The 233880-nt window shown below is 43.8% G+C and overlaps 2 protein-coding genes across 9 annotated transcripts; one reads left to right on the forward strand and one right to left on the reverse strand.

Annotated features, from left to right (window-relative positions):
* Positions 1–119565: 119565 nt before the first annotated feature.
* FN1 (fibronectin 1) lies at positions 119566–195894 on the forward strand. Of its 8 annotated transcripts, none has more exons than XM_082221452.1 (46): positions 119566–119764; positions 122180–122308; positions 124100–124237; positions 126045–126176; positions 126845–126982; positions 130724–130882; positions 132446–132637; positions 133146–133325; positions 137382–137558; positions 138081–138233; positions 142241–142369; positions 144361–144504; positions 148019–148140; positions 149559–149736; positions 151079–151255; positions 151738–151866; positions 151982–152071; positions 152466–152660; positions 153049–153321; positions 154795–155061; positions 158062–158156; positions 159177–159345; positions 160426–160512; positions 161213–161404; positions 163809–164081; positions 165274–165456; positions 166419–166508; positions 167012–167281; positions 168833–168949; positions 170003–170167; positions 171986–172141; positions 173336–173449; positions 175859–176128; positions 177199–177386; positions 178574–178661; positions 184657–184833; positions 185194–185283; positions 185520–185699; positions 186475–186564; positions 188213–188652; positions 190150–190288; positions 190874–191038; positions 192670–192795; positions 193516–193622; positions 194402–194512; positions 195144–195894. In XM_082221452.1, exons 1-46 carry the CDS (start codon positions 119611–119613, stop codon positions 195219–195221), a joined length of 7416 nt encoding a protein of 2471 aa, XP_082077578.1. In that variant the 5' UTR covers positions 119566–119610; the 3' UTR covers positions 195222–195894. The 8 variants fall into 8 exon arrangements, with proteins under 8 accessions (XP_082077578.1, XP_082077579.1, XP_082077580.1 ...); XM_082221453.1 differs by having other exon boundaries at positions 119567–119764; positions 195147–195894; XM_082221454.1 differs by lacking the exon at positions 175859–176128 and having other exon boundaries at positions 119568–119764.
* A 5071-nt stretch (positions 195895–200965) lies between these two features.
* On the reverse strand, positions 200966–231230 carry ATIC (5-aminoimidazole-4-carboxamide ribonucleotide formyltransferase/IMP cyclohydrolase). The gene is made up of 16 exons (XM_082241883.1): positions 231138–231230; positions 228013–228139; positions 225260–225336; positions 223390–223456; positions 221400–221488; positions 220239–220390; positions 219998–220154; positions 218642–218767; positions 217774–217881; positions 216343–216428; positions 213807–213896; positions 212731–212859; positions 211102–211194; positions 203725–203907; positions 201902–202057; positions 200966–201461 (listed from the first exon to the last, which is right to left on the reverse strand). Exons 1-16 carry the CDS (start codon positions 231157–231159, stop codon positions 201342–201344), a joined length of 1782 nt encoding a protein of 593 aa, XP_082098009.1. The 5' UTR covers positions 231160–231230; the 3' UTR covers positions 200966–201341.
* Positions 231231–233880: the final 2650 nt, after the last annotated feature.

The raw sequence follows: 233880 nt of genomic DNA on the forward strand, positions 1-233880 counted from the left end.
CGGGAGCGCACCCTGCCGCGGGGATTTGAACCGCCGACCATGCGATCGGCAAGTCCTAGGCGCTGAGGTTTTACCCACAGCGCCACCCGCGTCCCTTCGCCACCCACATCCCTTTACTCTATGAAATTTACAATGTAGTTCTATGCATACTTACTTGAGAACAAAGTCCCATTGTGATTTATTGGTTACTCTCTAGAAAGTATGTTTAGGACTGCAGCCTAAGCATCATGCAGAAGTAGAGCTGCACTGCATGTTGTTCAGTTTCAGTATTTGGGTGAGAAATTACACACTTTCTCTCCCCCCCCCCCCACTGTTCATGGCTCCCTTGCCTCAAAATATTTTGTTGGAAGTTGCTACCAGATAGGAAGATACCAAGGATGCTGCCCAGGTAATCCTGATTCATTGTGGAGTGCCATTTAATTTCTGTTCCTGTGCTATATTTAAGGATATTTTGTAAGCTACTGATATCCTCTTGGGTCTATATAGCAAGATATACATATTCTATCTAATACAAAAAGTCTTGTGGCCTGTCTCAGTAACATTTTTATTACAGCAAGTGTTCTAATATCAAACATGTGTTCAACAGGTTACACAGAGGTGGTGAACTTGTTTCTCTCCAAATGTCACTGGACTCCAGCTCCCATCATCCCTGGCTATCAGCCGGCCGACTGAAGTTGTTGAACTCCAACTCACAACGGCATCTGGGAGAAGCACAAATTCCCCATCCCTAGGTTGCAGTGATTAGGGCTGGAACCAAAGGTTTCCCTTTGCTGACCGAAGGAACTTATTCTGCCAGGAAGACTTACTCTATCCACAGAAGGGGACCTTTTGAATTTGAATGCAAGTCTTCCAATGAGTAGCTGTTGTTGTGCACCTAATGTTGTGCATCTAATATCAACATTTATGCTCCAGTTGCCATCTCATTCTTTTCTGAATCATATCTAACAATAACGCTGGTAGGTTCTGGGCTGTGGGATCTGATAATGGCAGCTAGCAGATTGAGGTTGAATCCTGACAAGACAGAAGTACTGTTTTGGGGTGACAGGGGGCAGACAGGTGTTGGGGAATCCCTGGTCCTGAATGGGGTAACTGTGCCCCTGAAGCCTTGGGTAGGGTTGCCATACATGAGGAATTTTCTGAACATATGCAGAATACTGCAGTCAGAAGCAGTGTCTGGGCAGAAATGGGCAAATCCAGACGTATGGCAACCCATTTTGGCAGTGTTGGATTTGCCGATTTTCCTTTTAAAAAAGCTCAAAAACGGCAATTTTCTTTTGCTCAACAACTTTGGGCAAAACTAAAAACTCAACAACTTTTGGGGCAACCCTAGCCTTGGGGTCATTTTGGACTCACAGTTGTCTGTGGAGGTGAAGGTTAATTCTACTAGCTCCACCTGTTATGCCGGCTGAGACCCTCCCTGCCCACAGACCGTCTCGCCAGAGTGGTCCATGCTCTGGTTATCTCCTGCTTGGACTACTGCAATGTGCTGTACGTGGGGTGTGATCACTTTGGTGTGATGGTTGAAGATTCAATCCCTGGCATTTCCAGTTAGAGCTGGGAGGGTCCTGGTCTGAAATCCTGCACAGTTGCTGCCAGTCCGTGTAGACAATACTGAGATAGATGGAGCAATGGCATGTCTCAGCATCAGGCAGCCTCCTGTGTTCTCCTCTCAAGTGTACTCTCACAGGCTGCCGCGGCTCCACTATTGGAAACAGGGCTTAGGAAATCAGAAAAAGTTATTTGCCACTATAGCCAGAGAATTGGGGCAAAATTTAGGGGTAGCAGATTTTGGACAGATTTATTCAAAATATGCCCGTCTTGAGGCTCAACCTTGCTGTTTCCTTAGATTATTGTTGCAGCAACAGCAGGCAAGTAGCATCAAGAAGGAGCTGGGCGTTTGCATTGGGAACGGTTCAAGATGATGCCACCATATTGTAGTCTAGTAAGCTTCTTCGATGCCCATTATCCCCCACTGCCAAGAGGAGATGGCTGGTCAAGGAGGGCAGGGCCTAGTCAGGGCCACTGATTGGTAGTCCTGTTCCTGCTGTAGTTCTCTGGCGTTGTCAACAAGGTTCTCCTCGGCATCTTTTCCCCTCTGAATTCCACAGGGTGGCAACATAGACTTTAGAATGCCAGAATGTGGAGGTTGCTGATAGCTGTGAATTCTTTCACCTCCATTCACTCACCTTTGCCCTGTGTTCTCTAAACCTGCTCTCTGTTTTCAGGAAGTATGCAGCAGAGAGAGAAAGAGGCACTTTACATTTGAAGGTGCTGGTAACTGAATTCCCACCTTAATTCTCAACTAGGATTTTTTTTTTAAAGGCAAACACCACAATTCTATGATTCTATGGAATGTGAGGTTAGGGAGAGAATTGGTGGGGAAGTAATATAGTCAAATAAATAGTCCCTGCAAATGTGTTCTCCCTCCCTGCTGCTAGTTTTGTCCCCATATGAACCTGCCTGGAGCCTAAGATCATCCCCCTTGAGAGTGGCAACAAGACTCCACACTCTGTTGTGGGGTGAGCCAACCTTGTCATCTGTTGGATGCCAGGCAAAGGCATTTGGGGATAGCGCCCATGATATTGTATTGTTTAGCCTGTTTTAAATAGGTTCAGACGATTTTAATATTGCAATTTTTACTTGGTTGTAAGTCACTTGTGGCTCAGACTTATCCCCTGACACTTTTCTGGTCCTGAGCTCCGTCACTTGTCAAAGGAGCAACCTGTCTCTGGCGATTCCTTCTCATGTTTGCCTTCTGCAAATAGAGCTGGGCGATATATTGATAGAGCTTGGTGCCCCCCCTACCCCAAACCTGGCAAGCAGAGACCCAGATTTGCTTTCTTTTCTTTTCTTTTTTGCTGACATGAGAATTATGCTTTTAGCTAATTGTGGTGCTGTGACAAAAAGTTTTGTCTGCCCATGCCATATTTACACAGCGACATTATGTCTGTACCATATTAGTATAAGAAGCACCTCACAGCACAGCATTTAAAGGAAAAGAGACATATGGGTTAATGTAGTGAATCTCATCATGGGGCCATCTTGTGGCTGATTATAGCTGACCTGTGCTGAGTGTGCAAAGAGCCAGAGGGCAAGAGAACTGTGGGCAGCATTCTGGGTTTTTTTTGTGGGGGGCTGGAGAGTTGAGCAGCTGAGCTCTGATCCCTTCTAGTTTAGAACAGCATCCCTCTCAGCCCTGCAGCTTGCTGAGCGCTTTGTAAACTCCAGGAAGTCTCACAGAACTTAGCAGCATTTACTGAGTAAAGCTGCTGTTATAAGAATTGCAGGTAAAGGTAAAGAATTGCAGGTAAAGCAGATTGCAGGTAAAGCAATCAAAACAGGATTTCTGCTGTAGACCCCCTCTTTCTGTGATGTATCTATGATGTTTTGGGGTGGTCTAGGACTACAGGGTGGGCAATTTAAAATGTCTATATAAGGGCTTGCACACCATTGTTCTGGGTTTCCTCCTCCTGCCTGCGTGTGGTGAGTGAGGATCCTGTTGCAACAGTTTAATAAAGATCAGGCTTACTAGCTGCTTTGCTTCTCAGTTTTCTCTGGTTGGCCTCTGTTATTTTCTCCTGCCGATAGAGGACTCTATATGGGCCCTTGGATAACCCATAAGGGAAAAGGAGCAGTTTTTTCTTATAACACCTGCATACTATAGGTTAGACTGATAAGGTCACTCATCTACGCAGACTACATCCTTTCACGATTCTTTAGGTCCTGTTACTTGGGAGGCAGTGAAAGACAGGGGTGCCTGGCGTGCTCTGGTCCAGGGGGTCACAAAGAGTTGGACATGACTAAAGGACTAAACAACAACAAATGGATTAAAGTACAAGCTGTAGAGCTGTGCCAGACAGGGAATTCCTGGGCTGACTTATGCAAACCAGCCTGGCTGGCTTAGTGAAGAGCAAACCTGTTACCATGACAAAGAGTCTTGATGGGGAGAGGAATCATTTAGCCTGGGGAGTGAGATGTTACTAAGGTGATGGGATGTGAGTTTGAGGGGATAGGAAAGGGGAGTTTTGGGGCAAGCATTGCTGGGAAGGAGAAACAGAAGGAAGAGCTGAGATCCATCTTGGGTAGGCTGGCTGCAAGCAGCTTGTTTTGTTGCCTCTTGAAATAACCATGCAGTGAGATCTGGACTCCCTCCATGCAGACTGAGGGTGTAAATAAGTGAATAAACTATATTTCTTAAAGCCACGACAGTCTCGGCTACGTCTTCAGTTCTCCAAAGGAGCACAGGTCCTGTATCCATGAGGCCTGGGACCCTATGGGCTCTTGCCACCACTTGGCAGAGAGAGGGTCAGGCACCAGACTTTTGTAACAATATTAATAAGACCTCAGATGATTCTCCTCATTCTTAGCTGAATACATTCGTTTTATTTCCAACCCACTTTTCTGCAAGCATGATGGATAGAAGTGATGCTGTTGGATACAAATGTTAGTACAGTTGTACCTCAGGTTACATACGCTTCAGGTTACAGACTCCACTAACCCAGAAATAGTGCTTCAGGTTAAGAACTTTGATTCAGGATAAGAACAGAAATCGTGCTCCGGCGGCATGGCAGCAGCGGGAGGCCCCTTAGCTAAGCCAGTGTGGTGTAGTGGTTAAGAGCAGTGGACTCGTAATCTGGGGAACTGGGTTCGCGTCTCCGCTCCTCCACATGCAGCTGCTGGGTGACCTTGGACCAGACACACTTCTCTGAAGTCTCTCAGCCCCACTCACCTCACAGAGTGTTTGTTGTGGGGCAGGAAGGGAAAGGAGAATGTTAGCCGCTTTGAGACTCCTGAAGGGGAGTGAAAGGCGGGATATCAAATCCAAACTCTTCTTCTTAGCTAAAGTGGTGCTTCAGGTTAAGAACAGTTTCAGGTTAAGTACGGACCTCTGGAACAAATTAAGTACATAACCTGAGGTACCACTGTAATACGTATAGCTGGCTCAGTGCAACTAGATTTCCAAACACTGCAGTCCACGGGTCTGTCTGTCTGGGAACCAGCTGCATTTGGACAAGATAAGGACCTAGGAGACCCCAGTTGAAATCCCCGTTCAGCCAGGGAGGTCACTGGATGACCTTGGGCCAATCGCTATTTCTCAGCCTTGCCTGCCTCAGAAGGTTCTTGAGATGGTAAAAATGAGAGAGGATAATGTAAAATTTCAATATGTTATCGTTTTGATGTTAATTTCTATAAATTGCAAAATAAACATGTTATAGAAACGTAAGCACAACACAAAGCTTATATTTATTACATTTTGAAATGTTTTGAAAAGTTAAAACATAAATGTAAAATGTTATGAATAGTTTACTCTCAAGTAGCATTCATTCCTCAAATTATATAGCATAGTACTACTGACTATATTTCAAAATTTCCACATTTAAGGAGAAATGTGAATTCTCACTGACAGCTCAAGTAACTGAAATGGAAATGGTTGCTTACCCATTCAGAGTGGGTGGCGGTTGCGGCCCAGCCTGGCTTCTGGGGACGGAGAGTGGGGAGTGAGCGACGCCTCCCTTCTTTGCAGCTGACCATTGGCTTTGGCCCTGGCCCGCTGTGGGTAACATTGGGATGGCTCACCAAAGGCACAGTTTAAATTGGCCAGTCGTGGTCTTCAAGGTGGGCAGAGCTTTGACAGTGGAGCAGAGGGAGCAAGGCTTCACTCTGGTTTGCTGTGGCAGTTTAAAAGGTTGGCTACACTCTGACCAAGTGGCACAGTTGGTGGCAGATCAACCTGCCGACCCACTAGGCACCATGGGCTGTGGATATTGCATTATTAAGATGTGGTTGCCATATTCAGGGCCCGCTGGGAAGAAATCTGCCTGCAAATTGGGCCCGTTGGTGGGTGGGATTTGTTTGCCTCATAGCAGTTCTCACAAATTTGGGTGGAATTGAGTTGAGTCCTGCACATCAACATTGGGTACAACCTTCCCCGGGGGGTCCGTGGCACCATTCAAAGTCTACCATGGAGATTTCAACTCGCAACTTGAGGTGGCCCTTAACCCAGGCATGACCCTGAAAATCACCAGTCAGCAGGCAAGAAAATTAATGAGGGTGCACACCAAAGGCCTAAGCCTAGCTGCATCTGCAATCAGTGGATTGGGTGTAACACTAGATGGAGACAGATGCCTCTTCTGCATTAACCACTAGATGGCAACGGAAACCTGCACCTTGGTTTCTATGAGCCGTGGATGTTCCACAAGTCTACTCCAATCCATATTTCTGTGCTCAAAGCATAAAATGCACATCTTTTTAAAGGACTGCTGTTGCTGTTATTCTTTTGTAGCTCTCTAATATCAATTCGGTGGATGCTAAAAACAACCACCCTATTATGATAAGAATCCCTCAGTTGTGCCCTTTGTTCCTTGCATTTTTCAAATGTTTTACAATATCACACTCTTTGCACTGCAGATTAATTCATCTCAAATCACTGCTCTGCTGCCTTTTGAGCATTCTTTAATAGTTACTAACATATACTTCCTGGTCCACTTTAGGCAAAGGCTATACATGACAAGCCTGGGCTCTTGACCAACAGATTCCTTCTTTCAAATATCCAGACACAACAGCCTGAACGATTTTGCCCACTCCTGGTTCGTATTAGCCACTGTCAGAGCAGATGTAGTTTCTGAAACCTGAAAGAATTTGCACCAGCCTGAGCAATGTATTTTGGCTGGAATCTACTACGGCAGGGGAACAGTTAAAGAACTTGTCTGGACTTCAGAGTTCTGATTCAGGAGACCTAAAGCTCCCTGAAAGTTATTGTTTTATCAAATTCTGGCCCAATGACAGCAAACCATGAATCAAGGGAAGCCGCTCTATTGGAGAGTTGACTTTTTAAGGAAAACGCGTCTGAGGCTCATGTCAAAGGACTGTACACTCTGGAAGCTCTTATATTGCTCTGCACTCTTGCTGAGGATGTAATGAATACCAGGCCTATTTTCCTTCAGTATTCGCATCTCTAACTCTTCCCTCTTTCAACTCCCTCTCATGGGTTCTGAACTCCAGGGAGATTTCACTTTTCCATGGATAACAATACCATAGGAGAAACTGTGCAAGCAAGTCTATGACCTCATCATTGTCATCTTCTGGAAACCAGCCCCTGACAGAACTTTCCCATTGTGTTTTTCCATTTCTGCATGCAGGGGATGAAGTGGGTTTCCTGTAAATGGCTCGTGTGAACTCTACCAAAAGCAGCAAGGAAGCTTCATTCCTAAAGCTTGATGATATAGATTCTCCCCAGGGGAAACCCAGCCTTCTGAAACTGTTGTGCCCAGACTCTCTCTCCCCCATATAAGGAATTCTGATATATTAATCATAGCTTTCCCAGGAATGTGTGTCTTTTATACTGGGTTTTCACATTGGGATATATTCGCTTTTTTTGGGGGGGGGGCAGAATTTGCTGGCTGCATTTTACTGAGAGTACCAAAACTTGCTAGAGGTCCCTGTCCCTTAATGGATTTCAGAGGCTTTCTGGAACCCAGTATGTTCAGGAGTTGGGGGGAGGTGGATTTTGAGGGCTACCTGTCCCAGATGATATATGGCATACCCTCTAACACTTCTCTGATGAAAATAGGGACATACATCCTAAGGAAAAGTGAGAGACTTTTGAGAACCTTGAGGAGGGATTTGCAATGAGTCAGAGAGGTGGGTGTTCTAAGGGGAGTTCCAGGACTTTGGGGAAGCAAGAAAGAACCACAGAGAGGAGCAGAAGATACTCCGGCAACTGAGGGGAAATCCTGTGGAAGGAGATACTGGGGTGTGCGGTCAAAGGGGGTCACAATTCCTCCTATTTATTTTAGTCTCACTATTTTGCTGAAGGAGCATTTTCTCCTGTCTGGTCTGTGAATGACACAGACTAGAATGGGTGTGGGGCTAGGGTTATAAGACTTACTCACCAGTTAGTCATCAGCCACTCGCTCTTGGGGATGATGGGTTCAAACGAAGTTCTGAAAGGTGACCCAATAAAACTGCTGTAAAATGTCCCAGGTGAACGAAAACCTGGCTTGAAGTCTGGATCCTCCATCATATGTGGTTCGAAATGAAAATGCAGCATCCATTTCCCCCAACTAAGCTAAAAGCCATATGGACAGGCTGAGCCACAACATTAGTTAATCTGTAGACTGAAACCTTATTTTTCACAAGTGTGACAGCGATACCTTCAGGAGGCTGTTTTTCAAAAGGGAAGCCTGAATCCCATGAGCACTTGGTGCCTGAATGCAATTGTAAATGTCTTGTTGGATTATTCCAGACAGAAGTGGCTCCACAGCTCACAGTCTGAAGGATCAAGTGAATGTATTCATGCCCACTGCTCACTCTGGTAAAACATGTTCAAATTGATCCAGGCAGACTATGATGTGTGGGAGTCCATATCAGAAAACAGACATGGCTTTTTAAAAATAAAAATAAATTCTGGGACTTAAAATATCTTCCATACAAACTGATTTCCTCAGGAGCAATCAAGTTTCATAACCAAGTTGAAATAAGCTCTTGAGATCCAGGGGCCTCAGTGCACTAGTTGGGAGGGGATAAAATTCACATTGAGTCAGAACATTTGCTTTTGATAAACACATAAATAAAAATATCTGCACATTAGTTTTCCATTGGTTTCTAGGCTTGGGATTACCCACTGTGTGCAGGGGAAGGGGTGGAGGAAGACGGGACGAGGAAGACTCATCCATTCTTGGATAGCTTTCAGGAAGCTTGGCTGAAAGCTGGTTGGTTTCCAGCAAGAAGTCAGAATTATGTATTTATCAGATTCCTCTTGCTTTCTCCTTGCCTTTAAAGCCAGAGATGCAAAACTTAAAATATCACATTTCTAGTTCTGAAACCTGGCATTGATTTGCTTATTTGATTTTTTAATTTTTCTTTATCAGAGTAAAGTGTGTCCTACATCCTTATTTCAACTGCACTTCTTATTCTGTAAGTACTACAGAGTGCAATATAATAGGACCAGGAAACCTTTCTTTGTGGGGTGCTGGATAATGTACTACAGAATTTTTGGGTTTTTTGCTTGCTTGAAACAGTAGTTCTATAAAAACCTGCTCAAATAGTTAAGGCGTACTAGATACACTCTGATGAATATTCAAGTAGATATGAAAGCCATGGGAACTGATTCCAGACATCTAAGGTACCCTGGCGAGGCTGTAAGACAAACAAGTACCTGCTAATCTTTTCCCCAGAAAACGAAGAACTAGAGAGAAAAATGTGAGTTTAGCATTCTTAAGATCTGAGACATTTTAAAGAGAATTTAAGGTACAGTATGATCACATCGTATGCACAATTTCAACTCTGGTTGAAGGCAGGCTAGTTGAAATTCTGCAAGTTAAATGTAAGCAAGGCAAAAAGCTTAAAACCTATTTTTGTGCTCTCTGCCTTGGTGTCCTAGTGTCTCCTGATATTTTCCAAAGAAATAGGGACGATTCATTTCAAGGTGTGTCACATTTTGGTGTACAGTGAAACCTTGGTTGTTGAACGTAATCTGTTCTGGAAGAGAGTTCGACTTCTGAAGCATTCAGCAACCAAGGCGCAATTGCTGCCCTGCAAAATCCATTGAAAAAATGGAGAAACGCACCTCAGAAGCTGTTCCACTTTCAAGGCATGTTCAGAATCGGAAGCATTCACTTCCGGGTTGTCGGCGTTCAGGTTCTGAATTGTTTGGCTTCCAAAGCGTTCGACAACTGAGGTTCCACTGTACCTTGATAAAATCCTGATTATGAAAGAACTGAAGTAGAAAGCTTACGAGAGCAACCAGGATGTATGTTCCTTGGAGCAGGTCCCTAAGGATGCTAATAATGAAACTTAAATGCATTTTCTTGCAGCTGGTTATGTACTTGGGAGGTACTGTAGGTGGCTGACACCCAGTAAGTAGGAAGAGAAGGTATTTAGCATTTCCAAGGCATCCCCTCAGTGTTGCAATCTACTACTACTACTACTACTAATTTATGATTTATATGACGCCCAGCCACTCTGGAGAGCTCCCAACAAAAAATAGTAAAAGCACAATACGTACAACACCACACACTGAAAACTTCCCTGAACAGGACTGCAGCAGCAGATCCACCGCTTACCCCCAGTTAATAGTGCGGTGGGCTCACCCACTAACTGCCCCCAGTTATATAGGGCACATACGCCTCACTGTATGCCATTTACACCAAGTTTTACAATTTACCATGGGCTATCATGTGGGGAACTTGTGTGAGGGAAAACTTTGCGATTAGAGTCTCAGGCAGGAATTGATCAAATGAACAGGAAAAGTTTTATTAAACAAAAGAAGTTTGTGAAACAAAGTGGGTCAGGAAATGCATTCTTTCAAGTAGAATTTAACTTATTACTAAAACTATATATAAAAGTGTCACAGGCTTAAACACAGTGTTACAGTCACAGCTTCTCTTAACCTCTCTTTGCTCAAATTCAGTTTCTGTTACTTAGTTATGACAGTTAAATACTTTTAACACCATACAGCTTCCTTCACAGATTAATACCTTGGTTCATGAGCAAGGGGCACTCAGTTACCCACTCTTCACAATCCAAACAGTATAACAGACGTAGGGGATCCCCTCACCCTTTGCGACTGGTTTGGGAGTCTTCTCTACCTAGAAGAACCCTCCCCTCCTGGCTAGAATGAGACCCAGGTGTCGTCTGCAGTCTGTCTCTCCCGGCTCAGACTCGGCCCTCCAGGTAATTCCTGCCTGTGCACCTTTCCCAGACCCTCAACATGGTCTCCCTGTCTAAGCCGCAAGGCTCTGTCCTCTTGCCACAGGTAGTCTCCTCACTCAGTGTGGATGTTTAACTCAAATCTGAACCAGTTCTCCCTATCTCACAACTCAAATCAAACCCTGTCCAACTTCTCAAATCCAGCCCTATCTAACTCTCTCCTTTTATTCTCCTTTTTATGCTCCTCTGTGGCTAGCTGACTTTGTAGCCAATCAGCAACAGGCTCCAGCTCGCTGGTGGGATTTCAGGGGGACTGAAGTGCACCACAGCTGCCTTCAGGTGTCTTAAAAATCACATAGCTGACTACTGAGAAGGCCCTCTGCCTGGTTCCCTGCAACCTCTCCTCTTGCAATAAGGGGACCACTTGAAGGCCCTTGAAGCTGGACCTCAGTGTCTGGGCTGGACGATGGGGGCGGAGATGCTCCTTCAGGTATACAAGGCCAAAGCCATTTAGGGCTTTAAAGGTTAGCAGCAACACTTTGAATTGTGCTTGGAAATGTACTGGGAGTCAATGCAGTTCTTTCAGGACTGGTACTGAAATGCTTTTTAGGATTTTTAAATTATTGTGGTAAACTCTTACTGCATTGCCAACTTAGTATTAGACCCACTACTCAAGTTTTTGCAAATGGGAGCAAGGTTACAGTTGGGTTGTGAACAAGGTACAGCTTTTGTGGAAGCAAATAAATTATGGAGGTTGTTTACAAGACACGATGAAGAGTCCCATGGCACTTTTAAGACTAAATGAGCAGAAACTACACAAGCACACTGAGGCACACTCTAGCTATATTTCATGTCCAGATATATTTTCCTTCTGAATGCTCCCCCCCCCCCATGTTCACTTTCAAATGTGTTTGTTCAGGACTCCTGCCCTGTATACAAGCTCATACCTTTAGCTCTTATTAATTAACACAAAACTACAAATTATTTCTTGGTTCTATATTCACAGTCACTAAAGTGAATTAGATGTTCCAGTTCACTTATCAGCATTGACTGAAGTGGAATATCCATTCTTTTAGCACCCTGTAAATTTAAAAAAGATGGTTAAAGGGTGCTAAGGGAGATTTACTTCTGTTCATCCAATCAGCTGCAGCAGCAGAATACATTCATCAGGACCAAGTGAAAGCTGAAATTAATGATGATACTGCTTGGATTCTGCCCCACCCCCACCCAGTGAATCGCCATGGCTGCCTGAACTTTTGGGACCTTGACGATGAGTCCTTCTTTATGAAGATGTACGTATATATGGGAGGGCCCCATCTTACTTTCATAAGACTTGCTGCACAGAGTACATCTGTTTCCTGTTTCATAAACCACAATTTAATGCTTGCCATTTTTGAGCAAGCTATAGTAACAAAAAATTGTTCCCACTTCCATCTGCTGCATGAATGTGCAAATCTGGCAGATAAAACTCTGAACGCTTTGTGTCAAAATCACAGTTTGTCTTCCTGTATTTCAGATTCTCCCTCATCACAACCTCTGGGACTTTTAGAGTGTTATGCTGCTCCATAGAAGCACAAAAGTAAACTGTTGTTTATGTACCAACAGTTTTAATTGATTTCCCCCTCATAATAAATACATGACTAAAATGCAGTTTGCAGCATACTAATTTTGACATTATTGTTGAAGTTATTACTATTTTATTTTTATTAAATCACACAGCAGCATCAATACATATGCCTTTTTAGTTTATGGGAACTCTTCAAAATGCTATGTCTAGCTAAACCACACATTACAGAGAATTAGGTAGTGGACTGATGTGGTACATTTCTAGACCATGTTGGCTTCTGTCCTCTTGCTAAAATTGTTGCTTGTTAGTTTGCTTGAGCGGAGAAGCTTTCTTTCTTTCTTTCTTTCTTTCTTTCTTTCTTTCTTTCTTTCTTTCTTTCTTTCTTTCTTTCTTGGTGTCTATAGATGTTTTGCATGTTGCTTGGAAGGAGATGTTTGTGGTGCCCAAAAATGTCTCTTTGTGGCAATCTATGTTCCTAGGTCCCCAAAGGCTCCTTTTCCAGACCACACCACTTCTGACTGCAGGTGGAAGCAAGGCTGAGTGAGTCATACTTGCACGCACGCTTATTGTTTAAAAAAGGAAATAAAAAGTACATTGCCTGTATTAAAGCTTTAAAGTTTCGGCGTATCATTCTCTCATATATGCTACACAGGAAGGGAGGTGTTTTGTCAGAGCATTCAAAAAATATGATGTCCTGCCTACTCATGGAAGTGACACAGTCCAGAATCAAGCTACCTTCACCGTCCACCTCACTCTGTCTGTCTGGGATGGGGAACTGGGGCCCTCCCAAAGTTGCTGGACTTCCAACTCCCATCAGCTTCAGCCAGCATTGGCAGTGGCCAGGGATGATAGGAGATGCAGCACCCAGAATTGCAGCTCTGCTAACTACTTTCAGTCAAGTATTGCCATTTTCATTTCTGCCAAGGCTCCAGTGTGTTTAGCAGTCACCAGGCATGTAGAAAGTAATTTCCTATTATTATTTATCTTTGTATCTGCATCTTTGGCTCTCCTGTCCATTGCCCCATTCCCATCCTCCAGCATGTCCTCTTACCACATAAGGTGGGCTGTTGGTGTGTTGCACACCACAGAAACATGCAGAATGCCATAGCAGAAACTGCAGGTGACACTTATGCAAAAAGAACCAGCTGCACAAATGTGAGATGGGGGACACCTGGCTTTCTAACAGTATATGTGAAAAGGATTTAGGGGTTGTAGACCAAAAGCTTAACATGAGTCAATAGTGTGATGCAGCAGCAAAAGAAGCTAATGCTATTCTAGGCTACATCAACAGTAGGAGTAGTTGTTATTGGGATGCGAATGGCGCTGTAGTCTAAACCACTGAGCCTCTTGGCCTTGCCAGTCAGAAGGTTGGCGGTTTGAATCCCCATGGTGGGATGAGCTCTCGTTGCCCTGTCCCAACTCCTGCCAACCTAGCAGTTCGAAAGCACACCAGTGCAGGTAGATAAATAGGTACTGCTGTGGCACGATGGTAAATGGTGTTTCCATGTGCTCTGGTTTCCGTCATGGTGTTCCATTGTGCCAGAAGTGGCTTAATTGTGCTGGCCACATGATCCGGAAAGCTGTCTGTGGACAAACACCGGCTCCCTTGACCTGAAGCAAGATGAGCGCCGCAACCCCATAGTTGTTTTTGACTGGACTTAACCGTCCAGGAGTCCTTTACCTTTACCTTTTTAGTATAGTGTCCAGATTAAGGTAAGTAATGTTACTTCTCTTTGATCCTATTATTCTATGATTTGAGGAACAGTATTGAAATCCTGTGTGTTAGTGATGATGGCCCTGAGTTTAATCTTTTCTTTGTATGCTGACACTGGAGATTGTTATCTGGTGGTGAAAGAGTTAAATGAAAATGCTGCAGTATTTTGTACTGTACAGTATTTGTTTTCATTCTGGATGCCACAAGGAAATGTGGTTGAACCCTCTGGAACTGTGCAGGCCTTTAAAATGTTTAAACTGCAGAAGAGGGCATTGGTTAAGTTAAGCTGTGATCATGGGAACAAGAGATAAAGATAGTCCCTCTGGGGCTGGAGTGAACTTTGTGATGGTGCGTCTTGAAATGCAGTTGCTATGGAATTTCAGTTACAACTGCTATGAACCACCTGTGGATCCTTCTGTTTATGACAAAAACTTTTATTTCTGTGTTGAAGAACTGATCTGGAAAAGGGAGCGGTGGTGGAGTGGTAGAGGAATGCGAGGGAACATGGCTCCAGGACCTGCCATATTTCAAAAAGTGGAAATCTCCAAAAAAGAGAGCAGTTTTAAAGTTATTTTTAAGGGAAAAATAAACACTTCCAACACCATTTTCGACGGACGAATCCCGGCCATGTCCAGGAAATTCCAGATGCATGGCAGCCCTACCAGAAGCACCAAGGCAATCAGCAGACCCCACCTCACGAACTTAATCCTTATCTTTCCTGTGTGTTGTGTTTCAAAGTCAATGAAGCAGCTAAAGAATGTTCCATCTATTCTGTTACCGCTGAGCTCCTACTTCCATTTCCCGTCAACTCATCAGTGTATTAGTATGCTGGTTACATACAGTTAAAAGCACTGTGGAAAAGCCCTCTCCCACTCGTTTTATTTTATTTAATCTATGAAAATGGTGGAAAGCTTATTTCAGGTGTCCTCGACCTTTGGATGACTGAAAAGCTAGTAGGGTAATGATGTCACTGCACTTCATGCTGCTGTAGCCTCAGTAACAGATCTCGTGCAAGGATTACTTTCCCTCAGGAGAGGAATTCATTCAGGTGTTTAACTTTCAGTAAACATATGCATATTGCTTCCCAAAGTGAATTGAGGGCTTTCTCTTTAGGCTGCCTAAAACATTTTTTCCTTCTTCTTTGGTCAGACAGAGTTCTTTTTATTTTCATACACTCCCTTCAATTAAATGTTCTGACATTTCTGAGTCACCCTACATTCTCCCTAGGAAAAGAAGGAAATTTCTGATAGCTCCATGCTGGAGGCAGGGTGGGAAAGCAAGCAGAAAATTATTTTGCAGTTGAGAGCAGAGGAGGAAGACTTGGAGGTTTGTTGGCCTGCCTTCACATTTCACTCATTTTACCACTCGTTGCTAAACAGAATGGAGTGATGCCCATGCCTGATTCTGATGTATTTTTTCTCCTTCCATCTTTCATTCTTCAGTTCACAGAGGACCTCTTGCATTACCATCATGAAGATCATGATTATTTACTGGATTATTAATGGTCTATTTGCAGCACTTGTTCTGAAACAAAGGTTTGAGGACTGGGCAAGAAACTGGGGGGATATGATATTCCATTTTAATCCTACATTGTCTTCTACAGTTGACGGCTTTGGCCAATGAGTTATGTCCACAAGTATAATTCTGATTATCAGGTCACTAAGACAATGGCCACCACTGAGGGCTTATCCATGCTTCCTCTTGGCCATTTGTTCCTCTTGTCCTCGGGGGGAAAACTGCTCTTTAGCATTCACCTGGAGCGAATGGTAATTTGGGTTTTCTAAGGAAAACCATTCAGACCTATGCTTTCTAGGCGGTGCGGCAGCAGTGGGAGCGAACCTCATGTTAAGAATGGTTTCGGCTTAAGAACGGACCTTTGGAATGAATTAAGTTTGTTCTTAATGTACTGAGAATCATTCCATCTCACCTCTTCAGCCATCTGGCCAGAGTAACAATCTCCACACCACACTCTCTCTCCTGCAGAGCATGCCTTATAAAGAAGTCTGTTGTCAAGGGGAACCCTGTTACTGGGGGGGGGGGTGTCTGCTCACCTTCTGGGATGGGCAGTGTTGCGGTCTGGCCCCGAACCGTGCCAAGTGATCAGACAAATGGCAGGCCAGATTGACCAGCAAATTGGCCAGTGCTGGCAGACATTAGCTGGGAGTTCCCTTGGTGGCAGGCCCAACCGACCAATGGTGATGCTTGGGCCTGCTTCCAAAAGAGGTTAAATTGTGGCATGCCTGGCACCCTTTCTCAGCCCTTTCGTTATTAGATGCACTTCCAGCAAATGGGCTGGAGGGGAATAGCTATGGCTTTACCCAATGCCTATGCCAAACTGTTCACTACTGTAATCAATAACGTTGTGGCCTTATTCAAACCCCAACCCAATATGCTGTTGTCCAGTGTGGTTATTTATCTCCCCAGGGAACTGCGGAGTCACGTTGCCTTGGCACACAAGGCCTGTTGCTAGGGGCAAACTTGTTGCTAGGGGCAAAACTTTTAAAGAATCATTTCAAGTCTCTTCTGTGGAAATTATGTTTCTCTTTTTGTTAAAGTCATGGTATATACATCATTCTAAACTTTTCCATTACTGCTATACAGGGATGACACTTTGACTTCCAAGAGCACTTGTTTATAGCATGGAGGGGATAGAGGATGATTCAAGTCTTTAGGGCATAGTTTATTCCAAGTTTTAAATGGTTCCTCAAAGTGCTCAGCAAAAATGTTATGATTCAGATTTGTACTTGAGGTTTACCTTAAGTAACAACAGCCCACTGTTTCCAGAAATCCTCAACCAGTGCAGAGAAAATATTTATTTATTTAAAGCATTTTTACTCCATTCTTCAGCCAAAAAAGGCTCCCAGAGTAACTTACAAAGAAGTACTTGTATGTGTGTGTGTTTGGGGTGGGGTGGGAATTGGAAAAATATTCCTCTAGCTGGTTGGATAATATCCTTCTAGTTACTGCTAGGCAGATTTCCTCCAGAGGTCTACATGCATGCCTATATGCATAGACCGTGCAAACATCTGTAGCAGGGAGGTCTTTACAAATACAGCTGTGTGCAGGAAGGTTACCATGCAGTTAGGAACCCAATGCAATTAGGGTTCCCAGTCATGCAACCTTTGTGCAAACAGCTGTACATGCAAGGGCTTCTCAGATGACTGTGTTGTTTCAAAGTTATAACAGCTGTTTTGCCTCAGTTAACTGAATGATGAATACATACAGATGTCCTCAAGGCAAACCAAACGTTGAAAAGCAGTGGTGCTAATGAGCTTCCCGTGGAAGAACTGTCTTTTACTCCTTGCAGCCATGTTCTGGGATCATTTTCCCAATTCTGTGATGAAGCAGTAGTAAAATAACTTGGATGATTTTCATGAAACATGAGCAGTTCCTCTTCCATTTTTATTTTATCAGAAACAAGGCCATAAGGACTTGCTGGAACTGAGAAGGTAAGAGAGCAGTAGAGGTGACCAAATCCATCAGCAAGTTCCATTCCCACCTCACCATAAAGCATAACCATTCATATGACAGTAATTCACCTCTCTCATGATAGTAGAACACAGAGGTCACCCTATGAAATTGGTTTTCAAGTCAGTTTAGGCCAGACAAAAGAAAATGCTGGTTATACAACATATAATTATGGAATTCACAACCACAATATCTGATGATGATCACTAAACTAGATGGTTTATTTAAAAGAATAGACATATTCATAGATGGTAGACCTCTCAACGGCCTTGACAGCAAAATGAGATGCTGTAGTCAAATCATAGGGGATGATTTTCATGCCTGTCTTATCAGCAGGGCTTTTTTCAGGGAGAACTCACAGGAACTCACTTCGAGCCCCTCTCAGGTGGATGCCATTGCCATTCTACGAGAATCATAGAATCACAGAATCATAGAGTTGGAAGAGACCACAAGGGCCATCGAGTCCAACCCCCTGCCAAGCAGGAAACACCATCAGAGCACTCCTGACATATGGTTGTCAAGCCTCTGCTTAAAGACCTCCAAAGTAGGAGACTCCACCACACTCCTTGGCAGCAAATTCCACTGTCGAACAGCTCTTACTGTCAGGAAGTTCTTCCTAATGTTTAGGTGGAATCTTCTTTCTTGTAGTTTGGATCCATTGCTCCGTGTCCGCTTCTCTGGAGCAGCAGCAAACAACCTTTCTCCCTCCTCTATGTGACATCCTTTTATATCTTTGAACATGGCTATCATATCACCCCTTAACCTCCTCTTCTCCAGGCTAAACATGCCCAGCTCCCTTAGCCGTTCCTCATAAGGAACAGGGGAGGTGTTCATGGTGAGTTCTGGCACCTCTTTTTCTAGAAAAAGAGCACTGCATAAGGTTTCAGAGGCCACAGTCTCTGAAAGGCAACAACCATTCGAAAATAATGCTAGACTATAAGGATGTTTACCTATTTTTTTTCTGGCAAGGAATATTAGTATGGGGAGCAATTAAATCTTTGGCCCTACCAATGTGGTTCCTTCATCTAAATGCTAACCAGAAATAGATGGAAAGAAGCCACAAGGAAGTGATTTCTGCAGTAATGTGTGCAGACACAGAGCAGGCTTTGCTATCAAAAATGATCTTGTGAAGCTCTTGTCAGAAGTCCCTGCTGGCATTAATGAACAACTTTCAACCCTTCGAATACAACTTGCCAAAAGCCAGCAGGCAACTATTTTAAGTGCTTATGCACCAACCCTGGATGCTGATGAAGACATTAAAGAAAAAAAATATTCTTGGCTGGATGCCATCCTATCAGAGACACCTAAGGAGGATAAAATTAGAGTTGGGTGATACTTCAATCCGTGGTCAGGGACTATTGGGAAAGAAGGAATTGGCAACAGCAACCAGAAGGGAATCTTACTTTTGACTATATGTGCAGTGCACAACTTATTACCACCAACACACTCTTTTGACAAAAAAGTAAATTAAAAATATAATGGAAGCACCCTCAGTCGAACCACTGGCACCTCTTAGAGTATGTAATTCCCCGAGCTAAAGATCACTGTGATGTGCTCCTTACCAGAGCTATGACCAGGGCTGTAGCTAGGGGGTGGTGAGGAAGGCCCTCGCCAGGGGTGCAGGCAAGGGGGTGCAGCAGCAGCAGGAGGGAAGGGGCTCCCACCGGTGTTCACACCATGGTGTTTGCACCATGTCCCTGCCTCCTCTATTGTCCCTTCTGCTGTCCCCAGCTCCAGTATCTGCAGCAACCATCTCTGCCAACCGCGGGGGCTGCCAAAAAGTTGGTGGCGCCCCCCTTGCCCAAGCCAAGCCCCCTCGGAAAAGTCATGGCAGTGTCCCTGCAGAGTGCCTTCTCGAGCTCTTGGCCCAAAACTTCTCTCCCAAGGCAGCTGCTGTGCAACAGAGGTGCCCCAGCCGCCAGAAACCCCCCCACGACAGCCGCCCTGGCCATGGTGGCGCCTCTGGCAGTGTGAGGCCACTCGGTCGTGGGGTGCCATGCTCAGGCGTGTGCTCCAGTGACAGCCTTTGCGAGGCATTGCAAGTGGGGTGTGGAGAGGCCGCACTGTGCTTCATGCTCAGCCTGGAGAAGCACCAGCAGCAGTGGACACATGGGAGGATGCCCCGCTCTCTCTGCCTCCCAGGACGCCACAAAGCGCCCCCTGGCTGGGTGCTCGGCCACCGCCGGCAGGGACTTGCGCGCCCTGCTGCAGGTGTCGCTGCTTAACGAGCACCACCGCTATGATGATGTGGAGTACAATGACGACGTTGGGGTGGCCAGCGCCCCGGAGTCTGGGCAGCCAATGAAGTTTTTAACGGAATTATGTCTGAAATGAAAAAAAGATCTCAGGTATATGATACTGTTACATCAGATTTCAGTTTTCTAGCAGGCAAAGTTTAAAATGAAAGTCCATCTTGAAAAATGTGCCGCAGATTTTGGTACCAAGTACAGCCGGAGAAGGGTTTGAATTTGATATCCCGCTTTATCACTATACATCCCTTAACCCATACTTGGTTATACATTTCAACATATCTAAATGGGAAGCCGTACCAATGTTTTCAAGTAGTTTTGCTGCTTGAAATTTGAAAGAAGCTACTTCATTTACCAATTCCACTGTATCAATGTCTCGTAAATGTGTGATGATAAAATGGGCAAAAGATCTGAGATATAATATTCAAATGAATGATGGAAAAACTTTGGAAGGTGGATTTGAAATTCACTGCATGTACAACACTGAAAGAGACCTATATGAAAATGATGTACCGTTGGTACATAACACTGGCAAAACTTGCCAAAATTTATAGAACAAGTTCTAATAAGTGTGGGAAATGTAAAGAAAAAGAGGGTACCTTTTGTCCTCTACAATTTCTCTTTGAAATCTGGATATTGTATAACTAAATCCTGTCTTTTTATCCTCCTTAAAAATCTCATTTAATTGAAAATATTGTAACCAATCTGTTATCTTATTTCTTCAAATTTTCTTAATTTTAATTGATTTTCCACTTCAATTAGGAGCTCTCTATATTTTGGCCAATTTGTCCTCATATTTATCTTTTTGAGAGATATTGCTTTCGTGGGTGACAACCACCATGGTATCTTTTGTTCTATTAATTTTTTTGTCTCTCTCCCTTAGCAAACCCTCTCCTGAGGATATCTGAGGATATCTGAGGATACCCTTCCTGAATCTCCTGAATCTCAAAATGGTTTCCGACAGTGGATATGATTCTCACTGCCTGACAGCTTCAAGAAAAATGCAGAGTGCAAAACCAACCCCTGTATATGGTGTTTATGGAGCTGACTAAGGCCTTTGGTACTGTAAATTGTCCTGCTCTGTGGACTGTCCTTCTGAAAATTGGCTGCCCGGATAAATTTGTGAAAATTCTTTGCCTCCCCCATGATAATATAATGGCAACAATCACTGATAAACACCAGGTAGAAATTATATCTCAAACAGATGGAAAGCTCTTTAACTTGAGTAGGCTGAAAGCAAAGAATAAGGTTACCATAACTTCCGTCATGGAGCTTCAATATGCTGATGACAATGTAGTGTGTGCACACTCAGAAGATGACCTCCAAACCATCCTAAATATCTTCGCAGGAGCTTTTAGAAGACACATGAAGGCAGCCCTGTTTAGGGAAGCTTTTAATGTTTGATGGACTACTGTATTTTAATATTTTGTTGGAAGCCACCCAGAGTGGCTGGGGAAACCCAGCCAGATGGGCGGGGTATAAATAAATTATGATGATGATGATGATGATGATGATGATGAAAAGCTTGGCCTATCACTCAATAGCCAAAAAATGAAAGTGCTGCACCAACAAACACAAAACAACCCCTCCGCAGTACCACAGATCCAACTTAATGCTGTAATGGTGGAAAGTGTTGATCACTTTTCCTACCTGGGCAGTTACCTTTCCACAGGGGCTGGCATCAGTGCTGAAATCCAGCATTGCCTGAGCTCTACGAGTGCAGCTTTCTCCCAATTGAAGCGCAGAGTGTTTCAGGACCGGAACATTCACAGGGAGACCAAAATACTTGTTTACAAAGCTATTGCACTGCCAACTTTACGGTACGCTTGTGAAACATGGACCACTTATAAACGCCATCTGATGGATAGATTCCATCAACGGTGTTTCTGAAAATTTTTGCATATCACTTGGGAAGACAGGCGAACTAATGTCAGTGTACAAGAAGAAGCAAAGATCACCAGTGTCAAAGCAATGATTCTTCAACATCAACTTTGTTAGACTGGTCATGTTATTTGGATGCCTGATTATTGTTTTCCAAAGCAACTACTTTATTCCCAACTTAAGAATGGAAATTGAAATGCTGGTGGACAACAAAAGAAGTTTAAAGACTCTCTCAAGGTAAATATAAAAAATACAGTATAAGCACGTATAATTGGGAAACACTGGCCTGCAAGTGCTCCAATTGGAGAATAGCCTCTACCAAAAGCGTCATGGACTTTGAAGAAGCTCAAACTCAGGAATAAAAGGGAGAAATGTGCTAAGAGGAAGGCATGTTTGGCAAATCCTCACCGTGACCAATTCCTGCCCAGAAACCTATGTCCTCAATGTGGAAGGACATTTGGATCCAGAATTGGCCTCCATTGTCACCTATGGACTCACTGTTAAGACCATATTCATGGAAGACAATCTTACTCGGCTATGAGTGATTGCCAAAGAAGAAGAAGAAGAAGAAGAAGAAGAAGAAGAAGAAGAAGACGACAGTCTTGCTGTATGGTGAAGATAGTTAATCTGTCCTCCCAACTAGCATGGCCATACAGCCAATCTTCTGGATATTTCTGTCTTTAAACTGCTCTGCCACTGTAGCCATGACACTTTGGATATGGATGGAACTATGGTGGCAGTCATTTACCTATACCTAGAATAGCCCTCAGCTAGTGAAAATAGGTCTCTCACTGAAGCCTCTGCTGTGTGGTATGTTGTCTTCCTCCTTGCCCGATTGAGTCACAGAAAGTGGCCTCAGTATACTTCTTGGTCTGAGGTGGCGATGTTTTGCTTAAATGGAAAAGTCCCAATAAAATTCTGGGGCAAGGTCAATTCTCTGAGATAGCATTGCTGTCAAAATTTAATTTGCCATCATATTGAGGCCTTGGTGTAGTGTTGATTCACGGGGCAGAGGAGGTACACCACCTGAACTGCCAAACACCACGGAACTGTGGTCTTTCCTGGCTATAGATCTAGGGAGAATATACTTCTGTTTCTCTTTTGCTTTTTATTTATCCTAGGTTATTTTCCATCATGCTAGACTTCCTTGAGTTCTTTCACTGCTGTGAGATGTTTGACTACTTGTCTAAGATTTTGTTCAAGACATAACAACTGGTGTTTAATCAGTGGCTGAAACTAACCACACAAAGAGAGAAGTGAATAATTCCTTTTGATGTGAAGCTGCCATCCAACCCACATGACATCTCTTGTAAATACTATTAGAGATGGAGTCTTTTGGTTATTTGATGTCAATTCTATAATTGGCAATTTCGCAGTTGTCTCATTTAAGAACAGAAAGTTCTTGTCATATTAGCTCCCGAGAATGATATCGTTTCAGTCAAGTTTGATCAAACTGTGGATGGGGAGGCTTTCCATGTACATTTCAACCTACAGTGAGATGCACCCAGGTTTTCTCCTTATCCTTTTCCTGTATGTGTGAGTTGTGCAGTGCAAAACGAAAGCATGCAATACACTTGTCCTGTGTGTGCTCAACCCTATATTTGGCATTCATGTGTCAGTGATTCTTCATTGCCAGACCCTTCACAGCCCCAATCAACTGCAACCACTGATTAGTCTTCCCCATGAAAAGTAGTCCCATTTCCTTCTAGTAATACTGATGTTGCCATGCTGTCCACAGCTGTCCACACAATCATGCGTGATGATGTCACTGAGGGTAAATGAAGTTCAGAGTGAGGGTACTGTCTATGCAAAAGTTGGCGTCATTTGTTCTTGGTGAAATAGTCATATTACCAAATCTGACTGGCTGTATGACAAAACTAATAGGGAGAAAGAAGACGTACTTTTAAACAAATATGGTACTGAAGTTAACTGCTAATTGGGACTGTGAGCCTATGAGCAACAGCACATAGTTCTGGGAAAGGTAATTTTTGGGGGACCTTTCAGAAATCTCCCACTGTAGAAAGCTCTTATTTGTATCCAACATGTTCACTGGAGAAATTCTGCTCACTATCCCTATTGATGGCAGCTTAAAAAAAATAAACCAGACATCCTTCTGATGGTGTGATAGTATGCAAGAATTTGAAGAAACTGTGGTAGGCTTTTTTGTTACTTCTAATTTAAGGACTGATTTAAAATAGTTTATATAAAAAGCACCATTGATAAGATTAAAAAGCAGAGCTAAAATAACTCTATGTTTATCCAAAGATGACTAAATGTTCCCAAATTAAAATAGTCTTACACTGAACATTTCTTCCAGATCTGCTGAAAACTCTCCAACTCTCATATTGCAATGAGCCCAAAAGAGGACATCTTCACTGACTTCTAACTATGGGTCATGGTGATGACTCTCTTTTAAAATGCCCCTCCTATATGTAGGCTATAGAAGCTGCAATATATTGCTAGTAGCCATGTTCTTGACTTTCCATGACAGAAGAAGAAGAAGATGAAGAAGAAGACAGATATTTGTATTTATGTGATGGTGTCAACATGGGAAAGGAATGAGAGATCAGGAATTTGTAGTGCAAGTGATCATATTGGTTGATGTGTAATCATCTTACAAGGGTACCTCTGACCTTGAAGCCTATGTGAAAATATCCATATGCTGTTCATGTGATTTTTTAAAATGAGAGGTTGAACCACCTGTCTTGGAGGCTTGAGCTGAGATTCCTGCATTGCAAGGGGGCTGCATTACATGAGGCTTGAAGTCCCACCCAACTCTACCATTCTATGATTCTATGAATGCTGGGGGGGGGGGGAGAGGTTTAAGAATCATATGGCTGAAATTGAATTTGAACTGAACATGAACCAAACTACCAAACACACCAGACAACAACCACAACAAAACAACAGTGAACAAATGGATGACATTAAAGAGGAAAAAGAATATAGGTGGTACATGACACCAGTCAAGCTTGCAAAAATTTACCATTTGCCCGATAATAAATGTTGGAAGTGTAAAGAAACCGAGAGTACATTCTTTCACCTTTGGTGGACGTGCCCAAGGATTAAGGCTTTCTGAGAAATGATATATAATGAATTGAAAAAGGTATTTAAATATACCTTCCTGAAGAAACCAGAGGCCTTTCTCCTGGGCATGGTCGGCCAATTGGTGTTAAAGAAGGATGGAACTTTCTTTATGTATGCAACAGCAGCAGCAAGATTACTCATCGCGAAATATTGGAAGACACAGGAGCTACCCACACTGGAAGACTGGCAGATGAAGGTCATGGACTATATGGAATTGGCAGAGATGACTGGCAGAATCCGTGACCAGGGAGAAGAGTCGGTGGAGGAAGATTGGAAGAAGTTTAAAGATTACCTGCAGAAGCACTGTAAAATTAAGGAATGTTGAAAGGACGTTTGATTGAAAATAAGTGGTACTGGTAAAGAGATGCTTAAGAAAATGTAAATAGGGAATGATAATTGGAAATGGATATTTACAATAATAGGTTAATATATGGAGTAAGGATAAATGCTAGAGGGTAAGGATTTGCTGAATTTAATATTTGAACTGGAATACAAAATGGGAGGTGTGAGGAGGTCAAGAAACTAGTGAAGAAAATATAAGACTTGAAAATATTAATTCATTTTTAGCTTTGATTTTTGGCTTTTCTTCTTCTTACTCTCTATTTTTTACTTTCTCTCTCTCTCTCTCTTTCTTCTATCAACTGTTTTTCTACTGTGTATTTTTATTTGTCTTGTTTTTGTAGTTTAAATGTTTAAACATTTAAATGTTGGATTTTGTTTTTATTGTTTGTGAAATATTAATAAATATCATTTAAAAAAAATAAAGAGGAAAAAGAATAAGCAGAAACGAAAGGACAGCGCAAACCAACACAGCCAAGCACTGCTCACAGAACAGTCCTGTCAAATATATGACACAAAACTATGAACCAACCTCAGCTAAGCCCATACACCATAGATTGACAACCCTGCAATAACTACCATTGCGTACGAAGCAGCTGGAAACCACCTTGATCTGACAAACTCTACCCCCTGCTATTATTAACACTATTACTGTTACTATCTCCCCCACCCCTTCATAGAGACCCCACAACTCCCACCCTCACCCGAATACTAACCCAGTTGACACTCTTCCTATCTCTCCAATCCCACCAACACCTTCCCCAGCCCCACCACACTGCCCCACTGAAGAAATAAGCACACAAATAAAAAGAAAACTCACCTCTGCCCCTTCCTTCAACACATGAATGCAACAAACAAAACACACAGGTAAAAAAAAGAAGACAGAAAAAAGGAAACATACTAACGAAAATGATACCCCCAATCTCAATAAAACAACCAATAAACAGGCTACAATCTGACACGCAACAAACATAGTGATAGCACCAGAGCATGCCAATACCTATATCCCCATCCTAACATCCCCAAAAACCAACAATGTTGGTAGCTATACTGCCAACATTGTTTATAAACCTTGTACCCAACACAAGCACCACAACGGCACTTGACACCACCTCACTGACCCTCCCCTATCTCAAGTGAAAGAGAGAAGTCCTGTTCCTAAACAAGGCCCTCCACACTGGCTGAGACCTAGCACCAACTGGTTGGAAGCCAAGCAGTCTAAAATACCCCTATATAACTACATATAGGCTACTTTGTGTAATCTACCCCCCCCACTCCCCAGCCCAACTCTAATTTCCCTCTTCCCCTACCCATCACACTTTAGTTCAGTGCAACACAGTTGGTTCGATAGACAATATAAGGTGAGAGATACAGGACAACCCAGATGGGTTTGCAGGGAATCATCTTATACAGTAGATATGCAGAATGGCTACCTTAAAAGCAATCACACTAAATGTGAGGGGGTTGGAAAACCCTATCAAAAGAAAATGCATCACCTCATACATAAACACCATGAAACCACACATAGCCTTCCTACAGGAAATACATAATCCACCCAAAGGAAGCAAATGCCTAAGTGAATCCCCCTTCAGTCAACAATGGGTTGCATCTGGCTCAGGAAAAGCTAATGTAGTAGCCATAATACGCAGTAAAGGTAAAGGGACCCCTGACCGTTAGGTCCAGTCATGGATGACTCTGGGGTTGCGGTGCTCATCTCGCTTTATTGGCCGAGAGAGCCAGCATACAGCTTCTGGGTCATGTGGCCAGCATGACTAAGCCGCTTCTTAGTCATGAGAACCAGAACAGTGCATGGAAACGCCGTTTACCTTCCCGCTGGAGCGGTACCGATTTATCTACTTGCACTTTGACGTACTTTCGAACTGCTAGGTTGGCAGGAGCAGGGACCAAACAATGGGAGCTCACCCCATCATGGGGATTCGAAATACTCAGTAGAGACCTGAATTTTAAAGCCACAACAGTGCTAAAAGACAAAAGAGGCAGATTCATTTTTGCCAAAGGTTTTTTTTTTGTTTAGTCGTTTAGTCGTGTCCGACTCTTCGTGACCCCATGGACCAGAGCATGCCAGGCTCTCTTGTCTTCCACTGCCCCCCCCCGCAGTTTAGTCAAACTCATGCTGGTAGCTTCGAGAACACTATCCAACCATCTCGTCCTCTGTCGTCCCCTTCTCCTAGTGCCCTCCATCTTTCCCAACATCAGGGTCTTTTCTTCTCATGAGGTGGCCAAAGTATTGGAGCCTCAGCTTCACGATCTGTCCTTCCAGTGAGCACTCAGGGCTGATTTCGTTAAGAATGGAGAGGTTTGATCTTCTTTCAGTCCATGGGACTCTCAAGAGTCTCCTCCAGCACCATAATTCAAAAGCATCAATTCTTCAGCGATCAGCCTTCTTTATGGTCCACTCTCACTTCCATACATCACTACTGGGAAAACCATAGCTTTAACTATACGGACCTTTGTAGGCAAGGTGATGTCTCTGGAGGGACCTGTCAGGAATAAACATGGAACACTGGTATCAGGTAGTATGGGAAACAACCTTACTAAAAAAGCTAGTCAATAGACTGAAACTGACACAAGGACAAATAGAAGAGGACACCTTCATTCCAGTATGGCTCCCCTTTATCACATGCACAGTCCAACAACATGAATCCACTGACATAATATGATTCAAAATAGCTAACTTAACAAACAAATCCCACTGCAGCCAACCAGAGACAATCAACCACACCCTAGGCCACCCCAGCCTCTCCCGCCATAGGAAACATAACAAGGGACTAGAAAGAGAACCTCCCCAAGTGATGCTGATACAACCCCCCCACACATACACTAAGCAAAAGAACATAAGCTTTACCACCCCACCCCATTGGCCCGCCCCCTCTCTTTTCTTCCCAACCCTATACAGTGGTACCTCGAGTTACAAACACCTCAGGTTACAAACGCTTCAGGTTACAAACTCTGCTAACCTGGAAGAGTTACCTCAAGCTGAGAACTTTGTCCCAGGATGAGAACAGAAATCGTGCACCGGCAGCACAGCAGCAGCAAGAGGCCCCATTAGCGAAAGCACGCCTCTAGTTAAGAACAGTTTCAGGTTGAGAACGGACCTTCGGAACGAATTACGTTCATAACTAGAGGTACCACTGTACTACATATAACACCAATGTCTCACAACAAATGTAGAAAACACGACCTGAAGAAAGAGACAATGCATGTGCTTTTGTAAACAAGGAATGTCTTTAATAAAATCTCTCTCTCTCTCAAAAGCATGACCCAAACTAATTGTTTTTGTAAATGGATGAATATGAATTTGAATTAATTCCTTTTTGGACATGTTGAACTAGCTCCTTTTTAAGAAAGAGCTTTCCAAGAACCTGCTATTTGGCTTTTAGGTCATTTCCTCACCGCCCCACACCAGCCAGCTGTCCCCGCTTCCCGGTCCCCTCATGCCCTCCTGTGCTGGACGACAACCATGGTCATGAGCCTGCATGACTTTGGCCCACTGCAACTGAGACAGTGCAAGCTCCTGGCTGCATCATCGTCAAGGCAGGGAAATGAACTGCCAGCTGTCTGCACGCACATAAGTGTGCCTGCGCATGCCTGCTCTCTCTACTTGCCACCCAGCCCCATGCGCTCTGCAGACCCGCTGCCTTGCTCAGCCTCTCTCACTCTCTCGCACCCACGCCTGCCCACTCGCTCCGACACCATGGGCACCAAGTGTGCCATCGGCCTGGATGCACATCCGGAAAATAAGATTACACAGGGCTGGACGTTTCCTGCAAAATGAAAAAAATGTGCCTGGATGGCCGGGTTGGATCTGAAAAAGAGGACGGGTCTGGGGAAACCTGGACTCAAGCTGTCTAACTAAGGAGCTTTGTTGGGCTGAATGGTGGGATAAAAATATTTAAAAAGAATGAAATATTGGATAAAGTTAACAGTAAAGGAAATCTTGCAGGTGCCTGGATCAAATACATTCAGAAGGAGTGGGAGATTTTTTTATGTTTTGCAAATCTGGACCTCCCAAGGAGAATTCTTTTGCTGATGTAGAAAAGAGGACCTTGTGTAATTAAATGTTTTGTTTAGAAAGGATTCTTTAAAATTTGGGCCTAATTAACTCAAAATATGCAAACTGGTTCTTTTTTATAAAAGAAAATGGCTAAAATACACTAAGGAACTGTTATGGTTTGCATTAAAAAGATTATTGTGCTAACTTTCATGCCAACATCTGGTAAGGCATGGAGTAGAAGTCCTCTCTCTCTCTGCCAGATGCTAGTATGCCAAAGACAGCATGGAAAGTATTCAGTATCAATGCGTATGATCATTTTCCGTTTAGATGATTCTCCTGATGCTGCTGCTTACCTCTTTTTCTTGCTAGTAGAAAGGAAGAAGTGTTCATATCTCAAAGATTCAGGGCTCTGGCAGGATCCTTTAAACCTGGTAGAGCTTTTAGCTCTGTGTGTGATTCTGCATAATTCTCCGTTTACCTGGTATCTCTTCTGGTTCCATTTTCACATTTTACAGTTAAATCACAAATCTAAATTTACACATCAAAACATCCAATCATCGGCCCCCTCCCCCCTTTCTGCGGTTACGTATGTTATATCTTTCCCCATTGCATATCCAGTTCATATATATTTACTAGTCGTCCTTTATGTTCTGTTTAAGTTTTTCTCACTGCACATTTTTATTTCAGTCCTGCTAGTGATTTAAGTTGTTTACAATAATTATTCAGATAATCAATAATCTCCCTCCATTCTATATTAAAGCATCTCTCTTACTGATTTCTTAATCTCCCGGTAAGTTTCACCATTTCTGCACACTCCATCAGTTTACGTTGCCAATCTTACTTAGTTGGAATTCTTTCTTCTTTTCATCTCTGGGCATATAACGTTTGAACAGCCATGGAAGCATACATAGCGTAAATAATTTCCTTTGTTCTTTGGGTATCTCTGAACCTATTATTTCTAAAAGAAAAGTTTCTGGATTTTTACAAACATTATTTTCAGCATTTTTTCCAACTGTATATATCATTTTCCAGTATGCTTTTGCTGCCTTGCAAGACCACCATATACTGTATTTCAAAAGTACCCTCTTTCTCCTTATACTTCCAACAGGTATCAGATTCTGACTTATACATTTTTGCTAGTTGGTATCTGACTCCTAGTAAACTATCTATACATCATTTTCATATAATTTTCTTTTATCCTGTAACATGCAGTAAATTTCATGTCAACATTCCACAATCGCTCCCACTCAGTTATTTCAATATTATGACCAATATCTATTGCCCACTGTATGCCCATTGATGATCTATTGCCCAGTGTCTCATTGAAGATTTCACCTGTTCATCTTTTGTTTGCCATTCTAGTAGCATCTTAAACATTTTAGACAGTGGTTTATTATTATCTAGCAGGTCTCTTTCCAAGGACTCTTTTGAGTCACAAAACCATTCCTCTTATCCAATATGAATACCTCATTAAGCTGATGATATTGCAACCAACTTGTTACTATTTCTCCTCCTCAAACCTCTTTAGTTTAATCTCACCATCATAGGCGCCAACTCCATGGGGCTTGAGGGGGCCCGAGCCCCCTCAAAAATTCGTTTGGGGGGGCTCTGCCCCCCAATAATCTCCGGCGCCCCTCCAGCAGAGCGCCATCGACGCCCCTCCCCCAGCCCAAAATGCACAGGGAGGGTCGGGCTGCATGCCTCCTGCCCTCCCTCCCGAGCAAAAGCTCCACCCAATTTCCTTTGGAGCTGATTAATAGGCGCAGCACGCTCTCCCCTATTCGCTCACGAGGAGGCGGCGCCACTTTATTTGCATATTCATGAGATTATTTATTATTCATGAGCTTTCCCGGCCCCCCCCAATATTTTTTATAAGTCCGCGTCCCTGCTCACCATCCACTTCTGTTATTACATTTCTATATATTACTCAGCCTTTTCTCATGTTCCCTTTTTAACCTCTATGGCTTCTAAAAGTGAGAGCCAAAAAGGTGTTTTCCTTTCCAGAAAGTTTTTATATTTATCCCATACTCTATATAGATTTTTGCTAATTACATGATTCATGAAACTTTTCTACATTTTATTCTTTCCATACCACACATATTCATGCCTGCTATATATATTATAATGACCTTCTAAATCCAAAACCTATGTGTACACATTGTTGCCTGCCGCCCCAATCTCCAAGTGGTGTAAGGTTCCAGGGCGTCCAGGCACTTACCCAGGGTTCATTTTCCTTGGAATGAGGGACAGCAGAGACTGTGATGTCTTTTTGATATATGGTTTATTTACACATATATAGAACCTGAGCCTACAATGGAGTTGCTCCCAGAATCAATACCCCAAGAAGGTCTCGCTTCTCCTTTAGTTAAAGCCTTGGATTCGAGCAGAAGTCAAGGATGACACTTGTTCTCTGGTTTCTGCCCAGCTCACACAACTCAACTCTGGCCTTTGTCCTTCTCACTACTAGCCAGGTGAGAGAAGGGGCCACCCATTTGCCATCTGGCACAAAGCCATTTCCTTTGTTATGGTAAGGAGCAGACTTAGGCCCATTAACTCAGCAAGAAGCTGGCCGGCTACGTGCACAACTGAATCCTCCATTAGATTTTAACCCTTGCGGGATTCCAAGAATTACAAGGGACTCAGGCATCATGCAGACTAACCCTTCAAACTCACAACAATATACAAATTGGTTCCTTGGCATCTGTCTGTCTCGAGAGACACTGGAAGAATGTGTGGTGAAGTCAAACTGTACAAGAAGCAACTGCTCCCCCCTCCCCTTAGATCTACTTATAGTCCACATCCACCCTTACATTCACGTAGAGAAACTGCAGCAATGCAGCTCTGGGATTTTAATGATTTCTTGGGACTATAACAATTTCATTTAGAAATACAATAAAAGAGCTTAAGCATAGCAGAGTGGCTAATAGACTGAGCTGCATATTAGGATATCCCCAGTTCAGATCTCAGCTCCACTTTAAAAGTAATGTGATGCACTTAAAAGAAGTGTATCCATGTGAGGTTACATCATACCCTCTAACATTTCACAGATGAAAACTTTGACATTCTCACAACATCCCTATTATCACAAAAAGGGGCACTCTGCAAGCCCCACATTTCCCACTATGACTCAGTGCTGAAGGTGCTAATTGTCTGCTGTAAGTCATGTGTTCGCCTGCTCTGCAACAGCCTGTCTTCCACTGATCTAAAATATTTTGGTTAAAGATACACTTCAAAAAAGCAATTTGTCCCATGAAATGGTATCAATAGTTCAAATATACTCTGGCAGCTGCAGTATGTGAAATACCAGGCTGCACATGCATAGTGTTGCACGGTGCCTTAGTGTTCATGTGCATATATTTACTTGCACATCCACCTACCTCCTCAGAGATTTAATTTATAGAGACTCTAGAGGATGGAAACCAGATCCTGAAAAATGACAAGGCTGGCAACTCACACTAACAACAACAACAACAAAAAGCAAGGAATTCCCCAAAGGCAAAACAAAAAGTGCAGGTACTGGAAAATAGGGATTGTACCTTGTGAAGAGAGGCTGCTGAAGCAAGTGGAATAGTTTCATTTTAATATCAAGTAAAATTATCACATGCCAGGAACCCCCACCTTGAAGAAGAAGAAGAAGAAGAAGAAGAAGAAGAAGAAGAAGAAGAAGAAGAAGAAGAAGAGTTGGATTTGATATCCCACTTTATCACTCCCCTTCAGGAGTCTCAAAGCGGCTCACATTCTCCTTTCCCTTCCTCCCCCACAACAAACACTCTATGAGGTGAGTGGGGCTGAGAGACTTCAAAGAAGCGTGACTGGCCCAAGGTCACCCAGCAGCTGCATGTGGGGGAGCGGAGACGCGAACCCGGTTCCCCAGATTACGTGACTACCGCTCTTAACCACTACACCACACTGGCTCTCTTGTGGCTTGTGGTCAGGGCCGGATTGAGGTTTGATGAGGCCCTAAGCGACTGAAAGTAATGGGGCCCTTTATATGTCCAGCTGTCCTTTGTCAACAACAAATTGTCGCTGTTTTTTGTATTGAATATATGCTATATGGTAATTTATGGAACTAATAGGTATCTAAAGCCATTTGCACATAACAAAATATGTGATATTTTAGGGAGCAGACTAGCAGGTGGGGCCCATTACTTACATCATAGGAGCCTACACAACACAAAACACTGTTGCTGTATGTAGGTTTTATTTTATTTGTTTTTTATCTTATCTTTTGGAAATGTACACCCAGGTTTTTTCCTTTAATTTTTTTTTGGGGGGGGGCAAGAGAGTGGGGCCCTAAGCTATAGCTTGTTTAGCTTATACGTAAATCTGGCACGGCATGTGGCGCATGCAAGTGGAACACCCCAGGGCACTTCCACATGAAGCCGCCTGCCAATTTATTTCCCCCTTTTATTCCACTTTTATCAGACCATGTGTTAGCATGGCACTTTCCACATCCGTCTGGATCTTATATTTTCCACATCCATGGTGTCGCATCCACACCAGAGGGTGGTGCATGTCGGAAAATGACTATCTAGTACAAAACCAATACAAAACTGAAAACCTTTAGCCAAAGAACTGGCTGATTAGTCCAAATCCATGAAAATTCAGCCCTACCACCACTGCCTTTTGGCCCTCATGGTCTCCTGTGAGCAGCGGGGTCACAATGCTGCTTTGACTGCAACTTGGAGAAGAAGAAGGAAGGAGGTAAAAGTCTCAAAGTAATAAGTCATCTACCAACAAGTAGTTATTCATTGCAAGCCTTGTTGGTTTACTCCCAGCAAAGCTGGCGGCTTCCCCCACATAATCTGGTCTGCTCCTTCTTTATTTCCCTGAGAAACTAAATGCTCTGAGCCATCCCACCGGCTCTGCCATGGCAGAAGGCTTCACTGGCGGAAGAGCAGAACAGCAGGTGTGTGGTGAAAACTAATGCATAACATACCCGAATACAAATTAACTATTTCTCTTTAATATGCTCCAGTGAAAACATATTTAAATCTGATTTATTGTGCCTCAGAAACCAGAATTTTAGAGCTAGATTAATGGCCGTTTTCAAAGTTACATCATGCACACAAATTGTCAAGACAGAACAGTACTAAAATTGCAAAGGACAGTTTAGTCATAGTCTCTTGTTAAAGGAATGAAATGACTGCTGTTTCTAAGTAACTCAGCACGATAACCTAGCAGATAGGTTGCACAAGGAATAAATCTGGAAATTTTTACCATCTTACGTAGTACTGTAGCAGTAGAGATGGGAGTGAAGTAGAGAATTTTAGAGCTAGATTAATGGCCGTTTTCAAAGTTACATCATGCACACAAATTGTCAAGACAGAACAGTACTAAAATTGCAAAGGACAGTTTAGTCATAGTCTCTTGTTAAAGGAATGAAATGACTGCTGTTTCTAAGTAACTCAGCACGATAACCTAGCAGATAGGTTGCACAAGGAATAAATCTGGAAATTTTTACCATCTTACGTAGTACTGTAGCAGTAGAGATGGGAGTGAATGCATCGTATTACATGAGCAGGCTGTATATTTTAAACAACTGAGATGTGACTCAGGCTCATGTCTCTGCTCTGAGTTAATGAGAGTGGTTTTCGCCGTAGATCATACTTTCACACATTGCAGGAAAATTTGGTTTTACTTGCACTAGACATAGTGGGAGTTAGGACTAGTTTCAGTGGCCTATTTCTTCCACACAGAGGAATGGCCTGTAGGGTAAGATGCTTCCCTGCAGTCTCTTGCAATTCAATTTCCCGTAGTTGAAATAATAATAATAATGATAATAATAATAATAATAATAATAATAATAATAATAATAATAATAATAATAATAATAATTCCCCCGTCATTGTTTGCATGCAAATTCAATATATGAGGTTTACAGAGGCACAGCAGGATAACATATTGCATTTCAGATGGATAATTATGTAGTTATTAGACTACAGTACTCTTTTAAAACCAACATGTTGATGTCAATAATTCTGAAAGTCCAAAGAATCTCAAGGACTGAATTTGAGCCCCAAACATCAGATTCTATAAGAGCCAGCTACTAGGGGCAGAGGTCCCTTTGGCCCCCCCAATAAAATATTTAATGGGCATTGTTAATGGGCATTGCCATTCAAATGGTTTGCATGTGCTGCATCATGTGATCAAGTATACCGAGTGGGGCTTACCTGCCCCCCCCCATTTTATTCAAGTTGCATCCCTATCAGATTCCCTACCCCTGATCTAGACTTTGGAAAACTTTCCAAAATGTGTATTGAAAGTGCACAGTCGTTTGCAGTTTTGTATGGGGGCACTTGCCAGAATCTGGCAGATGCACCCACAAGAAAAATATGTTGGGACGTGCCATTAGACTAAAAATTACCAGTCTTATGGGTGTTGGAAAATGTTATTTTTAAAAAATATTTCTGTAAGATCTATACATAACTATAGGATCTATCTTCCTTTCCTAGAGTAACTACGGAATCAACCCATGCTGTGGGTTCAACTTTATCTATCATAATTCAATCTGTCTTTCTAATTCCTCTTTTTCCTTATTTCTAAGAAGCAGAGGGATATTTATGGGCATATGTATGACAAGGCAGAGGGAGAAAATGTCAATCAGTTCTTTTCTTTGCATTCTGCTGATAGATTTCCTATCCTTTCCAGATACAGTGGTACCTCGGGTTACAGAGGCTTCAGGTTACAGACTCCGCTAACCCAGAAATAATACCTTGGGTTAAGAACTTTGCTTCAGGATGAGAACAGAAATCGCGCAGCAGCAGGAGGAGGCCCCATTAGCTAAAGTGGTGCTTCAGGTTAAGAATAGTTTCAGGTCAAGAACGGACCTCTGGAACGAATTAAGTACGTAACCAGAGGTACCACTGTAAATTGAAACTGGCTGTCAGAGTTCCCATCCTTCCACACAATTTCATAATAAGACCTAGGGTCCAGACAGATATTCCAATCCCTGAAACAATGATAACGTCACCACACTATTGTTTGCCTGGACATGCAGTCACAAATGCTCAAAGCCTGAATGTGTTCTATACTGGAAATTGTAAGTTAGGTCTGTTTGTACTCAAATGTGGCTTGGCTTTGTCTTGAAGCCAAAGACTCAAAGACTTGTATCAAAAAGTGGCAGGTGGGGGGAGCGTTTCCTCCTGTGCCAGCGCTGTCATTTTTCACTGTGTGGATATTGCTGATCCTTGGTTTCTTGCTGGGTCCAGTTTCTGCTTGCTTGCAAACTTCTGCAAAATAATTCTGCATTTTTGCAATTGTGACAGGTCTGTAGAAAGGCAGGGCACTGCCTGGATCTGTGTCTGCTTCCACAGCATGAACAATAATTTGTGTTGTCATTTGCAGATTCATTCTGGGGTTTTCTTGTACAGTTCAAATTGCAAAATTCTGCCCTTTTGAGCTTGCATGCCCCATCAGCACTGAGACTGGGCTGACCCACTCCATTCTTGCATGATTGTCTTACTTTCCCTCCAAAACCTGCATTCTGGTCTGGTTTAGTTTTCCAGCTTGGGAAAAAATCTGATTGATTTTTCTGTTTAAATCTAGGTTCTCAAAGTACCCTGTGCAAAACCAAAGCTGGGGCCCACTGCCTCTCACCTTCCATTCTACTGTACTCACTTCACTATGTCATAGTTGTGATGCCCTGCTGCCCCCCCCCAGGCTTGGCACCCAGTGTGGTGGAACTGGGCATGCCGTCCTAAATCCACACCGTCCTGAATACTGGACACCAATTACAACTTGAGAATATCCCAGGTTTCCAAAATTGTGCAGATCTGTAATGGAAGATTCAAATTTCCCCCACTTTGCATGTACTTTCATATAAAGCTGACAGATCCCAAAGAATATGTTTAGTTTAGTTTAGGGGGTGAATTATACCTAAAATTCCTGCAACTCTGTCTCATAACCATTTGACAGATTCTTAATTAACAAGAACAAAACCTCATTTCACTGTCAACTGTGGTACGTTTGTATCTTTCTGTCTCTTGGCAACTGAAGATCCCATTATTTCTCATCTGTACTTTCATAATTCTCACCCAAATGGCATTATAAACAAAGAGCGTCTTGTCAAGGCTTCACTCTGATGACTTTAAACTGTTCAAGATAAGCTTTTGGCAGTTCTGTATCCGGCTCGCTTGTTGCAAGCTGAAACATGCTGCCTTTGTGTAAGAATGCATTTGGTTTTCAGTGCTTCAGGGTCACAATAAATGAAGCAGTTCAGCTGACTGCCCAAGAAAACAAAATTAAAAGTCTGCAAGTGTATTTTTTTCTGGCACTTTTATGTTTACTCCAAACCATGGGATCTTGAGAGCAGCCAGATGTGCCATGAGCAGGCCTGGCCCTGCCTTGACTCAAAGGGAGCGTCAGGTGCTGGGTGGGCAGGGACAGCAGCTGCCCTCTGGCTGTTCCTCCTAAGCCCCAGGGCTGCCATGCCCCACTGTAAGAAGAGTTGCAGGGCTTTCTCTGCTACGTGGCCAAACAGCCCTGGATAACTCCCCTTATCAGGTACAAGGGGGACACGTGCCCATCAGCAGAGCTGAAGTGAGATCCAGCTGCCAGCCCTGGTGCCTCCGTAGGTGGAGAGGGGGAAGGGGCTCCGTGTTGTCTTTTGCCTCAGGCAGAAGCATGTCTTGGGTTGGTCCTGACCAGGAGAAGCCATCTATACCCAATCTCTAATTCTGTCTAACAGCATTTGTACCTGGCTTAAAACACCATTAGTGGTACCACACTAGTGCTGGAGTAAACGATATTGTGTACACAGCCTTAGTCTTTCACAGACAATACTTATTTTCTCTCTGGACTCTTTCCTTCCCTCTGTTGTGTTTCCTTTCTTGTTGCTGGCATTAACATAAAATCATAGCATTGTAGCATTGGAAAGGACCCAAGGGGCATCTAGTCCAACCCCCAAGTGAGAGGAGAGGCCAAAGATTCAAAGGATGCAGAGATCCACTGAAGGAAGCTAGAGATTTCCAAAGAGAAGGAGCCCTGGGAGAGAGCAAGACGCTCAGTTTCTGCTCCTAAAGAGAAAGTTCTGCTTCCATCCACTTTCTGACTAGCAGGAGGAGGCCCAATTACAGTGGTTCTGGGCATGGCGTGGGTGGTGGGGCACATGGCACAGGCAGTGAGTGACTGTGCTGTGTGCCAGCCCCTCCCCCTCCAGGGGAATTGTGGTTGTCATCAGCCGCCCTTGGGTCTGCAGCTGCTGTTGAATGCCAGGTCAGAACAGAATAAAATCTCTCTCATCCATGATCTGATTATGGATGAGGAGGCTGATTTGGCTCACTATCACTGAAACCTGGGTTGCTGAACAGTGTGGAGTTGATCTCACCCAGCTGTGCCCACCTGGGTACTCAGTGCAGCAACAGGCCAAACGTGAGGGTCAGGAAAGGGGAGCTGCTGTGGTCTGTAGAGATTCACTCACTATCTCCAGGCTCTCTGTCCAGCTGTGGGGGAATCTAGAGTGTGTGTTCCTGGCATCTGGCAATCAGGACAGATTGGAGATTCTTCTGGTTTACCGTCCACCTTGCTGCCCAGCAGTCTACCTGCCTGAGCTGACAAAGCTGGTCTCGGAGGGAGTGTTGAGGACTCCCAGACTGCTGGTTCTGGGAGACTTCAACATCCATGCTGGCTCTGGGGTGGCTCAGGACTTCCTGGACACCATGACAAACATGGGGCTGTCCCAACATGTCACTGGCCCAATGCACATGGCAGGCCACACTCTGGACCTTGTTTTCTCGACTGGGCAGGAAGAGGGTGATCTGAAGGTGGAGGACATTGACATCAGTCCCTTGTTATGGTCAGATCACTTCCTGCTGAGATAGAGGCTGTCAGTACCTTTCCCCCTCCGTAGAGGGGGGAGACCTATTAGGAAGGTCCGCCCTTGGAGGCTGATGGATCCAGTGGGATTCCAAACGGCTAGGGGGGGGGGTTCTGGCTGATATGACTGGCGCCCCTGCCGAAGCCCTGGCCAACCTCTGGAACCCCCGAATGGCTCGAGCCATTGACATGATCACACCTGAGTGCCCTCTCCCACTTTGTGGAGCCTGTTGGCCCCCTGGTATACGCCAGAGCTTAGGGCGAGGAAACAAGCTGGGAGACGGCTTGAATGCAAGTGGAGGAGAGATCCGAATGAATGCAACCAAACACAGCGCCACCCACATCCCTGGGGAACCACCTACACCACCCTAAATCTGGTGCTGAAGTGGGCCATCAGCCAGTCTCACTCTTTCTTCCTAGAACTATCAGCAGGGCACAGTGTCATTTCAAATAAACAATTATTAAATTAGGATCTTCATTGTCAGGCTTGGGGAATTCTATCCTCCCCCGGCGGCAGCTCGAAGCAGGAAAAAACAAAGAGAGTTCTTAGTAATGAGTTTATTCAAACATCATGGTGAGAGACAAAGAAATCCACTCAGTCTCCCATGATGGTGTTGTTCCAACTGAGCTCCTCCCTTCCTAGCAACAGCACTTCCCCTTATGGTGGCTGCTAAGGGCTAATTGTCTCTGCAAGGGCTAATTGCTCTTGCACCCTCAATGAACGTCGAGTTCTAGGAGAAGGGGGTGGTGTTCAGAAATATTATCCAGTGATAACATGTCAGTTGGCTCCCCTGGCTCTGCCTCCCCCCTCTCTTCTCCCAACACCTCCCAACTTTTCCGTTCATCCGTCTCTGCGTTGTGTCCTTCCTCAAACCACTTCTGTAATTCAATACTCCCTTCCTTTTCTCTTGGGGGGGGGGACGTGATCTCCACCATTCCTCCTCCCCTTCAGTCCAGTCCCTGACATTCATATATCCTCATTTTTGGTGGGTTATGAGTTTTGAAAAATATACATGATTTAAACAGGGTTTTACAAAAAGCAGTGGTTTGGTATTAGCAGCAGTACTGTTGCAATACTGTTACAAAGTGCTATGGAGTTTCATTTTAAAGTTTTAAATGCTACTTGCAGAACAGAAGAACAGATAGAAGCATAAAGCAATACTATTGGCTGAAGCATCTGGAGCCAGAGCCTAAATGTATCCAGCAATGTGATTTGGAATGATGTACACTAAATCAAAGTCCCAAGAGGAATTCAGTCATTAGAAAACAATTTTTTTACACTGAAGTTGGCTTGGCAAGTCTTATTACGAATGAAATTCCCCTTTTAGGGTGACATTCTGGGAAACATTTGCCGTGTGTTACAGGTCAAATTGTGAGTTGCTGGGAAAGCCACTTCCGAACTTGAGCGGAGGTGGAGTTGCGGGCTTCACGCCCCCTCCACGTGCGCGGGGGCTGGCTCTCAGCCCCCGCGCGATTGAGGGAATCCCTGGTCGCATCATACCCAGTGACTCGGGTGGTGCTGTGGGTTAAACCACAGAGCCTAGGACTTGCCGATCAGAAGGTCGGCGGTTCGAATCCCCATGACGGGGTGAGCTCCCGTTGCTCGGTCCCTGCTCCTGCCAACCTAGCAGTTCGAAAGCATGAAGTGCAAGTAGATAAATAGGTACCGCTCCAGTGGGAAGGTAAACTGCGTTTCCGTGCGCTGCTCTGGTTCGCCAGATGCGGCTTAGTCCTGCTGGCCACATGACCTGGAAGCTGTACGCCGGCTCCCTTGGCCAGTAAAGCGAGATGAGTGCCGCAACCCCAGAGTCGGCCACGACTGGACCTAATGGTCAGGGCTTCCTTTACCCTTTACCTATGGTAAGGGAGGGAGAAGGCAGACACTGACAGAGAAAATAAATAACAAAGCGGAGGGTAGGGACACAGAGGAAAATGGTGGTGTTAAAAAACAGCAGAAGATTGAATAAAGCAGAGATGGAGGAAAACTGAGAGAAAAAAGTGGTATCTTAAACAGGCAGAGGTCTGAGTGAGTCAATGACTATATATCTGTATTCTTTTGCTTTCATAAATTATATGTATATGCATACATGTGTGTATGTTTCTCTGTGTGTATATGTGTCTGTGTGCGCGCGCGCACACACACACACACACACACACCTGAGAGCACCCCTTGTGTTTGTTTTCCACCTCCAAAAGTTATTCAAGCATGATAATATTAAAAATGGTATCTTGTACCTGCAATTTGAATGTATTTCATTCTGCCTCCTCAGAGCTTTGACACCTTTTATTTGTTCCCTTATTCTGTTAGATCTAGGCCAGATCCAAGAGAAATAAAAAGATCTAAGAAAAGCAATGGAAGCAACAGTAACAGACAATATACCTTATTAAATGCTCTATCTCTTTTATAGACCTTTCCCACATTCTGGCAAAGATGCAGATACTGTATAATGGTTAACAAAGTCATCAAGTCCTAACCAAGAGCTCCTTGTTCCGTATCTCTGAGACTTCTGCAAATGGTTAGTCAGAGGTAATGATTCTGGCCTGTCTGCTTCTGAGTCAGGGGCCAGAACTGATAAAATTGCTTGTGTTGCATTATCTATGTCCAGCTTTTTCTGGGTCTGGCCTCCATGAGTGTCTGTGCAAAATCCCTTGAGGCCTGAATGTCCTGAGGCTCAAACTCCTACGCATCCCAAGCAATGTGATTTTCTTCCAAGTTTTTCTCAGGGACTAGCTGGATGAGGAAGAGTGATGGGAGCCACCCGCCCAAGAGCCCCGGCCTGGGAAGGCACTGAAGACAACAACATAGATCCCAGATCCTGGTGGTGGGCCAGTGAAGAACAGTCTGCAGAAGGGATGAGTTGGGAGGTGCTAGAAGAAGGGGATCTGAGTGATCAAGAGGGGTCAGGAGAAGGAGGGTCTACCAGGACAGGGTTAGAGGCTGAGAGTCACAGTGCGAGTGCAGACTCAGGCAGAGAGGAATCAGAGGTTGCCCTTGCTACACAACAGCAGGACAGTCCCAGTCCTTCTCTCTCTCCTCCCCCTCTGACAGGTCAAGGAGAGCTCTGCACGTTGCTGAGCAGTGAGCCAGACCAGGGGGCCCATCTGGGAGAGCTGGGGGGCCAAGGGCCCCCCAAATTTCAAGGAGGGGGTTTCCATAGTAGCCGTGCACGCATGCTGTGGGGCATGCTCATGTCACTCACACATGCTGCAGGGCATGTTGCACAATGTGCATGAGTAACTTCAGCATGCCCTGCAGTGAGTGCATGACATCAGAACCCCCATAGCATGCATGTTGCACGGCCCTGGTCCCTTCAGTTGTGGGGGCCAGCCAGGCCCAGAGGAGGAGCTGGCCTCCTTTGTCTGCTTAGGAGTGATCCAGAGTGAAAGGTTAGAGGGGGGAGGGGGAAGCTAGTGGTCACTTTGGGCAACATCTCAGCTGGATTAAGGCGAACCAGAGGACTCTGCTGTGTTGTTATTTTCTGATAATAAAGAGCTAGTTGCCTCCCATGTCTCCCCTTGGTTGACCGGGCTTGTTGGCAGCTCCTTGACAGTTTTTAACTCAAAGGAACTGCAGGAGGATGCAATCTTAATTGTTATAGGATTTTTTATTTATTTCTTCTTGGAGGATCATAAATTTGACACTGCAAGAAAGATGTTTGCACTGACTACTGCTCATACGGTGCTGGTGTCATGGTTGTCCTCTGTGTCCTGGTTGGCATCCATTCTTCTGTGTATTCACTGAAGCTCAGCATAAAGCCTGTGCATTTCACACAGCTGTATTGGGATGCAAGCCCCACTGAGGCCGTATCATCATTATAGCCTGTTCTAGAGAACATTAGGCCCAATTCATGGGATGTAAATGGGATTTAAGCCATTTTGCCTCCTTTGAGTTTCCCCCCACTGTGGTGAGCCTATGAGCGCTGATCATGCTTTATGCTTCCTGCGCTCACTGTTCCTTCTCCAGTCCTCAGTCATCTGCACACCGGTGAGAAGGTCTAAAGTGAAAACCTGCTATAGACCCCTAGCCTTTCAAGTTGATAAGGGAATGTGATTGTGCTCTCTTTTCAGGCTTTCCTCCTCATGAATGGACGGGGGGCTGCGCAGACAGGGCCAGCCAGTATGCCCTGCTACCCCATTCATCCAACTGTAATTGTGTGAAGGGAGAATGCCTGAACAACACATAGGTGTATGCCTATAAAATCATAGAACTGTAGAGTTGGAAGGGATCTTGATAGTCATCTACTCCAACCCCTGCAGTGCAGGTTTCTCAACTAGCTCATACATGACAGATGGCCATCCAACCTCTGCTTAAAAACCAGCACTTCTTGTGGGAGTCTGTTCCCCTGTCAAACAGCTCTTACCCTCAGGAAGTTCTTCTTAATGTTTAGCTAGAATCTCATTTCTTGTAACTTGAATCCATTGTTTCGAGTCCTACCCTCCAGAGCAGGAGAAAACAAGCTTGCTCCATCTTCCACGTGACAGCCCTTGAGATATTTGAAGATGGCTGCTATGTCTTCATATCAGATTGCTCAGAACCTGGAGTTGTAGACTGGTTGTAATATTGGTAGCTGACCATCCAAACCAGTGCACGGGGATGACTGTGAAACCAAGTTCTCGCCGCCAATTTAATACAAAATGCTTTGCAATGCATAGCAGAATAACAAGAACAACCATATCCCATTTCCACTACCAGGTTTCTTTTTTCCTTTTTACTTGACTATTGACTAATGAGTCTATTGAATCTTTTAGTAAAAATGCTGATTCATAGTGTTTAGCCCCCATGTTTTGAACATCCTAGTTGTACTTTGGAAAGCAACATGACAACAGCCAAAATAGAAATCACCCTGTTCAGTAAATAAACGTAGGCTGTCTGCAGATTTTAGCTTCAGACTGCATCATAGGAAATGCAGACGGGTGAGTCACTAGAAGATTTGAGACACCCAGCCTGAAAGCCACCTACAAAAACATCCAGATTTTAATGCAAAGCACAGAGGTCTGCAAATAAAATTATGTTTCAAAGCAAGAGGCACACAGTAAAACAAATCCAGCCTCTTTATTTGAGAGCCGGTGTAGCAAAGCAGGTAAGACTCTGGTTCTGATTTAATCTCTGCTAGGCAAACCAGTCACAATCAGCCTCACACCTGTAATTTTGGGATAATCACATTTACCTACCTTGCTGGATTGTTGTAAGAATTACAGGTTGATGCGCTGTATGTCAAAAGTGCCATAGAAATGCTAAGTTCTGCTACACAGTTGTCTGCCCCCTCCGCCAGCTTTTGCAAGCAATGGAAAGCTCTAGGGGCAATACTTTATTCTTTTAATGTTTATAATCACAACAGCAGTGCCATTATTGCTGCCACTCCAAATCAAGCATAATATTGGTCTGTATTAAATCCCACAAATTAAGCAAGGTTGTCGAAACCAATGCGGTTCTGTGCAAGTGTGCATTCACCTTCCTTGACGAGGAGTATTGCTGATCCCTCCAAACCAGCCTTCTAGCAAATACACATGGACCGTAAGATACATGCTCATGTTAATGGGTGCACTGGCACACGAGCAAATCTTATAACAGGCTCTTCACTAAAGATGATTACTTGGAAGACGACTGAAATGCTTACCGGGGGTGGGGCGGGGTAGCAAGCTATTCCCCATATTCCCTCATTTGCTAGTTGATACTTTAATACAATTTCTACACAATAATATATAAAATCCGTTAAAACAACAACAAAAAATTATACACAGTAAAGAAGGAATTTGTTTCACTTGGCATCGGCAGTAGCACCTGTGCTATCCAATAGGTGCTACAGTGACAGTCATACAACCACATTTTAACAGCAATCTCAGCTGCAGTCTACATGCTAGTTCAGAGGACACTGAATTGTGGTTTGGATCCTGGATGTTCAGTATGGGCATATACTGGAGGAAATATGACCCTGTCCTGCGCATACAAAGGGTTAAGACATGCCACGACACGAGAGAATAAAACTAAGAATTGTCTGCCCATACAATGGTCCTGCAACAAACTTTATTTGTCAGATAAGGAATGGATGAAGAGACTAGGGCAGCGTGTTTCATAAACCAAGGGAAAAACAACATCAGAGCACATTGGCTTGCTGGTTTTCCTCTGGATCCACACCCAGTGGAAAATAGTTCTGTTAGCCACCAAAGTTCCCTGGTGTGTGCCAGATCCGTTCATGGGCAAAGATGTTTGTGCCAAGCTAATTCACACCTCAGGAAGAAATTCCAAGGGTAGGGCTGGCACAGTTAGTATGGGGTGTCGGGGTAAACCCAGATCAATGTTTCTGTTTCAGCACCCTCCTGCAAAACTAACTCTAATGACATTCTTCTTCCTGTGGCAGCCACTCTAAGTTGACTGGAGCTAAGCAGTGTTGTGTTTCAAACATGTCCTTCCATTGGCATTTCCAGGAAAAACACAATAAATGTGTGGATTAAGGCTGGGAAAAACCTAAAAGAACACAAGTGAAATCTTAAAGGCATGTTTAGTTTTAGAGGTTAAAAGGTACTGAGGATGCTGGTTGAGAAGTTAGATAATTCCATGTATTCTGGGCAAATTTGCTTGTGAAATCACAGCTCCAGGAGAGGAAGAAGAAAAACTAAGCCAAAGGAGTGGTTCTCTTCCTGTTGCTGAATGAAGACAAACGCCTTAAGCTTTCTCAGCTAACTTTATATCAACCTCGCAAATAACACAGAGAAGCAAAGCAAGAAGAAATTTAAGTCACACTTCTATACATGCACATGTTCTATACATACTTATGTGTAACACAGCTCTTAGGTGCATAACTGTGTCCCAGCAACTCAGCTTCTTGGATTTGGAAGCAATACTATTGGGGTGGCAATCTAAGGCCACCTCTTTGCTATACATTTGAAACCAGTTAGTGGCTTCACCCAAATAACAATATGAGGCTAATGAAAATTATTTGCTACAAGATTTCCAGCCCTTCACAGAGTTATAGCGTTGGGAGCCATGGCAGTGAAACAGTTATGACATGCCATAAAATTACTTTTGTATGCATCTTTAAAAGAAAGAAAGGAGGGAGGGTGAAGAAAGGAAGGAAGGAAGGAAGGAAGGAAGGAAGATAGGTGTTGGTCCATGTCAAGCTATTCCAGGGTGTTGCCTAAAACAGTGAGCACTAGTATTTATGCATCGCTCCCCAGTGAGAGATGGTTCTATCTTACCAATATTTATTATATTGAAAGAAGGCATGTTAATGATAGGAGCAAGATTCTGGCCCTTTCAACATTGGGGCCTTTTAATGCTGTTACTGCATTGCAATTAGGATTGTGGTTCGACATGGCACCAAATTCCTGACTGCAATCCTACAAGGCACGGGCAAAGTCCTAAAGAGTTTACATTCTGTTTGGTGTAGTGAGACTTAAATCCTTGAAAGTCTTCAGGACCGCAGCTTTCAGTTAGCCAAGTTCTCCCGCATTTGTTTTGATCTAAGCAGCTTCTGCTTCTCCTACCATTGCTGCAATTGACACTTTTGTTTTCTAAACTGGTTTCCTTCCAACCATCAGCATACAGTCCTCAACTCATTTCCTCAACTCAATTTACACCATTGCCACAACATCAACAACAACTTTATTATTATGCTTGCACAAAATCAGAATGCATTATCACAATAATCATCATTATTAAAATCAAGCCTTCACAAAGGCAGACTAAGCAAACAGAATATTAAAAATAAAAATCAGAGCCCTAGGTTGGAAGTCCAAAAGCTTCTGAGAGGGGGAAAGAAGAAGAGAGAGTGTAATGTTCAGAAAAAGCAGAAGAGTGACCTTTCTAGTTCCAGCAGCCGGTGGAGAGGGCCTTTCCTGTTCCCACTCTAACTGCACACACCGCTTCCCGAAAGAACCTGGGTGAGGCGTGCATTTGTAAACAGCCCAAGTGTCTAAACCCAGTTGGAGGGGAGGCGGGGAAGATGAATATGGTGGACAGCGAAGTGTCCCAAGGGTCCCTAGTCACCAGCATAACTGGCATGCCTTCCACCAGCCAGCTGACTCAGCTGTGGAGAGGTGGCACTGCTGGCAATTCAGACAGCCAGGTCAAGCCACCATCCTCTCTTGCAGCCAGGCTTAGAGCCTCTTTTCATGGCCTCAGCTAGATGGTTTTCTCTTCCCTTGTGCTCCATGTCTCCACTCCTCCAAAGGGCCAAGCTGAGAGTCCAAAGTGCTTTGCCAGCCCACACCAGACAGGCAGCCACTGCAATCGCGGTTCAAGTCAGGATGACCACGTTAAAGAAAACACTGAAATGCAGTCAGTTTAAAAGCCACATTGTCCGGATTCTCCAGTAACATCAATTCTAGAGAAAACAGCTAGTGTGCAGGCAACCTTGGCCTCAAGCAGCTGCATGGTGGGAATGTTTATTTCTTTGGCTTTCTTCCCATGGATTGGCTGATGGGTTAATTCTGATTTGGCATCTGACTAAATCCAAAAAGAGTCCTCAGAACTGGATTTAAAAATAGGGTTGTGAAGTAGCTTGGTGGGGACAAGCAGCTGAATTTCTTTGGCAGTTTTTATTTTTATAATGAGGAAGATTCATTGTTACAGAGAAAGGCTTAAAAACATAGCATTCAGAATATCCTTATCCCATGCACTGCTGCATCCCATCACCTAATACCACCTGTGCTTCTTGAACACAGCACAAAATTGTGCCTCCTCTTCTCTTTCCCTTTTTTTGCCAGAGTATCTGCTGGGGAAAAGAAAATAATATTTAGACAAAGGCATGTGAAGTCTGATGATAATGCCCCCACTTTACAGACTGGACATTGTCCGAGAAGCATGGGTAGTCCTAGGCAGCCCTATGAGTTGAGGGCCAGATTAAGGTGATTGGGGGCCCTGGCGCAGTTCCCAAAACAGGGCCCTCCTTCCCTGCAAAAGGAACAAGGACTTCAAAAGAAGTCTTGTGGGATCTAAAAGACCAACAAATATATTATGGCTTAAATTATCATAGACAACTCTGAGCATGTGCAGTTTTGTACCTCTCAGCAAAAAACAAACAAACAACATTCTGGCAACCTGGATAAACAAAAAAGAAATTATGTATGTGCAAAATGTGTGTATTGGAAGGGTCCCAGTTTCATTTTGTATATTTCAAATGATTGATAATTCAGTTTTCTGTCGCAAAGTATTGGAAGACACAAGATCTACCCACTTTGGAAGAATGGCAGATGAAGCTGATTGACTGTATGGGACTGGCAGAAATGACTGGCAGAATCCGAGACCAGGGAGAAGAGTCAGCAGAAGAAGACTGGAAAAAATTTAAGGACTATTTACAAAAATATTGCAAAATTAAGGAATGTTGAATGATGTTGGATTGAAATTAAGTGGTTTAAAGCTGTAATTATGATAAAATATCTTTCTTTTTCGTAAGCAAGAACTTAAAGTTATAACAATTTAAGATGTTGGAGAGAAAATAAGGTGTTTCTTTTTTCTTTCTTTTTCTTTTTTTCTTTCTTAAGCTGTAATGCTTTGAGATAAGGATTTGCTGTATAAACAACTTAAACTGGGAATACAAGAAGGGGAGGTGTGAGGAGGTCGGGGAAACAAGTTATGAGAAAATAAGTTATGAAATTTATGTGTTTTTAATATTTTTATGTTTGTTTTTTCTTTTTGTTTGTAAAAATTGGAAACTTTAATAAATATCTTTTTTAAAAAAAGATAATTCAGTTTTCTGATTATCTGGGTTTCTTCTTTTTTTGCCAAATTTTAATCCCCCCCAAATTATTACAGATCATTATCAAATTGATTCAATTTAAAACAGTATTCCAAATTGTTACAAATATTTGCCAAATTAATACAATTTAATACAATTTTCAAAAATTGGTTTCATACTCTCCTTGCAAGATATGTAAACCCCTGTTACTGCATTACTTCTCAGACTCTAGTTAACATCCCTCAGTATTTTTCAGTAATATTTCCATAAGCTGCCCCTTTATTTCCCTGCATGCAGAAAAAAAATCAAGGAAACTTTAACATATATATCCAATAACTGCATGTGTTTTTTGTTTTTGTTTTTAAAACCCATCTCACTTTAATCATTTACTTGCACGTTCTTTTTTTCAGGGTTCGGTGGTGTTTTTCAACTTGTGTCTTGTTCAAATCCAGTTTTTTCCTGTTTGACTACCGTTCTTGTTCGCTCTGCCCAAGGCTGATTATCTGGGTCTCTGATACTCTGATTCTCTGGCTCTGCCGCGGCTGAGTGGAGCTGAAGGTAGATATATGAAAAGCGGACTATTGATTATAGGAAGAAGGAATGGGACATCATGGGATTTCAGGGGTCTTTCCCCAAGTAAAATCCAAGGAAAATGTAACAAAATCACTCAGCCCTGGACAAAACAAAACAAAAAATTGCTGATCACAGCTTTCACTTCACTCCTTGTCTAAACCCCCATGAGCAGTCAGGCTGACCCATCTCACAGAAATCACAGCTTGCCTGTACATTTTGCCTTCTAACTTTCCCCCAGGGAAAAAGCCTAGAGGCTTTTAAAATGAGAACTCAGAGTATGGGGCCACTGATGGCCTTGGTGCAGTTGGTCCAGTTGCACCATAATAATTTGGCTGTGACTGTGATGTCATTTGAATGCAGGTCTGTGTCATCCAGATCTAATAATCTGTTTACAGAATGGCACTAAGTGTCTCATTTGAAAATGAGAAAGTCAATCTACTAGAAATTGTTTTGGACCTCCAAAGAGTTGCTGCACTCTACACACTAGAAGCTTTCTTTTACTTTCTGAGCATGCTTTTTGCTACATACAGTATCTGACAAGCCTCACAAGCCTAAATTATCCCAGCTGAGTCTGACCACAAGCTTGTATTCAGCAAATTGGCTCCATATTTGTTTCCAATGACAACAGAAGCAAAGAATGTATGGATCTTGATAAACCCACCCATATGGACACAGACTGAACACCCTTTTTGGAAAAAAGCCATTTGGAAAAAAGCTGCTAGTTTATAGGCCTCTGCTGGGCTGACAGGAAAGCTATTTATTTTGCAGTTTTAAAAGAATGGCTTTGGTAAGCAAATATCAGTCACTTTCTATCAGTTACTGGCACACATATATCTTACCTAATTGGTGGAGTCGCACAACAGAGCTCAGTGCCGAATGGAGGCCACCTGTTTCTGCACATTCTTGAAATGGGTGTGAGCCGGATGGATACCTGAATTTTTCTATTAAAAAATTAAAAGGGAAGAACTGGGTATAGGTTGAGTTGAGTAAAATATTCAGTTGCGCAGTGTCTGATCAAGCTCAGTGTGCTGCAAAACTAAAAAGAAAAAAGAATAAACATTTTGTTCATGTGAACAAAGGCACACTGTATTAACCCTTTCTGCTGGGGTTATTTAGGAGGTTTACTGCATTCCTAATACTTATTTTCCACTTTCCCCCAGAGGGATACTGGTGTTCTTCTTTGCTTTGGCCTCCTCCACTGAGCCGGCCCATTTAGTATGTGCTTCCAGAGTTAATACTAAATACAACACTTATGGTAAATGAGCCACCATAGCTGTGCCCCAGGCTTTTTAGACTCGCCCATTCATGTACTATCTGAAACCAAAGTGGCACATATTTGGCATTATTTCCAGCTCTGCCACCCCATGAATCTGCCACCAGGCCCGTGGAGCTAAAAAGGGGAAAGGGGCACCCACCAACACGGGAGGCTTGCTGGTGTGACTAGGCCCTATTTATATGGCTTTCTAGAAAAGGATTATTATGGTGCCCTGGTGGGTGGAGGCACATACTCTTTCAAAGGGAGTCTTGCTCCCTTCTCTTTTTGGAGTAAAATTAAATTGAGGTGACCTTTCCTGTGTATATAAACCTTCATGAGGATGCAATATTACAGTTGTAACTAAAAGTCTGGCCTAGTAATGTGTTGGTGAAAGTCACTAAATAGGATTCAAGTCCTGCATCGTGTTTTCAAGCAGTAGCAGCCAGGGGTCTCCCAGAAGCCCACAAGCCTGGTATGAAGTCAGCAGCCCTCTTTTGCCGCTTGCCCCTTAGCAGCTGGTTTCAGACAGGAGTCACTCCAGGCCCTAAATGGAGATGCCTGAACTTCTGCAAACAAAGCAATTCTCTGTCACTGAGCAGAGGGCCTTCCCAACTCACTGTATAAACAACAATGAGATATGATAACTTTTTATAAGTCCTCTGAGTTAGTGGCAATGACCACATCCTGTGGTTGTGGAATGACATGCTTCCAACCTTGAATACTGGACCCAACAGTACATCCGGTGCAAGTTGGGTTCAAGTTGTTCAACAACAGAAAGGATCACCAGCAAGTTGTGTTGATCTGACCACAAAATATAATATGTATTTACGTTAGCTGACAGGCTACACAGGCACAGTTACTATTTCTCAGCCTTTGTTCTCCATATGTTTCATAGTAATGATTGCAAGACTGTAATAATAATAATAAAAACAATGCTCTTGAATACAACTGAATATTAATATGAGTGGTGTGTGTTGGATTTGGGCAAATCCCAAATCCTGAGCTGAAATAGCTGCTTTGGAAAGATTTGGAGCTTTTCAAACTGAAACAGGATCCCTTCAAAGCACCTTGAACAGGAAAGGGACCTCTGGAGAGTTTGAGAACACTTCAGATATTTGAATGCTGAAAATGCACTGCAGACAGCAAGTCTGTCAAAAGTGAAACCTTAAGAGCATAAGAATAGCCCTGCTGCATCTAGCCACGGACCCATCTCGTCCAGCATCCTGTTCTCACAGCGGTCATCCAGATGCATGTGGGAAACCAAGGAGCATGTGGGAAACCAACCTGTGGCTTCCAAAAGCTGGTACAGTGAGCGCTCAGGTTGTGAACGTGATCCGTGCAGGAGGCATGTTCACAACCCACAGCGTTCACAACCCACAGCGCATGTGTCTGCGTATGCATGGGTTGCGATTTGGCGCTTCTGCGCATAGTGCAATTTAGCGCTTCTGTGCATGCGCGACCACCGAAACCCAGAAGTAACCTGTTCTGGTACTTCTGGGTTTCGGTGCATCCGTAACCTGAAAAAACGCAACCTGAAGCGTCTGTAACCCGAGGTATGACTGTATTCAGAAGCATTACTGTGGCAGAGATGCCAACTTGAATAAAATATTAGGGGGGGGCAGGTAAGCCCCCGCCCCACATAATCAATCACATGATGCGGTGCACACACAGCAGTTGAATGGCAACGTCCATCAACTTTGGGGCCCCCTGTCTCGCTCAGATATTTCATTGGGTGGGCTGAAGGAATCTCAGCCCCAGGAGCTGGTGCCTGTGGACTGTGGAGGCAAAGCATAGTCATCCTGGCTAGTAGCCTTTGATAGCCCTCTCTTGCATGAGTTGGTTTAATTTTCTTTTATAGCCATCCATGCTGGTGACCATCACTGCCTCCTGTGGGAACGAGTTCCATAGTTTAAATATACACTGCATGAAGAAGAGCTTTGTTTTATCTGTCCTGAATTCAGCTTTGTTGGAGACCCATGAGTCCCTGTGTTATGAGAGAGGAAGGGAAACTTTTCTCTAAATTTTTTAAAGAAGAACAAAAAACCTCCAAGGAAGAAATAAACATTTTTTGAGTGGCAAAAAGGGGAAGGTTTTCTCTATCTGCTTTCTCCATGCCACACATAATTTTCTAAACTTCTGTCGTACCACTTCATACTTTCCCCATATAAGGAAAGCACCATGGTGGAGAGAGCTTTTTATGACTGACAGGTCTACCTCCTAATCAGAAGAAATAATTTCAACGAGGCTTTTCATTCACAGTTCTTTGGAGGAAGGATGTTGAGGTAATAAGTACCCTTGCTCTTCTTTGCTTGTTGCTCTTGACTAACCAGCTTTGTTCGCTTGAGTTGTAGTTACTTTTCCAAGCTGTCACACTCACTTTCCTTTCCCCATCTTACTCTCAGGAGGACGGCAGGCAGCCATTCTTTGAAGCATTTTGCGCTAAGCTCTGAGCAGCCATGTTGGCAGGTCACCATGTATATTTCATGACAAAGTGTTTCCAAAATGCTTAATCTTTGCCAAAAACATCTCACCAAATCAGAGCTACAGATCCTGGCTGAACGTGTTCCCTCCAAATTTATGCTATGAACACATTTATTTTTTCTTTTGAAGATTAGATGACAAAATGAAAATATAAAAATGTGTTCACATGTCATGAACGTAGCTATACTCACAAAATTTAGTATTTTTCCTAAATGCTTTAAAAAAACAAACAAACCCCAGAAAATTCCTGGGCCTATTGGAGGGAAATGAGAAGTTTGAGTGAGTTGTCGGTGCTGATAGATCTTGGTTTATTTCATTATTCATATTTATATTTATATTCCAGTCTTCCCCCAAGGAACTCAGGGTGGTGTACTGGGTGTTAACTCATTTTATCCTCATGATAATCCATGGCATATGTATTGATGAGAGAATGTGACTGGCCCAATACACGTCATGGTGAACAGTGGTCCAAGCCCAGCACAAAACTACTATGCTACACTGACTCAGCCTAGTTGCATGCTTTAGCCAGAGCTGGAGCTAGAACACCTATCTTTGGCCATAGATCTGACACCCTAAATTTGTTCTCAAAATGCATTTGGAAATATGGATTTCTTTCAAACACTACCATCTTGCTGCTTCCACTATCTCAACTTGGATCTGATAGCAGTATAAATATACAAAAATATTGTGTTGTATTTGAAGTTTTATTCAAATGGCACCAGGAAGAGCAGTAATGAGTAATGAGTTAAATACCAGCAGAGACAAAGAAAGTAGGATCCGGGCTGAGACAGCAGAGCTGTGCATAAAAACTATGAGCCCCCACTCTCCAAACTTGGAATAGTATATCTGGGGAGAGCAGAGGAGCCAGTTTCGTTCTTCTCTGTTGCCTTTTTGCTGCCTTCCAACTCATGGAAGATGACTGTGATGTGGGAAATATTTTATATCTATGGAGATTCCATGTGTGTTCTGGAATCTTGGAAAATCAGTGTTCCAAACGGCATGAAGAGCTGCCACAAACAGAAAGCACTCTCCGCCTCACACAGTAACCTTCCATGTGTTAATTGTGTGTGGGGGGAAAAACACATCTTTTTTTCATAAAGATGGAATAATGCATGCATCTCTCAAAACAAAAGAGAAAAGCAGCATGCATTCTGTTCATATTGGTGCATGCACATATATCTCCCTGGTAAGAAGGAAGTGTGTTCTCCCATGGACATTTGCAGAGTTCTTCGGAGGGGATCACATCTCCCATGCATTGGAAGATAGAGCAGCAGGAAGATACACTAGCAATACTCCTGCTCCATCTCCATGTCCTTTACCTCCCAGGCTGATGTCCAACAGCCTTCATGGTTGTGCTAACTGAGATACTCTTGGCTGTGGTGTTGGAAGATCCCAATATCTTTCAAGCTCAGGGATTCATGACCCCCAGAGAATCCAAGAGGGGTCCCTCAGTTATCCCCATGAGCATAATTGTGAGCAAATTTGAGCAGACAATTCAACAGTCGGTCTGTGAGCACTTAGAAAAGGGTGCTGTGATCACTAAAACCCAGCATGAATTTCTCAAAAAAACCCAAGTCATGCTAGACAAATCTTATTATTTTTTTTTATGGAGTTACAAGCTTAGTGAATCAGGGGAATGCTGTGAACCTGGTGTATCTTGATTTCAGTAAGGCTTTTGACAGAGTCCCCCATTATATTCTCGTGAAGAAGCTGGTGAACTGTGGGTTGAATGAGCTAACTGCTAGGTGGAGTTGTGGCTGGTTTGCTGACTAAACCTGGAAAAAGTGACAAGTGGGGTGTTGTTGAGTTCTGACCTGTGCCCATTGTTGTTCAACATCTTTAGGTCCAGCAGTTCCCACTGCTGCCACTGCTGCCTCCCAAGGTGAGTAAGATGGTGGCCTTACGTTCAGCTTTGCCCAGTCTTCGTTGGGCCACTAAGTTTGTGGGCATCCTCTTCCCAGGCTGCTGTGGGGCAGTGTGAGGAGACACTGGGGCAGCTCAGAAACCAGGGGCAGTGGCAGTGGATGCCCAGAGGACTCCCAAGGAGAGGGGAGAGGGGAGGAGATTGACAGAACACTCCAGAAGGGAGGGTTTTCAAAAAAGAGTGAGAGGCTGCCATCTCGGAAGGCAAGGGATGATATAACTGGGCCCCTGAGCCCCACAGGGGTGCCATAGAAAGAATATAGTTGGTCAAAGAATCCGTGGACTCAAAAAGGTTGAAAACATCTGTTGTAAATTGCTGTCTGAAAAAAGCCTCAATTAAGAACTACCTTTGGTTCTTCAAATCCACACACAATGTATTTCTTAAGTGAATTATTTCTCATGTATCTGAAATCAGTTTTTTTGTGGCTTCTTCCCCTATTCAGGAACTCCTTTTTAAGCAATCTTTTCCATAAGAAGAGGCTGAGAATAGAGAACTATTTTGGAACTGTTTTGGAAAATAAATTAATAGATCAATCAATCAATCAATCAATCAATCAATCAATCCATAAGTTGCAAAAGAAACGTAATTGATACTTTTGACACAGAATAAACTTCACTACAGGGCTTTTATTTGTGTGTCAAAAGAACAGACCACTAACTGAATATACACATGCAAACTTACATGGACCTTCTTCCTCCAAACAAATGTGAATGTCCTGGCCTGGGTTAAGTACCCTAGTGATGATGTCTGCTTTCCCAAATCATCACTTTACTAAAATATCAGACCGCGACATGTTCTTCTGCCAAGTTCTCCATCAGAAGAGTCCTTGTTTATCCTAGCAGAGCTTGGCAGAGGGAAATGACAGCATCTGAGTACTCATCGCAACCATTTTTTATGTCTGTGAGTAGCTATGTCTTCAGTCACAAAAAACCTCCAGATGGGATGCTCATTAAAGGAAACAAGGCTGGGGAGTGTAATTCTCCCTTTTACAAGTTTGCCATCATAACCTGGCCTCACAAAAGCAAAAATAAAATGTGCTGAAATCCAACTCACACCGAAGCCAGTAGAAATCTTTCCACTAATGTCTATCAGATAGAAAATGGGTCAATTCTCAAATTAATTTAATGGACGTTTTGTTGTACTCTTAATAAGCCTTACAAACACCCCTGCATAGAAATGTAGACTTCTTCATTCAAGTCCATCCCGTTTAGCCCTTTGCAGGGAGTGCCTTCAATTCAGTCCCAACTAATAAACATAAGGTCAGTGCAGCTTTTGTAGTTTCTTCATTGCGTCATTCAGTGTGAACTGGCTTGGATGGAAAGCTCTCAACTCTACTAATGCTATGCCAACATGTTACTATTTAGCAGAAGTAACTTAATCCTGAAGTACCTCAACAGATCTGTTTTATGCCATACAATTTATCCCAGTGTAAATATTCCATGAAATCCATTGCATCTCTCAGGAACTGAAAACCACAACTTAAAATGCAAGTTTATTGGCCTCATTTTAAAAACTGACAGCCCAGAAACCAGAAGTAGCCTAGGATGGGCTTCCAGGGGCAAAGGATGGAAAAGGTCTTCTCATGTTTCTTCCCTATTTTTGGTAGTGCATCTCAGTGTGGTACCGAGAAATGTTGTTGCTTAAAATAGCCTTTTACCCACTTGGATGTCAGCCTGTCAGGATGTTGGGGAACATTGTGTAGGAGATTAAACTAACCTTCAAACTTCAGATGCAGAGCCAGCCTTGGAAATTCTTAAAACTATTGGTTTGGTAGGATAATTTGTGTACTTTTCCAGCAACGTAACACACTCTGCCAAGCAATGCCAGAGTCATGTAGGCCAGGGTCACATAGGCAAGAGTTGCATCTGGTTGTGGGAAGCCAAAGTTCAGCTCCCCACTCAACCATAAATCTCACTGGGTGGCCCCAGGCAAGTCCCTAGCTCTCCTTTTAACTTCAATTATCAGATCCTCAGGGCAAAAAAATGAGGCAAGAGTTATGAAGTGTTTTGTACAATGAAATCCTGTATATAATTTATTATCACTCATAAAGTATTATTTGGACTATAGGCATTTTATACTGCCTCATCCCCTCTGTATGGAACTATATGCAGAGCCAGAAGCGATAAACTTGCTGATTATCTGAGATGGGGATGGGAAGATGAGATGAAATTTTTCATGAAATCTCACCCATTAGAAAATAATCCAGGGGGTGGGGAAGACAAAGCAGCCCCACTTGGTTAAGGTTGCTGCATTTGGTGATGAAGAAGCAAATGAGTCTCAAGTGAAGCTACCCATCTGTAGAGTCAATGTTCTCTGTGGTAAATTCATGATGTGAGTGACTTGCAATTCTAAAACAAGACTTCACTTCACCTATTCTAGTGTAGAAGGTGACTTTTCTAAATTGTTTGGGCTGTATTGAACTTGTGGCCTGTATTTGGGCCAATACAGTAAGTATTTCTCACTATGGGCTCCCTGTGTGGACCATGTGTGCCAAAACCTACTTCAGGCATGGATTTCACAGAAGACTATATGGAAGAAAGCACAGGGTGCTTGTAGAATTGCCTAGTGGCTGTAGGTGATTGTAGATGTAACTATTTGACAGGAGCAGGCTATTTTTATGCAGTTATTTTAAACTAGTTCTTTAATACAGCAGTGGTCCTAAATCCATAATATAAGTAGTCTAAAAAATGTAGCAGACAGTTGGTGAAGAAGGTAGAAGTATTTTCAGCCAGTAGTTGCCATCCTTCCTTGACTACTGACACCTGTTTGCTAAAACCTGAAACCTTCTTCCAAACTTTGAGGCTTGTAAACATGACTCAGTGATGAGTTACAAAAATTACAAAAATGTGCCTGGCAATATACACCCAAAGGCAAGCATTCTGTTTCCAGACTCAGTCTGAGTCTGAGTCTTGTTCTCCCCCTTTCATTCCCTTACGCCCTTTTACTGGCTTGGTTGACCCCTTTGATAAAATGCATTCATGTGCCACAGCCTGAAAGTTACCCAACAACCAGAAACCCACAAGTTCTGCCAATTAATAGGTGATTAGGAGATGGGGTGGTGGTGGTGGTATTTATTTCTGAAAAAAAACACACAATGGGTTTATGATGTTGGAGACGAGTTCTTTAAATTGCCTGAGTGTCAAGCAAGCACATGATTAAAATAAGCATTTCTATTACATATCAGAGAGGTGAAGTCTAATAAGGTAAGATCAGTGCTGTTTTTCTAGAAAAAGAGGTGCTGGAACTCACCACGAATGCCTCCCTTATTCTCTTATAATGGCAATGGCGGCCACCTGAGAGGTGCCGGAACTGAGTTCTGGTGAGTTCTGCTGGAAAGTAGGACACCACACAGAACCTACAGCTACAAGAAAACATCTTCTGTTTGCACTGAGTTCCTTCATATGAAAGGAGCTCTGTGCCTCAAGACTGAGTTACCCAAGGCTCTCACTTTGTGGAGACAGCTCCCTGTTGGTTATGGGCAGGCTCACCTAGATTAAGGATGAAGGGAATTGATGGAGGGTTAAAAATCTGAGGGCTGTCAAAAGGTTAGCACCTTCTCCCACAAAACCCATCAGCCATACAAACACTTCCTCCAGCCTCCATTTCACATCTGGATACAGCAGATCTGTGTTTAAAGATTCAGGTCTCGTTATGTGTTGTTTGCGCCTTATGTAAGAATACACATTTAGGATCACTTAATACAGATGAGTTACGTCAAGTTAAAGCACACTTGTGAGTCATGGGGGTTCTAATTTAACCTAACCCCCCCCCAAAAAAAAAACCCCAGAAGATGATGTGAGACTGATGTCAGTTCCTTCCAGGCTGAACGAGCTACGAGTGTAACTGTCCCAGAGGAGCTGCAGATGCCGGTGCAGCCTGCACCAGCCGGAGCTAAAAGTAAACAAGAGCGTTCCTGCTGTTTACCAGCTACTGCATTTCAACTGCCATCGTTCCACTTGCTACTTGTGCCACTGTAGGTCAAGTTGATCCATGGACTCAGGGTACAAACACACCCTTGGAAAACCTTGGAAGTACCAGTGAAGATGAGGCCAACCCAAGACTCAAAAGCAATAGGTTGCATCCAGTGCTAGTCTTACTCAATGTAAACTCATTGAAATTAATGAAGATGACTAACTTCAGACCATTAATTTCAATGTGTCTGAGTAAAACTATAATTCTATAGGATACACCCCACTATTCCTTCTAATATTCTTTCTTTGAACCAAGCAATGGACAAAAAGGAGTACTGTTATTTATATTTTCTGTGGTGATAATTGTTTTAATGACAATTGGATAGCTTTCTAAAGCTAACAGAGGTATGCGAGTTGAATGCATTTTCCTAACAATGAGCCAGCTGTGCAGATTTACAACAGCTGGACTCTGGGATACTAACAACCTCAATTCCGTTAAATTGGGCTTCTAGTCCTATATTTTGGTGCCAACCACTCCTACTATATTAACCAGCCACAAGATAGTTATTAAGTACTCGAAGTTTACTGTAAATCATTAAACAGGAAAAGAATATTAAATGTAAATGCATCTGATCCCAAAGCTCTGGTTCATATCCAACTCAAATGTATAGGGACTTTCAGCAGAGTTAGCTGTGATATATTTCAGTGTTACTAAAGTGCCTTGAATCTGTCTGACTTCAAAGCTGTCTACAGAAATGCTTTTAATAATTTTCATAGCACTTGCATTGTATATTGTGTTTTGCCATCTTCAGCTTGTTTCCTCTAGTAAAACCCCCTTAAGAATGGTCTCTAATTCTTATTCCCATTTTTCTGGTAGACAAATTAGGCTTCGGGGCTACCCAAGGCTACCCAGTATATTTTTGCTTGGAATGGAATTAATGTTAAATCCACTTTGTCACTCTGGCTTGTTGATCTCATTAAGCTACTGTGGCTTAAACCCTGACTCCACTCTAGGTTTTCTGGAGACTTGCACAAATCTGTTTTGCTTCAGGCCAACAATCTCAGTCACAGAGACCTGAGGAGCCATTCAGGCAGGCCTCAAATAATGTTAGTACACTTCTGCAATATTTGCAAGCAAGCCATGTTGCCTTTAATTCTGGTCCAGACACAGCAGATCCCATTACAGAGAGTCTACTGATATGCAGTGGAAGACATGCCTGAATGGTGTTCCAGCTTTTGATGGCAGCAGGTCAGTGTGCACTTGCGCTTTGGAACAGCCTCTCTACTGAGAGCAAGCAGGTGCCTCCGCTGTTCTCTTTCTGGTATCTGCTAAAAACATTCTTGCTTAGCCAAGCTTACCCAGGTGCTTAGAAAGTTGAGGTAATTTAAATGTGTTTTTGTATTTTGACTTCTGTATGTTTTAAGGTATGGCTGTGGATTTTTCTGTTTTATTGTTTTATCTTTGAGGGGTTTTTTTAGAGTCAAGCAGTGTATAAATTTTATGAAATGAATGAAAGAATAAATGAATGAAAAAAATGAATAATATTTTGGTCTGCTTATACTAGACAGAAAATGGTGCATGTAAGAGCATTCTTGGTTGTCTCACACTGCTGATTCTGTTGAGAATGATTATGTTTCTGGGGTGCTGTGCGGTGAGATCCAGCATGTGAGGTTTATACTCACTGGTGTATTTGCCTTAGCTGAAAGCACTTCCAGTGAAGGAAGTGGGGACACCTGATTTTTGCAAACTCTCTGTACAAAGAGCTGCTCCAGCAAGTTAGGGAGCTCCTACAGTCAAGGCCAGAACTAGGGTGGGTGGGGTCCTTGTCCCAGATGCCTGGTTCAAGGGGGTATCAAATGACAATGAAATATAGACAGTAGAACCTCATCAAGCACAACTCTGTATACGACATAAGTGTTAAGTTGTGGGTGAACATATCAGATGACACAGTGATTCTTCCAACAGCTCTTGTTTATTCAGAGGCCAGAACAGAACTGAGCTGAAGGATTCAGTCAGCCTGCTTATATAGAGCTCCAGTACAACACAACTGTAACAATTTTCTAAAATAAAAAAATTCCTTCCAGTAACAATTTTCTAAAACTATCCAATCACTGAACGTCACTTTCGATCCCTTATTTGCATAACTATCTACCGTATCCCCCTGCTGGCCCACGGTGAGAACTTCAGTACATAACACCAAGAGTATATTGTATACTAAATATCTCAAGATTGACTTCCCGCTCCTCCCCTGCTCGGGTGGCGAACCTATTTGGGCTCGTCCGCGAAAACTGATGGATCCTGATAGATTCTGACAAGCCTTGCGGGACCCTGCTCCTCATGGCGACTCATTAGATGACCTTGTTGAGGACTGGAATAACCGGCTCTTGGCAGCCATTGCTGAGATCGCGCCTAAGCGCCCTCTGCGACCCCGTCGAAACCGGGCCCCTTGGTTTACTGAGGAGCTCCGGAAAATGAAGCGGGATCTCAGACGGCTAGAACGAGTATGGCGACGGACTCGTGATGGAGCCTCAAGAACATCTTATAGGACGCTTATGAAAGCCTATGAGATGGCTATGAAAGCTGCGAAGAAATCTTACTTTGCAGCTTCCATTGCATCCGCTAGCTCTCGCCCGGTACAACTTTTTAGAATAATTAGATCAATAACGTCCTTAGGAGGACAACCAAATTTAAGCACAAATTCGACCCACAGCTGTGAGGCATTCGTGAGCTTTTTTGCGGAGAAAGTCCTGTTGCTCCGCCGTGACCTCCCTGCCAATTTAGATACAGTGACTGAACTGGAGGCCCCTCGACTGACTTCAAGTCCAGTGTTGGACCATTTCGATCAGATACTCCCTGCTGATGTGGATAGATTCCTCCAAGTTGGTAGGCCCACCACCTGCCTCCTTGATCCATGCCCATCTTGGCTGATTAGGGAGTGTCCAGATGTTGCGCGGACCCCCCTGATTGAAATTATCAATTTGTCCCTAGACACGGGGACATTCCCAGGGGAACTGAAGGAAGCAGTGGTATGTCCACTCTTAAAGAAAACTTCATTAGATCCCTTAGACCTATCCAATTACCGCCCAGTTTCAAATCTTCCATATCTGGGTAAGGTAATTGAGAGAGCAGTTGCTGAACAGCTTGGTAGGTTTCTGGAGGAAACATCGGCTTTAGATCCATTTCAGTCCGGTTTCCGTCCTGGTTTTGGGACTGAGACGGCTCTGGTTGCCCTAACAGATGATCTCCGTAGACAGCTGGATCGAGGCGGGTCAGGACTGGTGATCCTTTTAGATTTGTCAGCAGCCTTTGACATGGTCAATCATGATCTTCTGGACCACCGCCTCACAGACGTGGGGATACAGGGCATAGCCCGTAACTGGCTGTGCTCTTTTATCTCTGGTCGGGGACAGAGGGTGGCACTAGGGAGGGAAATGTCGTTGCGCCACTCCTTGGTGTGTGGAGTGCCACAGGGCGCAATCCTCTCCCCAATGCTTTTTAACATCTTTATGTGCCCCCTTGCCCAGATTACCCGGAGCTTTGGGCTGGGTTGTCACCAATATGCTGATGACACTCAGCTCTATCTGCTGATGGATGGCCACACCGACTTGGCCCCAAACGCACTGATGAGATGCTTGGAAGCTGTGGCTGGATGGTTTCGTGGGAGCCGATTGAAACTAAATCCTTCAAAGACAGAGGTCCTCTGGCTGGGTCGGGATGGCATGGGGATGAGGGACCAACTCCCTTCTCTTGCGGGGGCCCAATTAGTGCCATTGCCTTCCGTTAAGAGTTTGGGTGTAATCCTTGACGCCTCCCTTTCCAAGGAGGCGCAAGTTACAGCAACAGCCAAGGCAACATTTTTCCACCTTCGCCGCATCAAGCAGTTGGTCCCTTACCTTTCCCGCCCCGACCTGGCCACAGTGATCCATGCGATGGTCATCTCCAGGCTTGACTACTGTAATTTGCTCTATGTGGGGCTGCCCTTGAAGCTGTCCCAGAAACTCCAGCGGGTGCAGAATGCTGCAGCGAGGCTCCTCATGGGGTCTCTGCCATGGGAGCATATTCACCCAGTGCTTTTCCAGCTGCACTGGCTCCCGGTGGAGTACAGGGTCAGATTTAAGGTGCTGCTTTTGACCTTTAAAGCCCTACACGGCCTAGGACCCTCGTACCTATGGGACCGCCTCTCCCGGTATGCCCCATGGAGGACCTTAAGGTCCATATATAGCAACACCCTAGAGGTCCCGGGCCCTAAGGAAGTTAGATTGGCTTCAACCAGAGCCAGGGCCTTTTCAACACTGGCTCCAGCCTGGTGGAACGCTCTGCCTCATGAGACCAGGGCCCTGAAGGATCTGATTTCTTTCCTCAGGGCCTGTAAGACAGAGTTGTTCCACCTGGCCTTTGGCTTGGAGCCAATTTGATTCCCTCCCTCTCTTTCTTTTTTTCTTTCCTTCTCCTCCTGCGTTGAGGCTACATTTTAATATTTTAATGTTTCAATATTTTAATGTTGTATTTTTAATGTTGTTTTTAAGTTGTAATCATTTAACTTGTTTTTATTATTGCTTGTATGCCGCTCTGAGCCCGGCCCTGGCTGGGGAGGGCAGGGTATAAATAAAAATTATTATTATTAATTATTATTATTATTATTATTATCAATGCAACATGTAGTATAACTCAAAATAATGCAAGCTTAAAGAATGTATATATACAGTCTCAAATCAACAGATTACTATTCAATGTCACCAGGTTCAAAAGCTCAACTGTAATGTACTGAAGACCAGAGTGCAGATTCTTTGTGTTAAATCATGTAGTTAAGAAACTGTGTACGAGGAGGACTCTGAAAAGAAGACATCCGGGTAAAATCTCTGTTTCATCACCCTTCTTCAGGTCAGTCCAAGGACATTGCTAAACAATACATGTCAAAGTGTTAATAACTCATTAAATACAATCTTATATGCAAAACGCCACCAAAGATAATCCAAAAACATTGTAAATGCTCAACTGTTTCACTTACATGAACAGACAACTTAATGCTCAACCATTAGGCCAGATCCTGCCTTATTGTGGGCGCTCAGCTCCTGGTGAAATGCTGACTCAGAGGCTGGTTTTCTGCTACATTAAGTAGTCCTCAAAGGGTGGAGATTTAAAGGGACCTAGCATTCAACCACACTCTGAAATGTTGTGCAGTAAAAAAATACCAGAACAACGCACTAGAAACTACTCAAATCCAAGATAAGATTTAAACCTTTAGGAATGACTGTGTTCAGATGGAAAATCCATCTGGATTCCAGTTGTAACAAAATCTTTCTTACATCAGGTCTGGGTGTGGTTTATATACTTGTAAGACCACGGAACCTATGTCCTCATCAGTGTGACCATGTTGTATGAAGTATTGTACCAGGGGTGCCTCCAGATTTTTGTGTCTTATTCTGGACATGTGTTCTGAAATCCTGATTCGTAAAAACCAGAGTGTATATCATGTTGCACGGGCACATGGTCCCATACGCAACCCTTGATGTTTGACAAGTCGAAAAATGGTTCAGTTTCCACGTGTGTCCTGTTTGTGGATGTTTAGCACCATAGGACATCCCAGGAAATGTCCACATTTAAAACGGCTCCTTGGGTGGTATTGAGTGGTATCTCCACTTGAAGAATGTCCGGTCTGGTTTTGGATTCCTTGATGGTTTTGCCTCAGGATGTCCAGTTACTGGGGGAAATTGACAACCCAGGATATGCTGAATCACCTTCCAGTGTTTGAGTATTAATTTTCTAATTTTTGTGGACAAACAGGAAGAATCAAAGGCCCCAATTATTCTGTGCTCCTAGATGTTGGTCCGGTTATGGAATAGAAGTTGGTCACTTTCCTAACTGCATTGTTTATGAAGTGTTCCAGGTACCCCCTGTTCAAAAATTGTCTGGCTAGCCTTTGGATTCTCTTGCAAAAGCCCCAGGTAAAGTTGAGTTGCATTTAACCCTAATCATCTGGCTTAAGGAGAGGCTGTCTTTTAAGTGGGTGAAAAGAATCATATCTCAAGAAGGAATTTGTATCCATTGGTTTGGTATAATTCTTCACTCCCAGTTGCCCATTTGCACTTCTATATATGATCGAGTTCAAGAAGGTTCAAGAAGGTGGCAGCAACAAAATATGATTGATGATATGCATATGCATATGCATATAAAAATAATATACATATCACATTATTTACAAAAGTAAACCCACATTTACTTTAATAATTATTGATAATGGGTCAGATTTAGAGTGGAGGCAGGACACAACTGGAACAAATATAATAATGTGTAAAGACAGATTGCTGGCAACTGCGCAAAAGTTACAAGAGCTGGGTAGGAAGCACGTGACACAGTCACAGATGGCTCTGCTCTGCTCTCAGCATACATGAGTGCAGAGAGCATGTTTGTGTCAAAGCAAAGCCTTCCCTCACAGTGTCACAGTCCTATATGCATATGAGCTTGATGTGGGTCTTGTCTTTTTTTCTGTTCGGTTCCTGCATTGGGTATCTCACTGATAGTAGACTCACTGAAGTTTCTTCCCATTTTGACTTTCTTTCGGGAACTACTGGTGAATTGTCTATGGTGAATGTTACAGAGCTAACAAATGTGGTAGTGGATGTGGAGCTGAAATATAATTATTTGCTGCATAAATTTAATCAAATTTAAATTCAAGAGTCAGCAACAAGCTTAGATCGCCTGAAAATAATAATCCATTTATATTCATGACTTCTCATTGCTATTTCCAGTTTTGGATAAGACTCCATTAGTGATCCAAAACTAGAAATAGCAAAGAGAATGTTTTAAATTAGGAGCAATTAATGAAAGAAGCTCCAGCAAGTTAATTCAAACATATCTGGGCCAAGAGAGATTATCAGATAGGACAATCCTTTTGATTGAAATGAAATTACAAAACAAATTATTTTTAACCAAATAATTGGAAGGTTACATTACAAGTTAATGTTTAAGGGTGTTCTGATTTGAATCTTTAATAATACAGTGGTACCTCGGGTTGAGAACTTAATTCATTCTGGAGGTCCGTTCTTAACCTGAAACTGTTCTTAACCTGAAGCACCACTTTAGCTAATGGGGCCTTCCGCTGCTGCAGCGCCGCCGTCACTACACGATTTCTGTTCTCATCCTGAAGCAAAGTTCTTAACCCGAAGTACTATTTCTGGGTTTGCGGAGTCTGTAGCCTGTATTATAATATTAACACAATTGGAATAAATCAATCAATGTTATTTTTTTTACATAATAAAATACAGGTTTGGCTTGGAGGTACAATTTCATTCCATTTGCCCTGGGTGCCAAGATACCTAGCTCTGGAATTTAGGGTGGGGGCTGCAGCAGGTAAGGAAGAACAGCACGGATCAACTATTCAAAGGGATTGGCTAGAGCAGAAAAGGGGGAAATTTTCCTGACCACACAACACTAAGGCTGCTTCCACACTGGGCATTTACTGTGGGCCAGCAATACTTCGTTCACTCACGTCTTCCTAGGCATCTGCATTATGTCACCATCAAATGGTCCTCCTTCCATGCTTCCCCTGTTAAGCTTCCTGACCACACAACCAAGGCCCCTTTCCAGCCAGAACTTGCCAGTTCTGGAACCTCTCAGGTGGGCACCATTGCCATTATAAAAGAACATGGCGTTCATGGCAGGGGCACCAACTATGGGGTGGAAGGGACTTTGGCTCCCTCAGTATTTGTGGGCAGGGGACCAAGCCCCCATAGGGAGGGGGCCTCTAACAGATCGTCTGCAAACACTCCCTCCGTGCTCCCCATCTGCTGCTACCAGGCTGGTGCCCTCGGTGGAGGCGGAGGGTGAAGAGGGTTTGTGCCTCCCAGATGGTGCATGACATGAGTACGATGTCACACGATGCTGGGCCCCCTCAATGTGGGGGGCAAGTTGGTGCCCCTGGTTTATGGCGAGCTCCAGCACCTCTTTTTCTAGAAAAATAGGAATGCCCACGACTTCTTCTTTTACAGACGATAGAACTACTGCACAATTACACTGCTATTCCAGCCTATCATGTGGCTAACCTGGCCAGTTGTGACCTGTGCAAATTGTGCACATTATTTTCTAGACAATCGAATCATTTCCCTCTCTAGGAATAAACCAATGTTCTATTTCCAAATGGCATGGTCTTTTTAATCAGTTTCACCCCTTGCCGTTATTGGAGGGGGAGGGGTCATGACTGGAAGCCTTGCTCTTCTCCTGTTGCCTTTGTATGCCAAAATAGGACAAACTAGGCTCAGTTCAAAGATTTCCTTGAGTTCCCCATATTTAAAACAATCCTTGAATGTCTTGCCTTGAATATGCTGAGTCTGCTGACCTTAATTGAAAGCTGCATTGCAGTGGCTTATCATTTAATTAGAGAGTTCGGAACAGACCATAAAATCTGTGTGGCAGGGGATAGAAGGTGCCAGGCTTTTCCACATGTGTATGACTGTGTGCACACACTTACACACCAGTTTCTTTTGCTACAGCTGCTTAAAACATTTCAAAGAGCTTTCTGCAAGCTGTAATATTTTCTTTCACTGCTGGAGAAAGGTTTTCCATTTTCAGACTGACAAGAAAAAAACTTTACCAAACATCCAGGTTGAGAAATCTAACACAAAAGGTGAAAAATATGCACCCTCCACAGATTCTCGCAGAACTGAGTCCGTCTAGACAGGAAGGAATGAGTAATTAAGTGGACCATTCCAATTGCATGGGTTTTAAAGGAAATGTACTTCAGCAAATATTTCATTTCCCCTCAGTTTACTCTTCTTAGGGCTCTTGCATTTGATGTTTCAATTATTATTTCTGATTAAAGGTTCTGTTTCATTCTCCCCAACCATTTAAGAAATAAGGTTCCCTCTAAATCACAATTTATTTCTCATTTTGCTTCTTTTGTTCCGAAGTGCAACCTGAACAGCCTAATCTGCAGATTCCCAGCTGGAAACCCTACAGTTGTTGCATTTGACTGGGCTTTGTCTTCCAGTGTTTGTCCATTTCACCAAATGGTCAGGAGAGGGTTCCCTTCTGTGAGTAAAATGCAGAAGGAAGGTGACTATAAATACATCAAAAGAGCCTTTCTGGATCAGACCAAAGCACAGTCAAGAACGTCTAGTATCCCTGCTTCCCACAATAGCCAACCAGATACAAGGAGTGAGGAAGACTGCCTCCTGCTCCTTAGCATAGTGCATCTCTGAAGTCCATCATGCTGTTTTAAAGGTTCTTAGATGCTCTAAATGTTTTGCATTGGTTTTAGCTGGTATTCAAATTGATGTGCACTAAACATGGTGAGACATAAATAAAAGAGAGAAAAAGAAAAGGAGAATATATGCAGCAATATATTCAGTAATATATTCAGAACAAACTGCGAAATTAATTGTAAATCAGGTGATAACGAATGAATGTAAAATACAAAAAGGAACAAGGCAAGGATGCCCGCTATCACCGTTATTATTTATCCTGGTTCTGGAAGTATTTGCAAGAATTATAAGAGCAGATAAAGAGATCAAAGGGATAAAAACTGGGGGAAATGAATTTAAGTTGAAAGCCTTTGCTGATGAACTAGTAATTAGCATAGAAGATCCAAAAAACTCTCCCTAGAGTAATAGAGAAAATTCAAGAATTTGGGGAAGTGGCAAGGATTCAAATTAAACAGAAATAAAAACAACTTATTAGTTAAAAATTTAAAAGAGGAAGAGAAAAATGATTTGGTGCAAAGTATTGAGATAGAAATCCATAAAAGGTAGAATATTTAGGGATATGGTTAACAGCAAGAAATATAAATGTGTATAAAGACAATTATGAAAAAGTATGGTCTGAGATAAAAAGGAATTTAGAAATATGGAGTAGAATGAATCTTTCCCTACTAGGAAGAATTGCAGTGATAAAAATGAATGTGTTGCCGAAAAAGCTCTTTCTCTTTCAGACAGTCCCAGTAATGGTTAAGGATGATTGCCTCAAAAGATGGCAAAAGGATATTTCCAAGTTTGTCTGGGGGGACAAAAGGCCAAGGATTAAATATAAGATGCAGATACAAAAGAAAGAGGAGGCTTTGCCTTCCCAGATCTCAAATTGTATTATGAGGCTGCATGTTTGGTCTGGATTAGGGACTGGATAAAACTGGAAAAGGAAGAAGCATTAGATTTGGAAGGTCATGATAACAGATATGGATGGCATGCATACTTATGGTATGGGAAAGGGAAAGTACATAAAGGAGTTTACAATCATATAATTAGGAAATCATTAATGAGAGTGTGGGAGAGGTATAAAGATTTAATAGAACAAAAAACACCTTGGTGGTTACCAATTGAAGCTTCGTTACTCAAACTTGGTAAAAAGGGAGTGGCCTACATATAGAGACTTATTGAGAGATCAAGAAGGAAAATGGAAATTAAAAGATTATTGGTTGCATTACAGACAACTATATGAGATGTACAAGGAAGATAACAAAAATGGGTTTTCTAGATTCCAAAAGGAGGTTATAGAAGAAGAAGTGAAGCTGTTGAAGAAAGCATATAACATTCTGCTAGAATGGGGAATGAAAGACGAGGAGGTCAAATAAGTTATGATCAAATGAGCACAAGATATAGGACACAACATACAATTTGAGGACTGGGAAAAGCTGTGGAAGGTAGACTTGAAATTTACGGACTGTTTTCTTTTGAAAGAAAACTGTGTGAAAATGATGTATAGATGGTATATCACACCAGTAAAAATGGCAAAAATGTATAAAACCGGGTCAAATACATGTTGGAAATGTAAAGAAAAAGAAGGTACTTTGTATCATATGTGGTAGGAATGCAGAGAAGTTAAAAAATTTTGGGAGATGATATATAATGAATTGAAAAAAATGTTCAAAATGACATCTGTAAAACAACCAGAAGCATTTTTGTTAGGGATTTTAGGACAAGACCTGCCAAGAAAAACAAAGAACTTATTTATGTATGCTACAATAGCAGCAAGAGTCTTGTTAGCACAAGGATGGAAGAAAGAGGAAATCCCAACGAAAGAACAATGACAAGAAAAACTGATGAGCTATGTGGAGTTGGCAAAGTTAACAGATAAATTACATGAGAAGGACAACCGTGACTTCAAGGAAGAATAGGAACTTTTTACAAACTATTTAAAAAGACAACAAAAGGATTTGGACTCCTTGGCAGGTTTTGAATAAACACCCACAAATCTATTTGTAGAACATATGATAGATAAGGCAGTGATATGTACAACTGTACAACATGCAGAGAATAATATGTCTAAACAAATCAGAGAGGGAAGCTGAGGGAAGTCTTTGGTGGGTAGCAAAAGGAGGGAAGGGGAAAAAGGGGGGAAATGTAATTGGTCATATTGATTTATAATTTGACTTGTTAAATTTGTTCAATAAAAAATATTTAAAAATAAAATAAAAGGATTTCAGACCAATAAAAAGAAAAGAAAGGAAATTGAGATCTCTAATTCTTTATTCCATTCCTCAATGCCTGTATATCAAATTGGTTTGCTAGTAACAAAGATTTATATATGTTGATGGCCATTTTTTTGTTGCATAAGAATTAATCAACTGCTTCAATATCTCTGGGGTCTCAGAGGCTGTAAAAGCTGCTGGTCCGTAGATGGTGGTTAGCAAGTGTTTTATTTGGAGATATTGCCGTTGAGCATTTCTAGGTAATCTGTATTTGTCTCTTGAAACGGAATATGTATAAAATTCATCCTCTTTGTTTATCAGCTGGTCTAATATACCCAAATTCGGTCAAAATGACATCTTGCGCATGCGCGGAAGTGGAGAAACGCGACCCGCGCACGTGCAGACGCGTCTTACGTTCTATTTAGGATGCGAACGGGGCTCTGGAACGGATCCCGTTCGCATCCCAAGGTACCACTGTAATATAAGCAGGTTGAATAGTGTTGAGCTGATTCCTTCTCTAAATACAGTGGTACCTCAGGTTACAGATGCTTCAGGTTACAGACTCCGCTAACCCAGAAATAGTACCTCGGGTTAAGAATTTTGTTTCAGGATGAGAACAGAAATCGCACGGCGGCGGCGGTGGCAGCGGGAGGCCCCATTAGCTAAAGTGGTGCTTCAGGTTAAGAACAGTTTCAGGTTAAGAACGGATATCCAGAACAAATTAAGTTCTTAACCCGAGGTACCACTGTATCTAGGTGACAGGAGATCAATATATGGTTTATACCATTCCACTGGAAAACTATCTAGCCTCATTTGGCATACAGCATTTGAGATTGTTTCCCTAATCTCGGCTTCTGATATTGGAGACATCAGTAGTAGTTTTTGTGTATTTTCTAACCCTGGTAGTTTAATTTTTTGAATTCCCCCCCCCCATAACGTCTTCTGGTACCTCTTCTGGTTTACTATACAGGTCCAAATAGAATTTTAGGAACTAGTTGCTAATTGTTGGAGATGTCTGAACTTCACCTAATTCACCTTTAATTTATGACATTATTGACCATTCTTTTGCATAAGTCGATTTGCGAGAATCTTACTGTCCTTTCGCCTGTCTCCCAATATTTTTGTCTGGCTTTATTTTAAATTGCATTGTTTTAGGTTTTTAATGTTTGTTACCCTGGGGTCCTTTGGGTTGGGTAGAAACTCAACAGACAGGCCTTGATAGAACAATAATCCACCTGCTTCTCTTTCTCTCTTTTACAGTCTTCTAAGCCAGTGGCCATCATGTCGTCTGGTGGAGGAGAACTCTACAAATTAATTGTGCAATGAGTGAAGACGTACTTCCCTTTTCCTTTCCTGAATCCACTGCCAATTAGTTTCATTGGCTGATCTCAAGTTATGGTTACCTTTTTACCTTTTACCTTTATTGTATGGGAGAGCTAAGGGTAAAGAATCTGTATACAGTGGTACCTCGGGTTACATATGCTTCAGGTTACATATGTTTCAGGTTACAGACTCCGCTAACCCAGAAATAGTACCTTGGGTTAAGAACTTTACCTCAGGATGAGAACAGAAATTGTGCTCCGGCAGCGCGGTGGCAGCGAGAGGCCCCATTAGCTAAAGTGGTGCTTCAGGTTAAGAACAGTTTCAGGTTAAGAACGGATCTCCAGAACGAACCTGAGTTACCACTGCACATTTCTGCTGCCATATGCATCACCCTCATTCATCATTTAGTTCATTGTAAACTAAAAGACCTAGAGTCCACTCATGATTCCCACTAGCAGAAGCCTGCACAAGGTCTCCCACCAGTGCAAGGGGGATTTCCACCTCTGCTCACCCCATGTGCCCTTCCACTTGGCTCAGGGCAGGGGGGAATCAGGAGGCCCCTCCAGAACGACCCACAGAAGGAGGAGAAATGCTTGTGCTGCTGGCACAACCATCACAGCACTGCATTGAATTCCTCCCAATGGCCCCAAATTAGGGCTCAGACAGCAGCTTTCGCTGAAGGGGAATGTGCTTCAGAAACCAGAAGTGTATGCAGTGCAGCTGCCCAAGGCAACCTCTCCCATCAGGTGCATCCATGCAAGTAGGATTATGTCGTAGGGAGAGAGGGGCAAGTGACTAGTGCATTGATTCTGAGGAGCAGCACATTTCTGTACATAAACAGCGCTCATAAGATTCAATTACTCAGGATGTATATTTAAAGATTTAGCAAATACCTGCTCTTGAAGATGATTTCTCAAACACATCAACAGATGGTTTTATCAAAGACCCTTTTAACAGACAGGCGATGGAAAAATATATTCAAAGACTCATTTCAGCTCTGCTGGGTGTTGCTTAATGTTAAATTATTTTAGTGCTTTGCAGTCAAAAATTCGGCTCCCTTACAGTTGTGGGCACTAGAGATGGGGGTACTTGAATACGAATGGCTGCTATTGCACTGAAAATCAAAACAAAGTCTGGCAGCACTTGTGAAACTGAAATATACTCAGAGTCGCAAAGTGATTTCATGCTCTTTATTCAGCTCATAGTGGTGAGGAGGAATGAATGAAAGTCCCCTCACAGTATCTGCTTTATATACATTATTTACACAATGGGCTGCACATGATTGGCTAATTCCGGAATTCTACTGTAAGCCAATCAGGTTGTGGATTCACTTCTATCTGGAGCAGGATTGGGTGGTTCCTGCCAACCAATCATACTGCTGCATTGTTCTAGGACCAATCAGACTGCTGCATTCTGAATCCTATTGTTCTAGGACTAATCAGACTGCTGCAATTTGGATCCTATTGTTCTCAGTACATAACACCCCTCCCCTCTAAGTTCCAGTCCTGCCCGGGAGGTCACATTCATAGTCCTCAAGGTATGCCGGCAGCCTACGTGTGCGTTGCGGCCTGGGGTGTTCCCTGGTCCGGGCTCCAGGTTCTGGCTCGTGTTCCAAGGATGCTGGCTGTGATGGGGTTGTTTGGTCTGGTGCAACCGGCTCGCTCAGTCGTGGTTCTGGTTCTGGTGTCCTTTCGGCCTCACAGGTCCTCTCTGTATTTACTGATTCTGCCTCTCCTGCTGGCCCCTCCTGCTCTATGGGCCTCACTGCCCCGCTGTTCCCTTGGGACTCCTCTGACCTGTCCTCCTCCTGGGTTTCTCCCGGGAATCGCCGCCGTATCTGGTCGCAGTGGCGGCGCCAGCATTGCCCCCCATCCGTTAGCACCTCGTACGACACGGGGCCAGTGACCCTGGTGACTGTGGCGGGTACCCATGCTGGGCCTGCCCCAAAATTCTTTGCATACACTGGGTCCTGGGCCTCGAAGGTCCGGGGGTTCCTGCCTTCCCCCACCACTACCTCATCCTGAGCTCTATCGGGGTGAAGGCGGTCCAATCTGATTGCAAGGCGCCGACCCATTAGTAGTTCAGCGGGGCTCCGGCCAGTCGTTGAGCTGGGGGTGCTGTGCTGTGCTAGAAGGAATGTGGCAAGGCGGTACTCCCAGTCCCCTTGCGTCATGCGGTGGAGGGTGTCCTTGGTGGTCCGCACCATGCCTTCTGCTTGGCCATTGGTGGCAGGGTGGAATGGCGCCGAACGGATGTGGCGGATGGCGTTCTGCGCTGTGAAGGTTTGGAATTCTCCTGACGTAAATGCAGTCCCGTTGTCTGAGACGAGAGTGTCAGGGAGCCCGTGGGTTGCAAACAGCCTGCGTAGTACCCGGATGGCTGCGGACGTGGAAGTGGATGGTACCAGTGCGACTTCCAGCCATTTGGTGTAGGAGTCCACCACTATGAAGAATGTTTTCCCCTGAAAGGGGCCAGCGAAATCCACATGCAGGCGTGACCATGGTGCTCGGGCGGACTCCCAGGACTGGACTGGGGCCCTTGGGGGATCTGGGTGGGATTCTTGGCAGGCCTGGCAGTGTTTGACCCAGGCCTCTATCTCTCCATCGATCCCCGGCCACCACACATAACTCCTGGCAAGGGCCTTCATTCTTACTACCCCTGGATGTGTCTCGTGTAGGGCTGTGAGGACCCTTTTGCGGAGGGGCTGGGGAACAACGACTCTGCTTCCCCATAACAGGCACCCCTTGTGGGCAGACAGTTCATGTTTGCGGTTTGTGTAGCCGGCGAATTCTGGCCCGGGGCTGCTGCTGGGCCATCCCCTTCACACCCAGTCCAGGACCCGGGAGATGACCCTATCTTTCTTGGAATGGTGTGCAACTTCTTGTGCCTGAATGGGGCGGTCGGGAAGCAGCTCCAGGCTCATAACCTCTTGTGCAGGTGCTGGGTCAGGGCCTGTTTCCGGTAGTGGTAGCCTGCTGAGGGCGTCCGCATGGCCCATCGCCTTCCCAGGTCGGTGAATCAGTGCATACTGGTAGCTGGCAAGGAAAATTGACCACCTGAGGACACAAGGAGACAGCACTTGGGGGTTTGCTTTTTGGGGGCAAACAAGCCAAGCAACGGCTTGTGGTCAGTCACCACGGTGAAGGGCCGCCCATACAAGAAATCATGGAATTTTTTTACTCCCTTCACGATTGCCAGACCCTCCTTGTCAATTTGCGAGTAGTTCCGCTCGGTTGCGTTGAGTGTCTGGGAAAAGTACGCCACCGGTACCTCTCTTCCATCCGGGAGTTGGTGCCCCAGGACAGCGCCAATGCCATAGGGTGAGGCGTCGCATGCTAGCACCACCGGCAGCCTCTCGTCGAAGTGTGCCAAGACCGAATTTGAGACAAGCAAGTCATTGACTGCCTGGAATGCGGCCTCCTGGCGCTGGCCCCACACCCAAGGGGCCCGCTTGTCCAGGAGTCTGTGTAGGGGCTCCGCTACCGCTTGTGGGGAAGGAAGGAATGGTAAAAGTTCAATAGTCCCAAGAAGGCCTGAAGTTCAGTCTTGCTCTTGGGCGCTGGGGCATCACAAATGGCTCGTACCTTGTCCCCAGTTGGGTGGACCCCTTCTGCGTCCACCATAAATCCCAGAAAGTCCACCTGAGGCACTCCTAGTAGACATTTTTCCCGCTTCACCTTGAGACCCGCCGTCTGGAAACGGTGCAGAACGGTGCGGAGGCGGTCCTCAAACTCCTCTGGTGTGGGCCCGGCAATCAACACATCATCGAAGAAGGGGGTGACACCAGGAATCCCTTTAAGGAGAGAGTCCATTAGATTCTGGAATATGCCTGGTGCCACGCTGACCCCGAATTGTAGCCGCTTTACCCTGAATGCTCCTCTGTGCGTCACAATCGTCTGTGCCTCTGCTGTGGCCTCATCTACTGGCAGCTGTTGATATGCTTGGGCCAAGTCCAGCTTGCCAAAAATTTTCGACCCAGCCAGGGTGGCAAGGACATGGCTGACCACTGGCACTGGGTATGCGTGGGCCGTGAGGGCCTTGTTTATGGTACATTTGTAGTCTGCGCAGATGCGGACCGAACCATTAGGCTTGACGGGTGTGATGATTGGAGTTTCCCAGGGGGCATTAGGCACCGGCTCCAGCACTCCTTGCTCCACGAGTCGGTCTAATTCCTTGTCTATACGGGGTTTCAAGGCGAACGGGACCCGGCGGGCCTTGAGCCTGACTGGTCATACTGCGGGGTCAAGCTGTAGTGCAATGGGGGGCCCCGTATACTGTCCCAATTTCCTGTCGAAAACCCCTGGAAATTCCTTGCATATGGCGTCCACGTCCACTTGTAAGCTAGTGTGGTTCACCCCGGTGACAGCTAGCCCCAGTGGTCCAAACCATGCCAATCCCAGTAAGCTAATGTAGGGGCCCTTGACCACAAGCAAGTCCAGTTGCCGCGTCCGCCCTCAGTATTGCACCCTGAAGGTCCCCACCCCCATTGTGGGGACCTTACGTTTCTGGAAGTCCCGTAGGGTGAATGGGGCCGGCCTGAGTTTGGGACCCCCAGTAGGACACAGTTTCCTTAAGGTCTTTGCCGAGATTATGGATAGAGTTGAACCCGTGTCAAGCTCCATGCGGCATGGGGCCCCCTCTATCTGTACCTCTACATAAATTTTCTCTACGTTGGGGTGGGGCAACTGGTATACCTGGCAGTCCGTGAGCTCCGTCGAGTTGCCTTGGTGTGTTGGGCCCCGGGACCTGGGGCTCTTGGGTTGGTCATCTGATGCCTGGTGTCGGGTGGGCCGAGCCCGACACACCCGGGCGATGTGTCCCGATTTTCTGCACTGCCTGCACTCTGCGTTGTGGAAACGGCAGGTCCTCCTCTCGTGACTCTCCCCGCAGCTTGCGCAGTTTCCTCCTTCTCGTCGAGGCAGCTGTGGTCTGTGCGCTGCTTGAGTGCGCTGCTGTACTCGGTGCACCTCCTCCCTGTTGGATCCTGAGTCGTCGTTGAGGTCTTCGTGGTGGACCCTCGGTTGGGATGGCAGGCTCGGCCATGCCTCTTGCGTCGACCTCTCGGCAGCTTCCGTTGCCAGGGCCTCCTCCAGAGCGACCTGGAACGTTAGGTCCTTCTTAGCGTAGAGGCGTCGTTGCAGCTTCTCATCCTTCAGGCCACCGACGAGGCGGTCACGAAGCATGCTCTCCAGCTCTGAGAAGCTGCAGAACCGGGCGGCTTGGCGGAGAGAGGTCACAAACCCAGTTATGGTTTCCCCAGGGGCTTGTCGCTTTGCGTAGAAGGCATTTCGACGAGCCACCACTGAGGGCTGCGGCGAAAAGTGCCCCTTCAGCTGTTCCATTATTGTTTTGTATGGAACAGTAGCGACGTCTTCAGGCGCAAGGAGAGCCCGGGCGATTTCAAACGTCTCCTCTCCGCAGACGCTGAAGAATATCGCCCTCTTCTTGGCATCTTCTTCGTCGGTGACCCCTTTGGCTTCTAGGAGGAAGGTGAAACGGGAGGCGTACGCTTCCCAGTCTCCAGATGCTGGGTTGAATGGCGAGAAGCTGCTGTTGGCTGCCATTCTGAGTTCCTTGTGTCCCGGAGCTGAAGCCTGGATACACGGTGCGAGGCAGCAGTGCGGCAGGTGGCGGTGCTGCGGTGCTGTGTGTGGCAGTCAGCTCAGCGGGATCCCACCTTCGTCGCCAGTGGAATATACTCAGAGTCACAAAGTGATTTCATGCTCTTTATTCAGCTCATAGTGGTGAGGAGGAATGAATGAAAGTCCCCATCACAGTATCTGCTTTATATACATTATTTACACAATGGGCTGCACATGATTGGCTAATTCCGGAATTCTACTGTAAGCCAATCAGGTTGTGGATTCACTTCTATCTGGAGCAGGATTGGGTGGTTCCTGCCAACCAATCATACTGCTGCATTGTTCTAGGACCAATCAGACTGCTGCATTCTGAATCCTATTGTTCTAGGACTAATCAGACTGCTGCAATTTGGATCCTATTGTTCTCAGTACATAACAGAAACCCTGATGCTTTGAAATTTATCTTTTTTGCTGCAAGTTTCTAGTTCTCAAGCTGATTGAGGACATTTGAGTGGGTGTTTGTTTTTTGCAACTGGAGGCTAGAATAAGTTTTTCTAATATTCGGTAGCTGTGAGTTCTTCTCATGTCCCACCTCCTTGTCCTGCTACCTTTGCAGAATTGCCCATAGTTTTAAAAGTCTTTGCTGCTAATAGATGATTTGTGTAGCTGGGGAGAAAAATATATCCTCTTACCTGATAGTGAGATAACTTGTACTGAGAATATTTCCTTGGTTCAAATGTTATTGTGTTTCATACAAAAAATCCCCAGGTGAAAAGAGATTTTTGAAACTGAGCTTATATTCCAAATGTAGTAATGCCAATTTGATTGGGCAAGTTACTCTGAGTTGCCCTGGGCAAGATAAAGCAACTAGCAATTAATAATAATAATAATAATAATAATAATAATAATAATAATAATACTTATTAGAGCTATTTATTAAACTGTTTGGATCCAAAGCATATCTGTCTCTTCAAGGGAGTTATACTTATGAGAGAATTATGGTGAATTTGACTCAACTGTAACAAGGGTGGCAAACCTATAAGTATATAAGTAACCAAGACACTTAACTTTTTAGCAGTAAAGTTGAGGGAAGGCAAGCCATGGTAAAGCCAAAGTTGGCAGGCAGAGGCATTTCCCTTCAGTTCCTTTCTTTGGTCACAGATGGATGGAGGCATTCAGGCTGAATCTCCATCTGTCAATATCAGGTAGTCAGTTTGAGAAACAGTTTGAGCTTGGTCAGAGGCTTGGCTCCAACTAAGAGGCAAATCACTACTATCGACACTAGATGTAACTCCAGAAAAATATTCAAGTTCAAATCCACACTGAACAGTAACCCTGTCTCAAGATTACATGAATTATGGTTTTGGATTATGGTATGCCTGTGTCCAAAATGAATCAAAGAATCATAGAATTGTAGAGTTGGAAGGGACCTTAAGGGTCATTTAGTCCAACCCTCTGCACGGCCGGAATTTCAACCAAAGCATCCATGACAGATGGCCATCCAATCTCTGCTTAGGAAACCTCCAAAGAAGGAGAGCCCATCGCCTCTTACTGTCAGAAAGTTATTTCTGAAGTTTAGTCAGAATCTCCTTTCTTGTAACTTGAAGCCATTGGATCAGGTCCTGCTCACTGGAGCAGAAGAAAACAAGCTTGCTCCATCTTCCATGTGACAGCCCTTGAGATATTTGAAGGTTATCATATCTCTTCTCAGTCTCCAGGGCTAAGCATACCCAACTCCATCGACTATTCATCATAAGTCTTGATCATCTTGAATGGGTATCTCTGCTGCCCATCAGGCAAGGGCTTGTTCCACCTGCCTTGCCCCACCCTCCATCCCTCAGGGCCCTAGAAGCCTTCAGAACAGAGTTGTTGCCAAATACACTTTGTGTGTGTGCCTTTTGAAGAACTGAGTGGAAGATTATGAGTCACGCAGGTTGGGAGAGTGTGTGTGAATTCAACAATGCTTTGCTTTGGATTGTTAGTTTGTTAGTATTGTTAATATCATTTTGTGGATTATGAGTGCCTGTAATGCTTTGTGAATTTTATAAAATGACTTTTCTTGTGCTTGTGCTGTTTAGCCTATTTTTAAAGTTGTTTTGTTAATAGTGTTAATAGAAGGTGGTTACTTTACTGATGATTTGATAATTATTTTTTATGATTTGTGTTTCAATTGTGATGTTCTACCTTGTTATTATTTATTGTATGTAAGCCACTTTGTGGTTTGTATGAGTGAAAAGTGGCAAAATAATGATAATGAAGAAATGAAATGAAATAATCTTTTAAAAGGAAAGCTGAGGTAAGCATTCAAACAAGTAATGGGTAAAATCCAGTTGATGACCCATGTTCATTCTTTATTTGAGCCAAGGGTGCCCAACATGACAATATCACTCAATCATGGATGAAAAACTAGAAATTTGCCTGGAAAAATTATTATCATAGTGCTAACTGAGAGGAATGGCTGTACTATTATGGTAGGTTTTGCCTGCACAAAGTCTCCCGGCTCAATCCTGGGCATTCCCATGTACCTCTGGGAAAGATCCCTGATGGATATCCTGTTTCCAGTTTTGAGCAAGAAGGACCAGTGGTCTGGCTCCGTATTAGGTAGCTTTCTATGTTCCTATTGATTGACATGGAAAGTATGGGAGATGGTCTTCTTATCAAAGAGTTTGCTCCTCAGTCTCCTCTAACCTCTATAAAATATTCAGAGAAGACTTGTAGCCTTCTGTGTATGAGGGCCACTTTTAATATAGATCTGACCCTTCCTGTCTGTCAAGTGTCAAGTTCTACAATGAGAACAGTGGTGGACAATGGGAAACAGACAGAAGAAAGTGGATCCCACGAGACTGGTGCTCTGCTTAGCTATTTCTCCCATGTTATTTTCTCACGCTGGTTCATACTGCTTGAATTAAATATATTATCATTGATGACTCATTGCATGGCTGATTTTAAGCAAGGCTGTGGCCTTTTGTACAGAGCTGCAATTCATGTTGAGTCCTCTTCACCACAGGGGAGGAAGATCCCATGGTAACTGTAATCAGTACTATTTTTCTAGAAAAAGAGGTGCTGGAACTCATCCTTGTTCTCTTAGAATGGCAATAGCACCCACCTGAGAGTGGCTGGTAACTGTGAGTTCTGGCTGGAAAAAAGCCCCGACAGTAATATATCAGATAACCAAAACATATAGCCGCTAAAATGTGTTGAGGAAAACTCACTTAGAATGTGCCTTTTAAAGAGCCAAGTGACTCAGCTGCTTTCCCGGGAAGAATCAAGATGGAACAGAACATACTATTTGCAGGTCACACAAAACTATACAGTACTTATCTTGTACTTCACTTCACCAGGTATTTTGCTGGATGGTTCACAAAATTTCATGGTAAACAACAACTAAAAAAGTATGTCTTACTTTTGGGTCTAGAGTTTGCTGAACTCCTAAATACTAAAAAGTCAATTAAACAACAATACTCATTTGCATTGTTGGAATACTTTGAGGATGGTATATTGATATCTATAGACCCATTTCATTCTGGGTTCAGGCCTTGGTCACCCCGGTGGATGCTGTGTGGGGGAGGGAAGTGTGTCACTCTTGATTTGATTTGTGCCTCAGTTGATTTTGTTGCCATCAACCATGGTATCCTGTTGGACTGGCTCCGTGAGCTGGATCTCTTTTTAGATGTTGCCTTGTATGTGCCACACAGTTTGTTTTCTAAATAGGTTTGCTGTGAACCTGGACTAGCTGCAGTCTGTTTTGTTGAATTTTTAAAATTTCATCTTTCAAAAGTGCATCCCATTTTAATTCCTCTCTTTCTATCATTGTGATCAGCAATTTTGTTTTCTGGAAGCGAAAGGAAAGTCCAATGTTGTAAAGAAAAACAAAGAAAAATATTGCATAGGAACCTGGAATGTAAGAACCATGAACCTTGGTAAGTTGGATGTGGTCAAAAATGAGATGGCAAGAATAAATATTGACATCCTGGGCATCAGTGAACTAAAATGGACGGGAATGGGTGAATTCAGTTCGGATGACCATCATATCTACTATTGTGGGCAAGAATCCGTAAAAGAAATGCTGTGGCCCTCATAGTCAACAAAAGAGTGACGAAAGCTGTACTGGGATGCAATCTCAAAAATGATAGAATGATCTCAATACGAATCCAAGGCAGACCTTTTAACATCACAGTAATCCAAGTTTATGCACCAACCACTGGTGCTGAAGAAACTGAAATTGACCAATTCTATGAAGACTTACAACACCTTATAGAAATGACACCAAAGAAGGATGTTCTTCTCATTATAGGGGATTGGAATGCTAAAGTAGGGAGTCAAGAGATAAAAGGAACAACTGGCAAGTTTGGCCTTGGAGTTCAAAACGAAGCAGGGCAAAGGCTAATAGAGTTTGGATTTGATATCCCGCCTTTCACTCCCCTTCAGGAGTCTCAAAGGGGCTAACAATCTCCTTTCCCTTCCTCCCCCACAACAAACACTCTGTGAGGTGAGTGGGGCTGAGAGACTTCAAAGAAGTGTGACTGGCCCAAGGTCACCCAGCAGCTGCATGTGGAGGAGCAGGGAAGCGAACCCGGTTTCCCAGATTACGTGACTACCGCTCTTAACCACTACACCACACTTAACCACTACACCACACTGGCTCTTTCTGCCAAGAGAACAAGCTGGTCATCACAAACACTCTTTTCCAACAACACAAGAGACGACTCTACACATGGACATCACCAGATGGGCAGCATCGAAATCAGATTGATTATATTCTCTGCAGCCAAAGATGGAGAAGCTCTATACAGTCAGCAAAAACAAAACCTGGAGCTGACTGTGGCTCAGATCATCAGCTTCTTATAGAAAAATTCAAGCTTAAACTGAAGAAAGTAGGATATACCACTGGGCCAGTAAGATACAATCTAAGTCAAATCCCTTATGACTATACAGTGGAAGTGAGGAACAGGTTTAAGGATTTAGATTTGGTGGACAGAGTGCCTGAAGAACTATGGATGGAGGCTCGTAACATTATACAGGAGGCAGCAACTAAAACCATCCCAATGAAAAGGAAATGCAAGAAAGCAAAGTGGCTGTCCAATGAGGCCTTACAAATAGCGGAGGAGAGAAGGCAAGCAAAATGCTAGGGAGATAGTGAAAGATACAGGAAATTGAATGCAGATTTTCAAAAAATAGCAAGGAGAGACAAGAAGGCCTTCTTAAATGAGCAATGCAAAAAAATAGAGGAAAACAATAGAATGGGAAAAACCAGAGATCTGTTCAAGAAAATTGGAGTTATGAAAGGAACATTTCGTACAAAGATTACCATAATAAAGGACAAAAGTGGAAAGGACCTAACAGAAGCAGAAGACATCAAGAAGAGGTGGCAAGAATACACAGAGGAACTATACCAGAAAGAAATGGATGTCTCGTATACCCCAGGTAGTGTGGTTGCTGACCTTGAGCCAGACATCCTGGAGAGTGAAGTCAAATGGGCCTTAGAAAGCACTGCTAATAACAAGGCCAGTGGAAGTGATGGTATTCCAGCTGAACTATTTAAAATTTTAAAAGATGATGCTGTTAAGGTGCTACACTCAATATGCCAGCAAATTTGGAAAACTCAGCAGTGGCCAGAGGATTGGAGAAGATCAGTCTACATCCCAATCCCAAAGAAGGGCAGTGCCAAAGAATGCTCCAACTACCGCACAATTGCACTCATTTCACACGCTAGCAAGGTTATGCTTAAAATTCTACAAGGCAGGCTTAAGCAGTATGTGGACCGAGAACTCCCAGAAGTGCAAGCTGGATTTAGAAGAGGCAGAGGAACCAGAGACCAAATTGCAAACATGCGCTGGATTATGGAGAAAGCTAGAAAGTTCCAGAAAGACATCTACTTCTGCTTCATTAACTATGCAAAAGCCTTTGACTGTGTCAACCACAGCAAAGTATGGCAAGTTCTTAAAGAAATGGGAGTGCCTGATCACCTCATCTGTCTCCTGAAAAATCTCTATGCGGGACAAGAAGCTACAGTTAGAACTGGATATGGAACAACTGATTGGTTCAAAATTGGGAAAGGAGTACAGCAAGGCTGTATATTGTCTCCCTGCTTATTTAACTTATATGCAGAATTCATCATGTGAAAGGCTGGGCTGGATGAATCCCAAGCCGGAATTAAGATCTCCGGAAGAAATATCAACAACCTCAGATATGCAGATGACACAACCTTGATGGCAGAAAGTGAGGAGGAATTAAAGAACCTTTTAATGAGAGTGAAAGAGGAAAGCGCAAAATATGGTCTGAAGCTCAACATCAAAAAAATGAAGATCATGGCCACTGGGCCCATCACCTCCTGGCAAATAGAAGGGGAAGAAATGGAGGCAGTGAGAGATTTTACTTTCTTGGGCTCCATGATCACTGCAGATGGTGACAGCAGTCACGAAATTAAAAGACGCCTGCTCCTTGGGAGAAAGGCGATGGCAAATCTAGACAGCATCTTAAAAAGCAGAGACATCACCTTGCTAACAAAGGTCCGTATAGTAAAAGCCATGATTTTCCCAGTAGTGATGTATGGAAGTGAGAGCTGGACCAAAAAGAAGGCTGATCGTCGAAGAATTGATGCTTTTGAATAATGGTGCTGGAGGAGACTCTTGAGAGTCCTATGGACTGCAAGAAGATCAAACCTATCCATTCTGAAGGAAATCAGCCCTGAGTGCTCACTGGAAGGACAGATCGTGAAGCTGAGGCTCCAATACTTTGGCCACCTCATGAGAAGAGAAGACTCCCTGGAAAAGACCCTGATGTTGGGAAAGATGGAGGGCACGAGAAGGGGACGACAGAGGACGAGATGGTGGGACAGTGTTCTCGAAGCTACAAACATGAATCTGACCAAACTGCGGGAGGCAGTGGAAGACAGGAGGACCTGGCTTGCTCTGGTCCATGGGGTCACGAAGAGTCGGACACGACTAAACGACTAAAAAACAACATCATATGATTTTGAGTACAGGGTGTCGAGCACCAAGTGGCCATTTTATATATTTAATTTTTTAAAAAAGAACTTACTCTTTTATTTCTGAATAATATTTGCTGCTACATTTGAAAGCTGTAATCCAGGATTCTTGTTCTGATAATGCTATTTTATTTATTTATTTTCATGATGTATATTGTACTCCGACTGCACACATACACACTTTCACATACCCTTCAACATTCCTCAGATGAAAATAGGGGACATTTCTTTTTGATAAAGTAATTATTAATACTTTTCACATTATAATAAAAGACAAACTAAATACATAAATAATGATAATAATAATTAGAATAAAAGAACAGAGAAAAGATAGAAGAACTAGATAAGTACAGAATTCCCTCTCGCAGTTAAATCTGAAATTTTGTCCCATACAGAAAACGGTGTGTCCTTGCCGCTCACATCTGGGAGCATCCCTCTCTTCTCTCAGCCTCTCACCCTGAGAGATTTCCACCTCCAATAATTTCCCCCAGAAACTTCAAGGGTTTTGCCCATTATAATTTTTTTCATCTGTTCCCTCTGTTCCTGGCATAAATCTTGTAACACTGCCAGGCCCAACATGGTTAATTATATTTAGGCTCTGCTAGTAATGGCTGTTCTGTCTTTGCATTCTTGACATTCTTGGCATTCCTTTCTGCCTGCCCCTGACACTGCAGCCGCCATTCATTTTCTCACAAAATCTTATTTATTTAATTATTAAAGACTTTCTTGGGTTACAAAAGTATGTGCTTTGTCTCTATTTTCAGGTCGTGTACTCATTTCTACAGATCAGTTGCATTTGATGTGAGCCATTAATGTTGTATACAGTATAAGGTTGGGGGGAGAAGAGGGTTTTTTGGTAAATTTACATTCTTTTACTTAGTGTATCTGTGAGGTTTTTGCGTCAGCATCACTTGGGTAGGTTCTCTTTCCATTCATTTATTATTTTTCCTTGGCAGTGAGAAAGGTTGGGGTGGCCCAGGGCATGGCTGGTTACCTTTAGTTGACTGCATTGAGATCCCTTAAAAAACAAACATCCTCAAAAATTAGCAAAATAGAACCGGACATCCTGCCCCTCTCATCATGCTACAAACAGGAACTAAGAAACTCCTTAAACTCATAGAACAAAAAAGAAGGGAAACCGACTCACTCAAAATCAATAAAACAACAATCAACATCCTATACCCAAAACAACACTTCTATGAATATGGAGGGAGAAACTCCAAACTACTGGCAAACAGGTGCAGGAAAAAAATCACTCAAAACAAGAATACACTGCATAACCAAAAAAACACGGTAACATAACATTCTCCTCCAAAGAAATAACCTTAGAATTTGCTGGATTTTACTCTATACACCTCCCACAACCCATCTGAGCAGGAAATCAGAAACTTCCTAGCAGGGCTGACCATGCCAACCTTAACCACAGAGGAACAAGAATTCATGGATAGTCCTATCACCCTGGAGGAAATAGAGGTGGTTCTAAAAACCTTAAACCACACGAAGCCCCAGGCCCGGATGGCTTCACAGCAGAACTTCATGAGACATCAACCCTTGGGGGAGTGGATATTTTGCCCATTGAAGAGAACACAATGAGACATGCTAAGCATGGCTGTTTGTTATCTTAATTAACATTTACCCAGAAGAAAGCTTGCACCCTGGGGCAGTCTATCAAGATACGTTTAAACAAGCTGGAGTGACTATAAACACTTCCGGAAATCACATCTGCCATCTGGTATGTTCCTTGCAGGGAAAGTTTTAGATTTACTATGACATCCAAGAGTGTGACGTTAACCAATGGCCTTTTATCTGCAATCGTCTTGAGATCTGAAGAATCTTGCTTGAAGAGTGACAGTCCTGGAAAAAGTGCTTTAGAAAAGTTCTTAGTGTACTTCAAAGGAGAGGATGGGTTTGGAGTTTGCTGATAAATTTGGAACCTACTGTTGACGGAAGACAATCTTACTTGGCTATGAGTGATCGCTGAAGAAGAAGAAGACATATTTACAAAAGAGGAAATCACAGATCACTTGAAGGCACTTTAGTGATCTAGTCACGTTCATTCAAATATTGTGGACAGTTTGGATCAGTATCTACCGCCTTATATACTTCAGCTATAATTATGAAAAATAGTGAGTTTTGGAAAGTGTATAATTTGAAGCCACCAAGACTGATGTTTCATAATAAGGAGTCTCTGAAAAAGTAGGTCCTTTTAAGGTGTCACACAAATGCAAAAACTCGAGCTCTTGAAACCATGGGCCTAAGAATATTTGAAGTTAGAACAGTCAGCTGCCAATGATAGCCCATAAGGTTATGCCCCCCAAAATAAAATATTGTTTTATGTACACTATTTTTTTTAAAATTAAGTGATATATATATAAATAAATAAATCTTTCAGGGCCCTAAATAAATAAATAAATAAATAAATAAATAAATAAATAAATAAATCCTAAATAAATAAATAAATCTTTCAGGATCCTGGAAGGATAATATATTAGCAAAATTCTTTCTGAACTCTATTACTGCCTATAAATTCCATCATTAATACTTATGTTAATATGTCTAATTCCCGAAGAGGAAAGAACAATGTCCAATAAGCCCCAATAAAAAAAAGAAATTGTAAAATGTCCATTTACCTTCAGACATCAAAACTGCCAAGAAAAAAGTGTAATTTCATATCTGAATACATCAATGAAACACCCCAACAATGGCACTCTGAATGTTTTTATGAGAACAAAAACATTCATCAATCATGTTTTGATGTATTTAGTTGCTTATTTCCTGTATAAACAAGCAACTAAATACATGTTTAGCAGGGAACCGATCTGATCTTCCCATTTAGATGCCCAGTAATAATTCACATAAATTCTCTACTTGGATTTCAGATCTATGAATTTGTTTATTTTTCAGACAGAAGATACAAGTAAATTTGCCATTGATGTTCTCAATAGGAATTGCAAATGATTAAAAACTAGATCAAAACTAGATAAATCTAGATAAATTTGTTTCCTGCTTGGCAGGGGGTTGGACTCGATGGCCCTTGTGGTCTCTTCCAACTCTATGATTCTATGATTCTATGATTCTAGTTTGTTCAGACAAAGACTGGGGGAAAGAAGCAAGAAGGTATTACAAGCAACACACTAGCATTCTTCTTTCCCAGATGTGCTCTTTGATCACTGTTCAGAGCCGGATGCAGGCAAAACCAGCTCATGTTCTTACTAGTGAGCCTGGACTTGTCAGAAAGGTGTGTTTAAGTCAAAAGGTGAGTCCAGAGTGAGTTACAACTCCAGTTAACCATTTTTGCACTCCAGTATTTCCATCATATCCATTTCATTGATCTGTTGTGAACATTCTTTGCTGGATCTCAGCTGCAATAATTCACATTCTTCACTGCAATATACTTTTATCCATGCAATTGCTCACCAGAACCTTATTATCTCAATGGCTGTGCATTCCTATGCATATGAAAGTCCTTTTGAGTTCAGTGGGGATTATTCCCAGGTTAATGAAGTTGGGACTGCAGTTTTAGCATGTGTACACACTACACCCTTGTGCAATTTAATTGAAACAAAGCATGTTTTCTATGCCATATCAATCAGTCTGTCAAGCACCCACAAAAGAAGATATTTTGGGGATGCTTCAGTTATTAAGGTGTCGGAAGCCTGCAGCCAATAGAAGGAATGATGCACTTGCCACAATATATTGAGGTTCTATGAAAGAGAGTTATTCCAGAGCTGGAAAAGAGGTATCCTGACGGTACTGGGATATTGCAGCAGGACCTAGTCCCCTGTCACACATCGAAAATGGCAGCAAATACAGGTACTTGATTGGCCAGGGAATTCCCCGGACGTAAATCCCATTGAGAATTTGTGGGCTACAGGCAAAAGTCGCCTCCGTGCTGTAGACTGTACGACTATGGAGAAGCTCATTCTGGTGCTGATTCAAGTGTGGTACAGGGATCCGAAAATCAACAGTGACTGTTCAAAACTAGTTCAAAAATAGCGGAGGTCATATCTGTTACTAATGTACGTATATTTGAGTTTTGTACATGTATATGTGAGTTTTGGACAATAAACTACTGTACTAAATTCATTGTTTGTTTCAGTTAATTTGCATATACTGTCAGGATACCTCTTTTCCAGCTCTGGAATAACTCTCTTTCATAGAACCTCAATATATTGTGGTGAGCACATCATTCCTTCTATTGGCTGCAGGCTTCCGACACCTTAATAACTGAAGCATCCCCAAAATATCTTCTTTTGTGGGTGCTTGGCAGACTGATCGATGTGGCTTAGAAAATATGCTTTGTTTCAATTAATTTGCACAAGCGTGTATACTCTTAAATCACATTATTTCCATCTAAAAATTCTGAACACCCAGCAACACTTCATTAACTACAGGGACCCTCAGATTTGTTTGCAGGAAATAAGGTATAGTGTGTGTACACAGCCTTAGTCCTGAAGATGCCACAAGAACCTTTTGTAAATTTTGCTGCCCAATGACTAAGTCAGGCTAATCCTCTGGAATTTGTCACCTTCATCGTATTTGGGGGATCCAATATAGCAGTCACAGAGCAAATTGGAGGGAACAATTTTAGCTTGCAGAGACTGCATGCCGGCGACAGCATTTAGCAGCCAGGGGAAAAGACAAATGTCAGCTCACTTAACTTTCACAAATGGGCAGAATTAGCTCCCCACTGCTGTTGAGGTTTATTTCAGAGCTGTCATATGAAAACATTACATTACATAAGGTTTTTCTCCAGCATTCAAATTGTGACCATTATTACTGTATTTCCAGATGAAATTCAATCCCATATTTTCCTCAAATTCCCTACCTGCATATGTAGAGGAAAATCGTTGTTAGCAAATGTATTTAGGTAATGTTATCTTTCATTATCTGTTTTTGTGCAAAAGTAGATGAATAGGGGTATGGAGTGCTTCAGCAGTTGAATCAGTAAAAGTTTTTTTTTTTAGAAAAAAAATCCTACACAGAGAACTTATTAACTTCTCTGCATTGTTTGTATAGAAAAGTCGTATTAAATAGTCTCAAGATCTTAATTACTGTTGACATATCTCAACTTTGTAAAGAAAACTTAGTGTCCAGGCAGCCATCTTATAAAGGTGACTCATGAATACATCTGCATGGAAGTTACACCAGAAAGTGTTTTCCTTGTGTATTTCCTGGGGTAAGATTCAGGTAAGATTCTTTCTTTAAAAAATTCATTCACACAAATAATATTCTTACAAATATTATAATTTTACACAAGATTCTTTCGAATGCTAGGACCTCCCTCTTCCCCTCCGTTGATTCTTTAAGTAACCTTTTCAACTGCATATTATACGTCCATCCAGTTTACAGTCCTCCATTATATCCAAAGTCTTTGCATCATTGCAAGTTATTTAAAGGCTGCCAAAGAGTCCAAGTGTTTCCAGTGGTCTTTTAAATGCAATCTATATTTGTCCCATTCTCTGTTGAAGTTTTGATCCTCCTGATTTCTGATTTTCCCAGTCAATCTTGCCCGTCCAATAATTTCATGCGCCAGTCCACCCTCGTAGGTATCTTGTCATCTTTCCAGCTCTGGGCAAGTAGCATCCTTGCAGCTGTTGTAGCAGTCATAAAGTCTTTTCAGTTCCTTCGGTATCTCTACACCCACAATTCCTAACAAAAAGGCTTCTGGTTTTTTAACAAAGGTTATTTTAAACACCCCCCCCCAATTCATTATGTATCATTTCCCAGAATTCCTTTATCACTTTACCATTCCACCACATGTTCCACCACCACACTTTACTGTTCCACCTTCTCCTTACATTTCCAACAAACATTTGAACTTGTCCTGTCCATTTTCGCTAATTTCCTCAGGGTTAAATACCAGCAGTACGTCATTTTCATATGCAGTAATTTTCTTTCAATGTATAACACGCTGTCAATTTCAAATCCTCTCTCCATAGTTTTCCCCATGTAGCAAACTGTATTTTATACCCAAAGTCTCTTGCCCATTGCAGATTCAGGTAAGGTTCTCATGTTTCTGAGTTCACTCCAACAGATAAGAAGGCATCTCGGGGGACTCCCTCAGAGGTTTCGAAAGACTCTGTGCCCGTGGCTGTTTCCTCACCCCACTCCAAGAAATGAAACCAGAGATCAACAAACGGGGACTTATTTCCCCAGAACACTCCAATCATAGTAAACATGTTTGTTTTTTAACATGGATATATACCTTTCCTATGCAAGTCAATGGTATGACCCCCCCCCCAATCCATGGGGAGGCAGGAGCCCACCCGCCACCAAACCTTGGGGTAATGGAGTTCATGCTGAAGAGGGAGTAACACCCTGCTCAGTCTTTCCTGAGGATTTGTGCTGCTTCCCCCACCATCCTCACCCCCTATGCAAGTCAGATCTTTCTCTCTCAGGGAGAAGGGGTTGTATCCCTAGTAATTGAAACCCAACCCACACCCACCCTAAGATTCACATGAGTGGTTGGCTTGCTTGCCTCATCAGGGGTGGCCATGCAGATCCGCACCCACCCCAATGTATCTGTGTTAGTATTCCACGTCTCCGATGCTGCAGATGAGATTGGTGTAAATCACATGCCTGTCTGGGAAGAGTGTTGGAGCAGAAGACAGTCTTATCTCTTCCACTGTATGTACTATTGTACTGTACTTTTGCTTTTACCTGTTCCTGTTCTTCTCTCGGAGCTGGAGAGAGAGGACGCCATCAGTCCTTTTTCTGTACATAGTGTGTAAATAAATACGTAGATTAGCTCTATGATGTCTCACGCTTCTTGCTGTGTTATGCTGGAAGATTAGTGTGCATATATCATTTGATACATGTCGCTGAAGTGCACTGGAGAAGAAGGGAAATGCATTTTCCAGAGCTGAGCATACCGGAGAACGCTCAGAGTTCAGGGCTGCAGGGACACCCCCAGGGCGTTTCCCAACAATCTGCTCATAAACTGGCATGCTTAATCCACTCTGTAAGGATTCTACAGTCTATAGAGGTATGCCTGCAAATTTCATTTAGTTCTGTGAAAAGGGGAGAAATTAACAGTAGGTTTTAGATTAACCATTATATTGAATGGGGATGGGGAGCAGACCCTCATCTTTGATAGATTTAATTTGATTCGAAATAACAGATCTAATTGGAAAGACACATTTTGGCTCCAAAACAGTCTGTGTTGCTTTTCCAAAACTATAGATACAGGTTGAATCTTCCACAATCATAGTGGAATTGTTCATTATAAAGGCTATATGTATACTTTAAAAAAACTAATGATGTTATTGATCAAACAATAGATTCACAAAGGCAGCAATTATTGCACTATGGATTTTTAAATGATTGTATTTAAAATGTTGTCTTAATCAGGTCCAGTTTTATGAAGAATGTATAGTTAATGTCTGTTACAATGCTTGGTAACAAACTTTTAACATAGCATATGGACTAAGGTCGCAAAGGCCTTAGGCTATACACAATTAAGCAACTACAGCTGGGCAATTCAGTCAGTGCTTCATGAGGCTCTTAATCTCGGGGTTATGGGTTCAAGCCCCAAATTGAGTAAACGATTCCTGCCTTGCAGGGGGTTAGACTAGATGACCCTGGTGGTCCCTTCCAGTTCTTCCAGTTCTGTGATTCTATGACTACTGTACCAATGGATGCAGGTCCCTGACCAGGGTCACCTGATACGGCATCCAACTCACTCAAGTGAATGGAGAAGGAATGTTCAAAGTAAACAATATGGTTTACAAAACATCCCCAGAAAATGGAATGAGTAACTAAAGAGTTAAATATTTCATTTCATTTCTCCACTAAGCTTTTTTAAAAAAATAAAAATATGAATCTCTTAACAACCTTCTTCTCTCACAGTATAAGAAGAAAAATCTTCCCATGACATCCTGCAGCGTTACTATTTTATTTACTTTTGGCTAAATACTTTGCAAACAGATGTTATTCTGAGAATCTGGTCCATGGGAGCCAAAGTTGCTTTCTTCTTCTTCATGCTTCCTCATCCTTTCCTTCTCAGATTTTTCCAAACGTAAGATGATATAAATGAAATAAATGGAAGGCAGGAAGCGCTGTCGCTGAATATATTTCTGCATGCAGAGATCTGCAGAACTTTGAACTGTTGACATTTTACCATTTGTTGCTGGCAGATGGTTGCTATCAATGGCCCATGCACAAAAACATTATTTTCTCCACATGAAGGCCACTGGGTTCCACAAGGATCCACTGGAAGAGGCAAGCTAGAACTGCTCACCCAATTTAATCAACTTGAACACTACTTTAGGCTCTGTCGAGACGCAACATTTTTTGTCTGCACGTCTTTGAAATGAATTTGTGACTCAGCAGTGAAACAATGCCATAGCCATACGTGCATAATGATACCCGCCTGTTTTCTGATTTAAACTTTTGATCCATTTCACCATTATGTTTCAAGCGGTTCCACGATGGGCATTATTGGCTGTACGAAATTACTTACAGATATTATTGCCAGCCAGGGAGACCTCGGAGGTGACACCAGATTGTAGCAGCTCTTCAACACTGAGTGGTATCACACAGTTTTACAACAATGGCACAAAACAGCAGGAGGAAATAACTTTGCACCCAAACTAATCCCCATAAGTACACGCCCATTTCTCTATATCGCCAGCTGACCCCCAACACAAGTGTACCCTAAATGTGAAGAACATTAACGGCACTTTCCAAATACAATTTTCATTTTGCTAAGCTGTATGCCTAATGAAAATTTCCAAGCAAAGTTTACTTTTCACTCTAATTCTTTTGTATTGCTTGCCTGTTAGCTTTGCTTATATAGAGTTTGATTTATAAATGTCCCAGGCTTATGGAAAACAGCGGACTAAGGAATGACTGGCACTCCTCCAAGCTTAGAAAACTATTATGCTCATTGAGTCACTTGGGTCTTGTTTCATCCACTTGCATTTCAAACTATTTATTAAATATGGCTGGTTTCTAGAAGCCAAAGTGTGTTCATAAGGTGTCTGGATAAGAATGATGGGAATGACAATAATATTGTGGTTGTAACACTAGTGGATTAACCAATTTGGAATGAGAGGCTTTACTATTATTACTTGAGGGAAGTAACCTTAATGTTACTCATGCCTTTGGAAAATACACCTTCAATAAACCTCTCCACCCCAGTGCAAAGTGTTCCCAAGGAGACCTTTGTGCCTCAGCCATAGCACAGTCAAGCTTGACCAGTGTCCTCTGAGGGAATTCTGGAACTCCAGAATCTGAGGCTGAAACTCTATCCTGGATTTGGGAGAGAGTAAATATCCTTGGCATTTATTTATTTTAATGTGTGGGGACAAAACCTGAAGCGCGGCTCCAAGACTCACAAACTAATATTTGCATACATGTATCCAAAATTAATGTCTGATCTAAAACACTACAAGTTCCGAAACTGTTTATTTCCTTAATTTTAGGGCATGGAAATACTGGTTTGCAGCAGATACTGTTCAGCTGACACAGTTATCTTAAGAATGCTAGACTCAGCCAGCCATTAAACACCTGATGCATAATAAACAAAGAAGAAATGCCTCTTAAACTGTAGAGATTGCATTTAGTCACTACAGTGCTAATCACTATGTATCTGAGATAAAGCAATATCCTGAGCTCTGGCTGCTTAATCCAGCCACAATCCCTGCCCCTAAATCTACTTATTTGACAAGCTTGGGTTGATAATTAAGGTTTGGAATTTTTGTAAATAATTATGCCAATAATGCTGTGCTATAGTTGGCAAAGATGTGTCTGGACAGGACCACTTCAGGACCACAAGTAAGGGTTCACATGATGAAATGCTCCTCCATACCCTCAAAATAGATTAATATCCATGTAGAAAACTAGCATGCAAAGTATAAGAATTCTAGTCCAGCCCTCTTGCTGACATTCTCGTTTTCTATGTGCAAGGAATACATTATGTAGTATATATAAAGTGTGTGTGTGTGTGTGGAGAGAGGGGGGGGCTCTGTCCTTCTTTCCTTCCCAGTGACCCTGGCTACAAGCTGCACAGGCAAATGGTGCCCCTGGGGCTGGACGTGGGGTGCCGGTTGCTGAGGTGGCCTCCGAGTAGGCAAACAAGTGGGTGAGGGAGCCCAGCCAGTTGAGAATGGGCGGATAAGTGGGAGGCTGGGCAGGAATGCAGACGCCGCCCTGGCCTTTCTTGTACTTGCTGTGTGCAAGGCCTGCCCCCTGGGAGCTGAGTGTCCGGGTCCGTAGAGGAGCCTTGCTGCCACGCAGGCCTGGCAGCATCTGCTGCTGCTGCTACTGCTGCCTCCCAGAGTGAGTAAGGGGCCTGGGAGCCCTGCATCATTTCCCAAGACTTGAAAAAATGCAAAAATGACACAGAGTATGTGGGGTCCGTGAGCAGGTATGCGCTCTGGCCCTTGTGAGCCCAGTGCTGCTTTTGTGAGCGGCACTACTTGCAGGGAGGGTGCAGTGGGCTGTTGCATCCTCACTGCGCCCTCCAGCTGGGGTGGCTGAGAAGGAGGCCACAGGCACCTGCCCTGGCCCCTGCCAGCAGCGCCATAGCCCTGGTCTCACAGTGTCCAGGGTGCACGCCTGTTGTGCCCTTCTCAGACGCCCTCCATCTGGACAGAACTGCTCATGTCGGGGCAGGGTGCTGTGATGCCCCACCCAATAAAACTGTGCCCAGGGCAGGAGAGCCAATTTGGGCTGCAGGTTATGGGTGCCCAGTGCACCCCCAGCCTCGGAACCTGGCTTCCAGTGGCACAAGACCTTGGGAAGCATCTGTGAGATGCATCTTCCAAGGTCTTGCAAGGTCTCAGACATCACCTCCAAGGCCTGTTGAGACCTCAGAGATGCTGTCTGAGGCCTTGCAAGACAGCAATATCCGCAAGGCTTGGGAGCCCGGCAGGAAGTCACGCCGGGCTCCCTAGGCTTGCGGATAGCAGCCCGAAGTCCGGGGCACTCTCCGCTGCGCTCCCCGGGTTTCGGGCTGCAGGCTGCTGTCTGCAAGCCTTGGGAGCCCGGCGGGAAGTCGCGCTGGGCTCCCTAGGCTTGCGGAGAGCTGCCTGAAGCCTGCATTCGCCCCATAGGACGCACACACATTTCCCCTTCATTTTTGGAGGGGGGAAAGTGCGTACTATAGGGCAAAAAATACGATGCAGTTCTTTTCTGAATGATGAGATTTTGGTTTCTGAAGGAGACAGAATAAAAAGCTGGCAAGGAAATGCTGGACTTTGGCTATCAGGTCAGGAAATCCTCCCGCTTTCTGGTTTGTCAGCATGAGAAAATGTTGCCATTCTATGTGCCCCTTCTTGCCCCCCACCTGCCTTCTCCCTAAGCAGCAGGGAGGAGCAGCTGATACAACAAATGCTCTGCCAATTCCACACACCTTTCGTGCAAGTGAAGAATTTCCTTATATCTGGGGAATAGCCTAGTTTTGAACTTCATTTGGCATCCATCCACTTTTTCTCACCTGGGCACCATTGCGCCATGGATGGTATGACACAAAGTATCCAAAGTCAGAGCATTTATACTGTGAAGAAAGGTCACATTTGTTAAATGTTGTCATCCTGGCAGGAGATCTGTTTTCATTCTCATAGGTTTAACAGCTCATTTGCTGATTATGCCATTAAAGTATCCATGTATTTTCTGTCTCCACAGGGTCATTACTCTTGCAAAAGCATCATAAATTCAATTCACTGGAAGGTCACCAACACAATTAAATTCCTATTTAAGTCTATATGCAAGTGTCCACTGCCTGAGAGAGGCGTGGGTCTGTCTGTTTGTCTGTTAGCAAACTTAGGTTCAAATTTTTTATCACATGGCAATTTCATCATTGGCTACTTTACCCTTCTGGCATTTCCATATACTATACACGACGTACAGTTTATATGGCACAAATCTGTGGCTCTCACATTCCCTTGCTTGTACATCCCTGGTGCCTTGCTTCTCCATCTGTGCTTACACTTCTTGTTTACATTTAGCACCAATTGCAATCACTTTAAATTCAGAAGTTGGGACTAACAGTTGTATTAGTAAGGAGCTAGTCAAATTTGCATATCTGTGTCAGTGAGGCACAGGGGAAGCAGAGCAGTGTTGAGGGGGATGCTGGGGGCAAGATCAGCCCTGAAGGAATCCTCTGCACTTAAGTGCTAGCAGCTGTTTGCAGCCAGCCAGAGAGGCTTTGTAAACAGGATGTGCCTTGTTCTGCATCCAGAGAACACAATTGCTGAGCTGACCTGGGACAGAGAGGCTACATTTAGGTCTGTGTACAAAAGGAAAATGTTCCTAGATTGAAAAAAAAAGTCCTAGGTCATCCTCTTTATATTAGCAGACGCAACAGTAAGTATAAATCACCAACACTGGTGGAGAATTAGGAGTTTTCTCACTGACTCTCAGTATAAAAAGATAAAGAGAAAACAGCTGATAAAGACTTGAACTTTCAGCCCAATTAGGACAAACTAGAGTAAATATGTGAACAGCACCAGACTGATTTGTTTGAATGGATAGGAATGGAGTGCAAGAGCAATAGCAGCACAGACAGCTCCACTCTTTTCCTTGCCATTCTTATGGTTCAAAATCATCCTTCCAAAGCATCAAAAAATGACTCCACCACCACAGCAGAGGGGACACAGAAATGTCCCCTAGGACCTCCCTGCTCTGGGGCTACAAATATCAGCTGCCTGACAACTCCCAACAGGCATGTGTGGGAAATGTGAACTGTATATGTTATGGTTCTTTTTGCCATCCTTTTCTTCTTTCCTACCAGTCTCTGCCCCCCTCAATGTTTGTTGAAAAGGGCCAGGGACCCCTCAATTTGGTCATCACACGCAGCACGTGGTGTGCAGCACAGCTTCAGCAGCCAGCTCCTCCAAAGCACTTGGACTCCTCCAGACGACGCAACCTCATTAATTTGGTGTTGTTTTCTTCTCCCTTTCTTTTTTCCTTGGCAGATACCTTCAGTCCCTTTGCTTGTCTGTCTGATGCCTCCTCTTACTTCTCAGCTCTAACCCTCCCTGTTTTCTCTTTCCCCATCACTGCTCCAAAGTGATATAGTCCATCTTCAGGTCCCAGTTTCTCATTGGAATGTACACGGAAGCAGATGACTTTCTCGGTACAATTCTGTTTCCCATCCCCCTCTATTTTGTGAAGCAATTCACCTTATTGTCACCCTCTTTTTCTGAATATCCCAACTGGACTTTTCCATCTGAGATGATGAAGCTGTTCTGGATGAGAAGATTGCAGTGGATGCAGGTCCATCAGGGGGAAATGGGACACTGCCCAAACTAACTCTGCCCTTGACCATTCTTGTTTGCAACCAATCTATCGGCTTCCTCATCCTCATCTCAGTGTTGCCCTGTAGAACTCGGCAAGGTGTAAGATGGGGCAACATTAGAATTAGTTGGCTCTGTTTGTCACTGGCAGATAAATGGTCTCCTTGCCTTCTGCCCTACCAGCCTAAATGGGCACCAGCCACCACTGGAAGGATTACTCTTTGTGCATATTACACATACCTGTGAATACCCATAACTTAAGTGGGTTACCAAATGGCTATAGCAGACCCAACTCCAAAGTAATGCAGGTTTATATTCTCACGTGGTCAGTCCAAGTGGTCCAGAAAACAACAGAAAAATGTAAGGTCTCTCTAAACATTTTGCCAATCAATAGATTTTGTTGTGTTATACTGAGGTTCATCGCGCGCAGGAGAAATATGACTCCTAGCTGCTAAATGTAGTCAAGAAACAGGAGTTGGGAGAACAATAACAAATCCCAGGAACAAGTTCAAACTGAAGAAACTTGCCTGCTGAAATGGGAAACTGGGGGAAGCAAAATGGTGTAAATTGGCTTACTCCTTTATTTTGTGCACCTGAGAATTCCATACTAAGAAAATTATTGCTCTCAAGTGTTGTCTGCTTTTCAGTGTTAATAATAATCGGGGAGAATGAAGTGTATGTTTTATCACAGGAAAAAGAAAATTCCAGACAGCTAGACAACTGTGTACCAAGGTTCCTATCTCTGGTCTTGACTTGAGCAGACAAAAGATCTTTTAAGTCTGCACTGCTGTTCTTTCTTCAAAAGACATCTTATCTGGCTGGCTATCTACAATAATGCAAGAAAAGAACAGAAAAAGGAAAACCTGAAAGCTTCTCCAGAGAAATAGCTGAAAGTCGGAGCGTGACCTCAGCAGTTGTTAGCTCTAGTTATTTGACCTCACTGTAATTGAAATTAAGTGGGCTTTTTTTTTTTTTTAAGAGATCATTTCTCATGTAGCTATAACTTTCATGCTGTTCCTTATTTGGTATTGTTTCAGTCAAACACTACAAAGAAGATTAGAAGTTTATCTTCGGGGAAGTCAGAGGTGTGCCACATTTAACTGCCATTTGTTATAATTTACAAATCCCCAGCCCTGACAGTAGACAGACATTCTGGAGCCCTTGACTTTCTGCACCACAGGTCTATAATGTCTTTCATATCCATTAATAAATTGCTGCCTTCATAACCGTTTAGATCTGTGATTTTTCTGATTTGTTTGTTGGATTTTGATTTTATTTGGTTTAAATTATGAGTAATAAATAGTTCAGAAAGTAATCAGAGGCGTGACCAGTTAAGCAGCCTTCCTAACAGGGGGCCCTCCAGACATGCTGTAGGGGCTGGTGGGAGTTGTCATCCAAACCCTCTGGACTGCAAAATGGCAAGAAAGGCCAAATTTCAGCAGTGCTTCTCAAGAAGTGTACCAGGTTCCTTCGAATCTCCACGAGGCAACCAGTAATGATGTTAGGCAAACTTCCTTGAAAGACAACTTGCCGCAACGGCCATCAACTTTGCAGCCCCAGGAGGGTCTTTAGCATATTTTGGGGTGCACGCTTAGGTGAGACGCAGGAAAACTGTGTTTTGTACATGTTTTGAATTGGGCTCTGATTTGGGCTCTGAGCCTTGGTGCTGTAGGGAGTTGTTTAAACCTTTCCTTCCATGCCACCTTCCCACACTTATCCTCTCCCAGAAACAGCTGCTTGCTGTATGAGGGAAAACAAACATGGACCCACATTTTAAAGACCAGCTTTGAGACGTAGTTTAGATTTGGGGGCAGGTGGAGGTGGTGATTAAACTTTCCCTTCTCGGCACCACTGCCCAGATCTGCTCTCCCTCCCTAATACATTTCTGCTTTTAACTTAAAAAAGGTAGATGAAGATTCTGACCTAGTGTCTGTTGCATTACACCTAAGTTACATTACACCTCAGTTCTCAGAGTGATGCTCAATATACCAGTAAAATACCTCATGAGAACAAAGGGCATCTTGTATCATACTGAACTGGAATCTATTAGCAAATGTGACATTGGACCCATTCAAACATTCATGTCAAAATGCAGCTACTGTAGCTCTTGATCTTAAGAAATCCTGAGACTGTCTAGTTCCCTACAGAAAATAATTGTTCCACCTCCCATGAGCTGATTTTTTTAAACATTATTGATTTTGCCGTGTCTGTTTGTCACCACTAGATTTTCATCAGGATTTGAGTCTCACCCATGTTGGCTGGATCTTACATTCACTTGCCGGGATTCTATATTAATTTGTGCTCTGCAAGATGGCGACAACCCTATCGCTATCTGCTGCATCGCTTGAACTTTTGGCCTCACTTTGTGAATCAGCAATTTGAATTAGAGAACTAAAACAAAAACTTCCACATATGAAGACCAATTCATTCTCTGGAAGCAGGGAGGAAGACGGCAAACGTCTGTTGCAAAGCTTTGTTTGCTCCAGCAGACTAACTTTGTCTTTAGAGGCACGTTCAGGGCAAAGAGTGCTTTTGAGTAATTGAACTACATTATCATATGTAATTCCATAATTGTGGGTTTTTTTCTGCCTTAAAAAAATACAGTGAAGCAACTCAAGTTGAGAAAATTGGTGGGTGAGGTGGGGCTGAGAGTAGGATGTTTAATCCTTCCTTTGCCAGCTATTTGTCAACTCAAAATTCATCCCTTGTTCCAAAATCCTTCCCGCTGGAGCAGGTTGAAGGGACTTGGACAAATGGCTGGCAAGATGAAGGTTAAAAAATATCCTCCTTACCTGCCACTCAACCTGAAGCCACCAATAGGAGTTTTGCTTTTCAAAAAGAAGTTGGAAATAATCATCATGTAAGGTATAGTTAGGCCCCATATGTTGTTTTTCCCAAGCAGATTATGACTGCTGCCCCTCAGGAATTTATCTACATGGTATATTTTGTGTTACAACATTACAGTGGTTGTAATGATTTTCTGTCAGTTCTGGATGACTACTCATTTAATTTTCCTCCCACCTGTACTCATGTTTGTTTACAGATAAAATGCTTCAGGTGTTGAATTTTTTCCTGGTAGGGGAGTTGCTTCAACCGCCTGGTAAATTTGAGTTGCCCTTTTCTAGCTCTGGAATATTATTTTTGAGGTACAGCACCAGAATTGTGCACAGCACTCCAAGGGTAGCCACACCACAGCAGCTTGTATAACAACAGTTTTAGTTTCCTTTCCTAATTATCCTTAACGTGGAATTTGCCTTTTTTCCACAGCTGCCACACACTGGTTTGACATTTTCATTCAGCTGTCTACCAGAACCCAGGATCTACCAGTTCCATGGGATCTATATGTGGATCATTTTATTTTTTGGCCCACTTTACACTTGCTTACATTGAACTTTGTTTGCCATTTCAAGTGCAGTTGTAGAGTTGTGGGGTAAGATCATCTTCTATCCCTAGGTTGCAAATCTGAACCAGGATATGATACAATATCTTTATTGTCATTGTCCCATACAGAATATGATCATCAATAATATTTGGTTAATACAGACTAAGCAATTTGGGCTTTTTTTTTTTTTTTGCTGATGCACATTAGAAAAAGGGCATGGGGAATTTGATAACTCATGGAAGTCCAAATTGCATTGCTTACATTACTGTTATGCTGACACAACTGATTAGATGTAAAAACTGCAATTTACAAAAAAAATGTACCTTAACAAAGCATTGTTTCAGCCAGTATTGCTTGTTTGGGTAGTGTTCAGCACTAGTGTTACTCAGAGTAGATCCAGTAGAGTTAATAGATGTGCGATATTAGATTTGTTAATTTCTTTGGGTTTGCTCAGAGTAGAACTTAGTTGAATACACTCTTTATATCTTATCCCATCCCAAGAGATCAGGGCAGTTAGTAGATTATAGATAGATGATAGATGATAGATGATAGATGATAGATGATAGAGATAGAGATAGAGATAGAGATAGAGATAGAGATAGAGATAGAGATAGAGATGATAGAGATAGAGATAGAGATGATAGAGATAGAGATAGAGATAGATAGATAGATAGATAGATAGATGATAGATAGATAGATGATAGATAGATAGACAGACAGATAGATAGATAGATAGATAGATAGATAGAGATGATAGATAAATAACCATGTTCCCTAAAGAGTTCATAAGAAGACAAGGCACATAATTTTTAAAAAGGAAATTAATCAGCCAGCATACCAGATGGAGCTGGTAGACAGCTGCCCTGGACAAAGAATTAACCTGTGACTCCATGGACTGCTGTCCAAAATGACTTCCAGGCTGCACACCTGATCCTTCAGGAGCAGAGTCACCCCATTCACGACTAGAGAGTCTCCCACCCCGCCCGCCCCCTGTGCTCCAGGAACAATACTTCTGTCTTGTCAGGATTCAACTTCAATCTATTAGCTGCCATCCATCCTGTATCTGTCTCCAGGCACTCACACAGGACATTCACCACCTTCACTGGTTCCAGGTAGAGCTGGGTATCATCTGCATGCTGGTGAACACCCAGCCCAAGCCCCCTAATGATCTCTCCCAGCCACTTCAATGTCATGTTGTGTCATGTTACATCACGTTACGTCACAGGCATCATTGGGCACCCATAACCTGGGGCCAAAGTCAGTACCCCTGTCACCCACAGAGGAGAGAGTCTTCCTCACAGAGCAGTAAATTCCAATACAGTCATACCTAAAAAGTCGAACAGAATCCGTTCCAGAAGTCCGTCCGACTTTAGAAACGTTCGACTTCCAAAGTGCGGCTTCTGAATGCCCCGCTGGATGTTCAGCTTCCGAAAGAACGTTCGAAAACCAGAACAATCACACTTCCAGTTTTCAATCATTTGGGAGCTGGAATGTTCGACTCCCAAGGCGTTCGGGAGCCGAGGTACGACTGTATGCCATTATTGGTTAAATATCGGTGCCTTTTCCTCCTGTTCTCCACCCTGTCTTTGAAAGATGTGAAATGCTTCAATTCTCAAGAGCTAGAAGCAGCACCCCACTTTTGCCCTCATGAGCAGTTTTCCTTTAGATGGACACTTCACATTCCACGATAATCTTGAAGTGATGAAGGCACAGGAAGGAAGGTGGGTCTTGATGGTGGCAGTGGCTGAAAGACAGGTTCTCTTGGGGTCAGTCAATATTGACTGACTTGATTGATTTGGGGTCAGTCAATATTGACCCCAGCCTGGCGTCAGTCAATATTGCTGCCTAAATCCATCTGGGGGTGGAGCCAGCTGACAGCCATCTTCAGTGCACATATTTTTTTCCTAACTAGGTTACAGTCATTTTACAGGAGATCTACTGGCTTGATCAAAACTTTGATATGCTCTTACAGGCCTCCCCTTAGAGGCAGCTACTTCCATGGCTGTGGCTCCATAAAGAGAGCCATTAATAAGGAACACACCTCACCAGTCACATATCTTCCAACATTCCTCAGATGAAAATAAGGACTACAATTTTATTTTATTATTTGGTAGATTTATAAAAAGAAAAGCACACACCGGTAAATAAACTTTAGAAAGGGGCAAGATTAGATGCAGACGCACAAAGCATTTATCTATTTTAAAAAAATAAAGACTTCTTGTCTTCCACTCCCTCTTTTTCCCCACTCAGGGCGGCCTGGTCTTCTGCCTGCCCCTCAGAGCTGGTGCATCATATGGGTCTGGGCTGCCGCGGCAGCAACCTCCCTCCTTGCCCGCACTCCATCAGTTGCTAAGAGCTGTCCAAGGGAGGAGGCCAGCAGCAGCAGCAGATACAGTAGGATATTTGGCTCTTCTTCCAAGCAGACAGAGCGAATTTGTGTATAAAACAAGAGAGGCACAATCTAGCAGGAGTCCCATTGGCTTGAATGGAAGAGTTAAATATATAAAGTGCTTAAATGTGACCGGGTGGTGCTGTGGCTGCTTATGTTTGTTGACATCCACCATGGCATTTAGTCCAACAGCAGTCAGGATGAGTTATCATCACAAGGGAACAACCATATTTTTAATGGAAGTGCATCTGGCAGATGCATGTGACAAATGCTCACAGGAATACAGATGGCTGCTTCCTTCCTTCAGCCTGGATGTTGATTCCAGGTTCTTCAAAGGAGATGTGGAAGTCAGGAAGCTGAGTAGGAATTTCACAATACTTTGGGGAAGTATCAAAACTTCACATTTCATACCAACATTTGAAATCTGTAAACTTCAACCACTAGCAATGACATTTCTAGGCTACTGGTAGTAGAAGAGGACACTGTTGATGATGTCAGTGCAAGAATCCAGTGTACTGTCTTTGAAATCTTGGAAGAAAGATGGTCAACAGAAGAATTTCACTAAATGCATATGAAGTGGACATGCAATTAAACATTCTTTTTCCATTGTGAGACATTCAGTGCTATCCTCATGCAGTTATAAAAAATGTTGCTTATGGCTCAGAGACTTCCTTTTCACTGCAACACACACACACACACACACACACACACACGTGTTTGATACTGGCCATTTTCCAACTCTAGGTATAACAAGGCAGCAAGTAATGTTTTCAACATTCTGGCAGCTTCAGACACTAATTCATGCTGTGGCTGCTTATGTGTTGGAGTCTTAAGTGAACAGTTTTAAGTCCAACAATTCTGAAAACTACTATGCTACTTCCAAGCATAATTGATTTGATATTCATTGATTTGAATTGATAAAATTGGTGAACCAAAGATGCATTGCTTTTCATGTTCATGAAACTGATGAGAAGGTTCTGTATCTGCTTAATTATTATTATTATTTTTAAAGTCTACAATATGTAATGGAGTTGAGCCTGCTGTTCTCTAATAATTAATCAAGATAACTGATATTTATGTGGGAGATGAGTGTGTTTGTTTCTAAAAGCAGACAATGGAAGCTTCAGCCAACAATCTGCATGCTTCAGATAAGAATCTCGTACTTCCCTTCTATCTTAATAAGAGACTTCCATTTAAGAGTTCCCTTTCATGGTAATCCAATAAAGATTTTCTCACACATGTGAATGTAATTAAAACAGTCATTAGAGTTTCTGATAAACCTAAATCTCCAATAAATGATTAGGAACGCAATTGTAGGCATGCTTCTTTGGAAGCAAGTCCAAGGAAACTTAGAGTGTAGCTTACTCCCAGGTAAGTGTGCATAGGATCACACAATGGGAGTCATATTCACACCATACATTTAAAGCACATTGTTTTCCCCCAAAGAACCCTGGGAACACTCTAAATGAATTACATTTTATCAGCTCCATATTATGGATAGTGCAAGACTGACCCATAGATTTCTTCTCCATATCTTTTGAAGTCTTCCAAGTTAGAGATTAAGCATGGTAATCGACTAAATTTCACTCAGAGTGGACCCACTGAAATTAAGGAGCGTGACTCAGTTAGGCCCATTAATTTCAGTGGCTCCACTCTAAATAAAACTTAGCTCAATACCACCCTCAGCATTTTCACACATTCAAAGTGTGACCCATCCAGCAGAGTAGCAAGGCTGCCAGCACCTGGGGTGGAGCTTTGAGATGTGGACAGTGGTTCCGCTGCCCTGCATGGAATTACTACCCAGATGCTTAGAAAATTGAGGTCATTTTAATGTGCTTTAGTTTTTTAAAAAACTTGTATGCTTTAAGGCAGGGTTGTACATTTTTCTTGATTTTGCTGTTTTACCTTTTGTAAACCATTTTGAATTTGTTACAATCACAATTACAGTTACAATACAAAGTTTATAAAATAAATAAATAAATCTGTGGGGTTTTTTTGTCATTGGTACAATGCACTTGCACGCCCAGTTCCAGTAGTGACAGCACAACAACGTGCCACCCAAGTGCAATGGAATGGCAGTTGCTTTGCTGTTGGGGAGACATACAGAGCTGTTTGCTTCCCCTTCCCTTTTAAATAAATCTGGCTAAATAGGGCATGCACAACTTCCAAAGCATACAAAACCCCCTCTAGCACCATGTTTGAATGATGCGTCCACATGTGAGGGATAGAACCATCTTGCTTATATGCCTGCTTCTGCTTGGGAAACTTCTACAGTAAGGAACAGCTTCTGATTCATCATAACCTAAAGCTAAAGATCAGGGTCATCCCATCCGTGAGGCGGACTGGAGCAGTCTGGTGGGGGAATCTAAGGGCTGCTGCTACCAGAGAAGTGAAGGGAAGCGGCTGCAGCAGCTTCTGGGTTCCAGCAAGACCTTGTGATATATTGCAGTGCTTTCATGAGATCTCACTGGAGCTCTGAAGCCACAGCAGGCTTTGGCAGGGGTGGCAGTGCACAGCATATGTGCAAGGCGGCACCTACCTGTTTCGCCTTAGGCAGTGATGCACTAATCAAGGTGCAAACAATATCCACTCAGCCCTTGCAGTGGGAGAAATGACTCCTGTTCCCAGTACTAAACATTGTGATCAAAGATGTAATAATCCTGCAACAAGAGCACATGAGACTGCACAACCAAGGCCTGTATTTAACCAGAGAAATTTGTCAGATTTGTAAGATTATGTGCTGCAACTCTGCTTCTCGTAGTGAAAACTTAAACCCATTGGCCCAACCACTTGTTTCAAACTTGTGCATCGCATTTGTGAACATTGTTCACACAGGATAGCAAGTGGAAAGCAAACGGGTTTAAGTCCATTCTAAGTCCATTCTATTGAATGATGAATGTGGCAAATGCTAAAAATTTAAATGACACTTGTGAACATGGATTTAGGCATAAAATGGAATTGCAACCCCCAGCCCTAGACAAACAGACAACAATTCAACATGTAGATAAGCTCCCTGATGTAAGTTTCCATTTAACTTATGAACTGTAGACATTACATGGAAATAATCCCCATTGATTCAAGATCACTGATACGTAACAACCCCCAGTGGCTTCTTCTTGGCAAAGCGGCTTCTGGAAGAGCAAGTAGATGTGGTGATGAGGCCAGGAGCCCTTGACCCTTCTCCTGCCAACTGATTTTCTTCTCAAAGTCACCCCAGCTCTTCCTCTCCCAATGCAGAAAAACCCTGCACAGAGGGAAAGTATATGGGGGATTAATGATGTTTAGTTGTTATTTTTACTATTTAAATATATCCCCCCCTTTCTTCAAAGAGCTCAAGGCAGCATATATGCTTCCACCATTTCTCCTCACAAGACCCCTGTGAAGTAGGCCAGGCAGAGAGACATTGGCTGTCCCAAAGTAATCTTTGTGGCTGATGGAAAACAGGTGCTGACTTGGGCTGATGGAAGTTGTAGTCTAAAACAGGCATAGGCAAACTCAGCTCTCCAGATGTTTTGGGACTACAACTCCCATCATCCCTGACCACTGGTCCTGTTAGCTAGGGATGATGGGAGTTGTAGTCCCAAAACATCTGGAGGGCCAAGTTTGCCTATGCCTGGTCTAAAACATCTGGATGGCACCAGGTTGACAAAGGCCAGCATAGAAGCAGCAGCCTGTGGTTGTGGGTGGGTGTGTAACACGAAATTTAACAAGGAATATTTCGATTAAAAGTTTGATCTCAGCACTTACCATTCGGTGCCCATTTAGGCTGCTAAAATCCCACTACAGCTTAATGTTCCTAATTAATTGGAAAGTATTGATAGGGCTGGTACTCTTTCCTCTCATTGCACCTCTCCAAAAAGTCATTGGAAAGAAGTGCCATATTTCTCAGCAGAAATAGAAACAGGAGCTGCATGCTGCCCTCACATATTTCGCTACACCGTTTCTCATACTTAGCAGGTTACCTTTTAATACATGAATGCGAAGATCTGTAAGATACACTGTTTAAGGAATTCTGTTTTTACCTAGTATGTCCATGATATTACTGTACAGTAACAGACTAGATGGAAAATATGAGTTTGGACTGGAGAGTATGAGATTTGCTGTCTTTCCAAGTCATGTATCTTCAAGTTAATTCAAAGCAGAAGTACTCTGTATATTCAGGCTCCAAAGCTCTTACCCCTTTCTATAATTTTTACAAACATATAACAGACAGCAAAAAGGGATTAACTAATCTAGCTAGATGAATTGCCAAATGCACCTGACAAGTTGCATATGGTAAGGCTTATTTTCCTGTTGCCATATCAGACAATATGAAGTTATGTACTACAATAGATATTGTTCATGCAGGCTCTTCAATGAAAGTGGAGCAACCAAGTAGTCACTGGGGTAACATTCTGAGATTGTGGTTAGACACAATGGGCTTTTGGTGGCCCCAACCCTGTAATTCTGATCACAGAAAGACAGTGTTAAGAAGGTCAGATAGGGTAGATAAGCTTCATATTTAAAATCTCTTTTGCCTGCAAAACAAAAGAGCTGGACAAGTACAAGAAACTTGTTGCCACAGAAATGAAATAGCTGGGGATCCTTTGTGAGGGTCCTTATCCTCCTCTCCCTTGGCTGCAGGTGATGACAACATCAAGGTGTCTGCATTTGAAAGAGAGCATTAAACTGGCAATCCTGGGATTGGAGTCTGAGAGAATGAAAGCCCTGACTTGCTATGGCATTTAAAAGCTAATGGGAGAGCAGGACCCTTCAGTTTTATATCCAACCTATTTATATGTGCATCTATGTGCTTAGGATTGCTGTGTAAACGTAATATTGACAAAATACAATAAACCCCATAAAGCTGAACATGCCACATGCTGAACATACCCACTTTGGGCATGCCAAGCTACCAAGACATTTCATTTCGTGAACACAGAAATGAGTTATGAGTTAATACGTTTGGCAGAGCTATCCAAACGAGTGCTGCAGTGATTACAACAGAACATGTGCAAACAATTATCAACTTTCAGTGCCAACAAAAGAAAACTTGAACTCCCCATAAGGAATATCTAAAAGTTCAGGACTAATTCAATGCACAAATCACAGAGCAGATATGCTAGGGTTAGAGTTCGAAAGCCTTCTTTGGGGGAAGACTGAGTTAGAAATAGAAATATTTTGACTATCTTCTGAACCTAGCCCAGGTAAAAATGTGTAGAGGTAGGGCAGAGGGTTGTGTGCTCAGACCTTGGCCTCTACATGTTCAAGGTGTTATTTGCAAAGCAGGCCATAAGTATACACTAGAATATAGTAGACATCACCTTGCCAACAAAGGCCTGTATAGTCAAAGCTATGGTTTTCCCGGTAGTGGTGTATGGAAGTGAGAGCTGGACCGTAAAGAAGGCTGATTGCCAAAGAATTGATGCTTTTGAATTATGGTGCTGGAGGAGACTCTTGAGAGTCCCATGGACTGCAAGAAGATCAAACCTCTCCATTCTGAAGGAAATCATCCCTGGGTGCTCACTGGAAGGACAGATCCTGAAGCTGAGGCTCCAATACTTTGGCCACCTCATGAGAAGACTCCCTGGAAAAGACCCTGATGTTGGGAAAGATGGAGGGCAGAAGGAGAAGGGGATGACAGAGGATGAGATGGTTGGACAGTGTTCTCAAAGCTACCAGCATGAGTTTGACTAAACTGCGGGAGGCAGTGGAAGACAGGAGGGCCTGGCGTGCTCTGGTCCAGGGGGCCACGAAGAGGCGGACACGACTAAACGACTAAACAACAAGAAGTATATACTAGGCTGCCTGTCCATTAATGAATGAATGGATCCCATGCATGTAGAAAGCTTCTCCAGTTGTATACGGGACTTTTGGTTTCTTCCACTCTGCACTGTATGTGGATGAATCCAGGGCCAGCCCACCCATGAGGCAAGGTGAGGCAATTGCCTCGGGCAGAAGGATCCACAGGGGCAGCAGATCCAGCCTCCAAGAAATGCTGCAGCTGCTGCAGCTGGCAGGAACAGGTGTAGTGCACTCCTTCAAGGCTGGATCTGCCCCCTCCTTGGCAGCCCCACCTACCCACCCAGTGAATGCTGCTTCTACAGAGGCCTCTTGGTGAATAGAAAGTGCTGCTGGTCTCCTCCCCACCCCTATTCTTCACTCACCCTTTCTTCCCAGGTAGGAGGGAGCATCATTTTGAGGTTCACCTCAGTTGCCGATATGTCTTGGGCTGGCCCTGGCTAAATGTTTGCATGTGGCCTTATTTTCCCCCCTTTTTGAATGGGAAAACTGAACGAGAGGGAGAGATAATGAGGCTAGCAGTCTCCCTAGTGAGTATAGCATACAGACCAGCTCCTTGGCTCCATTGGACTGAATCACAAAGTCTCTTCACAATAAAGTATGTATTGAAAAAGTGCTACTCCAGATGAAGACTCGAGAAAGAAGGGTTCCTAGCTGTGAACTGGACATGAACTTTCCCTAACTCAGAGGGGCATATTGCTCATCATGCCAAAACTTGTCTGAATTTCTTCAGTGGTTTGTGAGGCAATTGGAGGAACAGATGTGGCTGAGGGGGAGAAAGACAGACAACTGTTACGACACATGTATATGCTTAAAGGCCCTCTTAGGTTTGTGAACCAATGTGCAGAAAGGCTACCTCCACTCTCTGTTTTCCCGGTGTCAACTGCAAGAAACCAATATGAGTAAAGGGGGGGGGGGGTCCAACAATTGTTCTTCCACTGTAGGCTACAAGAGGAATTTTAATGCACCACCAGCCACACTTAGGGGTATCTTGCTATCTTCCATTCTCATGCTGGGCATGGCAGAACCACTAGGGCAGAGTTGACCCCCCCTTCTCGATTGGTTGCCACATACACCTTTATCCCAATATGCTCCTCTCCATGACACTTTGACACCCTGTTTTTGGTGCATGCTTGTGTGTGTATGTATTTACAATTTGTAAAGCAGTAAAATTGCATGTGTGTGTGTGCGTGGTATTGATTTTAAAAAGACTAAAAGGATGACAGCTAGGATGATTTCTTAGTAAACACGGTTACAAATTGGGCTGTAAATCCCATCTGAATTTCACATGATTTTGTCTGAACAATTTGTTTATTTATTTATGAATCTCTTACCATGAGGCATCCCTAAGTGATTTACAATATAATAAAAACATATATAAAACAGACTAAAGGTGTCCCACTGGACATCTGATGAGCTAGTCAATGGCGCAGCTGGATCCAGTCATATCTACTCAGTTTCCCTATCCATCTACAAAACTTTTTAGTTTAATTTTCTCTTCTTGGTCACTGTGTTATTCTGCTGTGTGTGATTAAAAAATTACAATAATACCTGCAGCACGAGGTTAGCAAATTGCAGTCTTGCAGCTTAACCTACATGAATCTCAGAGTTTATTCTGTAAGAAAAAAGATGGAAGAACCTTGGGAAAACATGCAAGGATTACAACTGGCTTACAATGTCATTGTAAAATTACATGTAGAAGGCATGGCAAGTGCACGCTTAGGTCACATCCACGCAGGACCAGTCCATTTGTGAGGCAAGATTCCTAACTGCCTCAGCGGCAGGGGCAGTGGATCCCAATGCAGTACTTGCTCCTTATGTAGATCTTGACTCACCCCTTCTTCCCTGGCGGGGGGGGGGGGTGCCACTTTGTCGTTCACTTCAGGCACCAAAAGGTCTTGGGCTGGTCCTGCACCCACAAGGCTTCCCCTAAGCAATGGCTTTCAACCCGTGTGCCGTGGCACCCTGGGGTGCCTTGAATGGTAGTCAGGGGTGCTGCAGGCAAGACTGGCCTCTGTCCCTCTTTCCTTCCCTCCCTCCTCTGATGCCCTCTCCTGTCTCTGCCTCCCAAAGGCTTGCACAGCTGTTTATTGTAGCAGCCCTGGCTATAAACTCAACAGGTGAATGGTGGCTCTGGAAGGCACCTCTCTTTGGAGCAAGGGAGACCAGGGGCAGCAGCAGTTGCCTGGAGGACTCCCAAGGAGAGGGGAGAGGAGAGGGGGCTGAGGGCACACTCCGCAAGGGAGAAATTCACAAAAGGGTGAGAGGCTGAAAGCTCTGCAGGCAAGGGGGGACATAACTGGGCTCCTGAGCCCCACAGGGGTGCAGCAGAAAGAATGTAGTTGGTCAAGGGAGCCGTGGACTCCAAAAGTTTGAAAACCTTCCCTAAAGAATCCTGGAAACTGTAATTTTTGGGAATTGTATCTCTGTGAAAGGTGACAGATCCCAGGATGCTTTGGGGGAAGTCATATGCTTTAAATGTATGGTGCAGATGTGACCCTAGAAAAGGATTCCTGGATCTTCTTTCCAAATCTTAGCATTGTTTACAAATTTGTATGCAATCATAAATATTTGGGTGGTGAAGGATGTATAAACTATTTTTTGCCACAGATCTTCATAGGGTTGGGTTCTGGGTTTTTTTAACAGCATAACCCTATGCATATTTATTCACAGGTAAAGTCCACTATGCTGATCTGAGTTCACACCATATGAAGCTTATTTAGGACTACAGCCTGATTATATATTATTGTATGTTACCTTTCTATAAAATTATTCTAAGCACCCCTTAAATAGGACAAAGTAGACATATTTTAAGTGCCTTAGAATTATAACATTTAGTCTTGCCCCAGAGAAAGTGGTGCAAGTTAATAAAGTTGATGTGTTTGGCAACTAATGGCTGGATTGCAGCTGGATTCAAGATTACTAGGCAGCAGAACTGAGAAAACATCCTGAACCATTTCAACTCCCAAAATGTTCAAGTGCTACAGAAAAAAGTCAAAGATGTTGTATATTAATCATTTTGTTCAAGTGGAACTGCCAGCATTTAATTCAACAGTAGCACCGCAATAGCTGGATCTCAAATGTCATCTGTACTGACATCTGCCAGGGTCACTTGTGACACGGGATGAACTGTTTTTCTTCTGCTTCTTTTCTTGAAGCACAGGACTGGATTGTTGGCTGCCACTGAACAAGCAGAACTCTCTTGGACTTCACTTCTGTTAAGTACATGGTAGTAGATAATTTCCTTTAACTGTTCTTAACCTAAGTCTTAGCAAGCAATCCAGCTCCTGCTGAAATTGACTGGAGAAGTCCAATTACTTTTAAAGGTTCAGGATTCAGTCCTAGCTGAGTTTTAATTCCACATAGCTCACTAATCCACAAATAACTTAAGGCAAACTTATTTTAGTTCCATTGAGATCAGTAGGGCTATAGTGCCTTACATACAACTTGAGTATAATTGGGAGATGAAATCAGTTGTTGCAATAACTAAATTTTAGTTATCATTGCAACCCACTGTTAAATCAAAGATCAGCTTTTTAAAAGTATTTTGGATGTCACAGAAAAACTTAGATTTCATCAATAAAAACTCCAATATGCTCCAACTGTAACTAATACCTTAAACATTATATGGAAGTTACATTTACTAAGTTACAAAGGAAACTTGCTCTCAAATAATAGGCCTAGTACTCAGTGGTGGAGCTTCATGCTCTGGCACCGGGGGGCGGAGAACAGGCGGGGGTGGGGCGGCGTGAGTCCTGGGGGCATGGCACACTGCCTGCAGGGGCATGGTGCCCAGTGCGGGTGGTGGGGGGCAGCCGTGATGGCACCCCACCAGGATCATGCTGCCAGGGGCGGGGCAGTTGCCCCCGCACTCCTCTTCCTCCACCACTGCTAGTACACTGCTGCTGTGAATCATTTGCAGGGGAGAATTTGACCAGAGGTTTCACACCAGGGTGTAGAAGAAAACAGTAAGTAACTGCAGCCACACTTTTCTGTAGTTGCAGGCAGATAAAAAAGCCAATGCAATTCTGGGCTGCATCAATAGGAGTATAGCATCTAGATCAAGGGAAGTAATAGTGCCACTGTATTCTGCTCTGGTCAGACCTCACCTGGAGTACTGTGTCCAGTTCTGGGCACCACAGTTCAAGAAGGACACTGACAAACTGGAACGTGTCCAGAGGAGGGCAACCACAATGGTCAAAGGCCTAGAAACGATGCCTTATGAGGAACGGCTAAGGGAGCTGGGCATCTTTAGCCTGGAGGAGAGGAGGTTAAGGGGTGATATGATAGCCATGTTCAAATATATAAAAGGATGTCACATAGAGGAGGGAGAAAGGTTGTTTTCTGCTGCTACAGAGAAGCGGACACGGAGCAATGGATCCAAACCACAAGAAAGAAGATTCCACCTAAACATTAGGAAGAACTTCCTGACAGTAAGAGCTGTTCGACAGTGGAATTTGCTGCCAAGGAGTGTGGTGGAGTCTCCTACTTTGGAGGTCTTTAAGCAGAGGCTTGACAACCATATGTCAGGAGTGCTCTGATGGTGTTTCCTGCTTGGCAGGGGGTTGGACTCGATGGCCCTTGTGGTCTCTTCCAACTCTATGATTCTATGATTCTATGATTCTATGAAAAGGAAAATATGTTAAGAGCCACATTTGCATGTGGGGTGAAGTCCCAGGGGGGTATCCCCAGAGAATCTCATGTACTGTAAAAAAAAATATGGGGCTGCCCTGTTAAGCAAACATACCGGTATATTTGCGTGTCGAGGCCCCGTGACCACTTAGTTCCCTAGGGTTCAAATAACTTGACAACACACAGAATATTGGTTTTGGGACCAAATAAGGCCACAACTTTATTGGTTACAGATGTGAAGGTTTGGCTATAGGCATTGGGGTAAGCAAGTGCGTATATCACGCCAGCCCGTCTGCTGGTGGTGTCACTAAGGGTGAAGCCAGCTGGAAGGGATGCCCTATAACCGGCGTCAAATTGGAGCAGCCCCCAAGTTGGAGGAGTGGTCTGGCCCCAGCCCCTGTCTGAGCACCGGACAGGAGCCACTCCTCCCAGATACTTTTAACAGGATACACTTTTACCTGTGGAGGGGCAGGCAGAGGCTAAACCTCCCCTCCAACCAAGACCTATGCTTACTCAATGCCTTACAAAGTTGTGACGATTGCTATGAGGAAGGCAAAAACCAAATGGCTGGTGCCAATCTGCCAGATGGGGAAAATTCCTGCCTGGACCCAAAATATGGTGACCAACATCATCCATAGCAAGGTTGTACCATCTGCAACATCCATAACCTGAGGGAGTGTGGGTAGAAGAACCGGCAGAGTGAAAAAAGAGGCCAAGATTCTGGCAAGCCCAGAATTTATCCTGGTCCTGGGTGCAGGGCCAAGTGCCACTATCGGGAGTGGTTTCACGCCCAGGGAATGCCCTCCAATTCCTGCCACCATTTGGCGGTGGGGGATGATCTGGCCTACAGTGTGCCAGTTCACAAGGCAGGCCTGGGGCACACCCACAAAGCTGCCCACCCAAGAAGGGATAAACGGATATAGCCCGCAGAGACATTAGCACTCTGCTGGTTGTGAGTGCTAGCAAGTCAGGAGTCTTCTAGGTTTAGTCAAAACATGCAAGAAATGTGACCATCAGAAGGCAAGCTCTAGAGAGGTAATGTAATGGAGAAAGTAATAAATCAGGATATGTCCCTGGTTCAGTTCTCATCCCTGCCATGAACAGACTAGTTGCCCTTAAGCAGCAAGTCATTCATTCTGTTTCAACCTCTCAGTCTTAATGTTAGGACAATCATTCTGACTTAACTTGCAGAGTTGTGAGGATTACACCAGGATAATGTACATGAAGCACTTTGAGTAAGGAAACTGTGTTATATAAATGCTTACTGCATCCCTCTCAGTAATAATACTACATAGTTCCAGCAAAACATTTAATCTGCATGCAATGCTAACTGCAAGGAACCCAGAGCTATTTCCCAAAAGGACCAAGCTAAATTGAATTCCACCATAACATCTACCCCAACTTACGTTGATAGTGTAAACTGTAATGATGTCAGGACATGAGGTAAGCTGTACTGGATATTACAGACTGGGAGGGGAAAACCTAACATGGACCTGGTGCTGCGGCAACAGCCACCCCCCTTGTCTTCCTTGTAATGTTTAGTTTTGTCTTGAATTCAGAGTGGTAGCATAATGGCATTTGAGAGTTCGAGTACAACAGAGCTCTGGGAACACCAGAAAACCAAGCATTTGCTTACATCACTGTGTGGTGGCTGGCGTCCATTGGAACCGGAAGGGCAGAAGGCAGGAAGCCCAACGGTACGTGGAGCCAGAGCCAATGACTTTTGTCCTTGTGCTTCTTCCTTGCTGAGTTCTACAAAACCTAACTTCCGTTTGCACTATGATTTCAAGTGATTTCAAATCACAGGTCTGAGTGGTGCCCCCCCACACACTGCCCATCCTGCCACTTTCCCCATGAAAACCTGGTGTTTACTGCTGAATATTCAGTATTCAGTTAGCCACTGCCAGGCACTAGAAATGCAAAGATTTCAGCTCCTGGCCTCACAGAGTTTCACTTCCAGCTCACAACAGTGGCTCTTGCAAAACATCTGATAACTCCAGGCAGCACTGCTGGGTCTCAATGTGTCATGGGAAGAAATCCTGTTTTAGTGAGATTTCCACATGACAGGGAGAAGGAGATAGCAGATAAATCAGTGATTGCACAATAATTGCACGTTGCACAATGATTTCCTGTGCTTGTTCAGTTCAGACATAAGGTTGCCCCTCCACTCTCAGGTTTAAAATTGTCTGCTGCCTGGTATTGAGGATAAAATAATTAGACAACCAACGTTATGGGAATCACCACAAGGTTCTAGGCTTTTGAGTAACTAGATCAGTTGATAGATGGCCATAGCACCGCTATCTGTGTTCCCTTCTTTGTTGGGAGAGACCATTCACTGCTACGTGAAGTGGGGAAATGGTTGCCAGTGGGGTGTGATTGAGGAGGCAAAGCAGATGCCCTGTGTCTACAAAGAGATATTATCTCTGAAGGAAAACCATAAGTGGGAGTTCACCCATACTCAACTGGCCCCAAATACTGCCTGGAATTGATGCAGCCTGAGTAGCTTAATCAATGGAACAAATTGTGCTCCCAGTCACCCACACATGTAATCCCAAGTAAATAAGACTGTCCACTGTGAGTAAGAGAGAAGAATTTATCTTACTGGGTGTGAGTTTTATTGGCAGACAATCCCATTGGGTAAGGCAAGTCAGGAGAATATCTTAAGCATGCTTGGGGTGGTTTCTAGAATAAACAAGGAATCTAAAAGGAAAAGGACTTTTTTTAAAGAGTCCCTCTGACTGTCCCGTCTGAAGCCCAAGAATTTGTAACCAGATGAAACGGAGGGCATTTGACCCCATTAAGGGTCAGGAAATGTAACTAAAAAGCAGTTAAATGTTTGGGTTAAACATTACCATTAAGCAAAGATACAGAAGGTTACTTATTTTTAATCTCCATTGGCTTATTAAAATCCCAGTTGAAAACCAGAGCACACACTACTGACTTTATAAAACAGGGAGGAGAAAAATCTGATGTCTAGCAGCCCATAGCATTTTCCCACTTAATGCTTTTGCTCTAGTGTAAAGATTAAAGATTAATGGGATCTCCTTGACTTGACAGACCCAAGCCAAGATGGTCGAGCTTGTGAATATCAAAACATTACATTGGTTTTCAATCTAAGGACAATGAGTTAGCATAATGTCAGCAGAAGAATGCAAAAGTCAGGTCACAGATGTGATTTTTAAAAGGCAAAGATTCATTATTGTGAGTTGAACCCATACCTATGTGAAAAATGTAATTTAAGAATCAGATTAATCATCTCTAAAATAGTATTCACTGTGGAAGAGCTTTCCAATTCTAGTTTTGTCCATTGATTTCTCCATTAAATCTTTGCTGGAGGCTAGACATTTGACAAAGTTCGCCCAGTGAGCATCACTGCTGGGCAGCCCATCTTTTTATCCATTGCATCACATCCACCACACATGAGTGCGAGTGAAGTGAACTGCTGCATGGCAGGCACAAGGCAAGCTGAGAACTACGATTCACCTCTGACTTTAGCCATGAACTCACTTGGTGGCCTTAGGCAACCCAGCCTGTCTCAGCCAAGCTCTCACAACAGGAAGATAACAATAGTGAGCTGCCTTGCAAGCTGAACCCTTTTCTCTCCCTCTGACAGACGTGTCTAATATGGACTTACCAATATTCACGAATGCTGTTTAAAGACTTTACCTGATATTAGAATTTACCGTATTTTTTGCTCTAGAAGAGTCACTTTTTCCTTCCTAAAAAGTAAGGGGAAATGTGTGTGCGTCTTATGGAGTGAATGCAGGCTGTGCAGCTATCCCAGAAGCCAGAACAGCAAGAGGGATTGCTGCTTTCACTGCGCACCGATCCCTCTTGCTGTTCTGGCTTCTGGGATTCAGAATATTTTTTTCTTGTTTTTCTCCTCCAAAAACTAGGTGCGTCTTGTGGTCTGGTGCGTCTTATAGAGCAAAAAATACGTAATTATTTAGCTGTTTCAACATTATACCAGGAAAGAAATTGTGTTGCTGTTAACAATTAGTTTGCAGGAAAAGTTTTCCAAGGTTGCAATCCTAACCCCATTTAGCTGACAGTAAGCCTTATTAAATGGAACAGAAATTACTTCTGAGGTGACATGGTTAGTGTCTGCAAGGTACACATGTAGAAAAATATCAAGCCATTTCATATCGGAAATTTCTCCAAAATGAATGGTTTTGTATATTAGGAAACATGTGAAAAACCAAGGGAAATTAAGATTGGCATCATGGGTTCTTTAGAAAATATTTCTATATTGCTAATCTCTATGCTTCCTTTTGGGGTAATTCATGGGTTCTGAACCTCCTAGCCATCTGGTATCCAAGTTGAAAGTCTGGCCAGATCAGTCTGCTGTTGACTGTATTTATGAATGGAGCTCCATTGTCTGCTAGCCAATCCTCCGGGACGCCCGTCCCCCCTCCCAATTCAGTTCTGGGAGAAAGTGGCTGCATGACCAGACTGTAACATCACCTCTTCCTTTAGGGCTATGATCCACACATGCAGGTGTAGCGTCTGGTAGCCTTTCCACATGCCTTCCCATAAGACACTTGATGTTCAGATTCAGAGTTTGTAGATGCCACTAACCAAATGTTTTAAATAAATTGTATAAGCAGTATACATGGGTAGATGTTCAACTCTGCATCTTTTTACAGAAAATTACACAACCAGACAGCAAGGGTTCCATTCCACAAATGAACGTTTAATCCTGAATATGAATATGTGAGGTATTTCCAGTTTTGGATGATTTTACATGTCTACTTTTGAAGATATTTTGAAGATTATTTTGAATTAGAGCACAGTTGGCAAAAACAACTGGAAATAATTGTGTTAGAACAAATACAATTTTGGAAAGGATTCTGACAATTATTTTACAACCAAATCATGAGGTTCACTTCTCAGTCATTCCCTCACTGGCATGACTTGGGACAAACCACATTCGCAGTTCTCTTATTTATTAGATAAAAATAAAAATGACGCGAGGATTGCATTGACAGAAGGCTTATGTCAAACTGAATGACATACTAGGGACTGTATCCAAATTTATAATTAATTAATTAATTGCCACTCAAAGCAATGAATTATAAATGTGTCATACACATTGTTTGTTGGGAGCATTTTCAACAATATTTTCAAAGTAGTCAATGAAGTTCTGAAGTTGATCTGGTTTTGAGTTTATTATGAGAATGCAAAGTAACATGGAAAGAAACTTGAGGAGGAATGCTGCTTGCTTCTCTGTTGCTTTGTGGGCATTCTACCTGCGCAACTCATAAGCTTGTATATTACTTTTGAGATGAACTGGACCAGTTGACCAGCTGTTGAGCTTTTTAAAGTTTCACCCAAAGTTTGCTTTCTTGCAAAATGTAGGAAAATAGAAAAGTTTTCGAGCTATTTTTAATGACATTCGTCAAAATCGACACTCCTGGCATAGGTTGCCATACACCCACATTTTCACGGACATAAAAAACCCGATTCCCACCCAGTTTCCGACGGCCGATTTCCGTCTGTGTCCGGGAAATCCCGGGCGCAGGGCAACCCTGATTCGCAACGCTTGGGCGGGATTGTGCAAGGCGGGGGGCTGGGCTGGGGGGGGGGTTCTAGGGGAAGCCCCGCAGCTCCTGCCTTGCCAGCCCAGGGTCTTGGGGTTCACCCCCGGCATCTCCTGGTCCCCAACCCCGCCGGGCCACTGCTGCCAGCCCGTGTCCGCAGCCTCGAGCTAGATGGACCCAGTGGTCTGGCTGGGGGCAAGGCGGCCGATCTGCCCGCTCCCTCCTCTTCTCTCAGCCCTTTTCCCGGACAGGGCAAGGTGGGGGGGGGGAAGGGGCCCTTGGGGGTCCGGCTCAGGTGCCACAATGTCTTGCTGTGTCCCGCTGCTTCAGGTTGTGCTCTGCCCCCCCCAACCTGGGCGGCTTTGAGGCTGGAGATCCCTCGGGGCGATCTGGCGAGGGTGCCCCCCCCGGCCCCCCAACTCGCCTCGCCCGCCCGCCCGCCGCGTCTTTTGTTCGCCCTGGAATGCAACTCCCCGCGACGTCACCCGCCGGCCCGGGCCAATCAGCGAGCGGCTGGCCCTTCCGAAGGGGTGTCCCGGCGGCTCCTCCTCGCCCCCCCCCTTCCCCGCGCGGGGTCTCCGGCGCCAGGAGCTCCATATAAGCCCGCCGGGACCCAGCGCGCTGCCCTTCTCGCCAGCTGCAAGGTCGGAGCCAGAGGCAGCCCCAGCGGCAAGAGGGGCGAGCAGCAAGGAAGAGGCGCTTTCTCCGAGGTCCGCTCGGCTTCCCCCCATCAGATCGCGAAGATGCCCGGCAGCCCCCCGTCCCGCCGGCTGCTGCTCGTGCTGCTGAGCCTCTCCTGGGGGGCCGGAGCCCAGAGCACCAAGGCCCCGGCCGAGAAGACCCGCCGGCAAGCCCAGCACATCGTCCAGCCCCCGGTGCCGGCCGGCCAGAGCAAGCGTGAGTGCTCCGAGGGGGGCCAGGGCCGGGACCCCTCCCAATCTGAGGCGGGGGAAGGAGACAGAAACTCCTCCGAGGGTCTCTCTGTTTTACACCCGTTTCTCCCTCAGGGTTTAAGAAACTCGGGAGAGCACAGGAAGTCTGCCTGGGCCAAATGCGCTCCCAAAGGTCCTTCTCCCATCCTGTAAACTTGCAATCCTGCAATGGATTACCTGGGAGTGAGCTCCAGTGAACTCACTGAATTGCAGTATCAGTTGGTCTTGTTTTAAAAAAATTAATTAAATCCTGATGTTTAGTGTCTCAGGCAAGACGCATCCAGTACCTTGCATGGGGCTCTGGCTATTTTTAAAAATATCGGTAGTGTCTGGGGTGTTGCTGAATAATGGAGGGTCCTTTCAGAGAAGAGACATCTGGCAATCCTATTGTGCTTTGGGCAGAGGTGTGAACTGATCTGGAAGTCTTCCTGTTCCTCTCCCTCAGCCCTCCCCCCAACCTTGTGCTCTCGAGATGTTTTGGACTTAAAGTCCCCTTGCAGTCTGAAACATCTGCAGGGCACCAGCTTGGGGAAGGACACTCTTGCCCAACTCCCTACCTGTTTTCTTATTACTTTAAAAGTAATTGTGCAGTGTGTGTGCGTGCGCAATTCAACACATGGGGTTTTCAGAATCCTGAAATATTTGCTTCTGCCTAAAGAACTGAGACATTTGCCAAAGTCCTTCTACTTAAAACCATCAGAAGTGGGAGAAAAAGCTTTCAAGGAGGTGGATGTGAGGGGAATGTTTTCTGGCACTCCAGTCTGTTAAACATGAAATACTCGTTCTAGGGAAATAGGGTGAATAGAATTTACCCATAACCTCATTACCAGGAGGCAAACCCTTATATACCAGGAGGCTTATTATATTTGCACCCCTCATTTTTGCCTCCTGGTATAAACAGGGCTTGCAGACAGGCTCCTCTCCAGGCCATGACAAGACCCAGGTCCACTTAAGTCAGAAAGCTAAAGTTAAATATCATTGATCTTAAAGGGAGTCTCTGAGTAAACATGTTTAGATTTGCACTGTGTTGATTTAACTCAAGTTTCCCATTTTTTAAATTCACGCACTTCCTGAACACAAGAGTGCATATTAATTGTTTGCTACAACAATTAAACAGGACAGTAGATGGCTAAATAAAGGCTCCAAGCTATCTAGGAGCCTAAGCCAACTACTCATGCAGCCCATAAAGCTATTGGACTACACAGTGATAAATGCTTAGAGAGAAGAGAGGCCACTGTGAAATCCATAAATTTCTGTTTGGGTCTGTTTTCTCATGAAAGGACACCAAGCAAGGTTACTTCCTCAAAGATATGGGTCCACTGCAGGTGTGTTGGTCTGTGGGGCAAATGTCCAGAACTTTCAAGAAGCAAAGTCGGCAGCTGCTCAGCCAAACAGTGTTTCTGCATGAAATGGAAAGGAACTACAGTGGTATCTCGGGTTACATACGCTTCAGGTTACAGACTCTGCTAACCCAGAAATAGTACCTTGGGTTAAGAACTTTGCTTCAGGATGAGAACAGAAATCACGTGGCGGTGGCGGGAGGCCCAATTAGCTAAAGTGGTGCTTCAGGTTAAGAACAGTTTCAGGTTAAGAACGGACCTCTGGAACAAATTAAGTTCTTAACTCGAGGTACCACTGTATCCACGCTGTTTAGTTGATAGGCTTAAATATCTGTAATATCCGGCTTGCTGTTATAATGCTTCCCTCAGAAATCAAATAATTGTTCCTTATGGATTTTCTTCTTCAGGTTAGAAAAGCAGCCTTTAAGGCAGTGAGTTTGTTAGAATGCCACAAATTACGTTTTACAAGTTAAATGCAGGATGTAACATTTGTTTTTCATTTTAATAAAAGTTATTTGAAAAAAGTGTCACTCTACCCTAGGAAGTGTCAGTGCTTTTAATGTAAAACTAAAAGTGAGGAAAATGTTTGGAACTGGAGGACTGGACTGTGTCTTGGCAAAGACACGCCTGCCTAGGAGAGAGAGTCTTAGAGTTTTGTCCAACTGCACTGGGGTCTTTCCATTGTCTTGCATGAAAATTTGGATCAGGCCTCCTAGCTGAGCAATCTTTTCCATCTGTTAATGCATTGCTTCAGAATTTGAAACCTCCCGTGGTTCAGTTTGAAACATGGTGGAAAAGAGACAGACAAAATCGTTTTGAATTCAAGCCGAGCGCTGATTATCATGCACCTAAAAACCTTCATCCTCTCACTGAGGTTTCAGGATGCAAAAGGAATGCAGCCTCTGGAGCTAATGTATATTCCATGCATGCCGAAGCTAAGATCCGCCCCACCCCCTTGCACATACATCTCCCCCTTGCTTGGAGAACCATTTGTGGTCCAGACAAATGGATGTAATTGAAGACTCCTCTTTCTTTTTCAGCTGGCTGCTATGATAATGGGCAGCACTATCAGATAAACCAGCAATGGGAGCGCATTTACCTGGGGAAAATTCTGGTCTGTACCTGTTATGGAGGGAGCAGAGGGTTCAACTGCGAAAGCAAGCCTGAGGGTAAGCAGAGGATTGCTATTACTACTACCACCACCACTCCTACAAAAACAATATTCTGGGGAAACTAGACATTTTTTCAAAACCAAAGATGTTGAGATAAACAGAGCTACTTTGTCTGAAAGTATCTTTAAAGGTAGCCTGTTCTTAACTCATTTTACTTCTTGACTATCCTCCCCACAACCTTGTTTGGCTTTGATACCTCTGAGTGTAGGACTGCCATACCTCCGGATTTCCCCAGACATTACTGGGATTTCAAAGGCGGAATTGATGTCCGGGGGAAATTCCAAAAGGCAAGGTGGCACTTTGTCCTGGATCTTAGGCAAGTCAGTTGAAAAATCAGTTTTTTTGCATTTTCATAAAAGAAAGCTCAGCAATTTTAAGGGGTGTCTTGGTTTTTACTTTTTGAAATATGGCAACCCTATGTGAGTGTATCTTTGCTTCTCCTGTCTATTGTCATGTGGAAGTCTTCTGGCCAACCACATTTTGTGCTCTGCACCGCTGCTAGTGAAGCAATTTTCAAACAAATTACAGGCAGCAAACCCTCTCTTACAATGATGTGTCTGCCAGGGAATCTCTGTGTGGTCAACAGAGAATGTTCCTTTCCCTGCCGCTCTCAGCAAGGGCTGTAGAAGATGTTCTAGGGCACACAGAACACTTTGGGCCTCATTGTCTGAGGAGTCTCCAGAAGAGTAGCCTGGAAATGCTTAGCGTTCAGTTGCAGAAAAAGCTTTGTGGGGATGGGCAGGCTCTCTCCAGGAGTTGCCTTAAATGTGTGGATTGGCTTACTTGGCTTTAAAGGGGAAGGAAAGACAAGTCTATCAGTGGCTAATATCTGTGATCACTAAACTGAGCCTCCAGATTCAGAAGCAGTCTACTTTTGCAGACCAGATTCTAGAGACAGGCAATGGGAGAGGGCTTGTTGGGCCTTGGAAGCTTCTGACTGGACATGGAGAGAAACAGGGTTCTGGAACAGCAAACTCTTGGTCTGATCCAGCTGGATTCCTCTTAGGAATGCAGGTGACAGGTGCTTTGGTTACACTGTGTGCAAAAGGACCCTTGAAATGATAGTATTAAACTAGAAGGAACTTGTGGGGGACACACACAGTGTGGAATAGATGGCAAAGTGTTAAAGCTGAGTCAGGCTTTTTTATTTTGGGGATATGATTGGCAGGAGGGGTAAAAAGCAGTCAGGAAGGGGAAGTTGAGGAGCAGCGTGCATATTAGCTACAGCCAGAAAGCAGATTAGCTGGAGATCAAGAAGCTCTCCCTAATGGAGTGATGGCTATGCACTTTTTAAGAGCAACCAGGACAGTACAAACCATGGCCATGAGGAATGCATGGCCTCTCTTGCAAGAAGACCTAGGGGATATTACTAGTAAAGAAGGAATCCTAGTCCATGAGATCGCATCTTATGCCACGAGGGACCTGAGGTGGGCTGAGTCATTCAAATCAAGATGTGAACTTCACTTGTGGGTGGGCCCTGCTTTGATCTCTGCCCATTCCCTCCCTGTTCTTCTTCCCTTTCACTCCACCATACAGGTTTCCTTCTCTGACCCAACTTGTGTGTTTCTAGGGCTCCCTTCTTTTGCTCTTTCCGTCTTAGGCCCTCTAGGATCTAAGAAGCTGAGCCAAGTGCAGCCAGAGACTTTTCCTGCCTGTCTCGCCTCCTAGGTGACCCAGTCACCACCCCTGATCCCTTTATGCATGACAATTTGAATGGTTGGGGAAGGGGATATGAACCTGCCTGCTACATATTCTGCTATGGTGATCTACTCTTTCCTTCCCACTCAGCGGAAGAAACCTGCTTTGACAAATACACTGGAGCTACATATCGAGTCGGGGAGACTTATGAACGACCGAAGGACTCCATGATCTGGGACTGTACTTGCATTGGGGCTGGCCGTGGTAGAATCAGCTGCACTATTGCAAGTACGTATTGGAGATGGAGAGGTGCCTAGGTGCTCAAAGGCAAATGTCTTATGTGCTCAAGACATTTACTGACACTGTTGGGGCATTACAGAAGTCCACCATTGCCCACCACCAAATTGCAGGAATAGCAAACAATGTCACAAGTCTGTAAGGAATTTTCTCAGTGGAAAAATTCACAGTTCAGTCAGGAACTTAGCATGTGAATGCTATAGAGAAGCCACAAGGTTTCCATTGTCTACCCCAATATCAGAATAAGGAGTTATTCATGATTATAACTACTATTTAAAGAGAAGCAACTTGCCTTTATGACATGCAAACTTTATGAATAAGTGTTTTTATTTGTTGATATGCATAAAAGAAAATATTTATTGAGTCAATTATTTATTTTTAGTGGATACTTATAGGTATTCTTTCTATCAAATGATTAGCTTTCATTTCCATTTGGTGCAAAGAATTTGAACCATAAATTTCACTGTAATGTAATATGCATAAAAAAACCAAGAGCAGAGAGATTATCTCTAGTGGAAATGTGCAAGAAGATTGAGGAGGTGTAGGTTTGGCTTGTGTAGTCAACCCTTCCTGTGAGTCCTCGCAGGAGCACTCCTGCCCTAGAGGGTGGCCCAACTGGGGCTGAGTGCCCAGATTGGGAGCCCCAATCGGCCTGGTTGGGGCAGGTGCGAATGGTGCAGGCCAACGTGATCTGAGAGGATGACGGACCAAACACTCCATAGAATTGAATTGGGTGGTGTATGTGGGTGAAGACCTGTGGGGGAATAGTTTCTTTGGGGTCATTTATCAGTGTAAGAGGGTTTTTATTGCTGTTTAAGAAGGTTTACTGTTTGAGAGTTTTTTGTTGTTGCTGTTTGAGGAGGTTTTCATATTCTGTTCAAATAACACCCCCCCCCCCTTTTACATATTGTCTACCAAAGATCCTATAAAGAACCTGCAGTGTTAATTGGCAACACAGCAATCTCTGCTACAAATGTAAGGTTTTCCAGATTGAAACATAAGACATTTCTGATATTACAGGAATTTGCCAAATTGTGGTCATTAGACATTTCTTCAACTTAAGTGATGCTTATTTCTGTTGCCCATTTTGGAAAAGAGCTCAGACTGTTCCTCTAAGAAGGACTGCCTGGTGGGACTGTTGAGGGAAATGGCTGCTTTATATAACACCTCACACTGGTCTGCAGGGCAACTGAATTGGATACAGGATTCTAGGGAGTCACTGATGCTTCTGCTCATCTATGGGGAGGAGCCATCTTTCAATGGTAGGGCATCTGCTCAGCGTTGGAGCCCAAGGGGGGCGCAGTGTGGAGGGTGCCCTCCCAGGCATGGGATAGCCGCTCGGGTGCACGGAGCGCTGCGTGTGCTCTGCAGCCAGGGGCGGAGTGAGCCACCAATGGCAGACATTCAGCCCGCCGCCCGCCCGTGACTCCCAAGCCTCCCCCAGCTGTTAAAATGAAAGGGGAAGAGGGGAATTCCGCCGGCAAAGCAGCACAGCTCCCCCCTTCCCCCGATGGCTTGGGATAGGCTTGGCAGTTGCGGGCGTGCTGAATGTCACCCCCCTCAGCGAAGACACCCGGAGCGGCCCACCCCCACTGCACCCCCTTCCTCTGCCCCTGCATGTGCTTTGCATGCAGAACTAGTTAGAAAGGTCTTAGGTAGTAAGGTTGGAAAACATAATTGCCTAGAAACTTGGAGAGTTGCCACTGGGCAGAGTAGACAATTCTGGACTGGGTGGACCAATCAATCCAGTGTCTTGGTATAAAGGAGTTCTGTCTAATTCTATGTGCAATTTTTACAGATCGCTGTCATGAAGGAGGTCAGTCTTACAAGATTGGGGATACCTGGAGAAGGCCTCATGAGACAGGGGGCTACATGTTGGAATGTGTGTGTCTTGGCAACGGGAAGGGTGAATGGACTTGCAAACCAGTTGGTATGTATTGGTTTATGTTTGTTCCTGAGATATCAAATATGGATCTGCAGGTGCTTCAGATTCAGTAAACAAAGCTCTTTATGGCAATGGTTTGAGGTAGATGTTGGCCTCTTGATTCCTTGACGGGATACTTTCTTTCAAAGATAAATGTGTGTGTATGTGTGTACACACACATATCTATTTGTCCTCCCTATTTTAGTGCTTTGAGTATGTTCTAACATCCTTAGGCTGTTATATATGGAAATCACTTAATGTAGCTGGTATGGCGATTGGGCCTATTTCTCACTCAGGTGGTCATCCTGAATGTGGGGAGAGTCATGATTGAATGCTCTTGAATACAAAACAATTCCTGCCACATAGAAAATGAATATAGCATTCAAGCTACTTCAGAGCATTACTTTTTCTTTGTATGGAAAAGGATTCATTCATGTGATTCCTGCACATGAAGTCTGAAGTGAAAGGTGAACACTGTAGTGAGAACTGGACTTCATGTTTGACATATTTTCTAGATATCCACATTCTGTTTTTTCACTTCACCTATTAGTGCAGTTTGGAAGGAGATAATGGAAGCAATTTCTCCTTCCCCTCCTCGGTTAAGAAATCTTGTTTCATCTTTTGACTGAAGAACTTTAATAACCAAAGTATCTTTCACAAATATTTTTCTGTAGCTGAGCGGTGCTACGATAATGCTGCTGGGACTTCCTATGTTGTTGGAGAGATCTGGGAGAAGCCCTATCAGGGATGGATGATGGTGGATTGCACTTGCTTGGGAGAAGGCAGTGGACGCATTACCTGCACTTCCAGAAGTAAGTATCGCCTTAAGGCAGAACGGTGGCCATGCACCAGTAGGATTTTTGTGATAGTCCAGCTCCCATTAGCTCTGAACGGCATGGCCAGTAGGGAAGATGGGAGTTGTAGTCCAGCAGTATTTGGGGGGCGGCAAAGGTGTGGAGGTCCTCCACACCTGCTGTAAAGTATTAAGTGGAATGCACAGGCTGCAAGACTAAGCACACACTTACTTGGGAGTAAGCCATATTGAACATACTGGGGCTTGCTTCTAAGTAAACATGAGTAGGATTGTGCTACACCAGTGCAATCTTGTGCATGTTTACCATGTGTCCTGCTGTGTCCTGTGGCTCTTAAGTGTACATAAGACTGTGGATGAAGTGCTAATCATGCTTTATCTTTTGATGTAACACCTTTCATTCACACTAATTGTCCTCAGGGTAATTTTCCTGCTCGCACTTTGGTCTTGCACTTCATGCTGGGAAAGGTTTTCCCATTCTAGGAATATTGTAAAATTTGATCAGGAAAGCTGTAACCAGTCCTTTCTCTTTTAGAGAAACTGGAGATAGACTTGTGAACTTCAGAAGCAGCTAGAGTGTTCTCCTAATGCTGTTTCCCAGATACACTAAGAATTACCGACAGATAATTTAGTGCTGCATCAATTATTTTTGCCACAAACTTAAAAGTATCTACAGGAAACCATTGGTTGGAAATTGTGGTTTTGTCTTCATTGGAATTTACTAGGAAGGCACTGCCTTGGAACCTGGAATAATTTAGAGTGAGGAAGTTCATTGAAGGAAAGTTTCCTGGCCTTTCTCTGCACCAGCCACCTGTGTCCCTCTTCCCCGGTACCTGTTCCACGTGGTGGTGGTGGTGAGGGGGCCTCCTAAGCAGTGTGGGGTAGGTTGAGGATTGAGGGAATGGGTACTTTTCCTTCCATGCAGTTACTTAAGTTAACTTATCTGAGGACACATTGTGATTAGAACTGGAATTTGAAAGATAACCAAAACAGTGAACTGCCTGCTACTCAAGCATTGTAGATATGCAGTCCTCTGTATTAACAGCTCTGAAATGGAGCAGTTACCGTGAGGTGGGGGGAATCCCATATATAGGTGATGGAGCCATTGGCATACATAGGAAGCATTTTTATTCTGGAGTTTGAACCAGTGAAATGTTTACAAGAAAAGCTTCCATATTTTTCTTTTTTTTCCTTTAAAAAAAAAGCCACTTAAAAGTGAGATCACTGACTGAATGTAAAACCCATATAATCTGACTTTGGAAACATCTGGTCTCCTAAACCTTGTGTCTGGTAGGTTTTGAGATATCTTATTTTAGTTTTTAATTGGTGACGCAAAGTCATGGCTTTTTACTAACATAAACAATAGTAGGCTCCCCTCAGGCATCTGGAGGACCACGGTGAGAACAGGACGCTGGACTAGACGGGCCATTGACCTGGTCTTATGTTTTTACGTTCATACGAGATTAAACTTTAAAGCCCTGGAAGACAACCTTTCATTTGTAATTGCAGTCGGACTTGTGGTGACAATACATATGCATTACAAAATGGGGACGACCAGGAGGTATAATGTTTGCAAGTACCAGTAAAAAGAAATGATCCAATTATTTGACATTGATATAATTTGTTTCATGACATGATTTGTCTATCATGATTTTTCTCCGATGGGTTGCTGTAAGAGAGAACAGAAAGTTTCAATATTTTTCAGAAAGTTAATGAGCATCTTCTACAAATCTAAAATGGAAACAATGGATTCAGTACAAATGGTAGATACATATTTGCTAATAATCACAGGTTTTACAGTGTTGCCCCATAGATTACCTCAGTAGCCCTATGGAGTAGGCAGTGACTGTTCCTCGTAGGCAGGCGAATTCTTGGGTTTATATAGCAGGCATGAGGAACCTCTGGCTCAGAGGCCCAGTGTGGCTCTTGGGGCCTCTGTATGTGGCTTTGGGGACTTCCCCAGACCACATACCTCACTGGCCCAGCTCCATGCTGCCTTTGACCACTTTTTTGCCTGGCTTTAGCTGTGATAATGGCTCTTGATTTCTTGGATGGAGGTTGAGATACTGAGCGATTGTAGAGGAGTTGTAGAAATGCCTGACTTGGTGTGGTTGGCATGTAGCTTGTTGTACAAAACTAAGGGTTACATCCGTTGCACTGTCCATTTTTGCCTCTGGCCAGCCCCCCGCTGCTGTGTAGTCCCCAGAAAGTTTGCTGATGAGGGAATGTCTCCCGCAGGCTGGAAAATGGACCCCATCCTTATATGGCATGTGGAAGAGCTGCTTGCAGATGGCATTGGGTTTGTTTATATGGATGGATTGGCATTTTGATTCCTGGTCTATGTTGATAACCATATCTGTGGACTTAAGCCCTTTCTGTGTGTTGTTATGGAGCTGCTCCACCACCCACAATAACATAGCCTCTGTTCTCATTTTGCCACACTGTTGTAGTCATTTTGGGGGATCCCCCCAAATTCAGGCACCAGTTCTGGGGAGTGAGCCCCACTGAGCTCAATATAACATACTTCCGATGGAATGTACGGTTAGAAAGCTTAGTTTTATTGAAGCTTTTCTGGCCTTTTTATGAAGCATGCAGCTGCTGGCCACCCAAGGATGGAGATCTCCTTGTAAATGAGCAAGCCTCTTAGAACAAACCACCATGCTTTATTCCCACAGAAGTTTCCTTGTTTCCCAGCTCTGAATGTTTTGAAAAGTGCTTTCCCAGGATTCCATTCACACACATGAACTTGGTGTATAAAACCACAGACCAGTTTCCTTGCTAGGCCATGGTATTCTGTCAATCTGATCTCATGGTTTTCTCAAGTATTTCCCACATGTTGGTTTTTGCGGCCAAAGTGCAACAGCTGAGAAATCATTTGGAGTGATTCAGAGGTTTTCTTCTACCCAGCCCTAGTATCTCCAGAGGGTGCCCACCCCATGACCCTGCATTTCTCAAGGGTGGGTTTCAGCTGTCAGGCACAGCGGGCAGGAACTTCCTGGTGCCACTTTGTTTCAGGGAAAGCAGCTGCATGAGTGGTGATGTGTGCTTGCACAGAGAGGTGCGGTGAGTGTGGTAATGTGTGCAGGAGAAAGACTTGAAGCTATCAGCATGTGGCGGGAGGAGAGTAGAGGAAGGCAAGCATTGGAACAGAATATTTATTCACTGACCAAGGGATGGGCCAGTTTGTATCTTCCTTGGGCACTTGCTTCCTAGGGCACAGGAGGTATGTTTTCCAGTGTACATGACCAGGGCAGAGTATGCCCCTCTTTGGCCCTAAGGTATATTTTTAATAGTCTCATACATATGTTTGCCATTACTGGGAGGGTTGCCTTGTATCTGGATGGCAGGATTTATCCTCTCATAATTGTCTAAACTGCAGCAGGCTGTTGAAGTTGCTCATATGGGCTTTGATAAAAAATCCACAACTGTCACTGGGCAACTGACTCATCTCTCTGTTTTAATCCTATAATTGCAAAATCAAAATAGTGATTTATCTCAATCCGTTGTTAACTAACATGCAAATTTTTCAAAGTAGTAGAAAAATAAATTCTGCTTGATTCTTGGCAACTAAAATAGACTGTTGGTGTTTAATTAGATCAATCTGTATGACAGATCAATGACTGTGTGAAAAAAAAATCAAATGTTTTTACCAGTCCCAGTGGATCAAGGTATCTGTAGCACACGGGCTGCTGAAATGGCAAGGGCTTCATTTCCCTATTGTGTGTTTTCATTTCCTTTACAGACAGGTGCAATGATCAGGACACCAGAACATCTTACAGAATTGGAGATACCTGGAGTAAGAAAGACAACAGAGGGAATCTACTTCAGTGCATCTGCACAGGGAATGGCAGAGGGGAATGGAAGTGCGAGAGGCATTCATCTCTCCAAACCACAGGCATAGGTAGGTGATCAACCTGGATATGATCATGAAATCTAAATGCATCACATTGGTGCTGTAACTGATTTGCTTCTTTTCCCTGCCTCCTTCCTACGCCTTCCTCAGCCTCTCACAAAAGAGTCCTTGTTCTATTTGTGGGACTTAGAGGGACGCGGGTGGTCTAAACCACTGAGCCTCTTGGGCTTGTCGATCGGAAGGTCGGCAGTTCAAATCTCCATGACGGAGTGAGCTTCCATTGTTCTCTCCCAGCTTCTGCCAACCTAGCAGTTCAAAAGCACGCCAGTACAAGTAGATAAATAGGTACCGCTGTGATGGGAAGGTAAATGGCGTTTCCATGTGCTCTGGCTTTCATCATGGTGTTCCATTGCACCAGAGGCGGTTTAGTCCTGCTGGCCACATGACCTGGAAAGCCGTCTGTGGACAAACGCCGGCTCCCTCGGCCTGAAAGCGAGATGAGCGCTGCAAACCCAGAGTCACCTTTGACTGGACTTAACTGTCCAGGGTCCTTTACCTTCTACCTTTACTTGTGGGAAGAAGTCGGTTAAGCTAGGATTGTGCATAGAACGGAGGAGCAGTAGGAGGCGGTGGCACTTGTTCTCTTAATAATTGCAGACTGTGTGTAGCAGGAGTGGGGATGGGGGCTGGAAGATTACAAAGCCTATGGGCTTTTCAGGTGCCATGGCTGTCCTCTGTTACGCTGTATATAAACTACTAGCAGGGAGTTCCTGGAGCGGCCCAGGTATTCAAAGAAACCCAAACATATGATGACTTTTAAATTGATAGTATAATTTGTGAGAGTTTGGGCTGTGTGGACATACATACACCCACACACCAATCCAGGACTCTGACCACCTGACGTTGCCCTGAATAATTTTTTAGGGATGGAAGAACTAATGATTAATTTGGATTCATTTGGTCCACCAGCTTGATTAAAAAATGGCACCCGGCCTGCAAACATAGATAAAGACCACCTCCTTCTCTTTGGAAACCCTTGTGGCAATGATGTCTCAAGAGGCGGATGCACAGGTTGGAACTGTACCACCAAACTGGGCAACAATATTTTCAGTGGTCTCCAAATTGGCACATTTTGAACTCATGGTGCGAAAGTCACATTTTGGACCGCCATATTGATTCAGAACAGCAGCCGGGGTCCCAACATTGATGAAAAGTGAGAACCCTCATGGCAATATAACTGGAGAGGCATTTGAACACGCAGAACAAATGAGCAAACCATTTCCCAAAATACATAGAAGATAAGAACCCTTGGCCTGTCCCAGCAAGGAAGTTGGACACAGGAAGAGAAGCAAAGGTGCCTCTGAATGCCACAAGCTGGGGAGGAGAAGCCTTTACTTTTTCTTTAACGTGTTCTAAAAACAAAATAGGCTGAACAGTTAATGACTTTTATTTCCTCATTTCGAATTTTGCAGATTTAATGAAACTTTAATTGGTTGATTAAGTGACTCAAAGGGGATAATTAACTGGCAAAGATGATTTAATCAAGGGACAGCCCTGGCTTTATGCAATGTGAACTGCAGGGTTTAATTGCTATCACACTTTCCTCTGAAGGAACTGCGTCTGCTACCATCACAGATGTGCGAACGGCGCTCTACCAACCTCAGTCCCAGCCTACTCCCTATGGGCACTGCATGACTGACAATGGCATGGTCTACTCTTGGGGGATGCAATGGCTGAAGACACAGGGGAGCCAGCATATGCTGTGTACTTGTCTGGGCAATGGAGTCAGCTGCCAGGAAACAGGTACGAGGCATTTCAAATTCATAAAAGATGATCACTTAGGGATACTTGAGACTAATTGTAGGGGCTAGGTTTGATTGAGGTAGGTCTTTTAAAGATTGGCGCACCTTAGGAGAATGGATCACACCTTAGCTGTTTCACTGCTACCGACCGCAGTAGGAATCAACTGGATCATGTAAAGGTACTGAGGTGCCCTGCCTATTTCTTTGATCTCCTTTGACTACTATGCCTGAGTCACCATGTATGCCACCATGTAACACTTATTTGCTACGATGTGATCATAGTTTAGAGAAGCAAGTCTCCCCATTCAACATCTCTCCTCAGAGAGAGAGCATTGAATACAAGAGCATTGAATACAACAGTTGGATGGTGCTGTAGAGTAAGTTATAATAGCTTCAAGCTGTAGGGAAAAGGGAAAAGGAGAAAAAAGCTCACTGTTAAGGAAGACATTGCATTGCATTGTAGTTGTGATTAGATGATAGGATAATGATGCAAAGTTTTGTTTCTAAAGCTGTGACCCAGACCTACGGTGGCAACGCCAATGGGGAGCCTTGTGTCTTGCCATTCACCTATAATGGGAGGACTTTCTACTCCTGCACTTCTGAAGGCCGAACTGATGGAACTCTCTGGTGCAGCACCACCTCAGACTTCGATCAGGACAAGAAATACTCTTTCTGCACAGAACAAAATGGTAAAGTTCTTTAAAAGGAATACATACTTGGGAGAAATAAGGTTTTGGGAGGCTAGCACTGTCCACGGAGGCACAGACCCATTAACTGAAATTTGCCATTGCTCCACTGAATTCAGTAACCGACTGTTTTTCCCTAACGTGACTTGTGAGGATGGAGGAAGACACAGCTGCAAGAAATACAGAATATAAAAGTCTGGTGGGTGTTGGTAGAGTGGGATGAGAAGTAGGATTTGAATCATAAAGACCTCATAATAGAACCAGTTCAGTGCCATAGAGAAAATATTTTTCTACACCAGAAACCTAGGTTCAAATCTCTTGTCTTTGCCAAATAGCCACAGGCAGGTTATTTATTCTGCATGTTTCCATTTTATAAGACTGGAATTAACAGTAACATGACTCACCGGTTTACTGGCACTCAGACCATAGTCTGAAGAGAATGTAAATCTAAATAAATGAATCCGCCACTCAGGTTCACAACTGGTTTCTTCTTGGGAAAACTGCACTTCCAGAGATTGGGTTGGAGAATTCTTCTTAGGAATGATTGGCTAAGGAATGCTTGGAAATTATTCTCTTATTTCACTCATGTGCTTCTGCCCTGTGTCTCATCAGCTGGTTCCTGGAAATGCACAAGGAGTAGTATGTGAAGTTAGAATATATGTGCATGTGCAGTTACGTATATTTGTATGCTACCTTTTCACAGTTCGTACCATGCTCAGGGCCACTTACAACATAAAATTACATAACTACAACATAAAATGTAATTATAAACAATAAATAAAACACTAACAAATACAAAACCAAGCCGAACAATTTCCGCATAAATCACAACAAATTCAAAAGTAAAGATACAAGAGACCAACAGCAGCAACCCTCCCCTCCCAAAGAATACCCCAGCCCCTACGATGGCAGTTTGCTCCTTCTAGTGTTGTGGGGGAAGGAGATTGGGTAGAAGTGGAGCTGATAGTCGGAATAGAGCTCTGCATCCTGGATCCAGGGCCCTTTCTCTGTAGTTGTCTGACTGGCTTCTTTTTCTTTTTTCAAATTCCACTAAGACCTATGTCCATATTAGGCTTGAGGGGAAAGATGCCTCATGAGTATGATCAGTGCAATGCTCTGATGTCACTCCTTAGATCTTGAATCTGCAGCCAGGTTGCCATATATAGCAGCAAACAGAACCTGAGTCTTATGTGGCCTTTCCCCCACCCCCCACCCCGAAGCATTTTGCCTCTGAGATGGGGAGGGAAATTTGCATTAAAGCAGGGATCTGCCTGTAGAGCGAAATAGTGCAGCAGGGAGTGGAGCTACTAGCTTTATCATACCAAGCCAGAAGCTGCCTGTCCAAATGATGTTAATGCTTTTAAACAATTCATTTGTCCATTATACGAAAGAAATACACCCAGTGCAAAAGTGCTTCAGATAAAGGATGCCAGCTGGAGTCTCCTTATCTGAATTTCTCCCCAGATTTTAGGGTTCTCAGTTAATTGATCTTGTTTGCTAATGTGCCGGTGCTGCTCCACAATGTGTCTTTCTTCCATTTTTTATTTCCATTGTTAATGAAGCTGAGCTGGTGTAATTTCCTATAGCTTCCAGTTTCCAGTCCCCCATTACAGGCTATCAAGGTGCACAAGTGTTTATAGCATATTGCACTAGCACTGGCGACACCACAGTTCCAATATGCACTTGACCATGAAGCTCTCTGAATGACCGTGAAACATTGTCAGCTCACTGCCTTGCAGGTTTGTAAGAATAAGGGGCAGGGGCAGGAAGCAGGGAGAAGACCCATATTCATCACTTGAAGCTCCCTGGAGGAAAGGCAGGAAAGGAATAGAATGCCTAAATAAATAAATAAATAAATAAGCACACTGGTTAAAAGATCACATGAAAGGGAGACCTGATGTGATTGCATTGTTAATCAAAATCAAAGTTTGTAAATGTCATGATCTGTGTAAAATGTGTTCTCCAGTGCATAATCTAATAATTACTTTGGATCGCTAGTAATCTGCCTCCTTACTTAAAATGAGTATATTCCTAGCTCTTTTAGTTGCAATAAAAAACCCTGGAAGCATTAGAGCTCAGGTGATGCTTTCTAGTAACAAGAACTGACAGGACCAGTGGTCAGCTGCTTACTGGGAGGGAGAGGAGTGAGGTAGCAGGCAAGACTGGCATGCTGCAAATGCACCAGCGAAACCAGTCCAGTGCTTCCACCAGTGCAGTTGGGTCTTCCTCCTCAACCTCCATCTCAGCAAGCAGCAGCAGTACAACCAACCAGCGGTCAGGTAAGCGCTGCTGCCCCATCATTTCTGAGTTTCATTCCTTTGTTTACTTAATGTTTGTTCATCACTTTCATTTCCAAAAGTAACAACAGCTGCTAACAACAACATACCGGACTCAATACAATCAAGTTCTCATGTGCCTGCCTACTCTGTGGACAGGAATTGGGGCATTACTTTCATGCTGCACCTACTTTTATCCCACTTTGATCTTTTTAAAGAATGCGCTTCCTTTAGCAACTGGGAGTGGCATTGATTATAATGTTGCCATGTCAAGGTCCACATGGAAGAGGGGAAAGAATAATTAAAATAGAACCACGCAAGCATCTGCCTAGTCTTACTGGCTATTTTAAACCATTGGGTTGTAATTAGGGATATAAGTTAAGGTCTTATTTAAAGGCTTAGAGAGTGGTTCTGCTCTCAGGCAATCTGCCCACCATCCCACTGATTTTCCAGGATTTGAGTAAATTTGTCCCTGCCCTGCCCTAGCAGCTACTTCTGCACTATGATGAAGCTGTAAAGTCAGTGAGTTAAGACCTCCCATTGCCTCCAACTTAAAATAGCCCTCTATCTCCCTCTCCCTCTCCTTTATTTACATGATTAAGAACAGAGAGATGTTATACAGCCCCAACCAAGGAGCAGTGGCAGATAAAATTAATAGACTGTGCCGAAATGGCAAAACTCATGGGAAGAATTAAAAACCAGGAAGAGTTAACTTTTAATAAATGGGGAAAATATATAGTTTATTTGAAAAATTATTGCAAACAATTAAATTCATTAGCAGGTTTGATGTAAACTTGTAGCTAAAGAATTGGAATAAGGAATAATTAAGGATTAGTAAAAATTGGAAGTATAAAGGAGATGCAGGGGGGATAATTATAACATAAGGACCCACAAAGGGGTGGGAGGGAAGTCAAAGGATATGTACTTTGCGTTGTTTTTTTATTGTTTTGTAAAATTTGAAAAATTCAAAAATTAAAAGAGCAGAGAGATGTCTCTTAGTGAACATCTTCTGCTCCGGTTTCCCAGTGCTCCAGCGATGTGTCTTTATCTTTCCCGCCCAGTCTCTAGATTAGAGCATAGATGAGGCCCTGTTTTTAAAAAAGCCTGAGGATCAGCTGCATTTCTGAAGCATCAGGGAATGAAAATGATGACTGTATTAGATTCACAATTCTTGGGTGAGCAGGAGTCATATCTGGCTTCAACTCTTGAGAGCAGAGTTTGGTTTTCACATTCGCCAGGAACTTTTTTTGAGAGGGTGAAGAAAACCATTTGTGGAGGACTGCTTTTGCAACTTAACAAGAGTGTAGACCATATTGGTTAGATGCTTTGCAAGTTTATTCCATTCACCCTCACAACAACCCTGTGTTGGAACCAAAGGCTGTGGCTGAAGATACATGAAATCTTCTCGCAAATTTATTTTAATATTTTATTATTTTTTTCTTCAGAAAGAACATAACTTAATCACATAACTAATAAAGTGATGGGCATAATAATTGGGCATGTGCTTGGTTGAGGGTAACTCTGTATAGGTTTTTTGAGCTTGTGTAGGATTAGGACTCTGTAAGGAATGCCCTGCTGAGCTGGAATTCAAATCAAGCTTTCTTAAGAGCAAAGACTCTGTATTGCAGCAAATTGCATACTCTGAAGTGACATATCAAAAACACCACTATCCTGAATATTGTGATGTTATGGAGATGGGTCTCTGTGAATGGCAGTCATGCTAAGAAGTCAAGATAAGGCTTTGCAATGTCCACTTCCATGAATGGCTATTTCTGTCTTGCAGTCTTGGTTCAGACACGTGGTGGTAACTCCAATGGTGCCCTGTGCCACTTCCCCTTCCTCTACAACAACCAGAATTACACTGACTGCACTTCTGAGGGACGGAGAGACAGTATGAAGTGGTGTGGAACCACCCCAAACTATGACGCTGATCAAAAATTTGGATTTTGTCCCATGGCAGGTATGTTGAACATATATTTAGCGAGAGTCCAGTACTAAGATGTTTGACTGGTGCTCTAATTCTTTGCAGATTGTGAAAGAATTTTGTCTATGTGATGCTGAAAGATCACTAATTAAGCCTCAGAAGCTGTCTATAAATATTAGCCTCAATCATATTCAGCCAATATTCCATTCTGGAATCCAGAACCTTGTGGGAATGCATCTTTTCCTTAATTCAAAATAAGAGTGCAAGCTTCAGCAGTAGCTGCAAATTCCAAATTGCATCCCCCTCCCAATGTAAATTAATCTCATTTGATATGCGTTGCTGAAATAGTTTTACATTACAACTTTAGCAAACACATTGATATCAAAACTCTTATGGAATCAGTAAGACAGAATGAAAATTTGTTCAAATATTTTAACAAAATTGTTTGAAATTGTTCAAAAAAGAAGACTGCCACTGTACTTTGCTTAATATGAAGCATGGCGTACACAAACATAGTCCCCAACAAACAAACCTCACTCTTTGTTATTCCTTGAACAGCTCATGAGGAAATCTGTACCACCAATGATGGAGTCATGTACCGTGTTGGAGACCAGTGGGACAAACAGCATGACATGGGCCATATGATGAGGTGCACTTGTATGGGAAATGGGCGTGGAGAGTGGACCTGCATTGCTTATTCTCAGCTTAGAGGTATTTGCCCATTTCTGCTTGTATGCTCAACTTGATACGGCCATTTGCCGTCTGTATGACAAGGATTAATTAGAGTGGTCATATGATGTGGGTGCAAGGGGGTAGGTAATCTTCAGATATGATTTTGTTGTTGTTGTTGTTTAGTCATTAAGTCATGTCCGACTCTTTGTGACCCCATGGACCAGAGTACACCAGGCACTCCTGTCTTCCACTGCCTCTCACAGTTTGGTGAAACTTGTGTTGGTAATAATAATAATTTATTATTTATACCCCTATTATTTCCCAGCCACCCTGGGCGGCTCCCAATCAAGTGTTAAAAACAGTACAGCATTAAATATTAAAAACTTCCTTAAACAGGGCTGCCTTCAGATGTCTTTTAAAGATAGGTAGCTTCGAGAACCAGCATAGTTTGACCGAACTGCGGGAGGCAGTGGAAGGCAGGAGTGCCTGGCGTGCTCTGGTCCAGGGGGTCACGAAGAGTCGGACACGACTAAAGCAACAACAACAAAAGCTTTGAGAACACTGTCCCACCATCTCGTCCTCTGTCGTCCCCTTCTCCTTGTGCCCTCCATCTTTCCCAGCATCGGGGTCTTTTCCAGGGAGTCTTCTCTTCTCATGAGGTGGCCAAAGTATTGGAGCCTCAGCTTCACGATCTGTCCTTCCAGTGAGCACTCAGGGCTGAGTTCCTTAGGAATGGAGAGGTTTGATCTTCTTGCAGTCCATGGGACTCTCAAGAGTCTCCTCCAGCACCATAATTCAAAAGCATCAATACTTCAGCAATCAGCCTTCTTTATGGTCCAGCTCTCACTTCCATACATCACTACTGGGAAACGCATAGCATTAACTATATGGACTTTTGTCGGCAAGGTGATGTCTCTGCTTTTTAAGATGCTGTCTAGGTTTGTCATTGCTTTTCTTCAGATATGATAAAGCTCTCTTAATTCTTTATTAATTTGTAGATTGTATTATTCCATTGGCTTCATTGGGAATTGAGGCAATCCCTGCAAAACTCAGGGCATTTAGTGCAGCTATGAGTAATAATGGGCAAGGCTCTTTGCTCTCCTGAGCGAAATCTTATGAGGAGCGTAGTAGTCTCTGGTGGAAAATTTCAGTTCCTGAAAATTGCTAGAGACACATAGACATTTGCTCTGAGACAAAAATCTCACACACAAACTTCTTGAATCCTTCTTTACCATTTGTGCATTTGAGGCCTGGTACAGACCATTTTTGTCTCCTTGCGGTTGCCCACAGGAGAGCGTGAGGCTGGGCTTGGAAATCCAGTGGTCAGCACAAGGCAGTGCCAAACTGGCTCCACCACGAAGGGGTGGAAGTTTAGGTGACGCTGGTGGTCCTCTGCCAGTCTGCTGGGATGGTGTAAATTGCAGCAGCTCCACAATATGGCATGGCATTGGGCCTGCACTCATTTCTCTGCTGCTTTGCCATACGCACCGCAAGCAATTTGAGATCTCAGGCTGATCTTGTGGCTTCGCAAATGCTGCTTTGTACTCCAATGCTGGATGGTGCCCAAGCCAGCATTCAGACTTCTGACCTTGAAAAAAGAAAAGAATTGCTGAGTAAATATAACACATCCCCTTTGAAATGGGATAAAGCATGTGCAGATGAAATGCATGCATACTAATTTGCATAAACAGAATCTCAGTATAGGATCTCCTGTATCTACCCTTTTGGTACCATGTAGACACCACTCCCAGATTAGTTTGGTTGGTACAGATGTGCTGAAGGACGAGTGTGGAGCCCCTTCTTCAGCGATATCTTCCTTGGATGAGGAGGAATCACTAATCTACAGGAAAACTGGGTAGGAAATTCTACTGAAAGTTCCTGAGTCTATGGATAGAGAAGTGCTTAGACAGCATGAAAGAAAAATAAAAGAAGGTGAGAGTGCAGACATTTCATCATCTTGCATTTGCCTCACACCAGTGGATTACTGTTTAGAAGAAACAGGGTGGAGAGAAGACTTCCAGCTGCTGCTGAAATGGAATATAATTTATAGGGGACAGTCTGTTCCTGATTTTTCTTTGGCACGTTATGTAGCTCCGTAACTTCCCAGTTCCCTGTGTTAGTGTTGCCCAAAGTGTAGGTAGGCTTAGAGTGATCTCTAGTTGTGCTCACCCTGCTGTGTCACTACTGTACTCTCCAATGAAGTGGTGATTCAGAATTAAAGCTGATTTTTATTGCCACTAGGCAATCCAGTTGTTATTCTGTACACCTGAGGGATTGGTGTTGGAAGGAAAGCAAAATACATTTTAAGATTTTGAATTGTGTTGGCTTTTTAGTCTTTTTATGAAATTCAGCATCCCCCCTCAAACCTTTGTAAAGAAATTGGGAACAGGGCTGGGCGATATTAGGTTTTCAACATTGGGGTGTATCACCAGCCAAACTTCATGCTTTGGCGATATACCGTGATGTTGAAAAAAGATGCCTTGTCCCCAGTGCTTTGCTGGTCGGGGGCCAAAGCAGCTGAACCAGGTCCACTCAGCTGGGGGGTAGGAGGGCTCCTGCCCCACAGCTGAGCGAGCCCATCCTGTATTAGAGCCTGAGAGACTCCGATTGCAGGACTTCTTCTGCCTTTACTAGTGGGCAAGCAACCTCCTTCTCTCTCTCTCTCTCTCTCTCTCTCTCTCTCTCTCTCTCTCTCTCACACACACACACACACACACGCACACACTTGCCCAAAGATGGAGGGAGCCCAGCGATACAGCTTGCTTCTCCCTCTGCGCTGGCATGAGGGGCAGACTGTGATGGTGATTTTACTCAGCAGAATATCTGCTTCTATCGCCCAGCTGCAGCTGTTTCTCCCTCAGCACACTGGGTCCTGGAGGGACTCAGGAGTGGTGGCAGTTTCACTGAGTTAAACCATTATTGGGGTCTGCCCCTCATACCAGTCCTGGGTGATATATTGATATATCACCCAGGCCTGATACTGAGAGTAATTATAGCATGAAAGAACCAATGTTAAAAAACACATACACACAAACAAGAATGTTGGGTGAGCAGAAGCCCCTCCACATGCAACTGGCTCCGTGAGGAAAAGGGGCTGTAGGGGGGTGCCACTGGCTGCAGCCCATTTGTTGCACCACTTCCTCATCCCACACACTGAGTTGAGGGGGAATCCTCTGCATGGACTTCCACACGAGTTGACCTCTGGTGATATTGTGAGTGTCTTTCCCTTTTGTAGATGTCCATTCTCAGCACTTGGATGTTGAGGGCAGGGAAGCTGTGCAGCATCGGTGGGTAGGGTTTAAATGCCTGGATCACTTTCCTCTAAAGATGAAATACAGTCGATTCACAGCTCTGCATTAGGATGTCAGCTGTTAACATTTCAGTCAATTGAATGAAACAGGGTTCTATTACAGTATGCATGAAGGAGATTATAAGGCTGATGAAGAAAGAAGTGATGCACACAGCTATTTTGCACCCATAAAACTAGCTTTTCTTTAATATTCAGGTCAAAGGTCTGTATGGGTATGTGCAAGGCCATAGTCTGGATTTGCAGTTGTTTCTATTTCTTCTCTTTAGCTTGCTTGGTGTTTTTTAACAAAGACTAAGGATTGAAGCAAGAGAGAAAGCACGTTGGTCCCAAATATAATACTCATTATATTTAGTAGTAGTACTTTGCTGCCTAATGTTTAATAGCCTTGAAGAAATAGCAGGATAGTGGTCAGAGACTTGATTAAGGGATTTTAGGGAATGAGCCCTTTATAGAAATTGCATATTGTCTAGATTTTATTTCTCGCATCAGAATCTCCGTGCCAAGAAAAAATGCAAGCTTGTGGAGCAGGGGGTATTTTAACCTGATTGTGTAAACCTATAGTTTTCTGTATTTATGTGAAAATTGGTTAATTCTCTGTAGGTGACTTTGCTGTGCTTTGGAAAAACTTGTGCAACTTGTTTCACAATAGAGCACCATTAATCGGGTGAGAGCTCAGTAACCTGTATTTGTTCAAAGTAATCAATAGCACAAATATTGTACTTGTATCTTAAAACAGACCAGTGTATAGTTGATGGGGTCACCTATGATGTAAACCAGACCTTCCACAAACGCCATGAGGAAGGACACATGTTGAACTGTACATGCTTTGGTCAAGGTCGGGGAAGATGGAAATGTGATCCTGTGGGTAAGTCCATTCTCAACTGAACTTCCTGAAATATCGAGAGCCAGAGAGAGGGGGAAGGAACAGTAAGGCTTTTGCCAAACCCCAGTTTGATAGCAGGTATTATAATAAATGAGTGAAGCTATGTTTGATGGTAAAAGTCAGATCATGCCATCTTTTAAAGGCTGCATTCTCTGTAAAACTATTACAAAAATCTGTTACCAAATACTGCCTAAAACTTTGCTAATGTAACTAGTATATACCACCTCTTCACAGCATTTGAATGTAGGTTGCTTATAAGCCTGTAGTATACACAAATCTCCCTGCTTGCCCATGAATTGGGGCCATAGTATTTAATTTTCAAAGATGCAAATTGGAATAATTTTTTAAAACTACTCCCATGAACGTTTTGAGATGACTTTGGTTTCTCTTTGACCCGATCCACCCTCTTACTCACCTTTCTCCAAACTAGAAAGCCCCAAAATAGCATAGCCTCTCCTCATATGGGAACACAGTTTGAAACTTTCACCATGAAGTTTTTCTAGTCTCTTGAACCAAAAGCTTCAAAGGCAGTTCTAGCAAATATTATCTTACCTGAGGCTAAGCCTGTTTTACTTGGCTGACTGTACTCTGCTAGGACCAATGAAGATTTGAATTGTGTGAACAGCACTCGTGAACCTGGTCATAGCTAAGACTATTTCTAAGAATGAACACATGGCTGTTTTCTGACCAAAGAAACATTCCTAATTTTGTTTGCATGTTTAGGCCTGGGTGTTTGATAGCTGGTTATTTAATCCCTGGGGAGCTTTAATGTTTTTCCTGGCAAGCATTTATAAAGTCCTAGTGGTTAAGTTCTTCTTCATTTAAAATAGATCTGTGCAGGTTTACTGAACCACATTCTGCAGCTTAATAAATGTGAGGCTGTTGCAAATGGCTGCTTGGGGGAAAGGGAGTTTTGTTTGAAAATGAGTTAGAAAGTTCTGTAAAAATGGGCTGTTTCCATCTTTGCCATGCATTTTTTGGGGGAAATTGCTGCAGTTAGCACCTAGTAAAACTTATTAATAAAGCTCCCATCTGCAATGCACTAAGATAAATGTGAAGCAACATGATTAAGGCTCATTTAAGTATTCTGGAATTTCAGAATCTACTTTCCACTTAAAACTCTGCTCCTAATAGTATAGCTTAGAATTACAGGGACAGTGAATAAGAGAATACAAAGATCTAAATATTGAAATGGCTTGATTCTACACCCCTAAAATACATTGAAATTTTGCTATTTCATGTTATCAGCAGAAGCAGAACTGAATTTAAAAGAAAGCAAATTTTGGCCATTGGTGGAGATACAAATGGGATGTATATTTGTCACGTACCCCAAAAGCACTATTTGCTGTTTTCACATTTTCATAATAGAATCCTAGAGAAATACGAGTAAATCTGCTCCCACCGAAACGATTCCCTTCTACACAATTATTTATGGCACATGTGTCCTACTTACATCAGAAAGCCACAGACTCCTTGACTAAATCCTTTCCTCTCAGCTTTAGTTTTCAGTCTGCATGATAGAATTAATAATGGTAACTTGTGTGATAGTTGTGTTGAAGGGTTCTCTGCTGTAGTCTTTCTATCTGGCCTTGGGCATGTGACTTTCCCTTAATAGGTGGGAAGGAGCAAGGTTTTGAATGGAATTCATTCCATTCAGGCACAGGAACCTGCTGGTGATAAGGTTCCAACCCTGGGCCAGTGACTCAAGTGAGAAATGGATCCTGATGGGTTGCCCCTCTAAAAGACATGCCAAGGCTATGCTATTTGCAACAGATGGGGAAGCCCCAGCTGGGCCCACTTTGAAACCCCACTTCTTGTGAAGAGCACAGGCAAGTTGGGGGGGGATATGGGAATTTCAAAGGGCTATATGGAAATGTGGAAACAGGAGTGTCGAGTCTGTAAGCCTGAAGAACCCCACACTTGAAATTTCTGTGTAATAACCACACATTCCCCACTTGGTTTTCTGCTTCCAGACCAGTGCCAAGATTCTGAAAGCCAGACCTTTTACCAGATTGGGGATTCGTGGGAGAAGCACGTTCATGGTGTCAGATATCAGTGCTACTGTTATGGCCGTGGCATTGGAGAGTGGCACTGCCAGCCTTTGACCGCATACACAGGTAAGAAGCTGTGGGATGAACAATCGGTTGTTGTTTTTTTAAAGGATCCAGTATGTATCCTTTGAGCATGTTTTCTTGTTTTCAGTGATTCCATGTGAGCAGAACTTTGCATAAGACCCTTTTCTCTTGCAGAGAATCCTGTTTCCTAAGAATCTTATCTTTTATGGTTTTGATCACATTTTTAATGTAAGAGAGAGAAGTTAGAAAGTAATCAGGTCCAAAACATGTGTCCCATGAATTACAAGAATCAAACTTGCATGTCTTTAATGTTATTTCCATTGAATTGTACATTTGGGTCTCTATACTATTCACATTGTGATTTTTAAATTATTATCATTTTAGCATCCTTCCAGCTGCCTCTTCACCATATGGATTTTCAGGGCAATGGTTACTCTTTACTTGCACACACCTTTCCTTCTTTTAGCTGTCCAGACTGAATTTTTTTTAAGGGATTTTGAAGCTCACTTAGATACTTTTTTTTTCTCCTGGTGGGGCTGCTTCTTTGCTTCTAACAGCTTCGTGGCAAGGATGATAGCTTTTAGTACCTGGCATGACCAGCTCTCTGAACAAAATGAACTGTCCTGATCATCCAGTTCCAGGAATTTTGCATAGATGTGGTTGATACGAGTTTGTTTGTTCAGCTTCAGCCTTATGCGCATACATTGATAAGAGAGGCTGCTGAGTTGACCTTTGGGCTTTCAAACCGCATTTGCAGCTTTGTTTTTACTAGCTTTTAAATTTATGGATGAGCATCACAGTGCCTAGTGGTAGTTGATGGCCTAGTTATCCCATAAAATAAATAACTTGTGAGTAAGCAGGAGTTTATTGCTTCCGCATATTGATTCTGGGATTATAGCCCTGGAATTGCAAGACTTGCTTTGGGAAGTGTGTCTTTTTACTTCCCAATTTTTTGCTGATATACGATTAGACAGGGTTTGAGGTTGGACTGGAGCTCTGTCTGAAGACTTGTGTGCAACTCAAGCATAGTTGCCTATCCTACACCATTGAAGATCAAGGAACAAAAGACACCTCTGTTCGAGGCTGAGTCAGTGATGAATATACAGTATTTTGTTAGGGAGAGACCTAGACAGTCTTGCTGTCTTGCTTTGCTGTGGGTCAGTGAACTTGGCTGCAGGATTATATGGCCAGAAAGTTCTAAAAGGTAGTTAAATCCTATCACTGCAAGGCAGGGTTATCCATTCATCATGTGCTTATCATGTGCTGACCCAAACCATCCAGAGCTAGTATGTGCTCGAAGTGGAAGGTAAGATGTTGCCTACTAAGTGGATGGCTCCCTTCCTTAAGCAATGTGGAACTCCAGTGTTGTGGGGAAAAACATTCCCAGCTCAACATTCTTTGAGGGGCAGTAATAGATGGAAAATTAAGGACCTTTTTTCCACCTTGCCTTCCTTCCTTCCGTCCATTACAATTTTGGAATGGTTTATAGTCATTCTTCTGAGATAATAGTCCATAATTTTGTTGGAGCTTCTAATTTGTTTATTCAAGGGAATGTTCAAGAGGTTGAAGAAGGAAGTACATTTTGTTCTCTGGTATAGATAACTGAGTACACATAACTTGCACCAGCTGAGAATGGCATAGTAACACAAACTTTTCTTGGGAAAAGTAAGTAGTAATCAGGAAAGAACTGGGTTCCATTTTTATGAATTTTGGAGTAGAAAGTGGCATACATTTAAACATGCATGCACTATGTTCCACCTGTTGCAAAATATGTATGTTTTGTACTGAGATGGGAACAGTAAATGTTGAATGAGATGCAGCCCAGACCAATTTCACAGCCCCACTCAGGATTATCTACTTGTTGAGTTAATATCCTGCTTTTCCATTGGCATGTTCAAGGCAGTTAACAATGTTGCACAAAACAATTCCTATAACTGTTCACATGGAAGATGGTTCCCATAGGAAGCTGGAGAACTGGATTTGACTCTTCCCATGACTGCTGCCAGTTAACATTCTTTGAGGGGCAGTAGTAGATGGAAAATTAAGGACTGATTTTCTTAGATTAGGTCTTCTTTGTGACAAAGTATACTTTGTGGGATTCACAGTTCACCAGAGGAACAATAATGTTGACTCTGGAGGGTCAGCATGCATTCAGGGCTGAAACACCCTGGGATTCCTTGTTCCTGTAGGCAGTGTTCTATTACCTCAGGATAACAATTCTGAGATAGCACCCCTGAAAATAGCAAGACTTATTTTGGGTCTGGTTGAGCAGTGAGACTCAGGACATAGAACATGAGGTGGAGTGTGGCCTGCACGAGTGTTACTACTCCAAAGTGATAGTATTCTGTTGAGAGAAATAGTACATCTTGAGGCATGTGAAGTGAAAACACAAGTCCTCAGGTTCCTCTGATTGGCTTTTGCAGTTATAATTGAGTCCCGGTATTCTTGTGCGACTGTTACAACAACCCATCTCAAGGAGTTATGTGAAATATGTGTACCCTCAGAATAGTAGCCAAGGCCTTCTTAGATACACGATGGCTGGGAAATGTGGGGGTAAATCAAACAACCGAGTTCCTGAGTATCTCTTTGGCAGTTGAGACCATTTCAAAGCTAGCCCCAGCATGGGAGGGGGCTTGTTTTTATTGAAGCTTTTAAAAGTTTCCACAGGTATGTATGCTGTACAGTTGTCCAAACAAGTTAGCAAAGGGAAACTTCTTTAAAAGGAAGAATTTAATTGCTAAAATAACAGAGGGTTCCACAGAGCCAGACAGTTCCTTGCTGATGTGCTGTGGGGATTTAAGTCTTTCTCACTAAACACCATATACTCATTCAGAAGCTGTACTGAATCAGCATTTAACTGGAAATTTGATGCAGGTGGTACAAAACAAACAAACTGAAGGTTAAAATGAGTTGAGCATCAATAAAATGAAAAACGGGGGCTGTGAATTTAATAACTTTTTATGCTCTTGGGTGACCTGGCAGATCACTAACTCTCAGCCTGACCTACTTACCTGGTTGTTATGAGCATAAAAGAGGGAAAAGGGGAACCAATAAGTTCTGAGTGTGAGCTGATTTGGAAATTAATGCAATACATTTGGAAAGCCCTTGCATGTGTAATGCAGCAGCCATATCACACTCCTTTTGTGATGTGCCAACATCACAAAAACTTGTATATATTACCTGCTTCCACATTTCATTTCCTGGTGAATCCCACCATAAGAATACCATACTTTTCCATGTATAGGTTTTTTTACTCCAAAACAATGTTAAGAAACAGGGGTCATCTTATACACGGGGGTCATATTCCCTCATTTTCATAAATTTGAGTCCCCCAAAATAGGGGTCGTGTTATACATGGAAAAATCCGGTAAATCTTGAAGATTGTGTTGTGTTTTGCCAAAAAGGGAAAAAAAGTTGAACACAATCCTTATATTACTGTACAATGTAGGTGGGTTATGATTATTGGAGACAGGAGGGAAATATGAAAATAAATTTACTTGAAAAAGATGCATAGATGTAGCTGTAAGTGAACTAATGGAAAAAAATTATATTTTAGGTTCCACTGGCCCTGTCCAAGTTATTATCACAGATGTCCCAATTAATCCTGATTCTCATCCTGTCCAGTGGGTTGCACCTGAATCCTCTCACATTTCCAAGTACATCATCCGATGGAAACCAGTAAGCACATGTTTCATTTGTGGAACAACTTTTTCTTAGTCCTAAGAATTTAGAAGTCTTGCAAGCAGATGGAAATTTGTTATTGCAATCTACCATGGCAATACAATAGAAGTAATTTTTACTCTTAAGGCTTAATTCATTTCAGTACTTAACAATCTATATATTCTGTAAGTGTGCTGAGGTTGGTGGCCTAGCCTAAACCAAGAGGGTGAGCTGGGTTAAAACACCCATCCTCAATTTTGCAGCTGGATTTTGCGTGGAGGGCTGTGGGCACTGGTGAAAATGTTCATGGTAGACAGGGGAGCCTTTTCCATTGCTGTGATCACTGGGCTGATGCTTCCTAAGCAGAAGTCAGTAAAAATGGCAGTGACGTCATTGCTATAGTTACAGGAATATGTTCCTGTTCGTCATTTCAAGCAAAGGCAAGAGATGCGGCTAAATCTGATTGGCTGAGTGGTACTGTGCCATCACATCCACCCAATGACCCATAATTAGTCTGGTTTGTATAGCGAAGAAGGAACCTTTTTTGAGATGAACAGAATGGTGTCAAAGTAGCTGCCAAGGGAGGCAGGGATTAGGTCTTGGAAACAAGAAAGTGTCCCAAATATTATGTATTTGGCAATGAGTGGCTCAGTCGGGGGAGCTGGGGTAGAGCCACCAGCTTCATGGGATCAGATGGAAGTCTAGTGGTTCCTTGCTTCACCTCACTCCTGCTGCAAAAGCAAACATGCAGCAGTTAATGGATGCGTTGCACGTCAGGCCTCCAAGGGGTTACATAGAGGCACCTCAAAAGATCCAGCCTTCTAATGAAAGAGATTGCTAAAGACTGTTTGGGGACCAAATGAAGAAGAGGGCATGTGCTCCTGCACATTTAATAGTTGCACTGAAGAGAGTTTCGGCAGGTGTTGCTTGTCACACAAGCTAAAACTACGCAATTTCCTCTCCTACAAACAAACTGCAGGAGCCTTGTGTACATTGTTCTCTGGCCAATTTAGGGACGGAATATGCACCATGAGGAAAAGAATAAGCCATATATGAACTGTTAGGATCTGTTTGGTTTGGTTTTTTGTTTAGTTGGTTTACGGTACATTCCTCCTTTTCACTGAAGTCTTTGGACCGGCTCCCATGACATGTGTGAACTGCAGTGGATATATCACAAACCATGCATTCAAAATGGTACCTGTGCCACTTGCTCTTCAAAATATGGATTGGTCCATGAGATAAGTGTTGAAAGAAGCTTTTGTTCTGCATTCCTTTAAGCAGCACCTGCTCCTTCCATATCATTGTCCCATAAAGGAAATGCAGATGCTATTTAGAAATGGAAGCAAATGAGAATCTTCCTCATAATGAAGGACACACACGGACTTCTTCTGTTGCCATATTCCTGTCCTAATATCCTCTGTGTTTTGCTCCTTTAGAAAAATTCTAGAGTGAAGTGGAAAGAGGCCACCATCCCAGGCTATTATAATTCTTACACTATCTCAGGCCTGAAACCTGGTATCGTTTATGAGGGGCAGCTTATTAGTGTTCAGCACTATGGCCAGAGAGAGGTCACCCGTTTTGAATTTACCACCTCGAGCACCACAGCTATTTCAAGTAAGTATTATTTCATTCTCTCCCAAGATAGACAGATGCTTAACCTCCAGGTACAGGGCAGTATACAAATTCAACAAATTATTATTATTATTATTATTATTATTATTATTATTATTATTATTATTATTTATTATTAAAGAAATTTGTTTTGCGTTGCTGGTAGTATTTGCTTTAATGTATATCAGTCTTGAAACAGTCTTGAAACTTCTGATAGTTGCTGTGTTTGCCATAATATTTCCTATACCAACAGTAATGGCATAGAACGGTATCCAGTAGCCTCACATTTCACCTTGTTTCTGTGCATTTTTGAAAAATACCAGTCTGCTTCCCTGCCACTCTGTGCTTTCTCTAGGGCTGGGCGATATCTGGTTTTCAACATTGTGACACATATCCCTGGTATAACATTGTGATATACTGATATATCACTGTGTGTGTGTGTGTGTGTGTGTGTGTGTGTGCGCGCCCAGCCCTACTTTGATCTGTTTCAGGTTCTGAGACCCTCCGTATAAAACAAACCTCTGTGTTCGCCATTCACTATGATGTGGAATCTAAAAATGGCTGTAAAGTTTTCACCTTTTTGCTAAAGTGGATGAGATTCATAGGCACACAAGCTCCTCCACAATCGATTAAACCTGCCAAATTGCAAACAAGCAAACGCAGAACTTTTTTGTGGGTGAAGTCAAAGCGGTTCACTTTTCACCGTAATATCTTCTTATGTGGAGGGGTGCAGGGGGTATTTGTTTCCCTGGTCTTTCTTACCTTAAAGTAAGAGGTCGCCAAGTGGTATGCATATTTGCTTGTACATCTTAAAATATATATAGCTTCCCTTTGGTCTTCCCTTTCGAGTGCATGTCTGTGTCTTCTGTTGGTCTTACAATGTGAGGCTGCCTAGAACGCTGCCTATGGACTTCTCAAGAGCTCTGGGGTTTTGCAGTTTTTTGCTAAAAGAACTATGTAGGATTTATAAATGAAGCTTTAATCTTTTTTTTATTAAAAAAAAATCTACTGCTGTGCTTTAACAACGACAACACCCAACACCAACCCAGAGGTCTTGAGTGTTCTGCCGTCAGGGAGCCAGCCAAGAACACCCCACCCCAAGTTGCAAGGCGTTATTGATGTCATGGTTTCATTCAGGGGGGGAGAAATACCCCCAAATCACCCCATTGTTCAGCCCTTTTGCTATCAGTTTTAACTCACAATTAACAAAAATAAAAAAGTATTAAAAGTCTGTATTAAAACCTACTTTTGTATAAAATCAAAGCCTATGTAAGGCAATAGCTCTTGATTTCTCCTGTTTTTTCTTCCATGAAACTATTGCTTATATATTAATTTTGCTTTGCAGGTACTCATGTGATAGGAGAAACAACAGCACTTCCTTCTGTGGTTTCTATCTCGGAATCCATCACAGAAATTACAGCCAATAGTTTTGTGGTTTCCTGGGTTTCTGCTTCAGACACTGTCTCAGGATTCCGCGTGGAATATGAACTGAGTGAAGATGGGGATGAGCCCAAGTACTTGGGTAAGATTGGATGAGCATCAGTCGCAGATGACATAAATAGGGTTAATTTCATTTCAGCCTATAAAGCTTATCTAGTATGGTTGTCCTCATAGCCATGTCTACTCAAAAGTAAGACCCTTTGAATTCCCAGCTATGTTAAGGATTGCTGCCTAACTTTTGTTCTGCTATTGAAAATATAAGTCTCATAATTATAGATATATGAATTATTTAGAATTTTCTGAAACTGCATACAATTGTGTATGGAGGCTTCATTCAGGCAGATCATACCTCTTAATTTCTTGCCAAGTGAGTTTCACTTCAGTTTTCTGGAGTTTTCAGAAGTGCCCAGTGCAGTCCAATCTGATACATGTTTTCTTCAAAAGAATTCCTGCTGAATTCACTGGGGTTTACACCAAAGCATGGCATTGTAGCACTAGAATCCTGTTTGTTTGTTTGTTTGTACATAACAAACATTCCCTGTTTTTCATTTGTTCTTTTTAAAGATCTTCCAAGCACAGTCAATTCAGTTAGTATCTCCAACTTACTTCCGGGTCGCAATTACATCGTCAAGGTCTATGAGGTCTCAGAAGAGGGAGAGCAGGATTTAATTCTGTCCACCACACAGACAACGGGTATGTTGCCGATATTTGGCAAGGAAAGACACCGGGCCACCATGTTTTCCCTTTGAAGCTGGTCGCTTCCTTTTTGTGCCATTAGACTTTCATATTTCTCTCTCTCCTTAAACAGCGCCTGATGCTCCTCCTGAGCACCATGTAGAAAAGGTTGATGACACTTCAATAGTCGTGAGCTGGAACAGACCAGAAGCTCCAATCACAGGTCTGGCTCATTTACTTGTCTTGGTTTTTAAATTTTGGTGCATTTTGTTTTTCTTCAGTTGTAAGAGAGGCAAACGCATGGCAATATAGCCGAGGACTAAACTCTTTATACACCAAAAAGTACCGTATATATTTCAGGCATGCAGGAGGTGACTATCAATCCTGTTGCCTGTCTAATAAAAACAGAGGGCTCTGAAGTATTGTGATTCATAATGTTATAGTCCTCCTAAATTTTAATTTATGCAGGCTCACTAGTCCTCAGTTTCTGAAATGTGCAGGATCCAATAAAGGCTTGATTAATAACGGTAGCTAATTCAACATAGGGATGAGCAGATGTCTCCCATTTGGTTTTGTTTCTGTGCCATGGGCTAACCATGCATTTCTGGCTACCTTAGGGTACCGAATTGTCTATACTCCATCTGTGGAAGGCAGCAGTACAGAACTCAACCTGCCAGAGTCTGCCACCTCGGTGACGCTCAGTGACTTGATGCCTGGTGTTCAATACAATATTAGCATCTATGCTGTGGAAGAGAATCAGGAGAGCTCTCCTATTTTCATTCAGAAGACGACTACAGGAGCACCACAGGAAGGTAGTGCCTACTATATTTCCACTGCTCTTCCCTATGTCCCTCCAAAGCTATACCACCCTCCAAATGTGAAAGAGAAACGGGACTTCCTGGATTCATCCAACTCCACCAGAAGCTGATTGGTTTTCTTGAGTGACACAATGGGAAGGACTTTTGAGGGACATTGGAAAAGGGAACATCAATTCCTCTGTGATATGGTAGTGGGATGTGATGGGCATTCTTTTTACTTAGTTTTGGTTACATTTAAACCATTCCCACCTGGCAGCTACTTTCAAAATGTGGCAGCATGAAAAGGGCAGTTGTAATTTGGGGTCCAGGTTAGCCCCCCCCCTGTCATTGGGGTCACTTTGCAGTTCAGTAAGGGGTGTGCTTTGTGCATCTTCCTGGCTAGGTGTGATTCCTTCACCCAAGGATTTGCAGTTTGTGGAAGTCACAGATGTCAAAGTCACCATCATGTGGACCCCCCCTGAAAGTGCTGTGACCGGCTATCGCGTAGAAGTGATCCCAGTTAACCGCCCTGGTGAACATGGTCAGAGGCTGCCCGTTACTAGGTATTCGTTTGCTGAGGTCACAGAGCTTCTGCCTGGAACAACCTATGTTTTCAAGGTCTATGCCCTCGGACAAGGCACAGAAAGTGAGCCACTGACGGGAGAACAAACAACCAGTAAGTAAATTTTCTTTAACTATGTTTATATATTTGTTCCAACCTCATCCTGCTAGAAAACTCAATATTTCACAAATATTTATTTACAATTAGAAATGTGGACGTTAGTGGCCAGGATAGTTCAGCAAGAGAATTTCTTTATCAAAAGCTGCTTTTCTGGTTCAGGAGTTCCTTCCAACTGAACTTCAGACTTCCTTTTTTTGAGACCATGAGTTGGTGGTGGAGACTGTTGAATTAAATATTGTGCACATAACATCGGCACTCACACATAACCTTTAGTGAAGGATTCTTGGTCACAGCCACTGTCTTTGTAAAACTCAAAACACGTCTTAATGCAGAATGTCCACATGATCTTGTCAGGGTAAAGCAAAATAGCAATCTACTGTGCTGTCATTGTGATACAGTTTTAAAATTGTGTATTTTGAGGGCAGTGATGGACCAGATCCCAAATGTAGTAGTGCTGAGTACAGCTATTTTTAATAGGCAAGAGCTGGTAACAGGTGTTTGCAACTGTGCTTTCCATTCATTATGATCATGACCAGAATTGCTTCATCTAAACCACATTTTGAAAAACATTCACATAAATCCTGTGCTATAATTGAAATATATGGGAAAAGAGAACAGACAAGGTTTCCAATGAATAACACCCCCCCCCCCCTAGTCCTTCAGACCAATTGAATACTTGCTTATGAAATCTATGGATCTTTCCTTTTCATCTGTACAACAAATATATATAATCACAATTTATTTTAAAAGTTTTGGAAACATACAAGTATTGCCTCTTTGCTATGCAATGAAGGGATAGAACTGTAGATTTTGTGATCATGGTTGTTAATTGCTGTAACTAAAGACATTCTGCATATGGGGACCAGTACAATAGTTGGCACAGTATGTGTTTATGTAAGAAACAAACCCAAGGAAGGAAGATTAGGTACCTGCGCCCCTTTAAAATACCTCTAAATATCCAGGTGCCAACTTGGATAAGAGCCCAGATTCCAGTGGTTCATAAGAAGGGACTGCTGGATCAGGCCAATGGCATCCAGTTCTTACAGAGGCCAACCAGATGCCTATGGGAAAGCAGGGAGCAGGATTGGAGCAGGAGAGCACCATCCCATCCAGTGGTCCTCAGCAACTGATATTCTAAAGCATTACTGCTGCCAGCGTGGCTAGCAGTCCTCAAGAGCCCCACCCACCATGAATTTGTCTAATCCTCTTTTAAAGCCACCTAGATTGGTGGCCATCACTGCCTCCTCTGAGAGCAAGTTCCACCGTGTGAAGAAGTACTTTCTTTTATCTGTTCTGATCTTAACTTTTGGCATAAGATGTGAGGTCGCTGTTATGAAATAAATACTGACTAGTGGTAGCAGTAGCAACTGTGGTGTGAAGCCCTGCTCTATATGTTTAGGCAGGGAGGAGGGAAGAACAATGGCTTCCTAAGAAGATGTAAATCGATTGTTTGGATTTCCCTTCTAGGACTGGATGGCCCAACTAACCTGCGTTTTGTCAATGAGACTGACTCTACTGTGCTGGTGACATGGAGGCCCCCTCGTAGCCGCATTGCAGGATACCGGCTTACTGTGAGCCTCACAACAGGAGGGCAACCCAAAGAGTTCACCGTGGGGCCCTCAGTCACCAGATACCAGCTGAGGAACCTGCAGCCTGCCTCTGAGTACAGTGTGTCCCTAGTGGCTATCAAAGGAGACCAGCAAAGCAACCCGGAAACAGGAATCTTCACAACTTGTAAGCAAGAAGCAGCTTTGGATATTGTTTCAGTTATCCTAATATTTCCCAGGCTTATGATGAGGTTGTGTCTAAAAAAAAAAGAAAGAAAAATTGATTAGTATAGAACAGCAGCTCACCTGGGGCTCAGTAAATCTCCTGGTTTTGTTGCCTTCATGGCATTGCAGAAACAAAGCATGGGTATAGGTTTCTCCAGCAGCGGCTAGTGTGGTGGGTCAGAGTAGCACACCCAACGCAGGCATCGCTTATCACCTTATGAGGCTGGGGCAGGGTAGTGGCAAGGTCAGGGTGGCGGTGATGCACTGTTGGAGCCAACTTGCACGCCACACTATGTGACTTGTAGGCTGCATTCGTTTTGGTGGGTCACAAGTTATGTAGACCTGAGTAGACTCTGCTGGTCACCTGCAGGTGGTGTCTCTGCAATTTGTTTTGAGATGAGACTAAAACTTCAGGCTGATTCCAAAGCTGAGTTGATCAATGACATAGCACATGTACAAAAGAGCCGTATTGGGTTCAGACTTTTAGAATATTTGGTTTAGAAAAGTCCTGATCTTAAAACTGCTGCCTTGGTTTTTTATTAGCTGTCTGCTGGCTTGTATCTGTTCCAAGTTAAATGTGCCTGATAACCAGGATCTAAGTTACATATTAATACTCTAATATTGCTTCCAGTCTCTCCCCCCCCCCAGTAGAGTCATTCTGGTCTAGCACTACTGGAAGTGATAGCAGACTGTGACTCAGATGTGGTGTGACGCTTTCACCAGAAGGAACCAGCGACAGATTTTAGAAGTTGTCACCCTGTCATCTGTGTGGGAGAGATGGACACACTTGGTATATGGGTGTCCTTTTAATATAGCTTTTGATTCCTGGGGAGCTGGCTACATTTTTATACTAGCTCATCTGGCTCACCAGACCTAACTTTAGAGCCACATCCTAAGTCTATTTAATTAAGTGCATTTGGGTGTATACTTAAAGTTGCTACTACACAACAGCCAGTGTGTCTTGCAGACATTCCTTCAGAGGCAGTTAATTAGGGATTTTTATCCCAAATTGGCAACATTTTACTTGTTTACAGAGGAAGGGAACCCATTGTTTTGGTAGCCATGCGGTGTTGTTTTCTCTGCTGGGTAGTACTTTGAACTCACTTTGAAGCTGATGTAAATAATGAGATCCCTCTACTTTGCAAACTAGAAGTAATGCACAGTTCTCAGGCCTTATGCCGGCTGCTTCCAGCTTTGCACCCAGGAGCTGGTTTGGGGTTCATATGCATTCATACACGTAAACGTGTTTTGTTGGAATGAACCATCTCCTTTGGTTAGCCCATGACCCTGAGGACCAGGTGGCAGGACGAAGAGTAGACTGGTTACTATGGCAATGACTAAATCTGCTTTGGCAGGCAAGAGTTGGGATGAAATGCAAACTCTTTATCCTGGTACTAAAGAGTTGAGCCTGGCCTACTGAGCGCTGGGTGGGTTCAGCTTCTGGGATGGCTGCCTCCCTGTGCTGTCACAAGAACTCTCCTCCTCATGGGAAAGAAAGGAGGTGGTGGGAGGCATGGTAATAATGGTTGCAAAACAAAGTGGGGATAGGAAGGCCAAGGAGGAGGAATCGCAGGACTTCTGGAGAAGCCTGCTAAAGAGCTTGTGCTGCTATCAGGACAGGAAGACTTTGGGGGTAAAAGTCCTGGGCCCCCATTCAGCAAAATGAGGACAACTCTCAAACATAGCAGACCTGGCTTCTCACATTTTGTACACATTCCTATCTAAAGAGACCACCACCACCAGACTATCAAACCCAGAGCCTCAAATTACTTGACTGCACCATGAACCTGTGGAAGAGCTGAGGGAATGCTAAACCCTCTTTCCTTCTCATGGAGAGATAACTGCTGGGGGCATGGAATATGCTCCTATGCCTCTCTGGTTACCCACATAGTATGCTTAAAGACCATCTTCGTAGGAATTTGGGTTCCAGCTGACAGGACTAGAGTCCAGCTCTCTTTAATTAGGCCCACAGAGTTTGTCGACTACTCTTTATAACAGGCCTAATTTCCTGGTGAGAATGCCCACCTCCTGCTGCAAACTTTGGGACTGCCTTTGAAGACTCCAGTTGGTGCAGAATTCAGTGGCCTGGTTGCTAACCGGGCAGGACGGTTCAAGCATATACAGTGGTACCTCGGGTTAAGAACTTAATTTGTTCCGGAGGTCCGTCCTTAACCTGAAACGGTTTTTAACGTGAAGTACCACTTTAGCTAATGCGGCCTCCCGTTGCTGGCACACAATTTCTGTTCTCATCCTGAGGTAAAGATCTTAACCCAGGGTACTATTTCTGGGTTAGCAGAGTCTGTAACCTGAAGCACCTGTATCCTGAAGCATCTGCAACCCGAGGTACCACTGTAACTCCAATCCTGGCCCGACTGCACTGGCTGCCAATCCGTGTCAGAGGCCAACGCAAAGCACTGGTTTTTGACCTATAAAGCTTTAAACAGCTCTGGACCACAATAGTCCAAGGACTGCCTCTCCCCATAGGAACCAGCTCTGACCTTGTGCTCAGATTCCCAGGCCCTCCTTTTCTGGGGTGGGGTGTCCTTCCCAGGGAGGGTCACCTGGCTCCAGCATTATATCTCTTGAGGCACCAGCCAAAACCTTTCCTCTATAACCAGGGCTTTGGCCTTTAATTATCTGCAGCTTTTTAGGGTGTGATGTTTTTAATGTATTTCTCTTTCTTTTTGGTTTTAATGTACAGTATCTATGCAGGGTTTGACTAGTTGCTTGGTTGTAAGTCGCTTTGGGTTGCGCTGGGCAAGATAAGCGACTGACAAATTAAATAAATAAACTAGTCCAAGGAAATTCCATACTACAAATAAAAATATTACAGCAACAGATGTTGTATGTGACACTCTTACAATATGAGGCAAACTATAAAATACAGTTCATAGCAAGCTGGCATCTCTAAGTGTCGTGATATTGTTTAAATAGGAGCTCTTTTTGTGATTTCGTCTTACAGTACAGCCCTCAGGCTCTGTTCCTCACTATACCACTGAAGTGACAGAAACATCTATTGTTATTACCTGGACACCAGCTCCAAGAATTGGGTTTAAGGTAAGAAAACAGCCACAAATTCCCACCCTACCAGTACTTCAGGTATCACTTAAACACACATGAAAACCAATCTACCTCAGCAGGGGGAGAGACCCCTGGTTCAAAAGGGCTTATTACCACTAATGGCTCATGGCTATTTGACAACTTGTAGTAGCAATTGATACACTGGCTGAACGTCATTTGTTTTAAGCCTGATGTAACAGATTAGAAGTTAAAGGAGGTGCCATTCGTTCAAAGGTTCCTGGAGCAGCTACAAACATTTGTTTATAACTTATAAAATCCACAGTTAAAAGTGGTTTGAATGTAATCTCCTAAGCAGCTAACAAAGAAGCAAAAATTAACAAGAAATCACACACACACACACAAAAAGCATCCTGATGAAATGAAGTTGTGAAAATGTTGTCTAGCATATGTTATCCTGCTAATGTGGCCTTGGTGGAAAAAGGGAACCTTGCTCCAGCGTGCATAAGATTTCATGTTTGTTGTTAATCATTCTTAGTTCTAGTAGTTCTTGTGCCAAAAAAAAAAAAGTCCAGGCTGTGTTTCAAGAAAGCTCTTAGTTCTGAGCCCAGAATGAACAATTCTACAGCGCATAAAATTGCTTAATAGAAATAATTAAACATTTCCAAACTTGGTATTTCATTTGGTTGCAGATAGAGTTGTTGTGGGTTTTTTTTGATAGAGTGGTTAAGAAGCCAAGGGAGAAGGGGCAGCAGAGGCAAGATGCTAGGAAAGTCAGCAGAGAAACCAGAAGCTGTTAGAGCCACAGAACTCTTTCCCTTTTCCTCCCTGCTTTAGTCTCTGCTCTCTACAATACTGAGGACTAGATATCTACTTTTCTGAAATGAAAGCCTGAAGTTCTCAGAAAGCTCGGGTTCCACCATGCATATATCTTTGCAGAATTCAACTCCTAATAGTTTTGATCATCCACATTAAGCTATACTGGTGTCCTTCACAGGAGTACATACTACAGCCGCCATTGTTGGCTGTGAATAATTCTTCATTCTTTTCCTACTGCAGTTGGGTGTGCGACCAAGCCAAGGTGGAGAAGCTCCAAGGGAGGTCATCTCTGAGTCTGGGAGCATAGTCATCTCGGGCCTGACTCCTGGGGTGCATTACGACTACACCATCACCGTACTCATGGATGGTCAAGAGAGGATCACACCCATCACCAAGACAATAGTTACACGTATGACATATTTTAACTATCACATAATGAACACTGCTTTTTTAGGCCAAAGATCCCAAAGCCATTATCCCCCACAGAAGTCTGTGGAATTATTTTGGAGTGGTTTCTTTGTAAAATAAATCGGGCAGATTTGAGCCAGTCTTATGTGGAAGAGGGGGTGGCACAGGGGTATTCCTACCACAGACAAGACTTGTTTCCTGCTAACCTGGGCCTGGTACATCCTGACACCTCCAGCAGACCAGCCCATAAGGATCAGACTGCCATGAGGTGCTGCTGGGTTAGAGAGCAGGGCAGTCCATGACCCAGAGAAAATAGTGTAAGTTGGAAGAACAGCTCTTGGAAGAACCTCTTGATGTTCAGGTTTTATATTTCCAGGTGGCTTTGGTGGTGCAAAATGCCTCCCATCAGCTTCAGCTGCTGGCCCCACCCCCCCTACCCTATATGGACAGGGATATATTTGTGTTGTCTCTGCTCTGGTAACCTCTAGGTTAGATTACTGTAATGGGGCTGCCTTTGAAGATGTTTCAGAAACTGCAAATGTTGGAGAATTCTGCAACCAGGTTGCTCATGGTGGTCTGAGCACATAACATCAATCCCGGCCTGTGTGCAGTGGCTGCCAGATGATTTCCTGGCCCAATTCAAAATGCTGGTTTTTACCTTTAAAGCCATATGCAGTTTAGGACCCCAATGCTTCAAGGACTGTCTCTCCCCACATAATCTAATTTGTGCCCTGCATTGCAAGGGAAGTGCAGAGGGGGGCAGAGTGAGAATAGGCTTTCTCTGTGGTGGCCCCTTGTTTATGAAATGATCTTTCCTTTTTAGGCGCTGGGCAAAAACATTCTTGTTTATCCATACCTTTGGATCTTAACTTTCTGCTTCTCTTTTAGTGGGGTGGGGTGGCGTTTGAGTCTATTCTATTTATACATGTTATATGTATGTAGTTTGGGCTGTTTAATCATTGTTTTTAATGTTTTTTGTAAATCACATTGAGTTTCATTTTTGAAAAAAGCAACTAATACTGAAAACTCTTTCTGTTGCCTATCTAGTGAAATCTTAAAACAATGATTTTACTACTTATAGCTCTGTCACCACCAACCAACTTGGAACTTGATTCCAACCCCAAAACTGGAATCCTCACTGTCTCGTGGGAAAGAAGCACATCTCCAGGTATTTATATTGTGCATGGCTAGAAACTGCCCTTTTGACTGAAGATCCTCAGCAATCCTGCTCATTTACTTGCTTGGTTTCTACCAAGCTGAGCTGTCATTTGGGGCATTGTTAACCAGATACTGGATACATCTGTTATAGTGCCATTTCTAGTACAGAGGGAAAGGAGGGCACTCCTTTCTAGGGAGCATTTTGAAAACGAATAGCACCACTGAAATCTGCCCACTAAGAAAAGAAGGAGGGTAAGAATATGGTAACTCTTCTACAATGTATTGCATTTCTTTGTGAATGCCCCCCTCAAAGCTATCAAACACCTTTAAAAGGTTGTCTTTCACAAGATTTGTGTTAAAAATAATGTCTTTAGCAGAAAAATGGAAAATTAACATTGAAACACACCATAGATCTATGTCTCAGTATGTTCATGAAGACCGCTGTGCACATCTCATTGGATTATATTGAAAGTATATATTCCTGCAATTTCTATAAGTCTATAACAAATGGAAACATCAGAATGCTTCATACTTGCCCCACATTCTGTGAAAACAATTATGTGTCACAGGCAATTGGAGGGGACCTTCTTGCTGGCTGTCAGATTTCCAGATTTTAAGACCATTTAACATCTTTAAATAGCTGCGCTCCTGTCTAGTTTTAAGGAAGTACAGTATAAGTGCCAACTAAGCCCTTTACCTCTGTGCTTTAGATGTAACTGGATACAGAATTACTACTGTCCCTACAAATGGACAGCAAGGTTTCACTCTGGAGGAAGAAGTTGATGCTGAACAGACATCCTGCATCTTTGAGAATCTGAGTCCTGGAGTGGAATACAATGTCAGTGTTTACACAGTCAAGGATGACCAGGAGAGCTCGCCCATCTTTGAAACCATCACACAAGGTAAAATTTAAAAACTGAGCAGCAGATTTGACAAATTTCACAGGGAGCCATCCTATAAATTTCTATACTTATGAAAGCTGTACCTGAACATCTTTTGGTGAAGATTTTTCATTGGTTGTGTGCATGTTTATTCATAAATAAATCCTGTTCATTTCAGTGCAATTTACTTCTAATTAGGATCACAGCCCTGGACACCAAGACAAACATACTTGCTCATTCCATATGGTTTTTATACTATTGTCTTATTTTGCATAGGTATACAACAGTGGTGAGCAGACTAGCCTTGGATTCGCTGCCTCTGACTCAGGGGAAATGGATCACTAAACATTTTGGGTTTATTCATATGTTACATTTTGTGTGGGTTTCCGTGTTGCTATATCAAATCTAGACAAACCAGATCAAGCGCCAGTTAATAATGGTCAGAGGTGTGAAGAATGTTTTAGAAAATAAGGTTCTTATTTGTTCAGGTGACATTGCCCATTGAAAATCAACAGTGCTTGATGTTTAGAAAGATTCTGGTGGAGGACCAATGTTCTCTGCTGCTGGATAAGCTCACTGAAGAGTCAAGTGTACCATCTCTGTATTGAGCTGTTGCCATGCTGATCCCAGATATCATGAAATACAAAATGAGCAAGTTGATCCAGTTGATCCCTAGTAAAATATTAAGCCTTCATCTATGTTTACTCAGATGTTAGCCCTACTTTATTAACAGTGAGACTTGCTCACAGGTAAATGTGCATATGATTGCAGCTATAGACCAAGAAAAAGTATCTCTTTGCTCTTTATTTGTGCTCAGAAGTATGTGTTATGACTGAAAATGTACATCCTGCCCTTCTTCTGTTGTAGAAGATGATGGTCTGGGATGTCTCAGTCTAGCCTTATGTTTGTAGTGCTGTAAAACCCCAAACCTGTCATTATGGGATTTTGCCTTATCCCCACCCCCCACCCCAATGGCTCCCAGCTCCTGTGTTTCACAGATGCTTGCCATTAACACTGCTTGGCATTTCTGTGCTCTTGTTGAGTCTCTCTTTGCTCCTATGGGCAACTAACACCCTGGTTTGAGTTAATTCAACAATCAGGTCCTTAACTCAATGCCACTTTCTAACACAAAGAAGCACTGGGGGAAAACTTTTTGTATGTCTTTAGTGCTTTCTTTACAGGTGATATGGTAAGCATATCCCACAAAGATAAGTGGTTATTTGGTAGAAAATTGATACTTTCTTTTTCAGTTCTGCTCAGTGGTTTTCCATAACAGAATGGAAAAAGGTTCTGCAATTATTAAACCAATGTTTTGCACCAGATGTAGACCACCTTTGAAAGATTCCTTATCAATTTAAGAATTGTATACTCCTCCCACCAAAGAAAACTAAAACACACATTTGCCCTGAAACAGGCTGTGTCCCTTTCAACATCCTTCCCATCCCTCTATAGTATAGTAGCACATAACATATTTTACGTAAGCGCCTCAAAACTGCTTACATTCAAACACAAAGTGAGGTAGGATTATGTTTCAAGGCTATGATATTTCTAAAAGTTTGCACTCAGAAAAGAATGGCTTTGTTAGATACTGAAGTTGATAGGAGTGAACGTCTGTAGTGCAGGTCAAAAAAGCAGGCATGAAAGAAGCAATATTAGTACCCTTAGCCGCTCTTTTTTTAAAGTGCCTTCTCGGTTGTGTACTGGTTGGCAACTTCCCCCACCCATAAGTCTACAGCCTTCTGGTCTGTGACATGACACATAGAAACTGTTTCCTCCCCACTTTATCCTAATTGAAAGTAGAATATTTAACCAAGGCAATTGCTTTCGAGTAATACTGCATCTGGCAAAACAATCCTGAACCTGATTATCTGTGTGGAACATGTATAACCCAGGCAAGCTGTCATTAACCACTAATGATTTGTACAAGGAAAACTTGGTACGGGCAAGCATATGTGTTAGTTGGAGAAGCAAACTTTTAAGACTGTGGGGCTCAGTCATTAGTTGATAGGGTCTCATACATTCCTGCCAATTTGATTCCCCCCGCCCCCCAGAGATGGGCTCCTTTGTTGTTTTACATATACTGGAGCAGGTGCCATTTTGCTCCATCCTGAAAACATATTTGCTGGCAGAGTGTTTCATGAGAATTGGCTGCAAATCCTGCAGAACATCTCTAATGACATTCAGAAGAGATGTTTTGCAGGTATTGTAAGAGGTTTTAGCTATCTAACCCATTGCTGTATGTTGTAAATGGTGGACTTGCTTTTCATAGGGAAATATCGCATATCACCACAATTACTTCGCTAGTTCTTCACTTTTAATTCACTGCTGAATTCACTGATGATCACTGCTTTCTCTCTCTCTTCCTTCCTGTTGTATTTTGCCTCCGTTTGTCTTTGGCTCCCTGTTTTGCTCTGTAACACAATAGAGGTGCCCCACCTCACTGACTTAAGCTTTGTCGACGTAACTGATACAAGCATCGGCCTGAGGTGGACCCCACTAAATGCCTCCACCATTATTGGCTACCGCATCACAGTAGCTGCAGCAGGAGAAAGTGTCCCCATTTCTGAAGATTTTGTGGACTCTTCAGAGGGACACTATACGGTCACAGGCTTGGAGCCGGGCATTGATTATGAGATCAGCGTAATCACACTCATTAATGGCGGAGAGAGTGCCCCTGCTACGCTGACTCAGCAAACTGGTGATTGTTGAAGACCTCCTGTGTTGAGAGGACTGTTTCATGCTGTCACTAGCTGCTTGGACGACTGGTTTTCTCAGTGGAGAAATGGGCCTCTTGCTTTGTTTAGGGAGAGGTGGCCAGGGGACATTTTTGGAAGTTGAATGGGAACAGATATACAGCATTATACACATAATTTCCGTTAAGTATTTCCACCAATTTGAGGTTGAATCTTGCATCTAAATAGCAGGTTAAAGCATCTTGCCAACTTCTCAGGGGATGATAATTTATTTGGCTTTTGCAATTCTATCTCCTAATGTTTTTGTGGCTAGAAAACATTTCTCTTTAACATTTCTTCTCACAGCTTTATTATCATTTCACAGTGCATATCTGAGCTGGGCTTGAACCCACATCTCAGAAGTTTCAGAACCTATGTGATGTATCCACATTGGCTTTCCTAGCCACAATGGAGATAAATGAAATAATCCAAATCCAAAAGCAATATCTTGGAGTCCATTGTCCTAATCTTCAGTTAGTGGCCCAAGTGTTCAAGTGATTTCGCCAAAATGGTCTGGGGAAGAAGGAATCCTCCAATCACGCTAGTGACAGGCATGGCAGTCTTTGAAACCTCTGTAGTGCATGTACAGAAAATGACCTGGGAGTTTGTTTTGCATGGAAAGACTAGTATGTTCACCTTAGCTGGGTAAGGCTTTATAACCTTTTCCTATGTAAGTAGTTGTAGAGTCCTAGAGACTTCACAGCTATTGTTCATCCTCCCCTCTGTATGCATGTTAGTGTTATGGAAGTGGTGCCTTTTCCCGTCTCTGAGCTGCTGTGGAGCACATTGGGCCTCTCTGATTTGAGATGGACTGCAAGATCCATAGGCAAAAGACAACAATACGGGAACTCACTGCTTGTCTTTTTTCTTTTTTAAAAAAGTAGTATTATGGAATACATTTGGAATCCATAGCGGTTTTGCTGAGAGGTTAAAGGTGCTTTACATCAGCTTTAACTGTGTAATGAAAGTCTGAAAGATTACTGCAGCTTACTTTCATGGAATGAAACATAGTTTAGTAGTACATTTGCATGGGTTTGATTTTGTAATGGATTCCTCCCCCCCCCTTTTTGCATGGGATTGTTTGTTTATTTTTGAAACACTATTGAATCGAATTCCGGTGCTTCTAAAATTACTGAAAATATTGTCCTTTTACCTCAGCTGTCCCTCCTCCCACTGATCTGCGTTTTACCAATGTGGGCCATGACACTATAAGAGTAACTTGGACTCCACCAACATCCATTGAACTGACCAACTTCCTCGTTCGTTTCTCACCTGTGAAGAAAGAGGAGGATGTTGCAGAGCTGTCTATCTCACCATCTGACAATGCAGTGGTTTTAACAAGTAAGAGACTGCTTCATTGATACCTTTTATCCAGTCATCAAACTGATGTGATTTGATATTGGAATTGGTAGACTTTGGGGGAGATGATTGGCTAGACGTCTACTTTAGACTCTTGCTGTCACTCTTTATATGCATTTTCTATGGCTATTTTTCATTTGTTTTCCCCTCAATTCACCAAATCTCATTTTGATGGCCTCTGTTTCATTTTTCTCTTTGTAGTTACTACTTTAAACTCTATGCAAAAAGTCTTATGAGGAAATCATGTACTGGAAGAAACATGTTGTATTAAATTATAAATACACAGTCGGGTAGCCCTGAAAAATTATGTTTCTGTTTGTTTGGAATTTATCCATCCCACAATAGAATATGAGCTCTGTCACCAGTACCTAAGTCCTGGTAGGCCAACAGTACATGACACATCTGACCCAGCCTAAACTCTCTGAGATGCTCTTAGGTTAAACGTTTTCTGCTGGCAGTGTTTCTCATCTCTCCCAGACAGTGAAAATGAATGTCAGAATTAAAGAGTTGCTGCCATTTGTACTTTAGTTCTTATGTGCATTTTTGACAAGTACACAATTTGACAAGGCCTTGGTGGAAAAAAATTAAAGAGTTTTGTTGATGGAGGTAGATATGGAAACAGTACAAGCTTCAGAGCAGTAAAGAATATGGAAATTCTACCTGGAAATGCTTTGTGAATAAATGACAATAGGCAAAACTGTCAGAGAGTGAGAAACCTGTTTTGTAGGCTGGAAAGATCCATTGGGTCGGGGGGAACCAGCAATTTTTTCAGCAGATAATGCTGCATGCTCAGGTAATGTAACATTTAGAATTTTGCTAAACAACATAGCTGGAAATGATCATTTTTGTTTAGCAAAGGAGCTCTGCTGGGTAAAAAGCTGAGATTTGCAATTGTTTCTAGAGAAATTTAAATATCCTAAATCGTTGCTGTTTTAACTCTTCAGATCTTCTCCCTGGCACTGTGTATTTGATCAGGGTTTACAGTGTATATGAACAACGTGAGAGTAAACCTCTGAGCGGAGAGCAGAAAACAGGTCTGTAGAATGACAAATATTGAAAATGTCTTCACTTTCTTTCTACTAGTTTTATTTCAAATGAGATTTGTGTGGTAGCAATTTATTAAGATTGTTCTGCTATTTCAGTTGTTCAAAAATATTAAGGATTTTGAAAATTTTTGTGTAGATTTTGCTTTACAAATTGGTTTTAGCAAGCCCATTTTAGAAAGAACTATCATGCCATGATGGCTCTGTTGAAGTTGGTCCAATACAATTTCATAACTTCAAGACTCCGCATTCATAGCCCTATCCACTGTTGTTATTCCTTCCCCTTTCAGTGGAGGAAGGGCTTGGTGTTTGAACAACCTATTATGGCCCACATCTTTAAGAGCTGTGGTTGATGGGACTTTGGTTTGTCTGAATGTTCCCTATCTATTTTAATATATATCCAATGTATATGCATGCTTTTTCTACAAAAAAACAACAACATTGACTTTACTGTTCAGCTGGTTTACATCTCCTTTATTTTCCTATGAAAATAGGCCTTGATTCCCCAACTGGGCTTGATTTCTCAGAAATAACAGCCCATTCTTTCACCGTCCATTGGATTGCTCCTCGTGCCACCATCACTGGCTACAAAATACGCCATTCCCTTGAGCAAGGGGGAAGCAGACCCAAAGAAGTCCGCATTGCTCCATCTCGCAATTCCATCACACTCACTGACCTGGTTCCAGGGTCTGAGTATGTGGTGAGCATTTCTGCATTCAATGGCAAAGAGGAGAGCTTGCCTTTGATGGGACAGCAAAGTACAGGTAAGAAAATAAAATACAGCTTTTAAGTTCTTGAGACCAAGTCACGGAGTTAATTGAAATGGAACTTAGATATGGTCAATTCCTCTAACAGCTCAGGGGAAGAAATTGAGTCAAGAAATTTCACTACGGATTGCAAGTGAGGCATTGACCATATAACAGTAAGAACCTACAGGTTTCCTGGATGGTTTTGAATGGCAGCTCAAGAGTTATAGAAATCATTCTCAGTTTTATTATGCTTCTGCTACTCATGGAGTTGTGGAAGGGACTGCAGCCAACTGCTAGGAACCCAGTCAAGGCCTCTCTTCATCCTTTCTGAGATTTCCTCAGGCACATTGTCAACCCGATCAGTGTGGCCTCCAGAACTAGAAAGTTTTGGCAGGTGTTAAGAAAAGACTAGAAAACTAAACAATATGCAGCATATGTACACGATGCTGAAAGCAGCAGCTTCATGTCCCTTGCTCCTCCCAGTAACATGGAGGCAAAACACGTCACATTGTATTGAGTTTCCCAATCCCTTCATGTGTAGGTAGGGACACACGCAGACAGTGATTTTTCAAGTTGCTGCATTTTTTGGGGGGGAAAACAGCATTTCTGGAAAAAGTAGAAGAGAGTAAGCAGGACTTTGAGCAGAGCCAGCTCTACAATTGGCGCACTGAGGTGGCAGCCTCAGGCAGCAGAAACCTTCAAGGCGGCAGCCCCACCAGGGCCTCTCTGTCGCTGGTGCAGAAGCAGTGCCAGGATCGGCACCAATTTCAGATGGAATTGTGGGAGATCATGCGGAGCATGAAAAGATATCTTATGATTTTGCCGAGATCTTGCTTGAAATTGACGCCAATGCCGGGGTCAATTCTCTGCCAGCAGCAGAGGTGGCAGGGCAGGTGGAGAAGTGGTGGCGGCAGTGGCGGGGCATTTGCCTCAAGCGGTGAAACAGGACATGCCGCCCCCGACTTTCAGTGACTTTCAGTGTTTTATATTGTCTGCTTTGGGCCATAGGTTTTCAAAGTGCTGAATATCACAAATCCAGTACCCAATTCCATGGATTCTTGGTACAATCACAGAATCAAAACCCAATTGAAGATTCAGATATGGGTTTAAATGGCAGCTTTCTAGTGGGCTTGCAGGGTGGTGCTTGGCTAGCTACTTTCCTTCAGAATTATTTCCGCTCCAATAAACTGCAAGTGCTAGTGATGCATCTGAGAGGGGGAATACAATGATGAAACATTGCCTGCCTTGGAACCAGTGCAGAATATACCGTATTTTTTGCACCACAACACTCACTTTTTTCCTCCTAGAAAGTAAGGGGAAATGTCTGTGTGTGTTATGGAGGGAATGCCTACGGGTGGCATGCCTATGGATTTTCCTCCTCTAAAAACTACGTGCGTGTTATAGAGCGAAAAATACGCGTAGTTCTAAAATACTACCTTGTCTAGAAAGATGTCTCCAAAAGGAATCTAAAAGCTTTACTGGGCAGTTGCACTGTACAGTATGACATGTGAACTGAGAGGATGTGGAATATTCCTAATTTTCCCTTTCTTAAACCCCTCTGTCTAGTTTCTGATGTTCCAAGAGATCTGCACGTTACTCCCACTGGCCCCACCAGCCTGGTCATCACCTGGGAGGCTCCTGCCGTTACCGTCAGATACTACAGGATCACATATGGCGAAACAGGTCAGTGCTAGATGGTCTTAATACCTCGTATTAGAAGTTAAAGCAAGACTCTGGAGGCAAGGTTTTAAGTGACTTAAAAACACTGCAACACTTTGAATGACTGCTGTGGCTCTGATAGATACTGGATAATTACAATTCAAATACAAGTTAGAAGGGAGGTAAAAGGGATCAGAGCTACTGGCACAGCCCTGACAGCTGCCATGTTCAAGGGAAAGGGGCTGATGCTTACACGGAGCATCTTGTGGGTATCAAACCCCTTTCACACTAACGCTAAAAAGATGAATGTCAGTGGTGGGGGCTGTATATGTGTGGGAGGGGACATTTGTGTACCCCTTAATTTGAAAGTATTGAAAACTTAACATTTGAGAGGACTTTTTCTGCACCTGTTGGTCTGTCATCATTATACACAATATTAATTGGTACTAAACACAACCTGAGACAGTTATCTTCATGGGTTTTCCAAAGGCAGCCCCACACCATGTGTATTGCAAGGATCTAATTTAGGCATCCTGGTGGCATTAATTGCCATGGGGGGCTTGTAATGCTACTTTCTATGTATTTTATACATGATTGTTTTATTACTTGTTAATTTTTCTGCAAGTTGCTTTGAACCCTTTTCGGGGATAAAGACCATTTGCAAATTTAGTTATTAAATTTGATCTGCATGTCACTCCCACTGGCCCCACCGGCTTGGTCATCCCCTGGGACAGGAGTGCCAAACTGAATAAAATAATTGATCACTTGATGTGGTGCGCACACACCATTTGAATGGCAATGCCCATCAACTTCTGAGGGGCAGCCCCCTCAAATATTTTAGGGGGGGCCAAGACCGCTCGGCTCCTAGGTGTTGGCAGGATAGCTCATTTGGTGGAGCATGAGACTCTTGATCTCAGGGTGGTGGGTTTGGGCAAAATAATCCTGCATTGCAGGGGCTTGGATTAGATGAACCTCATGGTCCCTTCCAACCCCGCATTCCATGATTCTATGTACTACCACCATCGTCATTTTAACAACAGCTGTGAGCTTTTGACCATCTTGTGCTATTGCTCGTAGGTGGCAGTGGGCCTGTTCAAGAGTTCACTGTACCTGGACATGTCTCCACTGCAACAATCCCCGGACTTAAGCCTGGAACAGACTATACCATCACTGTGTATGCAGTCACTGGACGTGGAGACAGTCCTGCCAGCAGCAAACCAGTCACTGTCGACTACAGAATAGGTAAGACCAGGACAAATGGACATTTAAGAACTATTTATTCCATCTGCTCACTTCTTCTTCTTTTTTTTAAAGGGTGGGAGAGCAAACCAAATTATTCACCCCACTGGCTTAATTCAACAATTCTGTCCATCATGCAAAAAGACTTCTAACCCATTTAAAACACTTGCATCTTGCTTTTTGATGAGCTTGAGATTGCTGGCAAAAACTATGGCTTTGTTTTCTACAACTCCTTGATTTACATCAGGATGGTAACACAACAGTGCTTTCCATTTGTTTGAATCCAAATATGTTGCAAATGTGGCAGGCAGTAAATGTTGGCGTTCTTATTCATCTAGTTTAGCACTCGTTTCCAACACTGGACAGTCAAATGCATCTGGAAGACCAATCCCCAAAGGAGAAGGGCAACAGTGGCCCCTTGTCTGCTTCCACATGTGATATTTCACTATGTTGTGGTCATGTGGAGGCTCTATTCAATTATTGTAGAGCATGGGAGAGGGTAACATGGGATAGGTGAGGTTGAGTGGGTGGAGCCAAAGGAAAGCGCAGCATCAGTGATTTGGCAGAGGAGCAAAAATTTAGGTCCCTCATGGTGGCAATCCATGGTTTTAAGGATTATGCTTGATCCCAAAAGTGGCTAACACAGCCGTGGATTAAAGCAATATTATGCTCAACCATATATATTAATTTTGTTAATATGCATTTTTGAAAGATTTATACCCCACCTTCTCAAAAATGAAGTTCTCAGAAAAAAGACCCTTCTAAAAATATAACATAAGGTAGCATAAAATGAAGTAAAGTGGAACAAATAAATCACATGAAATATTTAAAATTTAGCATCACCAGTATAAAATGACAAATTAAGCATCGGTGCAAAAGCTAAAATGATAAAATAACAAATAAAGTCTCAGGAGCAATAGCTGTTGATTCATTCAGTTATAGGGTAAACAAAATCTTAGCCTGGTACCTAAAACTGAAGAGGCCAAGCCTGAGGCAGGCTTCCCGTGGAAAGAGTGTTCCAGAGTTGGGGTCCATAATAGAGCTGTTTTGGGCGTAAGCCACCCACCTCCCTTCTGATGGTGAAGATAAAGGCCTATAATGATTATCATAGTTGGCACACAGGTTCAAATTCGCCGTAACATTTTTGTGTGTGAAGAAAACTCGGAGAAGGATATATATTCCATTATTTAATTCCCCTTATCTGTTAAAATCCCAAGATCTAGCTTGCAGACTAAAATATTAACACTTTCAAATAGCGCTTTCTGCTGATTTCCCCCTCTCCCACTTTCTTCACCCCAACTTTCTTATCTACAGTTTTTGAATGCTTGTTCCCCAAGACCACATCATGGAGAAACAAGGCTCTGGTGTTATCACTGCAGGTTCCATATGAAATTCAGAATATTATTTAGTGTCGTTGAGAAATGTCTTCTAACTGAGTTACTTTAGCCCTTGGAGGACCAACATGGCTACACTTCTGCTGAACACAAGGTGGTCAGTCTTCTCTAAGGTCTGTCACAGAAGCCAATGAGAGAGGAAGAAGAAGAAGAGTTTGGATTTGATATCCCGCCTTTCACTCCCCTTCAGGAGTCTCAAAGCGGCTAACAATCTCCTTTCCCTTCCTCCCCCACAACAAACACTCCGTGAGGTGAGTGGGGCTGAGAGACTTCAGAGAAGTGTGACTGGCCCAAGGTCACCCAGCAGCTGCATGTGGAGGAGCGGAGACACGAACCCGGTTCCCCAGATTACGAGACTACCGCTCTTAACCACTACACCACACTGGTGTAGTGTAGAGATGAATGATTTTAATTCTTTTATGTGCAGAGATTGATACACCATCCCAGCTACAAGTGACTGATGTTCAGGACAGCAGCATAACTGTGCGATGGCAGCCTTCTTCTTCCCCAGTTACTGGTTACAGAGTGACAGCTGTTCCCAAAGATAACCACGGTCCCACAAAAACCAGAGTTCTCTCTGCAGGTAAGAACAGGGCATACATAAAACTCAGAGAGGGACACCCAAGGGAAGGAAAAGTCCATAATCTAAGCCTGACTTACTCGCAAGCCAAAATGTTGGGTCACCACTGCAGCTTCCCCATAGGCCAGCTTCTCTCTCTTGTGCTTTTTCAGAATGCACTAGCATGAACAGAAATAAAAAAAGTAAAAGCCTACAGGTCATAAGAAGCCTTGGCAGAATAGCAATGTCTTCCTCAATTACCAAAATGTTCCATGGAGTTCCACAAAGGGCTGAGATAACATGCTAAAATCAGAATTGTTTACATGACTGAGGCAAAACGTGAGCCCTGGTGAGGCACAATGGCCAGGACCTAAAGAACCACGCAGTTAGTTCCACATACCTAGGTGTGTTTGCATCTAATGCTAAATTATGGCGTAATGCTCTATGCACAAGCTGGAATGAGCTTCAGGGAGGCGTGCCTCTCTTCTCCTTCCATCGCACTGATGTGTGTGAACCTAGGAATCATGGTTTATTACAGACGCTGATTCTTCCCCCATTCATACAAATCAAGTTCTACTCCGATTAGGAGAAACAGGAGGAGGAGCCCAAACCTGAGGCTCTGCTCAGACTTGTTCTGGCTCATGCATTTAGTTCTAGGGCAGCCTCGCCTGACTTGGTGCCCCTCTAGCATGCTGGCTGAATATGATGGGAGTTGTAGTTCATTTAATAGTCACGTGAGACTAAGGCACTGCACATAAAGGTAACATCTTCTGGACCAACCTGGTGTTTAGTGTACCTCTTCTAGAATGACAGAACAAGTCTGCAGCAGTGGACAAGCATCATGGTCTTGAGATGTGTTGGCAACATCCTAAGAGTATTTTTGTAAAGATTGCAAATATTGCTATTCACCTTCAATTAGACATCTGATTTCCTCCTTGCAAATGTTTGTTAAAAAGCCCCCAGTGTACAATACATTTCATTGGAACTGACTCATAGAGCAAAGAATTTCTGCATTTTTCATTCTGAAGAAATTTGAGTGTGGAATCCATTAACAAAGCATCTTTTGATCTGGAACTATTTTTGTTAATCTAGAGCAAGTCGCCTTTCCACTTGGAGCACAAATGAATACTTGCACAAGGGTCTCAGTTGTGACAGAATGAGGCCATCCATAAATAACATTTCATTCCTGATTAATGTTTTATTGGCCTTTTGTTGCAGATCAAACTGAAGTTACAATTGATGGACTGCAACCTACAATTGAGTATGTAGTTAGTGTCTACGCCCAAGGTCAAAATGGAGAAAGCCAGCCTCTGGTTGAGACAGCTGTTACAAGTATGTATTTTGCATTTTCTGAGTTTTACAGCAGGAACACAGTGTCTCTGAATGCTTGAATTAACTGGACATATCTACTTTCAGAAATCAGTGCAAAACACAGAAAACAGCATCATTCCCACTGATGCAACCTAGAGAGGCTGCTAAAACTCGGTTGCTCACCCCAGCCTCAGAAGATGTGCTTTGAGTATGGCTAAAAATGGTCAATGCAAAAAATGAAAAACCTTGACTCTTAATTGCTTTTAAATGTGTGCGAAATATTGTACTTCCTATAGTAAGATAGTAAAGGTGACAGCTGGAGATTACAAACTCCTTTTACATACTATCTGACAAAGATACTAATGCTGAGGTTGCTTATTTCTTTTCTTTATTCCTGTCAGCAGCCTGTGGGGAGGTAAATAAGCAATAACAGTGAAATTAATTTAAGTCACTTGAAAGCATAAATTCAAAGTTTTAAATCTGCATATCAAATTTTGATGAAAAACAAAGTGAAGGAGGAGACTAGCTCTCTCTCTCTGCGTGGAGCACAATCCAGCATTTTCAACCCTGAGGTAAATCTGCACACTAGCAATGCACATTGAGGCACAAATACTTCCTGGTGAATTCATCAGCTGGTGAGTTTTACTGCTCACCATGTGCTCTGTGCCCTGACAAATCAGGGCAGACTTGCCCACAGTAATACAGTCAGGGTATGATCTTTCCCTGTCCAAGCGCTCCGGCTGTGTGCGATCAACCGAGCTCTATTTGTCCCCGTCCCCCCACTCAATGTATTCACAGGAGAATGGGAAGTCTATGTGCACCTTCCATATCCCCATCCAGCCTTCCTTCCTTTGCCTGTACATATTGAACAAGCAGGGGGAGGGTTGGATAATAATCTATGAAGAGCACAGCTAGATCACACCAAAGGTCCATCTTGTCGAGCATGTGCACAGGTGGCCAGCCAGATGCATCTGGGAGGCCCATAAGGAAGACGTGGGCAGTGTGAGCAGATCTTCTGTTTCCTGCTTAGGGAAGGAGAGGAAAGCCTTGCTCCATTGAACACCAGGGGCTCCTCCATGCACAGGTGCTGTGCCCAGGAAGGGAGAAATTAACCCAGCTAAGAAAAGAACTCTGGAATTGAAAGAGAAACAAGACAGCATGCTGAAACCCCAGACTTGTGCAAAAGAAGTCACCTTTTCTATCTGGAAAGCATAGAAAATGCACAACTCTAACATCACTTTGCTATCAATGGTGGCAAAATATGCAATCATTTGAATCTTCTTTTTAAATGAAAAGACTGCTCCTTAGCTCACGGAAACTGGCTGAGTGCTCAATTCTGTGCATACTTACTCAGCAGCAAGGTAAATTGTGTCCAATGGGACTTCCTCCCAAGTAAGTATTCATAGAATTGCAGTGCTAGTTTTACCGAAATCTTGAAAAGCGATCCATGCTGCTCTCTGCTGCCTAAGAGCTGCTTCCGATGTTACTGTTTAGGTACATGGAAGCACTCCCAGAAGTCACTTCTGTGTTTGCAAACATCCTGAGGAAATGGAAGAAAATATATGAACTCCAGGACTTCTGAAGCAGTCCATGTCTATCCTGGAGCTGATACTAAGCCTTCCAACAGGCTGTTTTCAGTCATGGAAACAGAATCACTAATATGCTGAAATTGTTATATCAAAAGTAACATCCTGGTCTGCCAAATACTATCTTTAATTTAAAGATAGGGCTTCATGTGCATATTATCTATGCTTATGGCAATAATTTGCAAGAATGGTGTGTGTTTTTTGACAAATTGATATGTGGATGTTAATTTGTTGAAATAGCTACCTTGAGGCCTTTCTGCAGTCACTTACAGCAGTACAAGACAATGATCAGCTTGATTCTCTGATCTGGCTGGTGTAGAGCGCTTTTGGGAAACACAGTTCCTCCATCAAAGAGGTTCTGGGCTAGCAAAAATAGTTGCAGGTCTGTGGGAATAGTATTTGAGGGGGGTCTTTAGCCAAGGCTATTTTCTGAATTGACCTTGCCAGATTCCAGGCTCCTTCCTTGCTTCTGCCTGTCCGGTTTTCTGGGTTGCAGCAAAAGCATCAATGCAATGGTCAGATCAGCTGAAACCATCAGAGGTGTGCTGCTGTGACTACCAGCCATTCGATTCCCAAATAGCTTGTGCTTTATGCTGATTGCTGTTTGCAATAGCATAACATACAGCTGAAAAACATGGTACAAGTCTTAACTGCTACACCTCCATTGTGCTGCTGTAAATGGCTCTGCAGGCTGCAAAATAAAATAAATAAATAGTTTCTATTTCGGGATGTGGAGAAATAGAAGATTGCTTTGCATGCCTGTAACAAAGTGCTTTGTGCTACCCAAACCTGCTTCCCCACCCTTCCCCTCCACTTAATCTTTCATCATTAATTTGCCTAACAGACATTGATCGCCCTAAAGGACTGACATTCACTGAGGTGGATGTCGATTCCATCAAAATTGCTTGGGAAAGCCCACAGGGGCAAGTCACCAGGTACAGGGTGACCTACTCAACCCCTGAGGATGGAATCCATGAGCTATTCCCTGCTCCAGATGGCGAAGACGACACTGCAGAGTTGCATGGCCTCAGGCCTGGTTCTGAGTACACTGTCCGCATCGTTGCCTTGCACAATGGCTTGGAGAGCCTGCCTCTGATTGGGACCCAGTCCACAGGTACACACATAGCAATGCCACCCGGTGGCCAGGGCAGCTGCTGCCTTCGCTGCCTGGCTGGCCAGAACAGTTTCCAAGTGCTGCTGGTTTCTCATCTATGAGACCCCCGGTTCGGGGGAACGCCTTTGGTGTGGGGACATAGAGACATGGGTTTCTTTTGCATGGAAGATGAAGGATATCAGAAGCAACACACACACACACACACACACACACACACACACACACACACACACATCACATATATTGACTTTGGAATCAAGGGACGTGTAGCCTTTTCCTCCCTTAAAAAGATTACCTTTGATAAAAGAAAAGGTGATTAGTTTTCACTTTTTAAAAAAGCCTTGGGCAGGGGTTCTGAAGGTCCCCTATGACACTTCCATTTGCCCTTCTTCCTTTCTCACCAGTTTGATCACCATTGCAGCCTATGCCCACAGTCCTTCCTTGCACATCCTTTTAATTTCACTAGTACTCGCACACAACATTTGAGTACAGAATTTGACTGATTTTGGGCATTATCCTTTGTCAGCCTAGTCAATAAATGTCTCTGCAACGTGTTACCGTCATATAATCTTGATTATTGTTGATTCTATAAAATCATCATGATATTTCCAAAATCACATAATTGACCCTGTTTTGGGGCAGGCACAGCAGAGTGCTGCCTGATTATACCTATAACCACTCTTTAAAATTCTAAATCTGTAACCAGGGACATTAGAAAACAGCACCAATCACCTCCACACCTGTGAGTGTGTGTGTGTGTGTATTACTCAGTTCAATTGTGGCAGCATTGTTTAAAGATGACTTTGTAGCTTAGTTGGTCCCTGTTTTTCCAGCAACTATCTTCCATTACTGATGATCCATGTATAAAAATATTTCAATACATATTTGTCTTGTTCAAGGCACCTGGATTTTGAAACTTCCTTTCTATTAGATTTTTTAAAGATACCTGATCACATCATCAAAACTGCAGTCACCTGAAATGATACCGGTGACTTCACAGCAGGGCTAGCCATTTCTGTACTCATTACTACTCCTGAAGTAATCTAAATTTTTAATCCTAAATTTGACAGCAATCCCACCTCCTATGAACCTGAAGTTTATTCAGGTTGCTCCAACCAGCCTGACAGTCACCTGGACTGCACCTAATGTTCAGCTTACTGGATACCGCATCAGAGTGAATCCCAAGGATAAGAACGGGCCAATGAAAGAAATTAACCTCTCTCCAGATAGCACATCGGCTGTTGTCTCAGGACTCATGGTAATTCTTCTTTTATTTTTTTGAAAGGATTTTTTATTTGTGTTTTTACATACAGTTCAAAACGAATAAGTAAACAATAAATGGAGAAAATGAAAACAAAACCACTACAAACCAAGGACACAACGCAAAACACCTAAGGACTTCCCTTCTTCTCCTTCTCTGGTATCTTTTCTTTTCTCTCTCTTCTGCGTATTCTTAGTTACCAAAGTTCTACTCTTTGTACTAATTTTCTCCTACTTCCTCTTACACTGCTGATTTTTTTCAAGTCCTGCTAATCTGGTCACTTGTTTACACTGATTTTTTTAAATACTCTACAAACATTTTCCAATCCTTTTTGTATTCTTGGGGACTTCTGTTATGTATTCCCAGTAGAAAAACTTCTGGTTTCTTGGGAAATGTTCTCTTAAGTATTTCCCCCCTTAATTCCCATAATTCCTGGATTATTTTACATGACCACCACTTGCGGTAAAATTCTTCTTTTTAAATGCATTTGGTTATAATTGTTTTGAAGCCACAACATTATTTGGGGCAGAAGTTCCCCCTCTATTGAGCTTGACTACACATTCAGCGCTCTCTCATAACTGCATTTGAATGAAGCAAATAATAAATACATTACAGCAAGCAGCATAGGCACTGAAACCGCCTCCCATTCCTCCAAAAGGGGTTTCCATTGAAGACAGAGAGTTATGGGTATATCTCCTGACAGTCCCTGGGACTGCAGTCACTGTTGCCGTGTGTAACTTTCATTCTATATATCTCATAAAAGATGCATAGGGACAGTGCGGTTTTGTTTTTTTGAAAGAAGGTGGTGCTTCTCACCATGAAGTTGTTACAGTATGTGACATACTTTTAACATTTTGGGGTGGGTGAGGGCTAGTGCTGCATACCCTTGAATTCCCCCAGAAAAAAGCTCTAACATGTGGAATATGCAATTCTCCAAAAGAGCAGATCAAAGCTAATTACCAAGGGATGCAAGTCACTGAAAAAGGCTCGTTTCTTTGTGTCACCTGAATATTTGACTCCATCTGCTTTTCTGATTGCTCAATAAGGCTCCCAACACTTCACAATGCATTGGATTAGAGAATATAAACAAAGAGCAGGCTTACTGAAGTGGCTTATGCGTCAGCTTTTTGTGACCTTCTGGAGGATGTAAATCTCTTAACAGTCCATGGTTTTGTTACATCTAGGTGGCAACCAAATACGAAGTCAGCATCTATGCTCTGAAGGACTCTCTGACCAGCAGACCTGCCCAGGGTGTAGTCACTACCCTAGAGAGTAAGTTACTCAACATTTCAAAATAGCCATAGAGTCACTGATTCAAAGGCAAAAACATTTGGAGCTTTTTCAGTTTTGAGAAAAGGCAAATAAGTGGGAAGGGGGAGAACATGATAGAGGTGTATAATATTATGCATGGTGTGAAGAAAGAGGATGGATAAGTCCCCGCAATTGCCCAGTATTAGAACCCAGGACCATCAAATAAGGCTGAGTGTTGAAAAACTCAGGGGAGACCAAAGGAAGATCACACCACAAATAGCAAATTTTCTACCACAATCTGCTGTTGAGGCCCACAAACCTAGATGTCTTTAAAAGAGGATTATTCATGGACTATCAGCATAGAATCATAGAATCATAGAATCATAGAGTTGGAAGAGACCACAAGGGCCATCGAGTCCATCCCCCTGCCAAGCAGGAAACACCATCAGAGCACTCCTGACATATGGTTGTCAAGCCTCTGCTTAAAGACCTCCAAAGTAGGAGACTCCACCACACTCCTTGGCAGCAAATTCCACTGTCGAACAGCTCTTACTGTCAGGAAGTTCTTCCTCATGTTTAGGTGGAATCTTCTTTCTTGTAGTTTGGATCCATTGCTCCGTGTCCGCTTCTCTGGAGCAGCAGAAAACAACCTTTCTCCCTCCTCTATGTGACATCCTTTTATATATTTGAACATGGCTATCATATCACCCCTTAACCTCCTCTTCTCCAGGCTAAACATGCCCAGCTCCCTTAACCGTTCCTCATAAGGCATCGTTTCCAGGCCTTTGACCATTTTGGTTGCCCTCCTCTGGACACGTTCCAGTTTGTCAGTGTCCTTCTTGAATTGTGGTGCCCAGAACTGGACACAGTACTCCAGGTGTGGTCTGACCAGAGCAGAATACAGTGGCACTATTACTTCCCTTGATCTAGATGCTATACTCCTATTTATGCAGCCCAGAATTGCATTGGCTTTTTTAGCTGCCGCGTCACACTGTTGGCTCATGTCAAGTTTGTGGTCAACCAAGACTCCTAGATCCTTTTCACATGTACTGCTCTCAAGCCAGGTGTCCCCCATCTTGTATTTGTGCCTCTCATTTTTTTTGCCCAAGTGCAATACTTTACATTTCTCCCTGTTAAAATTCATCTTGTTTGTTTTTGCCCAGTTCTCTAATCTGTCAAGGTCGTTTTGAAGTGTGATCCTGTCCTCTGGGGTGTTAGCCACCCCTCCCAGTTTGGTGTCATCTGCAAATTTGATCAGGATGCCCTTGAGTCCATCATCCAAGTCGTTGATAAAGATGTTGAATAAGACCGGGCCCAAGACAGAACCCTGTGGCACCCCACTAGTCACTCTTCTCCAGGATGAAGAGGAACCATTGATGAGCACCCTTTGGGTTCGGGCAGTCAGCCAGTTACAAATCCACTGAGTGGTAGCATAGTCAAGACCGCATTTTACCAGCTTCTTTACAAGAATATCATGGGGCACCTTGTCAAATGCCTTGCTGAGATCAAGGTAGGCTACATCCACTGCGTTCCCTTCATCTACCAGGCTTGTAATTCTGTCAAAAAACGAGATCAGGTTAGTCTGACATGACTTATTTTTCAGAAATCCATGCTGACTATTGGTGATCACAGCATTCCTTTCTAGGTGCTCACAGACTGTTTGCTTAATGATCTGTTCCAGAATCTTCCCTGGTATTGATGTCAGACTGACTGGGCGGTAATTATTTGGGTCCTCTCTTTTCCCCTTTTTGAAAATAGGGACAACATTTGCCCTCCTCCAGTCTGCCGGGACTTCGCCTGTTCTCCAGGAATTCTCAAAGATGACTGCCAGTGGTTCTGAGATCACATCTGCCAGTTCTTTTAATACTCTTGGATGCAGTTCATCTGGCCCTGGAGACTTGAATACATCTAAACTAGCCAAATATTCTTGTACTATCTCCTTAGTTATTCTGGGCTGTGTTTCCTTTGCTGAATCATTTGCTCCCAATTCTTCAGGTCGGGCATTGTTTTCTTTATCGGAGAAGACTGAGGCAAAGAAGGCATTGAGGAGTTCAGCCCTTTCTGTGTCCCCTGTTTGCATTTCACCATCTTCTCCTCTGAGTGACCCCACTGTTTCTTTGTTCTTCCTTTTGCTACGAACATACCCATAAAAGCCTTTTTTGTTGCTTTTAACCTCTCTAGCAAGCCTGAGTTCATTCTGTGCTTTAGCTTTTCTGACTTTGTGTCTACACGTGCTGGCTATTTGTTTGAATTCCTCTTTGGTGGTTTCCCCCCTTTTCCATTTTTTGTACACATCCTTTTTTAATCTTAATTCAGTTAAAAGTTCTTTAGATAGCCACCCTGGCTTCTTTAGGCACCTTCCATGTTTCCGTCTCATTGGTATTGCCTGTCGTTGTGCTTTTACTATCTCCCTCTTAACAAACTCCCAGCCATCATGAACTCCCTTTCCTTTTAGTATTGCTGTCCATGGGATCTCACCCAGCACTTCCCTAAGTTTTATGAAGTCGGCTTTCTTAAAGTCAAGAAATTGAGTCCTAGTATGCTTGGCTGCTCCTTTCCGCTGTATAGTAAACTTCAGAAGAGCATGATCACTCGCGCCTAATGATCCTTCCACATCTACCCCACTAACCAGGTCATCAACATTGGTTAGGACCAGATCTAAAATGGCTGTTCCTCTTGTTGCTTCTCCCACTTTCTGGACAATGAAGTTGTCTGCAAGGCCAGTGAGGAATCTGTTTGACCTTATGCTCTTGGCTGAGTTTGACGTCCAACAAATATCCGGGTAATTGAAGTCCCCCATTACTACTATCTCCCTTCCTTTTGCATGCTTGGCCATCTGTTCCAGGAAGGCATCATCTATGTCCTCCGTTTGGCTTGGGGATCTATAGTAAACTCCCACAATGAGGTCTCTGTTATTCTTCTCTCCCTTAATTTTGACCCAAATGCTCTCACTTTGGCTTTGAGGTTCTAAATCTTGGATCTCTTCACAGGTATACACATCCCTGACATATAACGCCACTCCTCCTCCTTTCTTGTCTGGTCTGTTTCTCTGAAATAGATTGTATCCCCCCATTATTACATTCCAATCGTGGGACTTATCCCACCAGGTTTCAGTGATGCCTATTATGTCATATTTAGTTTGCTGTACCAAGAGCTCATCTTGTTTATTTCCCATGCTTTGTGCATTAGTGTACAGACATTGAAGTCCATTAATCATTCCCCCGTGTCTCTTATTTAAGGATTTTTTCCTCCCACCACTAGGTCCGCGTGCTGTTTGCTCCATTTGGTCTATGACATTTGGATGATCATCTTCATTAATTGATAGACTCCTACCTTCAGGAGCACTGTCTCCCTCCCCCACATTAGTCAGTTTAAAGCCCTCCTGATGAGGTTTCTGAGATTTTTGGCAAAAACATTTCTCCCAACCGTTGTGAGATGCAGCCCATCACTTGCCAGAAGTCCATCTTCAAGAAACTGCAGTCCGTGATCTAAGAATCCAAACCGTTCCTGTTTACACCATTTGCGAAGCCAGCTGTTCACTTCCACTATTTTCCCCTCTCTCCCTGGGCCACGTCGTTCAACTGGGAGGACAGATGAGATGACAATTTGTGCATTTAGTTGCTTTAATTTCCTGCCGAGAGCCTCGTAGTCTCTTTTGATCTTCTGGAGGCTATTGCTTGCAGTGTCATTGGTTCCCACATGAACCAAGAGGAAGGGGTATTTGTCAGTGGGTTTTATGATTCCTTGCAGTTGTTCAGTTACATCTTGGATCTTAGCCCCGGGGAGACAGCACACTTCCCGAGACATCTTGTCAGGCCCACAGATCACTGCTTCTGTTCCCCTCAGTAGGGAATCCCCTATCACCACTACACGCCTCCTCTTAGGTTTGGTCGGGGTTCTTCCGTGAGCTGTCCGTTCCAAGGTCACCTGCACATTCCCTGAGGACTGACTTTGCTGCTCGTCTTCATATACCTGATCGACTGTAATGAGGGAGAGATCCTCAAATGGAGTCTGCTCTTCGTCTTCCATGCTAGGGGAGAGGACCTCAAAGCGATTGTGTATTTCTAAACAATCAGAGTGGACCCTGGGCCTCCTACTTCTTTGAGTCACGTTTCTCCATATATCTGGCTCCTGTGTTGGTGAACAAGCCTCCTTCTCAGGGGAGTCCCCTGTCTCCTCCTTGGTGGGGACGGTGTGCTCTGTTGCTTCCAAGAAGAGCTCCAGCTCTCTAATTCTTTGGAGCGTAGCTACACGTTCCTCCAGTTGCTGGACTTTGTCTTTTAAAAGGGCAATCAACATGCAATTGCTGCAGGTAAAGCTGCCTGCAACCTTTGGCAAGATGGCAAACATTGCGCAGGAATCGCAGGCGACTGCAGCTGTTCCCTCCCCTTCCATCATGAGATCGTGTTGTTGGGGGTGGCTACAGAGGTCCTCCATCATAAAAAGCTTGAAGACAGGACAAATAACTTCACCCACAAAAAAAACAAACAAAAAAAAAACCTAGGTCTCCCCCAACAAACGTTTGAGACTAGCTCCCCTAAATCTAAAAGATGGGTATAACTGCGCGCGCCACTAGGCGCGCGCCGCTGCCCTACAAACTCTGATAAGCTCCTCCCACAGCTAATCCCCTGCCTCAACAGAAACCCTGCCCCCTCTGACCTTTACACAGGGAAAACAGCTAATCAGCCACCAAGAAACACACACACACAAGAAAACCCTTTTTGCTCCTTCTTCAACTGATGCCCTGCAAACTCTGATAAGCTCCTCCCACAGCTAATCCCCTGCCTCAGCAGAAACCCTGCCCCCTCTGACCTTTACACAGGGAAAACAGCTAATCAGCCACAAAGAAACACACACACACACACACACACACAAGAAAACCCTTTTTGCTCCTTCTTCAACTGATGCCCTGCAAACTCTGATAAGCTCCTCCCACAGCTAATCCCCTGCCTCAGCAGAAACCCTGCCCCCTCTGACCTTTACACAGGGAAAACAGCTAATCAGCCACAAAGAAACACACACACACACACACACACACACACACAAGAAAACCCTTTTTGCTCCTTCTTCAACTGCTGCCCTACAAACTCTGATAAGCTCCTCCCACAGCTAATCCCCTGCCTCAACAGAAACCCTGCCCCCTCTGACCTTTACACAGGGAAAACAGCTAATCAGCCACAAAGAAACACACACACACAAGAAAACCCTTTTTGCTCCTTCTTCAACTGCTGCCCTACAAACTCTGATAAGCTCCTCCCACAGCTAATCCCCTGCCTCAGCAGAAACCCTGCCCCCTCTGACCTTTACACAGGGAAAACAGCTAATCAGCCACAAAGAAACACACACACACACACACAAGAAAACCCTTTTTGCTCCTTCTTCAACTGCTGCCCTACAAACTCTAGCAGTTGCTAGTCATGATGGCTGTCGGAGGGTCGGAGGCAGCAGGTTTCCAAATAGAAGTCATTGGGGAGCACCAATGGGGCTCTTGCCCTGGTTGTGTCCTGCTTCTTTCCTTTCCACAGACAGTTGGACTTGAGGTCATTGTTGGAATACAGGATGCTATTCTAGATTGGTCATATCCCTCTTCTCCTATTTTTTGGGAGTGTCTGGAAATGGGTTCCTAGAATCACTGGTTCTAATCCTGAGTGAGAACTAGGCAGATTGGGTTTGGAGGTATAAATAAGTGGTAGTTCTAAAGCGGCCTTTTAGTGGAATTTGCCTCAATGCATGTTTGTAAGACTGCAATGCACCCTTTACCTTTAAAGCACATTTGAAGCGCTATCCTCCACTCCAAAGAATCCTGACTGTTGTAGTTTACAATTACAGTTCCCAGCAACCCTTCACTACAGTGCCCAAAATTCTTTGAGAGAAGAAATATGTGTAGAGTGTGCTTTAAAGGTATAGTGTGTCTGCAGCCTTCAGTCTTCCAAACAGCTGTGTATGACTGTGGTACTAGCAGACTGTTGTGCTAACGGACAGTTGCCTGACTTTTGGTGTTTGTGTGTATGTGCAGATGTCAGCCCTCCCCGTAGGGCACGTGTCACAGATGTCACAGAGAGGACCATCACAGTCGTCTGGCGTACCAAGACTGAGGCAATCACTGGTTTCCATATTGATGCTGTCCCAGCAAATGGTCAAAATCCCGTTCAACGAACAATTGGCCCTGATGTTAAACCCTACACTATCACTGGTATGTGAACTTCTTCACACCACCTCTGTGACTGCCCATCGTCCCATCTGCGCCCAGGCTCAGAGTCTGAGTCTCTTTGGCTCTTCCTTTCCATACCTCCACTACTTTTCAGTATGATTTCAGAATGCAGCAGGGATGTCTGTGACAAAAACTCTGCTCACCTTCAATAGGAAGCAGCACAATAGGCCCTAATTCCCATCCCCGCCATTCATGGTGATGCCACCCTTAGGGCTTGTCAGCCAACCTCCTTGGAAGCCCTTGCTAACATGTTTTTATTGACTTGAGGTGCAATGCTGTTCAGAACAGTACTTTATATGAGCAAGGTTTATTTTATTTTTAATATTTCACTTTGAATCACAGGCTTGCAGCCCGGCACTGACTACAAGATTTACATCTACACCCTGAACGGCAATGCTCGCAGCTCCCCAGTAGTGATTGATGCTTCCACTGGTAATGGTACTTTATAAAAACTCATATTAACTGAAATGGTGGTTTCCTTTCCTTTGATCATGTAAATCATCTGTGGCATGTTACAGCAATGATTCTCTTCCCGCCGCTTGGGCTTTGGGGAAGAAGCAGAATGTTCTCAGACTTGTAGCTGAAACATATGGAAACTGTATTTCCCCCTTGAGGGATATGATGTCATATTAAAATACATGCACTCAATGGTTTTATTTGTTCCTTAGCCATTGACGCCCCCTCCAACCTCCGCTTCCTTACAACCACAAGCAACTCCCTGCTGCTCACTTGGCAGCCACCCCGGGCCAAGATCACAGGATACATCATCAAATATGAGCAGGCTGGGGGGCAGCCTAGGGAAGTGCTTCCTCGTCCCCGCCCTGGCACTACGGAGGCCACTATTACAGGTATGTACCCCTCCCCAAAGAAGTCAGCTGTTCAGCTGAGAGGTGGGGTAAGCCTGTTCCTTGCTTGACCATCCCTGGTGGGTTGGGGGTTTGGTAATGACAACTTTTGACCCTGCTTCAACAGTCTTGCCCGTTGTAACTAGTGCATTTTGTCCCAAAGACCTGAATAGGAGCAGTTGAGAACTAAGCCTACTCCTACATGCATAGCAACAGTCTGGGACCGTATCCTGGCCATGCTAAAATGTAGCAGGCCAATAGACCACTTTCGTTCAGTTGTTTCAGAATATGAACCTTATTAGCACTTCTAACCTTTAGAAGCCTGCCTCTATCTATCTATCTATCTATCTATCTATCTATCTATTTAGAAACATGTATATCCCACCTTTCCACTGTGACTGCATTTACAAAATCTGAACTTAACAGGACAACAGATGAACAGTATTAAATAACAGAGAGATGAAAGTAATAAAACAAGAAAAACAGAGAAACCATATTAAAATATAAGAAGTTAAACCAGCAAAACCTTATCCTGGCAAGATAAATACCTATCTGAATAATAACTAGATGGTGGTAAATGGGAGCAGTGTGTGTATAGAGTACGAAACTAGAAACCTATAACCACTTACCTGGTAGTAAGCTCCATGAAAAACAACGAGGCTTATTTTTGAGTAAGCATGCATAAGATTGCACTGCAAGCTGTTGTGCCGGCCTTGAATACTGCTTCTTTTGAATACTGCTTCCTTTTAAAAATGGGTTTCTGCCAATCCTTTGTCAGGTCTGGAGCCAGGAACAGAATATGTCATCTATGTATTTGCTGTGAAAAATAATCAGAAGAGTGAACCATTGATTGGAAGGACAAAAACAGGTAAAACACCTTCAATCTTACTGAGCCCGAAAGAGAAGCTAGGTGCAGTTCTGTTTTGAATTTCTGTTAATGCCATTGCCACACAACTGATGGCACATCACTGCTTAAAATTTCCTTTATATAGCTGGACACAAGTGGAGACACTCATCAATCTGTATATACCATATTTTTCGCCCCATAGGACGCACCTAGATTTTTTTTGAGGGGAAATAAAGGGGGGGAATACTCCCCCACCCCACAGGCACGGAGCTGGTGCGGGGGAAGCCCGAGCTTCCCCCGACCCCAGCCCCCAGAACAGGCTGCCACCCGCAAGCCTCGCGCGCCCGGTGGGACCTCCCGCCGGGTGCGCGAGGCTTGCAGATAGCGTCCTGAAGCCTGGAGAGCGAGAGGTGCACACCGACGCCTCTCGCTTTCCAGGTTTCAGCGAAAGCCTGCATTCACCCCATAAGACGCACACACATTTCCCCTTCATTTTTGGAGGGGGGAAAGTGCATCCTATGGGGCGAAAAATACAGTATATATTCAGATAAGTTGGTAATCCTGACCTGCAAAGTACTAATGCAGTTTAATAGATTTGGCTGCGGTTGACAAACCTCCTTTCACTTTTTGTCTTTCCTGTTTCCTACTTTTAAGATGGTTGATTTAATATTGCTGCTTACCTCTGAATCTGTTAGAAACTGAGGTACACTCCAATCCAAATTAAACATGTCTGCTCAAAATTAAGCTTCACAACATTCAATAGTATATGGGGTTGCATCCTCAACATTTAATTTGGTTGGTGAGAGGTAAGCACTTGCTTAACTCTCCTTAATTGTAAATCAGTGGAACCTACAAATGCTTGATTTGATCTGGATTGTAAACCATCTAGCTTTTTATAGATTCAAAAGGAGAAATCTATATTGCCTAGTAGATATCAGTTGATGCATGCGGGTCTGAGTGACTTGTTCATACATTATTAAGACACAAGAGTTGCTTTTTCTCAGAAGAAAGGGAGTCAAGAGCTTCAGTCATGGATGATTGACATAACTCTGTCAGTTTCAAACCATATTCACTTTTGAAGTGGGTGGTAAGTAGTTGTAAAGTAGAGGGGAGTTCAGGTGTTATCATCCTAAGCTAAATGATTTTGGAAATAGGTGTAAGGAGTAATGTAGTATATAATATTTCTCGCCTTTAGCTGACATTACATCAAAGGAACTGAATATAGTGGTGCCAGGGAATAATGTGAGGGTATGTAATGCAGCCTGGTGAGAGTCATGTACACACTGCCTTCCATGGTGGAAGAGTGGCAGGATAGAAATGTCCTGCCATTCATTCATTCATTCATTCAGCAAAAGATCATTTGTGGCAAGAAGGTTCTTTTGCTTCATAGGGGATCGTCTCCAAGGTACAAAAATTGTCATCACTTTGGCTCATCTTGAGTTCTGTGGGCACATGCTTTTGCCTTCTGACTGAAGTGCTCTAAGTAGCCTCCATAGAGAAACTGCATGATGACTTTTCAGGACCCTTGAGAATGCTGCTAACGTTTAATTGCTTGAATTAGGCAGTGTTTTATGGAGCAGCTGCTTAGTTTGTTTCCTAATGAAAGCAGCGCTTGCTGAAGGGGGCTGGAGAACCTGGCTTTGACTGCTTCTAACCTCTCTTTGGCTAGATGAGCTTCCCCAGCTAGTAACGCTGCCACACTCTGGCCACGGTGTGTCAGAGAACCTGGATGTGCCCAGCACTGTGGAGAACACGCCTTATCTCACCAACAACCCGCATGATAATGGAAATGGTATCCAACTTCCAGGGACTTCTGGTCAGCAGACTATATTGAGCAAGCCAGGCCAACAAGTCATTGTGGAAGTATATGGGTCTCGGACCCCTACAACTGCCACCACCCCAGTGGGGCGTAGGCCACATGCACAGCCTGGAGACCTACCAGATGTGGATGAACATGCTTATTATCCCCACAACCTTCTGCCCAAGAATAATCACACGAGGCCCCAGGAAGCAGTTTCTCAGACAACCATTTCTTGGACGCCCTATTCAGAGACCACGGAATACATTATCTCTTGTCAACCTGTTGGTGCCGAGGAAGAGCCTGTAGAGGTAACTTGGTTTTGTTAATTTCTAAAATGTAGTGGTAATTCTGGAAAAGTGTTGTTGCCGTTGTGCTTGTTTAGATAACGCCCTCGCTGGCACTTTACCAAGTTTCATAGGCAAACTGTCTTCAAGGCCCCATTCTCAAGGAATCTGCAATCTAATAAAGACAATGATGAAAACAGGGATGGCATGCTAAAGGTAATGGTTAAATGTACCCATTGAAGTTACACGTACTTTAATTTCAGTTGGATATTACTACTACTACTATTTAAATTTCTATACCACCCTTCTACTGAAGATCACAGGGCGGTTTACAATATAAAAACACAAAAATACATGTCAATACAAACAAAAACAATACCCCCCCAGTTTAAAAGGCAATAGGTGGTTTAATGGGAGGCCTGGGAGAAGTGGAATGTTTTTGCCTCAAAATAAGTAACCAAAGCACCAGGCAAGCCTCCCTGAGGAAAGCATTCCACAAATGGGGAGCCATGACAGAAAAGGCCCGTTCTTGTGTCGCCACCCTCTGAGGAGGCACACAAAGAAGGGCCTCAGATGATGATCACAGGGTCTAGGTTGGTTCATATGGGGAGAGGCAGTCCTTGAGGTTTTGCGGTCCTGAGGATGAAGGAGAAGGAAGCAGAGAAATGGCATTAATACACATTTAGGGAGGAAATTCCTGGCATAAGGTGCAGTGATGGAAAATAGGTCATTTAATGAGTCATTGCAGGCAGCTAATTAGTCTGCTAGGGTAATAGTAGAGCTATAGGGAACAGAGACTACAGAACAGATAGAAGAAATGAGAGCTAAGATACCGGAGAAATGTGTTGAATACTTCAAAAGTAACATGCTTTTGCTGTTACAGATGGGAATCCATGGTTGTGAAGAGGGTTTTTTCTTGGTCTAAGGCAGAAATGAGGAGCCTGTGATTCTCCAGAAGTTGCTGGATTATGACACTTGTCATAACTGACTACTTGCCATGCTGGCTGGAGCTGATAGAAATTGGAGTCCAGCAATATCTGGTGGGGCCACTCAGGTTCCTCATCTCTGTCCTATTGGATAGGAAATGCCTTGTCAAAAACAGGATGGGCTTATCACTCCTGCAAAAAACTGGGGCAAATGCTGGTGTGGGAAAGAGACTTCCTGTGAGCTCCTCTTTCAACATGACTAGAGCTGCACAGGAAGAAGACTTTGTGGCAGCTCCTCACCCTGAAGGTGACATCAAAAAGTGGCCAAGCAGTAAATTGGCTGCTCAAATCTCACCCTGTTCTTGACAACTTGAGTAGATCTAGGTAGCCACATCACTGCATTTGTAAAAGAAGGGGGAAAGGTGCTGGAATAAGGGAGACTTGTCTCATCTCTATTTGGGTAAAGAGAAGCCATATTGGACCCCAGAACCCTGCTCTCTAGAGAATCGACTTGATATACAGCCCTTTCAGAGCCAGTGTCTCATTCTTCAAGAAAGCAAAATTCAACATGTTTCTACATCTTCTCAAATTGTAGCTCAGAGTTCCTGGCACATCATCAAGTGCTACACTTACTGGTCTTACTAGAGGTGCCACCTACAACATCATAGTGGAGGCAATTAAAAATAGGAGAAGGCACAAAGTCCTTGAAGAGGTGGTCACAGTGGGCAATGTCGGTAAGTAGAAAGGAAGCACTTTGGGGGAAGGGCTCCACTCTTCTTTTGTGTAATAACCTTGGTTTAGGATCGCTGATAACTATGGTGTCCTTGTTTGGTTGGATTCACACTTGTATCACACTAATCCTTCATGGAGTTCAGGATGGCATGCATAGGGGTCTCCGTGCCACATGCCAGTTTAACCTCCCAGGGAGGTTAGTTAGAGAGAAAGTGACCCTGGCCAGCTTCATGGCTGACCGGGGATTTGAACCCTGATCCCCCCACTACTGCACTCTAACCACTGCACCATTCTAGCTCTCAAACTCCTCTTTCAATTGTGTGTCTTTCAGCATACATTTCTGCCTGTTCTTTTGCTTCCTCTGAGTTATATATTCAAATAATCTTAGTGGGAGAGGAAGCCTGTTTAAGCAATGAAATCCAGATCATTATCTGAACAAAGATAATTAAGATAGATTTTTGTGCTATTTATCGCTGCATGGAGACTTCATTCTTACTGGCACCCTTTTGAGTGTGTGTGTGGGGGAGATTGTTTGCTAAGAAGTACTGCATGTTGTCATACTACTTTTCATTCTGTGTCCTTTCCAGTTCCTGGAACATCAAACCAACCAACAGATGACTCATGTTATGATACATTCACTGGCTCCTTCTACTCTGTTGGGGAGGAATGGGAAAGAATGTCTGAAACTGGATTTAAACTCTGGTGCCAATGTTTAGGCCTTGGCAGTGGACACTTCAGATGTGACTCTTCAAGTGAGTAGCTTCTTGAATTCATTTGGCTCCATTTCTAAAATTTGAGGCAATAAACCCCAAATACCTACACCTCGCCCCCCCCTCAGAAGGGTGCTGAGGAATCCCCAGCACAGAACTATACTACAACGCCAACCAAGTGCACCACATAATCCCATGCATTCCAGAAGACGAAACAAAACAATGGAATCACCTGGAGAGAGACGTAATCGAAAATACCCCCACCGTGGCATACCCATTCCTCCCAAACATATCCCCACAACGCTAAACAGGTTCACACAGACAATGCTTAAAGCATGGAAGGAAGAAGCAGGTAAACTGGCCCCAGCCCCAGCCCCACTAAACCCCCTGGCTCACCACTCACTATTCCACCACGCAGCACAAAACCTCCAGATAAAAACCTGGCAAGCCAAAGGCTTATACCGCCTAGCAGGCTTGTACAAAAACAACAAACCCACATTGACACAAGAAATACAAGGGAAACTAGGGGACACCCAAATGCCCTGGTTAACACACCACCATTTTCATTGTGCTGCGATGTTAGACAGCCCAGAAAAGGGCTGGTTGTACATTTGCGTAGCTGGTTGTACAATGGACAGTATAAAAGAATATGTTCTACTGTGTCCAGTACATTCAAAAAACACCCGCAATGCCTATCGTTTCAGGAGATGTTTAAATATCTGCCCTTAACAAAAGCTGAGGGAAAAACTTTCAGTTGGCCCCACGCTGGACTGGAATTAGTAACTGTGAAATATAAGTGACCCTGCTATTTGTTGGATTTAAACCATAAAACATAATCCAGCTAGAGCTCTCATTAATTCTGATTTACACCAGTTTTTTTCCAATTAGAGTTCAGTATTTTGTTTGCTGCAGGACTTTACCAGCTGACTACCCTGATGCCAATCACTTATATTCTTACGCGCCCCCCCCCCGATAAAATAAGACACCTAATTGAACATTGCTTCTTCTGTGTGTGCTTCACATTTACAGATACTGACAGCCAAATCAACAACTAAATAAATCCTGATAACCTGAAGACAATTTGATAAAACCTAAATACTATGTCTTGATCATATTGCAAGTTATAGCCCTCATTCCCAGCCGTGTCATATGTATCCTAGCAGCATTAGAGCTTTCTAAAATAATCTTAACAGCCAATTCACTTTCTAAATATGTTCATAATATGTTCCAGTGGTGAAGCACTGCTCAACCCTTAGCAGGATCAACTGCTGCTAGCTCACCCTGGAATAAGTGATGGTTTAAGCAGCCTCATGTAGCAATCACAGTAATGAGGAGACCAACAGCAGGTGGATGTGGCTGAAACACCCTAGAATTATTTTTTGGATAGGCAGGGACTGTTACCTGGGAACAATAACAGGAATTATTTTTTATGGATACTAAACATGTCAGGCCCCTTTTTACTTCCAAGCTGTGCCTAGCTGCCAGTTGAGTGGATAGGAGCTCTTTTTCATTGAAATATTGTTCTTTGTAAAGAGCTCCTTCTACAAACCTGAGGCTTTTGTCTATGGGACTCTAAGCCCCAGAATACATCAAGTGACCAACACACTGTCAAACAGGGCTCAGTGTGGATTCAGCATCACTTTATTGATCTGTCGTTTCTTTGGTTCCTTCAGAGTGGTGTCATGACAACGCTGTGAACTATAAGATTGGTGAGAAGTGGGACCGGCAAGGAGAGAACGGACAGATGATGAGCTGCACTTGCCTTGGGAATGGAAAGGGAGAATTCAAATGCGAACCTCGTATGTATGGACATTACCTTTCTTGATGTATAAAACAACATTCCTGCTGCTCGTGCTTGTCCCCAAAATAACCTAGAAGCGAAATCTAGGGTGCGATTCAACTGGGTTTCACTCAGAGCAGATCCATTGAAATTAGTGGGCCAAACTTATGGATCTACTCTGAGTTAAGCGTAGTTAAATGCCACCTCTGGTGATTTATTTTTCTGAATTCACCTCTAGTGATTTATTTTTCTGAATTAAAATGAAAAGTTGGGGTCCGATTCCTGTCCTCTGGGACAATTCTTCTTACAGGAGTGTTTGACTGACAATGAGGGTGTTCTGCACAGGGTTGTTCATTCTTTATACCACAAAAGGCAAGAAAAATGTGTTCCTGCCATCAGGATAAAGTTTCTGCCCAGTTTAGGTGCTCCCTCTTACAGGAAAGCACTAGCAACTCACGGCCCTACTGCCAATGCTGGTGGCCATAAATCAACAGTACTCAACTAGGTTTTCTTCCCTCCTCCTCTTTTCCACAGGCTGGCAGGTAGGAGAAAACCTGAACAAAATCCTGCCAACCTGTTGATGAATACCACACTGGAGATAACCTCCTAAATTGTCTTAAGAATCTTCCTGGTATAGGTTGGCACTGTTAAGGTGGATTTAACCTGAGATGTTTTGCCCTCCAAGTGGCAAAGTACATGCCAATTAAAAGAATTGCTTGTTCCTTGGCTTTTTTTGTAGATGAAGCAACTTGCTATGATGAGGGCAAAATGTACCATGTAGGAGAGCAGTGGCAGAAGGAATATCTTGGGGCCATCTGCTCCTGTACTTGCTATGGAGGACAGCAGGTAAGCATTCTAATACCAGTGCTGTGACTTATAACAAGCAGCATGGTGTGTGAGAGAGAGAGTGGGGCGGGGGGGGGGAGGCAGGAGGGAATATGACATACTGGCAGAATCTGGACATATTTTGTGGCTAATGCCCACTCAGGTTCAGAGTTCATTGCATTTTAAGTGACTCTACAGTAACAAGCACTACAAATGAAATTGTTAAAGGGGAGCCTAAAGCAGAAATAAACATGTGACATTATGCATTTTTGCCTGGTTTTACAGGCATGCTCAGTATATGAAGTCTGATTTACCAATACTAATGCCACTTTCAGAACAAGTACTTTTGCAGCACTGTGGATGAGCTGTTTAGAGCTGCCTAGGTGACACAGTACTGTTCCTGTCTCCTAACATGTCTTTCATTCAGATAGCTTTTGTAGTTGTTGAAATATTCTTTCCCAAATGATCAGTTCATCTGTTCATGCAACTTATTTAAGCCTATACTGAAAACACTTTAAATGACTTTGACCTTAAAACACTGTTAGTTCCTCTGCCTACTAAGACTGTAATCATACACAGTGAGTTCCCATTGACTTAAAATCAGTGAAAATTTACCTGTATGAATGAACCCATGATACCTAGTGAATCAACCTCTCATTTTGACTGGATCTTTTCCCTTAGGATACGAAGGGAAACAATTGTGTATGCCACTTTTCTTCAGGGACAAAATTGAAATGTGATATATATGGCATCTTCCATTCAGAATCTCATACTAAAATGCAGTGTTTGTTTATTTAAAGGGTTGGCGTTGTGACAATTGCCGTCGGCCAGGTGCTGCGCTCTCACCTGAAGGTTCTGCTGGTCACACCTATTCACAGTACTCACAGAGACAGCAACAAACTTCAAATACTGTAAGTATAGAAGCCCCATTCATCTGACAGCAGTGGCTGTTCAGCACTGCTCACCATTGTTACTAAGAATGCAAATTCCTGGGAGTCTTCCACTACAGATAAGCAACTTCTGTTAACTTCATGGGTCTCCCAGCAGTTTCTAATCTAAGAGACTGATCAGATGCGCAGCTTCAGAATCAAGTGCTTTTAGTCCAACACCAAAATATTTAGAATAAGTTAGTCATCTGCATGGCCAGCCTAAAACAGTTCTAAACCACTTTCATGTGATGACTAATCAAACGTTCCTAGTCTGACTGTCACAGGGTTCCAGTTCCCACAATATCCTACGGTATGATATGGTATGAAACAAGACTGGAATGCAGTTTGTGTCAAGAGTGAGTGTGTTTATTGGACCGTGTCCAGGTTAGCGGCAGAAGGAAGGGAAACCAATACAGCCATCACTTTGATGAATGCAATGGAACAGGAACATTTCCATTCCCTTCAGCAGAACTGCCCATCCCTCCACCTCACAATTCATCTGTTAAGGGTTTGCATTGTGAAATGTCAACAGATGCAAGTATTTTGGCTGAGCAAGATACTTTCCACCTTCTAGACCTGTTGCGCTGATTTCCTTCCTCCTCCTTTCTTCCAGCAGAATGTTCACTGCCCCATTGAGTGCTTCTACCCTTTGCATCTACAAGCAGAGACGCCAAATCGACGAGGAGACTAACATCAGCCAAGGAAAGTCTTTCTTGCCAAGACCATCCACTCTAGAATGCTGCTAGAGGAAAGCAGGTCTGCTTCGGGTGGCCAGAGTGCCTTTCTCGGCTTTGCTCAACTCACAGCTTCTCCAAGGGAGGCCACTCTTGGAGTGTCTCAAGACTTCTTTTCACAAAGGATAGTTGTATACTGTCTTCTCTTTTGCTCAGTGTTTCAATACCATTCAGTATTTTCCCTGAAGACGACTCATACTAACTCATAATTTGCTCAGCAACCAGTATCCATAAGGGATTAAGGGGAGGGGCGCTCCTGCCATAGGGAATGAATGAAAATCCAAAGTTCTGTGTTCATCTAATTGCGCAGCTACCAATAGGGACTGCAAACCCCATCACTGTGATATCTAAAAATATGCACAATCCTAATCTTTCTAAATTATCCTAATTTCTTTCCCTAGCGGTATGTTTGTATCTCGTACTGTTATTTATCAACATTGTTCTTCCTTTCCCTGCTCCCTCCCCTCCCTCTCAGTGTTTTTTAACAGGAAAATATATTAAAGACACTTAGTACACCATTGACAGAGGAATTTGGTATAATTATGATCAGTGATTATTTTTTATACTGTAAGTGCCAAAGCTTTAACTACTGTGGGAGACAACTCTTTTAATAAAAAGATTTACAATCCAGCTGTGTGTCTAGTTGTCTCTCTCTTCTTTGGATTGCGTAGCTCATCCCTGGAACTGGAACATGGAGCTCTTCTACATCCCATTTCTAGGCACTGAAGTACAGGTGCTGTATAGCACCATTGGTGCAAGCGTGGATCTATCCCAGCATAAAAATACATCTCCTTTCTATTTTTTGAGCTTTTTATTTTTCAAAACATCACCAGTCATGTCTCCCCTGCTCATTACCTCCCTCGTTGTAAGATAGATTAGGCTGATAGGTGGCAACTGGCCTAAGGCTGCCCAATGAGTTTTGTGGCTGAGTGAAAATTGAAACTGGAATCACTAATTCATACAGCAAAGGGAATTCTCTCTCTTAGCCTTTATTGCTATAAGACGCCTGTCTTGTGAAACAGGTGAAGAAAGCCCACCCTGAATTTATCATGGGGGTGAGGCATCTTTAGCCTACCTTGATGGCCTTTTCTCTACTCTTGCCCCATTCTGATCTAGACCATTTGAACTAGTCAGGGGAGGAGGTGATGGTATGGAAAGGTTTTGCTTTAGGGCAACAAGAGGGGCTGGTGTTGAATGTTGATGCTCTACGCCCAGTGATTCTGACCCTGTTTTTAAGGCTTTTGGCAACGGTACTCCCTGAGATCTTAACTGTCTTCAGTCACAACATGAAACACAAGGCTAAAAACATACAGAACCCAAGACTGCCATGATTACAACAACAAAATGCTAATACTCTAATACAGCTTTTGTTACACAGTATAGCTTGCAATACTGTTAATGTTGCTATCATGAAAATTGCTGTTTGCAGTCTTTACTGCAAGTGTCAGGGCTGGAGTCTGGTGCAGGCCAGAAGAAGCAGAGCCCGTTGTTAGTGAAGTTAACTTTACTCAAGGCAACAAACATAAACTCAACAACACTCTGAGTAGGTCTTGCCAGGACCTTCTACCCCCTCTAAGGCTCCTCTCTGCCAGATGTTTCCAAGAGTCTCAAACTGCATCTGGGCATCTCTAATCTTTGTTCTGGCCTACGCATCACTCTGCGTCTCCTTTGAGACAAGGGGCGGGGGCGGAGCTTGTCAGAGTAGATGTTAGGTATTTGTGATCAAAAATACTTGAATACATAAATGGTTGAATATAAATCTTTACTTTGTGAAATACATTACAAATACTAACAGGAGAGGCGGGCTTCCTGTCGTCTTCTGCAGCCTCTTGCCTGCCCTCCTCTGCTTCAGCCTCGCTGTCACCAACTTGCCCTGCTCACTAAATCCTGTTGACCCAACAGCATTCCACTCCTTGAACTCTCCTGTGTGCAATCTCCAATCCCTGGGCTCCAATCCCTGGGCTTCTGGGCTTTCCCGTGGTGGTTCCTCAGCTGATGCCTCCCACCACTGTTTGTCACCCAGCCATTCTCTGACAACAGAAAACTTCCCGGGGGACGGGGCATATGTTACGGGCCCTGTGTGCATAAGCGAAAGTGGGGAACCCACTGCAGCTTCCCACCCAACAGCTGTTTAAAGGTTTGGTTGATTGGTGGCAGGGATGTTGGGTCCAGAGTGGGAAAGGGAAGCGGTGGGCAGGGAGGGAGACTGTCTTGCCCCTTCCTACCGTTTGCATGGCTGGCGCTGAAGCCACTTTGTGGCTGGACTTCCTCTTTTTCCTCCAAGAGGACAGGTTGTTTTCAACTCCTTTTTTCTGCCTCATTCAGGGGTAGGCAACCTAAGCCCCATAGGCCACAAGCAGCCCACGGGGGTTAACCGGCCCATGAGCCACCCCCAAACCAAGCTGCCTGCTCGGCAAGTCCCCGTGCGCTGCGCTAAACCGGCGCAGCACGATGTGGGGACTTGCTTCTGCGGCACCAGAAATTGCATCTGCACAGACACTGGAAATCACACGGACGTGTGCTCAGGTGTGTGCACAATCCAGCCCAGAGAGGGATCTCTGGAGTGAACCGGCCCAGGCGAGGTAAAACTTGCTGACCCCGGACTCATTGTTGGCATTTTTAGCACAGTTCCATTTGTGGGGGTACCGGGATTTGTTGGGTAGCGTGGGAGAGTCTCAGAGTGAGCTCTCTCTGGTCCACCATCTTCCAAGAAGTCCCTGTCATTGAGTGGGAGAGTGTGGCAGCAGTGGGAGCATCCGCACACCATTTTGGAGCCCTTGGAATCTTTTTTCTGGACTTTTGGCTCACTGGCATACTCTACGGCCTCTGAGGAGTGTCTCCTTGGGGGTCACAAGGACTTTCCAGCTCTAACCCACCATTTCAGGTTAGAATTGTATTATTTATTTCACAATGCTGCATGTATGCAGTCGCATGTGACTCAATCGTGCGCAAGTAAGGGGATGACTGTATTTGCTCCTAGTAAAACTGTCCTAAAAAGCAGTTTATTTTTTAATCAATGCAGGCCACCAGTTCAGTATGTTTGGCACCAAGCTGGTGCCACATGTATTGTCCTGCTTTCCTTTGGGCCACATTAGTGAGGCAGAGAGGGGTCTTTTTGTCTGGGCAGCACAAGACCTCCATACACACTGCCAAGGCTTGTGCCCTGGGGAGGTCACTCAGTGCTGCAAATGCAGCCATTTGACTTCACCCCTGGAGGCACACTCCATTGTCCCTTGAGACAGATGGATGCCAACAGGAGAAACCACCAAGCACATTTTCCTAGCTTCATTTGTCATCCAAAGCCAGTTCATACAACCGCATAGTTGCAGGGTCACAAATAGCACAAAGCATTCCCTTTGTAGGCAGGGCCACGGTGAACCTTGCTTTCAGAGAGATTCGTTCAAGTTCCACCACCTCCAATAGAGGTTCCCCCCAAATATGATTACAGAAGTCTTTGTTTTAGCTGTGCACTTCCAAACGAGCAACTTGTTAGGCAGTGCTGCTTGAACAGGTTGTGTCCCTCTAGCCAACTACAGCACAACTTGAAATGAGCCAAGAGGCAGGGAGGTGGGTGCTCTTCTGCTCCAAGTTTTGTTCTACTTCACTTGAATACGGCCAGCGTAACTTGGGACTCTAGATTACACCACACCTGTCTAACAAGAACCTATGAAGGGTTTTTCTCCAGCAGCTGCAGTTCATTCTCATCTACCATTGCATCTCAACCGAGTGTTAGATGAGCTGGACAGCACCATCTCTTCAACACTTGCCATTGGCTAAATTAAAAATTAAAAAGCTTTAGCTCGCCAGCTATTGACTTTGTTTTTGGTATAGAAAGTAAAGTAAAATCAAAAGCTCCTGTCTATTTAGATTAAAGTGAATTACCCAGGTGAACATACCCACACTGAGCATATACCCAAAATGTTTCTTTCTCCAGGCAAATTAAAGGCTTTCCTAAAGGAGACAGAAGTGCTGACCCAACTCTCTAAAAAAGCAAACAATTCTCTCTTACACTTTGGGGAAAACCCTTTAGAAATTGAGTCAATTTTGTTGCTTGGTCACTTTCATGCCTGTAACAAATAACTTCTGACACCAGGAGCCCTTTGTTTAAACTGCACATCTGATCTGACAAGCACAGCAAAACATGCTTCAGAGTATTTCACAGTGGAGACATTTTTAATAAACCACCAAACACGCAGAAACCATGCTGCCAGTTTCCTCCCCCTTGGCAGTGAAAATTACCTACTCTTACCACATATTCTGCTGTCAGCATGGCAGAAGTTATTTCCATCACTTTATAATACACCTCCCCAAAGACAGTTCACATTTAATAATTCCAACTAAGCAGAAGGCAAATCTTTTTAAAGCAGCAGATTGAAGCACCACTGCTCCATATTGTAGCTCACTGTTTTGATTTCAGAGTTTTGAAAATGGAAACAAACATTTAGAAAAATGAGGCTTCAGCTTCTGTAAGTCTTTATCTCTCCTGGTCTTATGTGAGAGTATGAAGAGTAGAAGAAGCTGCACAGAGCATCTTTGATGTCCTGGTGCAAGTGCTGGAGTTTAACATATTTATAGTTGGACCACAAGTTGGTGTCCAGGTACCTAGTACAGGATACAGAGAATACGCATATAGGAGCCCAATAAAGCTTCAGACACTCCCACACCAAAGTTGTTGCAGATCCTCCTGCAGTTGTTCCCCAACCCTTGTTAACAAAAGAATGTATTGTGTTTGCTTATAATGGTATGGCTACAAACTACGACATTTATTCTATAAATTTACTCAACATGTATTATATTACTTGTGCTGGACCCCCTTGAAATTCTCACTTATCTGTGTGAGTGCAGCTTCTCCCATGCTTGTAGGTCTATAAATCCTTCCATCCCTTTAAAAAAGAGGTTTAGCTGTTGTGGAGGTAACGTCTGCTGAGGGTGCAGAGTAAGTTTTGTAGTTGCCAGTCACATCATCATATTTAACAACGATAGGAGAAACCGCAGAAGAAGCTGCAATCGGAGTGGCCAGTGAACATCACAAGGAGTCAGGCACCCCAAATTCAGAATATCCTGTCTGTACCGTGCTAAGTTTTTGCACCAATTTAAAACCACCACCCAGGCCTTTGCCTCTATGCCTACTGCTATGAAGTTTACTTATCTTGCTACCATTTTATATTGTTAATGCTTGCTGATGCATTACATTTTGTTTTACCTATTTTATTAGCAATTGTAACTCGCTCTTCGAAGAGTGCAATAGAAATACCATATTTCACTGCATCATTGTTGCATTTTTAATGCTCTCCCCCCCCAAAAGGGGGGGTTGCAACCATTATGTAGTGAATTACGGTAATGGCTGGAAGCCGTCAAGGTGGGTGGAAGCCGTCGTGTCCCAGAGTGTGGGCAGGAGGAGACGCAAGCCTCAGCGGTTGGGTGTGAGCCAAGTTGTGGGGCGCTGGAGTTCCACGCCTGCCAAGGCTGCACAGACCTCTGGCAGCTCGCGCACCCCAAGGCATGAACAGATGGCGGGACCCAGAGAGGCCAAAGCAATCTGGCACCCGGGTTGAATGTCCTTCCCAGTCAATAGCCAGCAATCAAGGCCATCGGCAGCCCAGCTCCACGGATCCTCCTGCTGTCATATTATACCCTGCAACTATTATGTGGGGAAAGCACTGGAACCCACTTTAGAGCTGCAAAAATGGGGGTGAGACTATTATGAGATTAAATGTGGTATTTTAATATCAAAGTACAATGTTTATCTGCTTCCCATACATACAATGCCCAGCTGATTATCTGCATACTGCAAAAGCCAATAAAACCAATGCCCACACCTTGAATGCATAAAGAATTTGACTCCAGACACATTAGTGACAAACACTTTTGTCCATTAATTTTTCAAGAAATGCATCAGAGGTTAGCTACTTTAGTTTTCTCAAAGCAATGGGTATCATATGTAGAATATAAAGTGAAATGTTCCCATGAAGACTGGCTTTTTAGAAAGCAAGCAAGAACCCGTTAATGAGGATGCTTCCACAAGCAAAGAGACAAGCAAATGAGCAAGGAGGAATGTCTGGCAACATGGGGAAGCTTCAGTGGTGGAAGAGACGGAGGCTGGTATGAACTAGAGTTATTCCCAGCTCATCGCAGGCTTCGATCACAACTTGGTCAGCTGCTGAACCAGAAGGGGCAGCAATGAACTGGACTCCACTCTGAGAGAAAAGGAGGAGGGAGAGAAAAACAAATCAGCTTTCTTGAACCATTTCATTAGCTGTTGCACAATTCTGCACATATGGGGTGCCCACAAAAGCTGTCAACCACTTTTAGGGAAGATTGTCCTAAACGGAGGTCAGAGGATACTAAGGGTGGTGAATCTTCTCTTTGGAAGGTGCTGAAAGATGAGAATTGCAACCTGTCTGAGTCTGAGTAAGTATCACCAGCTTTTTCCTGAAATGCATGTCTGGACTAAATTTCCCTACAGCTACTCCTGCTTCCACTTTGATACCTCTTACTTGCAACCAGAACCTACAAAACAGACTTTAGGGAGCCAGTATGCGGAGCAAGAGCAGCTAACTGGACATATTCTCCTCAGGCCCATTAGTCATTAAGAGTCGCAGTCACCCCCCCCTCCCCGCCAATTCCACAGCCTTACCCGCTTTGCTCTATCCACGTTATCCCTGAAAGGGAAGAAAGCATCAGAGCTGAGCGAGACTCCGTTCAGTTTCCCAATCCATGCCTTTTGGTCTGCCTCAGTTAGCAAAGCTGGGACTTCCTCAAACAGCGCCTTCCACTTGACAAGATCTTCATCCTGCAAAGGACATTTTTAAAATTCACCTACTTCATTGACGACATCTAATTCAACAATGCAGGCAAATACAGTGACAAGAATGCAAACATTTCTCCAAGTTCCCCACTGGAAGGTCACAGCCACGTAACACCTTGCTACAAAATTTGTACTCGGAGGTTTATTAAATTCTAAGCCCCTCTGGTTCCTTTGTTGTTTACACTAATACAAACACGTACCCTTATAGCTTCCTACTACAAAGCACCCTCCTCATTTCAGTCATTTGCTTTGCTTGGCCTATTTTCTGCTACTCCAGCCAGTGAGTAAACATCAAAGCACCCAAACAGACCATTTAGTACAAGGAGCCCAACACAACATTCAACAAAACAGGATTTTGGCTCACTGTCCTCTGTCTTGAGTGCCACTGATCCAGCTGCCGTTTGCCCCAAGGAAGCAATCAGACTTCTGACATGATTTGCAGAATGTCTGTTTTAACCACATCCCTGTTTGCTTTATTGCATTCAGACTTTATTGCATTCCGAAGGAGTGTGTAGTTTACCAAGTTATGCAACGTTTGTGGAAGCCCTGAACTTGCTAGAGAAGCATTCAAGAAATTGGAATAAGAAGTCAAACACCCTTCTGCAGCTAAAGGGGGTGGGGGCAGTGTTCAAATTTGGATATTTGTTTTTAATGCTTTCGGCACAAGCTTTTCAACCAGAGAGTTGCCACTTGTGGTCCTTTTATTCCCTTAAAGGTCTCTGATGAGAACTAGGCGGCAGTTCTGACTTAATTTCTTCTGGTACTTCAGATTGAAGTCTTTAGGAACCTTCCCTCTTTATGAACCAGACCTTCTCGTGGAAGCAGCTATAAAGGTACCCGGTTGGATCTTCTGAAATATCAGTTGATAAATATGATGTGTGACTATTTTTCTTTAAAAACCCAGATCTGGAAGGAAGACACTTGATACTGATCCTAGTTTTATTTGCATCTGACTCTTACCTTTCAGATGCACTTCATGATGGGAGTCTTGTCTGCCTCTGAGAAATGCGGAGATGCCTGGCCTTTTTCCTGAGGCTTCCAAGGAGGATCTAAGTTGGGGGGAGGGCTGCTACCCTAAGATGTCTAATGCACTTGGAACAAACTTGCCTGTTTTTCATACTGTTGTTTTTTGTAATTAAGTACTATATAAAAGCAACAGAGAATTGCAGCTTCAATAATTAACAGCACATAGATCCAGCCATGGCAATCACAACCAAGAGCTCTCATCCCAAGTACATGAATATGCAAGGCACACCTCTTCCTCCCTAGGCTTTGGCTATCCTATTGAATATTTGAATAAGGCAGCCCTTGGCACAGAGCTTTTGCAGGGTTGTAAGCATTCCAAGGTGCCTCCTACATGAGTAGAGGTTGCACGTGGCCTAGTGGTCGGAGTGCCGGACTAGGACCTTGGGAGGCCAGAGTTCAAATCCCTGGTTCGGCCATGAACCTCCCTGGGTGACCCTGAGCCAGTCTCTGCCTCTCAGCTTAACCTATACCTCACAAGACTGTTGTAGGGATTAAGTGAGGAGCAGGGGGAATCATGTAAGCCACCTTGAGCTCCCTGGAGAAAGGGGTATAAATGCAACAAACAAACAAAATGTGTGCAAGCACCATTCTGGAGTTTGTCTCTAGCCAAGTGCCCCCAGGCTTACCTCTCCAATGGTCCCTGTGACATACTGGTCAATAGCATTAGAGATTTCCGCTCTTTTCACTCCCACTTTGAACTTCATGGAGAGCACCCGTGGGTGATGCCTGAGCCACCAGTGGTTTGCCTTGTCTCCAGCCAGTCGGGTGCAATGGATTCGGGACTGCTGCCCTGCCCCAATGCCAACCACCTGAAATAGACAGAGCGCTAGAATTATTTGGAGGAAGGGCAAGCTTCCATGGGCACCTTTTCCTAAGAAATTCACTCAAGGCCTCACCAGAAAAGCCAAACCTTAAACAAACTGTGTCACTGATATGTACCAGTTTAGAAACAAGATTCCTGAACATTACACACCCGCCGGGGGTGGGAACCAAAATATTTGTTAAGTTAGGAAACAAGACTGCTTTTTCTTCAATAATCCATGTATTGAGCCAAGGAAAAGGAAGCACTCAAGTTATGAGAGTTTCTAGGCATCTAGCCTGCTCTGGGAAAGCAGTTGCACTGCGTAGTCTGAGATGAGCCGTTCTCCAACGTGGGAGTCCCAACCACTATGGAGAAAGCTGTAATATTCTCTACTACATTGTAAGCTATCTTAATTTCCACTAGCGCTACAGACTTCATTGAAATGGGCAGATGGTGCAGGAGTTGCAGGCAGCCAGAGAGAGTCAATTCTGGCTGAGTGAATAGGTGTCACTGCAGCCCTTAACCTCTGGAAAAGATTAGGGGCCCCAACCCAAAGGGGGATTATAAAGCTCCAAGATATTTCCTTGAAATTCAGTCTTACCAGGTTCAATAGGACCACAGGCTGTGTAACCTAATGCTGTCCAGCATTATATGAACTTGTCCACGTAAGCAAAACAACATATAGGAAAATTGTCAAAGGTTAGATTTGCAAGCATGGAAATATACAGCTCAGGAGAAGTAGGTAAATTTCTAGCTGAAATTTATTCATTACTTTAATACAATTTTGTATACTGCTTGATTGCAAAAAATCCCCCGCAAAAAAGCACAAAAAACCCACCATTTTGGTTTACAAAAATGCTGCAACATATGATGATACAAGAGTAACATAGAAACTGCTGAGCTTTTTTTGAAGGGGTGAGGAGACACAACTCATAGGCCTCTGATGTTAAGGAGAAAGAAAGAGGGGGGCAAGCAGAGATACAGAATACCAACATCCAAAACTTTTGTGTTCCAATCACTGTCCCGTACCTGCATATTTTTTCCTGCTGTTACCACTTTAGTTCTACATATATTTTCAAACTTTTTTTTCACAACAATGAGGACTAGAAAAGCAGGCGGAATCTAAATGAAATTTAGAAGGCAGACTGGATTTTTATATTCTCCAGATGCTATCCAGGCAGTTCCGCACAGGTTCCCAAAGAGCGCGGTCTGGCTGTTCAATATCAAGGCTGCCTCCTAAGTCCATTCAATATCATTTGCTTGAAGCACACCATCTCTTTTGGCAGCGGTGGCTTGGGGTAGGGAGGATGCGGAGGCAACGGTGGATGTTGTCCGGATGGTGGTGCTGTGGTCATTAGGCCAGAGGAGCTCCAGGGGAGCTGTGGCAGCCCCACAGGTACACACAATGCTGCTGCTGCTGCTGCTGCGAGGTCACAATTTCCCCCCTTCCCCCTGTCCCTTATGGAGGCACTTATACTGGGCATTGGCAAAGCCAGAAAGAATTAACTGGTGCAGAAAGACAACTTCTTCTACTAAGCTAATGCCTTTCTGCTTATTAGCAAATCCAGTTTCTTCCTATCTAAATTCTACCTGCCTGCATGTGCTCAATCTGAAGCAGAAATAGCAGCAATCCATCAGAAAACCCATGCATGCGAAGACAAGTTCTTAAGAAACTTGTCTACTTCAAATGGCTGTCCTGTAAATCCACTAATAAATGAAGAAAGCGTAACGGGGGGCAATCACCCTCACGCGCGAAGTCTGGCCAGCAAGCTTCTTTTAGAATCAAAAGTTTTTGTGGTCTCAGCCCTTCTAATATGCTGTTATATCTATCTAAAACACTCCGGGAAAAGTCATTACATAATTTATTTTACAGGTGGGCTGGAGAGCAGTTTAGCAGACTGACTGGAGAGGATACTTTTAAGAAGAAGACAACACATGTTTTATTTTGCGTAAAGCCAAGAGCAGCGTTACACCCCCCTCCCCCTCTCTACAGACCGGCACTCACCGGGAGAAATGTTAACCTAAAACCAGGTTAAAAAACAACCAGTGCAATCAATAACAATTTCCCTGCTCATTTTTTCCAGGGTCCGCAATTCTAGAAATTAACAGTTGCTATTATTATTCATGACTGCAATCCTATCTAGCAGCAGGGCTTAATAACCTTTACTGAAAGAATAGCATATGACACTCTAAACTACAATCTGGGTGTAGAAATTATGATTGTTGGGATCAGGAGTCAAGGGACCAAATTCAAATAGCCGTTCAGCCACAAAGCTAATAGGGGAAGCCTTGGGACAGTCACATCTTTTCAGCCTAAACTACCTCCTGTTGTGAGCATAAACATCCGTTGGTATGTGTGTATATGTGTGTGTTTTACGAACCATGCATTCTGCTCTGCGCACCTTGAACTCAAGAGACAGATTCAGATTAAAAATCTAAACAAATCCAGGGAAAGGTGTAAACCTCATTCTAATGCAATGAGGACTCAAAAGCTATGCTACAGCTGTACATTCACAACTCTGCACTAATTCAGATAATAATGCCATTTCCATGCTTAGGCAGTGCAACTCTATGCATTTTTACTCTGAAGCAATCTCCATATGCTCAGATCAATCTTATTACTGTAGATTAAAATTCTGAATTCATTTTTAAGCCTGTATTTAAAGGGCAGTAAAAGGCAATTCTTACTACCTCCAGTGCCATTGCAACAGGGAACTCAGAGAGCAAATAGTCTCCTAAATTAAGCGAATGACATCAGGGAGGTGGCCTATAATCTCAAATGGCCAAAACTCAAGAGTTGCATCATCCACGTGGATTTCATTTTCAGCTCAATTATTTTTGGGGTTTGGGCCTTCATTCTGCTATGTTAAAAACAGGTTGGGGGCACTTTCCACTCTCCTCACCCCCACCCTCTGCAATATTTTGGGACTGTGTTCCCGTTTCCGCCCAAGGACAAGCTCTTTAGAAAGGAGCACCAGGGGAGAGATGAGTTCCTTGCTGGGTCAAGAGGCCTGGCCACTGCCTCAAACTTTCCAGGCTGCTTAGGCTGCATTTCCAGATGTTAAAGCCCTCTAAGTCCAAGGCCAAACTGAAAGAAATGAACCATTTGCTGTCTTATTCCTACCGTGATTTCACATCTTGCCAGGATCATTTAAAAAACAAAAATAAGGATCGCTCCCCAATGACAGGGAATGAAAAAGCTGAACTTGTGTCCTTTTTTTAGCAGCCAATGAATAATATGCTCCTAGCTAACAAGACAGCCACTGGCATTATACAACATTGCGCTTGTTTAATATTCTTCAGGGGCTGCACAATGAATGGATTTACAGAGTCTGCATGCTGGGCAGCTGTGATGTTGTGCCTGCTCCATTAGAAAGGTCTTTTGCCTAACATGGCTTCTCCACTGGCTTCAGGACTGCATTGAACCTCAATACAAGCTGATTTTACACATCAAACAACACTCTTCATCTTCACAACAAACCAAATACTGCTGCACCTCTAAGCAGGACAGGGGCTTGGTCTATGGGAGTCGCTCTCAAAGGGCAGGCCTTGCCCCACGGGTGGACCAGGAGAGGGTGGGAAGTGCGGTGGGAAGACTCAAGGGCAATCAAAGAAACATTCCAACATTTCAGTGTAGCATAGTATCAACTTAAAAAATAAAATAAAATGCAGAATATGGATATCTTTTTAAAATGAGAGTGAGAGCACTGGCTGTTTTTCTACAGTTCTCCACAACATATTGTTGTGAACAGGGATTTTGAACTCTGACAAATATGAAAGATCAGAAAAGAGAAAGGCTTCTTTGTGTTGAAGAGATGAGTTTGTCTCAAACTATACCTAATATAAATGTGATTACTCATACTTAAGGCACAGATACTTAGTGCTCTGATGGTGTTTCCTGCTTGGCAGGGGGTTGGACTCGATGGCCCTTGTGGTCTATTCCAACTCTATGATTCTATGATTCTGATTCTAGATGAAAGAGGCTCGTTTATAATTACATTTTGGAAATGATTCATGTTCTTATGAAGCTGCACTGTTTTATACTTTCTGGGTGTCTCATGGCCATATTATATAGTAGTTGTGTTCTGTGTTATAATTCAAGCACTGCTAGGAGTTGTTTCTTTGTGTTTTCCAATGTATTTATTATCAATAAAAAATCTGATGTGGGGTGAGCTAATTTATATTCTGAGAAAAAAAGTTTGAGAACCTGGTCTGTGGTGTTTGATTTGTTAATTCTTGCTCCTTCGTAGTCACTGAGTGAAAGACAAGGTGTGTGAAGCTGCTTCCCTTCCAAGCAAAGAGTGCTCAGGATCCTGCGTGAGCCTCTACACTCAAGGAGCCATGCGGCAGAAACCACGACTCCCTCCCAGCGCTGCTCCTTAACTGCTCCATGGCAGCTCCTTACAACCTCCACCTTCAGATCTGCTCCCAGGGCCAAAAAGCTTCTTTACCCCTGCATGATAGTTTCCACCAATTCCCCAAGCCACATGCAGCCCCTAGAAAATCTACCTTGCTTTGGTGGTGGCAAAAATATAGGTGGCCGTGGCAGGGGAGGGGGTGGGTCTACAGGAAATTACAAAAATCACAGCAGGGGTTTCCGTTGGATGTGAATGGAAGCAGCCCTTCTGTCCCTGGGGAAGAACAATTCAGGAGCGAAGGCCAGGTGCTTCTATTACCTTTATTCCTTCATAAGCATTCTGGGTTGCTTATTATATGCCTCTCGTCTGAGTAACTGAATTTGAGTACCGTGATTCTTAGTTAAGGGGGAAAGCAGCAAATCCTGTCAGCTCTGAAGATAAAAACTCGAGGGGCACTCAGGGCTCCCTCCACACTCCGCCTTGTCCCGTGCCTAGAAACATGGGGGTCTGAGCTGTTTCCCCCTGCCCTGCACCTTTCCCAGGGAAAACCCTCTAGCTCTGAAACGGAGCATCAACCCAGAGAAAACCCAAATGGCGGTTTGCTCCAATTGACTACTAAAGAACTTAGTTCTCAGCTGAGTCCTAAGGAGTAGACTCTTTTCCCTGGGGAACAGAGTGGGGCAAGAGGAAGTGTGGATAAGCCCTCAATATCAGGAGCTGGACAATATTGAAGCACATCCCAAGGGGGGGGGGAGAGGAGTCATGGCACACACCCCTGAAAGTTAAGGGGCTTGTTCATTCTGGCTGTGGCCCTGATCCTTTAAGATTTACGGGAGATTTGCCACAAATTTCAATGGCTCTTGAATGGTGCTAAAAGCAACTGAACATTTATACAGCCAACACTATACCAGCCAGGTACAAGGTATATCAAAAGTACCCAATGGAGAGTTGCCATTTCAGGTCTGAATGACTTGTTTATTGCAATGAAGAATCTCAGTGTATTCTAGTTAACTCTCTTGGGATGTTTGCAGAGACTGCAACAGAATACAGCCCTCGTGTCTGTCAACTGAAATGACGGTATAAACAGTTCAATCATTTATCCGGAGAAGAAACAGAAGCAGGATTAGAATCCTAAATTATTCCAGAAGCTTCCCCCCCCCTTGTTTTTCAGCTCAGCCTAGCCTCTGAATAGCCCCCTGAGCACATAAACAAATCACAGGACGAAGTCAACTAAGAGGCTTTTGACACAGAGAAAAAAGCTCATTGTGTTGCTATAACTGCTACCATTAAAAAAGTGTGTGTGGTGGGGGAGGGTAGAAGCCCAACATCCAGAGAAAAACAAGCACAGTTCAAAATGTACCATACCCAAACAGAATCAAAATGTACACCATTTGCCCCAAGTAGCAAAGAGGAGTCTTCCTTCTGCTTGAACCTGAATGGAGTCACTACTTCCCCAGCATCACAGATGGTACAGTCATTATTGCAACGCTCCAACAATGGAAAATGCAGCTGCCTCTGCAAAGGCTCTGGAGGAAACATCAAGGAGGGATGCTCAACACTGTTCTTGAAAAGGAGCAGCGGCAAACACGCTTTGTTCCTGGACCAGTCCTATTTATTATGCTTATGGGGAGGACATGAGCTTGAAATGACCTATGAGACCAGCAGCAGAACAGCTACAGCCCACAAGGCTTCTCTGAAGCACTTTAATAAGGTCAACATTAAAAACTGCACCACCAGCACAGCACCAAGCTCCTCGCCCTTCCTGGCAAGCAACAGCGACAGACCTGCTGGGAAGCTTCCACAATCTCCCACCTTGTAAGCTTACAGTGTTGATAAAGCACAGGACACATGACTGCCACCCTAGACTCCTTAGGAGAGCAGAGCAAATTGGCAAGTTATATAAAAAAGTAAAGGACCCCTGGATGGTTAAGTTCAGTCAAAGGCGACTATGGGGTTGCGGTGCTCATCTTGTTTTCAGGCCAAGGGAGCTGGCGTTTTGTCCAGTTTCCCTGACTCACTAGAGGATTTCCCGCCAGTCTGCCCCTAGCAGCACTTCAATGCAGGGAGACATATTGACATTTATGGCGCAGCGGCAGCAAACCTGTATGGCACCACAAACGAGTCTCCCTGCAAAGGCAGGATAACTCTTTCAAAGTCAGCAGATTGGTCCCAACAAGCCAAACCGTCTTTAGAAGGACAGCAGCAACTCAACAGGACTCAATATTCCAAACACAGTTTCTAGCTCAACATCACCACTCGTAATTGTGGGCAAGCTCAGAACTGGAAAGTATGCAGAAAGGTCTGCCATGCACTTGAAAATAATAAACAAGAGATGTGAAGGGGAACACTTCCAAGGCATGCAAGTAGCACTCTGAAGTCTGATGAGGGAATAAAGATGGCAGTGCCTAGTGGAGAAGAGGAAGCGCTCTTTGTGCATGAAAACACACTCAGATTCCAGATTAAGACACGACTGCAGTGACAGCGTGGCGTAAATGGTTTGAAAACACATTCACTGTACACTGAGGTATTTGTTTTCTGGGCAGAGAATGTGCCCTCAGTCACTTACAACGTATGTCCATCATCACCCACTATGCTGCTGGCTTCAACACACACAAGGGAAATTTTGGAGTCTGTGGGCCAGGGAACATAGACAAAGGTGGGAAGGGACTTACTGGGGAAGAATGTATCAAATGGAACTTAGCAAAACTTTAACTTCAGACCCTGCAGAAAGATGTCTAAATCACTGCACTTGTATTTGTTTCACAGCACCAAGTTTCAAAAGCTGACGTTCTGGCCAGAAAGTACAATGGGATGATCTCCCTTGAACATTTCCAAGCATTTACCTGTCCATTCTTGGCATAACAAACTGAATTAGACTGGGTGTATTTGACAGCGATGCTGGCAACAATCAGATCTCGGATTGCTGGCTCGGGCAGCTGAAACAACAAGAGAGAGGTGGCTGTGAAGGTATCTCCATTAAAGTAATGGAAATTGGCTGCAAAGGCAAAATAAAAGGAAAAACCCGCTTCCTAAGCAACATTACTCAAGACATAAAACTGAAGATCAGGGCACTTACTTTAATAACTGTTTTGAGTCTTTACTCTAAACACTCTGCAAACCAATTATCTTCTATAACCTGAGTGGTTAGATGACTGTTGAATTAAAATGAAGGCACAACAGTTTTTTTCTAGAAAAATCTAGGTGGTCTTTAACAGAATTCTCCTGCAGAGCAAGGCAGCTGTCTCCATGAGACACAGACATCTCTTCACCAGCCCTGGGTGAAGTCTCTCTCTCTCTCTCCTGACAGGGCTGCTGCCTCTTCCCTGGAGACCAAGAGGGGAGCTGAGAAGAGAGGGGGCTGGGAGCCCTTGTTGGGGGGAGTGACATTCATTCCAAGAAACAACACTGAGTTTCCAGAAGATGCTAGAAGCCAGGGCGCAAGGTCACTGTGAAGAATGTCTCTACACATCCACTCTTCTGCACTGGACAGTTAAGAGATGTTTAGTCTAAACTCTTCTCTCAAACTGCGAATATGTGAGAGACGGTCTGGCAGTTTTTAGGGCCAGGCCTGAGCATTAATTTTAAACTGCCCTCTATCAGGGCTCTAGTAGAGGCTTTGTTTTGTATAGTTTGTAACCGCCATGCTTAAAACTGACCGTAAAGACTTGTGTCTGTACTCAATCATTTCCTGTGATTTCTTTCTACTCTCCATGCTAGTCTTGGAACTCTCACATGCTGTGGAAGCTGCGTGATTGCTCTGCTGCAGAGCAGGCCAGGTACCTGGAAGTGGGCTGGACCCAAAGACAGCTGCAGGCCAAACCCCAACAGGCACCCCAAAGGATTTATCAGAGCAGGAAAGGTGGATTTTCAGATGAGCAAGTTTCACCAATATAGAGAGCAACTGGCTTCTGCTTCTACCATCCTCACTACATACAGGATCTCCAGCCCGTCTCCAGATTTCTTGGCATCCTTGTATTACTAGTGAAGATGGACAGTTTAGTGACTGAGCAGTAGAGAAACAAGCCTGGGGAAAGCAGGCAAGCAGTGATGTTTAATGGCAACCTGATTAATGGCAAAGTGTTCTGCAGAGCCACCTGCTGATCTTCAGTGGTACTACACCAACAGGTTGGGTGCCTGCCTGTCTTTGGTGAAAATGACCAGGTTCTGAATGAGCTTCTGGACTTGTTCGAAGGAGAGGTGTTTTATTGGGGGGGGGGCATCGGCCTTTGGAGAGGACTGGTGTTTGGATGCCACTGTTCAGAACTGATGCTTGGTGTTCTGTTCTTTTCAACTCAAGATAAAGCAGGATGGAATCAGAGAGCTGTATGTCCAAAGCCCGAGTCCTGCCACTCAACTAAATACCGTTAAGACTGAACCATTAAATGGTCTCAACGCAGCACTTAATTTCCATTCCTGACAGGAGCTTTGTCAGTCAGCTCTCCCATCATCAAGGCACCCTTTCCTTCACTTACACTTTTATTTTTAGTGACGATGTTTTTGAAGAGAGATCGGTCGATCACGCCATCGTTCCTCTTCTGCATCAGGTGCAGTCCAAACAGAGTGCGGATTTCGTTTTCATCCGGCTCATAAGCTGGGTCCATCTAAAAAGCAGGATTCTGTCCTTAATGCCATGTCGATTTAATACAGTTTCTCTCATTGCTTATTGTTAATGAAGTACTACACGCCTGCTGAAAAGCAGGAGCCAGCAAAAGGTTCACCAGAAATGTTCAACTCCATGGTCCTCACAAATGCCCAAACACACTTCAAAACAAGCAAGCAGCACCTGCTGAAAGTTTCTGTGTGGCGGCTTCCCAAAGTGTTATTCATCTTTCAGGGATTCAAGCCTCCTTCTCTTAAAGTGACTATGACTGCAGTCCTAGAAACATTTCAGTAGGAGCAAGCCCCACTCAACACACTGGGACTTGTTCCAGAGTAAAAATGTGATGGGTTACCCCCCCCCAGCACACAGATTAAGGGGTTTTGTATATAAATAGCTATATTTTTGTCATTTTATTTCTTTGCAGAACTATTGAGTGCAAAAACTATTGGTCCTATACAAGTAGGGAATACTTCCACATTGGGAGATATGAAACAGGAACTACTTTTAAACCATATGCCATTAAACCCTAAATTGATGGCAACGTTGTATTCATTACCTTTTGGACCACAGCCATATTGTCAGGTTTTTCTTATTGAAGGCTTTTTCTTACTGTCAGGTTTTCCTTACTTCTCATAGTTTTATTAAACTATCAATGCACCGAATACAAGTTTATATTGCAAACTACAAGCATACTGTATGGAAAACAGTGTGGAATCACTAAAATGAGTCTCCTCAACCTAAGAGGCAATTTTAAGAAACGCCATTGCACTTTGAGGTTTTAAGATGTCATGAGTGTATCTTTATTGGTTTTTGCTTAAATATCACGCTTTAAAAGTAAATTGAGGGAGGGAGCATGGGAAGTCTGGACATAGTTGGATATGACTGAGGAGTTGAGAGAGAAAAATCAGTTGTCATATTCACATATCCTGTAGCAGTTCAAACACTAACCTGGAGGACACAGTAGCTTCCATTTTTCTTTTTGGATAGGATTTTGAGGGCTTCATCATCATAGCCAGGAGCCACAATCCCATCAGATACCTGTATGCACAACACATGTTTGCAATAGATTCCCTTTTTCTATTGGATGAGTCACATATCTTCGCACTTATTAAGCAGAGGCTACTGGAACCATGAAATCCCAAAACTTCACCCCTCCCAGCCTTCTGTATGCTTATCTGCTCACTTAGGATTGCAGCCTCACCATGGAGTAATGCCTAATTTCTTTTATAATTTAGATACTCCATAGCATTGCAGAGCTTTTATGTTGGCTCGTCAAAGGCATTCCCCTCATCTATACTGGTTGGAAGGTTTCAGAAAACCCCCTTCCAGAACAGATTCTGCTCCTGTATTAAGAAAACACTAGATAAAAGACGTCACATAATCTTGGATTGCCCTCTTCTCGACACCCATCGCAGAGATCTCCTAGTGGCTCCCTTACAGCTCAAAATATCCACTTATAAAGAATCTATAACCCAATACCTGTTGAGGGATGATAATCCCGAAACTACCAAGATTGTTTCGGGATATTTAACCAAGATGTTTAAAGCTAAATCCAAAGTTGTCTGATTTATTCAGCGGCGGCTAGCGAGCCTTTTATATATTGTATGTGTTTGGATTATTCATATATTTGGGTAACTTTGTATGATTTTATTGTTTAAACCTATGCCACTAAAGGTTAAAAAAAAAAGTTAAGTCACCCAAGAATGTCCAATATCTTATCAGCAAACTAAATTCTAAGGTAGTGTCAGTCCTATCGTAGCCAGAGCAGAACAGCCACAGATGAGAGGGAGGTGTCAGCAAGCTCAAGGGACCCTTAAGGGAATGATCGCCAAAGCTGCCCAATAAGGAGTTAACCCTTTCAGTGGTCAATGAATCCTGTCTGACATTTGGGAGGGGAAAGGTACAGAAAACTGAACTGAACTGAATACTTTGGAAGACTACATAACTGCTAGCTTGCTAGCAACCTGAACAGGATCCCTGCCACCACTACTGCAACATTTTGTTGCAGGTTCCACGGGTAATTACCAGGGACGCGGACTTATAAAAAATATTGGGGGGGCCCGGGAAAGCTCGTGAAATGTAAATAAGCTCATGAATATGCAAATAAGCTCATGAATATGCAAATAAAGTGGCGCCGCCCCCTCGTGAGCGTATAGGGGAGAGCGTGCTGCTGCCTATCAATCAGCTCCGGAACAGCTGATATGCGGGAAACCTGGGGCTAGAGGCAGGAGCCCCCGCCCCCGGGGATTCCCCTGTTCTCGCGGGGGACGGCCGGGGCTCTCCGGCTAGGGCGCACGGCTGGCTGGCTGGCTGGCGAGGGAGCAGGTGGGGAGGAGGCGGGGGACGGCGGCGGCGCTCTGCTGAAGGGCGCCCGAGATTATTGGGGGGGCTGAGCCCCCCCCAAAAAAATTTTGAGGGGGCTCGAGCCCCCTCAAGCCCCATGGAGTCGGCGCCTATGGTAATTACAGAAGCCTAAATCCAAGCAGGCTAACTCTGCCCTGCAGGAGGGGCTGGAGCCTCGTCCTAAATGAACCTTTTTGGGGGGCAGAGGGACAGCCATGGATTTGTTAGACGGTCTGCCTTTAAAACCAAACCAAACACAAAAACACAACTTAAAACAAATGCTCAGCCTGGGGGAAAAAAAGAAATCTCAGTTGGGATTTCCAGCTTGTATAACAACCTGTCAAACAGCCTTAGGTATCTCCCATGAAATATAAAACAGAAATTGATCAGGAAAAAAAAGGCATAAAAGTTAGGTATAACCCTATGTCCGAAGGCTTAGGAGTATCAATTTAACAAAGGGCAGGGAAGAAAAGATCAGTTCAAGAATATGTTTTTATTCTCCAAGAAGTGCACATATTTAGGGGAAATGATTAGTACGGACTCCCTGTTGTTCCATCTCATCTGCTGATTTATAAAAATCAAGGGGTCACAGGCTGAAACTGAATCCAAAAGTTTTAGGTGAAGGGTAAAATTATGCTCTTGGTGAAAACTGACAGTCGCGAGCAGTTATTCTGGGTCCATATTTCAGGACTGTGAAGAGGAGAGGGGATTTCTTTTTCATTTTTAATGGTGAATGGCAGGGGTTTGGTCAGGCATTGCTCTGGCTACAAAGTTCAGTGCTCAGCATGCTTAGGTTCTGATCAACAAAGCTTCCCAGTGCCTCTGTATACTTCAGAAACTCCTTCCTCCCAGCCATTCCCTTGGTCTCACTTCTGCCCTTTATTGTAAACCCAGGCCTAAAGGTCTGGCCTTCCACGCACTCCTAGGGTTGAGGGTTTCAAGATCAGGGCAGGTTCCCAGGGCAGCACAGGGATTAGTGAGGAGGACAGGGGGAGACAACACCCACTATAAGTAAATTATATGCAACAAAATCACTACCAACCACCTTATCCCTACCCACCATCTACTCTATGGTCATGTAGTAGCCAGGCCAACTCCAGCCATAGTGACCAGAGAGGTGCAGAATGCCACACGGACTGACCTCTCTGGAAATAATCTTCGCTGTGGGGACGTCACAGATGTCAGAGAGAGCAATGAAGTCACCAAAAGACGACATCCTATCAGCACCTGGGGGAGGAAAGTAGCATTTTGCACCAGAAAGGTCACCTACCAGAGTCAGGGATCCCAGAATTTAGCTTCTTAAGTGTACAGCTCAATCCCAGGTGCATTTACTTTTGAGTACGTCCCAATGCGTTCAGTGCTCCTTACTCCCTTGGGACTCCCTTGGCAGGTTTCTTCTTAACTGCAGCCCAAGTTACCCAGGGGGCAAGCAAGCTCAGTGTAGCAACTGAACATTTTCAACATCACAGTATTGATGTAAGTGGATCGCTGCAGCATGAATAACCAAGTCGCCAAACCTGTGTGGTACTTGCCAAGAACCACAAGTTAACAAAATTGCTTAACTAGCAGAAGAATCCCTTCTCCATGGAGTTCTTCTGTCTGTTGCCAGGAGCCACAATGTGGGGGAAATGTCTAACCAGCCCAGGGCCATTTCCAACAGACAGGGCACTGCTGCCCCACAATGTCATGCTATGAACGGGCAAAACAATAATTCTACACAGGGCAGTAAGATCAAAGGCATGGATGCAACCCTGATATGAAAACCCAGGCTGGATCTATACAGATATTAAAAACACTATTATCAAAAGCTATAGGGGGGAAACGCTCCCTGCCATTGACTGCCAATCTGCCATTGACTTTGGATTCTGCTCTACAACGCCATCTGGTGTCACATTTTTAAAACACATTTTAATGTTATACCGTATTTTTCACTCCATAAGACACACTTTTTTCCTCTTAAAAACTAAGGGGAAATGTCTGTGTGTCTTATGGAGGGAATGTGTGGTCCCTGGGGCTGGGGGGGAGAAATGGACAGGCTGCGTGCAGATGCCCTGCGCTCCTGAGCCGCTCTGGGGTAGCCCACGAAGCCTCTGCAAGGCAGCAGGATGAAGGCTCCCCGCTGCCCTGAGGAGGCTTCGTGGGCTACCCCAGAAGCCAGAACAGCTAGAGCAAGCGCTGCAGTGCTCCCTCTAGCTGTTTTAGCTTCTGCCTTAGTGGCGCAAAGCCTCCGCTGCCCTGCGGAGGCTTTGTGCGGCTATCCCTGGCTTTTGCGGGAGGTGGGGGAAGGGACAAAGCACGGCTCTATCCCTTCCCCCACCTCCCAGAAAAGCCCCCAAGAGCCGCGCTCCCTTTAAAGAGCTGCCCTTCTCCCTCCTCGGGGAAAAGCCTGCAAGCGCCGCACACACACTCCACACAGCTCATGAAAGGGAGCACTGAACAGAGCCTGGGATGCATACAGGCTCTGCTCAGCACTACCTTTAAATAATATGTTTTTTCTTGAATTCCCCCTCTAAAAACTTGGTGCGCCTTATGGAGCGAAAAATACGGTAAATTGTCCTGAGTCCCCACTCACCTCTTGCTCGCGCATATGCAGATGCCAAGGGTGTCAGGGTGTTGTGCATGTCGTGCACCATACAGACTTGAGCTTCCTGTTCAGTGAGAGGTATGCCAACAGCTGCCCCTGGTAGGCAAAAGAAGTAAAGGCAGTAAGAAGAGCTTTGTAAAAAAATAATAAATTATTATTATTACATCTGAAGGCAGCCCTGTTCAGGGAAGTTTTTAATATTTAACGCTGTATTGTTTTTAATACTTGATTGGGAGCCGCCCAGAGTGGCTGGGGAGACTCAGCCAGATGGGCAGGGTATAAATAATAAATTATTATAAATTATTATTTGTTTCTCTACAGTGGCTGCGGCCAATGGGGGCTTTGTAGCCCAACCTCTGGAAGGGCCACAGATGCCTACAGATGCAGTACCATTTGTGTATGGCACGCCCCACCTGCAAATATCGGAACCTGAGCTTCAAATCACAATTCCATTATTCAAAGTACAAGGAAGAACAAAAAGACTTGGACTAAGCTATTTGAAACTGGAAAAGACTGCCTTGGAAGGTGGCGGATTATCCTCTCATAGAGGTTTTCAAGCAGGTGTTGGATGGTGGCTTTTTGGAGAAGCTATAGCAGTAGATTTCCTGCATTGGTAAGGGGCAGAGGGACTTTTGAAGCCCCTGCCAACTCTACGCATACAAGCTACTCTGAGAAAGAGAAGCGCACAACAGAGCTCTAGTTCACCTTTCTGTTAAGCGTCTCAGTTCTTCTAGATAGGACATTAGTGCATCTTTGCAGATGTAACACAAGAAATACAGTCTCCTTTAAGACATAGCACAGGTGGAGAAAGCCAAGCAAGTTAACCGGGACCCATCCTTGGAAGTCAGAGTCTTACCTGCTGGACTGACATGTTTGAAGGAGGCTGCAGCTGGAATGGCCAAAGCCTGTTTGAGCTCCTTGACCAGCTGCCAGGCATTCAGAGCATCACACAGGTTTATAAACCCAGGAGAGCCATTCAGAACTGAAGGCAGAACATAAAAGTAAATTCAGTCATAAAGGCCTTTCTTATGTAGGGGCACCAACAGCCAAAGCGGAAGGTGCCATTCAGTTTAGGAACAAATTGTTATGAACCATTTCTCTTTGCTTTTAATCCTACCAGTAGTAAACGCAAGGGGAAAGGAAGGAAGAAGAAGAAGAAGAAGAGTTTGGATTTGATATCCCGCCTTTCACTCCCTTTAAGGAGTCTCAAAGCGGCTAACATTCTCCTTTCCCTTCCTCCCCCACAACAAACACTCTGTGAGGTGAGTGGGGCTGAGAGACTTCAGAGAAGTGTGACTGGCCCAAGGTCACTCAGCAGCTGCATGTGGAGGAGCGGAGACACGAACCCGGTTTCCCAGATTACGTGACTACCGCTCTTAACCACTACACCACACTGGCTCTCCACACTGGAAGGAAGGAAGGAAGGTCCCCCTCCACTTTTACATTAACAAGAGCAACGAATGAAACATCTGAGGGCTTGAAGAACTTGACAACATTCCAACCACTAGAGCACGCTGCCTCCATCAGTAGCATTACTGAGAGCCGGGTGAAATGTAGTGCCTAAGATTATGAGGTATAGCTCCTAATCTCACCTATTTTACCTGTTTTGAATGTACTGAATAAGTGTTGTTCTCTGCAGTCTGTGATGTGGAAATATCAATTCTGACCTACCTGATAGTAGTTCTTGTAAAGATTACAGTAGAAATGTGTTCCGTATATTCAAAAGAACTGTTTCCTAGTACACAGGTCCCACTATCAGAACTTGTTATAAAAAAAAAATCTGTTATCTGAGCACAAAGGATTATGCCCAGACCTCACTACACGAATGGCTGATCCAGATATCCGAACAGCCAAAGTTTGCCCACTTCCTTGTTTGTTTGTTTTTTGCTGGTTGGCGGCAGCCATTAGGGCCAGAAACCGTGGGGGAGGGAGAGAGATCAAAGAAATCAAGGAGCAGTAGAGATCGGGCAGTTCAGTTTTTCCTTTGTGTGGCTTTTGCTGATTGGCTGCAGCAGTTTCAGGCAGAAATCATAGAGGAAGGGATGACAAATCACAGGTTATAGAAATGTTCCCATAGGAAATCATCAGTTTGCTAAGCAAACACTCATTTAATGATTCCCTGGGAACACACTGTGTTCAGAAAGGAGGATCTGCGTGCATTGTTACAGAACCATTATAAGGTTATTCAGAGCAGACTTACAACGCATCCTACCTGAAAGAGGAAGCTTAGACCTCAATGTGTAGAGCTGAGCAGGAGTCTGGTGTGGGTTCATGCCATACCTCAGGGGAAGTTGAGACACCCCTTTGCTGTACTGTTTCCTGAAGTAATCAGAGATGGCCATATCATACTGAGCCGTATGAGTGAAAGCCTGCAGAAAGTACATTGAGACTAGTCAGTCACCAGCATTCTTGGAAAGTTGTGGGAAAGCAGCACGCACAGTCAGAAAGCCGACCTTCAGAGCCAGTTGCTGCCGAGTTTCCAAAGTCGTATCCTTAGCGCTGGACGCCTGCATTTCCTTTGCTATGGTGGGATAGTCCCCAGGATCACACACAGCAGACACGCGAGCGTGGTTCTTTGCAGCAGCCCTCAGCAAAGCAACACCTCCTGCAATTAAAAGGAAGCCAGGAAAACCATCACCATTCCTCTGTACATCACAGACTGGGAGCTTAAGGTCCTACCTTCAAAAACACGCAACGCGCTGATCCATCCAGGGTCTGCCAGAAAACTCAGGGGAGGTGCCGGAACCAAGTTGAAAAAAAGCCCTGGTCCTCCGGATGTTGCCAGACTGCAAATTCCACCATTCCTGACCAGCGGCCATGCTGACTGGGGATCATGGGTACTAGAGTCCAATGAAGTCTGAAGGCCCTCAGGCTCCCTAACCTTGCTATACAACATCTCAGACACACCAAATCTAGTCATCTCACATACAATTCATTTCCTCTCGCACACAGGGTTTGCAGGATTTATAGCATGTTCTACAGCCAGCCTTCCAACAACTTGGCAGATTTTATTACAAACACTGGGTTGTATCCGAAGCACCATATAGGTGCAGTTCCACTATGATGGGACTTCTCTTTACTTCCCTCCCCTCCATACTCCCTCCCCCCAAAATCTGCTGCAGAGGGTCCTTCAACCCCCTGGAGTCAACTTTGATGGGGAGGGGACTGGAGGGGACAGGACAGGAGCTGAAGCCACACTGTGTGCATGGCAGTCCATTGAATCAGCAAAGCTTCATCGTTGGGTAAGATGGACAGCAGTTTCTGCACTGGCTTCTCAAAGTAATTTCATAATTTATGGAATTTTCTCTGGCGGAAAAAGAACCTTTAGAAAAATTCAGCCAATTACTACATACAAAATAGATTTTAAGGACCCTTTTTGTCCAATTCCATTTCTGCTTGTCCAGGTCACAGAAAAGCCACCAAGTTGCCAGAAATGCAGCATTGCGAGACAAACATCGGATACCCAGCGGTGGTGGGCTTGCACACGTGCATCCCTTTCCACACCCCTCCCTGAAGTCTGTTTTCCAGGAAAAGATGAAGCAATGACAGCCCTAAAGTTGCTGGCACAAAGTTGCAAGGCACAATCCATTCAAACCAATGTTCCTTTGACTTACCTATGTCAATCTGTTCAACTGCTTCTGGGATAGTTACACCTGGAGATGCGACTGTCTTGACAAAGGGGTAGAGGTTGCAAACTACAACTCTGGAAGGAAGAAGATTGAAAGGCTTTAAATTGTTCACTTCAGACAGGCAGCTGCAGAGCTATGGGGCTGATGCAGCCCACAGCACCTTGAACCTAGCCCACATCTCCCCAACTTGGCCACAGCCACCCACTTTAAAAATGTGGGACATCCTGTTCATGCAAGTGGGAGCCCCGCTCTGCTAAGCTGAACTGCTGTGTGATATGTGTGCATGTGAGTCATAGGGGACGGCAGCTTAAGGAAGGGCTACCCCTCCCCTCCACACATGATCCCTGAGAATCAGACTCCTTCCACCCATGCCAAGCTTTCTTGTGGAAAGGGGGAATTGTCAGCAGTCAGGAAGGAATGAAAAGAGGGGATAAGAGGATGGCAGAAACAAACAAGGGAGCAACTACAAGCTCTGGCTCTGCTAACTTTTGGCTCTGCCTCCACCGCCTGCAACACTGGTATGCAGTACCCCAGAGGTATCCCTCTGAGGGAAAATGTGGTCCTTAACTCCACCTCCTCCTACCAGCCTCAGCCACCAGGCCCCAGTTGTCAGGAAGGATGGCAGCTATAATGCAGCAACATCTGCGGGGGGGGGGATGCAGTTCCCCATCCCTGCCCTAATGCAAAGCGATCATTTATCGGATCCCTGCTGAAGCACTGCAGAAACAAGACCCTGACACGGGGCACTCAGGACAGCCACACCCCAGCAGCTGCTCTTCCAAAGGGCAGGTTCAAAAGGCAGGACAGGAGCAGCCTTTGCAACAGTACCTGGCTCAACCTAGCAATCCAGCTCATGTTATAGGAAAGTGGCTGAGCTATGTATAAAGACAAATGACATAGTGCTGCCCTGTGGGGACTATATAACTTCAGAATGCAGGTCATCATCTTAAAGTTGTTTTCAGGTAGCCCACCAAATAAGAGGAATGTGCGTTACATCCATACGGAACCCAGTTGAAAGGAAGCAGTGGGCAAACAGCAGGTGATCTACACTGCTGAGACTGTGACAAAATGAGAACTATGGGAACAATCCACCCACTAGTTCCAACAGGAGATGGAGGAAAGAGTATTACGCATATGCTTAATTCTCCTCTGAAATCAGTAAGAGGGACCAAATATTTTGGTTGGATTGTGCCCATATTGTCCTTTATTAGGTTAAAAAACCCAGTATCATTAAGGTGGCCCAGAAATATCAAACACTAAAAGTCATCTGTCCAGGTCACTGGGTGCTGATGGTACAGAATCAGGTGACCAGTTGCCAGACAGTGACCCACGTTACGTTTCCACTGTGCTTTACGCAAAACTGGCCAGTTAAGAACCACTTTTATTTAACTTTGATGCTTAACTTTCTGATTTCCATTTAATGAATAACTTCTGTTTGGCATCCAAAGTCGCACTTTGCACCACACCCACATCAAGTTGGCCAATCGAATGAAGCTGAGGAATTATTGCGCTGCCTCTAAGTTAAGGGATGGGGCAAGAGGCGCAAAACTGAAAGTGGGGGCGTGCACAGACCAAGTCTTCAGCCCCAGGGTCCTCAGCCTCTGGCCCTGAATTTATGCACTCTTACGTATGAAGTTGACTTACATGTTGCAATCCAAACAGTACTATGTAAATCTCAAAAGGGTATGTTTGCCAGTGTTTCAAAAAAAAAAAAAAAAAAACAATGAATAGAAGTATAGAGCCTTTAAGTCTCTTACACTATTATTTTTTCTCCCTTTTCCTTCACTCCAAAAATGATGACAATGAGACCATCTCACAAAATTTATGCATCTGATCTATTTTTCACTCTAACACACAGATAAAGGCTTGTTTATGGAGTAGAAGCCCTGGTCTCTACGGCAAATGAACATTTGATTGGTTGCAGGTTTATGTCATGATTATTTATTAACTTGCAATGACCCTTTAAACATTTTACCTTACAAGACTGAAATCCAATTTATCCATGTCAGCTTTATCTTGTGGGATGTCCCGAGCCAGAATACCTGATGGGGGGGGATAAAAGAATTAGAGAAAGGAGTAGGAAAACCAATGTATGATTAGCTAAGGCTGAGAATGCCAGATTCTCCTGTAGAGATTTCATAACTGAGATAAGTGCCAACTACTTTCCTAGTTCATCAAATATTACTCATGAACATCCCAGTTAAGTCTAAGCATATAGCTATCAAAGTTGAGACAGCATGAGCCAAAGTATTTTTAAATCTAAGTGAGACCCACTATGTGTACTGGGCTTATTCCTACCCAGGTCTATAAATTGTTGAAGCCTTAAGTCTCAAAGGCACCTACTTGACTCAGACTTTGAATTGCTCTTACAGCACAAGTCTATTCAAGCCTCCTCAGACCCAGCAGATTCAATGGAATACTCCCTAGTAATTGTGCACAGGAATGGAGCTTAGAAAAAGTTGCCTCTGAATTTTTTAAGGCTTCCAAATTATGACAGAATACTGGCCTACATTTCTAGCAGTATTTGACATGCTATTGGTTTTTGGATTTCTAAACCAACATATTTTCACAATGCCAAGTCTTTCAAAAGGAGGGGGAAGGGAATCCCTCATGTCATCAAGCTCATGTTATAGGAAAGTGGCTGAGCTATGTATAAAGACAAATGACATAGTGCTGCCCTGTGGGGACTATATAACTTCAGAATGCAGGTGAGACTCACATAAATGAAAGCTCACATATGCTTAACCCCCCCCCAAAAAAAAACACACCTGACATCCAGAAAACTCAGCCTAGCCTTTTCCTGATATGCCAATTCCCAACATTCTACCTTTGCAGAGGAAGGCAGTTTTTGACTGGGAAGGAAGACTTAAACAAATATGTAGTTTCTTCCATGTATTTTGGAGCGACACCGCTATCCTGAGAGAACTGTACCACATGATACCTTCCAACTCTTAATTCAGCTGTAAGGAGCCACAAAACTTTTGACTTTATGCTTCTAAAATGAACACCCAATCTTTTTAAGGAGTTGTAAGCAAGGAACCACAAACATATAATCACTGTGGAAAACTTACATAGGCTACAGTGGTACCTCGGTTTAAGAACAGCCCTGTTAACAAACTATTCGGTTTACGAACTCCACAAAACTGGAAGTAGTGTCCTGGTTTGCGAACTTTACCTCGGTCTTCGAACGGAAGCCGGACAGTGGAAGGGCACAGGTGGCAGGAGGCCTGATTAGGGAAAGCGCGCCTGGTTCAAGAATGGTTTCGGTTTAAAAGCGGACTTCTGGAACGGTTTAAGTTCATAAACTGAGGTACCACTGTAGTCAGAATCATGGGCCGCAATAAGGCTCACAGATTATCCTCCAGGAAGATGCACAGTATTTAGGACCAATTCCAGTTTCTACACACACACACACAATACTGGATCTCAGGGAGGGGGGCGGCACCCTCTATTTCTATGGGGAAGGAATTATTCTGTGAAGACGCATTCAGGGATGCAGGTCCCCATACGGAGCTTGCAGCATAACAGCCCAGACCCAAGTGCATCACCTCTGTGAGAGGAAAGCTTGAAAATGGGGTAATCAGCTTTTTTTTCTGGCAACGAGTAATCTACTGAGATTGCATGCTGAAGTGGCCAGAGCCAATGATGGGTGGAGCCAGAAGCAAAAGAATTGACTAATCTGGAATAAGTGTTGTCAGGGATGGCATAAAGTGAGATCAGAGGCCATAAATCACTCCTCCCCCCATGATTTAGACGATGTGCAACTTCAGAAGATCCACCTTTCCCCAGATGCCACACAAATTCCATAAAATACAGCCAACAGAAGCACGTTAGGACCAACCTACCTGCATGAACAGCAGGATGAAGGGTCTTCACACGCCCTCCCAACATTTCCGGAAAGCCAGTGAGGTCAGAAACATCTCTGTGCAAAGGGGTGGGGGGGGGAGAGCGATAGAGAAACAGAAGAAAGTCAGAAGTCAGTTACTTTATTTCTATAGTACTCCTTCGGTGCAATAAACTGTTTGACTAAAAGACCGATCTGCCAATAGAGATGGTATAATAGGTATTTGGTTAATATGAAACATATGGTAGAAGATTCTTTTCATCTCTTCTTCTCTCCATCAAATAACACTTTTAATGTATCTGTTCTAGTGAACATCCAAAAATTGGTGAATGTAAACAATTATTTCATGAATGTTGACAATCCAATATGAATGTCTATTCTGTCTATGTCTGAAAACGCAGCAGCAACCATTGCCTAAATGAATGTCAAAAACTCAAGAAGCACATGCTTATTTTCACAAAAGGCACCAGGGATTGCCAGCATTGACCATGTGGATACCCACTGAATTCTGGGCAGTCACTGTAGCATATATATGAATTGGCTTGGCCAGCCTTGTTCAGCCTGACAAGGATGCTGTGATAAATCACTGCTTTAAATGTACAGGTGAAATATGGAAGCTGAAAAAGGATTATTTACTCGGTGTCACCCAACGTTTCCAAGCTAGAATTTGAACAAACTCTTCAGAATATAAGCAAAGTACCTCCTTAGCCACAGATTCTCTGTACAGTCATGATAATGTCTTGGGTATAAAATAAAAAGAGTTCTTGTAGTAAAATGTCTGAGCTCCTAGAAATAGAGCTCCCCTTAATCTAAACAATGTATGATTTTCCAAGGTAAAGGCAAAAGATAGTATTTTTTTACCCAACTTTGCAGCCAGTCATGAAAACCCCAAAACCCAAGTCTGCATTTAGAGCTAGATACATCAGCTATCCATAGCAACTTGACAGCTTCCTCACCCCTCTGTGAAATACTGGCCGACAGCACAAAGTTGGTGGGAAGATAAATTGAAATTTACTGGAAATTGAGGAGAACAAAAACAGCATCAAGGGGCAAATTGCTAAGGAGTTGAGCCCATGCTGCACAGCTCCACACTCTCCAGCACATTATGGTTACACCACTGTTCACCTTTCTTTTTAAGAAATACTACATACTTTGCATGGTACAACAGGATGACCAAAAATCACTTAGTAAAGACCGCAGTTGGAAAATAGGAACTTTTTGCCCAGGGAGGCACGTGTTGCCTCCTCTTGGACTAATCCTTTATCATGGTCTTGAATGGGTATTTTGTTTAATGCTTGCCTATCTTAATGGATTTCCTTCTCTTAATGGCACACAGCCTCAAACAGATGACAGATTACATGAAAGTGGACAGAAAGGCTTTCAACTGCTCATTTCAGAAAGCCTTTCTAGACATCTAAAAAGCATTAGTTCCCTTTCACATGACCACAGCCAAATAATGCATTCCCTTTCCTCTAATTAAAGTAAATTTCACCAGGAAAGGCTATTGAGCAAAGAATTTAAAGGATTCTAAACTCAGGACAACATTACACTCTCTCCCCCCACTTTAAAGTCCATCTTCAGAAAGAAAAGCAACCTTGTCTTATACCTTGGAAGTCAAACAGCTTAGTTGCTGAACATTTTGGTTCCCAAACGCCGCAAACCTGGAAATGACTGTTCCGGTTTGCAAACTATTTTTGGAAGCCGAACGTCCAACAGGGCTTCTGGTTGGCTGCAGGAGCTTCCTGCAGCCAATCAGAAGTCATGCTTCAGTTTTCAAGCTTTTTGAACAGACTTCCGGAACGGATTCTGTTCGACTTCCAAGTTACGACTATATTTCAAAGCAGCCATTTTTATGTGGAAACAAACCACACCTTTAGAAATTTGGGTGGAGAGCTCGGTGGTCTAGTCCATGTTTTGCCCAGAGAAGATGGTTATGAGGACAGAATGGGAAGGGAGAGAACGACATACGTCACCATGAAGGAAAGGCAGAACATACATGCCATCATATGTAAATAAATGTAAAAATGGAAGCCTCTCATCCCTCCCCCATGAACATTTCTTCAAAGTCTTGTACTGGCCTCCTTTTTACAGACCCCCACGTGAATACTTGCAGGATACAATAAATCTAGGCAAAAATATATGCACAACACTAATTTGCAGGTCCTTTGAATCTTTATACCGGGTCACATCACAGGTCCATCTGGCTCAATATATAGACTGGCAACACCTTCGCCAGGGTTTCAGGCAAGGAATATTCCCTGCCCTGGCTGGAGATCCTGGGGCTTGGACCTGGGATCTTTTATATGCAAAGCAGGTGCTGTGACACTGAGCTAAGGATTTCTGTTCAAGCTGTGACAGAAGTCCAACGTGAGAAAAATCCCAAAGAACAAAGACAGCAAAGGAAATTAAGTTATCATCTAGGATCTGTCAGCTCAATATGCAGAGATTTACTTAAATTTGCTTACTCTCTGGTTTGAACTGACTACAGTCTGCCACTTCACCCAAACTGGCAAACTAACAGAAAATGGTGGATTTATGCAAACTAGCAAGTAACTAAGAAAGGAGTGGATGAAGGGATTGCACAGGAAACACAGAATCACAGAGCTCGTTTCTATGAAACAAATCCATGGTTTGACAATAACAAGTGAAGTGGCAAACCCAATCTCAAGTTTGCAATGCAGAAGCAGGCAATGCCAATTACTCTGAAACACTTCATCTGGGGCATGATTCTGTGAACCTTCAAACATCTTTTACCTGACGTTCAGGCCTGCATCCCGAAGGGTTTTTGCGGTTCCTCCAGAAGCAACCAAACCCAAACCCAAGGAACTGAGGCATTTTGCAAATTCCACTAGGCCGGTCTTGTCTGAGACACTGAATAAAGCTAGAAGGAAAGCAAAAGATAATCAACATTTTTAAAAAGACTGTTAGCATGTAGCAGAACCCCCAAATACACAATGAGTCACTTGTATTTCCTTGTGCGCAGCTCAGGGAGTCAAGCATGCATAATAAGGTTGCAGTAATGTGCACTCTTAACTTGGAAGCAGACAGCGGAAATTTTCTAAATAGGTATATTTAGGATCAAAGTGCAAGGTTGCAATCCTAAACACATTTATATGGAATAATTTGTAGCCAGCCAGTGTGGCGTGGTGGTGGGAGGCCTGAGAAATCAGGGTTCCAGTTCGCCTTCAGCCACGATGCTCACTGGGCTCCCTTGCGCCAGGGGCTGCTGCGAAGATAAAAATGGGGAGAGGAAGAACCACGCAGGCCGCCTTCAGCTCCTTGGAGGAAAGATAGGATGTAGCAAATGCAGCAAACATGCTAAATGTAGCAAAGAAATAAGGTGCAGTCACATAAATGGACTTGCCTTCCGACTAAATGCCTTTAGGTTCATGGCACAAGGCCTGTTTAACTGAAGAAACTCCAGAGGGCAAAAGGCAGCCCTCACTCAGAAGCACGGCTCCTAGAAAGTTTGAGTCTTCTGTTCCCATTTTAAAATTAAACAACAAAAGGTGGGGAATCTGATCACAGATCTCATGTATCACGTGTGGCTCAGCCACAAGGAAGAAGGCAGGATGCTGAAGCCCATTTCCACACTCCTTATCCAAGGTTCACACATACACAAAGCACCTCTTCAAGGTCAAGGCACAGGGAGCACATGAAAGCACAGCGCAGTGGAGCCGCCCTGTCACAGAATCATAGCTGGAAGGCACCCTGAAGATCATCTAGTCCAGAGCTCTCCAAACTTTTCATGTTGGTGACACATTTTTTAGACATGCATCACTTCACAACACAGCAATTCAGTTTTACTCGCAAACTGGAGGTGAAACTAACCCCTTTCCAGCCCTGGCAGAAGTATGGGGAGCGTTTGTGCAACACACTAGAGCACTGCAGCCAACACACTAATGTGCAGAGCAAACTGCACTGATCTAGTCCAGCCCCTTGAATGCAGGACTAGGCATCTAGGGCAGTGTTTCCCAACCGGTGTTCCGCGGCACACGAGTGTGCCGTGAGACATCGGCTGGTGTGCCGCGAGATACCTGGAGGGAGGCGGGCGAGTCGGGCGGCGAGAGGCGGGGCGGCGGCGGCGAGGAGAGGCCGCGCCTCCTGCTGCTGCCTGGCGCTCCTCCTCGCAGCCGGCAGCGCTGCCTGGGCGCCTCCGCGCGACTCTGCCTCGCTGGGTTTGGTCTCCCAGCAGAGACGGGTCACACGCGCCCCTCCCTCCCTCAGCCTGCGCGGAGGGAGAGCCAGAGAAAGGCATCGCTCCTGCGCTCCGAGGCGGATTGAGCGCAGCTGAGAGGAGCTGCCGAGGGAAAAAACTTTCACTTTTGTGCGTCCCTCCCGGCGTGACGCTGCGCGCTGACGTCACGGGGCGGGGCTTTAATGGTGGTGTGCCGCGAGATTTTTTTTCAGTAAACAGGTGTGCCGTTGCCCAAAAACGTTTGGGAAACACTGATCTAGGGATCAAACCTGCAATCTTGGCATTATCAGCAACGCACTATTTCTTTCTTACCATCTTCTTACAATGTCTTGTACTGTCTGTCCAGAAACGTAACTGGCACAAGTTTTCAGAAGCAATACAATGGGAAACACTGATTTGTTTTATTTTATTTTATTTATGCCATCCCTACACAAGAGGTTTCTTCAGTGATGAGTCCTTTGTTATTTTGCACATTTGCAACTTAGGCTCCAAAGCGTTGCACTTTCTAGGCAATTCCCCCTCTCCCCAACTTTTTGCCTACAGCTTGGCGGCACAGTCCAGAAACAGTTTCACCACACAAGAACAGAGGAGGATCCTGCTGGATCAGGCCAGGAGCCCATCTAGTCCACCATCCTGCTCCCACGGGGGCCAACCAGAGGTGCCCTCTTCTCCATGAATTTGTCTAATGGTCCTTTAAAACCACCCAAATTGGTGACAGTCGCCGTCTCTTGCAGGAGTGAGTTCCATAGTTCCATAGATTGCGCACTGTGCGAAGGAGGACCACCTTTTATCTGTCATAAATCTTCCAACATTCTCCTTTGTTGGATGTCAGCAACTTCCAGTGCTACGAGAGAGGGAGAAACACTTTCCCCTACCCCAGGGATCAGCAAACTTTTTCAGCAGGCGGCCAGTCCACTGTCCCTCAGACCTTGTGGGGGGCCGGACTATACTTTGGAGGGAGAGAATGAATTCCTCTGCCCCACAAATAAGCCAGAGATGCGTTCTAAATAAAAGGACGCATTCTACTCCTGTAAAAACACGCTGATTCCCGGACTGTCCGTGGGCCGGATTGAGAAGGCGATTGGGACGGATCTGGCCCCTGGGCCTGTGGTTGCCTCCCCAAGCCCTATCCACTTTCTCCACCACCCTGTGAGTATTTTTCTAAGCTTCTATCAGCAGGGCTGGTCACCTGACCCCCAAATGGCAGCTCCCTCCCTGCCAGGGAAGAAGGGGCGAGGGAACATCCACACCAGGAAGGGGGAGGGGGGGACTGGGAGAAGGACTGACATTGGGATCTGCTGCCCGAGGCAGTTGTCTCCCTTTGCCTCCTGGGTGGGCCGGCCCTGCTAAAACGTCCCAAATGCTGCAATCTTTTTTCATAGGGGGCGAAGTTGCTCCATTTCCCTGATAATTTGGGTGGCCCTTCGTGAGCCTTTCGCAACTCTGACCCTAACCCTCGATTCTGCAGCAGAAGCAGCACGGCTCCCTCCGACCCGGACGAGCTTAGGATTTGCAACCCCGGAGCGAGCCCGAAGGAACCAGGCGCCCCTCGCGCGCTTCCCACCCCTCCTCGCCCGCAGGTGGGCGGACGCTGCTGCTGCTGCTGCTGCTGCCCAACTTGCCGAAGCGCCCCGAGCTCCCCGCCCCGCAACCCGAGAGAGCGCAGCCCCGAGCCCCTTACCCAGCTGCTGCCTGGAAGCCATGCTCGCTGCCCTCCGAGGCGCCGCAGGAGAAGGCTCGCTCCCACGGGGGCGGGGGCGTAAATGGGGCCGGAGGGGGGTGGGCCCGGCCGGGGGAGGGCTCCAGGGGTGCATGCCGGGAAGCGGGGACGGAGGAGGAGGCAAGGCAGGCTCTCGCCAACTTTCGCGGGCGCGCCTCCTGCGAGGGGAGGGCCGGTCCTGCAAGCGCCAAGAGGGGGGGGCGCGGGGCGCCTGAGCTGCTTCTCCGCGCGTCGCGGCTGTCCCGTCTCTAGAAGGGAAGCGCGTGGCCCAACTTCAAAGGGCGGCCGAAATGCCGGCCCTGTTGCGGGGGGGGGGGGCAGCAGGGCGCCGGGCGCACTCCGGCTTGCTCTCCCGAAGGCGCGCGGGGCGGCTTCCTTTTCCTCCTGGGGAGGCGCCCCAGGAACGGAGCGCTAAAGGCAAGGCTCAGCAATGGGGCGGGGCGGGAGCCCCCACGGATGCCCGAGGCGCCCGGAGCAGGGCTCTGGGGGAGGGAGCTCTGTAGTTCGTGTGTTGCGTGAAGGGGGAGGTTTTTAAAAATCTGTCCTAAATCTTCCAACATTGCTAACCCTAATTAAAGAAGGTGCAGTTATAGGGGCTGCATCTAAATTTCTGTCAACTGCCTCATTTGGCTTCAGCCCACCCATAAGAATCCTCTCTTCACCTAAGAGAATATGGACTGAATTCTACGCTCAGTATGCCATTTAAAAAACCGTAAGAGTTCCAGTTAATAGAAGAATATATTTACACTGCACCTTTCCCCCTGACAGAGACTGAAGGTGGCTTACAGGTAAAATAAGCAGGCAGTTCCCCAAATACTGTTCCCAGGAAGTCCTCACCTGCTGGCGGAAGGACAAGGAGGAAGCCAGTCTGGCTTCTCCAAGAAGGGAGCAGCCACCAAGAAGGCCCAGTTCTTGTTGCCTCAGAAGCAATCACAGTTTGATGATCAGGTCGTGGTTCTTCTGGTCCTGGAGAGAGGAATGACTCTCTGGCCCCAGGTCTGTGGGGAACCTGTGGGGCCCTTCAGATATTCTTGGACTCCCAACTTACACCAGCCCAGCCAGCAGAACTGGTGCTCAGGGATGTTGGAGTTGTATGTCATCTTGAGCTCCATGGAAGAAAAGTGGATAGAAGTGTAGGGTAATATAATCTGGAGCATTGAAGGTTTCCCTGCGTCAAGGCGCCGAAAGCCACTAAGCAGCTTACATTTGCAGTTGCAGTGGCACTGCTCTGTCACTTTATATTACTATGACTAAACCACATTAGAAATTTAAGTGGAAAACTAATCCATCCTCAGCAAGGAAGTGGAGTTGCTTTTACAGATTTAAACTGAGCTGCCCAAGTTACTGACACTGGAGCAAGAGACAGGAGGTGCAGCTGAGTAACCACTCTGGAGGCAGGGCTGGCCCAGGATACTTCGGCACTGAGACGAACCATAAAAATGGCACTGGTCCTGCTAGGGGAGGGGGGGTGATTGAAGCTCTGCATGAGGAACAAGGGTGGGAGGAGACCAGCAGCACCTCCTGTTTGCCCAGAAGCCACGGTAGAGGTGGCCGGGGGGGGGGGATGCTGAGGACGAGGCACATCCGGCCTTCAAGGAGCGCACCGCAACTGATAAACCACCATGGCGGCGGCAGCAGTGGCAGCAGCAAGTAGAGCATTCCTGGGAGGACAGATCTGCTGCCCTTGTGGCTCTTGCTGCCTGAGACGGTCACCTCACCTTGCCTCATGGACGGGGCAGTCCTGGTTAGAGGCATCCACAGAAGCCCAGTGCAGCCCTGCTTCGTGTGACTTTTGAGCCTGAAGAGGCCTGGAACCTGAAGGGTCGGAGCCCGTGCATCTTGTTATATGCTAAGAAGTACACAGGCTGAACTGTGGGATGATCACGTACTTCTGCTGGTGAATCAGAGCTCTAAAAACAAAAGCTTATTCACAACTGCATTTGATTACTTCAGCTACACTCCTAATTGGCCTTCACTGTAATCTTCCCTGAAATAAATGGAAATGCTTTGAGGATTGCATGTTTAGTGCAGTATCGCTGTCCCAGTTCATCTGGGGAAGGAAGAGGCAGGCCTCAAAGTCTGAGCCAGGAAGCCCTTGATTCTGTGAGGAATGCCTGATGCCTTTTGACCCTGACTTCACATAAACTCAGGAGGATACTAATGTATCTTTTCTTTTTGATACAGCAAAAGCAGCTTGTGACCTGCCTCCTCTTTGCTCCTTTAATGTTTTTCTGTTGCCGGGGATGGTTTTTTTGCTTTTGCATTTGCTACATTAGGCGAGCCCAGCTGGATCAGGCCAAAGGTCCATCTAATTCCACATTCTTTTCTCACAGTGAGAAACCCCAAGTCAGGACACAAATGCAGCGACACACTTCCCATGTGTAATTCCCAGCAACTGACCTGCAGAGGCAGAACACAGCCATTGGGGTTGGCAGCCATTATAGCCTGACCTTTCTGGTCTAATCCTGATTCAAAGCTATCACTACTTGTGATACTGTTCTCTTTTAAATTATATTTGTTTGAGTGGCCAGATCTGGACTTCAGTTTGCCCAGTCCCTTAATCTCAGCCCCACAGTCCGCTTCACTTCTTGAGCTGCAAAGGCCTGTAGCCTGAGACCTTGTCCAGGTGCCAGGATGTTTTTGGTTTCTTTGAGGAGCAGATTTAAATAATTGGGAGGTGCTAACCCTGTACTATCTCAGCTTT

This window comes from Podarcis vaucheri (assembly GCF_965113315.1).
Source record: "Podarcis vaucheri genome assembly, chromosome: 1".
Classification (NCBI taxonomy): Eukaryota; Metazoa; Chordata; class Lepidosauria; order Squamata; family Lacertidae; genus Podarcis; species Podarcis vaucheri.

Coding starts and splice junctions, on each gene's coding strand:
- FN1 (XM_082221452.1), top strand. CDS start 119,611: ATGCCCGGCAGCCCCCCGTCCCGCCGGCTGCTGCTCGTGCTGCTGAGC. Junction 124,238..126,044: donor AATCAGCTGCACTATTGCAA/GTACGTATTGGA, acceptor CAATTTTTACAG/ATCGCTGTCATGAAGGAGGT. Junction 178,662..184,656: donor TGTAGTCACTACCCTAGAGA/GTAAGTTACTCA, acceptor GTGTATGTGCAG/ATGTCAGCCCTCCCCGTAGG.
- ATIC (XM_082241883.1), bottom strand. CDS start 231,159: ATGGCTTCCAGGCAGCAGCTGG. Junction 228,140..231,137: donor GGCTTCCAGGCAGCAGCTGG/GTAAGGGGCTCG, acceptor CTTTCCTTCTAG/CTTTATTCAGTGTCTCAGAC. Junction 218,768..219,997: donor GTCTAAGCTTCCTCTTTCAG/GTAGGATGCGTT, acceptor TTCTGCCTTCAG/TTCTGAATGGCTCTCCTGGG.